At 33.3% G+C, this 254,018-nt stretch overlaps 19 protein-coding genes, 1 long non-coding RNA gene, 1 other non-coding gene and 3 pseudogenes across 37 annotated transcripts; 11 read left to right on the forward strand and 13 right to left on the reverse strand.

Moving 5' to 3' along the window:
* Positions 1–6,883: 6,883 nt before the first annotated feature.
* On the reverse strand, positions 6,884–8,559 carry LOC18599587 (protein RGF1 INDUCIBLE TRANSCRIPTION FACTOR 1-like). Its single transcript, XM_007029614.3, has 4 exons — positions 8,361–8,559; positions 7,970–8,179; positions 7,374–7,589; positions 6,884–7,234 (listed from the first exon to the last, which is right to left on the reverse strand). The coding sequence occupies exons 1-4, from the start codon at positions 8,421–8,423 to the stop codon at positions 7,007–7,009; spliced, it is 717 nt and encodes a 238-aa protein (XP_007029676.2). The 5' UTR covers positions 8,424–8,559; the 3' UTR covers positions 6,884–7,006.
* A 5,001-nt stretch (positions 8,560–13,560) lies between these two features.
* LOC18599588 (AIG2-like (avirulence induced gene) family protein) lies at positions 13,561–14,397 on the forward strand. Its single transcript, XM_007029616.3, has one exon. It carries the CDS (start codon positions 13,648–13,650, stop codon positions 14,203–14,205), a length of 558 nt encoding a protein of 185 aa, XP_007029678.3. The 5' UTR covers positions 13,561–13,647; the 3' UTR covers positions 14,206–14,397.
* A 3,568-nt stretch (positions 14,398–17,965) lies between these two features.
* LOC18599589 (Chaperone DnaJ-domain superfamily protein) lies at positions 17,966–23,281 on the reverse strand. Of its 2 annotated transcripts, none has more exons than XM_018122307.2 (7): positions 23,017–23,281; positions 21,288–21,365; positions 21,059–21,134; positions 20,773–20,846; positions 20,582–20,652; positions 18,453–18,496; positions 17,966–18,364 (listed from the first exon to the last, which is right to left on the reverse strand). In XM_018122307.2, the coding sequence occupies exons 1-6, from the start codon at positions 23,044–23,046 to the stop codon at positions 18,454–18,456; spliced, it is 372 nt and encodes a 123-aa protein (XP_017977796.1). In that variant the 5' UTR covers positions 23,047–23,281; the 3' UTR covers positions 17,966–18,364; position 18,453. The 2 variants fall into 2 exon arrangements, with proteins under 2 accessions (XP_017977796.1, XP_007029679.1); XM_007029617.3 differs by having other exon boundaries at positions 17,966–18,347; positions 23,017–23,278.
* Positions 23,282–30,422: 7,141 nt separating this feature from the next.
* On the forward strand, positions 30,423–35,683 carry LOC18599591 (protein serine/threonine kinase). Of its 2 annotated transcripts, none has more exons than XM_007029621.3 (14): positions 30,423–30,674; positions 30,780–30,896; positions 31,044–31,090; positions 31,170–31,240; positions 31,620–31,733; positions 31,822–31,997; positions 32,085–32,173; positions 32,599–32,716; positions 32,929–33,002; positions 33,103–33,150; positions 33,673–33,841; positions 34,095–34,196; positions 34,612–34,719; positions 35,354–35,683. In XM_007029621.3, the coding sequence occupies exons 2-14, from the start codon at positions 30,813–30,815 to the stop codon at positions 35,540–35,542; spliced, it is 1,389 nt and encodes a 462-aa protein (XP_007029683.3). In that variant the 5' UTR covers positions 30,423–30,674; positions 30,780–30,812; the 3' UTR covers positions 35,543–35,683. The 2 variants fall into 2 exon arrangements, with proteins under 2 accessions (XP_007029683.3, XP_007029682.3); XM_007029620.3 differs by having other exon boundaries at positions 30,791–30,896.
* Positions 35,684–44,362: 8,679 nt separating this feature from the next.
* Positions 44,363–46,564, forward strand: LOC18599592 (8-hydroxygeraniol oxidoreductase-like). The gene is made up of 7 exons (XM_007029624.3): positions 44,363–44,498; positions 44,638–44,780; positions 44,897–44,934; positions 45,103–45,505; positions 45,666–45,902; positions 46,007–46,165; positions 46,304–46,564. The coding sequence occupies exons 1-7, from the start codon at positions 44,462–44,464 to the stop codon at positions 46,412–46,414; spliced, it is 1,128 nt and encodes a 375-aa protein (XP_007029686.3). The 5' UTR covers positions 44,363–44,461; the 3' UTR covers positions 46,415–46,564.
* Positions 46,565–48,092: 1,528 nt separating this feature from the next.
* LOC18599593 (8-hydroxygeraniol oxidoreductase-like) lies at positions 48,093–51,257 on the forward strand. The gene is made up of 6 exons (XM_018122429.2): positions 48,093–49,486; positions 49,604–49,641; positions 49,798–50,199; positions 50,337–50,577; positions 50,694–50,852; positions 50,968–51,257. The coding sequence occupies exons 1-6, from the start codon at positions 49,157–49,159 to the stop codon at positions 51,076–51,078; spliced, it is 1,281 nt and encodes a 426-aa protein (XP_017977918.2). The 5' UTR covers positions 48,093–49,156; the 3' UTR covers positions 51,079–51,257.
* Positions 51,258–51,576: 319 nt separating this feature from the next.
* TRNAC-GCA (transfer RNA cysteine (anticodon GCA)) lies at positions 51,577–51,648 on the forward strand. The gene has a single exon. It is a non-coding gene; the product is annotated as a tRNA-Cys (tRNA).
* A 524-nt stretch (positions 51,649–52,172) lies between these two features.
* Positions 52,173–55,491, reverse strand: LOC18599594 (Low-density receptor-like protein). Its single transcript, XM_007029626.3, has 5 exons — positions 55,333–55,491; positions 54,093–54,222; positions 53,145–53,238; positions 52,644–52,724; positions 52,173–52,553 (listed from the first exon to the last, which is right to left on the reverse strand). Exons 1-5 carry the CDS (start codon positions 55,364–55,366, stop codon positions 52,416–52,418), a joined length of 477 nt encoding a protein of 158 aa, XP_007029688.1. The 5' UTR covers positions 55,367–55,491; the 3' UTR covers positions 52,173–52,415.
* A 1,315-nt stretch (positions 55,492–56,806) lies between these two features.
* On the reverse strand, positions 56,807–68,627 carry LOC18599595 (RING/FYVE/PHD zinc finger superfamily protein). Of its 7 annotated transcripts, none has more exons than XM_018121549.2 (13): positions 68,374–68,627; positions 67,796–68,077; positions 67,282–67,359; positions 64,484–65,365; positions 63,914–63,999; positions 63,698–63,792; positions 63,296–63,604; positions 62,715–63,212; positions 61,862–62,513; positions 61,542–61,772; positions 61,262–61,386; positions 59,005–59,393; positions 56,807–58,083 (listed from the first exon to the last, which is right to left on the reverse strand). In XM_018121549.2, the coding sequence occupies exons 2-13, from the start codon at positions 67,889–67,891 to the stop codon at positions 57,100–57,102; spliced, it is 4,425 nt and encodes a 1,474-aa protein (XP_017977038.2). In that variant the 5' UTR covers positions 67,892–68,077; positions 68,374–68,627; the 3' UTR covers positions 56,807–57,099. The 7 variants fall into 7 exon arrangements, with proteins under 7 accessions (XP_017977038.2, XP_088662340.1, XP_088662339.1 ...); XM_088806214.1 differs by having other exon boundaries at positions 67,282–67,376; positions 68,374–68,625; XM_088806213.1 differs by having other exon boundaries at positions 67,792–68,077; positions 68,374–68,625.
* Positions 68,628–73,335: 4,708 nt separating this feature from the next.
* On the forward strand, positions 73,336–77,453 carry LOC18599596 (F-box/kelch-repeat protein At5g60570-like). The gene is made up of 2 exons (XM_007029635.3): positions 73,336–73,659; positions 75,734–77,453. The coding sequence occupies exon 2, from the start codon at positions 75,767–75,769 to the stop codon at positions 77,147–77,149; it is 1,383 nt and encodes a 460-aa protein (XP_007029697.3). The 5' UTR covers positions 73,336–73,659; positions 75,734–75,766; the 3' UTR covers positions 77,150–77,453.
* A 2,482-nt stretch (positions 77,454–79,935) lies between these two features.
* Positions 79,936–98,738, reverse strand: GTG1 (GPCR-type G protein 1). 3 transcript variants are annotated; one of them, XR_016026332.1, is made up of 15 exons: positions 98,345–98,736; positions 96,754–96,854; positions 96,172–96,279; positions 95,392–95,512; positions 93,373–93,502; positions 92,845–92,923; positions 91,682–91,770; positions 90,866–90,958; positions 88,539–88,565; positions 88,348–88,434; positions 86,332–86,403; positions 85,628–85,758; positions 83,556–83,720; positions 83,308–83,364; positions 79,936–80,183 (listed from the first exon to the last, which is right to left on the reverse strand). XR_016026332.1 is itself a non-coding variant. In XM_088806465.1 (14 exons), the coding sequence occupies exons 1-13, from the start codon at positions 98,557–98,559 to the stop codon at positions 83,567–83,569; spliced, it is 1,407 nt and encodes a 468-aa protein (XP_088662591.1). In that variant the 5' UTR covers positions 98,560–98,736; the 3' UTR covers positions 79,936–80,183; positions 83,556–83,566. The 3 variants fall into 3 exon arrangements, 2 of the variants coding, with proteins under 2 accessions (XP_088662591.1, XP_007029700.2); XM_088806465.1 differs by lacking the exon at positions 83,308–83,364; XM_007029638.3 differs by lacking the exons at positions 79,936–80,183; positions 83,308–83,364; positions 83,556–83,720; positions 85,628–85,758; positions 86,332–86,403 and adding an exon at positions 87,187–88,134 and having other exon boundaries at positions 98,345–98,738.
* Positions 98,739–100,090: 1,352 nt separating this feature from the next.
* LOC18599599 (growth-regulating factor 4-like) lies at positions 100,091–105,220 on the reverse strand. Its single transcript, XM_018122301.2, has 4 exons — positions 104,962–105,220; positions 103,580–103,934; positions 100,619–101,025; positions 100,091–100,542 (listed from the first exon to the last, which is right to left on the reverse strand). The coding sequence occupies exons 1-4, from the start codon at positions 105,218–105,220 to the stop codon at positions 100,535–100,537; spliced, it is 1,029 nt and encodes a 342-aa protein (XP_017977790.2). The 3' UTR covers positions 100,091–100,534.
* Positions 102,239–103,542, reverse strand: LOC148762903 (uncharacterized). Its single transcript, XR_016026567.1, has 2 exons — positions 102,984–103,542; positions 102,239–102,388 (listed from the first exon to the last, which is right to left on the reverse strand). It is a non-coding gene; the product is annotated as an uncharacterized LOC148762903 (long non-coding RNA).
* Positions 105,221–111,649: 6,429 nt separating the features above from the next.
* Positions 111,650–128,787, forward strand: ORC3 (origin recognition complex subunit 3). 2 transcript variants are annotated; one of them, XM_018120696.2, is made up of 17 exons: positions 111,650–111,818; positions 111,996–112,199; positions 112,287–112,461; positions 112,628–112,797; positions 112,899–113,026; positions 113,477–113,750; positions 113,886–113,963; positions 114,474–114,550; positions 114,657–114,747; positions 115,330–115,529; positions 116,352–116,421; positions 116,842–116,927; positions 117,506–117,592; positions 118,777–118,852; positions 126,177–126,304; positions 127,416–127,626; positions 128,520–128,787. In XM_018120696.2, the coding sequence occupies exons 1-16, from the start codon at positions 111,747–111,749 to the stop codon at positions 127,603–127,605; spliced, it is 2,106 nt and encodes a 701-aa protein (XP_017976185.2). In that variant the 5' UTR covers positions 111,650–111,746; the 3' UTR covers positions 127,606–127,626; positions 128,520–128,787. The 2 variants fall into 2 exon arrangements, with proteins under 2 accessions (XP_017976185.2, XP_007029702.3); XM_007029640.3 differs by having other exon boundaries at positions 111,651–111,818; positions 127,416–127,589.
* A 2,560-nt stretch (positions 128,788–131,347) lies between these two features.
* CDI (Nucleotide-diphospho-sugar transferases superfamily protein) lies at positions 131,348–133,320 on the forward strand. The gene is made up of 2 exons (XM_007029643.3): positions 131,348–131,603; positions 132,222–133,320. Exon 2 carries the CDS (start codon positions 132,254–132,256, stop codon positions 133,016–133,018), a length of 765 nt encoding a protein of 254 aa, XP_007029705.3. The 5' UTR covers positions 131,348–131,603; positions 132,222–132,253; the 3' UTR covers positions 133,019–133,320.
* Positions 133,321–141,277: 7,957 nt separating this feature from the next.
* On the forward strand, positions 141,278–145,223 carry G-TMT (gamma-tocopherol methyltransferase). Its single transcript, XM_007029644.3, has 6 exons — positions 141,278–141,827; positions 143,223–143,392; positions 143,630–143,734; positions 143,920–144,123; positions 144,381–144,483; positions 144,824–145,223. Exons 1-6 carry the CDS (start codon positions 141,473–141,475, stop codon positions 144,925–144,927), a joined length of 1,041 nt encoding a protein of 346 aa, XP_007029706.3. The 5' UTR covers positions 141,278–141,472; the 3' UTR covers positions 144,928–145,223.
* A 1,971-nt stretch (positions 145,224–147,194) lies between these two features.
* On the forward strand, positions 147,195–151,718 carry LOC18599603 (uncharacterized). Of its 3 annotated transcripts, none has more exons than XM_018129824.2 (5): positions 147,195–147,418; positions 148,945–149,182; positions 149,255–149,356; positions 150,227–150,959; positions 151,499–151,718. In XM_018129824.2, the coding sequence occupies exons 2-5, from the start codon at positions 148,999–149,001 to the stop codon at positions 151,521–151,523; spliced, it is 1,044 nt and encodes a 347-aa protein (XP_017985313.2). In that variant the 5' UTR covers positions 147,195–147,418; positions 148,945–148,998; the 3' UTR covers positions 151,524–151,718. The 3 variants fall into 3 exon arrangements, with proteins under 3 accessions (XP_017985313.2, XP_007029707.3, XP_088662487.1); XM_007029645.3 differs by having other exon boundaries at positions 151,510–151,718; XM_088806361.1 differs by lacking the exons at positions 147,195–147,418; positions 151,499–151,718 and having other exon boundaries at positions 148,984–149,182; positions 150,227–151,262.
* Positions 151,719–151,812: 94 nt separating this feature from the next.
* On the reverse strand, positions 151,813–155,461 carry LOC18599604 (mediator of RNA polymerase II transcription subunit-like protein). Its single transcript, XM_007029650.3, has 2 exons — positions 154,782–155,461; positions 151,813–152,787 (listed from the first exon to the last, which is right to left on the reverse strand). Exons 1-2 carry the CDS (start codon positions 155,315–155,317, stop codon positions 152,142–152,144), a joined length of 1,182 nt encoding a protein of 393 aa, XP_007029712.3. The 5' UTR covers positions 155,318–155,461; the 3' UTR covers positions 151,813–152,141.
* A 43,952-nt stretch (positions 155,462–199,413) lies between these two features.
* On the reverse strand, positions 199,414–200,252 carry LOC18599609 (putative glutathione S-transferase). The gene is made up of 2 exons (XM_007029656.3): positions 199,914–200,252; positions 199,414–199,822 (listed from the first exon to the last, which is right to left on the reverse strand). The coding sequence occupies exons 1-2, from the start codon at positions 200,250–200,252 to the stop codon at positions 199,460–199,462; spliced, it is 702 nt and encodes a 233-aa protein (XP_007029718.3). The 3' UTR covers positions 199,414–199,459.
* Positions 200,253–206,559: 6,307 nt separating this feature from the next.
* LOC18599610 (putative glutathione S-transferase) lies at positions 206,560–208,610 on the reverse strand. Its single transcript, XM_018121038.2, has 2 exons — positions 208,272–208,610; positions 206,560–206,922 (listed from the first exon to the last, which is right to left on the reverse strand). Exons 1-2 carry the CDS (start codon positions 208,608–208,610, stop codon positions 206,560–206,562), a joined length of 702 nt encoding a protein of 233 aa, XP_017976527.2.
* Positions 208,611–211,649: 3,039 nt separating this feature from the next.
* On the forward strand, positions 211,650–217,434 carry LOC18599612 (Restriction endonuclease, type II-like superfamily protein). Of its 3 annotated transcripts, none has more exons than XM_018120715.2 (4): positions 211,650–211,785; positions 212,707–214,437; positions 216,059–216,155; positions 216,469–217,434. In XM_018120715.2, exons 1-2 carry the CDS (start codon positions 211,757–211,759, stop codon positions 213,710–213,712), a joined length of 1,035 nt encoding a protein of 344 aa, XP_017976204.2. In that variant the 5' UTR covers positions 211,650–211,756; the 3' UTR covers positions 213,713–214,437; positions 216,059–216,155; positions 216,469–217,434. The 3 variants fall into 3 exon arrangements, with proteins under 3 accessions (XP_017976204.2, XP_017976205.2, XP_017976203.2); XM_018120716.2 differs by having other exon boundaries at positions 216,595–217,434; XM_018120714.2 differs by having other exon boundaries at positions 216,059–217,434.
* Positions 217,435–218,943: 1,509 nt separating this feature from the next.
* On the reverse strand, positions 218,944–220,722 carry LOC18599613 (cytochrome P450 89A2 pseudogene; annotated as a pseudogene).
* A 1,621-nt stretch (positions 220,723–222,343) lies between these two features.
* LOC18599614 (uncharacterized) lies at positions 222,344–226,731 on the reverse strand (annotated as a pseudogene). Its single transcript, XR_016026523.1, has 6 exons — positions 226,274–226,731; positions 225,534–225,941; positions 224,603–224,913; positions 224,468–224,521; positions 223,277–223,695; positions 222,344–222,829 (listed from the first exon to the last, which is right to left on the reverse strand). The product of XR_016026523.1 is annotated as an uncharacterized LOC18599614 (transcript).
* A 563-nt stretch (positions 226,732–227,294) lies between these two features.
* LOC148762904 (cytochrome P450 89A9 pseudogene) lies at positions 227,295–227,751 on the reverse strand (annotated as a pseudogene).
* Between the last annotated feature and the right edge of the window lie 26,267 nt (positions 227,752–254,018).

The following is a 254,018-nucleotide window of genomic DNA, read 5'->3' on the forward strand; positions in this document are numbered from 1 at the left end:
TATATATTTTATATTGGTAATGTGGGTAACCTAACAGGGGCTATCAGCCAATAAGTACAAAATACATATTAAATTGCATTTATTATATGCATATCGTGAAATGAACTGAGAGCGATCACGAAGGAGAAGGAGATTGACACCATGGCTTGGGCAGGGGCCTCCTCAGTGGTGGGATCCCACCCTATCCTGCACGACCCTGAAGCTTGGTTTCATGGTGGAGCAAGTGGACAAAAAATAAATTAAAAAATATATATAAATATAGGAAAAATACAGTTAGTAAGAGAATCCATGACATGGAGAGGCACATATAGAACAGAAGCATATCTCAGAGGAGGAAAATGCTATAAGGACCCACAAAAAGTGATTGATGGGTTCATAAAGTTCTGTCTTGTGCTGAGGATAAGAAGCAACTAGTGCAACTCAGAATAATTGGGCAACCGCTGCCTCCTTGAGGTGTTTTTCTTTTTCTTTTATCATCATATTTTAGTGAAAATATTAATGTTTTTGATTATGAGATAATTATTATATTTTATACGAGCATTGTAACATCCCCAGTTTTATAGTGAAAACTTGAGAATATCAGCTATGATATATACCAACACTAGCACTTACAAAGTGTTTTTTATGAATGAAATAGTAATATTTTCCAAGTCAAAATGGACAAAACTTCATAAATTCAATACAAATGTTCATAATTGATATTAAAAATCTCGCCGATTGAAAGTACAAGATGTAAGTGCTACAAGGAGCAAAGTACTACATTGAGTACGTGTGGTGGGAGACGCTTCTAGAATTCCAACGCTAGTGCCATTTTCATTCTATATTTGATGCGTTGAGTTTGGCAAGGATGCGAATGCCTTAAAAAGAGGAGATTATAATAACACCAATCTAATATAGAGAATTTAGAGGATCCGTTATGATATATATAACTTTCAATTTATACTTGTAATGCGTTATTTGTGAATAAAAATAATAAAAAAATTAAAATTAAAATAAATAATAATTTTATATTTAAATATTTTATTTATTAATTGATGCATGATTTTTTTAAAAAAATAAAATTTAATTTTTTTTTCAATTATATATATAAAAAAAATACTTTCCAAGTTGGGTGCAAATCAACACAAATATTAAAATATAAACTTAAGAACTCAACTGGAATCATTATTTATGTTAATTAGCAGTTGAGTTAAGCCCCAGTGGCTATTTACAGAGGTGGAGGGAGAGGGTCTTGTAGGGGTCCCCATCCTCCAAAATTTTAAAAATTTATATTTTTTTTGTTTTATTTTAAAATTTTAAAATTTTGTTTTTATTTTTTAAAAATTTTATAATTTTGGTTCTTAAAATATTAAATTTTTTATTTTCACTTCTATTTTAAAATCCTGACTTCGTCATTGACTATTCAGATTATCACTAATTTGAATACATGAAATAAGCTTATTGATATCATGAAATTATGACATTGTGGTACCTAATTCTTTAGCAGTTCATCATTAGGAATGAGTGTTAGTTAACGGAATAATTTTCATCCTAGTACTAAAAAAAAAATGTGCTCTTAGTTTTTTTGAAAAATGCGATGGCTTGTCCGTTAGAACTAAAACAAATGAATATCCTTTTAGTTTATTTTTCTTTATATTCGGATGTTATGGAATTCCAAAATTATCATCTCCTTATAGAAATAGGTTTAATTTGGTTAAAATATCCATCAAGTTCTTATACTCATACATTTTATTTAATTTAGTTTATGTACTCAAAATCGAAGAAATTTAATTCTTTGATTTTGTTCAGCTTAAATAAAATTATTTTATAAAAAATTTTGAGTAAATTTAAACAAAAGGTAAATTGAGTAAGAGTTAAATAATTTCAAAAGAATAGGCATTTGTAAATTGTGAAAATTGTAACTAAATAAACTTATTTTACAAATTTGAGTTCAGCTCAAATTAAAAATTAAGTCAAATAAATTTTAAAATTTTATACTAATATAAATAAAAAGAAAAAAAATTTATTTAGTCTTTTTATATCATTTTAGTTTAATATAACGCAAGTTATTCTTCTAAATTTGGATTTAGCTATGAATTTCTTTTCAAAAATTTTTTTATAGAAAGAGAATTCAAATTTAATTTTTACAAATAAGATAAATTAATTTACATATTTTAAAATCAAATAATCAAGTAATAAAATATTTATAAATATTTTTTAACACCATAAATATTTTACATTTAAATACTTAGCTTATTAATAAGTATATCTATTATCTACTTAAACATTTATATTTTTTAAATATTTTTTTCAATTTAGTCTCTTAACATTTTAATTTTGTTCAATTTAATCCCTATACTATGATTTTTGTTCAATTTTATATTTATGACATGGCATAATTTTTTTTAAAAAAAATTTTAATATATCACGTGACACCAACATGTCAGCATGTCAATGCCATGTTATCATATTAGGGTCATATGACACTACCATGTAATCACGTCGATGTCACATGACATGTCACGTCAACATGTTGATGCAACATTCACGTCGAGTCAACATTAACGTCATAATTTTTAATAGTCAAATTAGGTGTCGTTAAAAAGAATGAATAAATTGTTTTGATTTTGAATATATAGATTAAATTAATAAAATACATGAATATAAGGATATGGTAGATATTTTGACCGTTTAATTTCTACAATTTTATTATAGCTGGGGATCAGCAATGAATATGGTTGTTTTATATCATTTGCGTTATTATTAAATGTCTAAATTAATGTGTTAGAAATTCAATATCTGTCATGAAAAGTACAGGATTCTAATTCTATAGTGGGGGGTTGAAGGTTTTTTTATTCAACATCTCACTCCACTTAGGACAAGAAAATGAGGAGACATGAAAGCATATAAGCATTTGTACTTTCTTTAATACAAACGACAAGTGATCACACTTTCCTTCTCTCTTTTTTTTTTTTTTTTCCTTTTTATTTTGCTCATAGTGATCTTTTATTCTTCACATGTCAATTATGATTATAGAATTGGTGACTGCAAAATAGGGAAAAGAATTAGTGCGTAATTGCATGGGAAATAACATTATCCTTCATGTACCATGATTGAGGTAAAATTTTGATTCACATGATTGATAGAGTCTTGTCTTAGTGATAAGGATGAGGTATGAAACCATTTAAGTCTCATAATACCACATCAATTTTTTATCCAACTTTATTTGAGTATAATTCTAATTTTACTTATACATGTAATTATATGTATTCATATAATATATGTAAAATTACGCATGTTAGAAACATTTTGATTGACAAAAATTTTCATATTTATTCATTCTATTTTTAAATTATCATTTTATATATTTTTATTATTAATAATAAAATTTATTTAATTTGTAAATATATAAAAAATTTATTTGTGTCGAATAATTTTTTTTTAAAAATATTTTGACTATACACATTAATAAAATTTATTCAATTTGTAAATAAGAATTTTAATTGTATTTAAAGACTTTCTTTAAAAATATTTTCTCAATTATAATAACATTGAATAATTTATAGATATTATATTACAAATTTTTATTTATATATAATTAAACTATATAATTTTTAAATTATATTTGTCTTTTATTTATAAACAATTAAGTTTTCATCTTAAAAATATTCATATTTTGTATAAAATTATTATTTAAAAATAAAAAATAAATATTAAGGTATAACCATGTAATAATAAATATTAAAAAAATTAAAAAGTTAAAGCTTGACATGGAACAGTTTTTCTGAAGGTTATTTATTTCTTCAAAATGAAGACAGAATCATCTTGGCATGAAATGATTAATTTTATTTTTTTTTGCGTTCTTGCAACATTAATAGTAATGATCTTGATAATTTCTGACTGACTATGAAATACATATACTACAAAATTCCCATTTACATAACAAAATAATTCCCAACAATATTCCAACATTTGCTGCAGCAATGAATAATTAATTTAGACTTGGTTGGCTAGTCCCCCAACAATTACGATAACCAATAACTCAGGCTCGGTTTCTTACTTATTTTAATGGGTCATTAACCATACTTAATGACTATTTATTGATTGTGATTTACCAATTTTATATTATTAATTATTTGCATTTGATATAATAATTCTCGTAAATGAAACATCAAAGCTATCGTCACACTTCAATTATTGATAACAAGTAGGCGATAAAATTTTCTCATTTAAAGAAAAAAAATATATTCTTCTGAATGTATGAGAGAGTTCATTTTCAATGTGATAGAAACCCAAGCAAATGGCCCTTTTTTTTTTTTACTTTTAATTTTTTTTTTCATCCCCTTAATTAGATAATCATGAAATTCTTGTTAATGTCAAAGAATACGGATTTGATTCCAAATTCCCATAATTTAACATTAAAATCGTGCTATATGATTTAGCCATCACTAACCCCACCATAATCAGACTTTAATATTATAATAATCATTATTTTATTTAATAAATAATATAATAAACCCCATCTCTTTCTCCTTTTTTTTTTTTTTTGTCTATTGCCTATATTATTCAACAAAGTACAACGCATAAGATGAGTTTTTTTTTTATGATGCAATGGACGGCTCAGAACTGACCAAAGTACAATTATTGGACTTTGAGGGACACGTGTCGTTCTGGAGAGAATTAAAGTGGCTTTGATTACGACGGCAATTTTCAGGTGCTTCGACTTCTAAGGGCGGCGTGTACCCCATCACTTTCACCCCAATTAAATTCAGAAAATATTACTTCATTTTTTGTTATCCAGAAAAAAAAAAGTTAGGAAAAAAACAAAGAAAATTTGGCCCTTTACCGGTATTACCGGTGAAAAAGACAAAGTATGTGTCAATTCAAGACCGTACCAGAAATTGCAAGGAACTCTAATTTTTAAATTTTGATGGGTTTATTTTGTAATTTAGAATTTTAATTATTATAGAAGTTTGAAGGGGAATCGCAAATATTGTTAAATTACTTATTAGTATTGTTGGTATACAAGGACTTAATCAATTTCCCCATCATCAAAGAGATTTTTTTTTCTAGAAAAAATCTCTGTAATAATAAAAAAAATGGGGCTTTTTTGTTTAATTTCTCCTCCTTGAATTGTTATCCCCTTCTACTCCTTTTTTTTTTGTCTACCTTTCTTCTTTGAGATGTCTCTAAATGAAGTCTTTTTTCCTTTCTATATATCTAATTATTTTTTCTATGTTATAAATTTATATTTCATTTTTTTTACTTTTTCATATTAAAAACATTGACCATCTAAGTTATAAAAAAATTAAAATTTTAATATATTTACGTCAAAGTTAAAATTGTTTTCTTAAATTCATGAAAGTGATAAAAAAAAAACCAGAAAGAGTACTATTTTGCTATGTGGCATTTTTAAAAATTGAAACAAGGGAGGACTACACGTTAAAATTACAATTAATTTTACCAGTGATAACTAACACCATGTCTATATGTAACATCACATGTTGGATGCTATAACTATTAAATGAAAGTAATAAAATAAGGTAATCCTTCTTTTTGGAAATTAAAGCCCCCATGACAAGTAAATGCATAACTTGGGGTGAGTGCATGGGATTGACCTTTCCATTCAAAGAAAAGTTTGAGTTCCTAAAATCGAGGAATGTAAAAACAAGTAATGACTTGAATAGGAGTTCACCAACCAACAATTATAGTAAAAATATAATCATTTCTCCATATTTCTTTCTTGCAAGCTATAGATTCAAGCTAGTAAGAGCGTTTCTGTGAGTGTACAGTCACCTAATCTAAAAAAAATTCTATCAAAATCATGAGCATTGCAGTTGTTCAATTTGATATATTTGGTAGTTATACATAAACAATAAGAATCATTCTTGAATGCTCTTTAAACCAAAGTTTTGGTAATATATATCACAATTTGGCTACCAAATGCATTACAGTCATGTGACTGAGGTTAACATTTATCATACTGGTGTAGTTAATTATTTCAAAGGAAAAATTACCATTAGTTATATCTAAATTGTTATAAATCAAGCTTTTTTTTTAATGTTTCATGTACCACCTAATTCCAATTATTATCATCTTCTCATATTCGCACAATGCCAAGGAACTTTAATGGGATTACACCAATCAACTAAAATAAAAAGAAAAAAGAAAAAAGAAAAATTATGATTTGACATCCCAAATTGACTACTTCTACTTCACCATGATGCCCAATTGACTAAATGAATCTTTAATCCCTTATCATCAACCGCCTAAATGTCAGCAAAAATTTTTCTCCATTATCTAAAAAGGAAAATAAATTAAAAAAAAGAAAGAACAAAGCTAGTCTATTTGCATTACAACAAGACTTGAGAGAAACGTGTTGAAACTCTTTTAAAAGAATTCCAACCAGAACAACATGTATAGTACTTTCAAGTTGGAACAACAAAAAGCACCAGGATTTACCCTACAAAACTGATGTCTAACGCGCCCTTTGGTCGCGTTTGAGTACCCTTTTTCCTTGCTTGTTTTTTTTCACTCCCTTTAAGCGAAGCTTTCTCAGGGCACAGTGTACCCACAAAAGATCAGTACTTTCACCAAAAGGAATGTCATCCCCAGTCACAGCAATTACAACCATCTTTCATAAATTGTCTACTCACTCCATTCATTCCATTTCCACAGTGCAATTTTTCTCTTATAATACATCCAGCTGCTATATATTTATATATAGATATATATACACATTTTAATCCCCACAATACAATAAAAAGTTCTATAAGCAAAAGAAAACAGTATCAAGAGCCTACATATCAAGCTACTCTTACTATCCAATATTTCTTAATCTGATCTTTTTTTTTTCATTTTTCTTTTTTTTTTGGTCTTTTTACCTATTTCTATGTACAATACATTTTGGCATAATTTAGTTTCCAACACCGGCCTCAAAGTGCACAGGGCTCAGATGTCGACATTGCTAGGGGGGGAAGAGTGTATATCAGTTGAGTAAAGAAGAATAAGAGAAACTTTATTTGTATTAGTATTCTATAATGAGTCCTCCCATTGGAGCTCGATGAGGAACTCCCTTCCTCCTCTTGGCTGTCCTGTAATTCACGGCCGTTGGCGGCGGCGTGGACGGCGTAAAGCTTTGTATTTTGCTCTTCCTACTCCCACTGTTCACACCACTCAATGACTCAGCATCAGACCCGTCTGTTTCCTTGCACATTTTCTTTTTCCTGATGAAGTTCTTGGATGTCCCAACAATCTGAAATAAATTCACAGCCATAAAAAAAAACAAGGCAGGATGATAAATGGAATATGGGGAGAGAAAAAAAAATTGAAAACCCCATTTTTGATTGGAGAAAATAAATTAGAGGAATATATAAATGTAGATAAATAATTACCTTGCAACCAAGAGAGCAGAAGCTGAAGGAATCAAGGAGGCTACGCTCACAGACTTCGCAGGTATTGGTGACACCTTTGCCAGGCCTAGGCTGTGGCCTTTCATTTAAGAAGACAATCCTGGCACTGTTGATAATGTAGGTTTGAATCCCTGTTATGTCTAAGAATTTCTGAATCTCAGAAACCCTTATCACATCATGGTATGAAGATCTCCTTATCTGCACAACAAGAAAAGAAGAACAAAACAAAATCCCATCTCAATTTCAGCAAAAAATTCGGTCAATGGAATGAAAATACTCAACAAAGGCTTAATGCCGTATGAAGATAGTTGTATTGAACTGATAAGGTTTGACTATTGAAAAAAATAAAAAAATAAAAAAAACAGAAAAACCAATTGTCTGTTGCCTTTTTTTTTGTCAAGTCCTCCAAAAAAAAGGCACATGACATTGCTGAAACCAATGCAAATTCCTATGATTTTGCGCCTATGATCAAAGACAGATGTATAACTTCTGGTAGTGGAAAAAATTTGTCTTTCTTCTTCCTTCTTTTGCCATCAACACGGCGGGTGAAGAAACAAGAAAGAAATTGAACCTATTACCTGAATAGCTCTATGTTCTTTGTGATAAGCAAGGCAAAGAGAACAAAGAGCACCATTCATGCAATCCAAGCAGTACATATTGCATTCACTCTTGTGAGCATCAGCATGGAGCTTGCATTGAACAAAAAAGCTTGTTTGAAGCAGTGGACGCAGCCATGGTGGCCACTTCACATCCTCTTTATCATCATCATCGTTTGGACCTCCTCCTCCCTAAATAACCCAAATTTTGTTAATCATCAAACAAAAGTATCATCATCACCATCATCATCAACATCTCAATAATAAATATCATTCCAATCTATATATATACTATTTATTTAAGCATTTGAATCAATAACCAATAGGAAAAGAAATGTGAGCAAACAAAGATAATCCATCAAGGGGGCCTAACCATGATTCTTCTGCTTTTTGGTTTGATTTCTCTAACTGTTGTTTCTTGATCAATATTGATCATTTAGAGGCTGTTCTGGGAGAAAGAAAAGAGAAACTTTCTTTGCAAACCTTTTTTTTTCTTGAGAAAAAGTGGTGAGAGAAGAAGAAGAAGAAGAAGAAGAAAAGAAGTGGGGTTACTTTGTAGTGGTGGGTGGAGGATGGGGCATGGAAGGTGCTTATCTTTGGCTTAAAAGTCTTCAACCGAACCTCTATCCGAACCTAAACCAAATATATTAGATGCGTTTATTTCAAGGAACTTGACCACCTTCTTAAATTTTAATTTTATTTTTATTATTCTTTTATTGATACTTTTCTGTTTTAATTTTTAAAGGGAAAATTCAATTAATTTTGCTTGGCCAGAGTTAGGTTGAGGTTGGCAATTCGAAGGGTTTGACAGTTGTTTGTTTGCAGCGGGGACATTTGGAGGCGATGGATTCTGACATGTGGAAAAAGCAATGAATCAGCTAGAATACAAAGAGGGTGAAAATGCCATGTGTTGGACATAATTTGCAGGTTAGGGCTCCTGTTTTTGCATGGTGTGGTAAAAAGGTTAGGCCTTTGGAATCTGCCACCTCATTTGCATGTAACATAGAAACAAACATTTCACTTTGGAATCCTCTTGAACATGATGACCTGGTGCATGCAGAGGATAAAAAATTAAATAATAATAATAATAATATGCATGGGTATATATATTTGATTTAATTATATATATGTTTATTTAAAGATTGAAATTAAAATTTATCTTATTCGAATATCAAAAGAATTAAATGCTATGAGCAAGTAATTCTAATAAAATAATCTGGTTATAATATCAAATACAAATTATTAATGGTATAATTTGAATGTATGTCTATCATGGTAAAAAATAGTTAAAATGTCTATTTGGTGTTTTTTAAAACAAAAAATGTAATTTATATGTATATTAAATAAAAATAATAATAAATATCGATTATGAGATATTCGATTACAGATTCCATGTGGAATTATAGTTTTTACTCAACATACAACGTGAATCTCCAAATATTTTCCTATCAATTTGAGTTTCTTAACATATTAGTCACACTAGCTATTATATATATTCCATTTGCTTCATCCCTCTTACATTTAAGTTCATATGAAATTATTCATTATTTATTCATGATCAACTTTACACGAAAGGTGCGTGTTAGAAATTGAATATAAAAAAATTTATCACCAAAACCATGCACATTTTCTAAAATAATTTTTTTTAAAAAGTTGCATGATTCTCATCCAACAGGGTAGGTACTGCAGGACTCGTGTATAGGATAAGCCTTCGTTACTATACTCTCTTTAAAATCTAGGTTATGTCGATTTTTTCAAGGTATCCCTTTCTGGGGTTCTATTTTTTATATATATAATAAAGTTCTTTCAAACCTACATAGATAACACCGAATTTGTCTTGTTATAATTCAATTTCTAACTTTTCATCCCTCAATTTTTTTATTGTATATATAAAGAATTTTGAATTACACATAATTGGAAAATCTAATTAATGCCTTGAGTGTCGCCTTAACATGATATCTAATGTTGTTTTTTAAGCTTTGTTTACTTGTTATTTCCAATCCCACACTTCATCTATTATTCATCGCTATCACCACCCAAGCTACATTTTTCAATTGAAGGGTTTTGTGCAATAAGTGACATTATACAATATAATAAAGTTAAAGTAGAACCTTAGAATTAGTCAGTCCACTCACACGTAATGTCTATACCTGTCTACTTTTCTTAATTTGTCCATTAAATGTCGCTTTTCTACATGCTAGATGAATACATTACACGCAGCCAATGGGTGCCTTCTTTATCTTTTAAACTCTTTTTTATATTTTTCTATTTGCCCAAATAAATTGTTTATGTGCTTTTTAAACAGTTGGCGGTTATCTGTCAGTAAATAAAATTTAATTTGCATGTCAATATCTTTTCTTATTGTTATTATTATTATTTTGTATGGTGGAAGATTTATCAAATTTTAAATTTTATAAAATTACAAGGATAAGAAGTTGGATCACCTTAAGAGTTTTTAAATAAAGATAAAATTATTAAAATAGACTTATCTTCTCTATTTTTATTTTTTTAATTTTTAAAATTGAAATTCGAAATTTTCAATTTAAAAATTTACGATTAATGTGTTTTTATTTATTATTAGTATTTTTTGAACAAAATTGTTTAAGGCTATCCACTCATTGATGATGAAATAAAACAAAAGGAAGAAAGAGCATTGGCCTTTAAATTGTTTTTGGTAATCGACAATGGGCCTACTATTGCGACTGCGACACACTGATATTGCTGAGCCCAGCTTTCACGGCAAACTGCAGAATTTTTGGACTGAAATGTCATGTCATTGCTCACCAAAAGTCATCAAATCATATCATTCTTTCTCTACCCTTTTTTTTTTTCAGTAAAAGCACTCGGGTAAATAAGTTTTGCTCTGTCTCTTTGACTAATTAAGATTCCTGCATTGTTGAATCAGTAATCACTCATTGTCCATGTTGTAGTATGAATTCATTGAGAAACCTTACACGATCGAGCCAATCCGTATGTAACTCGTGTTCCGTTGTTTTATACTTCCTACAAGGCTTCTAATTTTTGAGCAATTTGCCCACTGACGTCTGCATGATCTTTCCAAAACCATTTCAGTCACCTCTGTCCACCAGTGACTACCCTGATTAATGTTGGATATAGGGACTGAAAAGGCCTTGATGCAGAAGTACTGTAAATGCCATTCTTCAGCGGTAACAACTACGAACCAAGACTTCTTTTTCTGAAGATTAGGGCCTATCATTGTTGCAATTTGCAGGTCGTGAATGCTTTACCCTGTGCACGGCATTATTGCAGTCTTCATCAACCCCATCACTTGGCAATTATGTGCAAGTTAGTATTTTCCTTAGTCTTAATTCTTATCATGAATCTTATTTGACAATTAATTGTGTGAAAATTACAGTCATCCACCGACTCCAAAAAACAACTATTGTGGGGGGGCTACTAATACTATCGTTCTTGAAATTGTATCACTCTTTTGATAGTTGGTGGTAATGGCTAATCAACTATCAACTGTTTATGCTTCTTCTTTTGTCGTTATCAAAGACAGCACCGCCGAGTGGCCCTTTGGGCGCTGAAAATGAAAGAGCCTTGTTACTCATCATTAGGGAAACATCCACAGTCGACGGCAGGCTGTGCCATCACCTCTGTCTTTGCCTTCAAACAATTTAACTCCTTTGAAATCAGTTCTAACTAATTAATCAAACACTATTCCATTATTATTTATTTAGAGTCTGTTTGACCTGATTTTTTTTAATTTAAAAATTATTATAAAGTTCTTATGAAAAATAATAACTTTTAAAATTAAGTTTAAAGTTATTTGATAAATTTTTTTTTATAAGTTATAATTTTTGTTAAAATTATCATAGAAAGTATTTTTTTATAAGGTAATATTGTAATTATTTTTAACAAATGAAGATATTTTTGAAACAAAAATAAATTTTTTTATATTTTTAAAAAAAGAGAAGAAAAAATTCTTCCTTGGGGCTTTTTTTTAATTTTTTTTTTAAATTTTGTTCTTAAAAAAAATTATTTTTTTTAAGAGTTTTTTAAAATATTATGTTTGGTCTAACTTTTATTTTTAAGAGATAAATAAGTTAAAAAAAAATTAGACCAAACATGTACTTAATTTAATGAGATAACTTGTAAATGTAGAAATTATAAACTGGAGGTGAATCTATTGGACCGAATAATACTCGGGCTCGGCAAAACGAGGAACAGCTCAGGAATCGGAAGATAAATCCTTTGACGATCAGAGAGAATAGTTTATCTCAAGCCTTTCTGACCCAACCTTATCCGTATGAGGTAGGTTTACCCTCGCCAATCCTTGGCATCCACCGTCATGATTTTGTCTCCTCAACTGGACCTGAGAGCGCTCATGTTCGTGCTTGCTGTGGTTTGCTTCTTGAAGTCCTTCTACTTAGCATGTTGGGCCTTAGGCCTGATCAAAACATTAAATTAATAAAAACATAAACAGAATTTGGAAGAACGAGTTTGCGCCACATATCATGTTGACATGTGTTGTTATATAATATGCAAAATTATCAAATTTAGTAATGAGTTTAAACTCATGTTCGTGTTGTTGTATCATTTATAAATTGTCAAATTTAATGATCAATTTAAACTCGTGTCATGTTGCCGAATCAAATACAAAATTGTCAAGTTTAGTGATGAGTTTAAATTCAAATTGTATACAAAATTATCAAATTTAGTGATGAATTTAAACTCGTGTTATATACAAAATTATCAAATTTAGTGATGAGTTTAAACCCGTGTTACAAACAAAAATATCAAATTTAATAATAAGTTTAAATCTGTGTCGTAATAAAATTATCGAGTTTAATGATGAGTTTTGAATTTATATACGCAAGAGTTTTTCTTCACCATGTCTCTTGAAATTATGAACCCGTGACATATTCATATAACTACATTTTTTTTTCTCTGTCCGGCCCGGAAGGAGTTAAGCAAGTACTTGCCAATTATAGAATTACCAAAAGAAACATTATTGACTAACAGGAAGTTAGTTTAACAGTTAAGTTTTATCAGGAAATATTATACAGAAAGGAAGTTAATTCTTAACAAACGTGCTCTATTATGAGATTAGAACAATTTATTTAATTAATTTTATGAAAAAAGTTTACACATAATAAGAAAAGGTTGTGTAAGATCCAAAAGATGTGAATGGAATCAGCTCGTACTGCAATGTTGTGTAAATTATTTAACGGGAAGGTTTGGTAGTTTGCACGTGCATCTTATAACTACTACAAAGTGCTTACCATATAACAAAACTCACTCTTTTTATTTGTGGTAATTAATTTTAAAATGAACAAAAGAAATTTTGAATTAATTTTAATCAATTCTATTTTTATCAAAAAATTCCAAATAAGCCACATTAATCCAACTAAAGATTTAAATTAAAAAGATTCTCAATAGATTCTAAAAGTATTGAATATCTAATTAAGATCCATATTTATCATGCCTTTTCTATTTGATTTCACCCTCCGTAAATTCCTGCGGGAGAATTTTTACAGTTAAAATTCCTAACCAACCAAATAGAATCCCCTATAAATAGAACTCCCCCACTCCACCTCTTTAACTCCAGTTCCTCTATTGCTCCCTTCAAATTTCCTTCACGGTCTCGCTGACCAAACATTACAACACCCATTCCATTTTCAAAAAAGAGAGAAATGGGTGTAGAAAACAATAACTGTACGAACCTCATTTTCACGTACGGTACCTTGAAACGGGGCTTTTCCAATCACGTGCTCCTTCAAGATTTGATGCGAACCGGAGACGCCGTATTCAAAGGCACCTACCGAACCGTGGAGAAGTACCCTCTCGTTTGCGGGCCCTACCGCGTCCCTTTCCTCCTCAACATGCCCGGCGCTGGGCACCGGGTCACGGGAGAGTTGTACGCCGTGTCTACTCGGGGACTCGCCCGCGTCGACGAGTTGGAAGGCACGAGTCGAGGGCACTACGAGCGGCTGCCTATCCAGCTGATGCCGGCTGGCAACGGGAACGAAAGCGGGAACGAAGAAAATGAGGAAGATTTGTTAACGTGCGCGGCGGAGGCGTATTACGCGCACAAGAGTTACGAGAAGGAGATGTGGAAGAGGAATGGGAGAGAAGGGTTTTGGATATACTCGGAGAAAGAAGCTAAAGGCTATGTGAAAAGAAAAGATAGGCCTCAAAATCTTACTTTTCTGGATCATATCAGGATTTTTATTTCTTCTGCTTCTGATTAATTGGAACAAATTAATTAAAAAAATTAAAGAAAATGTGTTGTAATGTTTGTATTTCCATATCAACCTTTATTGGGTTTTTCATTTTCTTTTTTCTCTTCTTTTTTGGTGTTAGCGTAAATGTAGAATGTTGAACCGAGAAACATGATTGCCAGAAATAACTTAAGAGCATTTGGGAAGAAAAGTTTACATTAATTGTGCGGTTGTTGAGCTTTACCATTTTAAAAGTTTACTACAGGGCAGGGCAGGCTGCTGAAAAAGTAAATTAAAGTGATGAATTCACAAGTTGTTTCAAGTTTTGAACATTCTCAACCACTTTTGTTTATCTTCAAAGATAAGGTGGTAGACTACTGTTATTAGTATGCCAAAAGGGTTGATTTAAGCATTATGGCTCACTTAATTATGTGACTGATCAAAGTCTTGGAACCCAGCCTTGGACTGATACTTTTAGTCAATGATTCAATCCTCCCAACATTGAAGAATTCGTTTTCTTTTCTATAATAAATATATGTTTTGGTGTCAAATATTCATTGAGAAAGAAGAGTTTTTATTTATTTTTTTTTACTTTTTCTTATTTTGAAACTAGAGAAAGAAGAGAAGAGAAGAGAATTTGGAAGAATGAGCGAGGAAACATAGCTACGAAAAATTCCAAACTTCGGGGTTTATGACAGAACTTCTCACGTATCTTTTTTGTCATATTTGGCATAGAGCTTCAATTCATTATGAGAAATATGTATTTTACATTAAATGACTAGGAAAAGTCACCAATGAAAATTAATTCAAAATCACTTATTATCGAAATGAACAAACTGATCAATTGAATTAATCTGTTGGAGTTGTGGACCCAAAAAGAAAAAGACAAAACTTAGTGTTAGGGGATAAGGAAAGGAGATGGGGAGGGTTATCACTTATCGTCTGCAGTTCCTGCCAGGGTATCATATAATTTCGTCTATTTGCTAACAAAAATCGTCAAAGTTTGGAAGAAAAGACAAGACGGAAACGAAATTCCAAATGAAAAGTACGATGGGTTCATACCATTTGACACAAAATTCACATGTTGTATGTATCTCTCTTTGGGTCTGTATCCAAGAAGGTATGAACCATTTGGTGAAAATGTTTTTATCTGCTGGCTTTTGTGGCTCTCATTTCCTTTTGAACTTTGCCGACTTCAATCTGTTGTCTCTGCAACATATTGCAAAGAGTGAAGCCATGAACAACCCTAGGGATGCCAACTATAAGGTTTTTGAACTAAATTGTTATGAATTAAATTGTACTCGATAAAAAAAATAATGAATTTAATCATCTCATTTCTAAGATAATTAAATATGATTCATTGTGTGCTATGTCAACTATAAGGTTTTTGAACTTTTCGTTGAGTGATTTTTAAAAGTTGTTATATATTTATTTAATAATTTTTTAATTCTAACTTAGTAGACATACGACATTTCTCTCATTCCATTGGTAAAATTAAAAAACTCACCCAATAATATATAAAGATACTTTTTCATTTAGTATTGTTAATAACTTGAGCCTAGTTTATTAATTATGAATTCATTTTAGGAGTGCTAAGAAGGTTGAAATCCTCTATTCATGATAAAGAACTACATACACCATTGACTTTACATCTAAAAATACAATAATATTGTTGTTATTGATATTAATGAATGGTGTAAAACAAAGGGCTCTTTCATTAGTGCATAAGCATTGAACTTTACAAATTGAAAACAAGAGCCAAGGATTCTTATTCTTTTTCGTTTTCCCAAAGGCTGTTGGCTCTTCCTTTCTTCAATAAGACAATGACTTTGTACTGATCCTATGGGAACTCATAGAAGCTCTGCCATCATAACTTGAATAACATCAAACTCACTTTAAATTACTTTTGCTAATTCAACTATAGACTTATAATATAGAATTTGAAAGGGATCTTTTCCTAGTTTATGGTATTGCTTTGACTTAATTCAAGTCACATATAGTTCTTTGCCCAAAAATGTTTTTATTTGTCACTAAAATAAAATTTCATTAATTTTCCAAATTCTTTTAACTTAATAATTAATTTATTTATATATGCATCTATATACATGCGCATATATACACATATACCGAATCACATATAAACACATATTTTGTCAAATATGTTATTATATTTTTTAAAAAATATAAACTTACAAGAAGTAACATATTTAAGTATATAAGAATTTGGCCAAAATTAAAGAATTAATTCTTGAATAGAAGATCAGAACCCAAGAACTCTCATCTCCCAGGTAATTATTGGTGCTTCAATTTGTAGAAAGTCTCTCTTCATAAGTTTCTTCTTCAAAATATAAATATCAAAAGTTTTCTCTTGCTTCTTTTCTTGTTCCCCCACAAGGGCATCTTTTTCATTGTAAATTATTCTTCAAAATGCATTATTAATCAATTTATATGTTAGTGCTCTTTTTTTCATAACCCCACGTATAAAAATTTCCCTTGAGATTCTAAAAGTATAAGATTCCACATACATAGATATATTATAATCTTTAAAAGCCTTTATTCGCTGGGAATATTTATAGTCTGGTGATAATTTATTATCTTTGGATCCTTCATAAAACTTTGTTGAAATCCAAATACTTTTTGTTGTATAGATCATCAACTAAATTAAAAATATTCATGAAGCTGTCTCTTTCACTATGCAATTCGGCCATTGAGATTCTCAAATGGTTGCACTAATTATTAATATAAAAAAATGGTTGCGCTACGAGGTAGTTTTGTCATACATTTTCATTTTCTTATTTATGATCACGAGATATCATTTTACATCACTTTCTTTTTTGAAAAAAAAAGTTGAGTTATATTTTTTTAGAAATTAAAATAAATATTTATTTATTTTTATTGTATTTAATTAAATCGTTAAACATATAATGTTGACATAATATAATAGATGATAGTATTAAATGTTAATAATATCTTTTTTAATAATTTTTTACTTTTTACGTTAATATTATAAACTAAAAAATGATATTTTTAAAAATATTATACTTTTTTTTTTCTATACAAAACAATCAAAAGCAAATGTTAAAAGCTTCTTATAGGCCTTGATTAAAGAGCTACTTCGTATATAAAAATGTATGTTTGTCAACATTATTTCTATTAATTAATGTTCATGTGCAAGTTCATTAATTGAAAGCACCATAGGAAAATAAATAAAAAAATATACAAATTTTGGCATATTGACTGAACCCAAATCTCAAATTATAAAAATAGAAGGAATTTAGATAAAAGTCTTAATAAAAATTGAACCAGACCTCGTTGTATCTACTTAGTCCAAATTTTAGTTTTTTGCCATTTTCTTAGAAAAAAATTGTATTCCGTACCATTGAATATTCATTTGAATTATCAATAGGGTCGATGAGATTCATGTAGACGCGGTGGTTGAGATGCATCCACGCAATTTTATTGAACAAAATAAAGCAGGAGCCGCAATTATTGAAAAAGTTATATTAATTGCTTTCTTGGAACATGCTCCTTGACAAGTGGGCGGCACATACTTCCAAAATCAGACCAAATGACCAATCCTGTTCCGCTATCAAACATAAAAACCAAACAGAATGACAGACAATGAAGGAATTTCTTGGGAATCCAAATTATCAAAACCTCTTTTGTCCTAAACATTGTTTAAATGGGAAAATAATTGCTTTCAATGTTTCTCATCACAACTGTTTCAATAGTATTATATATAGATTGTATGCTTTGCTTGCAGGCTATCATTGCTTAATAAGACATGAAATTAGAGAGACTGATTCAACCAGCATTATATTTGTGTGAACAAAGCCATCAAACTACTGATACAAGCAATGGTCAAAGAACTCTTTTTGACATAATTTGAGATAGGTAAGATGGCAGAATCAGTCACGCCATGTCTAAATTATAGATCAATCATACATTTTGTTACTCTATCAAACTCATACAAGCCAAACCATGCCTCATCGAAACACATCTTGTAGCAGGATGAAAAGTCCCTTTTACTCGATGATGATGCCTAATTTTGATACGGATTGCAGAGGCAGTTGAGGATGGAATAATAGTACAAAGTAGGTGAGATTCGGTTTCAGCTTCGATAGGTACAAAAAGATGGAGATCATTATTCCTTTCAATTCATTTCAGTGGCTCTGTCAATCATATGACACTGGCATGTTAAATTCAACAATATTTCTAAGTCACTAAGTATATAAACAAGGCAATCATTTTAAATGTAATGAATAATGAGAACCAACCTTATTCATCAACAAAGTCATTTGTTTCTGTTAGTTGTTGCGTCCTGCATTAACAAACAAGGTTATTAGTACCAAACCCAATTCTAATAGAAAGTAAACTCCTATCAGCTTTTGTTTAGAAAGTGCTAACATATGGCACTGCACAAGCATTTCATAAGCTGCTCAGCAGGTCTAATTTCTTCTGGCAGTGATATGGTTACTGCCATCAGACACAAAATATTGAAGGGGAAACAACTGAATCAGAAGGCACCAACCAAAACAGCAGAACCCTTGCGGGAAAACTATGGTATGAAATTTGGAAAGGAAGGAACAGAAAGAACAAAGTACTCGGAATAATTTGGAATAGCAAGCACTTTCACTAGTTATGAACTGTATGGTAAAAGTGAAGTATGAACTTTCTGAACTTCAAAGTTAGTTCAATATGTAGAGCATACTAGTCATCAAATAATGTCTGGATGGATAGCTTATAAATTTTATGCTAGTAAAAGAATTTGAATAAGGAAAATAAAATACAATCTACATTATAAATAGCAGAAACTTGTCATTTTAACATGGCGTTTAATTAGATAAAAATTTTTCCCCTCCATCCTAAACCTAGTAGGGAGAGTAGATACTTCCAAGACCATTTTCCCTATGGATAATACAGAAAAAGACAATTTTCTTCTCAATGATTATGAATCTTTCTAACAATGAAAACTCAATTTCCCTACGCAAGCCTGAAGTTCACTCAAGATAAGATCATGATATTACACTCTCAGAAGAAGCACACACTTGACCACTATACCAGTTATCTAGTGGAGCATGATCGCAAATAAAACATTTTTGTGACTCTTTCGTATATGGTACAGAGAATTACAGGAAGCACACACAATTCTAATAATACACCCACACCCTGTAAAACCAACCAAGAAGGCAGCTTCTAGATCAGTAAGAGGTGCACTTTTGATAGACAAGGAACTTTGGAAGACCATAATCCTCATCACTTGTGAGAAATGCATCTTTATCCTGCCAAATTACAGCCAAGTCCTATCCCTGCCACTACCAGATTACCACCATTCTCTCGTTGAAACTCAAACCATTTCTCCCATTGCCTTAAACTTAAAGCTAGCATGAATTGACAAACGATAACTTGCTAATGGCAACTCAGCTGAGAAGTTACACCTTCAATCACACAGCATCATACAACCTCTGCATTTTTATTTGTATTATAGCTCCCGAAAAGGTTAATAGCTTTCATTGCTATTTTGCAGCATATAACTTATGTATTATTGTAATTAATTATGTCCACAAAAAAATGCCACACCTACAGCATTTCCTACATTTTCTTGCCTCTCTCAACTGAAATAATAATAATAAAAATAAACAAATCAAAGATTGGATCTAAATTCATATTAGCTGGATATTTCTCCAACGAAACTGATTTACTCCATTTCTAGTGACTGATACAGGCAAAGCTAGCAAAAAGGCTTAGACCAGTGCAAACAGGCACCAAAACTGGAATTTCAAAGTTTTAATACCTTCATTATATGCTATATAGGCAATTGTGTTTGTTTCTTGTTTTGCAGACCTAAAGCTGAAACCTTTCATTAGATGTCTATATCAGCACCCAGGACTTCATTTTTGCATGGATGTCTTGTCATGTGTCATTTTATGCCCTTAATCATCATTGTGATTTTGTGCAATTATAGTATTTTATAATTGTTATGCCCCTAAGGCTTCAATAGGATTTACAATTCTTCAAATACCAATACTAAGCTTTAGATTCATATATGTGCTTCTCCACATGTGGTATATATTCATGCCAACATCTGCTATTTTCTTCTATCATATCATTTATAAGCATCAGTAAGCAAGTTTCAAAACAGGTCCTACGTGTCATATGCACAGTCCTTATATTTTGAACTAGGCATAGTAACAATCATCTGTCAACTAAAATTTGGCTAAGTCAACACTCTGTATTGGGAATATGTACCAAGAAAAAGTGCTTATCACCCAAGTAAAGCAGATATGAGAATGGTTCTATTCTATTAAACTTTTACAGCAAAATAGTCACTCAAATGACATGAACAATCCTCCACCCCCCACTCTCCCCATGAAAAAAAAAAGTTTAAGACAGTCAAAAGAATTACCATATTGATGTATGACTAATACCAAGCCCGTTGCAAGTAAGAATCATTCCTTTAAATCTGGCAAGATATTCCTGCATTAAAATTGCAGAGAGTCCTAGACCATTAGAATGAGGCATCAACCAATTATTTGTAAAGAAACATAAGTTGCTGATTCTAGACTATGATAGCATATATGTTAACATAACTCTTACCCGTAAAGTATACTTATCAATCTCATATATTCCGGTTAAATCATACTCAAAGCGTTTATCAGGATCCATTAACACTGCAAAAGGATATAATAACAAGAGAAGATCATAAGCTATGAACATTACATTTTATATATTAGTCAAATGCCATATGCTCTAGAAGATGCTCTACGTAAGAGAACTATAACTCCCATGATTGGGTGACTGATTAAGTTGCACTCAATTGTAGTAGGAATCATATGGCAAAGAGAATGTGAATTTTTTGGTTCCAGCCAAGCTGAAGAATCACCTTTGTAAGCTTCATTTATCTCCTGGAACTTTGCGGTAACAGCACTATCTCCCTTGTGCTTATCTGGATGCCACTTCTGTAAAAATATCATAAAAGATTCTCCAGTCAACTCAATTCTATTTAAATAAAGGAGCTGTTAGATCAACAAACTAAGGTCAAAGCCTATCAATGAAGCGATGGCAAGAAATAAAAAGAGTTAAAAGGAAAAAGAAAGAGAGCGACCACTGACCAGTGCAAGCTTCCGGTAATTTAACCGGATCTTCTCATCAGTTGCATCATAATCAACTTCCAAAAGTTTGTAGTAATCCTTGATAATTAACAACTATTTATCAGATACATGCTGAGGTAACTATAGAGTAAAATGAAATAAATAATCACAATATCTTGGAAACAAAAAAGATAAGTATATGGTATGCACCCTGCTTAAAATGTCCGACCTAGAACTAAAACAAATTGTTGCACAACAAGGCCTTGTTTGAGTCAACTAGGTAATAGAACAGAACTTGGTAACTGTTATGCCATTACAGAGATTTCCAAGGAATATAGGATTATCACTAATATCTAATAATAGGGAGGTGGGGTAGAGGGGAATGATGTCATTTAACATAGCCATTGTTCATGTAAATAGAGAAGGTTATAATAACTGTTTGTGCATATAGTTTGCACATGAATGAATCAAAAATGGCAGAAGTAAGGAAGAAAGTGTGTAGACAAGCTCATTCATTTATTTATTTTGAAGTATGTACGCAAGCTTATTTTGTTTATTCTAAAAGGGGTACTATATGAAACACATTTATAAATAAATCAACTAATAAAACCAGATGCCAGTGGAGAGCACAATAGTATTTGAACTGGAGAAAGGAATAGCTTACTGCAGCTTTACATGACAACAAACATAAACGATGAGTATGTTGTCAGGCACTGGTGGATGGCATGAATACAAATATGAATATACACCAACAACATCTAATGGCTGCTGCCAAAAAACATCCTCTAGACCAACAAACAATAAAGGAGGCACACAAACGTAATGCATGAGTTTTAATTTCGAGCAGTATATGACATGTTTACCACTAAATGCTAATACTAGATCTACCTATTAAGCAATGGATCAAGTCAATAAGGCAGTAATAAAGGAAGCATACTGTATACCATCACTTTTTCTAGATTTAAGGCATTGAAACAACTCTATAAATTCCGTTAACAAAGGTAACCTACAAATGCATTGCTAAAAAACCTTTCACTTAGTATATATTTACTAGGTACTCTAGTGATAACACAATGTATGATTCTGTGAACAATATCCAATAGTCCAGAAATAAGCAGGGGACGGTAATCATGAATTCCAACATCCCAACAATTATCACAGCACAGCATGCTGAAGTTATTACTTGTAAGCATATTCCTAAATAAAGTGAATCTCATTCATCATACTCAAAGACCATAAGAAATCAGGCTTCGTGCTTTTCGAAGTCCTCATTGCTTAGAAAAAACTGGCAACTTCAAACTAACCAAGACAATATATAAATTGTATTCTAATCTATCCTTTGCTATAATCTTCCAGCAATTAAACTAAACTCATCATCATTCTTTTTTTTTTCTTTTAACTTTTTTAACTTCTTCCTTTTCACTACTCCCCCGGGCATTTATCTTTGTTTTTCAATACCACAAGGAAATTTTCCTTTTAACAACATTTCCAGTGCCAACAACAACAGTTCCATAGTAAAACTTCTAACTTGTAAAATACCAATAAATTTCTACTAAAGTCAGTCAACAGAAAAAAGCAAAACCCAGTAACAGAATTCATCTATGCATTCCAAAAAATAAAGAGAACCCAGATTATTCAAAGTAATAAGTAGAAAAAGAAAATGAAGTCAAAGAAATTTCTTCTCAACTAAAATTTAAAAAAAAAAAAAAAGGAAGAAGAAAAGAGATAGGTAGGAGGAAACAAAGAATACCTTAGGGGTGGAATTATCATTGCCTTCCATCTGCGAATCTAATGAGGTTGGTAAGCTGAAGTTTGGTATTTACATACTTCATTTGATAGAGATTCCCAATATCTTTTTAAATAAAACAATTTTAAGTGTTAACAGAATTCTGCAAATTGGAAAAAAAATGGAATTTGGGATTTTTTTGGGAGATTTTCTTTTTTTTTTTTTTTTGAAGGGGGAAACGAAGGAGTGGTTCTTTGAATGCCACAACTTTGTAAATTGGAATATGGATTTGGGACATATCTCATAGCTTATAACTTGACAGCTCTTATCTAAAACTTGTACGAAAAAAAAATATGGAAAGTCATTACATCTGGCACGTGCACTGCACACTCGTGAAAAAAAAAAAAACCCCAGCAAACTTTATTTTTATCATAAGAAAGGGTAAAAACAAGCCCGATACGCAATATCCAGATATATTTATTACGAAAAAAAAACTTCTATCATAAGAAAGAGTAAAACAGGCTCAATACGTAATACCCGTATATAATTATTTATTATATATTCTCATTAAATAAAGATAAAAACAAGTTCGATACACGGTGCTTGTATATAATTATTTATTATCTATTATAAGAAACAGTAAAAAAGACCCGATACGTAGTACTCGTATATAATTATTTATTATATATTCTCCAGAAAAAGTCTAAAATGCAGTACTAAGGAATTGAACCTGCGTGAGGGGAAAGGCTCTCTCTAAGCCTGAATGACTTGACCTACCGTTAAATTCAATTAATACATTATATTATACTTATTATGTATTTACTATCTTAAACTCAAATCAATTTTAATCTGTCTATTCAGATGATTAACTTAATTTTTCAAAATTATTTAAAGTTCAGTCGACAATTTCCTTTTTGCTTTTTCACCTTACGGCTAGACTTGTATCACATGTTTACAAATCCAGAAACATATTCGTAACATTCTATCTGTGCATTGTTCTCAAGTTTCAACTCACATTTCTTTCTATCATTCCTATTCGGTGAGAATACAAAAATTTAACTTTTCTTTTTCATTAATAAATAAGAGATTTTAGCAAACATTTACTAAATCCCATTAGTGCCCAAATGAGCCCAACCCCGAATTAAGTTCATGTTTGGGCCTAAGCCTCCTCAAAAACCTTAGTATTTCGACTGTTTACTTCCTTTCACTCTATTCTGCCGTTTCATCTTCACCGTTTACTTCCTTTTTCTGATAACTGCATTCATATATTTGAAAGTAGAGTAAATAAGGAAATGAAAAGAGCATGAAGCTGGATGTCGACAATTTGAGATATCTCAAGGGATGATTTTAGGTTCTAACCACCATGGAAATGGACATGAGAAACATATGTATCGATTATTATTTTTTATGTAACCATCTGCTTTACTTTTAAAAATTTTACTATCCATTTTTATTTTAAGAATTCTAAATTTATTACTAAAATTTAGACCTCACCTATTGTTTCCGTCAATTAATAGTAATTACTAGTATTATTATTTTTATTTAGGGTTTGATAAGCAAAAAAATAATTTGTTAGAGGAAAATTTAATGTTTTTTTTGTTGTTTGGATAAATTGTTAAAAATATTTTTTATCGTTTGAATAATCGTGTAAAAACTATTTTTCGCCATCATTATTTGAGTGTTGATGATAAATAGAAATTAATTACAAAGCATTTGAGATTAAAATAAAAAATGAACATGAAAATGAGTAAAATCAATAATAATATTTTTTAAAACATTTAAGGAAGCTCTCTTATTTTTACGCTATGTGAAGTTATAGTTTTATGTCATCCGAAGCTTCAATTAATCGACATGTGAATTGGTATCCCTCTACTCTTTCTTATGATAGGAGAGAGAAAATGCATGACGGTCTTTAGTGAAATTGTCATATGAAGCTAGCGTTTTTGAGAGTGTAAAAAGACCATCATGCATCTTCTCTCTCCCTGTTCTTAACTAGGAGCATAACACCCGTGCATACCCCTTTCTTAGTTCAAGCAATTTTACTCGACGTTATGCTCTTATTCACATGCATTCTTCCTTCCCAAAAACACTTGAGGCATGCTTAATCCCTTCTCAATAACCGCAAGGAGAAGGTCGCACTCCTCGTTTGCCTTGCACGATTCCATCCCTGCTCGATGATAAATTATAGAGGATGAAAATATGGCTCCTGCTAGGGAGCCTCTGTTTTAGGTTGAGTAGAACAGGGACGAACAGAGTATTGGCAAAATGAAGGAAAAGCACACACTTCATTCATAATCCAAACAATATATACAGCCTACTAGCTACTTGGTAGTTATAAGGAGTTACAAGTAAAAGCATGATTAAAAATAACTTAATACAGCGTCATGTTTTCAACTTCCATGTACAAGTCGTGCTGCTATTTTCAACTGACAGTAACTTGTTGCCTGCATTATCAACAACACTCCTCCTTAATGCTTGCAACCTGCATCATCAACTTATCTTTGTTAAGTTCAAACCTTGACTTAAAACTGAGGCTTGGTCATTATGTCCGCAACCTGGTCTTCTGATTTGCAATATTGCACAAGTATCTCCCCTTTCTTTTCTGCTATTTTGTCTGATTTGCTTGATGTTGATATGCTTGGTTCTTCCATGAAACACAGGATTCTTGGTCATGGAGATTGCAAACTTGTTCTCAATAAACAACTTTGTAGGATTGGTTTGATCCATGCCAAGATCCTGTAGAATTTTCCTTAGCCAGATTGCTTGATTTGAAGCTTCAGCTGCTGCCACATATTCTGCCTCAGATGAAGATTGTGCCACTGTATTCTGCTTATGAGAGTTCCATGAAAAAAGACCATTTCCCAGAGAAAATATGTAGCCTGATGTGCTTCTACCATCATCGTTGCAGCCACCCCGGTCACTATCTGAAAATCCAACAAGCTAAATAGTCTCGTTTTTGATGAAATTTATCCCATGACAGGTTGTACCTCTCAAATATCTGAGAACCCTTTTAGCAGCAACCAAATGAAGTTGACTTGGTCTTTGCATGAATCTTGAAAGATAACTTACAGCAAACATTATCTCTCGATGGGTAGAACAAATATATAGGAGACATTCTGTAAGACTTCGATAATCATTGGGACTCTCTAGTATTTCACCAGAATTGAGAGATAACTTTTCATGTGCAACTAAAGGAGTTGAAGTTGGCTTACATTCTGCCATCTTGAAACGTTTGAGGACTTCTTGAATGTAGTTGATTTGAGAAAGAGTAATACTTTCCTTGGACTGATGAATTTCAAGACCAAGAAAATATTTCATTTGACCCAAATCAGACATGTGAAACTCTTTTTTCATTGTTGATTTAAATTCCCCGATGCTTGCTTGATCTGCACCAGTAATCAAGGTATCATCAACATAAAGAGACACAATTACTGCCACTTCATTTTTTATTTTCTTCACATACAAAGTAGCTTCATTCAAGCTCTTGTAAAAACCTTTAGCTAATATGTAGGCATCAATCCTACTGTACCAAGCACGTGGTGCCTGCTTCAGGCCATATAATGCCTTATGAAGCTTATATACTTTGTTTTGTCTGTCACCAACTTCAAATCCTCTTGGCTGCTCGATGAATATTTCTTCATTGGGTTTACCATTCAAAAAAGCAGACTTAACATCCATGTGGTAGATTTTCCAATCAAGCGCAGCAGAGAGATCTATGAGAAGTCTGATGGTATCAAGTCTTGCCACTGGTGCAAAAGTATCACGGCAGTCTATTCCAGCAAGTTGAGAATAACCAATCTCGCCTTATTTTTGTTAAGGCTTCCATCAGAGTTGAATTTTCGTTTGAAAATCCATTTGACATCAATTACATGGCCATTGATTGGTCTGTCTACCAATGACCAAGTATGGTTTTGCTCTATCATGTTAATCTCCTCTTTCATAGCTTTTATCCATTCTTCATGTTGTGAGGCATCTTCGAAAGAAACAGGATCAGATAAGGCCACTTGACATCGCTTATAAATGTCTTGAATTGTGCGAGTACCTCTGACTGGTGCTTTATCAATAAGCTCATCTTCATCTAACTCAATATCAGAAATATTTTGAAAAGCAGATAAAGTGTTTGTGGCACTAACTCTGGTATGTTGAGGTTTGTCCCAATTCCAACTGCTTCCTTCATCAAACGATACATTCCTGCTGATAGAGATTTTACCAGAATCAACATGATACACTCTGTATGCCTTTGAGTGCTGACTATAACCAATAAAAACTCCCATTACAACTTTGGATTGCAACTTATCTTTGTGCTCTTCAGGTATATGCTGGTAACAAAGGCATCCAAAGACTCTGAGATGTGATACAGATGGTTTTTTTTCAAATCATACTTTATAAGGATGGGTATTTTTGAGTGCACGAAAAGGCAACCGATTTAACAGATAAATAGCTGTACTGGCAGCCTCAACCCAGAAGCTTTTGGGAAGTCCTTTTTCTAGCAAGAGACATCTCACTATCTCATTTATTGTTCGATTTTTCCTCTCACTAACACCATTTTGCTGTGGGCAATAAGGGGCTGTGAGTTTGATGAAATATTCCTTCTTTTTCTAGAAATTGAGTGAACTCTCGAGATGTGTATTCCCCACCATTATCAGATCTGATTGATTTAATCTTTTTTCCTATTTCAGTTTCAACTTGTGCTTTGAAATTCAAGAAGTGACTAAACACCTCAGACTTTGCTTTCATAAAGTAAATCCAGCACATGCGTGATAAATCATCAACAAAGATCAAGAAAAACTTATTGCCATTTAAAGATACTTCACTCATTGGGCCTCCAACATCGATGTGCACTAAATCAAGTTTTCCAACAGAGCGACTTGAGCTTGCATGAGGATATGGTTTCCTGGTGAGTTTTCCAAATTGACAAGTGCTGCAAACATGCTTGGATTTTGTGAGTGAGGGTAAGTTTTCCATTAAACCAGAGGTGCTGGCCTGAATTAAGGAGGAATAATTATAATGCCCAAGGCGTTTGTGGCATAAAGAGGTCAAATTCATCTCATTTTTAGAAGCATGCAAACACACATCATTGAAATCTATTGGAAAGCAATTCCTTTTCATTGCAACTGTCATGAGGTACTTATCTCTTGGATCATATATCTTGCATGAATGGTCTTTAAACAATAATTCATAACCATCATCGACCATCTGTCCCACATTTAAGAGATTTTGGGTAATTTCAAGTACAAGAAGTACTTTAAATGCATACTTGTCACCAGAAGAGGTTCATGTTTCCACAGATCTTTTTCCAATTGCTTGCAGATACACCCCATTACCTATCTTCACATACGATCGGTGTTGAGTGCCAAGTTCTGCGAAGAGCTCAACATATGGTGTCATGTGACTTGAAGCTCCACTATCTAATAACCACTGATTTGCTTCAACAACTTTTGGTTCTGTCTGAGCCATCAGAAGTGTTTCTTCAGCAATCTCAGCTCTCTTAGATGCTTGAGGAGATTTCTCTCGATTTTCAAACTTATTCTTGCACACCTTTTCTATATGACCATGCTAATTACAGATTCGGCACTTAGTTGAAGGTCTAAACCAGCAGTTGGCTTCTGCATGGTTACGCTTTTTGCAATGGGAACACATTTGATGGTTATTCTTCTTACCCCATGATCTATTGTTTGAGAATTCTTTTTCCCTTTGTCTTTCTGTTCGTTTGAACCTTTACTGATGTAAACATCAACTGAGCCTTTTCCTTTCATGTTGACCACCATAGCATGATTTATGTAGCTGTCGAGACGCATGGCTCTCCTACTGTCTGATGCTTGGAGAGCATTGACTACATTTGTGAGTTACAGTTGTAAGAGATCCTTTGAACCTTCAAGTGATGAAATTGTGGGTTAAAACCTTTCGGGTAAGGATATCAACACTTTCTCTACAACTCTTTTTTCAGGTAGATTTTCTCGCAAAAGTCTTACTTGATTGACTATTTTCATCACTTTTCCAATGTACTCCTTCACTGAGTTAGACTCCTTCATCCGAAGAATTTCAAATTCTCTCATAAGATTAAGAATTTGAAGTTGCCTTGTCCTGTCAGAACCTTGGAACTCATCTCTAAGTCTATCCCAAGCCTCCTTTGCCGTGGAACAAGCCATAATTCTTGCAAACACCGGTTTCGTGACACATGCATGGAGAAAGGACAGAGCTCAATACCGTTTAGCGACTTCTTCCCCATGCTGTTTGATTTGAGTAAATGTTGTCGTTTCTTTCAAGGCAGGGGGTTCTGAATCTGTCTCAACAATGTCCCATAGGTCATAAGCTTGTAAGTAGGCTTTCATTTTAAGTGACCTGGATGTGTAGTTTTCACCATTGAAGGTGGGAGGTGACGGGTGTGAAGCTGTGTTGGAGATAAGACATATTGCTATCAATTTATAGTGTTGTTAAAGTTGTGAATTTGGTTGGTGGTATGTTTCAGGTCCCTTAAGAGCTTAGTTTTAGCTCTGATACCATGATAAATTATGGAGGATGAAAATATGGCTCATGTTAGGAAGTCTCTGTTTTAGGTTGAGTAGAACAGAGGCGAACAGAGTATTGGCAAAATGAAGGAAAAGCACACACTTCATTCATAATTCAAACAATATATACAGCCTACTAGCTACTTGGTAGTTATAAGGAGTTACAAGTAAAAACATGATAAAAAATAACTGAATACAGCATCATGTTTTCAACTTCCACGTACAAATCATGTTGTTATTTTCAACTGACAGTAACTTGTTGCCAGCATTATCAACAACACTCGAACTAAAAAGTTTGTTTCTCACCAGTGGTTGCCTTCTCCATCTCATGGATTCCTTAGCGTGTTTGTCCATCCTCCTTTGCTTTTAGCCTATGGTTAATATTTCTTAGGTGTCGTGGCTTCACTCTTTGTCATGGGTTTGTAGAAACGGAGTATAAAGGTTGTATTGTCTTTTAATTAAAAATTAAATTGAAAATTTGCATTTATAGAAATAAAATTAAAATATAAAATTTCATCTAAAAAAAGAACTGAAGGTGTTATTGGAGAAAATAATATATCAGAAAATATTTATGTGAAGTTTTTTTTTTATAATTAGAAGGGAGGAGATTTAAATTTTATTTTTTAAGTAAGAAATCATATATTAATTAATAAATCAAATTTTCGGATGCAGATTTATGATTTATGTGAAGTTTACTATAATAAGATTTATTTAATTTACAAATAAAAAATTTAATTACATTCAATGATTTATTAATTTTTTTAATTTTAATAAAATTAAATAATTTAAATATTTATATTTTAAATTAAATATTAACATTTATCAAATTTTTTTATTAAAAAAATTCGTAAAATATTTTTCATTTAAAATAAATTTTATAAGAAAACCTAAATACATAATCCTTTTTATGTTTTACCATCCTAAACCCTAAATCAATTTTATTCTGTCTATTCAGAAATCTAACAAAGTTCCCAACATGTTTTAATCTAACTGTTTAGAAGCCTAACTAAATTCCCAAAAATTTTTCAACCTCAGCTGACAGTCTCTCTTTGCTGTTTCATCTTCGCCGCCGCATCTGCACTTGCCCAACCCGTACCTCATTCGGTCATTTGCTCTTTCATCTTTGCCGCCGCACCTGCACCTTCCCAATCTGCGCCTCATTCGGTCGTTCAGGTTAAATTTTTTTGTTCATACCGTTACTAAAACCCGTTACTCGACGCTTCATCTTCACCATTTGCCTCTTTTTTTTTCTCTGAACTGAATTCTTGTGTTTCGAAGTAAAATTGTAGTGAATACGAAAAAGAACAGACCATGAAGCTGGACGTAGACGTTTTGAGATATCTCTCCAAAGATGATTTTAGGGTTCTAACTGCCGTCGAAATGGGCATGAGAAACGTATGTGTGAATTATGATTTTTTAATATAATCATCTGATTTGAGTTATGATTTTTTTAATATAATCATCTGATTTTAGTTTCTATTATTTTTAGAATTCTAAATTCATTATTAAAATTTGTGACCCATTTTATTTTACTTTTTTCAGCATGAAATTGTGCCTTCAGACCTCATCGATCGTATTGCTTCCCTCAAGTAATTACTTGTATTATTATTCTTATTTATAATTATTTCCTTTTTTTCAATGATTAAATGTAATTAATTTTAATTTTAGGCATGGAGGCACTTACAAGGTCTTGAAGAATTTACTCAAGCATAAGCTGCTGCACCATGACTCTTCTAAATGTTCGTTTTATCTTTTATTTTTTTTAGTTAACATTTGTTTATTTTCTCTGCTCCTAATTTTTCTTTCGTCAATTAAAAATAAATAAACACATTTCAATGCAAAAGTAAGTAATAGTTTGAATGAATTATAGTTATAATCTCATTGGAAAACAAATTGCATGATTTTAATTTTATACAGAACAATTATGTTGGAATTGGTGTACATTGTTGCCATTTGTTTATTTTAATCAATATGATTTTCTTTCTATATTTTAACTTTTAAGGAGAGAAAAGCAAAATTAGCAAAAAGTAGGTAGCAAATGCAACAATCAAGCAGAAGCTTATTTGTTTTGCTATTCAATAACTTCTGAAGCTTTCTTTTTTTCTCTTTTAAATTTAGATGACGGTTTTCGTCTTACGTACCTTGGCTATGATTTCCTTGCCATTAAAACCATGGTCAACCGCGGAGTTTTCACTGCAGTTGGTCGTCAAATTGGGGTTGGCAAAGAGTCCGGTAACTCTTTCTATCTAGATCTACCAGTTTATGTAATCTACTATTTCCTAACTGTTACTAAAATTGTCTCATTTTTTGCTTGTTCAAGATATATTTGAGGTTGCCTGCGAAGATGGTACTGTCATGGCAATGAAGTTGCATAGACTCGGTAGAACTTCCTTTCGGGCTGTCAAATCTAAGCGTGATTACTTGAGGCATCGCAGTAGTTATAACTGGCTCTATTTGTCTCGCTTAGCTGCACTCAAGGAATTTGCATTTATGAAGGTTCTCTTTATATTTTCTGTTTATTTGCTTCGGTTCTTTCTTGTAGTGGTCAGGATTGGCGTTATATTTTGTGATTTCATTATGCAGGCACTGGAAGAGCATGGTTTTCCTGTACCAAATGCCGTGGACTGTAATAGGCATTGTGTAGTTATGTCACTTATCCAAGGTTATCCACTGTAAGAGTTTCTCTTTAATTCACTGGATTTGTTTGCATTGCATTCAGCCGCATGAAGGTCAAGTGGCTTTTGTGTTCAATCATTTTAATGAATGAACAAAATTGATAGTTGGAATTTATATTTTTTTGCTCCTTGAACTGTAAATCCTTCATTTTTTTCTCAGAGAATGAGTCTAAAAGATTTCATGGTTGTGACAATAAATCAATAATATTGGTGACATACTCTTAATGTTACTTGGTTGCTGTTAACATTGTATGATAACTCTATGTTTATCTTCATCATGTGTTGATAACTATTATTTTGGCCCTCCCTTTTTCTTTTCTAGTTTCTCTCTTTAGTTCTCCAGTACCCTTTGCACTGTCTATTTGAGTTAGTTTGGTATGGCTGAGATGGTTTGCATTATTAGTTTCTTTTGCCTAATGCAGCGTACAGGTGAAGCAGTTGCAAAACCCAGAGACAGTTTTTGATACAATCATTGGCCTTGTTGTTCGTCTGGCAGAACATGGCCTCATTCACTGTGACTTCAATGAGTTTAACATTATGGTATGCATTTGAGGCGCCCTATTTGGTCTCCCATGACCCATCTTTGCAGTTTTAGTTGTTTTCTTGTTAGCTTACAACTTTAGTATGATCATGAAGTTAAATGTAGGTCAATTGTTATTTTTTTGTTAATAGAAAGATACCTGTGTGAGCTTAAGGTTCCAGTTTTCTTTTAAAATTATTTAATTTCTACTTGGAATCCGTTTTCTTTGTAGATTGATGATGATGAAAAGGTGACAATGATTGATTTTCCCCAAATGGTATCTGTGTCACACCGTAATGCACAGATGTATGTGCACTGTCTTCTCTGAAGCTATTCCTAGTTTTCGTTCTCTTTCTGCTTCTTTGAATCAGACATTAGATTCTTATTAATACTTTCTATTTTTCAGGTACTTTGATCGTGATATTGAATGCATCTTTAAGTTTTTTGGCAAGAGGTCAGTCAATGCTTTTTCTAATAGAAATTGGTAGTACTAGGCAAAATCTTGTTAACCAAAATGTCTTTGTCAACCAATTGCTCAAGGTGACTGTTGAAGTTTTAAAGTGCATATTACATACTTTTACCTAACCCTGCAGGAAAGTGCCATTCATATAGTATTCACTTTATGAACTGTAGATACCAGAGAAATAAAAAGATACATATAAGTCAGTAGCACAGTCATGCTTTAATTGAAGTGTTAAGTATGAAGTATCTGTCTTATGCACTCAGCTTACTGATAAGGACTAAGAAACCTACTACTTATAATGATTGTATAATTCTGTTTGTGTTTATAAATTGCTTCTTTCTAGTCCAAAGCAAAATAATATCAACAACAGTGCTTCTACTCATTTTCTTTGGTGGATGATGGTCCCTGTGTTTTACTGCAGTTGATGGGGGCTATTCTTTATTTTTCTTCTTTCTCTTTAGCTACTGTGGTCCTTGCTATTAAAACATGATCTTTTCGCAATGTCTTATATAGGTTCAACATGTCCTTTGAAGAACAGTCTGATGATATTGATGGTTCAGAGGTAGACGAGGATGAAAGCGGCAGGCCTTCCTTTTCTTCAATAACCAAAACTGCTGGTTTTCTCGACAAGGAACTTGCTGCCAGCGGATTCACAAGAAAGGATCAGGATGACATTGAGAAAGTATGGTGAAGCATGCTTTTCAATAATTGGCTTTGCTCTGTTTCTTATTTATATATGTTTGTAAATTATTATTCTAGACATTCATCATGAATTTGGAATCTTCTTCCTTTAGATGTGCATCTCCAATTTTGGAAACTAGTTGGAGACTTTGAGCTTTTGCAGCATAAATAGGACAGTCTTCTTTCAAATGAGAAGGAAAAAATGGATATATCATATCATACTTAATGATTGCAGTTAATGATATTTTATGCAGTTCATTGAAGGTAATGCGGGGGATGATGTTTCTGACGATGAACATGAATCTGGGTTATGTCAAACAAACATAAAGGGTTTTGATTCTTTGCACTTGGATCAGGTGTGGTCTTCTAGAGCTTTTGATCTTGTGTTGTGGTTGAAGTGATCTAATTCATAATTGCTTTATGGTTCGCTGTTAACAAAGCAACGATCAATGAAATAAGATTGGTGCATTAACAAATATCAAATAATAGGTATAACAGTTGTAGTCCAACTGTGAATGAATTGAGGGAACTGAGCTACGGGGGAGACAAAAGTTTTGGCTTAGATACATGTTCCAGGTTTTCACTCTTGGTTTTGTGGGTGTGCATGCATGTTTAGGATTTGGATAAAACACTTAATTTTATCTCTGTTTGATGCAAACTGAAGAGTTTTGTGCATGCATGTGGATCTTTCGTTTTCTGTTAGATATTACTCTGTTTGTGTGTGTGTTTGCGGATGATGAAGGTCTTATGTTCTGTTGAAAAATCATTCAGAAAGAGCCAACTTCAAGCTGTAATGAGGAAGAGCAAGGATATGAAAACCAGCATAGCCTTGAAGCAGGTCTAACCGGTAATCCTGAAGGACAAAATTCAAGCAATGAGGTGTGTTATTACTTGTCTTTCCTCCAACCTATTTTACTTAAAGTTTAAAGAAGATATAACCTGCACTTCTGTATAGAGGCATTGAATTACTTGTCACTTTTTTCTTTTATTAATTTACATGTTTATAGAGTAGTCCATATCCTAGTTGATTGTGCTTAATGAACTTAGGGATCCTCCTGAAAGCAGCATAAATAGGTCTCAGGCTTTTTGTGAATGTTCAAATCATTGGTAAAAAGGCTAAAATCTTACTGTTTTTTACTTTATATTTTCTGTTCTTTTGGACTAAACAGAAAGTTCTTTCTAGTTTGGACATCATTTTAATTTTTCTGACACATCAATCAGTTGTGCTGCTGCTATTCACTCTGTTTTCCTTTGATCTTGTTTAACTAACTAAATTGGTCTGTTGAAAAATAATTTCCTTGTTGAGTAGCCTCTTTTGTTGTTTTGTTTTGTTTCTTCTTTACATTTTTTATTTGGAGAAAAGGGAAATGTGGGGTGGGACTGAAAACTATTTTGTTAATTCTCACGTCTCAAATGATTTTCTTGCCTCATTCACCATTAAATTAAAATATGATTCTTGTTGTTGGCTTTTTTTTTGTTAAGTGGATTTCTGATGTTTGTTTTGTTCTTCCAGGAGGAAGATAATCAGAATGCTGATGAAAACGATGCTGAACTCATGAAGAGCTTGGCCAAGCAGAGACGACGTGCAATGGCAGCAGCACGTAGAGGACGGAAGAGTGTTGCCTCTAGAAATTCTTACAAAGACAAAGGGGGTAAATCTTCTAATAATTCGAAAATCCAGAAACAATTGAGTAGTTGGTAAATTTTGTATTTGATCGACACTATCTGCGATGCAGATACATATAAGTTAAACAGTCTTGTGCCAATGTAGACAATTCAGATTATAGTTGTATCATGTATTGTCAAAAAGAAATGAAGAGAAAGCCGGGAGCATTACCTAGAACTTGTATCTTCCAATATCAGTACTTAGCCCCTTGTGATGAAACTGATTATGTTCATACTATGCCGTTTTTAGTTTTTATTTGTATAGAAGTGAAATTGATTACTGAGATTCATGAGAAATGGTCTTGGATGGATGTTTCTTTTGTATGGCAAGGATACATGCTCAGATGGAAATAGAGGTTAGGGGAGAGGAAGGGTTTGCTGACCAGGGTGCAAACCTTACAATTTTCAAGGAGCTCTTGTGCTCAGCCTCAGCTGCGTGGAGCACTCAGGTGATCACCCACGCTAGACTCTAGACCTGGTCTATGACAGGGTCAAAGTTTGAATTCCATCACAAGGAAACAAATGACACCGACTCTATTAGCAATGAGCACAAATCTATAATTATCTTTGTGGATGTTAGCAGATCATTACCATAATTTATATATTCTACATATGATATGCTTGTTCTTATTATTCGTTCTTTCTTTTTCACAGCATAGTTTATTGCTATTATCTCATAAGCAAAAGTCTAGGTTTCAATGCTGGCTTTTACTGTCCTTTTCTTATTATTGCCTGAGCTGTGCAGCCATTGCTTTGATTTGACTTTTTGTTTTCAAAATTTGAAGCTGAAGTCAACTTTCGTTGCAAATTTCCTTTTATTCAATTTTCACAACGGGAAATAATTTATTGTTCCTACACGTTATTTGAATTCAAAATTGGTTGCCTGCAGCCTTCCGTTCAGATTTAACCATATAAGAATCATTTTTGTTTAATTACACATGTAATATAGGATCACACAATAAAAATAAGTAAATAATATTCTTTTATTTTATAAAACTCATCTTGCTTGTCTTACAATTTATATTTTAAATTTTAAGTCTTGGACTATCTCTTTGTAACATCTTGATCTCAACTTTAATTCAGTTTATAATTTTATTCTTTTTAAACAATAAAAACCACAATTATGGTCTAGATGTCATAAACCTACATGCCAATTTGTAGTTAATTTTACCGCTGTTCATAAATGTATCATTTATTATGTCTATTATGTCACAATTTAAGAGTTTATATTATATAGTTTAGATAGGTTAAACAGTTTAATAGGTTAGACACAGGAGTGTAATTTGATTTAAATTTTTATATTTGATTATGTATATCTTGATTTACATGTAGATTAGATTAGATTAGATTAAAATTAATATTTTTATCCATCCAAATCAAATCTCTTCGCAATTATCTTTATCTTATAAATTCTATCTAGATAAGAAGTTATTAGCTTATAAATAAACCCTTCACTTCATTTATAAATACACACTCTCGAATAAAATCTTTCTACTTCCTCTAAATACTCTCTCATAGTTATTCTTTTAAGTTATATTTTATAACATGTTATCAGTACGATTCTCTAATCTCTTAAGTTTTAGTATTATTTAGTTTTCATCATCTTTTAAGTTTTGGTTTTATTTAGTTTTCATTATCTCCAGACTTCAAAAAGAGTTCAATAGTTAGTTTTTAATTTTTGATTTTAACAAATCAGGTAAGTAACTTGATATCTTTTTGGTGTTTGCATTCCCTGAATATTAGTCTTAATGTGAATTTTGCTATCATATAGTATTTATCAAATTTCATCTCTTGATTTATTAAATCGGGTTGAGCATGAAAATATATATAATTATATATGATATCTTTGTTATAGTTTTGGAATATGATTTTCTTAATATATGATTTTTTTTGTTGAATTCTGAGTATAATTTTGCTCAACACATGTAAATCTATCTTTAATACTATGAGATTTTGCATAATATATTTTGAATTGAACATATGAAATTGATTTTGTATAATATCCATTTTTATAATAGGTGAAAAATATTATATTTTGGATAATTTGAAATATGTTTTGTTTTGGATTTCATATTTTTTTTATGATTGACCAAAATAACCAACTACTAATGAAAAATCATGAACTTCGTCCATTCCCTAAAATAAATGCAACATAATTTAATAATTATGGTTATACATGTGCAAGAGGTTGTCATAATAATTGCAGTCATGATAGTTACACTAATCAATGTTCTAAAGATACCTTTATAGATACTTTTACCCATAAGAGAGGTGGATGAATACATTTATCCACTAAAGAAGTGGATGGATACTTTTACCCACCAAAAAGATGGATGGATACCTTTACCCACTAGAAGTGAATGGATATCTTTACTCATCAGAAAGGTGGATGGATACCTTTACCCACTAGAAGTGAATGGATATCTTTACTCATCAGAAGGTGAATGGATATCTTTACTCATCAGAAGGTGAATGGATATTTTTACCCATCAGTGGACGGATACTTTTACCCATCAGTGGATGGATACTTTTACCCATCAGTGGATGGATACTTTTACCCACCAGAGAGGTAGATAGATAACTTTACCTACTAGAGATGGATGGATACTTATACCCACCAAAGGTGGACGAATACTTTTACCGGATGGATATTTTTACCCATTAGTGGATGGATACTTTTAGCCACCAGAGAGGTAGATAGATAACTTTACCTACTAAAGATGGATGGATACTTATACCCACCAAAGGTGGACGAATACTTTTACCGAGCAAAAAGGTGGATAGATACCTTTACTTACCATAGGTGGATGGATATATTTAATGACTAGAAATGAATGAGTAGTGAAGAAATATAAGAAAAAGATAAAACATAGGTGGATGGATACATTTAATGACTAGAAATGGATGAGTAGTGAAGAAATATAAAAAAAAAGATAAAAATGGACAAAAAAAAAAGGAATATAGAAAATGTTTGTCATTGATGTGGCATGAAAGGCCATTGATCACGTATCTATTATACATTGAAACATCTTGTTGAATTTTATCACACATTATTGAAAGCTAAAAGAAAAAAAATATCGAAACAAATTTTGTTCAAAATGATTTCAACCATGGTCAAGTTAATATGACAATTGTTTTTCTTGTCCACCTTAAAGAAGGAATTGATCATGTAATTGGTGATTAAAATATAGAAGAATGAAATTTCTTAAATAAGTTGTTGGTATTTTTAGTATAATTTTATCATAAAGATGTTTTATATGTTATCATTATATTTAAATGATATATTTTTATTATGTGTTTTAAAAGTAAATTTTATATCTAATGTTATCTTATGTTAACTTGCAAATTTCTTACTATATATGTATACTATTTTACTAAAAAAGGTATAGATATTCATTTGGATTGTATTACACAAATATTAAAATGATTGAAATTCATGTTATAGTCAACTAGAAGTTTACTAATGATTTTAATATTTGGTATGACTGGTTAGATCATCCTGGTTCAATAATGATGTGAAAAATTACTGAAAATTCATATGGTTATTCATTGAAAAACCAAAAAATTTCTCAATTTGATGAATTTTCATGTGTTGCTTACTCTAAAAGCAAATTAATTATAAGACCATCACCAGCTAAAGTTAGGACTAAATCCCCTACATTTTTTAAATGTAATTAGGTTGACATAAGTGGATCTATACATCTACCATATGGACCATTTGGATATATTATGGTTTTAATTGATGTATTGACTAGATAGTCACATGTGTGCTTATTATTAACTTACAATTTGACATTTACAAGATTACTCATCTAAAGCATTCATTTGTGAGCATATTTTTCTAACTATGCAATTAAGATTGTTTGTCTTAACGAAGTTGGAGAATTTATATCTCAAACTTTTAATAAATATTACATATTAGTTAGAATAACTGTTGAACAATATGTTATTTATGTTCATACACAAAATGGTCTAATAAAATTATTTATTAAACACTTCCAACTAATTGTAAGGTCATTATTTATGAAAACTAAACTCTCCATTTTTACTTAAGGGCATGTCATTTTAGATGTAGTAACACATTTACGCATCATGCCAATGAGTTATCATAAACTTTCCCCTATACAATTGGTTTATGATCAGGAGCTAAATATTTCTCATCTAAGAATTTTTTTATGTGCGGTATATATCTCAATTGCTCCACCATAATGCACAAAGATTGGTCATCAAAGGAGGTTAGGAATATATGTTATATATGAACCTCCATTTATAATTAAATATCTAAAACCATTATCAAGAGATTTATTTACAGCAAGATTTGCCGATTATCATTTTGATGAAACAGTTTTTTTAACATTAGGAAGAGAAAATAAGCAGTTGGAAAAAGAAATTTTTTGAAATGCATTAGTTATCGTTTTTGTTTAATTACACATGTAATATATGATCACACAATAAAAATAAGTAAATAATATTCTTTTATTTTATAAAACTCATCTTGCTTGTCTTACAATTTATATTTTAAATTTTAAGTCTTGGACTATCTCTTTGTAACACCTTGATCTCAACTTTAATTCAGTTTATAATTTTATTCTTTTTAAACAATAAAAACCACAATTATGGTCTAGATGTCATAAACCTACATGCCAATTTGTAGTTAATTTTACTGCTGTTCATAAATGTATCATTTATTATGTCTATTATGTCACAATTTAAGAGTTTAGATTATATAGTATAGATAGGTTAAACAGTTTAATAGGTTAGACACAAGAGTGTAATTTGATTTAAATTTTTATATTTGATTATGTATATCTTGATTTACATGTAGATTAGATTAGATTAGATTAAAATTAATATTTTTATCCATCCAAATCAAATCTCTTCGCAATTATCTTTATCTTATAAATTTTATCTAGATAAGAAGTTATTAGCTTATAAATAAACCCTTCACTTCATTTATAAATACACACTCTCGAATAAAATCTTTCTACTTCCTCTAAATACTCTCTCATAGTTATTCTTTTAAGTTATATTTTATAACATGTTATCAGTACGATTCTCTAATATATTAAGTTTTAGTATTATTTAGTTTTCATCATCTTTTAAGTTTTGGTTTTATTTAGTTTTCATTATCTCCAGACTTCAAAAAGAGTTCAATAGTTAGTTTTTAATTTTTGATTTTAACAAATCAGGTAAGTAACTTAATATCTTTTTGGTGTTTGCATTCCCTGAATATTGGTCTTAATGTGAATTTTGCTATCATATAGTATTTATCAAATTTTATCCCTTGATTTATTAAATCGGGTTAAGCATGAAAATATATATAATTATATATGATATCTTTGTTATAGTTTTGGAATATGATTTTCTTAATATATAATTTTTTTTTGTTGAATTCTGAGTATAATTTTGCTCAACACATGTAAATCTATCTTTAATACTATGAGATTTTGCATAATATATTTTGAATTGAACATATGAAATTGACTTTGTATAATATCCATTTTTATAATAGGTGAAAAATATTATATTTTGAATAATTTGAAATATGTTTTGTTTTGGATTTCATATTTTTTTTATGATTGACCAAAATAACCAACTACTAATGAAAAATCATGAACTTCGTCCATTCCCTAAAGTAAATGTAACATAATTTAATAATTATGGTTATAGATGTGCAAGAGGTTGTCTTAATAATTGCAGTCATGATGGTTACACTAATCACTGTTCTAAGGATACCTTTATAGATACTTTTACCCATAAGAGAGGTGGATGAATACCTTTATCCACTAAAGAAGTGGATGGATACTTTTATCCACCAAAAATATGGATGGATACCTTTACCCACTAGAAGTGAATGGATATCTTTACTCATCAGAAGGTGAATGGATATTTTTACCCATCAGTGGATGGATACTTTTACCCATCAGTGGATGAATACTTTTACCCACTAGAGAGGTAGATAGATAACTTTACCTACTAGAGATGGATGGATACTTTTACCCATCAGTGGATGAATACTTTTACCCACTAGAGAGGTAGATAGATAACTTTACCTACTAGAGATGGATGGATACTTATACCCACCAAAGGTGGACGAATACTTTTACCGGATGGATATTTTTACCCATCAGTGGATGGCTACTTTTAGCCACCAGAGAGGTAGATAGATAACTTTACCTACTAAAGATGGATGAATACTTATACCCACCAAAGGTAGACGAATACTTTTACCGAGCAAAAAGGTGGATGGATACCTTTACTTACCATAGGTGGATGGATATATTTAATGACTAGAAATGAATGAGTAGTGAAGAAATATAAGAAAAAGATAAAACATAGGTGGATGGATACATTTAATGACCAGAAATGGATGAGTAGTGAATAAATATAAAAATAAAATAAAAATGGACAAAAAAAAAGGAATATAGAAAATGTTTGTCATTGATGTGGCATGAAAGGCCATTGATCACGTATCTATTATACATTGAAACATCTTGTTGAATTTTATCACACATTATTGAAAGCTAAAAGAAAAAAAAATATCAAAACAAATTTTGTTCAAAATGATTTCAACCATGGTCAAGTTAATATGACACTTGTTTTTCTTGTCCACCTTAAAGGAGGAATTAATCATGTAATTGGTGATTAAAATATAAAAGAATGAAATTTCTTAAATAAGTTGTTGGTATTTTTAGTATAATTTTATCATAAAGATGTTTTAATATGTTATCATTATATTTAAATGATATATTTTTATTATGTGTTTTAAAAGTAAATTTTATATCTAATGTTATCTTATGTTAACTTGCAAATTTCTTACTATATATGTATACTATTTTACTAAAAAAAGTATGGATATTCATTTGGATTGTATTACACAAATATTAAAATGATTGAAATTCATGCTATAGTCAACTAGAAGTTTACTAATGATTTTACTATTTGGTATGACTGGTTAGATCATCCTGGTTCAATAATGATGTGAAAAATTACTGAAAATTCATATGGTTATTCATTGAAAAACCAAAAAAATTTTCAATTTGATGAATTTTCATGTGTTGCTTACTCTAAAAGTAAATTAATTATAAGGCCATCACCAACTAAAGTTGGGACTAAATCCCCTACATTTTTAAATGTAATTAGGTTGACATATGTGGATCTATACATCTACCATATGGACCATTTGGATATATTATGGTTTTAATTGATGTATTGACTAGATAGTCACATGTGTGCTTATTATTAATTTACAATTTGACATTTACAAGATTACTCATCTAAAGCATTCGTTTGTGAGCATATTTTTCTAACTATGCAATTAAGACTGTTTGTCTTAATGAAGTTAGAGAATTTATATCTCAAACTTTTAATAAATATTGCATATTAGTTAGAATAACTGTTGAACAATATGTTGCTTATGTTCATACACAAAATGGTCTAACAGAATTATTTATTAAACACTTCCAACTAATTGTAAGGTCATTATTTATGAAAACTAAACTCTCCATTTCTGCTTAAGGGCATGTCATTTTAGATGTAGTAACACATTTACGCATCATGCCAATGAGTTATCATAAACTTTTCCCTATACAATTGGTTTATGATCAGGAGCTAAATATTTCTCATCTAAGAATTTTTTTATGTGCGGTATATATCTCAATTGCTCCACCATAATGCACAAAGATTGGTCATCAAAGGAGGTTAGGAATATATGTTATATATGAACCTCCATTTATAATTAAATATCTAAAACCATTATCAAGAGATTTATTCACAGTAAGATTTGTCGATTATTATTTTGATGAAACAGTTTTTTCAACATTAGGAAGAGAAAATAAGCAGTTGGAAAAAAAATTTTTTTGAAATGCATTACTATTATCTAGTTTTGATCGTTGCACAAATCAATGTGAACTTGAAGTTCAAAAGATAATTCATGTACAAAACATAGCAAACTAGTTGCTAGATGTGTTTACTAACCTAAAGAGTAAATATACAAGATGATTAGAAAGAGAAAACAAAAACTCCAAAAGAAACCTTGGACGTAATTGATAAACTTTCAAAAGAAATTCAGGTATGGAGCTATTGGGATGTATTGCTGAGAATGAATCAGCTTATGTGAATGTTGTTCAATGATTTTTTCATGCGTCTAGCTATTTTTTTGTAAAGTAGGTTGATAACAGAATATTAAGATTGACTAAATCAGAATACTTTGTCTCCTTTTGTAAAGGGTTTATCCTATTCAGTCAATGAAATGATTTTAATTTTCAAAAAAAAAAAAAGATTTACATGTAGATTAAATTAAATTAAGATTAATAGTTAATCCATTCAAATCAATAGATCTTTCAATTCATTTGTAAATACACATTCTCGAATAAGATTTTCCTACTTTCTCTAAATACTTTTTTTTATAATTATTTTTTCAAATTATATTTTATAACACATATATATGATTCTAGTTTTAGATACGTAGCTTAAAAAAAATTGCAAAGAGTTGAATTTTTTTTTTTAATTGAGAGAAGGAGAATTCGAATCTTAATTTTTAAAAAAGATATCATACTTTAACTAATAAATTTTTAAATATTTAAAAATTAAAATATATAAAAAAAGTAAATCTACCATGAGAGTAACCACGTCTAATACTGCACACTAAATAGTAAGTAATGGGAAATTCTAAAAAGTTCCTGCTATGTCACATCGACAACAAATATTTAGTCTTTTCTGAAGAATAGAAAAGATTCGATTTTGGCAACCAATTTGTTTGAATATCTTTCATGTTGACGTATGCAATGGCAATTATTTTGCAGATAAGTTAGACAGCTAGCGCTGCACTATGTCATAATTTCTGACCACACTTGTTATAAATATCATAGCTAACAGCCATGGTTCGTTGTATCTCTCTTCAAACAAAAGGTCAACTCTTAAGCTGCTTTGATCCCTCCAAAGTCTTTCTCCAACGATGCCCAACGCCAACTCCCAAGTCCTAACATGCAAAGGTAAACTCTCTCTTAATTGGTTCTACAGAGCAGAAACACGCACATTCATACATTGATATGTCTGGGAATTTAATCAGTTTCATTGATATGTCTCTCAATCTCAATTCCGATGCTTTTGCTTTGAAATAACGTGTGGCAGCCATAGTAAGTTGGGGAAAGGATGAGCCGTTGAAGGTGGAAGAGATACAAGTTGAACCACCAAAATCATCCGAAGTTCGGGTTAAAATGCTATATGCCAGTGTTTGTCACACTGATATATTGTTCGCCAATGGATTCCCAATTGTCAGTACTCTTTCTCTTCATCATTGTTATTCAATCTATCACTGATTCCTCACAGTTTTTTATCTTTAGGTTAGTCAGATACTAATTGTTCTTAAGTATTTTGTCCATCCTTTCAGCCTTCTTTTCCTCGTGTTATGGGGCATGAAGGCGTCGGGTAAGTCCTTTCCAGATTTATACATACAGACTTTTTTTCCCATATTTCAGCTTTCTTTTCCTCAAATTCATGACATATGTGAAGGTTTACAAACAAATATTTGATATACTGCTTAGTTGCCATTACCGATAATTTCAAAGTAATACAGCCTGGCAACAATTATTGCAGGGTGATTGAGAGCTTTGGAAATGACGTGCGTGGACTAAATGAAGGAGACATCGTGATACCAGCCTATGTTGCAGAGTGTAAAACATGTGAGACCTGTATGTCTGAAAAGACAAATTTATGCTTAAAATACCCTTTAAGTTACAATGGCTTAATGCTGGACGGTACTTCGAGATTGTCCATTGGAGGCCAAACTGCCTACCATGCATTTTCATGCTCCACATGGTCTGAATACATGGTTATCAATGCCAACTTTGTCCTCAAGATTGACCCCAGCATACCACTATCGGATGCTAGCTTCCTTTCATGTGGATTTTCAACCGGATATGGGGCAGCTTGGAAGGATGCTAAGGTTGAAAAGGGCTCAACTGTGGCTGTTTTTGGTCTTGGAGCGGTTGGATTAGGCGTATGTAGCTTCACACTTTTACCCTTTTACTCTGTTTTATGTTTTTTATTTTTAAAATCATAGTTATCAAATTCGGATCTACAAATGGTCTAGGAAAATATCTGAAAGAGTTTGAAATCAGTTTGTCCTTCATATATAAATGAATATATTTAATTTGCAGGCGATCAAGGGAGCCAAAAGCCAAGGTGCCACTAAAGTAATTGGCATAGACAAGAACCCAAGAAAAGAAGCAAAGGGACGAGCTTTTGGAATGACAGATTTCATAAACCCCGATGACTCTGATAGATGTATTGCCGAATTGGTCAAAGATTTAACTGGTGGAATGGGTGTGGACTACAGCTTTGAATGCACTGGGGTTCCACCCCTCATCAATGAAGCCATTGAAGCCACAAAACTGGTACAGAATTTAAACTAAAAATTTCTAAATTGGAATTTCAAGCTTTTAATTATTGAGATGTGTGATTGGAGACATAAAATTTTGATTTACTTTGTGGTGGTCAGGGAGCAGGAAAGATCATACAGATTGGAGCAGGAGAACATTCAAGTGTAAACATAAATTTTATAGGCATTCTCCTTGGCAGAACTTTGAAGGGGTCGATTTTTGGAGGGCTCAAAGGCAAATCTGACCTTCCGATTATCTATGAAAAATGTAAAAATAGGGTGAGTGCCTCGATAGACTAATTAATTTTTTTTGCCAGGATCACTTCAATTTTGTGGGGTCAAATGTCTATCACAAATGTTTTTTTAATTGAATTGAGTGGAGTTCCTTACAAAAATAATGGTCCTGTTTCTTCACAGGAAATACAGCTTGACGAACTATTGACTCATGAAATTCAGCTGCAGGAAGCAAACAACGTATTTGAGTTGCTGAAGCAACCAGATTGTGTCAAGGTTTTGATCAAGATTTGATTTATATGAGTGACAAATACACTTATATTCTAAGTTTTAATTCACATTTAATAAAGGTGTTACAGCTTGCACCGTTGGGGATTACGTCAATCAACTTGTAATGCATTAAAAAGTTTTATAAATGAGAATATGCTATTCACTGCTTGTTAACTTTTGCTTAAATGTCTTGTAATTTTAGAAAAGAAACACATTTTTAGCCCCAGCTTTAGTGTTATCATTTTGACTGTATTACTCCTATTTTGGTAGAACTCAACATTACACTATAGGTGGTAGCTTTGGTTATAATTTGCTTATTCAATATGCAGCGCTTATATAAATGTTGTGTTATTCTCTTTCACATTAGGTTGAAAAGAATACTTCTTGATGTCAAGTTGAGAATCTCTTTTGACTTCTTATGTTTACAAAGGCTTAAAATATAAAATAAAATATTATATCAAAAATTAATTTCAACTAATGTACGATTCAAGCAAAGGAATAAGGCCATGAAGCAACAAAGTTAAGGTGTACCATGGAAAACCAGTTTATAATGCCAGCAAAGGAATAAAAAGCTAATTGAATATGAAATTTAAAAGGGAGGAGGATATATCATTTCGAAGATTAGAATAGCTATCTAATCTTCCTCGTGATTTTGTCTCAGGAATCTTCAGTGAAGCAATCTGTGATATGATTATGAATATGTGCATGTCTAATTTTGACTAACATTATTATTATTATTTAAGTGTTGTTTATTGTAGGGAAAAATATGATTATGAATGCCGATTTATATTATTAGTTTTAGGTCAGTTTGGGATGGTACACATTTATGAAAGCTCAAGGACAGTAAACGAGGAGCATGCGGCGGAAAACCGGGAGACCCCACGTTTCACCAATCACGAGCTTAATTACGGAAACTGACAAACTAACTTTGAGAGCTGATGACTGCCCTTTCTGAATTAAAGCCATTCGTACAGCAACACCATGTGCCGTCGGAGATTGCAAGAAAGTAGGGAGAGCTTTGACAAGTCATATCATATAAGACCATGCTAACAGTTTAAAGCAAAATTAAGGTTAGGAAAAAACCATTATTCAATAATCATGCTGCAAAGTTAAGCCACTCATGCAAATCATGCAATACAAACCTATCAAAAAGCAAGAAACACGAGTAAAAGTTTTGTAAGTAATTATTGGTTGCTGTTTTGTCAAATATGTCGGCTACTTACCGATGGTGCAATAACATATTTATGTCATTTTCAAAATTATCTTGTTATCTTAACAATCAAACTTAGACGAATATCGTCGCCATTTGCCAGGTTTTGGTGGGTCAGATTCCCACATGACAATTGATAGAAAACATTCCTCCCGTACGAGATAACAGTTAAGTAAAAATGTAAAAAAATAACTTTCCATATCAAAATTTTTTAACAATGGTGTTTTTTAATTATCCCTTAACATTTGGATTTAAAAGTATTTTAATATAACTTTTCACTTAAAAAATCACCTACGAGCTAATAATCATACTATTTCATATTATGTGAAATAACATTTTTTTTTTAAAATTTCATTGTACATAACTCTCGAGAGGGGCAAAACCACCCCCTTGAGTCGAAACCAAGTAAGTTAATCCTTATCTGTTATGCTCGGAAAGAAGGATTACATCATATTATCTCAGCAGTAACTGCACATTTAACAAAAGATTCTATTTTCCTTAATAAAGCCTAGAGTTCCAACATCCCCTCATGGCTATCTTACCTTTTTTGCAGAAGGTCAAAGTTACCCTTCCAAGCATATGAACAAAATAAGATCCCATGTCCCTCAACATAATTTTTTGAAGAACCTATACATTTTACGCACAAGTATCAGAAACCAAAGAAATCACATCCCTCTGCCTGAAATTAGTGTCACCATAACACATTGCAAATCATCAACACCCCTAAAACACCTTCCAAAAGCATACAATATTATGACAGATGTGGAATTTGTTCTCATTCATCCACAAAACACCAAATCGCAGCAGCTTCCACAGTCAGCACACCCACACAGCAGCACCCAATTCTCAGAAAAGTCTCGGCCCCAAAAAAGAGAGAATTTTCCACATTACCTGGGTTACTTCCTCACTTTAACAGTGACACCAAAGGTTGAGGGCTATTCCAGCATAGTCACCAGGTCCTCTGTGCGTTGAACCCCAGCTTTCGCAAGTCGATCTGCCAGTGTGTTATTCATTCTAAAAGTGTGCCTCACCTTCCATCTTCTGACATCATTTTTCAATCGTTCAATATGAACAACCCACTTTCTTAATCTCCAGGGTGCTTCCATAGGTTTGTTCACACATTTAACAGCATTACATGAGTCACTCTCAATTATCAGACTCTGTGATTGATTCCATTTTGATGCAATAAACAACAAGAAAGCTTCCCGAATTGCTCTAATTTCAGCTAGGTTTGAATCCCCTATGCCTATAGGTGAAATAACATTTTAATTGATGTGACTTTCAATAGTCATAATTTTTCATATGAAAAGACATAATTTTTATTTTGAAAATACATCAACATTTAATCCACATATGATACCAGGTTTTATTTTTCAGATATGATCAGAGGGTAGCCGGCCTTTTCTTTTTCTTGGTACTTAGCCTGCTTTATGTGTTCATATAAGAATATATTTTGCAGATAGAGATTCAGCAACAATCTTCTTACTTTTGTTAGTTTCTCTTCTGAAGCCACAGTTCAATTGTTAAGTTTAACACCAGCAAAGCCATGCCTAACAATGTCAAACAGCAGTTCACAACCAATAACATGCAAAGTTAGCTTAGAATTTAGCAAAGTTGTTTTGATTAAAACTGTTTTAAGTTATTGTTTTTCATTAAATTCAGAAGGTTGGGATAACTCTTATTTTCTTTTATTTTTTGCAACTCTGATATCTCTCATGCTTGTCCTTTGGAGTAACATGGCAGCAATAGTATGTTGGGGAAAAGGGGAGCCATTAAAGGTTGAAGAGATACAAGTAGAGCCACCAAAATCATCTGAAGTTCGAGTTAAAATGCTATGTGCCAGTGTTTGTCACAGTGACATATTGTCAACCAGAGGATTCCCAAGTGTTAGTATTCTTTTCCTCATTGATTTTACTTCAATTATACTATTTGATTCTCATCATTTTTCTTGAATCAGTTATCTGATATCGTTTCTTGATGAGATTTTGTTTTCCCTCTATCAGCCTCTTTTCCCTCGAGTCATGGGGCATGAAGGTGTTGGGTAACGTCCTCTGCTTGTATTTCCTTCATGGTCATATGACTACTGCAATCAATGAGAACAACCTTGACTGAGAGATTTCATTATGTGAAATACTTGTCATGGTCCATTTAGCAATGTTCAATGACCTTTTACAAAATGTTTGCTATGCCATTGCAGGGTGGCGGAGAGCATCTGTGAGGAAGTCAATGGGCTAAAGCAGGGAGATGTTGTGATTCAGACCTATGTCGCAGAGTGTCAAACATGTGAGAATTGCACATCCGAGAACACTAATTTATGCCTAACTTACCCGTTAACCTTGAACTGCCTAATGCTTGATGGCACTTCAAGAATGTCCATTAGAGGCCAAAGTTTGTACCACACATTTTCCTGTGCCACATGGTCTGAATATATGGTTATAAATGCGAATTATGTCGTCAAGATTCATCCGAGCATAGCTCCTTCGCATGCTAGCTTCCTTTCATGTGGATATTCAACTGGATTCGGGGCAGTTTGGAAAGATGCTAAGGTTGAGGAGGGTTCAAGCGTAGCTGTTTTCGGTCTTGGAACTGTTGGATTAGGGGAATGTATTTTCAGCCTTTAGTTACATATTCCCAGAGTTTCAATCTTCAAGGTTCACTATATATCGTTGTTGGGATACTGCTGAAGCTGAACATGCATGGACATTAAACAATTGGAAATTTGTGCTTAAATTTTCAGGTCGTTGAGGGAGCTAGAATTCAAGGTGCAACTAAGATAATTGGTATAGACAAGAATCCAAGAAAAAAGGAGAACGGACATGTTTTTGGAATGACAGATTTTATAAACCCTGATGGTTCAGATAAATATTCTATCTGTGTATCAGTTCGAGCCCTAACTGATGGAAAGGGTGTGGATTATAGCTTTGAGTGCTCTGGGGTTGCACCATTGGTCAATGAAGCCATTGAATCCACAAAAATAGTATGTACATTGTATTGTTATGCTATAAATCATACTCCTGTCTACATGCAAATTGACCATTTTTCTGCTGATGGATTGATATTTTCCAAGATTTTGATGTACTGCGTGGTGGACAGGGAACAGGAAAAACCATTCTGATGGGCATAGGAGATCATCAAAGCCTGCAGATAAATTTCCTACCCCTTCTGTGTGGCAGAACTTTAAAGGGGTGTGTTTATGGAGGCATCAAAACCATATCTGACCTTCCCATTCTTCTTGAAAAATGCAGAAATAAGGTATTACTCTAATTCAATTAATGTTGTCTAGCTTTCAGATTAATCAACCTGTAGATTACTTTCAAAGATATTGCAGCATAGAAGTAAGATGGAATGATGTTCCTTTTCTCCACAGGAAATCCATCTTGATGAACTCTTGACTCATGAAGTTCAGCTAGAAGATATAAACAAGGCATTTGAGCTGTTGAAGCAACCAGATTGTGTCAAGGTTCTGGTCAAGATTTGATTGATATAAGCAACAAATTTAGCATGTCTGCATGTCTGCTCTTTTCTTATACCCTTGAGCCTTAAGCCTATTATATTAGGCAATGCCTAATACAATTAATTTACATCTTAGAACTGTTTAATTTGTCTCTTTTAATTTTTACCATAAAAAATAAAAATCTCTTTTAGATTTCTCTCAAATCCAATATTCCATACTGTTTTCATTTACAAGATTAACATTTATGTATGAAGAGTGCAAATTAGAGAAAAATATGGTATCTAATTAATTATACTTTACGTATTTGTTTGAGGTGTCTATTTTTCTGGTGATATAATCAGCATAGTTGGTAGGTTATAGCAACATGATGTAATCAATATTGAGAAGCATATATTATAAAATGGGAAAAATAATTTAGAATGGCTAGCATTAAAGGTGTAAGGTGTATCATCTTAAACCTTAACGGTTGCAAGATTGGATTAAAAATTACCAAATAGTATAATCCTTGGCAATAGTCAAAGGGGGTCCATAGCTCAGTGGTAGAGCATTTGACTGCAGATCAAGAGGTCACCGGTTCGAACCCGGTTGGGCCCTTTATTTATTTTTGGTAAAAAAAAAAGCATTTCTTATTTCTTAAACCCTATCTCATTTCAGCTTTGTTATAATTCAAATGAATGATTTTCTGGCCCAAAAGAATTCATACTGGCATCGGCTTCAATTTCTGCAGAGGAAATCTTGTCCATAATACTGCATTCGGCCCCAGCCAACTTATCTTTGCCAGTAGCTACTGCCTAAGAACATGACAATAGAGTTTGGTACTTTAGCATTTGGTTGATTGATTATTATATAATTTACCAAAAAAAATAAGAAATAAGAGTATTTTACCAAAAAAAATACTTAAGAAACCGCATGACAATAAGAAATAAGAGTATTTTTCCTAAAACTTAAGAAATAAGAGTATTTTACCAAAAAAAAAAACCGCATGACAATAAGCTTTACACCAGTTTTAGGAACTGAAAAGATTTGATGTTCCTCCCACAACAATGAGCAAGTTCTATCACTAATTTCTCTGTGGTAAATGGATAGCTTCGAATGTAATGAAAAGAGAAAGGAGGTCATAAATCCCAATTCACTGCTCTAATTCGCATTCTCATAAGGGGAAAGGAACACAGGAAATTTTGCTCAAGTATTACACTCAAGTTTTGATAGGGATAACAACAAAACCGATATTAATATCAAAACTGCATAAAAATTATCAACCACTGTCTATGTGAATTCAGAATTCATTACAGAAGCACAAGGACAAAAGTCAGTCGCTGAAACTCAACATCATGCACCGACTACTAAGCCACAAACACGTCTCACATAGTAGCTTCTACTTCAGGGTCAGTCTCGACCGGAACAGTAGGTGAATTATTACCACCTCTCAAACGTGAGGATACATTGTCAATGGCAGAATTCAGTTGGCTGATTTTTGCATTCAGGGTCTGCCTGGTCTTCTGCTTTCAAAAAGCGAATTCTCAACTAATATAACATAATAATAGCACATATCAATTGAAAAAGCTGCATATAATGTAGAACCTAATTACCTCTAAACCTTCATCATAGTATATTGGTCGCTTTGCCCTCCGGAATCCATATTCATCTTCATTTAGCAGTGATCTTCTAATCTGGATCAAAACAACAAACTAAGAATTCAGGATCCAAGCAGAAGAACCAAAATTTCAATTGAAAAATAGCAAAAAAGAGACAATTCATGGCACAAAATAACAGGCAGATAACATTTCATCACCTCTATGCAAAATATGACGAGTGACATATGGGAAATAATGCCAGTTATGGCTACTATGACGGGGCAAGAAAAAAATGTGAAACAGCAATATAATAGGATTCAGTTAAAAGACAGATGAACCATGTAGATTAATTTTTCTGACGTCCCTTTAAATATTAATAGAAAGTGATAATTATTTCTTTTGCCCAAAACACATGTGCACTAGTACAAGGACACTTCCAGTCAACTTCAGGACATTAACTGGATTTTTTAAAACATTTGCAGGAAATTTAATAAAGCTGAAAGCAAATATTAATACCTGTGGAGCAAAAATATATGCCAAAGTTCCAAATACAGCACCTCCTAAAAGAAAACCAGCAACAAAATCACCTCCCCCACCCCTACTGCCATCACTGTACATATCAGAGTGAAGAACAAAAGATAAGAATAGAGAAGAAAATAAGCGGCATTGCTGTTGAAGAAAATCAACAAAAGCAAGTAAATCTAAACATAGCACAATGTCCGAAGTAGTAAAAAATCAGGCTTCTTCTTTTATTTTATTTTTTTTGGGTACAGGTAAAGAATCAGCTTTAAGAACATTCAGACAAAATATGACAAAAATACCAAGGAGGACTTCCGATAGCTCTATGCTTTAAATCTTTTATATTGTGAATTGAGAGGGAAAATTAGTTTTTCAGCATCCAATTTACAATCTTTTTCAGTCAAATAGAACTTAATTAATAGATAAATCATCCAATAAAAAACTTAATAATCATTGGGTATTAATAGCCAAGAGTCTGGTAATATATTGTTTAATGGATATGCTTCTATTGACTTCATTCTTCCAAATGTGTTCATCAATGAGACAAAAAAAACACTATGAACAGTGTTGTAATGACCTCCAGGCTTTTGGATATTGATATTGAGACTTGATTTCTGACATTTGACAATTGAATTTCAGATTTCATATTGAGTATTTACTATAATTGTTTCGAATGTGTATAACGTCCTTGGCATTAAGTTTTCCAGAATTCTAGTTTTGCATCAAGGTGGTTTAGTAAGACAAAGGATTCGGCACATGTGTCATCCCACAACACAGCATATAAGCAGACTAGTTCAAACATAAGACAAAAAACTTTAGAGAGATGTGGCTCAACAATGACTCATAATCAGGGGTTCAGCTTACTCCTGATCAACATACTCTTATGAGAAACATAACTATTCATCTAAGCTTATTTCACATGGACTCGAATCCAGCACAACATACCGATACTCTGCACAAACTGAAAACTGGCGGTTGGATGGCATTGGTTTCCTCCTAACTGCCAAACTTGGTGTTTTTCCAAAGGTGCTGGACTTAGTGAACCAAACCTCACGTGCCTTGAGATGAGAACCACCTATAAACCAAGAAAAAAAATCATAACATATTGAGCATGAACAACAACACTAACAAATCATTTTCATTGCTATATGTCAGCATTAATAGCAATCCATCACAAGCCCCAAGATGAATCAATATAATAAAAAACCAATGGACTATGAAATAGTAAAAATACTCCATCCAGGCTCTATCTCTATTTTATGTGTCCTAGTTAATTTTTGGATGTTATCGACATGGCTGTAATTTTTCATAATTAATGGCATTTGAATTTTGGATCCTTAAATCTTATTTCATTCTTTCTAGCTTTTTACACCTAAAATGATAAAAGTATAATAACAATGAGAATCGTAAGTATTTCAATTTTTAAAAACATAAATTGAAAACATATTTCTATTACTAAAAATTGCATTCACAGTGAACAAAACACGTAGAATAAGACTGACACTGTTATTTATACCCACCGCCGATACAACATAAGCATGTTCTTTCAAACCTCAATCACTTGAACCAAATTAAATGGAACACACAGAATCAAAAAACAAACTTGAAGCACATCTATTTCTAGTCTTGTCCTTTCTTTAAGAACTTTAATCCACTAACACAGCATGCATTTATCCAAAACATCACCTCAATCATTTAGATTACTACTTGCTTTTAAAAAGCTCTCTTAGACAACAATAAAAGAATATATATTTCTTTTTTTTAATAATCAAGAATTAAAAATTTATCTTCATAAATGTATAACTGTGAAAAAGTATTTACTTATCCGAAAAACATGGATGATTATGCTTTCAGATGTAACTATCATACATTTTTCAACCATTTACTTATTTATAATAAAAAAATCTTCACTTTTTAAACCGAAAATATTGTAGATATAATTTTTCCTTCAAAAAGATTTCTATATAACATTTTCGCTATCTAAAATAATTCCCCAAGAGGTGCACAATCATAAGGCCTATTCAAATATTCAAATAAAATGAGGAGAAAAAAGAAGAGAGAGAGCAGCAGTATTCAGTAATTAAAATGAACTAGAAGAAAAAAAATCAGAATTTAAATTATCATAAGCAAAAAGAAAAATTACAATCAGAAAAGTTTAAAAAAAAGATTGTTAAAATTGAAAGACCTGAGATGGAAACGGGAGCGAAGCAGGAAGCCATAAGAGATCTAGAGAGAGAAACCAAAGTGAAGAAGTAAGAATTTAGTTTTATAAAAAAAAAATTTTTTTTGCCAGGAAAAGAGCAAAGGAGACAGATTATATAATTTTTGCAATTCTATTTTTGTTTTTTTTATTTTACGAATATGCCCCTCCTTATTTAGAGAGATTTGTAGGGGATTTCTTTTCACGTTTTTGTCAGCGTGAGGTGGATACCATCTTTCCTCTTTTGCTTTGAGCAATGAAGGCTGATGTATGTTAGCATAGGAATGCACTCAGTCGATATTAAGAAAGTTGAGAAGGGTATTAAAGGAACGAAGAGGAATTTTTGAAAGGCTTTATGAATATCCCCGGCCGTACAACGACGGTTCCACAGTTCGGCCCCAAGTTAACGCTCTCGATGGATCCGCCTTCTTTTGCTACCTGCCACTCCAATTGTTTTTGAATTTTTTTTGTTTGAAAGGGGATTTGAATCTTGTTGTTTTAATTATAGAGGTCATGCATTTATGAACAAATTAAATATTTAAATAATTTTATTATTATTTTTCCTTGTAGCCATTGACCAACGCTAAAATTTTAACTTATGATTTTGTAGAAAAAATAATAAAAAAAAAAAAGGAAATCTTATTTTTGAGACTTGAATTCCACATATTATTGCAAAATATTATGATCAGAGTTAGTTAAATTTGACCCAAGAAAACAATAAAATTTTATTTTTTGTTCACTGAATATAGTTTGAGCAAATGTAATAATACAATCGTTTTTTGCGTCACTTTCAAAGTTGGCCTGAATTTAACGTGAGCAATAACTTTATAGGCTTCGATTTAACATGAGCAATAACTTTATATGAAGTCAAACCCCAATTGAGTTGATGAACAACTAAAGTTTTCGAACACTTTTTTCTTTAAAATTATGAATGAAGGAGTTTGACTTTTCCTTCATTATCTTTGTTATATGAATACATTTATCATAAGAGTTTGACTCCCCTCCTTAAATTGTGACATGGAGTAATTGACACAAAAGTTATGAATAAAGATTGGACTCAACAAGAATAGCTTCACAGTTAAAACCTGGAATGGGAGATTTAAATTTACGGAATGAGAGAGGTAAGTCTTCCCATTATGCAACCTAAGTTTTTGTCATCAACAGAAGCATATCAATTCAATGAACAGTGTAGTTTTCATACCACTGCTTGCTCTATTAAAAAGCATTACTGGATGTTGCACAAGGGCAGATGACTCCAACATCCCTCCTCACCTATCCAAATGGGAAAACCAGAGCATCATCTGTCAATACCCTAATACCCTGCTACTAAGTAAACATTTCAAATCAGTAAATGTGCTATCACTAATGAGATAATTCAGTGAGCAAAGTCGGAAAAAGCTAGAAATAAAAATTTTAAAAAGAAATAAAAAAGACAACAAAATTCCTCCACATCAGGGCATTGGTCTGCAAATTTTCTTGTTATACTTTGAAGTAAACCGGCTTTCATTCTCTGTATATACAAACAGCCGTGACTATGTCTATGCACTCAAAAAAAGGAAACAAAAAAGAAAGGCAAGAAAAAACAAAAGAGAAAAAGTTATTGCTAAGTTCTGTATGGGTTATGGACAAGATGGAATGAGGGTTCTCCTACAAAGCCCCATGGAAGGCCATTGTACATGAGCTAGTGACCTGGTATACATTTGTACCACATTCATGTAGTTAATGTACAAACACCTAGGACCACCATGCAGCCTATTTATCAGGGAAGCCCCCAAACAGTAGCAGGGAAGTATTCACAGGATGCCTTTCAGGCAAGAGCTGCTCCGTCTTAGAAACAGACTTCAAACTCTGTTCCTTTTCGGGAAATGGGAAGGAGAGGGAAAGAGAAAGGGAGGCAGGTACATCATCCTCCTCTTCTTTTCCTCTAACCTTATCCAGGGGCCTGTCCTGGTTACTATTTTTGTCTACCGTTCCAACAAAGAAAGGTAAGATTCCCTTATTTGGTGGTCTTGTCTCAGCCCCCAACGCAAGCTCAAGATTGGGAAAGACATCATGAGCTTGGTCCTCATCTTTTGCAGAGAACTCCTTCCATGGTTTAGAGTTGTCCACCAACCGAAATTCCCTTCCATGATGTGAATCCATGGGAAAGAAGAACCTTTCACTACTTCCCAAGTCCTCCGGGATAACTTTTTCTACACAAGCAATGTCACATATCTTCTCTTCAACAGAAGAACAGGAACCCAGATCATGTCTATCTGATGCTAAACTATCAGTAAAAGGACCTTGATCTCTAGGACTGCTATCTTGGTATATCCCACTGAAACCTGTCTTCAGCTTTTTATTATCACTTACTCCAACCACGGAAACTCTCTTCACCTCACTCCATGGCATTTTTTGACTTGAATCAGTAGAAATTTCTGAAACTGTTTCTGTAAGATCCAAGAATGGGCGTTTCCGATGATTCAACTGCCAAGAGTCAAAATCTCTCTTTGAAGAAATTTTTCCATCACCATACCCATCATCCTTTGAATCCCTAATTCTAACACAATCTCCATCAATCTTCCCCACAACAATTGCCTCTTGCTTTCCAGTTGGGAGATTTTTTAAAGATGGATAATCTTCTCTTACATGCACTTCCTCTTTCTCAACTTTCACAGAACCACTATTGGTTTCAGTAGCTTGGAGGCAGGGTTTGAGCTCTGTGTCAAATCTACAATCTGGAAATTTGCTCTCTTCCTGCAAAATAATGCAAACATCAACATTCATATAAGGCAGGTGATTATGAAGAAAAATCTGCATCACCTCAAGGCAGGACCAAATGAGAAACAATAAAAAGTGAAGATGCTTGAAACAACCAGCTATAAGAAGCATAAGCAACAAAAATCTGACTAAGGATAAGACAAAAGAGATCGTCAAATGTGGGCGTTCCCCCAGAAATTTTCAGGCTACACATAACTCCATCAAAGATCATTCTTTTTCCTAAAACACCACCTCCAGTGCACAAAAAAGTTCAGGAAGGAGTTTTTTTTCTTTTCCTGTTTGCCTAGAAACAAAAGCAACAAGTTCAAAGTCATAAATAATGCAATAAAAACTCAATACACAATTCAACAAATCAACTGACAAAATCTTACAATTCTTCAAACCCCCACCCCTAACAAATCAATAAATAAACAAACAAAATTAATAAGTTCCAATGATTACTCCTTCACAGGTGGGCAAGATCAAGGACTTCAGACATTATTGATCTGCTGATGAAGATCAGAATCAGAACCATCTAATGCACTTGGCTGATAGGCAAAAAGAAATTTCCTTTTAACAGCACCTATATTAGAAAAGAGAACCAGCAACATTCCTCCACAAACTAAGTGATCAGTATCAGTGATCAATGTGCAAATTTATAAGCATTTTGCAGTATAAATTAAATCAAACATTCATTTATAAGCAAGAAAAACAATTAAATTCTTATTTTCTCGAATTAGAATATATTAATTCCCCACTGATTTGATTATGTCAGTAAATAAGTAAAGCTCTATAGCTGATTGTCGGGTTGAATATTTAGTAAATAAAAGTAAGAATAAACATAAGCAATCTACAATAGCAACAACAAGAACTTGACAGTTTCTCTAAGTAATATACATAGACAGAAAAACATATTACCACGGGAGAACTAGTGCATTTCATTTCTGGATGCACCTGTGTGCTGCTTGTTGCAATTCTTGACAAGAACCTGGAGTCAATTTTACTATCTTGCTCCTCCAATTTTGCTTTTATTCCCACATATGTCTGCTCCAAAGAAGAGACCTTGTCATCACCAACTTTATCTGTTAAGATACATGTCTTTTCAGCAGTACTGGTTACAGGGACTACATTGCATGAACTGTCACATGCAGCTGGTTCATTTTCTACTGGCTGAGGAATATCAGTAGGTACCTCCCCCTCCAAACGTACCATACTTGCATCAGGAATGCATGCACTCTTTGAGGAATTTGAACAGTTTACTCTCCTTCCCTTGAAAACACCCCACAGGAAAAATAAGGTATTCCACCCTGCAAACAGCGAATCACAAATTTAGCATTCTTCTTTTTCCTTGGAGAAGCAAATATAACATATTAAAGACACCAAAGAAGGAATCACAAAATCCATCCAAAACAAAGACAAAACTGAAAACTAAGAGACACAAACCAAAATAAATCTAAAAAGAAAAATCACAGCTCTCAATGGATTAAGATGTAGTAGTTTGTCAAAAGGTAAAAGGTCCACTCCTGTCAAGTACAACTTAAGCGAACGAGAACAAATGCTCTGTGCATATGCTGGCAGTATGCACCGGTGCAAAGGAGCCACTGATTTGATACAAGTAAACCAAAAAAGTATATAGACCCAAAATTATGAGTTGAAGTACGTTAAAATGATTTGATATCTAAGAATTTCCCATATAATGTTACACCAAATAGGTGGAATGGAAGAGAAGGATTCATATAGCCTCCCCCTGATAATTTGGATTACAAAGCAGTTGATTCTGGCTGTGCTAACGTAGAAAAAGGAAGCCATGCATTGAAAACCACTTGACAGACTTAAAAAACTCCAAGCAAACGATCTACGTAAGTAAGAATGAAGTCAATCTCCAAAACCTTCCTTTAAATACAGTATGCAAACGGATACCATTGATGCAATGTTACCAAACCAAAACTAAACAGTAAAATGCCAAAAACCCAACAACCAACCTATAGACAGTGTCCTAAAGAAACAGTAATCCATTAGCAAAACATCTGCACACCTATGGTCTACAAACAAATTTCTACCCTTTGATCAAAACTACAGTAGTGTGAACATGTTCTAATGCAACTTGTAGCACTAAAGTTGACAAGAGAAAAAGAAAACAGATAGTAGCGAGAGAGGCTTTCCTTGTTGCCTTATGCAGAGTTTATAACCAGAAGGAAAATTGCTTTTTCTCTTTCTTTTTTTTTTTTTTTTTTTTTGCCATCATAAGGATCCTTTGTTTGGAATACTAAGAGATGACATAACTCAAAACTCTGCCAACTTAGCCCACACATAAGCATGCTATAAAGACTCAAACCGAATCAATTTCCTTAAATCTAAACAGCCAGACAACTTAGAGAGTTCAGTGGATGACAGTTTTAGTTAGATCCATATAAAAAATTTGTCCGCTAATCTGCAAAGCTAGAGTTTAGATGCAGAAAATGGAGAGTCTAAGGACATCGTCAGCTTGTTAAACATCTTGCTAAAACAAACTAGCTGCAATTACCATTCTTTGGAATAAAGAAATGCTGCTTTTTCCACATGTACTGCCCTTTTTACCCCACTACTGTGATAGGAACCTAAATTTGAGGTTCATCCAATAGGTGTCAAACTATGCATTTTACGGAGACACTGTATACTGCTCGTTAAATTCATTAGCAGCAACTTTGTATAACCTCAACTGCAAAACTATTTCTCTCAAGTCCAGAATCACAATTGAAATAATGAATTACAGATGCAAGTTTCAACAAATGTATGCTAAGAGTGACAAAGAACCAAAACAAAATAAAGCATCAATAATAAAATAATTCTTAGTTCAACATTAAAAATCAAAGGGAAAAAGTTTGAGAGCGTGTTACAAGGTTGTGAATCTTATGGAATTTCCAAATCCAGATAATATGGTCAACGATTAGCTCCTTAAAGTCACTGATGTTTATATTTTTCAATTATGCAAGAAGCAAATATCAAAATTAGACCCTGAGACCATGCTTTACCAGCACCCACAAAGCCAGATGGTGTCGTGGTGCAGACAAAGAGACATATCCCTTTATCCTTGCCTTGTTGAGAATCTTGGCTCAAAGCATATAGTCCAACCAAAAGTAAAATTACAGAGAACCACAGAGTATTTGAATATCTCAAATTTGCAACTAATCCTTACGCTGGCAATTTTCAGGAAGCAGGTTGGATGGGAATATCAGGAGTTCAACACCTTCAAAATTTCCTTTGAGGGCAAGATCATTCTTGACCATAGTTTCCAAAAGGACCTTGTAATTCTTCTCATAACTGAAACGTAAGGAGCAGAAATAAAATTTTCAAAACGGAAAGCAATGAGAAATTGCATCAACCAATTATAGAAAGGAGAGAGGAAGTGGGGGAAGGGAAGGGGGAGGTGGGGGGAATGTGAACAGGAAAAAAAAAAAACCTATATTCATGTCTACCTTTCAGGGTCCTTGGCAAAGAAGTATAGAGCTATATTATCTTCTTTAGGACCACTGTCATGAAACTGTGCTGGCCAAGTGCTCAAGCGAGGTACTTCATTCAAGGAAACTTTGTGGGGAAAAGTATTGACAACCTCAAGAACTTTAGGTGACGCAAGGGTTGAGAGATGGGCCTGAATTCCACCACAGAAGTCAGGAAGCTTTCCGCTTTTATGCACCTCAAAAGCCCCCCTGCATAAAAGTAACAGAATCTATCTTATTTAAGAAACATCTCAAGCCAAAAAAAAAAAAAAAAAACAATAGAAGGATAAGTATCCTACTGCCAGATGTATTCATGTTCTGGGATGGCTGACATCTTTGTAATAGCAGACACTGTGGCTAAAAGAGGGACAGAGATATCTCTCATGGAAAGATTGCCAACCGAAGAAACTACAGAGACAGCATCAGTAGAATGTGAATTAAGCAGCTTCTGATTACCAATGGAAGCCTGATTCTGAACATTTGTTTGCGCTTCATGTGCACCTTCAACAGCAATCATATTCTTTGCCTTATTGGAAAATGGTGATTGATCTTGAGGAGGTCTTTCACATATTCCAGGCCTCATACGGATAGCTGCCTCAATTGCAGCTTTCAACTTATTGCCTTTATTTATCTCCTCCCTAGAAGTTCTTGGAGCAGACATATCAGCAGCAGAAACCTGAGGGACTGAGCAATATTCTGCTGTATGACCCATTTCTTTGCATTTTAGACATGGGACACTTCTTGAGCGACCAACAGAGCTCTCCCTAGATTTCTCACTCTGATTTGTTGAATCTAATGACCGAGATAGCCCATCTGACATAACGCCATTAACATTATTAGGTTGCCTCTCAGCCGTCCAAGAAGAACTAGATGAGGGTTCCTCCTTTGGGCTTACTAGGTTTAGCTTTTGTTCAGAAGAAATGCGACCATTGGTGGATGAAACTCCAACAGCTGCAAAATAAGAAGAACGCTCTTAACTTGTTCGGAGCAGGCAAAAAGGAAAGAAGAAAAAAAATCAACAAAAAACAACAAAAATGAGGTAAAAGAAGCAGAATACACAACAAAACATTCTAATTAAAGTGAACATTAAAAAAAATGAGAGAAAAGGAAAACTAAACAAAACAGTCTCCCCATCAGGATGTCACAACTTACCAGAAGTAACTGCATTTTCTACAACTTTACGAGCTAGACTGCTGGTAGATCTCGATAAAGTACTTGGTTTCCCATCAGACTGAACAACCTTAGATTCTCGGTTGTTGCTTGCAGATGAATTAGAAATTGTATCAGCACGAGGTGTCTGTTTCTGATCAACCTTAGGTGTGGAGACAGTGGAACTAGACCGATCCAATTTTGAGAAATTTTTCCTTTCTAATGATATCCGCTCTTTAACTTGTTTTAATCCTTTTAGATCTTGAACATGAGAATATTTCGATGAAAGCATTTTAAATTTGGATTCCCCAGTATTTAACCGCCCTGAGTTAGTGGATTTAAATGACATGGATTTGCCCATCATTCTAGCAGATTCCTCCTTGGAATCAAGGGATGCATGTTCTCTAGCGCCTTTCTGCTTTTGAAGAACAACTTCATCTACAAGCTTCACTTTAGGTTTGATATTTAAGTTATTGAATGAATTGGATTTCAATAAAGTACCTGTATCAAGTGGAACAAAATGCCAATTCTTTAAATTTACAAATATGTAAAAAAATATTAACCAACAAAATCAATTCACTTACCCTTTGGTGTTTGCAGCCGTGGACCAGAAGTAGGAGAGCGTGCAGTTTCAGGCATATCACTTCCAGAATGATTGCCAAGAGAAATTTGCGGAGATGGCCTCATTTTCCCCTTGTCTAAGTTCTTAAATGAACCCTCTCGAGACAAAGCAGCTACTCTGCTGGGGCTCAATGATTTCGGTGATGCCATATTTGTTTCGACAGCCTGCCTTTTTGGAGCCGAAGAACCCTCTTGATTTTCTGCATGTCTCTTACCTAAGCTTTGTGTACCTGAGCTAAGTTTGTTTGCTCTTTTTCCCTCAGCATCCGAACCTTGAAAATTCAATTGCAAAAGAAGGTCAGTACAAACAAGCCTTCTATTCTTGTCAGAGTACCTCATTTTCTTCCATGTGTTTGAAAACTAACCTTGCTTTTGGCTTTCAGTTTCCTCAGCCAGCTTGCACTCTTCACAAAGCCAATCACCTTCAGGAACCTTTTGAAGCATTTCTCGCATACAGTAACTGATCAATAGCATTAATAACGTAAAACTCATCAATGAATATAGGCTTGTAGATAAGAATCAAATAGAAATGCAAAAAAAACAGCTGACAAACATATTAATAAAGGAATTTCTACACTTACGTGTGCTCTGCACCATCAGCGCACTTGCTACATATAGCAAGCAAATCTTCTCGTCCTGCATCCCCACAAATATCACATACCTTAACCTATCGAGAAACAAAGAAAAGATAAATCAGAAAATTTTTATTGAAATAAAAATCAACATTATGGATCTTAAAAAAAATTAAAAAAAAAAAGATCTAGCAGTCCTAGAAGGGTTAAAAGAAAAGGAATGCTTCTTTTTGAGTGGTATAATTTTGATGACATCCAGTTTGATATTCTTAAACCATTTGACAAGGTCAAGGACCTTTATATTCATTTTCAATCCATTTGTTCTCCCTTAAAAGATTCAATTTGACAACGCCTAAAAGAGTATAGGATCTGGCCAGAGTCAGAACACTCAAACTAAGTATAAGAATATATTAATCACTACTTCCATTCTCCTAGTGATGGCGCTTGCACTCCAAGTGCAAAGGGAAAACCAATTAAAATATGGTATCTTTAATATTTTTCCTCTCATCTAGAAATAACTGGTCTGCATGCATGCTTTCTTCATTACGACCTTCAGAAAGAATAAAATAAATTACTTACGTCATGTTCTGTGGCATCAGATTCATAACTCTCATCTCCAGAAACTGCTTGCGAAGGAGACTCCTGTTTGTCAGGTAACTCAACCAACTCATTCAACTTATCTTGCTCATCTTCATTCAAACTTTTATCAGTTTTATCCGCTGGGTCCCCACTATTGCTGTCAATATCTGCTTCTAACTTCGAATGGATTTTGGTAGAAATCTCAGAACTGCCTCCAACAGCACTCTTGCCACTTTGAGAATGTGAATGTGGACTTTGCATCCTCAGTGAAGTACTGCCAGCATCCACCTCCTCCTTTATAGAAGGAAGTTCTGACAACTCTAGCTTCTGGGAAGAGAGCACCTTTCCAGATCCTAAACTACTAACTGATGCTGAACTACGAGATGAATTCTTACTGTCTAAATCCTTGTTACAATAACTGGAAGCTGCGTTTTCATCACTGGCTCTACTAGCACATGAAATGTTATCATCATGGCCTTCAACACCTTTGGAACCATCATATGCATTTGAGAAGGTTCTCTGAATCTCAACATCTTCTGATGCATCAGATACATTAGATGGCCTTATAGTGGCTTTACTTTCTATATTTTCAGAGTAAGAATCATGACTTGAATTGACACTGAGTAAATTGCTAGCTTCACTGGGGGTAGGCTGTAAGCTGTCACCTGCTTTATCCTCATTGATAGAATACTGACTTGCCACAGCAACACGATCTGTGTCATCAGAAAACTCCTCACTCTTGGATTCCATTTGAGGTGTACTAAGGTGCATACAAGATGAACAAGGAGCAGAGCACACGTTGCAGGTTCCAGATTCTGCTTTTGTGTAAACCTTTTGACTCATGTAACGCCTAACTAATTTTCTTACAGTTTTTGGTGGTGCCTAAGATGAAGAAAGCAGAATTAAACAAATGATGAACACTAAGCCAAAGATTCATATCTCTTACAAATATGTATTAATGCCCTCTCCTCCAAAGAAAAATATAATTAATCTTATGCAACAAAAATAATAGCAAACGAAAATATTTTGATTCAACCATCACAAGAAGAAAAATTCAGAGGCCTTACTTTATACTTTGGCAGAGAAAGGAGGTGGCATCAACGAGAAAAAACGAATATGAGCTTGGAATCAGAGTTATTCTAGAAAGGTGAAATAAGGAATCAAATAAAGCACCAATCTAATCTTAATCATCTAACATATCAAGTTCCTTCAAGATAGGGATGAATTCTGGATAAACAACAGGCACACTAATATGTCTACAAATAAAACAAGCAATATGCATACAAAAGAAACAAAAAGACTTGCTATAATAATGTAAAACAAATAATTATTTCTAAATTTCTATATGCAGTGTAGGTTTACTTTGTGCATCACAAATTGCATCATAAATTTATATGCAGCCTAGCTTTACTTTGTGCATCATAAATTTCTTTTCCTTTTTATAAGACTTTCCCCTTATTATCTTGTCCAGATAACAGTGACATATGTGTCAAAAAATATAACCCTACACAAGCTCATCTTCTAAGTCAACTTACATTTCCAGTCACAGCATCTTCCAACCTAACATGTTTAATTTTTGCATTTTAAAAAATATCTGCCCTTGTTTTCAATTTTAAGCTCTAAACAGTACCTCTATGGGCAAGCTCATGGAAATGATCCTAATATGCTGCTGAAAGTGACCAATTACAATCAATAATGAAAAATTCAACATTTTTAGTGGATTTAGAGCACCATAGAATCTAATATTATATTGTTCAGCTACACTCCACTGCATTTTTGAGCAACTTATATTTATATTTCAAAACAGAACATGACATTGGCAATCATATGACTCTTTTATACATAAATTCACCCTAGTAAGTGTCAACCACAAAAATCCATAACATTGCACACAAAGTTGTTACAAACTTACGTAGTTGTTAATTAACTATAATACAGCAACATAAAGACCAACAGAACATCCATAACACATAAATTACAAATTCATGATAGTTATAAATTCGTAATCATAATATCTGAGTCATGGAATTGAAAACTTTACTCTGCAGAATTTTATAAAAAATTCTACAGTTCAACTATTCTAAGGCTTGTTAGATGTGAATGGCTAACATGTCTAACAAACATTTCATCATTGAAACAGAGAAGTGCAGAAATTTAGCATCATGTATTAGCTACAATAAAAAATTAAACAATAATGCAATGAAAGGCTTTATATTCCAAAACATTAGGCAGCTTTAGATATATCATACCAACCCCACAACTGGAGCCATATATGCCAAGTAGATGTTATTTAATTTTTAAGTCAGGAAAGGGTGCATACATGGCAAGCACTTTGTTACTTAGAACTGATAGAAGGTGAAACAGAAAAGGTGGAGGGAGTGCATTTGCTACCTAAGCCAACAAATTGGAATCCAGAAAACTGAAGAGATTGCCAAACAAAAGACAAAAACTAAAAAATAAGTATATCATTTGTTGAATTCCAATTCTAAATCATTCCCAGAAAGCACATGAGAGGGAAAGTACAGTAATTTTCTATTTTATCATTCTCCATTCCCTGCCTATCTTTTAATCCTCCTAGTTTTCAACTAATCCGCCTAAACCCAAAAAATTCTAACCATAACTACATACCACAAATCCAAAGATGGAAGCAAATGCAAAGAACTTGGCACTTTCATTTGTTTCTACCAATAAGTAGATGTTCTTCCTTCTTTCAACATAAAACATTACGCTAAACATGATTGATAGATAAAAAGCATTTGCAAGTTAAGAACATAGATTGCAGATTACCCTGTTCTCACCATATTCTTCTGAATACTCTGCTCTATCTCATCCGCTGGCCCTTGCATGCAATAAATCCCTCTCAAAATAGGTGTGATCTAAAAACCACATCAAACTGTATCAAATAAACCATCATTAAACAAAATCTTATAAGTATAATCCATTGCACAAAAACTGAATCAGTTTAGTAGATATAAAACCACAACATAGCAAAAAATATGTATCTAAATTCTAGACCTAATATATAGCCATATTATGTTAAGGAAATAAACACAAGCAAGAAAAGATAACTACCCGAGTTCCATAGAGGACCCAAACCCTAATTCCTAACATAGGCCACCCAACACGACAGTGGACTGATACAACAAAATTCATGATAAAATATTACCAACATTTCCACACAATCCACGGCTTATTTAAAGGAATCAAACGTTCAAAACCGCACACACTATTAATTTGAAGTTGATATTCAAATATTTCTAATTGATAAAATTTTACGAAACCCTAATAAAGAGATAATAGGATATTACATGCCTCTGGTTCATAGATTATCCCGGTCGCATTGTAAAGCTCCTCAACAAGCCGCTCCTTCCGCCTCACCACAACAGCTGCTGCCGTCGCCGCCGCCATCGCGGACGCAAACGATCGCAATTCAGATTGAACATCAAACCAATTCCTCTCTTTTTCTCTCTAGGTTCCCCTTCCTTCCCTCTCTCTCTCTCTCTTCTCTCTAACTGCTGCGAAGGATTTCCGATTCCAGTTTCAATCTCAATCTCAATCCCCCTAATTTCTACTTCAAGTTTCCTCACTGTTTTTCTACAAAAAAAGAAATCTGATATTCACAAAATATACATAAAAATTAAAAATAAATCAATATGCAACACAAATTAAATTATTTCAATTATTTCTCTACAAATTTAACATTTCCTCCCTCTAGGTTTTTCATTTTTTTCCTTTTTTCCTCTCTCTCTCTCTCTCTCTCTCTCTCTCTCTCTCTATATGATCTGATAAAAAATCTCAAAATGGTCAGTACAGAATCCAACTTCTCTCACCCATAAACCAAAATCACAAAATTAAAAGTCTTATAAAAAATAAATAAAAAATAAATTTACCTCTCTCCTTATTCACTCTTTTTTTTTTTTCTTCCTTCTCTCTTTTCCTCTGAGCTTTCTCTCACTATATTTTCTCTCACTCTTAAAATGTGGGCAAGACCTCCCTCCTCTCTCTCTCTCTCTAGATTTTCTCTCTCTAGAATAGATTAGTTTCTTTATCTCTCTCCGACTCCCTTTTTCTAATTTCTCTTCTTTTTTCTTTTTTCTTTTTTCGTTTTTCGTCTCTCTACATATTTTTCTTGAGAAAAACGAGTGTTTTTTATATTTTTGTAAATTTCGTAAATTAAGAAAAAAATTTCCTTCATTTTCTTTTTTTTAAAGCTGCGGAGAATATAAGCCAGTTGGACGGGAGGGGTACTTGTCTCGTCGCACGTGAGAAGATAAATTTTGTGATTCCGGCACGTGCTAATGGCGATGTTTACCCATGCGATGTTGCCTATTTCAGGCCATTACACGTGGGACTGAGGGACGGCTGTCTGCTATCTTGCGCCGGGCGTATCGTGCTCTTCACTTTTTTTTTAGTCAGGGTTTAATTAATTTACCATTTTTTCTTTATCAATACTGAAATAGAAAATATGGGATTTGTTGCGACAATAGGAAAGATCACCCGTCTGTTTTACGTTTCATCTGTCTAATGTAACCTTATTACTTGGTTATTTTACAATTTTAACTTTATGTAATTTATTTTAATTAAGGAAAACAAACGCTTTTTAACCTAAATAGTGTTCCGACTTAAGACACAAATTGCAAATTTCCCTGAACTCTAAATATAATCACAAATCATGCGGTTGTATCTCTCCAATACTGTTCAAAAATTAAAAATATATATATTATATCACATTAGATTATTCTCAAGGAAATTCATTATCGGTTCTTAAAGATGAAAAATTTTGTGTATTATAAATTTAATTCTTTCGAAATTATTAACAATTACCATTTTTTTTTTTTTTTGCTTCTTTCTGAATTTTTCTTTTGCTTTTAAAGATAGACTCCTTAAAAGATATCTACCTTGGATTTTTTAAATACTAATATTTATAATCCAGTGCAGTTGTATTATATTTATTTATTTTAATAATTATATATAAATATAATTATTTTTAAAGTATATAGTTTGTATAAAGAATTAAAGATTTTATAATTAACCTATAAATTATTCAATTTTATTAAAATTAAAAAATATATTATTATTTAATATTAGTAGAATTAAGAGATTTATTTTTAATACAAATATTCAATATAATGAGAATTATTACTTATAAATTAGATAAATGTTATTAATATTTATAATAAAACATTTAAAATGATAATTTAAAAAATAGTGGATAAATATGTTCGCTTTTGTTAATAAAAAAATCTTTAATCTTTAATCTTGTAAGGGTAATGCAGATGCTGATAATCAAATTCATTGGTTATATATGTTGAGATTCTTCTTCTATATTTTATTTCTCTTTTATGACATTGTTTACTTTGTGAAATGATCATTTTCAACTTAGGATAGGTGCTGCCACCTCTTTCACCTATAGTCCATCTTCATTTAATGTTAGATTTGATTTTATTTATGAGATTGTTTCTATTATTAATCAATAATAAATAAAAATTACATCTCTCAAAGGACAATTTTATATGCAAATGCCATAAAGAATGTGTTCAAAAATAGTAAGTGAATATCAAAATATGTACCGAAAAAAAAATCAATCCTAAAATGGATATTGTTGTAACTTAGCTATACATGTATATCGAGTAACAACTTCATGCCATGCATATATAATAAAATACTAGTTTATAAAATTTAAAAGAATAATATAATATAATGGACCATAGCCAATCTTATTTATCTAATAATATTTATTTTCATCGTACTGAATGAAAGTGACTTTAAAATACCTAATGCTTATTTTAATAATTTAAATAATAGTATTTAAAGAATTTATAAACATATTATAAGATCGAAAACTCTAAAAGCAATAGATTCATAATAATTCAATTTTTTATAAAGGTGATCATAGGTATGGTATGTTAAATAACAAAGTACAGAGATTTTCACTTTTTAAAATATTTGATAATAATTGATCGATATATAATATATAATATGGAAAATATATGTTTGAAGGAGAGATTAAATATAAAAACATTACTTTTTCATTTTGTAATTTTAATGTTGTTTGTATTTTTAATATTCTCGGTGTGCAATTTCATTCTGTGTAGTACTTGTTGAAGTTAGTGGGCTGGATTGGGCCGAGCCCGGTACAAGTTTGACTTCTGATTTTTCTAGGCCTAGTTGGAAACTGACAAGGTTAATCAATACAAATATCTTTAAGTTCGATTATTCCATTTAATTGATATTTTTATTTTTAAACAAAATAGAAAGTAAAAGATAAAAATTAAATAGTAAAAGTATCAATTAAATAAAATTTTAATTGTATGCTAGTAGCCTGCGAGATTAAAAGATTTTCAACTAATAAATAAATTAATTAATGCAAAGTGCAACATATTAATTACTGGAGTAAATTTGTTATCAAAACTATTTAGTTAATCTTATACAAAATATATAATTCATTTTAATATTAATGCGCACAAACACATTAATAATGTATTTAGAATATTCCAATATTTAATCAATAAATCTTTAATCTTTATTTGTGTTTAACACACTAATCGTATGTTTTCATGACTTAGTTCATAAGAATCATAATTTTTTTGGATTATTGTTATTCAAAGATAGCGATCGTAGACAAGACCTAGGTAAAATTTCCTTGGTCATTCATAAGTTTTTTCTAATTAAAAATAAAATAAAAATGTAGTTAAATTATATAATTAATCATGGCAAAATAGTAAATCTAGTCTTGATATAATAATTGGTAAAAATTGAATCTTATACTTTTTAAAATTGACAATATTTTTTTTTATAATTGGGAGATGGGGATTTGAACCTTACTATTTAAATAGGGGATCATACATTAATCAATGAGTCAAATACTTTGGTGCTTAAAATTGACAATATTAGTCTAATTGTTAATATTATTAAAAAATTTCTATAAATTATATCAAAATGGTATTTTTTATATTATTAATTTTTTTTATTAATTATACTCATATGATATTTTTTTACTAATATGACATTGAATATGATGATCTATTAATGATAACGTGATTTTTTTTTAATCTATTTCATAATACTTTTTTTTTCACTATTTTAAGTTATGAAGCACAAAAATTCAAATTTTCTTTATCTCACAACACAATTTTTTAAAAACTTATTTGTATTTTTTATTTTTTTTCCAATTCTATTCAAAACCATGAGCTCATATGAAATAATTTCAAATATACACTTATAAATTTCATATTAGTACTTGATCACGTCATATCGACATTCCAATTAACTTACATTATAGTGTTTGTTTTATAACAGACGACTGTAATATAATATTACAATGTAATCACATTACAGCCAAAATATGTAATAAGATTATAATATAATCACATTACAACAAAGAGATGTAATATAATTATAGTTTAAAACCAATACAATTACATTACATTGCACTCTGTGATGTTATTAAAAACATTTTTATCCTTCAACTTTATTACTTTATTAAAAAAAATTTATAATGTTATAATTAAAATAAAAAATATTAAAATAAAATTAAAATATAAGAAATTAAAATTTATATAATATAAGTAAAAGAAATTAATAAAATATATAATATAAAAAAATATATTAAAGAAATGAAAATAACATATATAAATTTATAATAAGAAATAAAAATAAAATATATAAGATTAAAAATATATTTAAGAGATGATATTATATAAAAATTAACAATAAAAAATACAAGTATATTAAACTTGTATTTAAATAAATAGAGATAATTTTGAAAATTAACATTACATTTCCAGTAAAGTATTTGTAAAGCAAACGAAATAATGTTATATTATCTGCATTTTAATCATTATTTTATTTGTATACCAAATACTGTAATATTATTTTTTCTATAATTACATTATATTGTAAAATACCAAACCCCATCTTACATCATTAATAAAATGTCAAATCATTATATTCAATATTACATTAACATTAAAAAAATATCATATCAAAACTATTAAATGTCATATCATTATAAATAACAAAAAAATTTTACTTTTAGAAAAATTATTATAAAAGACTAAATTTAAAAGAACTAATTACGTAATCTTGTTTTAAAAAATTCAAAAAGCTAACATGCTTGCAGAAATTGAATTCAAATTTCATTTATTTTTTAATAAAAAATGATTTGATTTATATTTGGCTAATTAAAAAGATTTTCAAAGTGTTTTTCTTGATTCAAAATTGGATAAAAAATATTGAATTTAAATAATTTAAAAATAGACAAGATTTTATGGGAGAGGTATCTCTCCCTCTGAAAAACATACCATACCATACCATACCATATATTTAACTTAAAAAAGGATAAAAGAAAGAAGGAAAGAAAAGAAGGGAAGGAAATGGCGAAATAAAGAAGAAAGATAGAAAAGCAAGAAGCACGTGCATGGTGAACACCTGCAGTTAAGTAAGCGTTTGAGTTAAAAGGGGGGAGAAAAAGAAGTTGACTAGTCAAAAAATCATTAAATAAATAAAAAGAAAGAGGAGAAGTGAAGTCAGAAGTAGAATAAGCGGCGATGAAGAAGAAGAAGAAACAACAAACTAACAAAATTTTACGGACTGCACCAAAAACAAAAGTGCGGTGAAACATGGAAACGAGAACCCAAAAAAATAATAAATAAATAAATGAAAAAGAAAAGGTGGAAGCGTTAGAAACTGTTGATAGAATCTCTGTTTCCATCGCCTTAATAAAAAAAACGGAAAATATTATTAAAGAGAACATAAAAATTAAAAAGAAAAAGGGCAAAATAAACTAACTTCCTCTTTCTTTCTCTCTGAGTTTTTAGAGAGAGAGAGAGAGAGAAAGTGAAAGATGATAAAAATCGTCTTCACATATTTATAAACTAATAAATAATAATTATTTTTATATACATGGATGAGAATGAGATTCCCATCATGCAAAAACCGAAAGCTTAAAAAAAAGGGGGAGAGAGAGAGAAAGAGAAAGAGAAAGAAAGAAAGAAAGAAAGGGGGAGAGAGATAGAAATTGGGAAATTCGGAAGAATCGAAACTTTAGCGTAATGTGAATTAGGGTTTTTCTTTTATTTTTTTATTTTTTGATTTGGGAAATTTTAGGCAGAGATCGGGTCTCGCCGAAATTTCCGGGAGCGAAAAAATCGGGTCGGATTTTGATTTACTCAAAGGTGATGAGTTCTTCTTCCTCCTTGTTCTTTCTTTCTGTTTTTTTTTTTTTTTTTAAAAAACCTTAATTTGTTAAATGTTAAGATTTGCTGAGATTTTGCACCTGAGCATTTTGCTCATTGGATGGTATGCACCTCCCCACAGTTGGAATCCCCCTTCCCCTCAATCAAAAAATAATAAAGCTAAGATTTTAGCGTCAGTTGTTGAATTAATTTCATTTTCTTTATTTTTTTTTCCATAAAATGTTGTTTCCTTTCTTTCTAGTTTAAATTTCCAGGGACTCTGTCTGTTTCTGTTTTCCTAGAATAAAGTAAAACATTTAGTATATATTTGGAATATATCAGTTTATTGTAATCAAAACAGCATGTTGGATTATTCAATAAAATAAGTGTATAGTTAAGTGCAGAGTGTCAAAGACGAGAATTGAATGAAAAGTTTTGGTAACCAACCAATTTTTTTTTCAAAACATAATAGAATTTTAGCTGATAATGATCATAACTATATATATATATATATATATTATCCATTGTCTGTGAAGTTTAAAATCTTGTGTGAAATGTTTGCAATGTGTAAATCAACTTGGGATTACCAAGATGACATATATAATTGAATGGTCACATGGCAAACATCTAATTGTTTAATTACTGATGGGTAAATGTTTTGTGGTCAAGTTCATTTGGTTCTTGATTAGAAAAGTTAACGAGTCAAAAATATTAGATCATCAAAGGCTACGCTCTAATAGACCTCACTACTATTTGATGAGTTGTAATTGCTATTTACTCATTATTTGTAGCTCAATATTGGGACCAATATGAAAGTTTTTAATTAATAATTTTCAGAGGAATTTAATGACTTTACTTAATGTTTTTAATTAATAAGAGAACTTGATAATTTCTTGACGTTGGCTCCGGAAAAAAAATGCTTTATTTGAAAAACAACTCCAGGAGGAGATTGTATTGAGATAAAATATAAGATAGAATAGAGTCACTGATGTTGTTTTAAAACGTTATTTTACTTTATTTGAATTCAACCTTTGACATAATTTCTTCATAATTATATTTTTTTTAATCCATTAGAAATTATGGATAAGCCTGTGCAGCCTACTCCTTTATCCACACCCACCAAACTGCCACCTTGAAATGTGGCAGAGATATATACAAAGCTGCTGACTGCTGTGATTTTTTCCCCATATAATTTACGATGCATAGCTATATTTTCTTTGGTTGTTGAAAGTTGTGTTGGTGCTTAATTGGTTCTAGTCATACGGTATGTTGGGTAATTTGGTCTGAAGGCAATGCCGTGTAACTTTGGTTAGAATGCTGCTGGTGGTCTTTTTGTCTAGTAAATTTTAAAGATTCTTTTCTATTAGAGTATCACTTTTTTGCATAAAATTTTGTTCATGGGGTCGGCTCATCCTGGGATGGAAGCACTGACTACATTGGAAGCAGGAGCTAATGATGATTAATAACCAATTTGTCTTGATAGGAAGATGATACTTGTTTCAGATTATGAAGGAGTTGTTTTTGAAGTTGTTATTCATAGATTCCTCCTTCTTCTTTGAATAAAAAAAAGAACTTAATGCTGAAAAGAAACGCTGAAGCTTTGATTTGAGTTTCTATTACACATTATTGCCTGGATTGTGAGTACTGCTATTTATGCAGGTTTTATTCTAACTTATATCCATTTTTGTTTTTTCCTGGTCACACTTATATTGATGAGGGTCCAAGCTCAGTCTTGATCCCTTGTATGAGTTCAGTATGCATTGTTCATTTGTTGAACCATTATTTGCTTTCGGGAAAATAATCTTGTTTGCATTAATTTGTCTGGTGGCCAGCAACATGCACATTGGCTATATCTAGGCTTTTTACCTTTTAGCTGCCAGTGCTGATCCCTTCTAAGAACGGAAGACGTTAATTTTAAGGCAAGCATGGATAGAAGGAAGTCTATCCTCTGATAGACTAAAATGATGGATAATAAAGGGAAATTTGATGAAGTGTTCTTATAATCGATGATATTATGTGCGTTTGCTTTTTGGTATTGTCACTTATTTTTTAATCCTATTTTTCTCTTTCTCAGGTAATAGTTTTGTGGACTGCACTTCTCTCACAAATGGTGTTTAGAGATTCACTTAAGGAGACAAAGATGAATGTAGAAGGGTCAGAATATGAATCACCCGTAACGGCTGGTTTGCAAGGTCATGTCTCATTGCAGCCTCCAATGTCTTTCAATCACGACTTGAGAGTTTCACAAGATGATTGGCATCTATTGGCTTATATTCTCTTGGCTAATAAAACTAACATGAAAGGTGTGGGGCAAGGTTTGCTGGACAAGGAAGTGCGTGCTTTAACTTTGGGCTATATAGGACTAAATGGAAAGAAACCTTTAATTGTGGCAAGGTCTGGAGAAAATCATGATGGACAAGCATCTGACAACAGTCTTCTACCAGGACTTAATGATGACATGGCTCTGGACATTCTGGCGCGGAGCAGCAGATCTGATTACCCAAATCTGGCTTGTTTAAACAAAAGATTTAGGTCACTGATTGGCAGTGGATATTTATATAAACTGAGATGCCAGCTTGGCGTAATTGAACACTGGGTTTATTTAGCCTGTAACATGATGCCTTGGGAAGCTTTTGATCCTGTGACAGAGAAATGGATGAGACTACCTAGGATTCCTTGTGACGAGTGTTTTAATTATGCTGATAAGGAGTCTCTGGCAGTGGGGACTGAATTACTTGTGTTTGGTCGTGAGTTGTCAGGATTTGCTATTTGGATGTATAGTTTGATTACCCATGATTGGTCTAGATGCCCCCTAATGAATTTGCCTCGATGTTTGTTTGGTTCTAGCAGCCTTGGGGAGATAGCCATTGTAGCTGGGGGAAGTGATAAGTATGGCAATGTATTAAAATCCGCTGAGCTCTACAATTCTGAGCTGGGTACTTGGCAAACCTTACCAGATATGAACTTCCCACGGAAACTGTGTTCTGGTTTCTTTATGGATGGGAAATTTTATGTCATTGGGGGCATGTCAAGTCATGTAGATGGTTTGAATTGTGGTGAAGAGTACAATATTGAGACAAGGTCATGGAGGACGATAGAAAATATGTATTATGGTAATAATGGCGGTGCATTTCATCCTGCTATGCGCTCACCTCCTTTAGTTGCAGTTGTAAATAATCAGCTTTACGCTGCTGATCAAGCAACAAATGAAGTCAAGAAATATGACAAGATTAATAACTCATGGAATGTTGTGAAGAGACTACCTGTTAGGGCTGACTCTTCCAATGGTTGGGGACTGGCATTTAAAGCATGTGGTAACAGTTTACTAGTAATAGGAGCCGGAGGACATGGAGGGCGTGATGATGGAGTAATCATTCTTCATTCTTGGGATCCAGAGCGTGGAAACAGGGATGGACCAGAGTGGGATGTGCTTGCTGTCAAGGAGCGAGCAGGTGCTTTTGTTTACAATTGTGCAGTAATGGGCTGTTAACGATTCACTGCACATCTTCAGTGCAGATATGGATGTTGTGAAGACCAGCGAGCCTTTATCAGTTATGATTTTTATTTTCTCAGTGTCATTTATGTTATTATTGGTTTTTTGCATTTATGGTTCTTGAAAAGAATAATTAACCTCAAATCAATTTCTGAAAGTTTGGCAACTGATTGTGTAGATCTCATTACCGAAAGCTTTAACCTCATACCAAGTAATGACTGTTGCCATTTCTCTTGTACTTTGCATTGAATTCATTTCTTTGAATGTTACAATATTAATTCTTCATTCTGGATTGAAATAACCTGAAGGTAGGTATTGCCTAAATACATTGCTTTTTTCTTCATCGTGTTGCGCTGAAGTTTGTCTATTTTGTACCCTTGTTAAATAGCAGATGATTTTAAGAGTTTTGTCTTTGAGTTGTAGACAGGTAGGATAGGAAAAAGTCTGAATGGAAGGCTAGGGTTAGGCAGATAGGAGTTGTTATATTTGGGCTAGGCGGATATAAAGACTTGTTATTTGTTTGTTGAGTTATTAGAGGGAGCTGATGGTACTAAAGAGAGGTGGGGGGTGGGGGGGAGACATTGGGTGTGTCATTGCTGTAAAGGGGAGGGAGGCAGTAAATAAGTGGTTTAGGTAGAGCTAAAGTTAGGATGAAATTTGATATGGGAGAAACTAGATGAGTCCCAATTCTGAATAGGCTATAAATGCATACAGTGACTTTGCTGGTAATTCTATAGATGATTTTTCGGACCCTATTCATGTAATAAATTAGTCTAAGCTTATAGCATTGAAAATAAATACGATGGGTATGGTGCTTGCTTGTGGACCATTTCTCACTTATGAACTTAGGGCATGCTTGGTTGGTAGGAATGAAATTCCCAATTCCTCTTTTATTCTCATTATTGATATAAAGTTGCATTTGGTTCAATAGAATAGTTATTCTTCAAAATAATTATTTCAAGAAAAGTCTGAATAGTCATTACCAAGGTCTCTTTGGTAATGGCTATTCCAAATTGTTGAAAAAAAAAAAAATTGATTAGATAAATATATTTTTTTACAATTTAAAAAATTACTTTATAAAAAAATACTAAATTTATTTTTTTTTTCTTTCTCTTCCTCACTCCTCTCTCTAAAGCACAAAAGGCCCAATTATTTACTTCATTTTAAAAAAAAGAGAAATAAAAATATCTGAATATTATTTAATATATTAATATTATTTCATTGTAATAAATATTATAAAGTATATTATTTAATATTATTATTTGAATATAATAAATATAATAAAAATATTATTTAGTATTATTTAAATTTAATGAAGAATATATTTATTTTTTAATATTAAATATTATTTAATTATAATAAAAAGTTTAATTACTTTTTAATACAAAATAATATTAAATTATAATAAAAATATGTTTGTATTTTGATAAAAATATTATTTAATTATAGTAAAAGTTATTTTGATTTTATTGTTTAGAATATTTTTATCTTTTAATAAAATAAATTTTTTAATTTTAATAAAGAGTATTTATTTCTCATCATAATTTTTTTATTTTTTAATTAATTTTTTTTAAATTTTAATAAAAAATATTTTTATCATTTACCTATTATTTCTTAATCATTCTTAAAATTATTCCTACAAACTAAATAATAATAATAATAATAAGAATAATTTTTATCATATTTCATTTTCATAAATCAATCTACATAATAATTATTTATTTTATTTTATTTTTTAAAAATAATTATTCTATTCCCATTCTAACCAAACATACTATAGATATAATTGCTCCTATCTAGATACTGTGTGCTGAGCTCCACAAGGCTATTCTTCCCTGTGGAGGAATTATAGGGCGAGACCAAATTTTCAAACATCATCTTTAACGTGTGAAAGAAAGGGGAAAAAGACAAACAGAGGTGTGAATTGACTCTTTATCTTATCTGATGTGAAAGTAGTGATCTAAATAAATACTCTCACAAGTTAAAAACAGTAGAGTGACTATACAAGTGTGTGAACATAATGGGACTACGAAGAAACTACGGGCCTGCTTTTAGTTTAAGTGTCACGTCTATAGTATTTCACTTCTGACGCTTGTAACTCATCCGGTCCCCATTTTCCCATCCCTAATTGACGATTGCATTTTCCAAGCACAGTGTTCATAATTAGTGCATTTCTTTCCGGTAGTTTCAATGCAGAGTTATAGAAGTCCCAACAGTGGGTTGGAGAGAAATCGGCTGTGATAGAGGCCTGAAGAGAAGCCCGCAAGGCATATCTTATCCTTTTCATTGACCATGGCATCTTTGAAATAGGACTTCGAAATCCTTCTACTTTAATAAAAGCTCTGGATTCTGAATTTAGAACATTTATCTTATCTTCATCTCCACCCACCCGACCACTTGAGCTAACTCTTGCCATGAAATTTTTGATGCAGAAGATTGGAAACGGGCTAAACGCTACACGGTACTGCCAGGGGAAAAATTATCAACAAATCATGCAAAACTATAGGTGCCATTGTTTCCAGAGCCAAACCATTTAGCATGCCATTTCACCTTTTCAAACTCTCTTTACTTGTTGTGTAGAAAACAAGCTTTAGGTTTAGCTCTCTTCCCACTCACCAGTCCCATCTCACCCATCTTCATTTCCATGGGAAATCTTTCCCACATGACCAATCACCACTAATCTATCAACATCATGTGCAGCACCTGTTACTACTGGCACCATTCAATTAAATTGTGAAACAGAGGGTATAATGAAAATAATATAGTTTAAGTTTGTATGCATGTTGAAAGAATTAGAATTTAATTGAAGAATTAACAAATGTATTATCAAATAAAGTACACAAATAACCATCTTCCTTGCATCATAAACTATACACAAGAATATCGTAAACAAAATTTTAACCCTCCTGTTCTTGATCCTCAACATAGAAGATCACTATAGACCCTCTTGGAGTGTGATTACAGTAATTGGGGTAGGCATATCCAGGCTTAAGGGGTTCACAAAGTTTTTTTACAAAAGTAATTTCGCAACCTGCAAATTGATGGCAATCAATCATCTCCTCAAAAGGAAAGGAAAAAACCAAAAACAAAAGAAGATTGAAAAACAGCATGCAAGAAGCAGTGCAACTAACAGCAAATGTGACTTGTTGGTGAGTAAGCAAACGTTCTTCATTGTTTAAACAGTAAACTAGATGAATAAATTTACTTTGCTTCAGCCTTTAAGTAGTCATATAGATAAGAAATATTTTGTGAATCTAATGCAGGTATCCTAAATGAAGCTGTAAATAATGTACTGGCCTACTGCCCAGCTTTTCCATTTTCTTAAAAAAGTGGCAGACACTGTAATTGTTGTGTTTCAATGCACCATTTCAAACTAATGACATACAATAGTATTAATTAAAAATATATGTTAAGTTTAAATGTTTCGAATAAAAGAAATAAATTTAACTAAACTTAAAAAGTTCATGATACTATAAATAATGCTAATAATAGACAAATAATAATTATGAATATGCACTTCAGTAATAACAATTAATGAATCTAGAATTGACATAATTAGAGAACTTTTGTAGAAAAAATAAATTCTAATAAGAAAGATTAAATACTCCACCAAATAGAACCTTACTTTCCACCTAGTTAAGCCCAATATACAAAGTTCTAGATTTTTAATTTATTTAGTAGACTGATATTTCAGACACCTAAGGGATAAAATTGGAAGTAAAAGATTTGAAGCTTTTAGATTCTTGAACAGCAACACTACACGATGTGCATCTTAAAGAAAAACACCTAAAGCTATTTAGCAGTAAGCACAGCAAGGCAAAACAATTCTTTCTCACAGTATCATCAGTTCATCACTCATAGGAGTCCTCTTTCTCACTATGCAAGTTAAAGCTCCCTCTCCCCTAAAAGACCATTCTTCTCTCTAAAAAGAAACTTGAAGCATTTTCCCTCTACAACTTGAGCCACCTTTCTCTTCAGCAACTGTTTGTGATTTTTAATGGGATATATTGGTGATTATCAAGTGTTTAGGGTAGATCTGTGGAGAAGAACATGATATTTCAATGGATACAGCCAGAAACAGGTTGATACAACTGAAATCAAGGTGGCACATTAAGAATAGGGTTATATGTAATGGTTTTGTGAAAATTAGACATGTACAGATATTAACAACTATGATCTTGAATTATTGAACAACTAAATAAGACATAAACGTTCTAATGATTCCAATAGTATTTTGATGCTGCGGTAGTTAATCATCATTTACTGGATATTAAAATCCAACAGTATTTTGTCATTAATCTCATAGCTGTCAATATCATACAGATATCGGTGATATCAATTGGTAAGTAATAATTTGGGCCAAAACCAATGTACTTTAACCTTCTATTGTTGTTCTGCGTTTGGTACCACCATATTCTGGTGCTACCTGTCATACCAGCCTATTTTGGCAATTTTGACCAAAAACTAATGTCTCATTTCTGTACAAAATCATTAGAAATCATCAACCTTTGTCACCAGAGAGCCCAAAATTAGTTAATTTTTTTTTTACTTGGATAGGACATCTAATTTGACAATTGAAAGTATTTTAAGAATCTTATGGCTTTATATCAGTGCCAAATCAATCAAAAGATACATCACATATTTGTTTTATGGAATATGCATGGTAGTTTCAATTATAAAATAAAATTTTTATTACTATTATTGATACAAACATAAGGTCTGTGAACTAAATTAACATTGTGACTTTATTTTCAAACATAAAAATAGAATCAACATATATAAAAAATTTACACTTGCATATTAAAAAAACATAAATGGTACACCAAGGCACACTAGTACTCGACCAAACCAATTTTTTTTCAAGAAAATCTTACTGACCAGTATGATTGACAACCTTGATTGTCAGTGCTGCTGCAGCTGTGATTTTTAAGGAATTTTATTGCTATCAAATAACCAAAATGTTAACTTAGAGCCTGTTTATCCTAGTTTTTTTTAGCTTAAAAGTCATTATGGAAAATAATAACTTTTAAAATTAAACTAAAGCTGTTTGGCAAAATAAATTATACAAGCTCTAATTATGGTAAACCAAAGCGAAACAAGTCTGTTTCGAGTTTATATATGATTTCAGATGTTAAAGTAAAAAAAATCTATAACGAAATGGAACAACTCTCAAGCTTGTATAGTAGTAATAATATTAGAGTTTTTTGGTGAAGAAGAAAGAAATCCTTTAAATAGTAGCTGAATGTAGCTTTGAATTTAAGTCTTTTATTCTCTTAATCTTCGTAGGAACAAAAAAATCTTATATTTTGTTATTTTGTTGCTAGCTCTTTTTTTTTTTTTTTAGTAGTCTTTGTAGAGAGAGACAGAGAAGAGGGAGATCACGATTTTACGTTGGAGAAGGGTGATTTGCAAAAAGAGAGATAAGAGAGGGAGATTGATTGAGAGAGAAGTATTTCTTGAAAAGTTGGCGTGTTTTTAAAAGAAGAGATGAGAAAACTCTTCTCTAGAGCTTTTCTTTAAGCTCTTTTTTTAAAGTTTTGTTCTTTAAAAAAAAGCTTCTTTTTTTTTAAGAGCTTCTCAAAAATCCTGTTTGGCCTGGCTTCTACTTTTAAGAGGTAGATAAGCTGAAAAAAAGCTAGGCAAAATAGGTTAACGGTTGATCTCCTCAAACAGGACTAAACATTTAGAGCGTTTTCATGAATTTTTGGGGAAAAGTACTGCTTTTTCAGCAATCCCTACTGCGCTGCTGATACTGTTGTCATTAATTACAGCTCTACATCTTAGGAGAGTTCAAGTCAGCTGATTTAAGAGGTAAAAAGAAACGATTCTAAGGAATGACTTTCAAGTAAATCTTAATGATCACAGAATGATAATATTTTAACATACATGAGATCTTAGAGACAGCAGCCCTTCAAGATGAACCAGGCACACTTTTGTGAGACACCAGCTTAAGCATAAAAAGGAAGGAAGGAACAAATTATTTTTTTGCCCTAGGCAGATTACTCAGCTTTTTGATTAAGAGCAATGACGACAGACTTAGCTCCGTAAATGTGAATATTATTTCAATTCAATTTAAAGAACGAAAAAGTGAAAGTATGAATCATATAAGACGCATCAAATGGTATAATAGTGTTGGAATTCATCCACATTGGTACCTGTTTTTAGGCTTGAAACGAATTGAAATTGTATATAAATGCTTTGTTCTGGCACATCTAAAACAAGGAAAACAGTCCCATAAGATGCAATCAGTATGAAAAAAACCAAGCAGGCTAGAAGTACCATTTCTCTTTTCCTCACTAACATATATTGGTTTGGCACAAATACAATTCTACATGTTGCACTAATTAAAAGGAATTAAAAGTTACGATAATGGAAATGAAGTGATTTGTTGATATTTACTTACATGAGAAAATGTCAATCAATAGGGTGTTTGTCAGCCTGGCGAGATGTATAATGTGCAGAAAGCAAAAGCAGAGAAAGGAAAGCACTGGCTACAAAAATCGCATCAAACCATCGGTGGTAGAAGTCAAACTGAATATCTCCACCCAAAACATCTGTTATAATCAACCTGCCAAGGGATACACATACTAAGAAGGCTCCAGGTTTTAAATGCAAATGATAGTAAGCTGTAGGGTTTAAACAACAAATTAAATTAAATAAAACGAGCCCCGTCCAAGTTAAGTCCTAGTAGACATAGTTCGAGAAAAAATATGTTTACACTGTTTTGCAGAATCCTAAACTGAGAAATTCAACCATGATAATATGGTAATTACATTCATAAGACAAATGCCAAGGACAACTACATAGAGAACAAACCCAAAGAAACAATAAATAAGAGCACATTCAGTGCAAGGTCCATTGAACCATAAATAATTTGATGCAATTAATTACCCATCCAAATGATACTGAAACATATAAAAAGCAGCTCCACATTTCATAACTGCACAAATGAAAAAGGTTTGCCCAGCGGCACTTAAAGGTTTAGTCCAACTTTAAGTTTTTTAAGTTAGCGGGGATTCCTATTACTAAAAGAACAGTTCACAAACAAAGGCAGGTACATTGGAATACATATCTTAAAGATCAAGAAGGAAGGCCTCATTCACTAACATTTAAACAGTTCTACATAGTCAATCTAACACTTACAGGCAATGGTCTAAACAAGTCTTTTATGACACATAAAACTTTATAAAATAGCTATATATGACCATCCTAATGGATGAAACTAATCAATCCATCAAGTCTATGTCCATCCTGATTTCCAATTTAATACCATTTCAAAGAAATTGTTAAGATTGCAGATACTGGCTGCATTAGTAGCTGATAGGCACCAACTCACCTTTTCATTGCAGGCATAAAGGCAAGTCTACCAAGGTTGTGTCAGCTTGACTTCCAACCTGACAAAGAATGTCTATTTTCACTCAGATGACCAGGCTTGTTTTGGTTAGCTGACCTTATTCATCCCGTTGTCCTCTGCCTTTTGAGTCATCTCTAGTTATCCATTCTATGCTTAACACAGCAAGACTAACTTCTGCACGGAACTACACTTCATTTTCACCCATTCTCTCATTTCTTCTCTTTGTCTCATGTTCTACTTTACCTCATCACCTACTTGAAACCTAACATCTATATTAGCTAATAAACTGGCTGTTTAAATTAAGTGACCTAATTCATCCTCTTGTCCTCTGGCTTTTATGTCATCTCTAGTTATCCATTCTGTGTAACATAGCAAGACTAACTTCTGTACAACACTTCATTTTCACCCATTCTCTCATTTCTTCTATTTTGTCTTGCATTCTAATTTATTGGTCATACAACGATAAATTGAATTCAAATTGCACAAGACAAGACACTTTTGATAAAAAATTTTGCCATACCAAGAAGCTTAATATCATAGATTTAACCTTCTTCTCAACAATCTCCAAAAGGATGGCCCGAGAGCCAGAAAGGGTGCTCTGATATGATACAAAGAAATAATTACACCAGCTTTGTCTATACAACTCTAATCAATATTAGCTCAGCAAGCATTCAAGATAATCTCTAAATCCTAGGTTTCAGTAGTAGCCTTTAAACCTTGTATCTGACATGTAAATCAAGGATATCAAATTAAACTGGCATTTCATATGGTTTCTTTCAATTGTATCTATCTATCTATCTATCTATCTATCTATCTATCTATCTATATTAAAATCACACCTATATAGAACGACTGGGTTCAAGAGAAAATTTGATAGTGATACTATAGAGATGAGTACTATATATTTGCAGAGTAATTTTACAGAATTTTGGGGATTCCGGAAACAATCCTGTCACATCAATGCTTACAGAACATTCTACATGCTTGACACACTAACAAATAGTCCCTCTAGAAAGGCATCCATAACAAACATCCAGAAGAACTTTACAAATTGAAGGGAACAGGTTTTCCTTAATAAGCAACAGAAAAGATATAAAAGTTGGCATCAATCATGGCCATACCTGTATTCAGTCCTCAAGCTTTTTCTTATCAGAAGAATTGAAGAGAGGAAGTACATTCCCATAATTTCCGAAAGGAAGAGGACAACATTACTTGAAGATCCACTACCAACTCTGGAAACTGCAAAGAAAAACTGCTTGCAACCAAACATTGCAAGTTAAGCTGCAAACAACTAGATACAGGAAACTCATACTGCTCCTAAGACAAAGAAAATTTCATTTTAACAGAAATGAAGATAGCGGACACAAGGCTGACTCCATGCCAATAAGTATGTATAGTGCTGGTCATGCCAATAATGATGAAATGAAGATATAAGAAGAGAAAACAATACTCTATAGGAGGTGAAATTAATAATAACAGCAATAGCAATGACGATGACAGCCAGAAAAACTGCCAAACTATACAATCTTGTGATGTGGCCACAGTATTAGCAACATATAATCAGCAAGGATGACCAGAACATATCCGTGTTTGTTTGTATTCTCAGGTTTTAAAGTTGTCAATAATAAATCAATGACTAAACATTTGCTAAACCAACAATGGATTGGCAATGCAGAAAGGACTTTCAGATCTTTGGATACAATCAACTGGACACAGCATATGGTAACTACAACTGGTCAACTACAAGAAACACAAAGATAGAATGACAGCCCCCGTCCCCCCCTCTGACTCCCCTAAGCACCGCCCAAAAAAAGGACGAAATTACCTTCATTAGATTCGTTAAGAAACCCCGCACTGATATGGCAATCAAGATTCCGATAAACATCAGGGAAATATACTGCAAACAACAAACACAAAAAAGTAAGATGTCAACCATCAATGATCAACCCTAGCAAAGAGACTGTAGATAGCAATTGCATCATAGCTGGTAAAAGTGTTACTAGAGCGAAAACTAAAGGCAACAAGTTGGAAATTTAAATTTTCCCAGTTACAAAGTGCCAGAACTTTTGGCGCTCAGTGCACAAATGAACAAAATACTTAAGAAGTGGATCCATATGGTTTAAGCATGGATCATGGAAAACAAACTATACAAGTCTACAAATAATTATACTAAATCTGAACCAACTCAGGATTCGAACTACAAAAGTCAAAAAATGATTATACTGAATCACTACCGACTCAGGTTCTGAATTTATTAACCTTAGACTGAAGTATTACACATCTAAAATAAAAATTGCCCACAATTCTGTTCATAGTTTACAGACCATCTAAGTCTGAAATCAGTTGAAAGAAATAGTAATGTCTTCAATTAGGAGTTAGAACTACAAAATGAGATTTCTAAAAACCTCCAGATGGAGTAGGAAAAGTCTACAAGAATACTTTTAACATATTCTCAACAAAATATCACTATGCCTTAATCTCAAACTATCAGCCACTAGTACAACTACCCTCCACTAAGGTTCCAGCTCAGAGGCCACTTATTAGCCTACAACATTTGTCCTTTATTGAGGCTGGGAACCCGCAAAGTAAGAGATATATCAATTAACTACAATGCAAGCAAGAGTAAAATCTTGTATAGTCCTTGAGAATACTGGAAAAAACATCTTTTTATCTTCTCTAAGGGAAGTAAGTTTTAACTCCCTGTTTTCTTTTGCTCAATTAATATCCTTACCTCTTGATGACAAAATCTAAAGAGGTTAAATCCATAAAACCTCATGATTAAAGGCACCACCATCAAGCCACCAAGTTGGCATGTCATATTTCCACACAGCATGCTTTTACATTTAACCTCTTACATATTGTTTTGAGTTTTTCTTTCCAGCTCAAACACCAAATTGGTGAAGGGTCTCATTGACAAACTTGGAGGGTTAAAATACTGTAGCATATCAGTCCATAATATACTGGTTTAAGGCAGAATTAAGAAAAGGGATACCATCATGAGCTGATATCTGAATGCAATAGAGCAGTGCAGAAACTGAAATGACAACAATATATTACGGCCAACTTGAGAGAAACATATATAACGACACAAAAATGTTACTAGTATTAAATTGGAAGTGAGTTCCCCCGACCATACTACATAAAGGGTTTTGAAACATTCAAATAAACAAGCAAAAACTTATTTCTGCACATTAACATCATAGCAAAAGAAAGTTTGCTGGTTCAGTCTTTCCACAGAATATCTGAAAATTAATCAAGAGATAGGAGTTCGACAGCTAATGTTAGAAATCACAAACCATCAGCAAAACCTCATACTGACATATACAATGGGTCAATTGCTTATTCAGATAAATCCATTAACAAGTTATATGATATATATATTCAATAATTGGCCATGCAGTAGAATGAACCAAGTTTAACACCCTGTCTGTGATTTGGAAGCAACTCCATCTAAAATTATAGGTACTTCAAATTTTTTAATTATTACAAACAAGAATAAATTAAAAAATTGAGACTCTAAGTCAGAGGTCTCAAGTTTGAATCCTGGAACAGGAGGGGTGAAATACATGGGATTGAAGAGGGCATCTACAATTGTGTAGCCCAAGACCCAAATGGTCTCCATATGTACCTAATGGAAAAAAAAAATTATTAACTGGCCTCCCCAATAATTAAAGTATGAGCTTAGTCAAGTATAGGACAAAAACAGTAGCCAAATATATATTTTGACACTTAGTGGTAAGTGAAAAGCAAATGTTATAAGTTACAACTTTGGGTTTTTTAACATAGATGCAGATTACCAATCTATGCAAGAGCAATGCTGTATGCAGTGTTGACAACTGACCTGTGATAGCAATGCAGCATCAATTCCAATGTCAAAGAACTGCAACAATATGGTAATTGACATTGTAACAGGGTCAACTGAACCGGCCTGCCAAATAAACAGATTTTATGATACATTGCAATGGCTATGCGAAAAAAAACACAGGAACAAAGATAAAAATTGCAGAGATCATTCAGAGATGACAACAATACCTCCTTGAAAACGACACTTTGTAAAGACTGCATAAAACAACAGATCAATCAGGCACCTTAATTTTCAGGCAGGCATATAATGAGGAAAATTTGTAAGCAAAAGGCAATTGAGATCTGATCAGCAATTTCAGGATTTCAACAGTCAACTTTTAATGAGCTAACCTGCCTCAGAACCCCTTAGCATAAAAACAAATAAATATTAAAGCTGCTATCCCAAATTCATAGATTAATAGTTGTTTAATCCATTTCAAGAATAAAGCCAGGTAGTAAGTCCATGTTCCTGTGCATTTCCCCATACAATATTTTGTTGGGAAGGCTAAAATTAAAACCCTAGAAATCAACCATGCAACCTTCAAAAATTCTGATGCACAAAACACCTGAAAAGAGATTATAGCAATTCTCCAGTCCAATAAAAGGTCTCATTCAAAGGCATATTGCTGGGATTAAGTCATTTCAAGATGATTAGCATTCTAACTAACAATCATGGAGACCGGGGGAGCAAACAAATAAATTTCAAACAAATGTCAAATAGGTTATCAGAGGAATTCTTTAACTAAAAATTAGAGAGATAAGTGGCTGCGAACAAAATGAATTTTTAGACCAAGAATCAACAGACTATCAAAGGAAAATTGGGGCGTAGAAGTCATGGTTTTTGAGGTGGTTCGAACAATGAAAGAAAGCATGAAAATAACTCTCAAAGTCTGGCTTCAGCATCTAAAAACCTTTCATTGAAGAATTTTATAAAATCTCATTTAAAGGGGGGAAATTTTGAGATTTTATTCAGATACTAATCAATTTCTTGCAAAAAGGATCATGATTCAGTCATAGCTTAATTTATTTGAGGCCTGGTAAATCGGGAATTTTAATAGTAATAACATTTTTACAAAACCAACAACTTGTAAGACTTGAACATGTGCTATCTCACTTGTTATCCCTAGATATTTACTGGTGCAATCTATATGGTGTTAAAGCAAATGTGATGAAGACCTATTTCAAGAGTTTTCATTCGCTTTCACCTACTCATCAAGCAGTCTCAAGTCACTTGGAAAAGGGGAGGTAGGATCCTATGCAGTAGAGCAAATGTGATGAGGGCCTATTTTGAGATTTCTGACTTGCTTTCACCTACTCAACAAGCAGTCTCAGGTTGCTTGAAAAAGGGGAGGTGGGATCCCACGAAGTAGAGCAAATGTGATGAAGGCCTATTTTGAGATTTTTTATTTGCTTTCACCTCCTCAACAAGCAGTCTCAAGCTGCTTGAAAAAGGAGGTGGGATCCTGAGTTTAACTCAATGATGCATACATTTCTACAAATTTATATTTTATTTATTTCTGAAAAGACATTCTTCTTTTCTCTTTTTTTTTAAGAAAAAAAATTCTTTAAATTCTAATAAAAAGCTATTTAAGTATGTTTGAAATGATTAACCCATCATTGAGCTGTTGTTATAAAGCCTTACGTACACATTTTTCTCAAAACCTTTTCGAGAAAAACTTATTCAAACTTAGTTTGGACACAAAATGAATCAGACACAGCTCCATGCTCTCTTTCCTATTTTCAAATGCAAGGGTTGCAAATGTTTTGGAGTACTTAGCCACTTGGCCTTAATGTAGACTAATTGAGTCAGAGGGTCAATAGAGGCATCATTGGCATACAAAACCTCATTAAATCTTGTAACTATCCATCGATATCATCATTGTATTATTTCCATTTGATAAAGCAGTGGTTGCATACTTTCTTCCATCATTTTGATAGTATAACCTTCAATGATGGGATTGAAATCAAAATGATTTTGAATTACAAACCTTCAAAAATTAATCAAGGGAACTTATAAGATGCAAAACACTGTTTCATATAGGAGAAAGTATAAAGCTCCCCTACAGCATGGAAATCAAAGGCTTCATAGAGCAGCAACCAAGTAAATTCCCACAAATTAAGGACAACCTAATTGAAATCGATTACAATATAATTAAATAGAACTGTGAAAACCTGGACTACAAAAATCATCAATTATCATCCATGAAATCAAAAGCATTATGAACATTTAGCACATTATTGGGGTTAATGCTCATTTCCATAAAATGCGTGGTGAAAACCTATGGTTGGGCCTTTTGTGAAGGCATCTCAATTTTTCCAATCTTAATGATTGTTACCTTCATCATATTTCTTTTTTCTTTATTTATGACATCTTATTTTCAGGTTACTAATGACATCTCAGGGCTTTTTCATCTGCATCGGGCAAGACCGATTCTTTCGCACAGGCCACTAAATTTTACTATTTGCTCAAAATGAATCATGTAGCAAAGAAAACTAAAAATTCTTTGGCAATATACCTTAATCATTTTATACACACAATAAACTGAACCTGCATAACCAAGCAAATTCTGCATATGGCCCCTCCATGTTCGCGAATAAGCAACAGCCTCCTGCAAAATATAAAAAAGAAGACTGAGCGTTGCTTTCCTGAAAGAAATCAAAATCTAAATGGAAATGGAAAAAGGAAACTACAGCAGCCAAACATGACTAACTACAGTAAATATGCCTCTAAGATATCAATTTTCATACAATAATAAAAATAATAAAGTGAAAAAAAAAAAAACATGTTTACAAGAAAACCAACTGCTGAAAGGAAATAGATAACTTGCATTAAAAAGGTATTATTTCTAACTCCAACAAAGCAATTGAGGACCACCAAGATTGTATAATTGTTCATCTTCTGTGAGCAAAAATTACAGGTACCAAGATCATGACAAGCCAGTGTAACAAAACACTTAACACGGAGTAGAAAATTAATATCAATCTCTTTTTCTGTTTCTCCACATCTTTTGAGTCTACTGCATGGTAAATCTTGTACATGAGAAAAGTGCATTATATCAATTTTCAAGATGAATAATACAACTGCAACAATGTAATATCACATGCAAATTTTATCTCAATTCAACCTAGCTCTAAGGCATACTCCATCTAGAAAATCTGCTTTTAAAGTGGCCCTTAGAAAATAAGGGATGTTACTCAGTCTAAGCCTTCATAAATTAAGTTTACACTTTAAAAGATATAGAAGACCTTAAGAGATGGTATAGACCTCTAGGTCGAAGGTCCATCATCATATTTCATATAGTTAGAATACAAATGTATAGCCAAAGGTAAACCTTCGCTTGGCGAAGCTCATAGATTTCCAGGAATAGTTGCTTTGAAACCTCTTCCAAAGTTTGAACCTCAGCTTCCAAGATTTTAATATCTGCAAAGGAAGAACATAAACTACTTAATGGACTCAAAAAAATTGAACCATAAGTATTATGTATCTTTCAAATGTAGAAGCCAAAAAGCTAATGTGAAGAAAGTAAAATAAAACATCTTCTTTGAAAATTTTAAAAGTACATCAACAAAAAATATTAAAGCCAATGCAAGTGTACAGCCAGAAACAAGGTGGATGACAGGCAAGACATTTAAGCACCAAAAACATTAAGCAGAAATATAACAACAATGCATCTAAATTGGCACTTCAGGCTGTCCACAAAAACCTGAAACTTTAAGTTCAAGATTTGAAAACATAAAGCCAAAGGCCATTTTGAATACCAATTTAGACCCAGATAGTAGGACAACAACTTTTCTCTCCATGATACTTTATTACTTAAGCTAATGCCCAAGGGCAAGAAATGATCACTAAGAATCCTGTGCAAAAATAGCCTTATATGCCCTACATTAGAACTTGCATTCAGTGCTTGAAAGACCTCTCTGAGCTGCGGATGACACCTTAGTTTGAAGCATAGCCAAAAATTAGATTAAATTGCACCAAAAGTAATAGGAAAATAATACTGCATATCTCTTCTTGTTCATTCTTACACTATCCACAATCTCATAGTTGATGTGCCATAGATACAAAATATTCATAAACATGAACTGCCACGATGCATGCAAACATAGAAAATTCAAGGTTTATAGTGGAGAAGAAGAAGGAAAAAATCTAATTAAACAAGAAAATACAAAGTGTTTACAATGAAAAATAAGTGTGACATACAAATAGATATGCCTTCACTTATTTAATATCAACATATAAGTCCATAGCAATCATTAATGAATGATTTTTCCAAAGTTGAGGCCACTAAATGATAGTTGAGGTTCCTACAATGTATGATTATCCAAGGAGAAATTCCAAGAATTTTATTGAGGCACCTAAAAAGGGTTTTAGAAGGAAAAACATCAAAAGAGAAGCGTACTAATCCAAAGATTTTATGTAGACAATAACACATCACAAGTCATCATTATAGAAAATTTTACAGTGTATGATGAAGATGGGGAAACAACTGCAGACCTTGCTCCTTTTGATCATCTTGCACTGAACGTACAACTGTGCCAACAATCCGTTTGAAGAAGGATCTGGCCTTTAAGTTCTGAAAGATACATCTTTAATTAGTCAAAACATGGTAACTGTAATCGCTGTCAATCCCAATACTTGAGAAGTACTAATATTTCATGCTCAAAATATATAATTAAATATTTTTAAAAGCAACAACCGGGGCAAGTAACAAACAAACACTGCCAGACAAGAATAACAACACAGCCAACAAGTATAATGCATGTAACATAATTTTGGCAGAAGGATATGGTTAGTTGTGACAGAATGCACCAAATCAAATTCAAATTTGACAACATTTAAAACCAATAATAAGTTAGCTTAAAGCAGAATAGTCAAATTCTTTTTATGTTTCTCTCCATCTTAGCCACAATTTATGCTTCATTTATAACCTTACATATTTTCTATGGGGGTCATTGCAGACCCCAATAAATAACATTGCATCAATTTCAAAGCGCCAAGAGAATAAGAGCGAGATCAGTTAACCTCATCAGATCCTTGAATTCGTTCCATCTCCATTTGACAAAGAATGATCTTCTTTTTCTTTGCAACACAAGTCTCAATTGATTGCATTAGTTGTCTCTCCAATGCCTTAATCTCTGATTCCTCAATCTCTCTGCCATGTTTATAGCCACAAATATGTAAGAAATCAAAATCATCTAAATATGTAGACACAAAAATGATACTGGAAACCTTAACACACCAGAAAGGGCAGCTTTAATCTGTTAAAAATGTCAATAAAGTATCAGTATCAGCTTTCACAGCATTATAAGCTACATATGAATCTTGTACTCCTAATATCTTGATGCAAAAACTACAAACTATCCAAGCTATACAGGAAAAAAATGGCTTTGAAATTCCTTAACATCACATGTGTTTTTTACAGGCTCAACCATGAGTACAGATCCAAAGTAGGCTCGTGCAGAATAATGCCATTTTACTTTCTACAGTTGTCACAATATGAAAGGGTGGTAAACACAACATTCACCCCCTAAAAATATATAAAGCCAATAAATGTTAAGGACCATGCTTGTGATTACTCCCTAAAAACTTTATTATTTCTTTTACTTTAGTGATTCTATAAAATGTTACCATAAAAGAGAACACCTAAGAGTTAGTAAGCTATTTCACAGAGGTTCTTCTGTTTTTAGGCTCTACTTATCATATAATCATCCTCATTGAGTTTAATATTGAACCTTTACTAACATTTGAGTATATGAACCAAAGGAAGTATCCATTTATATAATAGCAAGGACAGCATGCTCCATCCATTTCCCCAGTAAAGAAGCTGATATATCAACCCACATATTATAAAGCTGCAAACTCAACAACTCAATAGGGCTTTTGCAATCATTTAGAGTTAGTAAAGAATCTTTTATAATCATTTAGATCTACCCAAGAGCACAGTTGTTCATATGGTTTCTAAAAATATTTCCTGCTATTGCAATTATTTGAGAGCTTAAAGTTAAGTCTTCTTGTTCGAGTTCTGGAGATTACTTGGGAGCTGCAATTATTTTCTTCTTGCCGCTTATTATAGAAATAAACAATCTAAACACCCAAAGCATCAAATTTTCAACCACATTGATATAGACCTTTAAATGCCGCTGCACCATGACAAAAGACAAATCCCCAGATATGTTATCCAACCATTTTCACCACATCATACCTAAATTTAAAAAATAATAATAATTAGAGAGAGAGAGAGTCTACATTTCCTGCTGCCATTAAATTCCAAAAATAACAGTCCTTAATTCAGTTCTGTTCCTCTGAAAATCTCTACCTATTTTAATTGCATTTTTAACTCTAAATACCTACACTCAGGCATCTGAAAACTTGAAGTCCCAATTTCAGCCACAAAAATTTAAGTAGACACATCTCAGACAACTTCTTATAAGCCATAATTTGAAATAAGTGCAACCTCAAACTTCTTACACCTGCACTATTGTCAAACCATAACATGACCATTCCTGACCTGCCACTTCTTGGAAATGGCAGAATCTCTGATAGCTTTCAATAGATATGCAAATCACTCCACCTTCACCCATCCTACTATTTCTGCTGGTATAATCTTCCTCAAACCCTCTTCACTCCTTGCAACTGGTTAAGCCTCATAACAAGAAAAAATATCTCTCCTACATTAATTGATACACTGTAACTATTCCCTGGGTTTTCCCCTCATCCAATTCCTGACCACTTGTCTCCAGTACCTAAGCAAATATGTTCATGATGCCTTTATTTTGTTCAAGGATATCCCATCTTCTCGAATTGCTTCCAACTAATGATTGGAGGATCACATAAACCAAAGACAATGTAAGAGAAGAAACAAGGTTGCCCAAACAAGTTATGACCAAACATAATACTAAACAAGCATGACAGAAATGCAGGAAATAATGTTCTTAATAGAGGGAAAAGGTTAGATTTATAATGAAACATGCAGGAATCAAATCTGTTTAACTCTCCTGCATCCAATAACCAAGAAATCGACAATTTAGTACATGTCAGTACCTGATGAAGAGGGACAAATAGCTGTATGGCAAATTTACAGCACCAAAACCAGATAGGACAGCCATGACAGTTACTCCAACAACACCAATTCGACTGACCAACTGAGGCATTGTGAAGAAACCTGAAAATCAAAATCAGAAGAAGCTGAGCAGCTGGAAAGAACTAGCTAATATTTCTGAAACACTTGCATAAAAGATCTATGCTTAAATTTAAAATAAGACTTTTTTTTTCCTTGGTGCTTATATATTAACATTTAACCCATTATCCTTGAATCCAGGTTACTGACAACTGGTAAGAAAATCCAGGTTTTGCCCGCAGAGAAATAGCCAGGCAGAAATGTAATCTTTTAAAGAGATAAGAAATGCAAAAATGCCAAGGGTGTAACAGATCTCTTTGCCTTATATTGTTGTATTTTATAATTGAAACCTCCAAACCAACCATAAATTTCTCTTTGGCTCCAGCTAATATTCCAGGACTACTGCAACCTACATTGTTTTTCTAAAATCTTAAAAGCCCCGAAATTTGCTCCATTACCATCAAATTATAAACATCCTCCAATCTTTAATGCTAAGCAGCCCCCAAAAAGTTCAGGCGCAGTGTTGTATCATTAAGATCAACCTTTGAAGTCATTTCCTCAAGTTACAGACTATGGAAGAGGTAAAGGATTGAAACCAAATCCAATCAGAACAGAGGGCAAGAAATATGTTAACAACACATGATGACTTTCTGCCAGCGCATGTCATAAAGATTGAAACTATGAACTTAATGAAAGCCCAAAACCTTTGTCAGGAGAGGGCATGGGAAAGTGAATGCCCATGCGCCAAAAAGCATAGAGAAATGCCAACAAGAATAGGATAGCTCCCAATCCAGCCCGCTCCTTCCTCACACCTGATATAAACATGCAGAAAACATCAGGAGGCCTAAAGATAATCACTGAACCCATTTAAGATGTTATTTATTTTGTCTTTCAGCAACTAGCAAGTTTGGCCTCAGAAATCTTCACTCACTGCATTCCCATATACATAGGCACCAAGTGACATTTTTAAAAACACTCTTAACTCCCCTCACAGATCCCTCTCAGCTTAGAACTCAAATGTGTGACATAGACATAAAATCCATGATAAAAAAACAGAGTATATGCACCATTCTCCAGTAAATTAACTGATTACATATGATGGTCATACTGAAGAATGCAGACAGTTAAATTTAAAAGAAGGAGACACAGCAAGGTTCTCAAAAATGTTAACATTTCAACATTAACCCTCACAAGAGAAATAGCAAATTTAAGAAAATAATACAAGATTATAAAAGAAACATGGAGTTAAAAGAACTCAGTTGGCACTAAGAAAAACACAAACTTACCACTGTTGCAAAGCATCAAGTAACAATGGTAATAAGGCAACATGAAAACCAATAGCAAAATCAAACAGAATAGATCCACCTTCCAGTTTATCCATCTTGCCCTACCAACAAAAACAATGTGAATTAACATACTATTAGAGAATGAGGTAATGAGTGTTACAAAATTCAAATAAGCAACCAGAAGGAGGGCAGGATTTCACGTTGGACACTAAAACATAGTAACGAACCATAAAATGAAGGAAGAGCAGAAGGACATGATAGACACACACAATAACTACTGGCAAAATGCTCATTACATAAGGCATTTTTTTCTCCCTTTTTTTCTTTTTAAACATAAAAAAAATGACATCATGGTCATATCCCTTGTGGCCCAATTAATTAAATCTATGCTTACAAACCACCCTAGAGAATTAATAAAATTAAGAACAAAAGAATCACAAATCAATAATAGTAACTTCTCCAGAACTACAAAAAAAATAAATATTTAGAAGCCTAATGTACTTTGTTTTCTTAAGAATTCAGAAAGGGGACTTCTAATAATCCGTATATGCATTTTCATGTTTCAAAAAGGATCAATTCACTTAACATTACCCTTTGGGTGGAAGATCAAGCTCAGTAGTTCATTAATACCAATACCATTAAAATCAATTCTAAAACCACACTTTTCCCTTCTAACATTTTCTTCCAAGAAACCAAATATCACATACACAGGGCAGCAAATTAGTTAGACACTATGTTACACAAACTCTTCACTTTACCCTAACAAAACCGTGTTCAACACTTCTTGGATACTTAACTATTCATACGGGTATTGCATTTTAATCATAAAACATAATGTAAAAAATTGTCAAAAACATAACATACCTGTGCCCATCACCCTATCCCAAGTCCATATAACATAGGTTAGGCATAAAAATTTACAAAAATTCACATATGTAAATGCCATGCCTGATAAATTTTCTAACAACCAAACAAACAAGCACACCAGTCTTTTAAAAGCAAAAGGCAAGTAAATAAAGTAACAACCAAAAGATACTAAAAAAAAAAATAAAGCAATTAATAACTCCACATGCAAAATACATTCACCAGTCGCCAAGAGTTGAATTAGTCCCAAATAACCAGGAAAACCCTAATTATCAAATTTTAATTCAACTTCCTTTTCCCATTCAAAAAGCAACCCAAAAAGCAAAAAACAAAACAAACAAAACCCATATGACTAAAATACTCAAAACCCCTAACATACATGGAAAGTTAACCCCTAATAAAGCACGAATCACACAAGTAAAGTCTCATTACTTACATACTTACATTAAAACCATATCCATCAAAAACCCAATTTTCAAAAATTCCTACGCATTCCCATTTCTCGATAATAAATTTCAAAAAAGCGCATATGATGCACTCAAAATTTTATTCAACTTCATTTCCTCTAATCACAAAGCAAAACCCTTAAAAGTAAATGCACTTGGAAACTCCTAAACATGTATAGAAATATAGTTAACTCCTAAAAGCAAAATTAGACTAAATTAACAAAACCAAATTTCCAATCAACAAAAAGAAGATGCAAAGAGAGAGCGAGGGAGACTCTTACTCTCTGGAGAGAAGAGGGATGATCTCGAAAAGAACAAGCTGGAGAAGGTTACAAGAGAAAGCGAAAACAATACTGAAAATGATCTGAACCAAAGCTCTTTTCTCCTCGTACTCTTTGTAAAGTCTTCGGTTTAAGAACCAAAGACCTGCCCATCCAAGAAGAACAAGCGATCCAATGATCACCATTCCTTCGCAGATCGCCCATCCCCACCCCATCTCTTCTACAAACTCTCTCTCTCAAAATCTTTGTTCTTTTTGGTTTTCTAGATTTCCTCTCGGGTATTTGTACGTTGCTGATCTGTTGGAGCAGTTTCCTTCGAAATGGGGAGGAACGCTGCGGTTCGGTTGGCTTGGGAGCTGTACTTGATGAAATAGAAGATAATAATTTCTTAGACCCAGAATTTCTCAGGATTCAAAACCCAAACCCAAAATCAAACATATGTGGGCTCAAGTTGCAATCATATACCATATGCAATCCCTAACAATCAAATAATTATGGCCCAACCAAACCCATCTTCATGGACAAACCGTGTCTTTTTTTCTTGTGTTAAAATAGAAAGAGATTTTTCCCACCATTTTTGTAATAAAAAAAAAGTAATTGCTAAAAAAAAACAGAGATGATGAATGATGATGTAAGAAGGCAGACAAAAAGAGGAGAATAAGTGTAGGGGAGTGACGTGGCGGGGAACAAGAAATGACGCAGGTGTACGTCCAGTGAAAAAACAAATAATAAAAAATGTGGGAGAAACGTAGAGGGAAGGAAGCACGTGATGTTTGGTTCCCACACCCACGATCACTGACGCTTTAACAACACCCTGTCCCCTCTTGGGCCCTGGGCCTTGGGCCCCCACCACTCTCTCTCCTTTCTTCTTCACGTTTCCCTATGCGCACGCTTGCCGACGTTTTTTGCTCTCTCTCTCTCTCTCTGTCTTCTTTCTTTTTTTTTTTCCCAATTGCTATATACTTAATTTTATAAATTATTTACATTATATTCTCTCTAGGTTAAATTGTCACAGCCATTCTTTTTTAACCAAAATCTTTTATCCTTTTAAACATTTTAATTAAAAAAAATTATAAAATATGCATTTAAAATCTATTTCTTTCCAAATTTTTAATTTTAAAAATAACAAAGAATCAAAGTTGAAAACTTTTTACCAAAAAAATGGAAATGTAATAAATTTATTTATTTATTTATTTTATTTTGTATTTAATAAATGTTATTTTGTCTTGTCTAAGTTTTTTAATCTCTTCCCTAATTGGATAATGTATAATGTCAGCGGATTAGACATACTTTTACCTATTTTAATGTAATAAATCATTTAGTTTGAACTAAACATAGGTAAAATTCTTAATCACTGCTAAAAAATCATAAAAATACAAAGTATAAATCAATTTTTTAGCATTTAATTGTAGCATTAATTTCTTTACCAACAGGCTGTAGCATCCAAACAAATGAACACATGGATTAAACACCATAAAGAAGGAAAGAAATTTAAAGCAACTCTATTTAAGCACAACACACTTGCTTCAATCGCATCTTTGTCCAGAAATGTTCAGGTTTTTCCCACTCTCATTGTTTACTTAAAGAGTTGTGTTAAATCAATGTGTATATTTGTCTTGTGCCTTGATTTCTCAGTTGAAAATTCAACGCTAATACAACCACTTGGACTTACTTGCTCAAACTGGTAAAAATGGGTGTGAAGTTGAGATATAGAACTCTCAGATTGGAGCAGTAGAACTCCACCAATGAAGAATTTACTTGGACTGTCTATATGATCATTGAGCATAAGCTTAATGGTATTTCATTAAGCAAAATGACTGCAATAAGCAAACTACACATCAAAACAGGCACAAGGCCACAACCACCAACAACTTCAGATTTCTAAAGCTAGCTGTAATTTTTTACCATGTAAATAATAAAATCCATGCAGGAAAATTGTTGCTCTTTCTTTCAACTCAAACTGCAATGTTCTGGATTTTTTTCAGTTACCTGCTAGGGTTTGTTTTATTTTATACCTAAAACCTGAACCTTGCAGTGAACTAATACACAAGACAGTGATGCTGAAAGCCCACAGTTCTAGAACAACAGAGGTAAACGAAAATCATCAAGGGGTACAATATTTTAGTCCAGTAGCTAGAACTTGTCTGGGCCTTCTCTAGTAGAGTTCCAGAATTCTCGGATTCTGTTCATTCAACTATCTGCAGCATAATTCCAAGGCAAGTTTTAGACAAAAATTGGACATCTGAGGGAATATCTATGCAGTTTGAGACTCACCGTGTGGAGAACGAGAACTAGTTGTGGAGAAGTCAGACGAAGCCATTGGAATGGATATGGATAGCTGGGTTGTTGAGAACGAGGTCTGGTTGGATCTCTCGTCTTCAAGAGCTGACCAAGAGTCCCTGGGTTTAGGCCACTCATCAAAGAAAGGTCGAAGAGATTGACCCTCATGCTTCACAGGTTCTCCAGAGTTAAATTCGTTGCTGAAAAATGAATGCTGGGGACAATCATTCTGTAAGATGGGGTTGCCACTAGATTTTGACTGAGGGTACGAGGAGACTCTAGATTGCATAAGAGGCCATGTGTTGTCCAGTTGAGTTTCTATCTGGAGGCTCCGGTTGCTCCCTGAAGCTTCAGAGAAGAAACTATGCTCACCAACCTCAGGTTTAAGTCCTTGAAGATACCTGTGAGTTATAATGAATTGAGTGAAAGACAATAAAATATGGTTAACCAGCTTCACATCTTCATATGAAGAAACAAGGTCTAAATGTCAAGAGGTATTTAACAAATTGACATGCTGGTAAACTCAGCATACCAGTTAGAAAAAATAATTACACCAATAACCATGCATTTTAAAACACAAAACTAAAAACATCCAACATCATCAGACAGAAATGGAGAACAAGATCATTTAATTCATTCTAATGTATCTCTATGAAGATGTTATTAAAGACAAGGATTCCATGGCGAGCTTTTTTCAATATTGCATCACCAACTATGATGCATCCTTCTCATAATCCAGTTAAATTATGTCAGAAATCATTTAAGGGACATAAGACATGCACGTATAGCACAGAGGCAGTCTTACACTTATCCGAAATGCAGCAGAGAAATAAAGGTAGGACAAATGACAGAATCCAAGCAATAGATGAATAGAACAGAAATAGTGAAATGTCATGAAACTCAGTATAAATGACTAAAATAACATAAATTCTGCACAATCAGAATGCATTAGCAGCCTGAACTTATAAGAATTTAGGATGTAGGAGCTATGTAATATGAAGGCACTACAAAGAGACAGTCTAAACTTATTCCACAAAAAGGAGAAAGTAGGAGTTAAAAAAAATTATGGAATTGAAATGATAATAACATCACAGGTGAAGACTCAAGAAGTCAAGCATATGTGCTAGAGAAAATGACAGAATTAAATGAATCTGCACTGTCTAACTGCATAGACATCATGGAATGACATGGATATATTGAAACCTCTGCCATCCAATTACAATGTTTTCAGAATCCAGAGCATTTAGACCAACCAAATAAACAAGAAAATTATTCAATTCCTCAAGCATTTTTGCAGCCATTGCAATAAAAGACTATCAGAAACTAGGTTGTTGCAAAGCTAACAGTGTTACACAGTAAATGCTAATTCCAAAGCAGAACAGCTTTTGCTTTTAAGAATTACAGTTACAGGAAAGCATAATAAAAGGAGAAGAAAGAAAATTCAAGCTCAAGAATTAACCTAGCAACAGTGAAGAACTGTGAGATAAAGAAGGAAATGACAAGTTTAACCAGGAAAGAAAATAAAAAACAGAATACTTACAAATTTGCAGGCAAAAGTAATTTGAGAAACAGATGATTTACTAAGTCCTTTTACGATATCATAGAAAGTAAAACACGGGTACAGACAGAGTTGTTACACTTTGTATAGCTATCTTTTACAACCTCAGACTCAGGATACCCTGTCATTTTCTTCAAAAGATTGCAGGTCATATACAAGGTTCCAGCAACACCACTAAATGCAAATTCTACCTTTCGCATCTTTCCCTTTTGACAGAAAACAAAGAGGGTCAATATGCCACTAGTTCAGAATGCATGTCAGATTTCTGCAATGGAATTAAACAGAGAAAACAGAAAGCAAAGAAACAGACTCTAAAGAAGACCGTAAAAAAACACAATCTACTGTGACAATGGAATTCTACGCTGTCCTAATGGACATACGGGCCCCAAACCCTGAAATTGCAGAAAATTAAAAAGTTCAAGGAACCTATCCATCACCCACATCATGGAAGTATTCCAACATAAAACGTACTACATTATATCATCAATGGGCCCAATAAGAACTAGATTAGCTGCAAATTTAACATTCTATAGCTTTCTGAAGTTCATTTTGGAGAACAAGTTTTGAACACCATGAGGAACAACTAATTACAATGATAAACTATAAGCTTAGGTTGTAAAAATAAAACACATGTATATATCCATGCACTGAGAAACTAAGTTTTGAAATGCTATAAAATTTGGAAGACAAATAGTAGTTCCCTTCTATTAGCAGATCTTAGGTAATCCTTGGATCAAATGCTGCAAAAAAAAGAGTATCTATCCCACTAGACGGAAACAGAATGAGTGGATAATTTCTCACCCAGTAGTATGTTCTGGACAATTTCTCATGGCCGTCAGACAACAAAACGAATTTCACGGAGAAAACAAAAGCAAAGAACCGGACCAAAAAAGAATAACTGTCAGCGAAGAACAAATTTCTGCTATGACACTACTGATTTTATCATCCATCTTTGAGGACACCAGGGCCCAGAACCCTGAGCTTAACAGAAACTTTTAAAGTTTCTGCAACATCTCCATTACCCAAATGGGCAGGAATCTGCAATTTTACTCCTACCACACAATATAACAGATATGGGCCCAACAAACAATATATCTTACATCAGTACAACGGCTAAAAAATCCAAAACCCATACCACAAAGCGTATTTTCAACAATTTACAAACTGAGAAGGCTAACAATCTAATGCTCCAAAAAGAAATTCAAAAAAAAAACATTGGAGCAAAATTACAAATTACCATAAACAAAAGAGAATAAACTTTAACATCAAACCTTTCTTATGCTCACTTATTGAAAATGGAAAAGAAATATAATAATGGAATCCAGTTTTGAGTTCAATTTTTTCTATTATGAGCAAAGAATGAAATTATGTGAAACTTAACACATAAAATGAATTACCTATAATCTTTGCTTGGGATTCCATAGGGGATCGACTCCATATGATAATGGGACTGACTGGTTCCAGAAGCAGTGCCTTGTGTACTACCAAAGGCATGTAACGGAAGGTTCTGGAAGCTTCCAGTGCCGCCACTGCTTCCAGAAACAGTCAGTGATGTCACAGTAGATGATGACTGTGTAATAGTTTGTGATTCCACAGGCTTTCTTGAACGGTTACGGCCACGGTGCATGTGCCGCTCACAATACTTGGAGTCCGGGTACGCATCTTTAGAGCACCGCCATTTCTTGCCATCGGTTCTCCTGCATCGTCCCGGCTCCGGATCCACCTTCTTTCCATAGAAGGAACAGTACCCCACTGCAAAATCACACTCAACTCTGATTTATAACAAGGTTTTCATGAACAAACATGAACAGGTGTAACAAAAACATGAATAAATTATGTTCCAAGTTAAATAAAATACAACAAACAATAACGTTATATAACTCTATAAATCATAAGTATCAGAATATGAATAAAAAATGTCAAAAGTGATAAAACACTTGATGATTAAGACATCAACAATATCACATGGATGACTAAAGAAATACAGAAGAAAAGTATTTGGCATCAGCCACAAGAATCTTTTGGCATAAACTACTATAAAAAAAAGTATATGTATATATATATATATATAATCCATAATATCAGCATAAAATCCATGAAGATAATGGTCACAAGAAACCTACTTAAACAAAAAAGGCAAACCAATTGAAACATAGAAAATTTGTTTTGGAATTTATCTGTAAGAAATTTGAGAAAAATAGCAAAAGGGTCCAATTTTGTCCTTGAAACGTGATTTTAATGATCAAGTAAAGAGACTACCCACAAACCCCAACTGCTATTATCAAAGTCAATTAATTTAGCTGGTAAAAGGAATGTTTCCCAATCTATCCATTGGAACTATAAACATCCATTGAAACATCAAATAATATCTACTCATCTAACATCTATATCAAAAACTTTATCTTAAAATCCATTAAAAGGGAAAATCACTTCTAATAAATGAGTAATCTCTTTATTTTGATTATCTTTTACCCATTAAAAATAAGAAAAAAGTTCAAAACAATTCCAAAAAAAAAAAAGTCTGATTATGATTGCCTATGCTTTTCAAAAAAAAAAAAAAAACAGAAAAATAGAGAAAGAAAAAATTTCCCAATTCCTCTTAAACCAGAAAAAAGAAAAAGACACACCCAATCACTAACAAGGTTCCTCAAATCAATACAAAATACACCCAGAAAAGAAGGGGAAAAAAATCAAAACATCAAATCTTAAAAAGATAATAAAAAGGAGAAAGAGAGAGGGTTTTAAAGAAGTTAAGAAAAAACAATTTTTTTGGGCTTACTGGTGGGGTGGTGAAAGAACCTATGAGAAATGGACTCAAAGCTCTTCTGAATAGGGAGCACAAGATCATGTGGCACAGGCAAACCTGCCATCATATACTTAAAGATCAAAGCTTGATGTTCCAGTTCTTGCCATTGTGACACTGTAAATGGTGATGACCTCATTGCCATCATCCCTCCACCTGTCCCCATTCCCCCACCACCACCACTCCCCGCCCCACCTCCACCGCCCCCTCCACCACCACCACCACCATTATTCATCTCCACGACCACCACCCAGACAACTAGTATATATAAATATATAAATACTTCAAAAAGGCTTTGCTCACTATTTTCTTTTTTATTCCTGTAACTCACTTTTTCCAACTTTAGAAGCTTTTCAAAACCACAAACTGGAACATGTTTTTAAGACAAGGAAGAAGAAAAACATGGGACATAGATCAACAAGAACCTCTGTCTCAAACATACTTGTTGTTCTTGTATTACTATGTCACAAAGTCTCTGCCTATCTATAATATATATATCTCTGCTTTGCTTTGCTATGTGTGTTAAGAGAAAAAGGAGGGGGCAGTGTCTCTGAGAAGGAATCCCCAAAGCCTAAGTTTGGTCTCATTTTATTGGGGAAGACAAAACCATTTTTCTCTCTTTCTTTTTTTTTTTTTGGGTTATATTTATTTTTTGAATTAATAATAATGCTTAGCTAATTATTGGTTAATTAACCCATGGTTACATTAATAATTATACCCTTAATTAATTAACTAAGTTGTTTTCTTTTTCTTTTCAGTAATGGTAAGGAAGGAGGTGTCCCTCAACGAAGGCGGTGTCTGAACGAGAGTTGTTGTTGGGAAGAGGCAGTGTTGTCTTAAGATGAAGTGATGTGTGAGAAGAGTTTTTGGTAACTAGTCAAATGTGGAAAAGAGAAAACATGGACAAATTTTTTAAAAAATTTATTTTTACTCTTTGGGTTTTTCTCTTATTTTTCAGGTTTTTATTTAATTTTAATTTTCTTAAACTTGAGGTTTTTTTTTTTTCTTTTATTGTCAGGGTGTGGGTTTTTAATGGGTTAGGGACCCACTACAGCTTTAAGTTGGCTGGCAAGGTTGAAGCAAATAAGGAAATTATGTTTAAAAAAGATATGACCTTTTTCAATTTTGAAGGTTCTTACTCATTCCCTAGCCTAGAAGGGTATAAGTGTTTGTATACAAAAATTTTAATCTCGGACAAATCACAACATGACATATCATATGTAATAATCTTATTAAGGTTAAGTTTACTTTTATAATAATTAAAAATAAATTCTCCATTATTAAGATCTTTTATTGGAATCTTGTACCTTATTTAGCAGTTCATTGAAGATGATTGCAATCAAATGCACCTCAATTGTAGTTGTAAATTTTGTAAGTTTCCATAACATAATGAAAGAAAGAATCCAACTTAGTTTGATTAATGCTTTTTTATTTCTTGTTATATGGTTTTAATTTTTTATATTTTTTATAAAAAAATAATAAAAGGCGTCATGACAAATTTTTAATTGGAATCTGGCAGCGGCAGCTCTTCTTCCAAGAATTGTATATCTAGGTCTAATTTTGAGGGTTGGAACCATCAACTGAGTTATATGTGTAAAAAATATTATTTAATTTGCTTGATAATATTAGTTATCCATTGTTAATCAGAGGTAGAGTCAAAATATAAACATGCTTAGACCATTTGAATAAAATGATTATAGTTTTTTAATTAGTTAATTTATATTAAATAAATAATCTTGTTGTAAAAATGCCTCTTTCGGTATTTTATTAAATAAGAAACAAAAAAAAAAAAAAGACTCTTGCGGTGAGTAGAGCTGGAAAGTTCCACTGTGGGCATTTGGAAGAAGCAGATAACAAGAAGGTATGAATAAGAAAGGCAACATGGTACTTCTTTTAGGTATAAAAGACAAGGCATTTGCTATTTTTTTTCCACAAAGTTACAACTTACAAATCACCAAAGGTATGAATAAAGTTGTCTTGTTTAAGTTTAAAATTTCACATTTAATTATTTTACACTCAAATAGTTTTTTTCGTATATCTAAGTAGCAATGGAAATAGAATCAGCGAAGGAAAATAATAATAATAATAATAGTTGATGAAAGATTTTGATAGTACAGTAGAGCATCATGATTGAGTGTTGAATTTGGTCTTTTAAACCGGGTACTAGGATGTGCTTTCAAATTCCCTTGTCAGATGGGCAAGGAACCATTGCCCAGCAAACTTCGATTGGCTCTAAAGGAGTTTTATAGTAATACATTGAATGAACATAAATTAAATCATAAATTTAAGTTGAGTTCTTTAATTAAAATAATAAAACTCTTTTCTCCTTAATATCTTTGTATGTGTGTGTGATATCAAAATATTTCTTAATTTTATACATTAATGATTGAGTTTTTAAAATTACTAACAGAATTTGAACGTGGCTATGAAAGATTAATGAAAAAGGGCATCCTTAAAAGGGTGACCTGTCCAAATCTAGTACACCAACAAGTAACTTTAGCAAAAAATCTTTGAAAACCCTAATCATTTGTCCCCTCACCCACCCGCTGCCACCTCTTTACCTGACAGCAACCACACGTGATGGGCTGGACCATAGGCCCAAAGCCACCAACCAGCGCCCAGCAACCGGAGATAGCCGGTTAACATCCGGGTGAGTCAACCGGTTGGTTGCCGGAAACTAGGTGACATGCTATGGTGGGGCTCACAGCCATCAGAGAAAAAGAAAGCCAATAACACAAGGTGGGGTCCACAGCTTTTGATGCTTTTTGGGGTTTTGCATCACATTGTGTTGTGGGACTGCGTCTTCATAAATTCCATGGACCACCCCCCTCACATTTTTCTTGAATTTAGCACCACATTTTTTTTTTCTTTATAATAATCTTTTTTGGGTTATAAAATATCAAAGAATTTTTCACTTTCTTTTATTTTTTTGTTCCTATTTAAGTCTTATCAAATATGTAAATTTGGTCTGATTTTATATTAAATTGTTAAACAAAGAGAATTTTACATGTAAAAGTTCATATTTTATTTTAATATTATATTGTCATTTCAAACAATGAAGTGGTAGCCCAAACATATATTTACTTTAAAATTTATGATGTAATTTGTCATTGCTCCAAGAAATTGTTGAAAGATCAAACTTATAATTACCAGTATATTACCCCGCATAATAAAGGAAAGGGTAAGCCTGAGGAAGAGATAATGAACTAGTAGATTTCATTAAAGGGAAAAGGTAAAAAGTGTACCAAGTAGTTGTTGGGTTATCTAATGCATGTCTGAGTTTTTTATAATCTTTATCATGCAACTACAGGGCCTTTATTTTCTTTGGTTTTTTGTTCACATGATTCTAAATTATTACTACAAGACTAAGTCTCAAAAAAAGCATATAAACAAATAAATCAAAGAGGGAGGTAGTGTAAATGACAACTAAATCTGTCCCATTTATTTTCAAATAGAGATATAGAGACTAAAGTGTATGTAAATCCTTGTCTAAATCTGAAATGCTAAAGAAAGGAAGAAGATTTCTACTGTGAAAATGACAGCAAATTTTTTTTTTTTCATCCTGAACTTAAGTTGGAGTCAATGGAAAACTGATATGAAGTATAGAAATTGACCCTTCACCACTCATGGGTTTGGAGCCATCCTACAATCTGAACAAAAGAGAACAAAAATATTCCTATCTTAAAATAAATAAAAATGTATACACATCTATCTAGTTTTAGGAGGAAAGAGAAAAAAAAAAAAAGCGACAAAAGCATTCTTTGGGTGCCATTTATATCTATACCTACAGTGCAATCCAGATGCGATTGAGAATGAGGTAAACCAACAACATTTTACAGACAATTTTGCAAAGTGTGGACCCACTCTCACATGTTCTTTGGGGAAGAGGAGGAGGAGGAGAAGGGGGATTCATTTTCTTTTACCCTCCCAATGATATAATGAGACAGATATAAGGACCAGGAGGAGGCACGATTTTCTGATAAAAGAAAATAAATAAAATAAAAAGAAGAAAACTCATGGATAAGATCTAAAGGAGAGAAACCTAATACTAGTATTTTAACTGTACATGTTTTTTTTTCTCTCAAATTTGGAATCTTTGGAGAGGTTGTGTGAACTTTATTATTGCATAGAATTTATCACACTTGCCTTGGTTTTTAAAGTTGCTTTTAATATTATTAGTTCTGCCAGATATCATAAATTCATTAAATAGACAAATTTTTCTAAGGGGATAAAATTTTGGCCATATGCAGTTACTCTTCTATGCCGATTAATTGACCTCTGCCAACCCAAATGTTAATAAACTACTATATGCTATGTGGAATTTATGAAACTACATGAAAGTAACTAATACCCTACTGATCAATTCTGTCTCAGTTATTTAAGAGTTGCAATCTACCTCGTAGTACCATTGACAGTCTATTACTAGCTGCTGGATACTTCAGATTAATTTTCAAGGAATATAATTAATTGATATATTAAATTTTCGTTTATAGATGCCAAAATATGCTCATGTATGAATAATAATTAAAAAAGCAAACAAACTTTGCCTGTGTGGATGCCTGTCAGTAGGAATTCGAAGCAACTTGTTAGAACCAAGCTAGAGGGAAAAAGAAGTTTCGGGGTATTGCTAAATAATGCATGCACTCATAGTGTATTGTTTTGCATGTTGATACTTGACAGGCAGGCAGCCAGCTATTTTTAATTATGTGGCGAATGCTGATCAAAAAGAGAAAAGAGACTAAAAGTGAGGCAAGGTAAAGACTAAAGAGCATTGAAGAAGCTTCATCACGTCTGAAATTTTTCCTGAATATGTAATTTCACTGAAATATGTTAGATCTCTTTCTCTCCACGTATTCACGTGAAGAGACACAAGAAAGGAAAACACACCCACCACACCCCCCCCCCCCCCCCCCCCCCCCCAAAAAAAAAAAAAAAAGGCATCAAAATGAGTGTGAGAGTAAGCCTCCTCTTCCTCCCTAAAAGAGTTAAAAGCTTAGCTGGTTCACACTCCTGCCCTCCATCCACCGCAAAAAAACATTTGAAAGACACTTTTCACACACACTGGCCCTTCTTTTTTTTAAATGTCCGTACGAGAATACCCTAAAACTCAATCATGGCTATGCCTAAAAATTAAGGCCAAACCCAACTCTCAAAGCAACCATCATTGCTCCTTGAAGCCCTTTGTGAGACCACACTTACATATTATTATTATTATTATTATTTCTTGGTACCCGTAGTATTTTTATGAAAAAATTATACGTATTCTCAAAAATATAACAACTAAATCCAAATGAAAATACTGTATATAAATACAAGGTCTTTGCTCTCGTTGGGGTATAATGTCTTAGTTGATTTGCATCTTGACTTAATCAACACACAACCAGCAGAATGATAAACTTCTGAAAATGATAGGTAATGATGGAGAGTGGGTTTTGTATGGGTCACAAGATGAAAAACTTCTTTAAGCACTAAACTTAAACATCAAATGTACTCAATTAACTTTTTCTTCTTAAATTATCAAAATAATAATAACAACTTTGTCTCCAAGATTTGGTCACTTAACTGTTTTGCCCATTTTAATAAGTGCAAAAAAGAAAGTAGCTCCTCCAAGACTTATTACAACTCATATGCTATGTGGGGGGAACAAGTAGGTATGTTTTTTTATTTAGATAATTAAAACATGTTATGACCAAGAATGTTGTTGGGACATTTTAGGACAAAGGAATTGATGAGAAATGGAGCAAGAAGTTGAAGTAAAGAGATAATTATATAGAACAAGAGCATTAAATTAATGACAAAATTAGAAATGTTTAAACAAATATATAAGCATTTGTAAATATGCATAGTAAATTATTTAAAAAATTTAAAATAAATATTTATTTTTTATTGTGTTCAATCAAATTCATGTATTTTTATTTTAAGTCAAATATAAGTTTTTATAATTAACTTTCATTAGTCAAAACATTAGTTATTATTTTTTATATCACATGACATTGACATGGATGGAGAAAAATGTTGCCTGATCATGTCATCATTCACTATAATATGTTAACATGTCACATCAATATCATATGACATAAAAAAAATAAGTGACGTTTTAACTAATAATTATAAATTAATCATTAAATATAAGCATTTTTTTTATCTAAAATAAAAGCACAATGATTTGATTTAATGTGATAAAAAATAAAAAATTATTTCAAAATTTTAAATAATTTAAGAATTTTTTAAATATATGTCTTGCAAATATTACATATTTTACAAAGTAATGTTCATAGGTATAATAAGGACAAAATAGTATTTTTTTTGCTTGATATTTTTCTTTAAGCTAAAGAATAAGAAAACAAGACTTAATTTCCATTGGTATTTGATTTGTCTAGAAGTTATGCCATTATTTTCACTTGGACACAATGTAGAACAAATTAAATATGTTGAATTATAAATATATTAAAATTGATTTAAAAAGAAAGTACGAGGAGCTTTTAATTGGGTTTTTCAGGAAAGAACTGGGTATAAATCAATGGCCCATTTGGAGTTGGACCTTGGGGAGCCCCGAGAGATAACAAGATACGCTGCTGAGCCCAAATCGAAGAGAATTACTTTCTTTGACATTTCTACCCATGAGCCATTTCCCGCCAAAACGGGAGAGAGAGAAAAGACTCGGCCTTCTCCATGGAAACCTGGCTCCAAAATACTAATAAACCCTAAAAACGGCACAAAATTGCTCTCAAACATATCAAAACGACCAAAAATCCAAACCAATGGCTCCATCCGTAAATGATGCTTCGCCCCCTTCAACCATTAACGACGCCGTCACCGAAAACAATCTCCAGGTTTTTATTTGTTTGTTTTTTAATGTTTAGTTCTCACGAAAAGAAGAATTCGATATAACAAAGAAAAAAATGCATAATATAAAGTGAATTGTTAAAATTTTAAGTTTAACTCGAATTTGAAGAGGTTGAAGTTTCAATTGATTTATTAATTTATTTATGTCTAAAAAAATTTGGCAGCCGTTTTTTGTTCTTCAAAAAGGATCAGTGAGGAAAACAGAGAGAAAATTATCAGGAACAGGAAAAACAAGAAGGAGAATTGATTTATCTCCAGAATTACCTAAGAATTCCGAGAATCTCGAAGATGAAATGGAAGAGGAAAAAATGAGCTTGAGAATGGAAGCATTTGAATTTGTTTGGTCGAAAATTGAGTCAACCATCAAAGTAAGTTGAAAATCCTACTTTTCAATTTTTTATGAGTTTTTTTAGCTTCAATTTTCCTTTGTTAAAGATTTTATACTTTAATTGCAGGATGTTTTAAGAGAGATTAATACTAGTGTGTTTAGTGAAATACAAAGTTGGGTGCATCAATCTTTTGACATGATCAGATCACTCGGGACTCCTGATTTTCCTCAAGCAACTCAATCGTTCCCTATTATAACAGATGCTAATTCTAAAAAGCTATTTACTGGGCTTGTTCTCACTAGTAAGTTTCGTACTTTGTGCTTTTAGTTTAATGTTTGGTAGGAGTGATTGTTCTTACCTTGTTAAATGTCCCTAAATTCTTTGGTCTATGCTGTTGGATGCACCATGCATGCAATAAATATATGTTGTTTGCGAAACTATTATTTATAGTGCATAATGATTGGCAGAGAATATGGAGTTTGTTGATGATCTACTCACATTTGAAGAGCTTGGAAAACATTTGAAAGCTCAAGGATGCCATGTTGCCAACCTTTCCTCGCTGGACTTTACTGCCAAAAATGGGATTGGTGGTTGTCTAAGAAGTTTATTAAGACAGTTTCTAATGTCTACTTTGGATGTAAGTACTGGTAGCTGCTCTGTTTGACAGTTGGACTAGAATTTTTTGCAAAGTTTTGTAAGTTGTGCTTGTTCCTTATTTTCATTTTTGTTTATGAGCAGGCAGCTGACATATCAATCTTAGCATCATGGTATGGAGAACAAAACTACAACAATCCAGTGGTTGTGATTGTTGACGACATTGAGCGTTGTTGTGGGTCTGTCTTGTCTGATTTCATCCTCATGTTAAGGTATTATACATCCTTTTATTCTTTTTCAACCTAAACTGCCTCTTTGTTATTTTCTTATCTACTCTGATTGTCCTCTTGCTGAGGATCAGTCTAATTGTAATGACATAATGTATCTTTCTGAAACCAGCCCTTGCTTTGCTTCTCTATCTTTTTGACACTAGGTTTAATTTCACTCTAGTGTTCATCTGCAAGCATAAACTTTGCTTGTTAAAGTTCCAGGCCTAAGAGACACTTACCTAATAACAAGTGACAAAGTAACATACTTCATTTATTTTTATATTTGCTTGTACATTCAAACATATACCTAACATCAGTCTTTATTCTTTGCTTTTATATCCAAACCCTTTTTTTTTTGGCTTTTGGAAGCAAAAACAAGTACCAACAAAAAACCAAACTGCATCGACGTTGCAGAGTCTGTATCGTAAACTTTTTTCTTTTGTTTCTGATCAGTGAATGGGTTGTCAAGATTCCAGTTATTCTCATAATGGGGGTTGCAACAACTCTTGATGCCCCAAGAAATATACTTCCTTCAAATGCTTTACAGCGCTTGTGCCCCTTTGATTTCACCTTGGGAATCCCAGCTGAGAGAATGGATGCAGTTGTTGAGGCTGTTCTTGTGAAGCCATGTTCTGGGTTCAGTATTGGCCACAAAGTGGCAGTTTTTATGAGAAACTACTTTGTAAGCCAGGATGGGACTCTAACATCCTTTATTAGAGCTTTAAAGGTTGGAAACTCTATTTTGTATGGATATAGAGGTTTATTGTTTTCACTGATTTTGCAGTGTTGCAGCTTCTTTCTTGTGTCTTGTGAACTTAATTATGTTCTTGCTGATGTTAAGATTTAAGGAAGTGTATTTCAGATAGCATGCACTCAACATTTCTACATGGAGCCTCTGAGTTTCATTTTACGCGACCTTGTTCTTGAAGAGGATAATTGGGTTAGTTTTCTTACTACTCTCTGACAAGGTTTTTAGCTCTTGCATTTTCTGTAATAGTGTTTCATACATTCTTGAATTTTCTATTATTTATCATGAGGAATATTTCATCTGTTTTCTTTATTGTCTTCTTGAATTAGCATATACTCTACTGCATTTACACATCATCTGGTTCTTTTGGATTTTATACATTTTAAGGATTTGATGTATGAGTTTTCCTTTTCTTTTGGGTATCCTAAAAGAAAGCAATTTCTTAATTCAGTTTGTCTACAAATTAAGGATTAATGGCATGTAGTTGAAGCTTTGTTGCAGACAGAAACCCTAAAATTAACCTTTAATATTCTACAATTCCTTCATATAATCAAAATGTCATACATTGTATAGCTGGAAATTAATTTTTGCACAACTTTCTGATTTAATAGTCTCTTCGGTTTTAATTTTCTTGTTTATAGATATATATATGAAAAGCCTTTTTGTTATTTATTTTCCTATATTTGGTGTATGGTGTTGTAGGAATTTGAAATTGAGCAGTATGGATTATCACCAGAAGTGACCTTGAAGCATGCTTTTAACCTCCCATCCTATCAGAGGTACTTTCAAATACCAGAAATTTAACTTTTGTTGAATTTCCACAATATACGTAAATATGTTGAATAGGGAAGTAATTTTCTAATGCGTTCCCCAATCTGCCGGCAGGGTTAAAATGACCAAAGTGACCAGTGAAAGTTTGGCTCATGCTTTGTCAGAATTGAAGAGATTACAAAATCAGTGGAGAGCTGTGGTTTTGGTGAGACTGTTTCTTTTCCTTGATATTGTCATGAATTATGATAGTTTTAAAATTCTAAGGCAGGTGTTTTGTTTTCTCAAATTGTAATCATAAAAGCTTTTATTTTGTTATTTACTCGTTTGTGGCATTGCTTACACAGCAATGTGACTTTATCTGATGATACTATTGGTTTGATAATGTTAGTGTAGATATGGTATGTGAATAGATTATTAATTTCATCAAACTATAAATGCTTAAAACAAAGTCTAACAATCTTAATCAACTGCTGGTTAGACGTGAACAATCTGGTGCTAGGCCAAAGCACATGGCTTATCATATAGAAGGTTATGCTAAGTATTTGTATTTCTGGCCTTTTGCCTTATTTTTCAACTAAAAAGTGCTTGCTTTTTTGGCTAAATAGATGATTTGCAAGTGGAAATTCTGGTTTGAATTGCTGCCCTTCTTTTATAGTCATGCTTGGCTTCACGATTCCACATTGTCTTTCCTTTTAACAATTTTGGTTGGCTTCATATTTGATCTGGTTACACAATCATGTCATTCAACTAATTTCATTTTTGTTTATTGACATATTATATGTTGTAGTGCCTATATGAAACTGGAAAGGGTGAAAAAGTCAGACTGCTAGATTTATTCTGTGAGGCAAATGACCTGGAATCATACAACCGAAGAGAATTTGATGCTTGCACTAAATTAGAGAAAGATTCTGTTTCATCTCCTAGTAGTCGACAAGGTCCTGGCTTAATAAAGGGAGGTGTTATCTGTGAGGCAGTTCGTTTGGTGAGGTATGTTAGAAATTCTTATAATACTTTTTAGTTGCAGTTGGTCTACACATACTGCTGTAGGTTTCCTATGGGGATAGCTAGAAGATTTTATTCTTTCTCATTGCTCAGTTGACTCAAGTTTGGTTCTGGTTTGACTATCTAAATGTGTGAGAAAGTTCCAGTTCTGAACAATTTTTCTCCTCATTATTTCTTCTTCCTTTTCTTTTTGTTAAGCCATTAGTTCAATTTTGATACCCTTGTGTGAGAAACAGTTGGATTTTTCTTAATCCTAACTGGAAGGGGTGAAAAATTTTTGTGTCATAATGGATATCTTCTTTTGACTTCTGTTAGCTGAATCATGGAATTCACATGAATTAAATGCTCAGCCTGAGGTAAATGATACAATAAGATATACACAATAATCTATTGGAATTTACTATTTCAATGTTGTTTGCTGGGAATTTTCATTGTCTTGTCACTATTATTAAAATTACTAAGGCCCCATTTAGCTTAGAAAATGTTTTCCATTTTCTATTTCCACTTAAACTCTAAATATGATTAATAAGTTATGGTGAATAACTAAATTTTGGAAACTGGAAAACAAGGGTTTCTCTATGTAGGTAAAAATTTAGAAACCAGTTTATCATAATTTTCCATTGATGGAAAACAAGGGATTTCAAATTTAGTTATTATCCTTATATTGTTGATTGCGTATAATGTAAATATGGAGGTGGAAAATGGAAAACACTTTTTTTATACCTAACAGTCTCTTATTTTTTCTTGCTTTTGATTTGCTTTTGCATTTCGCTTATTCACTTAATGCTGATGTTTAAATTCAATTAGGGATCTTTCCACCAGACAGCTTGGTAAATTGCTTAAGATTTGGGAAAACCTTACTGTGGGCATCATGGAGGTATGATACTGCATGAAGCATTGATCCATGCAGAAAACAACTATAACTCCATAACCTGTTACTTTCCTAGAAGGGTAAATATTCTTCAGATTCATGCTTATAGGGAAACATTAACATGATTTAGGTCTTATTAAAGAACAACAATAATTTATGATTTGGATAGTGTTCTGTTTTTATATCTATCTCCATGCTTAGAGTTATTTCCATAACCTTGATGAAGTATTATTTGTTTTTTGCCACTGTCATCCATTGAAGTTTAAGAGGCTTGGCTTGACTCTTCCAAGCTTTTTCATGATTGCTTCTTTATCATTTTATTATCTGATCACTTTTTATTTTTTTCTTTCTTTTTGCATAATTGCTTTAACATTCCTTTTACCAGGCAGCCCACATGACTTTAAGTTATCTGCATTCTTGTTATAGATCAATGGCAAGGTGAAGGAGTTGCAGTCTTTGCTAAAAGCAGAGGATGGAAAGAGTTCAAAGAAAGATTTGATTGTAACACCCAAGTAATTACTATTTCTTTTTCTACTGCTTTATAAAATAAATAATTTCCATATATTTGAAAAAATCGATCAAATGAAATGATAATCTTGGTATTAAAGTTTCTTTTCCAGTCTTCTGAATATATACATACAATCTTGAATTCTGGTTTGTGATTTTTTTATGGATGTCTTGATCATTATTAAACTTGAATATTAGCCCTCCTTAACTGAAACCATATTTTGGAAAGATTTTAAATCAATCATATGGTTAAACATTTTCTAGACTATTGTCATATAGTGGTTAGACAAGCTTAATACTAGGCGTTCAACACTTTTCACTTGATTGTCAGATATAGACTTTTACTCTATCTTCTGTTTTTATTAATTTTGCTTTGTTTCTATTTAATGTTCTCTCTTATTAGTTTTGCTTTGTCACATTTGAAGCTCGCCAAAAATAGTAATAATTTCCTGGCAAGAAGTGATTTCTCTCTTCCTCTAAGCTTCAGTAGTTGTAATAGCTTGTGCTTGAGAATTAATATGTGTTACTATTTGTCATTCTTCCTGATTGCTTACCGCTTGATTTTCATTGCTTTATATGACAGGAGACATGCTTCACGAATCCAATTGAATATTGAGGACTCAAAATCATTGGGTGATAAGGCTGCTAAATTACTGGAGTGCATGGTTAGGTAGGGGCATCCACCTTAGTATTCCTAGTTTTGGTTGTTTTGGTTTTTTCCATTTCTTTCCTCTAGCAATTATAATTGATGGAGTTGATACTGATCTGTATCTATATATTCTGATATTCTCTTCTATTTCATTCTATGAATGAGAAACTTTGTGGATGTGACTGATGAGCAGTTGAATGCGGCCACCTTATAAATATTTTATACATTATCTTGTGTCATAGATATTTTATACAGTTCTTAGTGAAAATATGTACTATTTGTTATCATGATGCTGAATAATCTACATCTGAATTAAAAGGAGCAAAGTTAATGTGAACTTGAATTCTTTCTCTTGCTGAGCTTATGTTATGCTGTGTTTAAATACGCTACTTTTGAACTCCTGCCTTAGGATATTGACATCTGTCCAACATTTTCAAAAGTTTACTCCATTTTCAAAGGTTTTGAAGCCTGATGAATATATTTAATAATAGAGATGACTTTATCATATCAGACAAATTAAAGTAAAAGTTAAGATACAGTATGCTAAAAATGTTAAGGCGAATTTCATAAACTAACCTAGTGAATGAGATAGAATTTCCATATCAATATGGTTTTAAGTTTGTTTTGGCCTTCAATTAAGGTTAGGCCTCCTCATTTTGTCAATTGCTTTAGTTCAGATGCTTAATATGGTTTGATAACCTTGGTTGTTCTTGCTATGTTTTTGGGGTACATACATGTTAATTGTGATGGACCTACACTTGAAGGGGAGTATCAAATGGTGCTATTTTATATGGATTAGCTTCGAATTGGATATATTTTATGTGTTTATGTCTTGCTTCTTTGGTGCAAAGTCTGATTGCATTCAATTTCTACAAAAATAATTTGGGTCAGTTCCATCAATTATTCCCTTTTTCCCCATCTTGCTGTTCTTATCATTGGGACACTCTGCTTATGGTGAGCAGTTTTGAATGTTGCTTTTAGAATGGTTAATTGCATTCTTCTTTCAATGAGATTTAGGAAACCAATTGGCATATTGGCTACTTATTTGCATTTTAGAACTAGTAAAGCTGGTTATAGCTTAGGTATGTTCGTAGTGTGTTGTGAAAACAATTTTAGTCCCTTGTTCTATCTGTATTGTCTATAAGTTTGATCAATTAATGCCCTGTTATCTAAATATTACTCACTTGTGATTATTTATGACACAGGGATTATATGCAGCCCATTGAGTGCATACCTTTTCACGAGATTTTCTGTTTTAAAAATGTTGACAAACTTCGATCGGTAAGCACTAAGGTTTAATTTGCATGATGAATGCATTGTAGCAAGCTTTTCTAGAACTGCAAAAAAACGTTACATAACACAAATTATTGGCAATCATTTCTGTTGCTGCAGCATTGACAAATTGCTGGGTGTTGTAAATTTGATCTGCCAAAATCTGTTATCACTTATGTTTGTCCTCATCTTATTATCGAATCAAAGTACAGTTACTGTCTAATCTGTTGTCTACAAATGCAGCCTCATTACAGGTGATGTTTAATGTTGGTGAAAATTTAGGAATAACCCCTTGTTTGATGTGTTTGATTAAGTTTGACTTCACTATATCTCATTAGGGGAAAGTAGTATAGTGGGAAAAGATGGACTTCTGATGTAGCCGAAAGGTTTAGGGTAATTAGGACTCAACAATTAGGCTTCAATGGGGTTGGTGTGTTTGGAAAAATAGAAAGATAATTGGGTTTTAAAGAAACCTCTTGAATAAAAATTCAGAATAAACAAAGATAATAACAATCCTCTATCTAGGACCACGTATTTATACTAACTAAGATAAATCCTAATCAAATAGAAAGATTTGAATTCTACCCCTAATAAAAATCATCCTCCTAATAAATAAAACTTAATATACTAAAATCCTAATAAAGGTAGCAAAAGAATCCCAAACTAAATACAATAAAGAAAATAAAATCCTAAACCGACTAAAATAGAATTCTAGATGTGCTTGCATCATTCCCCTGGGTCGGAAAAAGACTCAGCTTCAACGAGTAGGCCTTGACACAATCCTCGTAAATGTTTGGATCCACTCATTTCAATTCCTCTTTAGCAATCCAAGTGCTTTCATTAGCAGGTTTACCAAGCCATTTCACCAAAGATCGTCTATACGGGTTCCCTTGTCTAGATCAAACTCTTTCACATCTAGGACTTCTTCAATAACTTCAGCCTTAGCAATTGGAAGGTGCTGAACTTGAGTGTCTAGAGTAGATGCAATCCCATCACATCCATCAAATGGATACAAGTGCAAAACATTGAAAATAGGACTGATTTGTAACTCAGGTGGTAGCTCAATTAAGTAGGCCTTTTGAATTGATTTTCTTAGCACCTTACAAGCTCCAAACTTTCTAGACTTGAGCTTGTGATAAGTACCCTTAGGAAATCTTTGTTGCCTCAAGTGCACAAGTACTTGATCACTTTCCTCAAATTCCTACTTACGACAATGTTGATTTGCAGCAAAAGAGTATTCTGCATTGCTGGCTTTTAAGGCAGCTTTTACCTCTTCATGAATTTTCCGAACATGATCAGCAAATAACTCTCCTTCATTACTCACTCTAGCTTCTTGTGGAAATGGCACTAAATCAAGCACATGTTGAGGTTTTTATCCATATGCAGCCTCAAATGGTGTCTTCTTTGTGCTTTGATTGACAGAATTGTTGTAGGCAAATTCAGCTTGGGGTATAACTAAATCCCAAGTTTTTGGGTTGTTTTGAATAAGACATCTTAACATATTACCCAAACTTCGATTCACAACTTCTATTTGACCATCTGTTTGCAATGGCAAGTACTAGAATATGTCAATTCTGTTGCAAATTTCCTCCACAAAGTTCTCCAAAAATGTCCCATAAACTTCACATCTCTATCAGAAACAATGGAAGTTGGAATACCATGTGCTCTTACAATCTCATGAAAGAATAATTCAGCAATATGAGTTGCATCAGAAGTCTTAAAACACAGGATAAAATGTGCCATTTTTGAAAAATGATCCACCACCACAAAGATAGAATCAAACCTTTTTGCTGTCTCTGGAAGTCCCGAAACAAAATCCATACTCAAATGAATCCATGGTGCATCCAGCTCAAGTAAAGGAACATATAAACCTGTGTTTTGAGTATTGTCTTTACCAAATAAACAAGCTGGACATCTTTTCACCAACTTTTCCACATCCCGGTGCATTTTTGGCCAATAATACGATCAACCACCATTGCCAAAGTCTTGTCTTTGCCACAATGTCTTCCCAAACCATTCCCATGAAGTTCTCTAATGATTTGCTCCCTTAAAGATCCTTCTGGAATGCACAACTGGTTACCTTTGAATAAATAATCTTCATGCAATCTATAAGGTAAATTTCCAGCTTGTGATGAACCTTGCAAATCAGCTATTATCTTGCTGAAACAAGGATCAGAACCATACTGATTTTTAAGTTCCTCAAAGCCTATGACTTGAGTGCTCATAACTGATAATAGTGCATATTGTCTACTCAAAGCATCAGCTGCAGTAGTAGACTGTCCAGATTTATATTTTTGAGAGAAATTAAATTCACCAAGGAAAGAAATCCACTTGAACTCCACTTGGCATGTCGATCATTAAGCTTTTTCTGTGAATGCAAGTATCTTAAAGCTTGATGGTCAGAATAAATGGCAAACTCACAGTAAGCCAAGTACTGCTGCCAATGATGAATAGCCCTTACCAAAGCGTAGAACTCGAGGTCATAAGTCGAATAATGTCGTCTAGAGTTCATCAACTTTTCACTAAAAAACTCTATAGGCCTTTCATCTTGACTAAGAAATGCTCCAATTCCTACATGTTCAGCATCACACTCAACAACAAATAACTTCTCAAAATCTGATAGTGCAAGAACTGGGGCTTCTATCATCAAAGCTTTCACTTTTTCAAAGGCTTTTTATGCAGAATGTGACCACTTAAATCCATCTTTCTTCAAAGATTTAGTTATAAGACTCATAATAGAACTAAAATTTTGAATGAATCTCCTATAAAAAGATGCCAATCCATGAAAACTCCTCCTTTGATAGATGTAGGTGCTGGCCAATCTGAAATTGCATGAATCTTCTCTGGATCTGGTTTCAAACCTTTTGCCAACACAATGAATCCAAGAAATACCACTTTTGTTTGCATAAAATTGCACTTTTTCAAGTTTATATAAAGCTGCTCCTTTTGAAGTACTTCTAGAACTTGTCGTAAATGTTTAAGTGCTCTTCCTTAGTGCGGCTATAGATAAAAATATCAACAAAGTAAACCACCACAAATGAATTCAAGAAGGGCTTGAGCACCGCTGTCATGACTCTTGAATGTGCTTGGTGCATTGGAAAGGCCAAATGGCATCACCAACCATTCAAATAATCCATCTAGTGTTTTGAAGGTTGTTTTCCCTTCATCTCCATTCTTAATTCTAATTTGATGATAGTCGCTCTTTAAATCGATCTTTGAAAACACCTTGTAACCAACTAGTTGATCAAGCATCTCATCCAATCGAGGAATAGGAAAACGATGCTTGATTGTAATCTTGTTCATGGAACTGCTGTCCACACACATCCTCCATGAACCATCTTTCATAAGAGCTAACAAAGCTGGGCAAGCAAAAAAATTTTTACTTTCACGCACTAGACTTTTCTCCGACAACTCCTCAACTTGTCTTTGTACCTCGACTCATTGCATAGGTGGCATTCTATATGCTGGCAGGTTTGGTAATGATGCTTTCGGTAACAAATCAATTGTATGCTGGATGCTCCTTAGAGGTGGTAGACTTTTTGGCAAATCCTCATTAATCAACTCTTTAAAATCCTTCAATAGTTGTTGAATTTCATTGGATATTGAGGAGATTTACCGATTTGATCACTCTTCAAAGATTAGTTACCAAAGCATACATAATTCCTATCTCACTACTTTCAGTTTTAAAATTTTCAGCGGATAAATACTTAGTGATTTTGTTATTTGTAGGGCTTGAGGTTGCTGATTTCTTAGCCTCTTCTTTAAGAAGATATAAAGTATACTTTCTGTTGTCTTTGTATAAAGAATAGGTATTTGGCTTCATCTTATGATCCATATCGTGATCATACAACCAAGGTCTACCAACAAGAATATGACCAATATCCATTGACACAACATCACATAAAATCCCATCATTCAAATTACCTCCTATAGTGAATTTCACCAAATATTGAGTAGTGACTGATGTCTCGTGCCTTTTTTTTAGCCACCCAATCTTGTAAGGATGAGGATGTTTGCTTGTAGGAAGCTTCAGTTTGTCTACTGCCTCTTTTGAAGTAATATTTTCCATGCTTCGACAAGATCACTCACTTGACCTTCACAAGCAACTCATTTGCGAAAAATACTTCACCTCGTTCAATCTTTTACTTCCTCATTTACTATTGTTGTCATCACTCTTTATACCACTAAAGACTCACCTTGTGTAGGATAAACATTGATTTCCTCTATCTCCTCATCATATTCATCATAAATGGGTTCTAACTCTTCCCCTAATTCTGCTAAGTTCACCTTTCGTTGTGAGTAAGTAAAAGAAGTGTGTCCTTTCTCCCTAAGTAAAATATTGAATTTGGGAATTGCTACCTCCTTTATTTGTAGAAGAACCAGAACTGTTTTGTCCACCATAAGGCATTATACCCTTGCTTTTATCATTTTTTTCAACATTGGTCGCATTCTTATTAATTTTATTAATTGTGGCAACTCCTCGATAATTTTGTTGGGATGTTTGATAATCTCGTCTTGCTTCAGAATTGCTTTGCCAATTGGTTCCATATAAGGGCTTTCTAGCACCATAGCGTAAAACTAGTTTTTCTACTGCTAAAACGTATTGACGAGCATCTTCAATGTTGTGCAAACGTATTACTCACATTTTGTCTTTAATAGAATGATTCAAACCAGTAAGATAACAAGAAGTAATTTGTTCATTGTTCTTAGTTAACCCAACCTGAATTGATAGGTTATTGAACTCCGATGTATACTGCTCAACAGTCATGTCATTTTGCTTCAAACAATGAAACTTTTCATATAATTTCATAGTATAATCAGCAGGTAAAAATTGCTTTCGTAACTTACTTTTCATGTGCTCCCAAGTGCTGACTTTAAGCATCCCTTGTTGTGCATATTGCTCTTTAACTCTCTTCCACCATTGAAGTGCAGTACTCTTTAATGTTATCTTTACAATAATACTTTTTGATTTTCTACAATGGGTTTCTATTCAAAGTTATTTTCCAAACTGGCTTTCCAATCCTCCACATGAAACTTCTCAGGAAAATCAGTTACTTTGATCCTGATTCCTCCACCATTAAAATTAAGAGTGTGTAATAACAGGCTCTCCAATCCAACTCTTGCCGCTTGATTTACAGGTCCATTTTCATGAAAGGGGTTCTCAATCTCAAATTCATCATCCTCAAGATCTTGAATTTTAAGAGGGTTGTCGTCACCTTCCGGCTTTTCCATTCGGGATCCCACTAGTTCCTGATGTTGCAAGATTTGCACGGCTTGGGTCAAGTCATCAATCATTCTCCACATCTCAGCCAACTTAGTTTGTTAGGGCTGGTTGCCTCTAATTCGACCTTTGCCTTGGCCAACCATAGTTTCCTAGCAAAAAAAATCCTCGTAGGATAGTAGGATTGTTTGCTTTAATGCCACTTGATGTAGCTGGAAGGTTTAGGGTAATTAAAACTTAACAATTAGGATTGTATGGGGTTGATTGTGTTTAGAACAATTGAAAGATAATTGGGTTTTAAAGAAACCTCTTGAATAAAAATTCAGAATAAACAAAGATAATAATAATAATCCTTTATCTAGGACCACCTATTTATATTAGTTAAGATAAATACTAATCAAATAGAAAGATTAGAATCTTACTCTTAATAAAAATCCTCCTAGTAATAAAACTTAATGTACTAAAATCTTAATAAAGATAGAAAAAGAATTCCAAACTAAATAAACAAAGAAAATAAAATCCTAAACCAACTTAAATACTAAATAAAATAGAATTCTAGACGTGCTTGCGTCAACTTCGAAATCTGATTCTTAATAATAAGATGTCATTCTTGAGAAAAGAATCAAACTTCCAGTATAATTGAATATTTGCTAGTTTGACTATGTTATAACAGAAAATGTATATGTCTATATAGGTATTTATGTCTGTATGCATGTACACGGATCTAATTAGGAAGACTGCAAAACAGCTGGGCCAGTTATGGCCATTTTTAGGAATTTGAGGCCTGCCAACTGTTTCAAGCCAATTTTCCCCTCTTCTTTCTGTTACCAATTAACCTTTTCTAAGTGAATGTCTAGTCAAGCCAGTTCATGAGAGTTTGAAACCTAAGAGAAAGCACTAAATCTAGTGGCTAAGATTACATGCTTGGGGATCCACTAGGTTGAACTTTATGGGGTTGAGTTAGAACTTAAGAAAATAAACTCAGCTTCTGCTGGCGTAAATACTCAGGAGGAAATAGAAAGGGAAAAAGAAACTTGTATAATAGTTTCACCGTGGTTTCACTTATGGACATTATCCCTGAATGATTATCGTTGATGTGAATACAAAGTAATTTCGTTATACTTCTAAAACGTCACTGCAATTCCAAAACTTCCTGTTATTTAGAATTGAATTCTTAGTGTCAAAACTTCTTGACCAGATAACCTGATTCTGTATTTCCGTTAGTTTGAGAGAAGTTTGTAATCAGACTAATATTTTGCATGACGATGAAAATGGAGTATAGATACTTCCATTTTCTCATATGTCTTAAGAACTAAAATTCTGACTTCGTATCGATCACTTTACAACAATTTTTCTTCTGGAAGAAGTTTGGGCTGAACAAAAGGTGCCTTCTCTGGGATTTATAAATCTACCTTTATCTTGTGCAAAGTTATTACTTATCTCATTTTTACTTTTATGGATTGATTGAATTAAAAAAGTACTTAACAGGTTGTGCGTGATAATTTTGCCAACAATAGTGATGTGTGGAAATCTTAATTCCAATCTTTATCGAGCTATACATGTTCAGATGGTCTTTCCAAGTTCCAAATCCATCTTTCCAGCTCTTTCCAATTGATGACAAATACAAAAATGCTGCTCCTAATTTTTAAAGATGTATTTTAATTTTATTTGTAGAACTGGTTCATATGTGTTTTAAATTTTTTGCAGGAATGCTCTGATTCTGGAGTTTTATTTCTTTGGTTCATGAAAATTTCTCTAAAGTACAAACTGGCCTTTAATGTTTACATGAAAATAGCAGAGCTATTGAGTGCTGATAGAATTTTTTTTTTGTTTATAATCTTTTGTGGGCTTTGCAATTTTCTACTGATATAAAAGAGTAAATGACTATAGAATGGACCTTGCCTTTGATTGTGTAGTGCAAAAAACCTCTCCTTATTTCCACAAAATCACAAAAGGATAGGAACTTTTGTAAGCAATAATGTATAGCATCATGGATTTCTCGTTTTCCTAGTTCCTTGTTTGGAATGAAGTTTAACTTTCTTTTCCACTTTAGAAGTTCTTGGAATTTAAGCTGTAGTGTTTTAAAAGTTCTATATTTTGACTTCTTGTTAGGCTTTGATTGGGGACCCGAGAAGAAGGATTCAAGTTGATCTCCTTGAATTCCAGAAGCTTCTCCACTGTAATTGCTGCATAAGGGGCAGCAATGCCCTATTACCATCTATGCACGACACATCAATAATGTAAGTATTTTTACATTTTCAGCTATTGTAGTAAAGAAGAGAATGATTATATAACTTAAATGATAGCCATGGCCTATTTGAATTCATACTTTTAACCTCAGAATTGTTGATGACTGCCATCTCATGTAATATCAAACAACACCACCTGTGAGTCATGGACAAATATTTGAAAGTATCGGATTTAGGTTTTATCCTTTTGGTCCTTCTGCTTCTACCCATTCATTTGAGTCTACATTGCATGACCTGCTCATTTTATTGATGCTGAACTTAAATGGGATAATGAAAAAGGTTTCTAGATCTTTTTTTCCCCTTTGTTTTGGTCCCTCAAATGTTTTAGTTGATGGCTTGTTAAGCATTTTAGACCTTCAACGAATTTCCTGCCTGATAATTTGTTCTTTATTCTTCTCTCTAATGAGGTGAAAGGTGATAGATTTTAAATTCTCAGCAGCATCTATCAAAAACGTCTCTTTTGAGTTGTATGCTTGTTTTAGCTGACTGCTTCCAAGATCTGCTGCTGAATGCATTCCCTTCCTTTCCCAATTTGAGTTGAGTTCTCCATGAGACTTCAGACATTTTAGATCATACTCCTGTTTGTAATCGTATCAGTTACTTCTGATACTTGGAGGAATAAACTATTAGGGCGTTTTTTCCTTTTTCTTCCCTCCCTTCAGATAATTTAATGTCGACCTTAATCCATCCTGTAAAAGGTTGCTAATGTCAGTGCTTTATATCTTTAGCCATTCATTTAAAATAAATTTATGTATATTTTTCATTTAGCACTTGATAAGTTATGCATAATTTCCTTCTTTAGAAACATAAAGTTGGAAACTGTGTTTACAGGTGTTACAGGACCATTATTTTATTTTTTAGCTTTGTACATTGTTGATTATGATTTGAGGTGAAGGATCTTAAGAGTTGCATTTTCCTTAACCTACTTTCTCCAGACCTGTCTGCTTTTAGTTGTTAGTGTACCATTACATATCCATGTCCTTAATGCTCCAATAATACCGGCTTGGCTATTTTGGAGTTATATGTAACCGTTTTTCTTTTATTTTGAGACATAGAATTCATCTTTGTTGAAACTTTTGTTTGCCATCTTGTGTGGTTTTAGGTATAACCTAGCTCAGGAGCACGGTGATCTTATCAATCTCCACGATTGGTACCAATCATTCAAATCAGTAGTTCTCTGCCCAAGTAGTAGTAAAAAGAAATCAAGGCCGTCCCCATTACCAAAGAAAAGAAAAGATATAAATGAATCAGAAAACAGGAGTGAAGCTTCCATACAGTATCCTTGGCTGTAGCATTCTTCCAGATTTACTTTAGTAAGTTGATGCAATATATTTTTTTTGGCATGCATTGCAGTTGGACTATAGATGCAGACTTGCACTATTGAGTGAACAAAATGTTGCATTGATAGGCATATTTGGTACATAAAATTTTCTTACTTTTAAGATACGATAACAAAGTAGACAAAGCCTTCTTGGTAGCCAGATTACTGAGCAGGATACATTATATATCGAGTAGTGCTGAACTTGTAGAAATTATGCTCGCTTCACTTAATTGCCTTTGGTACAAATCTTTTGTGGCTGTTTAGATTAAAAGCAACTCAGTCCATGTGGATAATCTCATTATATATTCATCCTGAGATCTTATTGCCTGCAGCGCTTTGTATAATGTCATGACCACCTGTCAATGCAGGAAATGTAGCTTCCTTACAGGGTGCATGTGGTTATCACATTCTTAAGACATGTTTGCCATATATTAGATTTAAACCTCTGTAGAATAGCAAATGCATCCCCCCTTTTGTTGTTAATGCACTAATTTTATTTGCCATGATTTCATCATCTCTGGTTCTAAGGATATCATCCATCTTAATCTGTGGTCATGTCTACTGTTTGTCTTACATCGTTGACGTGACTATAGAAATTATGAAATAAACTGGCTCAGCTTAGGCTTCATTCCTGGAATAGCCAATTTGCTTGCAGTATTGCCCTATTACTGATCATCACAGCTTTGATGCATTTTGCTGAAGCCCTTGTGTACAAGGTCTTGTTATTTTACTTTTCAATTTAGAACACCTGCATATAGCCTGCCTTCACTGAACGCTGCCTCTCTGATTCGGTTCTTATTTGCTGTTATTCAAATTTTCTAACAAGGTAAAGATCCTATTTGAAAATGAGCATCCATGAGAATCCTTGACCATTTCTTCCTACAGAGCACGGTTTTGCAGGGCTGTAACAGAGCTCCAAATCACAGGGCTTCTTCGAATGCCCACCAAAAGACGACCAGATTTTGCTCAAAGGGTGGCCTTTGGACTGTAACATATTGATGTGTTAAACATTTGTAGGTAAGTTTTGCTTGCTTTGTTAAAATTTTTTAAATTTGTCCTTTTGTGGCGATGTAAATTGATCTTGTGATTCTGTTGCAACAATGTAGTTAATTCTTTGAAAATATTTCAAGACAGGAAAATTATCTTTAGCTCATCTCATTCCTTTTGATTAAAATAAAATTAGGATAAAATTCAAATTTATCGTTTTATTTAAGACGATGATCATATATTAGTAATTATCTTTAAAGGAGTGTAATTTTAGTATCTTAGTTTTGCTTTGATTCAAGAATAATCACAAATTAAGAGTACAAAAATATTTTGTTTAAGACGATGATCATCATATAATTATGATTATCATTAAATGCGTGTAATTTTAATGTTATAAATTTATTTTGGTTCAAGAATAATCACAAATTAAGAGTAAGAAAATATGTGAAAATATTTTTTATCGTTAACTTTGATTTTTCTACAAACTACAATTAGGCTGCAGTTTTTCCAACGAAGCGTGTGGAGCCTGTGTTATGCACCTGACACTCACGCAAAGCATTGTGTCGGTGCGTGTCAAACTAATGGCAGGAAGCTCAGATGCGCTGGCTAATGAAAAATATATGTACTCGCTGGCATCTAGCGTTGATTCTCCCTTATCTTGAAAATATTCCTTTATTTGAGCCGACAATTAAAAAGCGAGTTTAATATTTGATCAAAAGAAAGCAGTCACCAGCAAAGTAAAAAGGAAATACAGCCACAGTTTGGGTAACAAGAAAATTTCCGTGGAAGTCACAAATTCTTTGGGCACAAGAAAATCTCAGTGGAAAATACAAAAAATATTCTTGGATTGGGCGACAGGCACGTGCATGGACAGTATAGGGTCTTTTTCTCTATTTCCGCGTTGCCAGCAATTTTGTTGTTTTCATTTGTTATTTTGTACCTGCACAGGTAGCGGTTTTGTATTTTTGGTATATGCCAAAAGTAAAAGCCGCTCCTAAAGATTTGTAGACAGGAAGAAATCTGAAAATTTAAATTAAGATAAAATTATTGCTACTTTATGAATTTTTTATTTTTCTTTATTTTTATGAATGATTGCCCTTTGATATGAGGACAATTTCTTTTTTCAAACAAATATTTAATAAAGGTGTACAACGATCAGTTCAATTAAAAACATTTTTAATCGAATATGTTGTGAAAAGTAAAGTAGAATTGATCGAAAAAAATTTTAATCCAATTAAATCCATTAATTCGATTATATCAAAACTTTTATATTATTATTAATATATATTATAATAATATAGTATATAAAAGAAATTATCTAAAAGAGGACATTGTTCATCTTTTTATGTTTTTTTTTTTATATTATATATATAATGTGAGCATGAGCAAGGGTCAAAAATGAAAAAGAATAATGTATAAAATATAAATGACTAAATATGATATATAAGATTAATAATTTTTTCTTATATAATCAATATTGTTAAAGATTAAATACTCAAAGATAATTTTTTTAACTAAATATAAAATATAAAGCATATAAAAAAAAATCTTATATAATCAAGATTAATAAAAAAAATAAAATTTTACGTAACAATCAATAATGCAATGTTAATTTTAAGTAACAATCAATAATGTAACGCTACAATGTATATTGGAGAATTACATAATAATTTTTTAATTTTTAAGTATTAAAATCATTGAGAATACATAATAAAAAAATATGACAAGTAGAAAATAGAATTATATAACAAAAAAAATATAGTAGATGATTTGTAGAAATTTGAAAAAGAAAATTTATAAAAATTTAAAATATATGATCAAATAGAATAGAATATAATTAAATAATAATAATAATAATAATAATATAGTAGAAAAAAAAGATAAAATTTTTTTATTTTTTTGTAATTCCACAATGAAATGACAAAAAAGAAGAGAAAGAGAAAAAGAAAAAAAATGAAAAAAAGTATGAAGAAACTTAAAAGGAAAAATTTTAAAATTAAATAAATTTATATGATCATTTATTATTTATTATTTATATTAATAATTTAATAAAAAATTATTTTAAAAGCCATAAAATATAACATATTATATTAATAATTTAATAAAAAATAATTTTAAAACTCATTAAAAAATATATGTAATATATAAAAAATTTTAAACCCCCTTTGTAAAGGGGCGCTCCGCCCTTGAACGTGAGTTTTATGAAAGAGTACCACATATCTTTTTACTTGAAAATTTATTTTATAAATTAATAGTAAAATTTTTAAAATATATATACAAACTTAAATGTTTACACAGTGTCTGTTTAATTATAAACATAAAAATAAATAAATTATTATTTTTGGATAATCAAGAGCGAAATGCCACTAGTACATGTGCAGTACACAAAGTCACAGATATATATAGAGAGAAGGATAGACGTAGAGAGAAGTTTTGATTTTATATGAAATTATCATTTAGTTTCGGATTTTTACGTATTTTATTAAATAGTGTCGGCAACTGCCAATTGATTTAAAATATTCTGCTTCTTAATTCAGTAGGCATAAATAAAAAAACAAAAAATGAAAGAAATTTACATGCGTCAAAAGAAAAGGTAAATCGGTGAATAAATATCCAGCTGACAAGGCCACGTGGAGGAAAAGTACGAATTGTTGTACACTGTACTCATGTCCTCGCCCGTCAACAGGGAAAAACAATAAATGGTTTCCCTCCGCTATATAAAAACCATAGGCTCGTTTCACCGCTAAATCCTCGCTCCTACACTCAAAGGCAAATCTCTCTCACTAAAAATCTCCTTTGAACCAAATCTAGTTCGAGGATTTCGAATACAATACAAGTTCCCGTTTCTATAAATAGTCTTGCAGGAGTCAATCACCAAGTAAATGCACCCCCTTTCCTTTATTCTTTAGAATCTTTTATTTTTCTCATTATTCTTTCTCCATTGTCAAGAATTTCAAGATCCACGTTTCTTCAGTCTCCCAGGTAATCTTTCTCCTTCTCTTCATTTTTGCTATACGGGTTCTCTGGTTTTTATTTTTTTGTACTGGGTTTGTTTTGTTTCTTGTTCTGGGTTTAAGCGGATAATGTTGCTGATCTGATGGTTTTTTTTTTTTGTTAATGTTGTCACATTTTCTTTGATTTTATGGACAGTTTTTCTGATTTTTAATTTGGGTTTTATGTGTTTTATTTGTTTATGTTTTGTTTAATTTATTGGAAGCACTGGATTAATGCAATCTATTTTCGTTTGATTTATGAACGTTTTTGCTTTAGATTTACTCAAGTTTGACGCTTTTGACGCTTTTTTTTTAGATTAGTAGATGCATAATTAATCTCCAATGTAACCCAATTCTTGAACTCCCTGGCTTGGTTATGTCTGTTTTCCAAGATTCTGCTGTAGAAAATAAGTGAAAAACATCAATATTAGAATTTCATGGTCATATTCTTTATAATTGGCCTGAGAAAACTACCCATTGCAGTCAAGAAAAGAGAATATTTTCATTTTGTTTTAAAATTTTTTCCTTTTCTTCAAGATGTCGAGTATGTGAGTTTATGGACATTACCGGATTAACTGAAATGAAATAAATTATAAAAAATGTGCAGATTTTTGTTGTAGAAGACGACTGCTTGCTAAAATGACTTTGGCTAATGGCAATGCTCACCAAGTGACTAGCAATGGGAATGTAAGCAAAACCTTCAAGATTTTCGTTGGTTATGATCCACGTGAAGATCTAGCGTATGAGGTCTGTCAGCATTCTATCGTAAAGCGTTCTTCAATTCCTGTTGAGATCACACCCATTGTTCAGTCAGATCTTAGGAAAAAAGGCCTTTATTGGCGTGAAAGGGGTCAGTTGGAGAGCACTGAGTTCTCCTTTTCACGGTTCCTAACACCGTACTTGGCAAATTATGATGGTTGGGCAATGTTTGTTGACTGTGATTTCCTTTACTTAGCTGATATCAAGGAGTTAACAGAGTTGATTGATGATAAGTACGCAATCATGTGTGTTCATCATGACTATTCCCCGAAAGAGACAACAAAAATGGATGGTGCAGTGCAGACTGTGTATCCAAGGAAGAATTGGTCTTCTATGGTGTTGTACAATTGTGGCCATCCAAAGAACAAGGGGTTGACTCCAGAGGTTGTGAACACGCAAACAGGTGCTTTTCTTCATAGGTTTCAGTGGCTTGAAGATGATGAAATTGGATCAGTCCCGTTTGTGTGGAACTTCCTCGAAGGGCATAACAAGGTTGTTGAGAATGACTCAACAACGTTTCCTAAAGCTGTACATTATACTCGTGGAGGACCATGGTTTGACGCATGGAAGAATTGTGAGTTTGCTGATCTTTGGCTGAATGAGAAGCAAGAGTACATGGAGAAAAACAAGTTAAATGCAATTTAAATTCAAATCTGCGCAGTGCAGTGGTATTTCCTAGTTCTGTTTTACTAGTATGTCAATGTACTCTTGCTCCATTTTATTTATTTTATTTATTTATATGTTGAATTTGTCTTGTGTATCCTAGATCTGATCATGCTTTAGAGAAGAGGTATTTTCTCTGTGGCAGTAATTCCAATAGGCATTGCTGGCTATATATATGTAATTCTTCATTTATTATTTGTTCAGCTGATTACCTTTGGGATCTGATCCTTGGCATGTTATTGAGTACCATTAATTGTTTAATGAGATGTCTTTCTTTTGTTTTTCTTTGGTTGTTGTTGTTGCAATTGATGTTCATATCAAATGAGAAAACAGTCAGGACTCACTTTAAGCGCGGTGTCGTTTTCCTCTTCTAATGAGGTGGTGCCGAAAAGATGGATGAAAACTTTGTTGATTCAATCTTCATTAGGGTTTGAAACTTATTTAACATGGTATCAACTTATGGAAATGAAGGAATTATGCTTGTTGGTACAATTGCATAACATTTCCAACCCGGTTGCTATATAATAGCTCATACCCTTGTTCTGGTTTGAATCATTTTATGCTGGTAATTGGAAAAAGAGAGAGACAGATTAGCATGTGCTTGTTGCTGGACATAAATGAAGGTGCAGTTTGTTTTGGTTCCTCCATGTGTAATTATGAGGAATTTCCCCAGTCATTATCTCATATAGAATGCAAGGTTTTGTTGTGGTGTAGAAAATTTGATAACAACAATTGTCACGTGGCAAACATAAAATGCGGCACTGCATTTTAGTTGTCCCTTTCTTCCACATTATTATGTGAGGCCTTGATGTCTATGCCACTTGTTTGATACCTTATTGCTTACCATAAATTGATTTTGTGAAGCACTTTGTGCCATTCGTTCAGCCTCTGAAACCAACACAAATTTTGCCTTAATAATGGAAAAGGACTCTCCTTGGATTTGGAATGTTCCCCTCAAAGAAGGACAATGACCTAAAGAAAAATCCTCAGCATGGGCCTGGCCATTGGACTCTCTTTAAGGGCTCAAGGTCCAATATAAAATTTAAAATATTCTGATTTGGTAATAACTTCATTAAAACACAGGTAAATGAAAAGGATTGCAAAAATTAGTTTGGTTTTCTTCAAGTTCCCTAATGAAAATAAATTACATGTTTGACATTTTGACTTAGCATGGACCCTACATCAACTTCATTTCATTTTGCCATATTAACAATTTTAAGGAAATTTCAAAAACAAAAAAACAAAACGTAAGGAACCTTATTCAGTTTTGCTGAAATTAGTTTGTACTGGCTAAACAGTGGATGGTGAAGGGTGTACGAATGGATTATGGCTGTGGAGAAGTCTGTGTTGAAAGGTTTTGTGGAATTCTGTTCAAGTTACGTGTCACGGTACAACACCAATCCATAATGTAGAGCTAAATGTCGAAATATCTTACATTGGTGCGAAGGAGTGTATGAGGGACATCACATCACCTTGTTAAAACTTTAATTACTTTCTTAATGACATGATTGCAACTTAATTGAAAATTAGGCCTAAATTCTGGACCAAAATTGCTTCCATGTCCTTCATCATCATCACTACCATTTTCTTTCTTTTTCTTCTACGACGTGATCAAATCTCGTCATCTTTTTACCACATCACGTGAAACACACCTAAACACTAATATATTATTTTCAAGCACTTATCTTTAATAATTACTATAAATAATTATTAATTATTAGAATATGCTATCTAGAGGTGGTTGCGATGATGCCATGCATTAATATTAATTATGGCAGCCAATATTTCCTACCAGACAATAACCTTACTCAATATAATCATACTGTCTTACAATAAATGTGATAATATTTTTAACAGTAGAAAAGATACGATCGACCCTCACTGCATGGCCTATGCATATATTCATTTTGCTAGTCCAAATATCTCAGCAATAATAGTTTTAATTCTTTGAAGTGAAGGGAAGAAGAATTTAACAGTTTTTGTTGATTTCTAGGTTGGGTTCCATACTTGCATCACATGCATATGCTTGCACTTTTGCGGAAATGACATTTGGCCTTGTTTCTCTTGTTCTCTCTCTCTTCTTTTGGAGGGGTTAAAACTTGGAAGGGAACTTCTTTTGTTGTTCTTAATTTTGGTTTATTTTGAGTTGATTAGGATTAAAAACCATAAAAGGAGCATTGGTGATGCCATTGCTGATTGAAGGACACCAGAAAGGCGTGATCAAATTTGCTGTCATTACCTGCCAAAAGCCTGAGTAAATTACCACGACAACCAAATGTTTGGAGTGTATTGATACTGCTGCGCTCAATCTTGGTAGATGATGGTGGAGGAGAAACATCCATTATTTTACTGCATTCATATTTCAACTTCAAGTGAGAGTAAGGGTGTCTGTCACCCTGTTTACATTACAAGTTTACAAAATAAAGGGGGGCTGCAGTTTCCTCTCATTTCTAGAACTGTTGATTGCTCTTAGAATAGCAACAATCAACCGATAAAATGTATGCTCTATTGTCGAACTTTCATCATTAATAAATCTTGATTCAGGCTTTATTTTCAACCTTGTCTGACCTTCAAAGCCACTTCTTTTCCTTTCTTTTCTCTTGGGCATTCAGTCATTCTACACCCAAGCAATCACTAAATTTTAGAAAGGATGAAAGGAAAAAGGGGTAGAGACTGAAACAGCAAGAAATTTGTATGAAAATTCATATTGAAAATGGGAAGAAAAAGTGAAAATTGTGAAAAATGTCTCTCCTCATAAGCTCAATTCAAAAACATTTTTTATTATAATTTTAATTATTTTTAAGTTAATTTTTGATATTATTTGACAATAATACCTTTTAAATAATTTCAGACAAATTAAAATGATTTCAATTTTCTCTGATCATCTAGACGATAATTTCAAAATTAAATCTCAATATCTCTATTTTTTCAAATACTATTTATTGCATCATTTAACTTTTTCTCATAATTTCAAATAGCAAATATGGTATCAAGATATATGTTTTAAATTTTTAAATTTATTAATTTATTCTTTATTTATAATTTGTTCAGCTGATTACATTTGGGATATGATCCTTGGCATGTTATGCAGTACCATTAATTGTTTAATGAGATGTCTTTCTTTTGTTTTTCTTTGGTTGTTGTTGTTGTTGTTGCAATTGATGTCCATATCAAATGAGAAAACAGTCAGGACTCACCTTAAGCGGTGCCGTTTTCCTCTTCTAATGAGGTGGTGCCGAAAAGATGGATGAAAATTTTGTTGATTCCTTCTTCATTCGGGTTTGAAACTTATTTAACAAGGCATCAACTTATGGATGTGAAGGAATTATGCTTGTTGGTGCAAATGCATAACATTTCCATCCCGGTTGCTACAAGTAGCTCATACCCCTGTTCTAGTTTGAATCATTATATGCTGGTAATTGGAAAAGGAGAGAGAAGAATTAGCATGTGCTTCTTGTTGGACATAAATGAAGGTGCAGTTTGGTTTGGTTCCTCCATGAGTAATTATGAGGAATTTCCCCAGTCCTTATCCGATAGAGAATACAAGGTTGTGCTGTGATGAAGAAAGTTTGATAACGACAATTGTCACGTGGCCAACATAAACTGATGCACTGCTTTTTAGTTGTCCCTCAAAAGAGATTCTTCCACATTATTATGTGGGGCCTTGACTAGTATGCCACGTGATGCTCTTAATAGCCAAATATAAACGTGTTTGATACTTTTTGATTAGCCTAAGTTGATTTTGTGAAGCACTTTGTGCCATTCGTTCAGCCTTTGAAACCCACACAAATTTTGCCGTAATAATGGAAAAAGACCCTCCTTTGATTTGGAATGTTCCCCTCAAAGAAGAAGGACACCCTTTCTTGACCTAGTTATTAGAAAGACAGCTTAAGGGTTTGAATTTAAAATTTTAATGTTCAAGAACAGAAAAGAAAAAGGAGACGCAAATCTACGGAACGATGGTGAAGATTCCCGCCATGGGCCCAAAAAGACCTTACAGCTGTGGCCTATGAGCTAAACAAAAATCCTCAGCATGGCCCTGGCCATTGGACCCTCTTTAAGGGCTCAAGGTCAAATATAAAATTTAAAATATGCTGATTTGATAATAACTTTATTAAAAGGACTAAATTTTAAATACAGGTAAATGAAAAAGATTGCAAAAATTAGTTTTGGGAAAAACTTGAACAACATCACTTAAATGGTTTTCTTCAAGTTCCCTAATGAGAATAAATTACATGTTTGACATTTTGACTTAGCATGGACCCTACATCAACTTCATTTTGCCATATTAACAATTTTCAGGAAATTTAAAAAAAAAAAACAAAAAAACAAAACGTAAGGAACCTTATTCTGTTTTGTTGAAATTAGTTTGTACTGGCTAAACAGTGGATGGTGGAGATGGATTATGGCTGTGGAGATATTTTTGTGTTGAGAGGTTTTGTGAAAAGCTGCTCAAGTTACGTGTCACGGCACAACACCAATCCGTAATGTAAAGCTAAATGTCGAAATATCGGACTTCTGTTCAAGTTACGTGTTACGGTACAACACCAATCCGTAATGTAGAGCTACATGTCGAAATATCTTACTTTGGTGTGAAGGAGTGTATGAGGGACATCCCATCCCCTTGTTAAAACATTAATTACTTTCTTAATGACATGATTGCAACTTAATTGGAAATTATGCCTAAATTCTGGACCAAAATTGCTTGCATGTCCTTCACCATTGTCACTACCATTTTCTTTCTTTTTCGACTACGAAGCGATCAGATCTTATTATCTTCTTATCATGTCACGTGAAACATGTCTAAACACCAATGTATTGTTTTCAAGTACTTATTTTTAATAATTATAATAATTATTAATTTAATTTTTTTAAAAAAAATTTCACAATCATCCAAGTACTGCAGCAAATCAGCTGATTATTATCATCACAAATAAATAATCAAAATTTTAAATGATTACCAATTCTTTTTTGATATTTATAGATCTTGAGTTACATATATAATAAAAAATAATTTTTATTTATCTTGCAAATTATGTCTCATATATCTTAAAATCTATTTTTTTAAAATCCCCAAAATAATATTTTTTTAAAACATTAATTACTTTCTTAATGACATGATTGCAACTTAATTGGAAATTAGGACTAAATTCTGGACCAAAATTGCTTGCATGTCCACCATCATCACTACCATTTTCTTTCTTCTTCTACTACGACAGAACCGGATCTCACAATCTTCTTATCACGTCACGTGAAACACGCCTAAACACCAATATATTGTTTTCAAGCACTTATCTTTAATAATTATTATAAATAATTATTAATTTGATTTTCTTCTCAAAAAAAATTCTACAGTCGTCCAAGTGCTACAGCAAATCAGCTGATTATCATCACAAATAAATAATCAAAATTTTAAATGATTACCAATTCTTTTTTGATATTTATAGATCTTGAGTTACGTATATAATGAAAAATAATTTTTATTTATCTTGCAAATTATGTCTCGTATATCTTAAAATCTATTTTTTTTTTAAATTCCCAAAATAATATTTTTTTAAAACATTAATTACTTTCGTAATGACATGATTGCAACTTAATTGGAAATTAGGACTAAATTCTGGTCCAAAATTGCTTGCATGTCCTTCACCATCATCACTACCATTTTCTTTCTTCTTCTACTACGACAGAATCGGATCTCACCATCTTTTTATTACATCACGTGAAACATGCCTAAACACTAATATATTGTTTTCAAGCACTTATCTTTAATAATTATTATAAATAATTATTAATTTGATTTTCTTAAAAAAAAAATTTCACAATCATCCAAGTGCTGCATCAAATCAGCTGATTATCATCACATATAAATAATCAAAATTTTAAATGATTACCAATTCTTTTTTGATATTTATAGATCTTAAGTTATGTATATAATGTAAAATAATTTTTATTTATCTTGCAAATTATGTCTCGTATATCTTAAAATCTAATTTTTTTAAATCCCCAAAATAATGTTTAAATTTTAACAATTATAATTCTCTTTAGAAACAAATTTAATGTTTAGGATGTGGATGTATAATTCATTCAGTAATTAATTCACCTAAAATCATATAATATATTTAGTAATCTTAATATACATATAATATTGTATCATGAGATATGAAAAATAACAATTCAAAATTGATTTAAAAATGATTGAAGTCCAATATTCCAATCTCATTAATCTCTCATATGTTATTTTTTTCTTAAAGGTGAAATTAGAATATGCTATCCAGAGGTGGTTGCCATGATGCCATGCATTAATATTAATTATGGCAGCCAATATTTCCTACCAGACAATAACCTTACTCAATATAATCATACTGTCTTACAATAAATGTGATAATATTTTTAACAGTAGAAAACATACGATCGACCCTCACTGCATGGCCTATGCATATATTCATTTTGCTAGTCCAAATATCTCTTTTTTTTTTTTTGTTCTTAGAATATTGTAGAAGGTTTTTTCTTTCAATAGATAATATATTTTTAGTTATTCTTATGTTTAATCTCGTGCATGTGAGCGCACACTTATATATAATACGATAACATTAATTTTATATCATTTTTGTATATGTATATATATATATATATATATATATTTATATTTATATTATAAGTTTGCTGTAGCTCAAATTGCCCACTTTTCTTTTGTTTTTTTGTGAAAGATTGATGGGAGATATTTTGACGGGTGTGTAAGCAGTCACCACACTCAACCGTCAACGTCACAAGTGTGCAAGTTCTACAGGAAACTTGCAATCCGGTCAGCTTGCAACACCTTATCATATCTAAGTTCGTTTTCTGGCCATTAATTATTGTTATTATCTTTAACTTTAAGTCTTAAAATTTTTCTGTAAATTTTTAATTTTCAAAATATAATAATTACTTTGAATATTTATTTTTATATATAATGATAGAAAAGATTGAGTGTCACCCCTTTTCACATGGTATGTTCTTTGCCACGACTTGACACGGTTTGTTTTTTTTTTCAATCAATATCAAAATCATGCTACCCTTGTGCTATTTTTATTTTTATATTTTTTTTGGCAATTTTACCAATAATGGTTTAAGAAAATTTTACTCCCAATTTTTTAATTCTCATCAAATACACTTTTAATTGGAAATTAGTTTCTAGCTGTTGCTATTTTAATAGTATTTAATTAATATGTGTACTTTATAATCTCATTAATGAAAGTATTTAGTTACATGTTTGTCTTATGTGTCCAATTTAGTTTATTTTTGGTTATGAGTTTAATCATATTAATTATTTTATTGCGTTTCGTTACTAGCTATACTATATGTGATGACCGTGAGGGTTTTGATTTAGTAGATAAAAATTTTATTTATTTACCCCTAATTTATAATTAATATCTCAATCTTATGATTTTGATAAAATTTTCAAACTATTTTCCACATATAATGTTGTTGGGATGTGGGACCTTACATAATAGATACCCCGTGTATAGAGGTGGTGGCATTTAATATTTCCTAATTCAAACTTAGGCAGTGATATTGACATTATTAATTTATTAATGTATGTATTAAGTCAATTTTATTTAAAGAAAAATTAATACCATTTTCAGTGCAAAATACTTATAAAAACATATATATATTACAAATGATTTAATAAAAATTAATCTACCCAATATTTAATTTTCAGTTGCATACCAAACAAATTTAATATGACAAATTCAATATTTAAAATTTTGGAAACTAAAAATTTAGCACTTAATTTTTTTGGAATTGATTTTTTTTTTCCAATTTATCAAACAGTACCTTTCACTTTTAAATCTCCCTCCTTTGTACAACATTATTAAATATTTTGTACGATGAGGCATGGTTACGTTGCCAAATGAAAGTAGGAATATTGACATGCTTTCAAAGATTTTTGCTTAATGTATTGAAGGGATGAAATTCAAGTGTCATCATATGTGAGCTTGGTTTAATTTTATGTGAAATTTATTTAATTATATGTTGATTTGTTAATTAGTTTATATTTTAAATGGTTTCTTTTATGAAATATAATATTTGATTATAATTATAATTTGATGTGATTTCACAAAAAAGAAGCTAAAAAAATAATGGTTTAAAAGCAATCTGATATTTTTGAAGTTTTTAATATTTCTAAAAAAAAGTAATTTCGATCCAAAATGGGTGGAAAAATAAGCACATCAAAAACAGAAAATCCCCCAAAACCTCACTATTCCATTCGCCACATGCTGTACAACATAATTCCATTTCCTTTCTTTCCATTCGTCCACACTGTCCGCCGTTTCCTCGATTCCGACGCCCCACTCCTTTCCCCAACGCTCTTCTCCTTTGTACCCTTCCAACACTCCTGAAATCACCCAACTGCCACCACCATAACTGAACAAGGACGACTTTACCTATAAATAAATGACTTCCGCTTTCCAAGCTTCCTACTCACCACTCCCCTACTTCCCTCGCGCGTGCCAACGCCCTCCTGTACGACGCCCTTCTGTTTCGTTCTCCTCCTCCCGCACCTGCCAATCCCCCGCACGCTTCATGTCCATACGTGTGAACGCGGCTGCCTCGACCACGTCCGACGGAAGTGCGTTGCGCGATGGGATAGCGGAGTTTTACGACGAGTCGTCTGGGCTTTGGGAAGACATATGGGGTGACCATATGCACCATGGCTTTTATGACCCGGATTCCAACGTTTCGGGTTCGGATAATCGATCCGCCCAGATCAGAATGATCGAAGAATCGCTCCGTTTCGCCGGAATATCGGGTTCGTTGTTTAGTACTTTTATAGACGCGTCGGTTTTCTATTGGACAGCTGGTTTTGTTGTTGGATTTTAGCGTTTTTTCGTGAAAACTGATGATGTCAGCATCTGGACCTCAAGAAAAGAACCTAAGACACTGGTGACGAGTGACAGCTATTTATGAGGAATTAATTAAAAGAAAAATAATTATTCAACCTTTTTTCAAAGAAAAAATTACTGTAAGTAAAACATGTATACGGTTCATACTTTTTGTAAATATTTGTCTAAAATTTAATTGATCGAACCTCTCTAATGGTTTTGGGAAATATTCTAGTGAATTAATTGTTTCCTTATATTTTTGAATTATTTATGCTTTTTTGGATAAATAAATTAATTTCTTACATTCTCTTTCGTGAATAGAGTACATCATTCATTATCTCTGTTTATTAAAACCTATCGGGTAAGTGAGTCTTTGACCGCAGCAAAATTGATTGAATAGTTAGGCAAATATGTTTTCGGATTTGACATGTCGATCTACGGGTGGGCCATCCCAGGGTCGTTCTTTTTTAACTCTGTGGCCGAATTGGCTATGAAGTACTATTTCTATTTGGGTGCAAATTTTAATTGATTGTCTCCCTTTAGATTGGCTCAAATTGAACGTATCCTTTTTACCATTTCAAATATGTTTTTTTTTTGGGGTTTTAGGTGAATTTATTTTACCAAAGGAATTGACTTTTTAACATATACCCATCTTTGATATGATTTAATTCTTATTGTTGACAGTAAATAGTAAAAAACATGTTTGGAAGATTTTAAAAATTAAAATAAAATTTTCTTTGGGAGAACAACATGAAAGATTTTACTTTTATATGCAATAATCATGTTAAAATCGATGTTGTATTTTAGTCATTTGCTTTTTTTTTTAAAATCAAATACTATAATTTTGATTTTCTGTAACTTTTTGAAAGCAAATGTAATAAATAAGAAAAGGTAAGCAGTGAATGTAACAACCAATTGTAGCCTTAATTGATGGTCTTAATTTGACATTTTGCATTAGTTTTGGAGTTATGTTTCTTTACCGTGGCATGATTGCTCCATCCTGTACATGCAGATTTTTTTGTGTTGGTAAAACTTAGATCATGGCAACAATGGCACTGGAGAGAGTATTTAATCTCTGTTAATATTTTTCCCCTTGATGAATTTAGTTTAATGATAGTTTGAGTTCAAAATGGATGCATAGGTCTAGCATACGGTCTACCTTCATTGGTATTTGTTGAAGTGAAAAATAGGATGTTTCAAGCAAAAGGAATTATTGTAGATGTGAAAATTTTTGGATCTACAGATGGCCCTAGGTCCGTCTTGGCTGAAATGAATGAAGATGAACTTCTAATAATTGATTTTACCTCTGAATTGGCTTTCAGACGACCCAGCAAAACGGCCCAAGACAATAGTTGATGTTGGGTGTGGGATAGGAGGCAGCTCTAGATACCTAGCTAGGAAATATGGAGCAAAATGCCGAGGCATTACTTTGAGCCCTGTTCAAGCTGGAAGGGCCAATGTTCTTGCTGAAGCTGAAGGACTAGCAGACAGAGTATGTGCAAAACTTTCTGTTCCCTACATTTTAATCCTTTATTTTTCTTTTCCTTTCCATATATAAGGAAAGTTTATATTCACAACATTAATATCAATTCATAATAGTTTTCAGTTAAGTGAATTTTTTCTCCATGCCACTAACGTGTATGTGATCTATGCAAATATTTAGTTTTCTTGATGGAATGATGGCTCAATATTTCTACATGCTTAATATAACACTGCGCCCTATTAGCAGGTTTCTTTTCAAGTTGCAGATGCCTTAAAGCAACCATTCCCTGATGGGCAATTTGATCTAGTTTGGTCTATGGAAAGCGGAGAACACATGCCCGACAAAGCTAAGGTTTGGCCAATTAATATGTTACATTTAAGTTTGATTTGTCGAGCTGGATGGAACTCTGGCATTCATGCTTGAATTTACTATTAGCACAATTTTTTGTTATTGTATATGACTTGTTATGTTCTTTTTTTTTTTGAAAATAATATGGCATGGTATGTTAATTTCTTCTCTGCTTTCGAAACTGGCAGTTTGTTAATGAGTTGGTGCGAGTTGCAGCTCCTGGTGGCAAAATAATAATAGTGACATGGTGCCACAGGGATCTCCTTCCCTCTGAAGAGTCTTTGCAGCCGTGGGAGAAAAAGCTGCTAAACAGGATATGTAATGCTTATTATTTACCAGAGTGGTGTTCGACTGCTGATTATGTCAAATTACTTCAGTCCCTATCTCTCCAGGTAATTACTTCCTTGAATAGGCTAAAACCGTTGCTCGAATTTGATGATTCATTCAATTCAATTCAATTCAATTCAAATGCTTGTATACCTTTTGATGAGATATAATAGTTGACTTACGTATGATGAAAATAAACTAGTTAATCTTCCCAACTGAGAGTGACTAAAACTCTGAGCGGATGAGGTATTTTTAGCAGTCAGGTCTCTGAGTCTCACTTTATTGAGGAATCAGTTAACTTTTGCACTTGTAACCAATGCAGGATATAAAGGCCGCTGATTGGTCTCAGCATGTTGCCCCATTTTGGCCAGCAGTGATACGCTCAGCATTGACATGGAAGGGTTTCACATCGCTGCTGCGTAGTGGTACTGAAGCCTAGCATTACTTGCAATTTTTAATATTCCTGACAATTACTCTTTTAAGCAAGCTGATAGGAGCATATGAGTAAATTAGATATATGTATATAAAGGTAGTTTTCCTTTATCACAATTGTTTGAAGTGAAGGGAAGAAGAATTTAACAGTTTTTGTTGATTTCTAGGTTTGGTTCCATACTCGCATCACACACATATGCTTGCACTTTTGGGGAAATAACGTTTAGCCTTGTTTTTCTTCTTCTTCTCTCTCCCTCTGTCTTTTTGGGGGTTAAAACTTGGAAGGGAACTTCTTTTGTTGTTCTTAATTTTGGTTTATTTTGAGTTGATTAGGATTAAAAACCATAAAAGGAGCATTGGTGATGCCAGTGATGATTGAAGGATACAAGAAAGGCGTGATCAAATTTGCTGTCATTACCTGCCAAAAACCTGAGTAAATCAGCATGATAACCAAATGTTTGGAGTGTATTGATGCTGCTGCGCTCAATCTTGGTAGACGGTGGAGGAGAAAAATCCATTATTTTACTGCATTCATATTTCAACTGCAGGTCAGAGTAAGGGTGTCTGTCACCCTGTTTACATTACAAGTTTACAAAAATAAGGGAGGCTGCAGTTTCCTCTCATTTCTGGAACTGTTGATTGCTCTTAGAATAGCAACAATCAACCGATAAAATGTATGCTGAATTGTAAAATTTCGTCTTTAATAAATCTTGATTCAGGCTTTTATATTCAACCTTGTCTGACCCACAAAGCCACTTCTTTTCGTTTCTTTTCTCTTGGGGGATTACATAATCACTTTTTCAGCCATTCTACACCCAAGCAATCACTAAATTTTAGAAAGGATGAAAGGAAAAAGGGGTAGAGACTGAAACAGCAAGAAATTTGTATGAAAATTCGTAATGAACATGGAAAAAAATGGAAATTTTGCAAATAAAAAAAAATAATGGGGATCGGGCAAAGCTGAAATATGCAGGCAGGCATATACATGGACTGAAACAGCCAATTTGTCGATCTTGGATAAGGATTCGTTGAACTGTGTGGATTATTTTGGGTAGTTTTATCAAGAAGGCAAGAAAACAAAACAAACCAAAAAAGGAAAAGGTTCGTTTCCTAATTGGGTGTATAAGGACAAGACGCCTCAACTCCCGAGAAATTATTTTGGTATGAGATGAATGCCGAAGGAAGCTGTAATCCTTCCATTTTGACTACCCGATTAATACAAAATTAAAACAAATGAAACCCTATCCTAAATTAATTAATACCTCACCAGACACACACTAGCTAGAGCCTAGAGAGTTACTGAGAATCAATGCCATGAGTTGGAAGTATTTTTAAAAAAAAATTATCGACCTGTTTTCATTAATAATGAAGGCCGAAATTACCTCCATTTAAAATTGAAAGACGAAAATGTCCCTCACACCGTAAATGAAAAGCCAGAAATTTCCTCAACAAATAACCACATACCAACCTACCCATCAGTGCGGCTGCAAGCCCGGGGGAAAAAAAAAATAAAACCCTTTTCGAGTGGTGAGTGACAAAAGTGCAAACCATAAAATAAATATCTTTAACTCATTCCCTCCACCGAATCTGTGGTTGGGGGGCTCTAACCTTAATTAATGCCATTAATTTTTTTTTTGGGAGATAAAGTTAATGTCAATTACTTGATAACATACTTAAATATTTAATTTAATAATAAATAATAAAATATAAATATAATAACTTCAATTATTATTATTATCAAGTTTAAAAACACCATATTAAAGATGTTTTTCTGTTATTTGATATTTTCTTGTTAAATTTAGACCTCGCTCAAAAAGATAGAAAAGACAATAACCTCATTTTCATCTTTTGCTTTTTATTGCTTGTGCTTATCATAACAATGAGGAAAAAAAGAAAAAAAAATAACGTTAACAGTATACAAAATATGATATATGTCTATGTTCTAATGCAAAATGTGCAATTTTTAGCTGTTGTCTGTCGCTTTCTTCTTAATAAATTGTTTAAAATTCTTGAAAAACTTAACTAGTAATGCGTTTTAAGTATAAAATATTTAATTTCAATTATACATGAAAAGTTTAGAAAAAAAAATTCATAAATGATTGTTGGAAAATCAAGATTAAATGTGGGAGATAATTAGTAAACTATTAATAGTTATTTTTTATTTTTTTATAAAATAATTATTTATTTCGTGAATTATTACGACATATCTTAAAGTGGTATGTTCTGTTCACCAAAATAAAAGAAAAAAATATGCGTTAAATAATTTTTTGACATATAGTTTTGAGAAAAAGAAAATAGAAATCTTAGAGTGTAATTATTTTAAGTTAAATCTGAATTGTCACAAAATAAATTAGTCGTGATTAACCAATTTGAAGACATGCGCATTACGTGTTGGAGAATTTATATTTGGAGTGAAGTACACTCATTTTTTTTTTTTTTTTTTGGCTCTGTTGGTCCACAGACACATCCAATCACTTTGCCTTTATGAAATAAAGCAGCCAAATCCTTCAGAGTTCAGAGGCAAGTTGTTTGTCCTTTTCTTTTTTGATTTTCTTTCTGCAATTAATAAAATTTGGAAGCAACAACTCCAACAGAAACAAACGGAACAATTGAAGGTAACAGCCGACACGTGTCTTTCTGACGTGGCAAAATTCCCTAGCTTTACTTTTTTTTATTTCTTTTTAAAAAAATTATTCTTATTTTCTAACTGAACAAAAAATAGGGGAAAAAAAAAAAGAAGAAAGAATGAAAATCATCTATCGGCCAAAAGCCGCCATTTGAAAAACCCTCTCTACATGTCATTTCTAGAGAGGTCAGAGAAAGGGAGGGAGTGAATAGTGACGGAGGGAAATACTTGTCGAAAACGACGCCGTGGGGGAGTTTCAGGAGAAATCCAGTCGAAGGAAACCCTAGTTTTTCTTGAATGAGGTTTGTGTTTTTGGCTCATCCATTTTTTCTTTTGGTTTACTTTTGATGGATATCGAGTTTTTGGCGATTGAGATTGCTCGATCATTTTGCAGTTTTTCTTTATTTAGGTAATGCTAGTTTGTTTTTGTACGATTTGGAAGCTTTTTCTTTCTTGAATTAATAACTAAGAGAAGGAGAAGAATGAAAAAAAAAAGGGGGTTAAACATTTAGTTAGTTGCCTTAGGATTTTTTGGGTGTTATATGTTTAATTGGTTCAGTTATTATAATGAAAATGTTACAGGTTTTTAAGCGTCAAACTCAAATATTGGCGGTGTTAAGAGAAATGTGAGCTAATGAAAGAAGTTAATACCCTTTTTCAAGTTTTAAAAATGGATAGCTTGGGATTTTATAATGTTATTGGTATTAGAATTTGGAGTTTCGATTTCATTAATGTGTAGAAATTGGAGTTTATGTAGACAAGTTTGCGCCGTTTGTAGAAATGTGAATGCTTTTTTTGCTTCGTAGTAGCGTTTAGGCAAATTGGTCTTAACTTAATCTCACATATGCACTCTCTACTGATTTACCTTTGCTTCTTTCCATCTTATTTAATGGTACATTTTAGTTTTTTTACCTAAACTCTATGTAACGGATGAGTTGGTTTAGAACAATTAGATTTTTCTTTCATTTAGTTTAGGATAATATGAAATAAGTGTCCGTCATTTCATGTCTACTTTTGTTATGATTGGATGATTGACATCTCTTAAGATTTATTATTAAATCCAAAAACCAATTCGAAATGATAGAGCTTGAATTGTCCTTTTATAAATGATGAACTTACTCTGTGTTCTTGCTCATGTATATTTTTGGTGGGATGCTGATTTTTTTGGTGTACATCATCTAGTTCATCTGTTTTTAAGATATTATATAGTGTTCATAAACTACTTGGCTGCCTAAATCAGGGAGAACTATAAAACTTTAAGCATTATTATATGGGTTTGGCACGTGTCAGACTAATGCTTAAGATGTTCCACATGCTTATATTTTCGTTTTCAACATTTTTATAGCAGTAACCATATCCTTATTTTGCTTAGCAAGGCCAACCTGCTCTGTTGTAAGTTGAGCAGCTTAATTGCATTGTTTGTTGGTCAGGTTGTTGCATAAGTATAGCATGATGGGAATATTGTGTACATTATTGAAAGGTTTTTTAATTCTACCCTTGGATGTGTTTTATGATCTGTGACAAAGCTTATGCTTTTAAGAGCCAGGGATACCCTTTTACCATGCCACAATCTATTATGTTTATAAAGTTTGTGACATGTCTGGAGGGTGGATATTGGTTTCTTATTTAAAGATCTAATTCAAAATAAAAAGCCATTCAATTTAAGTATTTTTAAATTAATGTTTTTGGTTCACATTCAATTCACAAGAACCTTTTGTTTCTTGTGAAGATAGTGGACCCTGCACAGTTTCCCACTGTCTTGATGCTATTTCACCTAATTTTTGTTCAACATGGATAGTAATGGCATTTTGGTGCCATGTGACTGTAGGTCATATTTGGATGATTCAGAGTTTACCGCTCTGACCGTTCATTTGTTCTTAAAATGAATACAAGAAGTGGCCGGGTATCTAGGGGTCAGAAGTCAAAAAATTTTCAGGGTGAGGGGCCAAATTGGATTCTTATTGCTGGTGGTGCCTTACTAAGTACCTTATCAATCCGCCTTGGTTACAAGCTGAAGCAGGCACTTGACACAAAGCAAAAGGACAATGCTACTACTAGCTTGAAAGGTATACTAATATCTACTGCTCCAATAATTGTATTGAATATGTAACTGCTGCTTAATTTAGAGTTTGTTACAGGGCATGGAACTTCTGACAGGAGGAGATTATCAGGTTGCCGTTTACATTCAAATATGTTCTCGTTTACCCAAGAAGATGATGGTTGTTTCAACTGCATTTCAGGTGTGATGTGGCTTTTTTGTAATTTGAGCTGTCCAAAGGTTATATATAAAAGCAACTGCTTTAGGTTTTTTTCTTTCTATTCTTTACTTTGGATCTTTGGAGTGGGGTGGGGATTTTAACTGGGAGCACTGGCATGAAAGCCTGATATTTTTCTCTTTTCCTTTGGGGATAAAGGGGGGTGGGGGGGAGAGAGATAGATGCGGCGAGTAGGGGGAAATAGGACATCATCAGAAGTTCATAGTGGTGAGACATGGAATATCTCATCAATGTGGTTGCTAATTAGCATTCAGTGTTCCTGTTTGCGCTATTCTTTTGGTCGAGGAGGCAAAGATGAATAGTGGTCAAACCTTAAGGGAGCATGTGATTGGAAATGATAGTGAAGAAAAAAACGTCTTTTTTCAGTGTTAGTAGTCATATATTGGCCGGAAAGGGAAGAAACAATGTCCCATTTACCTTCAGGACAGAGCTTTTACAGATTCTCCATTATCTTGAATTGCTTGCTTTCCAGTACAAATACTTGGCAGCTTCAGTTTTTCCAAATTTTTAATGATACCAACTTTGAGCCCTGAGGTGTTGATATGTGTCTAACACAGGTAATTTAGAAAAACCAAGAAGTTAGAACAACATAATTTTGAAATGTTGAGGTTGGTATTTTTATTTCCATTGCTAACAATATGCTTGCAAGACAAGGGCCTCTTGGAGTTTGCTATAGCACTTGAGTTCTTCCCGTTCATCAGTAAATTTTTCTTTGGCTAGTTCTAGATTCATACTCTAATGATTTGTTTGTTTGGATAGTAATAGCTAAAGCGTGGGTGTTTTAATATTTTCCTTTGCCTGTTAGTTTCTTATTTAAGTTTGGGTTTAAAACAGGCACTGAAAGCATAGGGGAGAAGCACCCACCAAATGGCCTGATGCTGCCCGAATCTGAAGTTGCTCTCCCTCTGGTGACAGTTCCCACGTCTGAGTTCAACAAGGATAATGGTGTTATGTGGGCATCATCTCCTGATCGCCTTGAGTTACCTCCAAAGCCATTCCATCATTCTAACTGCTCAGATTCACCATGTGTCTCTGAATCAGGCTCTGACATATTCAGCAAACGGGAAGTGATACAGAAACTAAGGCAACAATTGAAGAGAAGAGATGATATGATTTTGGAGATGCAGGACCAGATTATGGAGCTGCAGAATTCACTGAATGCTCAAGTGGCACACTCAAGTCATTTACAAGCACAACTGGATGCGTCAAACAGAGACTTGTTTGACTCCGAGAGAGAAATCCAAAGGCTGAGGAAAGCAATTGCAGATCATTGTGTAGGACATGTCAGCATGAATGAGAAGACTACAACAGTTACAGCTTGGCCACCTGACATAAGGAACGGCCATGCCAATGGGTATCTTGATGGGGAAAGCAACTCGGGCTCCCCTGAAAAGGGAAGGGGGGATGGGGAGAGAATTGAGATGCTGAAGAGAGAAGTAGGAGAGTTAAAAGAAGTGATAGAAGGAAAGGAATACTTGTTGCAGAGCTACAAGGAGCAGAAGACAGAGCTTTCCATGAAGATCAAGGAGTTGCAGCAGAGATTGGATTCACAGCTCCCAAATATTTTGTAGGTACTTTTTAGGTTTTGTGCATTCTTGCTTGTTTTCCCCCGTTTCTTTCTTTGATTTGAGGTTAACAAAGATTGCCTCTTTTTCTCCTTTCTTTCCCACTATCCTTGGCTTTGAAGTTTATGGTTTGATGATGTGTTCTTTGCTTCTGCATCTGTATGTATGAGAATGAGCTATGCGTGAGAGAGAAATAGGAGGGAAAAGCAAAGCAGTAGGCACCATTATATTGGTTTGTAATTGACTTTTCTCTTGCTTAGCGAGTGCCTTCTTTCAAATAGAAAATAGAAACCAAGTTTTCTCAATAGTGTTAGAACCGTTTTTGTTTTGTTGCTTTTCTTTATCTTTTTTATTAATGGTACCCATGATTTTTTTTTCCTTTTTGGTCTTGGGACAATATAGTGGGAAAAAAAGTTTAGATTGGTCACTTTTCTGCATTCAAGTGTCTCACCCAATGTACAAATTTATTGATGGGATATGATCTGTCAATAGATTTTATTGTATTGTCCTTGAAAATAATATAGTTAACAAGTTTATCTAGTCAAAACACAGGCAAATGCAACTGAGCAAAGAAAGGCCAAATGATAAAGGAAATGAAGAATTTTGGCATACATGCTCCTAGAGGAGGCAGGATGGACTCAATCAAGAACCTTGTTAGTTTTGCATTTTGCACCATTATATTTTATATATATGAAAACTCAAATGCAAAGAACAGAGCCAAATATGTAATTTGACGAAATCAATTTCCATCTTTGCCACATCTTTTTCTTCCAAAAATATTAATTCATTACTTGGATTACTGCGTTATAGCATGGTAGGTAATACTAATACTTCATTTTTCACATTAATCACCTATTGCCATGTAAACAACATGAATTTCATTACTCAAAGCCCAGCTGCTTATATGACTACTTTGAATTTGTCAATGTAGTGTATTTACAAATAACATTTAACATGATAAATGTATGCCTCAAGCAGCTCCCAGAAGCAAATAAACTCCTGCGCGGTGCACCTCATTTGCTTGCTTAGCCAAGACATTAATACAAGTAACATAAGGCTAAATAAAATGAAAACGTCCTCCTAAGCCTTTCCAAATGAGGGAAGAAAAAAATAAACAAGAGAGAAACCAATAAAATGGGAGGAAGATAGACAGATAACAAATGCAGATAACCACCCCTCATGACTCATCTACTGTTCAAATCAAACTCCCCAACTTCGCGCCAGTCGTTCTGCACGCCGGTATCTCCATTTTCTGTCTCTTCATCATTCAAGAAATCTTCAGAAGGCTCCTTCTCGTCCCTCTGTGCATTGTTCCCCCATCCATTCATCATCTCATCAGGGTTAACACCCTGTGGCTGCTCTCCAATGTCATGACCAATTGGAAGGTTGCCTCCTTGAGACCCGAGTGCATTTGCCCTTATAGGTCCTCGAGCCATAATTTCAGCATGAGCTTGTGATTCAGCTCGAGCTTGCTCCGCCTGAACCATTGCTGCCATGCGCAACTTGGCCTCATGAGCTTCCCGACCAGCCTTCTCCCTAGATTCTATTTCCGCTCTCAAATCAAGCATGGCTTTCTTCTCTTCTTGGAGAAGAGCCTGTTCAACCATCAACCTTTCCTCAGATCGAAATTCCCCCATAGCTCGTTTGCGAGATATTATATTGAAGGCAAGAGCCTGCTTCTCAAATGTGGCAGTGAACTCTGCGACTTTGGCAGCAATATTGTGATCCCACTGCTGGCAGCGAGATGGCATCTGGCCTGTTGTGTCAGAATCAAGGATTCTATCATCTTCCTCTGCTTCATAGTCTGCTACGACATGATAAGGTAGCAACCTGGACACATGTTATGAGATATACTTAAATGAGCAGGGAGAAGTAACTCAATCCCAAATGTCATTATGCACATTATTCAACTAGGGTGAGAGAGATCTCAATTTACAACTATTTTATGAAAAGCACACAAAACTTGCTTTCCTATCCTTTACCATCTTCCCTTCCTTTTAAAGTTTCTAAAATATGCCCCCCAAACTTCCAATGGATGAACCATCCTTAATACTAACTAACAAATATCCAACTGGGGTTTACACGTAAGTAAGGTAAGCTATCAGTAGAGATCATTAGCTGTCATAAAGGAAGTTTTAAACTTCCTTGCAGCTATATATAATACATTTACTAGATTTCATTCAAATGCTGTACCTAAACATTGTAAAGGATTTCATTCTCTTGAAAAGATAAGCCTTGGGGACAGGGGAGGGATAAGAAAAATATTTTAAATAAAGTGTGTGTATTTCTACACATTCTTCTTGGTTTTATTGATTAATATAAGTCAAAAGACGCATGCCATTCAAACAAATATTCAATAACAAAAATTTAGAAGCCTGAGGACACACATCGAGGAACAACAGTCTGCCATCTAACTTTCAAAAAGTATTTGGCAAAAAATCTTAGTCCTGAAGACAGTGGAAAAGAAGATAAATAAACCAAGTGCAAGATGTGACCAGAACACACAACTATACATTTCTAAAACCTTAAAAGCCAGGAAAATGCAAAGCAAAGTCTGAAAAATGGGTGAACCATCTAGGGTGAGATAGCAGCAGCACATGAGAGCAGTACAAACGCTACCTAGGACAATAAAGATATCCTTCAGTCAGTCTATCAACTCCAATTTATTCATACAAATGAACACATAGCCAGCCTGTTTACAAGAACATATAAATCTCACCTGCTAATGAATGATTTTGACAGCTAAGCTCAATGCAACATTGAAGATACATCTTATGAATAAAAACCTCAAGTAAATTCAAAAGTGAATGGGTTTTCTTTAATGATTTTTCACTTTTATCTTACTGGGACAGATGACAAAGCTAAGCAGAATGAAAATATCTAGCCGAAAGGATTTCTGACATATAGCACATAACTCCAAACATTGAGATCTCTAATAAGTTTCTATCTGATCTTATCTCCTATTTGCTGGGATGCAATGCAAAAGTGGACTTCTCAAGTATTTGCCAGCCACCTGTGGATGACTCCCACCCTTTTTTTCCAACAAATTGCCATGTGTCACAACACATTAGCAAACTTTTCCGTCTTATGCATATGAAATCCAATAAATTTCCAAAGCACAATGTGATAATAATATACTATTGCACATATTTCCTCCTCAATCTTGGAAGAATTAGACAAAACAAAAACTGACTCCATGAATCAAACCGACATGAAGCTCGATCATCCATTTAATTCCCACAGTTGCTGGAAATCTCATTTACAATCAGATCTCACCATGTCAAAAAGCTTTCAGTTGTCTAACATAACCAGGTCCCTATATCTTCATAAACAGTCCTACAATCCTAGCACTACTTCGAAACTTATGCCAGTCACAAATATTACAATCCTAATTTCTCTAGCTGATACAACACTATATCATCATTACATTACAAACCTGCCCAAATTCTCACAACCCAACTGCAGGAATACAAGTTTCAACTTTCAACTGGAAAATAGCATAAATTTATACATAAATTAATTTAGAATGCTACACATACGAGCCAAAATTCTATAAAATAATTAAAAAATTCATTATGCAAACTCCCAGTCTTTTCACATTCTCTGGACCAAAAAAGAAAAAAAAAGGAAAAAAAGAAACTGAAAATTTAAGAAAAACCCGTTATTAGGCTTCCAACATATCCCATCTTTTCCCATTTTCACGCTAGTCACACGCAAAACACCTAAATAATTAACAAAAACCCATAATTCTATCTACAATAAAAATCCCATCTTTTCCCCATTTTCTCAACAAGCAAGAAAAAAAAAAGAATTTCCAGACAAACCTCTCACAGGCATCTTCAAGGGACGAAAAGGGCCGCTTAAAATCCGGGTGACAAACACGCCAGGCATCCTGATAAGCCATTTGGAGCTCCGCTTGATTCAATGGTCGGATCTGCTTCTGCTGTTGCTGTTGCTGTTGCTGCTGTTGTTGCTGCTGTGGCTGTTGCTGTTGTTGTGGCTGCTGCTGCTGTTGCTGTTGTTGTAAATTAGGAGTGGAATTAGGGTTAGGGTTAGGGCTAGAATTAGGGTTTTGTTGGATGTTAATAGGACGGTGATGAAGAACACCAGGAGTGGTACGTAAATGGGCATCTATGTTTGATGGGAAACGAGAAATTGCTTGTTGCTGTTGCTGTTGCTGTTGCTGTTGTTGTTGCTGCTGCTGCTGTTGTTGGGCTTGTTTTTGAAGTTGCTGTAAGAGAAGAAATTGTTGCTGTTGATGTTGCTGTTGTTGATGTTGATGATGCTGCTGATGTTGCTGCTGCTGTTGTTGTAAGAGAAATTGCTGCTGCTGATGAGCCATTGCCTTTGCGTCCTCCATTTCTCACTCTGGTTTGCTTTGCTTTTCCAATGAAATTATCTTTGTTTTTCTTCTTTTTTCTTTTTCCTTTTAGGTGCTTGCCGTGTTTCCCGGTGAAAAACAAAGAGTTGGGTCTTGGACTGGATGCAAGTGTTAGCCCATTTGACCCAAAAGGATTATGTTCAGCATTTTCCCATCGCTTCAAAAGGAATGACAATGGCTAACAATTTAAACATTTATTTATCTAATTATAATTTGTAATTTCAATATTTAAATTTGACGTCACGAATCAATGAAGGTCAACTCAGTTGAAATTAATTCATAATAAATTATATAAAATAAAAGATATACTTATGATTTTATTTGTTTTATAAATGAGGATTTGGATTTATTTTTTAATTGATTTTTTTTAAATTTCATTTTTTCAATTATATTACTTTTTTTAAAGTATATCCTTGTATTAATTTTGATTAATTCCTATAAAAGATTTTAATTAAAGAAGGGTATTTAGGGGTGGTTATTGTTGAATTTGGCCATTCTATATCCTTTTTTAAACTAAAAAAAAAGTTTTATTTCCATAATGTCTAAATTAAAAATAATAATAATAATTGCAATATTTAGGTGGAGTGTTTTAGGTGATATTTGTGAAGTTCCTCCTAAATCACAATTAAATAAAAATTAAAATTGACATCTTTGAAAGAAAAATATTAGAGAGAAGTAGTAAGAAGATTTTTTATTTTATTTTTTCTTCAAGTGTGTATACCATCAAGTATAATGCCTTTATTTATAAACTTACATAGATGGAGGGGGGAATGCATTTACATAAATAGAGATGATGAACTTAGTAGATAGGGATGTATATAAACTAGATGGATTTAGAAGATAAGGATGTACTTACATAAATATGTATATTGTATATGAGGAGGTTCATTGGATATGAAATACAATGGATATTCACATATATTCATAATATTTCTTAGGAAAAAGAATATATAATTCTTTTAAAGGATACATTTTGAAATACTACCTCATTAAACATTACCAAGAAAAACCTAATGGGAAAAAAAACTTGGTGAAGGAAAAAAGAGTACAGTACGTATCTTACTCTCCTGATGATTGTATTATTTGAGATTTTTAAAATAATGCATCTGAATCTTTTGTACTAACTTTTCAAATGTTACAGTAGGAAAGGCTTTGGAAAACAAATTTGCTAGATTGCCATTTGAATGAATCTTTAATGTATCCATCCTTCAACTGAGCTATGCAAACAGTATTTTCCTCATATAGCGTTGTTGAAATTTTCCTTTTAATTGATAAGTCACACGATCCTCAAATATGTTGAATGACAAATCTTAACCAGACAAAGTTATTACTTGTCTCATGAATTGTTAAAATTTCTACATAGTTAGAAGAAAGTAGCAATTATAGTTTGTTTTATAGAACGTCGTAAAATAGCCTTACCTTCATATATGAATAAGTAACTTGTCTGAGATTGAGTTTTGTATAGATTAAATAAATATTATGCATCTGCATAACTAATTAAATTTAATTTGGATACATTTGAGTAATATAAGCCCATATACTTAATTCCTCAGAGATATCAAAGTATATATTTAATTCAATTCCAATGTTTTTGAGTTGAAACAGAATTATATCTTGCTAATAAATTTATAGCAAAAGATATATTAGGTCATGTATTGCTAGTAAGATACATTAGTGCTCTAATTATACTAAGATATGATACTTTAAGATCAAAAAGCTCTTCATCATTTTCTCAAGGTCGGAAGGTGTCTTTTTTTTTACATCTAGTTATCTTACAACTGTTAATGAACTCAATGGATGCGCTTTGTCCATATAGAATCATTTTAACACTTTTGCTATATAATTTGATTGATAAACAAAAATTCCATTTGTCAAGTCCTCAATCTGAAGACTTAACAAAATTTTATCTTTTCAAGGTCTTTCATCTCAAATTATTTTTTTAAGTAATTTACGACTTTTGATAATTCTTTAGGAGTTTCAATAATGTTCAAATCATCAACATAAATAGTAATTATGATAAATTTAGATTCAAAATTTTTTATAAAAACACATGGGTATATAGGATCATTTTTATAATTTTCTTTCAACAAATATTCACTGAGTGATTATACCACATGTTTTTATATGGCTTTAATCTATATACATATTTATTTAATTTAATTGAATAAATTTATCGAGAATTATGCACGTGCTTCAAGCAATTTAAATCCTTGAAAAGTTTTCATATAGATATCGATATCAAATGAACCATATAAATAGGTTGTAGCTATATTCATTAGACGCATTTCAATCTTCTCATTTATTGCTAGACTAGTTAATATTTTCATCGCATCCATCATAAAAGAATATATCTCCTCATACTCAATACTAGGTCTTTGGGTAAAACCTTATTCAACCAGCCATGCTTTATATTTCATAATCTCAATTTTCTCATTTCATATTCGCACAAATGCCCATTTATATTTCATTGGTTTTACATTATTTGGTTTACGGACTACAAGTCCAAAAACTTTATGTTTTGCAAGTGAATTCAATTCTACATTAATTGCATCTTTTCACATTGACCAATCATTTATATTTCTACATTCTTCGATACGTGTAAGTTTAAGATCTTCATTTTCTTTCATAATATTGAGTGCTACATTATATGCAAACATATCGTCGGCGTTTATTTCATTTCGGTTCCAGTTTTTCTTGTCATAACAAAATTGATTGAGATCTCTTCATTTTCTGTGATTTTAGGTAACTGAATTTCTTCTGAAATTTTTATCAATCATGTTAGGAGTCTTTTCTAGAGTTTTTGCATTATCTTTTTGACCTTCTTGAATATTTGTTCCTTTTCTTTTTCAAGGATTTTATTTTTGGAACTGAATCGTCTCCACGTTTCTGGTATACCTTGTCTTATAGGAATATCAATGCTATAGGAGCACTTGCAGTTGGTATATAAGATTTAGTTATTTTCTTTAAGTTAGTAAATACATTTGACAATTGATTTGCTATATTTTGCAAATGAATTATTTTTTAAACTTCAAGTTCATATTGATTTGTGTAATGATCAAAACTAAATGATGGTAATTAATTCTAAGAAATTTCATTTTCTCCCCCTAATGTTGGGAAAATTGTTTCATAAAAATGACAATTGGAAAATCATGCTGTGAATAAATCTCTTATTTAATTATTGATGAAGATTCGTACCCAACATATATTTCTAGCCTCTTTAGAGGACCTATCTTTGTGCGTTGTGGTGGAGCAATTGAAATATATACCGCTCACCCAAAAATCTTAGATAGGAAATATTTAGTTCCTATCCATAAATCAATCGTATAAGGAAAAATTTGTAATAATTCATTTGGCCTAATGCGTACAAGTGCTACTACATCTAAAATGGCATGCCCTTAAGCAAAAATTAGTAGTTTAGACTTCATAAATAATAACATTGCAATCAATTAGAAGTGTTTAATAAACAATTTTGCTAGACCGTTTTGTGCATGAACATAAGTAATAGACCGTTCAATAGTTATTCTAACTAATATGCAATATTAAAGACTTGAGATGTAAATTTACTAGAATCGTTAAGACGAATAGTCTTGAATGCAAAATCAGGAAAACGTGTTTGCAAATGAATGATTTGGGCGAGTAATTTTGCAAATGCCAAATTGTAAGTTGATAATAAGCACACATGTGACTATCTAGTCAATGCATTTATTAAAATCGTAACATTTCTAAATGGTCCACATGGTGAATGTATATATCGCCTTGAATACGTTTAAAAAATGTAAGGGATTCAGTTCTAACTTTAATTGGTGATGATCTTATAATTAATTTACCTTTAGAGCAAACAATACATAAAAATTTATCAGATTGAAAAATCTTTTGGCTTTTCAATCGATAACTACATGAATTTTTAATAAATTTTCGTATAATTATTGATCCAAGATGGTCCAACTGATTGTGCTTAACTTTAAAATTATTAGTAAACTTTTGGTTTATGATAGCATGAGTTTCAATTATTCTGATATTTGTGTAGTACAATCCAGAGGATATGGCGGGTAGTAAAATATTGACTCTTCTGGAGCTTTCAATTAATTTTATACTACCAGATATTATATTGACATTGGCTTCTTTTATTGTCAAGTGAAAAAATATTTCTTGCCTTTAAATATAACATGCTTTGTAGCATTGTCTATTAGACATATATTTGCATAATTGATCTTGGATCCAACAAAATGGATATCCATATTTTTCTTTAATAAAATGCAATAAGAAACTTACAAGTTAACATAAAAGAATATTAAATATAAAATTAAAATGCATAATAAGAACATATCATTTAAATACAACGAGAACATATAAAAGCATCTTTATAACATAGTTATACTAAAATATATCAACTGCTATTAAGAAATTTCATTTTTGAATATTTTCATTACTAATTAAATGATCAGTTCTTCTTTCAATGTGGATAAGAAAATCAACAATGTCTTGATGTGTTATATCAACTTGGCCATGGTTAAAATCATCATAAGATGCTTAAGCTTTTAGTGATACTTGATAATATTCAAGAAGTACAACAAGAAGATCGATGACAATACATTTTCTATATTTCTTATAATTTGTCCACTTTTTTCTTTTATTGTATCTTTTTAGTATTCATCTACTCCTTAGTAGGTTAAAACTATCATCCATCCCTTGGTGGGTTAAAACTATTTATCAACTTCTGGTGAGTTAGAGAAATTTTCATCCATTTCTAGTGAGAAAAATTATTTATCCACTTTTAGTGGGTAAGATATATTTTACAATTAGAATAGTGATAATGTAAATAATTATGGTGACGACTTTCATGTCCATGACCATAATTATTAAATACTGTTGCATTCACTTCAAAGAATGGATGGATTTATATTTTTTATTAATAACTCGTTTGTTGTATTCATTTCAAGAAATGGACAGATTTTTTATTTTTCATTAATAACTATATAATAGCAAATTCACTTTCCAATGAAGCGATAAATATATATTACATGATAGCAAATTCACATTTAAGCTAACTTTTAAGGATGAAAACAATGAAGAGATATCAAGTCACTTACCTGATTTACTACAACTAAAAAATTAAAAACCAACAACCATTGGAATCTTGTGAGATTTATAGATAAAATAATACCAACTCTTACCTGATTTGCTAAAACTAGAAATCAAAGACAAACCATTGAAATCCTTTTGAAACTTGAAGATAATAAAACAAAATAATACCAAAACTCAAGAGATTAGAGCTTCGTGATGATAATGTATTATGAAATATAACTTTGAAAGAAAAATATTAGAGAGAAATAGTAAAAAAATCTTCTATTTTCTTTGTTTTTCAAGTGTGTGTACCATTATACTACCTCTCTTTATATACTTACATCAAGTCTGTATACCATAAACTATAATGCCTTTATTTATAATCTTAAATAAATGGAGGTGGAATGAATTTATATAAATAGAGACTATGAACTTAGTAGATATGAATGTATATGTACTGAATGGATTTGGAAGATAAGGATGTTCTTATATAAATATGTACATTGCATATGAGGAGGTTCATTGGATATGAACAAATACATTGGATATTAACATATATTCATAACATAATCAAATTAATAACATCAATATATAAAAAAAATAAAAAACATAATATCTAAAAAATCTTTAAACTATTCAAAAAAATTCAATTAAATTTTTATATTTTTATTACGTTTAATCAAATCTTTATATTTATATTTTAAGTCAAATAAGACCTTACAATTAATGATTGACTTAGTCAAAATATCATTTATCGTTTTATATCATGTGACATTGACAAATCATGTTAATATATTATAATTGATAATAATGTGATATGCTAATTTGACATGATAATATAAACATGTGACATTTTTCATTTTCTATATCAACATTATGTTAGTGCCATATGAATGTAAAATAAAAGTAACATTTTGACTAATGATAATTAGTTAATCATTAATCATGAAGGCTTATTCGACTCAAAATAAAAGTACATAAACCTGATTGAATGTAATAAATTCTTAAACAATTTAGGAGCATTTTAGAGTACATTATGCTAAAATTAAATGAAAAAAAAGTCACATCTTATACACAAAATATCACATCTTATACGCATTTGCAAGCCATGATTGCACTGTTACATTGCATGAGCCCACAATTGAAAATCTGGAGATGAAATGTCCAACGTTTTGATTGATCCATCTACAAAGCTTGCTTTTTTTTTTATTGGAGCGCGTTCAGAAAATTCTTTTTCCAAGTAACATTAATTTTCACCATTCTCACTCAAAGGATGAGCCATAAACATACATACGACCAGGATGATTGGAGGGATGCAAGTAGTATGGGAAATTGGTGTCAATTGCTTGCTTTGTGATGCACTAGCACCCGCTACCAATTCTTCACTTTCCTGACTTGCCTTGTCCTTGTCTCTGACCATGTTTTGATAATTGAATTTCTACGTGACTATGACCTACCCTGGTACCATAAAAAGATTAATTGTCTCTTGTCGGATAATTTTTATTGATGCAATTGTATACTATATTTATACAAGAATAAGGTTGACCGGCTCCTACAGGGAAAAGTAGAAAAAGGAAAACTAGTATTTACAGGACCTAGAATCATCTAATTCCTAAAATCATGCATAGCAAGAATCAGGAAATAAGTCATGCTAGAATCAAGAGCAAGAATCAGGGAATTTCCTTGAGTCATGTAATCTCTAAAATCATGCTACGGTCAAGAGCTAAAATTAAGATTTCTATTAAAAAACAAACAAATGTTTTCTCTCTCCCCCATCTCCTTCTCATCCAATCTCCTCTTATTCTTCTCTCCTTACAATAGATCTCTCTCACCCAAAACCAGATATGTGCAGCAATTAATCAAAACCAGTGCAACTGATTTTTTTTTTTGTGGGTTCCGTAGGCGATTGGTTTGATTTGATTCATGAATTTTTTGGAGTATGATCCCATATAAAACCTGATGAGAAAGTTTCTTTTCAAATTGCTTACACGCTACACTTGGAGTGGGCAAGTTTTGTTTGCCAAGTTCTCTGACGTAGTGTTCCACTACCACAAGTGGATAGTTTATAAAGTTCGTTGATGAAATGAATTTTTCCTAATTTTTTTATTAAAAAAATCAATACTAGTCCAACAGCAACAAATCACAGCTTCACTAAAGCACAGACACTAAACAACAAAATAATAACGGCTTCTACCCAAGTTTCCTTATTGGCAAACTATTTTAGCAAACACATCGCCTTCTGGGCGACATTGGTTTGCTAAGGAAGACTATATGATTTAAATAATTTTATTACTTTCTAAGGTAATTAAATGAAGTTTGTTCATCATACAAAATAATATTAAACTTCATTTGAAATTTTCCATAAAAAAATTATTTTTATTATAGAAGTATTAAGCATAACATTTTCTGCTTATAATGGATGAAAAATGGGAGAAGACGAAGGGGAGATTGGGTGAGAGGGAACTAGAGAGAGATAAAAAACTTATTTGAATTTTTTTAAAAGAAATTTGGTTATATTAATTTTCAAGTCTCTAAAAGTTTTAAATTTATTTTTTGATGAAGTGGCACTATCTTATGACCTGACAGTATATAGAAACTATACATGGTCAACGCATCAAATATAATCCCTAACTTTATATCTAACTAATTTATAAATACTTAAAACTATATATGCTTGTATATTATAAATGATAATGACGTGATGTGTTAATTTAATTTGATAATATGATTATTTGACACTTTTCATCTTCTATATAAATGTCATGTCAGTGTCATATAGATGTAAAATAAAAAGCGGTATTTTGTCCAATGATAATTAGTCAATCATTAATTATAAAAGCTATTTTGATTCAAAATAAAAATATATAGATTTAATTGAACGTAATTAAAGAATAAGAACTTATTTGAATTTTTTAAAATAATTTAAGAACTATTTTGAATAATTTATATCAAAATTAAATGAAAAAATCACATCTTATACACAAAATTTAATTGGTAATCGTATTTCTTAATATCTTTAAAGCTGGTACAGTTACAGCTTAACGTATTTGTTTAAATGTACATCGATAGGACAGCAAAGATATAAAGAGGTATTGATAATATTCCTAAACTGCTGCTATGTACACAAGCAATGAGCAAGATTTTATTGGTTGTTGACAGATGAATTTGATTTAGGAATTATTATCCTTGATATCAGCTATACACACATATATGATTATGCTGCTTGTTTCCTTTCTTACCTATAAGAAATTAATAAGAGAAGCATTTTTCTCCTTTCCTGAATTACATTTTTGCTTTTATTGGCATTAATTGTGATATTCAATCGTTTTCCTGTGAAGTAGCCAAAAAACAAACACGTACCTACATTACTAGCTTTTCTTTCCAAATTTTGCCCTCAACCCATTATAAATATCCAGAACTCTCTGTTTACAAAAGCAAAAAAAAAAAAAAAAGAGGAAAAAGAAAAAGTCATGAAGAACATCCAGGTCTCGGCCATTTTCATGTTACTGCTTCTTCTTTATGCTGCTGGTACATTCCATCACCATACTTTATAAGTCATTTTAACTCTATCGAAGCAAATATTATTTTTTGTTTAGCTTCTAGTTGTATTGCATATTGTGTATTATTTTTTAAAATGTACATTCTTTACATTTAGTGTTGTTGTTTTTAGAAATGTATTGGACTAATATTAACCTGGTTTAATGCATATGTACAGGCAAAGAGGTAATGGCAAAGAATCCACCAGGCAAAACATGCGCTGAGACTATAAAATTAGCAGGTTGCAAAAATGATAACTGCTTGAAGTTGTGCAAGCAGACACATGGAGAGAGCATATACGTAAAAGGAGCATGTTTTGGTGATGGTTGCCTTTGCTTGCACCTATGTTAAAAGTCTTGTCATCCAAGAGAGATTCTACTATTCTCATATATAAAATCTATTATTAAATATATATTGAAAGTTATAAAAAAAGATAAAATAATGAAAGGTAGCTGGATCTCAAGGCAGATTGAATTTTGATTCTCCAGTCGTAATCCTTCAACCTTATTTCTATAGAACTTCATTCTCATTGCTTTTTTTTTCTTTTTTGAAGAAAAGGGAAGAAATGAAATAAAAGCACCTTTTATTGTTTTCCTTTTGTCTCAAAATAAAAACATTTTTTTATCATTTTGAGATATTATCAATTATGATATGTTAGTATGTCATATTAGTATCAATTATGACATTTCAGCATGCCACGTCAATGTTACTTGATATAAAATGACAAATCATATTTTAACTAAGTCAATTATTAATCATAAGATTTATTTACATTTTTATAAATAATTCAAGATTTTTTAGGTATTTTTTGAAAGTGGATTGAGGAAATGAGAATTTCTTATTCATTCATTTCTCCACCATCGTGAGTTTATGTACAAAGAAGTGAAAGACAAAATGTACAACGTGCTTGGCTGTGCTACTACTATTCACAATAAGAACAAAAAAAATTGCTCATATGCCTAGCGGCTAGCACGTGATTATTTTTTTTCTTCACTTCTTCTAGATTCTTCTTTACACCAGCATCCTCCAACTCCTTTGTTAAGTGAAAAATATCATTTTTCACTCCATTAATTTCTTGATATTATGGCTTTGTTCAAATGTACATCAACAAGACAGCAAAGATATAAAGAGGTATTGATAACATTCCTAAACTGCTGCTATGTACACAAGCAATGAGCAAGATTTGATTGGTTGTTGACAGAGGAATTTGATTCAGGAAATATTATCCGTGATATCAGCTATACACATATATATGATTATGCTGCTTGTTTCCTTTCTTACCTATAAGAAAGGAATTAAATACGTTTTTTGTTATTTCGGCTTTGATTTTGGTCTGTGTCCATTACCAAAACTCAATAATGCTGAAATCCTATCAAAGTTGAATAAAATTGAGATGTACTGTGTGTTTTGTCAGCCCTCTGATCAGTTGTGTAAATTGAAGGAACGATGACTTAATTTCCAAACTTGTTATTATTGTCTTCATCCAATGAGAAGAAAAGTAAGGACAATAAATAAATGAAAGAATTTTATTAGAATTAATTATTTATAACCGTTGCAAATTAAGCATCGAGGCTAAAAAAACTTGTCATTGAAAAACTATATCTAGTTTAATTAAAATATTATCATTTAAGTTTTTTAGATTTTTTTTTCACTTCAAAATTATGAATTTTTAAAATGTTAATAAAAGAATCCTAAATAATTTAATTTTTTCTTTTTTTCATATTTCTTTTATTTTTTAAGTTGATAAAACGTTAAATAAAAAATATTTTTATCATTATTTAATTAAAATACATTATGATATTTTTTATTTTTAAATTGTTTGGGGGTAATTAAGATTTTTTTTATATTTGTAAATAATAGTTGATTAATGGTAATGAAAAAAACAAGGGGTCAACAGTGTATTTCGAAAGAAGAGGAGGGGGTCAACAATGCATTTTAAAACAGGAGAGATCAAAATGCACTTTAAAAGCGTATTGAGAGGATTTTTTTGTATTTTACCTAAATTTATTCCACCTTTCAAAAAACTTAAAATTTATTTCACAAATTGGTAATGGACAATAAGAGCGCGAATGTTATCTTAGTCCGAGACCTCCGGTTTGTCATTAAAATGAGACCTTACCTTACGGGCTACTAAACTTAGTTAATTAACCATAAATAGAGTGGCTGTGGGTCCGACTTAGACGGATGACGAGGTTTGTCCGGTAAGGACGGGAATGTTGGTATTCTTGATGCTTATATTATATTTAACCTTTGGCATAATGAAATCATTTAGAAAACCCCTTAATTAAAATTTCCAGAACTTGCACGATCTTCCTATTGGCTTAGGCAAAAAGTCATGAAGAACATCCAAGTCTCTACCATGTTCATGTTATTGCTTCTTCTTTTTGCTGCTGGTAAATTACATCACCATACTTTATAATTCATTTTAACTCAATTAAAGCAAATGTTATTTTTTATATAGCTTCTAGTTGCATTGCATATTGTATGTTAATATTATTTTTTAAAATGTACATTCCTTACATTTATTGTTATTGTTTTTAGAAATGTATTGGATTAATATATACTAACTTGGTTTAATGCATACAGGAAAAGAGGTGACGGCAATGGGCCTCCCAGGTAAAACATGCACTTCGACTATAAAATTAGCAGGTTGCAAAAATGATAACTGCTTGAAGTTGTGCAAGCAGACACATGGAGAGAGCATATACGTAAAAGGAGCATGTTTTGGTGATGGCTGCCTTTGCTCGCACCTATGTTAAAAGTCTTGTCATCCAAGAGAGATTCTACTATTCTCATATAAAAAATCTATTATTAAATACATATTGAAAAGTAATAAAAAAAGATAAAATAATGAAAGGTAACTGCATCTCAAGGCAGATTGAATTTTGATTCTCCAATGGTAATCCTTCAACCTCATTTCTATAGAACTTCATTGTCACTGCTTCCATCTCAGGGAATGTTCAGTTGTCCGGATTGTATTAGTAGAGGAAAATTCCATTGATAATCGACATTTATATATTTATCTTTGTAATTGTATTTAACAAACAAGTTTTCTATATATAAAAAAAAAGTATATATCTTTGGCAGTTAAATTGTACACCAATACATGTTATCTCATTGTATTTTCGCACAAATATTCATTTTTATTCCACCGATTTTACACTATTTGGTGTATGGATTACATATTCAAAAACTCCACGTTTTGCAAGTGTATTCAATGATGTCTTGATTGCATCCTTTCACATTAGCAAATCATTTTTATGTCTACATTTTTCAACAGATATAGACTCAAGATCCTCATTTCTTTCATAATATTTAACGGTACATTATACACAAAAATATCATCAACGTCTATTTCAATATAATATCATTCAAACAAATATCTTTAAACTTAATAATTTTTTTTTTGAGATTTAGTAGAAAATAAAGTATCCTTTATGAATAAACTTTGTTTTCTCGAGTAATAAAATATTGACTGTTCTATAATCTTTAATTAATATTGTTCTACTGAATATTGTATTGACATTGATTTCTTCCATTATCAAATAGAAAAAATATTTCTTATTTTAAATATAATGTACATAGTAGCACTGTTTGCTAGACATATATCTATCTCATTGATCTTAGATCCAACCTAATGAAAATTCATATTTTCTTATTAAAGTAAAATACATATAATAAGAAACTTACAAGTTAATAAAAGAGAACCTTAAATATAAATTTTATTTTTAAAATACATAATAAGATATGTTTTCGCTCTCGACAATGACCCTTTCTCTTAGAATTCTCGAAAGCAAGAGAAAGGTCATTTGAGTGAGGAAAATTCGCCAAGATCTTACAGTTCATCAAGAATCTGCTACTAGTTTGCTCATAGACAATAAGTCGGCTATTGCTATTGCAAAAATCCTTCTCTTCTACGTGCACATCAGGGTTAAAGACCATGCACTAAATGATGCTGAAAAGAATGGAGAGGTCCATATTCAACACTGCAGCTAAAAGAACAATTAGCAGTTATCATGACACAGGCACTGGCCCAGCAAAGGTTCGAGCTTCTCTGAGATTATTGGAGTGTACTTCAAGGCTCGATAGCTCAACCATTAGTAGTCCAGCCGAAGGCAAATCTTTAGATTTGCCATGGAAATGCTCTAAGGAATGATGAAGGGTAAGAAATTCTTTGTAGGTGAGACGGCAGGGTTCCTGGACGTTGCCTTCGGCTGAACTACTATTTGCCTGGTTGGAAGCCATTGAGGAAGTTGCTGGCGTAGAAGTCTTCAACCGTTATAAATACCCTGACCTTGACAATTAGAAGAACAAATTCACAGAGATTCACGTTGTCAAAGACAGCTTGTTCCCCATGGAAAAGTTGGTTCGGTTCTTTAAAAAGAACCGTCAATCACTTCACACTTTGTCTTTCAAGCTTGCTATTTTGTGGAAACTGCATTGATGTGCAACACTTTGTACTAATATTTTCTGTGTTTCTTAGTCAGCACTTTGCTTGTTTCTTGCATTTGCTTTAAGTCTGTGATAAGAGGTGCTGTCCTTTACCATTTTATATGTTCTTCTTCCTGCAACAGATTATTCACTTCATCTATTGGTTGCAGTTGCTGTATCTATGGCATTAGGCTAACCTTTTGTAATTCTATCTATCATTCATGAAATTTCTTGATTGGCTGAGAAAAAAAAATGAGCAGCAGAAAAATGAGATCGATGATGTGCAGTTGTTCTCTCTTCTTGAGAAATAAAAAGAATAAGAAATATTAACTGGTAGAGTTACTCGATCTCTATATACTTAATTATTTTGCATGAGAGATCTCTCGATCTCTTTATCTTTATTTTCTGTAATGTAAGGTTTGAGTTATGATCAATAAAGTTTATTGTGTAGCTTAGAAATCTTTATATATTTAAAAGAACAATACAAGTTTGTTTCTAATTTATAATGTTTTGCAAGTTTGATTATATATTATTATTTCATGTCTCAGTTCTGTTTTACTTCGAGCAGACTCATTAAAGGCACTTACTATTACGGGTACATATTCAAACTGATCTACAGTTGCAACTAGTTAGACTAATGGCAAATCCAGTACATTTTTTGTACTTTTAATGAGTTAGCAATAGTCTTACTAAATCTGATATCCTAATATTACAATATTATTTATTTGTAATTAGTTTTTCAAGTGGTAGATTTCTTGGTGCCTTGATTTGCCTTCTTTTTACTTATGTTTTTACTTGTATGTTTTCTTTGATGAAATAAAATTTTTTTCTTTTTTTGAAAAAAAAAAAACTTGCTAATACATGGATAAGTATAGTTACTAAAATTAATTAATGCCAAGGTGAAAGAAATAAAAAAGCGATAGGTTGAACCAATTTTCTTTATCAAAGGGACTCTATAAATATAAGAATTACATGGTGATAGTATATTTGAATAATGAAAGAAAGTTTATAATAAATGTTGTTATTTTTTATAAACAAATAAGAAAATTTAAAGGAGAGCAAAAACTTGAACTTTAAACATTAACCCTCTGGCGTAAAATGAACAACCGTGTAAATGGAATATTCCACATAACTTTTCTTTTCCGAATTACTCAAATGCTTCTCCATTTTTATCACTAGGAAACCTCCGGGGTCTGAAGGTCATCCGATCGTCCTAGAATACCTGCCAAGTGAAAAAGATCTTCAGTTTTACGTTATAAAGCAATGCAAATGAGTTTGACAGCTTTTCTCAAGTCCAAGAAGAAAAAGATTAGCAATGCAAACTGTAAAGCATTTCTTAATGAAAGATGTTAGTAATATGAGAAAGTCCTCAGTCAAGGACAAGCTTCAAAAGGTGAAGATCCAATTAGTGTCGACCAACAGTAGGAATGGACCATACCAAGATAAAAAAAGAACACATTTGTGAGTTCTAACTAACCGTTGGGGATATAATTAATCGGGAATGGTGAAACCAGGTGTAAGTAACGGTAGGAATGGTTTTGTGCGTTATGCTACCATGGGTGAGTCTAGAAGAGCCATTTGGGGACTAGATGGAACCTGTCTGCTGGATTACAAAGTAGGCACTAATCTAGCTTGGTTTGGATTCGGAAACACAATTTGGAGAAAGTCTGATTTTCCCTTGAGTAGGGATAGGAGCAATTAGGATGGCTTTTTGTTGAGTTTTAAGTTGATTAGAATTCTAGATTTTATTTGATTAGATTTTTTTTTGTGTGTACAATATTGAGTAGTTGTATGATTTTAAATTTCTTGTTTTGGGAGGTTATTGAGAAAAGGTGTGCAAAGGAATCTTGGGTTGATTTAGGAACCATAGAAATCAATTTATTGTACTTTAATTTCTTAATAATAAAAAAAAGGTTTCACTCTATGGACGTAGGTAAGAGGCTAAACTATGTAAATTTTTGTGTTTTTTTATTTGCTTGATTTTTTGGGGTTTTATTTTTATTGTTTCTTAGGTAATTTTCACAACAAACTAGTATCAGAGTTTTGGGTTCGATAAATTCAAGATTCAATAAGGATGTCGAAAATTACTAGTTCTACGAATTTTTCAATTGAGAAATTTGATGGGAATACTTGTTTTACGCATGTGGCAAAAAAGGATGAAAGATCTCCTTGTGCAGTAAGGTTTGATGCATCCTTTGCTAGAAAAGGAAGAAGAGTAACTAGATGACATGAATGATGTTGAATGGGCAAAGTTAGAGCAAAGGTGTATAAGTACTATTCGGCTTTTCATTGGAGATAACGTGTTTAACCATGTTATTGATAAGGGTTTTGTTCCAAGGTTGTAGGTAAAGTTAAAGAAGATTTACTTGGCGAAAAGTCTTTTTAACAAGTTACAGCTTAGGCGAAAGTTGTATTGCTTAAAGATGGAGGAGAATGGAGACCTCATGAAGCATATGAATGAATTTGATGAGATTATTGATCCGTTGAAGAAGGTTGATGTGAAGGTGGAAGAAGAGGAAAAGGCACTATTGTTCTTACCATCGCTCCCAAACTCTTATGAGGTATTTGTGAAATCTTTGATATGTGGGATGGATACAATAACGTTAGAACGAGCACAAGCAACGTTAATATCTCATGAAGCCCGAAAGAAAAGTAAGAAAGGGGATAGAGATTCTACCGGCTTAGCATTGGTTACTAAAGTTCATAAGAGGAAGTTAACTGGCATGGGAACTAAGGGTGGCAAGTTTAGATCTGATAGTGTTCAGTGCTTTCAATGCAAAAGGTATGAACATTTTAAAAGAGATTGTCTTACAAAACGGGATGAAAGTAATGAGAACGAAGGTGAATGTGCTTTTGTTACTGACGATGATGGTTGTGATGTCCTTGCAATCTCTAAAAATATGAATGTAAATTCTTATTAGTATTTAAATTTTGCTTCTACCACTCACGTATGCTACCAAAAGGATTATTTTGATTTATTTCACGAAGGAGTGGTTGGGAATTTGACTTTGGGTGATAAGTCAATAGTGAAAGTCATTGGTTTTAGAGTGGTGAAAATCAAAATGTTTGATGGGGTTATGCACTGCTGTGGCCTATTTCCTAGAGATGCATAAGGATCTACTATCATTGAGCCTGTTAGACTCCAAAAGATATGGATATTCTACTTGTAATGGAGTGGTAAAAGTCGCACAAGGCAACATGGTCCTTATGAGGGAGAATTTGCATAATGATTTGTATCGTCTAGAATGTAAGGCTTCGAAAGGATGGGAACAATGCACAGGATATGGTAGCTATCAAAGTGAGATTTCATTTGCTGAGGAGGTGATGAAAAGTTTTCATAGTGTAGATGATGGTGAAAGGACGAAAAATCTTGCCAATTGTGAATTTGAAGGGTCATCGAGGTCCCTTTTCGAAATCAATTAGTTCTATTGACTTAATGGCTACCATTTTGTGGAATTAAGTGTTGGACCATGCTTAATTCGGTATGTGTAGTCATGGTAATTTTGAAGGCCAATTGTTTGGAAAGTCTTGTACTTAGAGAGTTGTTCAAGGTGTTGGAAAGTAAGTGGATTTATGTCGGTTTAAAGAGTAAGTGGATTCAAGGTGTTGGAAAGTAAGGTTTAAAGAGTTTGAATTCAAGTCAAATGCGGAAATCTGTCAAGTTTTAGGTTGCCTAGAATTCTACATCTTATTTGACTAGGATTCTTGTTGGTGCATAACATTGAGTAATTGTATGGTTTTAAACTTATTGTTCCATATTAAGTCCTAATCCCATTCTACTATGGATTTTTATATTATAAAAATGAATCTCTAGGCTTTAGAATTGTGAGTAGTGCTTTGAGAGATTTAGAGAGAGAACACATTGTAACTCTGTTTTTTGCTCTAGGTGGAGCTAGAATAATTTGGGTGAGTGTTCTTAGAAGGTTATTCAGAGAAGGTGTGCAAGGGATCTTGGGTTGATTTGAGGAATCATACAGATCAATTTATTGCACTTTAATTTCTCAATAATAAGAGAACGGTTTCACTCTGTGTCGTGACGTGCGGGTCCGGGAACCCGTCCGCCAGACGCGGGGCGAAAATTAAAATCGTGTGGGTGTGGGAGTCGCCACCAATCTTTTTTATCTAGGTGTGATTGGTCACCTATTAACCCGGTTCTTAATCGACGAAGTCCTAAATTAATTTTAGGCCCGTCGAAAGAACGAGAACTGGTCCACGTTTTCTAGAGATGGGTTCGGGAGTGCGGTTACGCACGGAGAAGGATTAGCACCTCCGTGACGCCCGTTCTACGAACGGTACCATTTAATCTTAAGTTATCTTAATATAGCCTTTTCTTAGTTTAATCCCTAAAATTTTTATTGAATTGTCAGACTGAGTTTTTCATTTGGTCTTACGTATGCATATGATGCAAGCGTAGAATGATGTCGTGACTTGTTTATTTTAAGTGATGGAGTCGGTAATCTTTTATTGGAAAATTATTCGAAGACTATCCCAACGCTTTGGTGAAGTCTCGAAATCTTTCTCACCTAGAGATATCCCCGGAAGAACTCGTCTCTACAAGCTCCTCGGGGAAATCCCATCATCGGGATTCCCGCGCCATTTGCAAAATATGAGTGGCATGCAATGACAGTATAAAATGATGGTATCTATATGCACGCGTTTATTGATTGTTTTAAAAATTTTGGTTATTTATTTATTATTATTATTTATTATTTTTATTTTTTATTTATTATTTTTATGTATACTTTATTTTTTGGTTATTTAAATCCATGTTTGTTGTTGGTCAATTTTTTACTTGTTTACAAAGCTTATTTAAATAATTAATTAATTAACTTTTAAACGATTAATTTAACGAAATCTTTCATATATTATTTTCTAATAATAACTATTTGACTTAATGGGTTTTGAAATTTAGAGTTCGGATTTATCCCGACGCTTCGGTGAAAATCCGCCTCGAACTTCGTACCCGAAAAACATCCACCCGAAAGAGGCAACTCTTTGCCCCTTTTTGGTGGTAATACTCAAATATTTATTATATTATTTATTACATTTATTTATTTATTTTTCATTTTATTATCATTTTTTTATTTTATTTATATATATATATTTTTTATTTTTTCATTTTTTTATCTAAAAATATAATATAATATATATGTATATTGAATTATTATTATTATTTTTTAATATTAAATATAAATATTTGTTCCTAAAAAATGATAAATGCATTTAAATTAAAATGGGCTAGACCCAAGTAACAAAAAAAAGGAAGTTATACCTTGTTGGGCTGCAATTGGCCCAACCCGGCGGTCCGTGGGAGCCCAAATCCACTATGCCAGGCCTGCTTCTGGAAGCCCGCAAGGTGAGATTCAAAACGCACCGTTTTGATGCCTGCGAAGCCGCTCAAAACGACGCCGTTTGGCCGGGTCCTTTCAGCTTCTGCTTGCCTCTCCGAAACGACGCCGTTTTGCCCCCCTAAACCTAGGTATTTAACCCCCTTTTCTCTCTTTCTCTCCTCACTTTCAACCCTCACTTTCTCTCTCTAGCGGCGGCACCCTCCCTTCTCTCTCTAAAAATCTTTTTCTTCTCTCTTCCGGCGCCGGCGTCCTCTCCTCTCTTCTCGGATTTCTCCCTTCCGCCGGTCTCTCTCCTCCCAGATCTCACCGGCTTCCTCGCACCTCTTCCCTTCCGATCAACCTCTCTCCTCCCAGATCTCAGTCTCCCGTCGACCTCTCACCTTTCAGATCTCACCCCCCTCTCATTGTTTTTCTTTTTTTTGTTTCTTTTTCGTGTTTTTCTTTCTTTGTGGCTAACCGCTGTCTTTTGTTTCTCTTTTTTGCAGGGTTTTTAAAGAGCCGGGTTGTCCAATTTTTTGGACAACCCGGCGAGGGTACGCCCAGCCATCCCGATTTTTTTTTATTTTTTTTATTTATTTATTTTTATTTTTATTTTTTTAATTTATGTGTCTACAGTTGCCCCTCTTTGCACATTCTTGAGAATCAAGGATAGTGCAAAGACGTAGACACCACATTTGGCTTATCTCGAAGCCAGTTGGTTTAATCAAATCGATCTAGAATCGACTTATCTCAAAATAAGTTCGATTTTAAACAAAAACGAAATTTCTAGACTTGATCTGGGCTTGACCCATGTTAGGACAAATTCAATTAAAATTCTTAGACTTAATCTAGGCTCGAACTATCTCACAAAAGGTTCGATTTAAACAAAATTAAAATTCCTAGACTTAATCTAGGCTCGACCTATCTCACAACAGGTTCGATCTAAAAAATTGAAATTCCTAGACTTAATCTAGGCTCGACCTATCTCACAACAGGTTCGATCTAAAAAATTGAAATTCCTAGACTTAATCTAGGCTCGACCTATCTCACAACAGGTTCGATTTAAACAAAATTAAAATTCCTAGACTTAAACTAGGCTCGACCCATCTCACAGCAGGTTCGATTTAAACAAAATTAAAAATTCTTAGACTTAATCTAGGCTCGACCTATCTCACAACAGGTTCGATTTAAACCAAGTTAAAATTCCTAGACTTAATCTAGGCTCGACCTATCTCACAACAGGTTCGATTTAAACAAAATTAAAATTCCTAGACTTAATCTAGACTCGACCTATCTCACAACAGGTTCGATTTAAAAGATTGAAATTCCTAGACTTAATCTAGGCTCGACCTATCTCACAACAGGTTTGATTTAAAAAAATTGGAATTCCTAGACTTAATCTAGGCTCGACCTATCTCACAACAGGTTTGATTTAAAGAATTTCTTTAATGCTAACTTAATTGAAATAACATGAAATGAAAAGACTCAAATCCTTCCATTGAAGTTTTACAATCTCAACCCTTTAGGTCGAGTGACTTTCTACCTTCGATGCTTGGGACATGAACTAATTTTGATTCTTGTCGAGTGCATGGCTAGGCATGTATGCATGATTGACATGATTGAATGCTTTTCATGTTTACGATTCATTAAGGTTCCAAAACCTTCCTCTTGCTTCATCCGATTTCTCACCGCCACTTTCACTCTTCTCTGCCTGTTTTCTTTCCTTCTGTAGAATTCAGGTAATTCCAGACTTTCCCTTAAGTACCCTCTCCTTTGACATTTGACTTTGCCTTAGGTTCAGGGCTCTGTCATTCCTTTTTTTCATCATTAAGTCAATGAATGTAACTTTTTGCTTAATTAGTTTATTTCTTTTACCAATCATCATTCATTTCTATGACAATCACTATGTGAATCATGGGATGGTAAATAACGAAAGAGTTGAAATAAAGAGGCGAAGAAAAACTTCATATATGAGGAATCAAATAGTTCAAGGTGAACAGAATTTACAGGGCAGACATTAGATCTTTTAAATAATGAACACCCAGACCACTAAGAGAAAACAATCTAATATTCGATTTCAAGAATTGTCCTTGATTGATGCTTTGAGCAAATCTGTAGGTTGCAGATTCCTTAACTTCCCCTACTTTGTGAAATTGTGGAGCTCCATCCATGGTGTACTTCTACCTCAATCTTTAGGCTGACATCCCAAAATTCCATTCTATCTTCCTGTTTTCGGCCTCAAGCCGCCCTTTTTCGGGTTTTCGGCATGAGCCTGGTTCCTTAGATACGAGCTGCCCTTTTCGGGTTTTCAGCACGAACCCCCTCCTTTAGGTACGAGCCGCCCTTTTCGGGTTTTCGGCACGAACTCGCTCCGTTTTTTTTTTTTTTTTTTTTTTGTGTTAGGCATAGTACTTCTTCACCGCATCCGCATTTATTGGATTAGGCAGATCTCCCCCATCCATGTCAGCCAAAATCAAAGCTCCTCCTGAAAAAGCTTTCTTTACCACGTATGGCCCTTCCCAATTCGGCATCCATTTTCCCCGAAAATCAGTTTGATTAGGGAGTATTCTCTTGAGAACCAACTCTCCTTCTCGGAACTGCCTGGGATGAACTTTTTTCTCGTATGCTCGCATCATCCTTCGTTGGTACATCTGACCATGACAAAGAGCCGCCATCATTTTCTCCTCAATCAGATTCAACTGTTCGTAGCGGGAGCGGACCCACTCAGCATCTTCCAATTTCGTTTCCATCAACACCCTCAATGATGGGATTTCTACTTCAACAGGTAGAACTGCTTCTGCACCGTATACTAATGAGTAAGGAGTTGCCCCGGTGGAGGTACGCACAGAAGTTCGATATGCATGTAGGGCAAACGGAAGTTTCTCATGCCAGTCTTTATAAACTTCAGTCATCTTTTCGACAATCTTCTTGATGTTTTTGTTGGTTGCCTCTACCGCTCCGTTCATCTTCGGACGGTAAGTTGTCGAGTTATGATGCTTGATCTTGAATTTAGTGCAAACATCCTTCACCATCGCACCATTCAAATTGCTTGCATTATCCGTAATGATCCTTTCTGGAAGCCCATACCGACATATGATCTCTTTTTGGATGAACTTGCACACCACCTTTTGTGTCACATTGGCATAGGAAGCTGCTTCTACCCATTTCGTGAAATAATCGATGGCCACCAATATGAATCGATGTCCATTAGAGGCTTTTGGCGTAATAAGTCCGATCACATCCATTCCCCACATTGAAAATGGCCAAGGTGCTGTGAAAACATGCAATGGGGCTGGTGGAGCATGGATCCTATCAGCGTATACTTGACACTTGTGGCATTTTCGAGCAAAGTTTATGCAATCTGATTCCAATGTCAACCAATAATAACCAGCTCTCATAATTTGTCTAGCCAACATATGTCCATTAGCATGAGCTCCACAAGTTCCTTCATGGACTTCTTTCATTATTTTGTTGGCTTCCGCAACATCCACACATCTCAAAAGTACTTGATCTCGACTCCTTTTGTAGAGCACTTCTCCGCTAAGGAAGAAACCCATTGCTAATCTTCGAAGAGTTCGCTTGTCATTATCCGTGACATTCTCAGGATATGTCTGGTGCTTGATGTATTGCCTGATATCATGATACCACGGCTTACCATCAACCTCTTCTTCAACATTCAAGCAGTGTGCGGAGACTTTACGGACTTCTAAATCAAAAGGGCGTACATCGGCCGCCTCTTTTATTTTGAACATCGCTGCGAGGGTGGCTAAAGCATCAGCAATCTGATTCTCTTCTCGAGGCAAATGGTTAAAGCTGATTTCTTTGAACTGTTTGCTTAATTATGTAACCAGCTTTTTATATGGAACTAGTTTAGGATCTCTAGTTTCCCATTCACCTTTCATTTGACATATCACTAAAGCCGAATCTCCGTAAACATCTATCGTGTCAGCCTTCATATCAATTGCTGCTTGTAATCCCAGTACCAACGCCTCATACTCCGCCATATTGTTAGTACAATTGAAATTCAATCTTGCCGTGGCCGGATAGTACTTTCCATTTGGAGAAATCAACACTGCCCCAATTCCGTGCCCCAAAGCATTGGATGCCCCATCAAAATACACCTTCCATGGATTAAGTTCATTGGGACCAACTTTTTCTACATGCAAGACGGCCATCAAATCTTCATCTGGGAAATCGAAACTTACAGATTCATAATCTTCATTAGCTCGATCTGCAAGGAAATCGGCGATGGCGCTCCCTTTGATTGATTTTTGGGACACATACATAATGTCATACTCAGACAATAGTACTTGCCAATCGAGCTATTCTTCCGGACAGGCAGGGTTTTTCAAAAATATACTTGATGGGATCTAATTTCGCCACCAACCATGTTGTGTGATACAACATGTACTGCCGGAGCCTCTGAGCGGTCCATGCTAGTGCACAACACATCTTTTCGAGCGCAGAATATTTGGACTCATACTCCATGAATTTCTTGCTCAAGTAATATACGGCTCGTTCTTTCTTCCCAGTTTCATCATGTTGTCCCAATACACATCCCATAGAATTCTGGTTCACAGTCAAATACAGAATGAGAGGTTTTCCGACCGTCGGTGGCATCAACACCGGTGGATTTGTGAGATATTCTTTGATTTTATCAAAGGCTATTTGACATTCTTCATTCCATTCTCCTGGGTCTCGTTTCCGAAGCAGCTTGAAGATTGGATCACATTTGCAGGTGAGCTGGGATATAAAGCGAGCAATGTAATTCAGCCTCCCTAAAAATCCTCTCACTTCTTTTTGCGTTTTGGGAGGTGGTAGCTCTTGAATAGCTCGTATTTTATCCGGGTCCACTTCAATTCCTTTTTCACTGACTATGAACCCCAACAATTTCCCAGAGGTTACACCGAAAGTGCATTTTGCAGGATTCAACTTGAGCTGGAACTTCCGCAATCTCTCGAACAGTTTCTTGAGATTGACAGTATGATCCCTTTCTGTATGAGATTTTGCAATCATGTCATCCACGTATACCTCTATCTCTTTATGCATCATATCGTGGAACAAAGCTACCATTGCCCTTTGGTAAGTGGCGCCTGCATTCTTCAATCCAAATGGCATTACTTTGTAACAAAATGTTCCCCACATGGTCACGAACGTTGTTTTTTCCATATCTTCGGGTGCCATCTTAATCTGATTGTAACCAGAAAAGCCATCCATGAAAGAGAACAAAGCATGTTTTGCCGTGTTGTCCACAAGAGTATCAATATGTGGCAAAGGGAAGCTATCCTTCGGACTCGCTCTGTTCAAATCCATATAATCGACGCACATTCGAACTTTTCCATCCTTCTTAGGAACTGAAACTATATTAGCTACCCATTCAGGGTACTTAGCCACCTCTAAAAATCCAGCATCGAATTGCCTTTTACTTCCTCTTTAATCTTCAGCAACATCTCTGGCTTCATCCTTCTCAACTTCTGTTTAATAGGCTTGCAATCTGGTTCCAAAGGTAACTTGTGAACAACTATGTCAGTATTAAGACCTGGCATGTCCTGATATGACCAAGCGAACACATCCACATATTCACGGAGTAATTCTTCCAGCTTCTGCTGTTCATCGGATGACAGCGAGGTGCCAATCTTAACCTCTTTCTTCTCTTCCCCATTTCCGAGGTTAATCATTTCTGTGAGTTCCTGATGAGGTGAAATTCCCTTTTCTTCCTGTTCCAACATTCTCGACAAATCAGGGGGTAAGCTGTAGTCATCCACCTCCTCTTCATTTTTCAACTCATCAATGTTCGGAATTATCTCAAAATCGATATTCAAATCGTTGTCTAGATTGTCTTCGTGTTCATTATTTAAAGACCTGCAAACAGGTAAAGTTGGACGAGTGTATGGGCAAGTATTTATTGGCTAAAAGAATAGATGAAAGGAAATATGCAAAAGGATTGATGAATTATGAAACACATTATGCATTGTCATTTATTCAAATGATGAAGGTAACAGAAAGCCCTACTTAAACAGGAAATTAATCTTAACACCCTTGGGCATAGGCATTTAGATAAAATTGTTCATTACATTTTGGGAGACTTAAAGACGATGGGCAGTTCCGTGGCTGTCCAATTACTTAGCTCTTCTCCTGGCAGTACTGGATACACCACAGGGATCTTTCCATCGGGTTCTTCATCTCTGATCATATGGATTGATAGCTCATCAAACATCCGTAGAACCTGATTGACCTTTGGTGGCGCTTCGGGATGAATGAAACCTGCAGAGCGAAAAGTCTCATATAGGTGCGGGATTGTCTGTTCCCCGAATTCTTCTTCCTTTCCCTCAAGTTGAGCCATCCTTTTGATCTTTTTTTGAGCAGTCAGCTTCCTCCTCTCTTCTTTGGTAGGCTTGTACCCCAAACCAAACCTTTCTTCGTTATTCATTGGAGTCAGAGGACGGTTAATTCCTTGTAAATTCTTTCCTAACCCCAAACCAGTACGGCATCCTTTACCCACAGTCTGCTTAACTCCCATTTTAGTGGCTACTGACAAACGAGGGGTCGGTATCACTTTCCTTTCCCCTATATAAGTAGCATTAACAAATTCAAATGATCTGAAAGAACATTCTGGGACTTCTTCTGTCGCCTCTACATAGGGAGCAGATGATGGTTGAATAGCCAGTATGTCTTCCTCCGCACATACACTTATCAGTTGGCCTTTAGCTATGAATTTAACTTTTTGATGAAGGGAAGATGGTACGGCTCCAGCCATATGAATCCATGGACGCCCTAACAAGCAATTGTAGGACGGGGCGATGTCCATGACTTGAAATTGGACCTCAAAAATGCAAGGGCCAATTTTTATCGGTAGTTCAATGTCCCCTACCACCTCCCTTGTGGTCCCGTCGAAGGCTCTTACAACCATGCGGCTGGTTCTCATATACGACACATCTACTGGCAACTTGGTCAAAGTAGAGCTAGGCATGACATTTAAAGCTGAACCATTATCGACCAAGACCCTAGGTAAGGCATGGTCCTTGCAGTTGATGGTAATGTGCAGCGCTTTGTTACTTCCTCGACCCCCCGATGGTATTTCTTCATCATTAAAGGCAATGAAGTTTCCCACTGTAATGTTCCCCACGATGTGGTCTAACTTTTCCACTGATATATCTTGTGCCACATAAGCTTGGTTCAAGACTTTGAGCAGTGCGTTCCTGTGTGCTTCCGAATTCAACAGTAAAGACAACAACGAGATGCGAGCGGGCATCTTGGTTAATTGTTCTACCACGCTGTATTCACTGTGTTTGATAAACTTGAGAAATTCACCCGCTTCTTTCTCGGTGACAGGATTTTTGACCTCATTGTTCGGGGTAACTACGGATTCGTCAACTTGGTCCTTGGAAAAGGTATCTGCTTTCTTTAGGCCTCCCTCTCCCTGTGTCGGTTTCTCTTTTCCAACTTTTTCTGCTACCTCAGGGGAATAACATCGCCCGCTTCGCGTTATACCCCCCACGCCAGTTAGGTCTTCAAAAGATGCTTGGGGGGCGGATGAAGCTGTGCCCGAAATATTACACTGGTAATTCCATGGGACAGCCTTATCACTCTTGTAAGGGAATGGGCTGGGGACTTCGATGGTGATACCACTTCTGATCATTGTTGGGGATGTATCATTCATCGGGCTCCTGTTTTCTTCATAGAAGATGGTGAGAGGCTTAGGTTTGTTTGCCCCGAACGAACTCGATGCCACTTCAGCTGGGGTGTCTCCACTTATGGTTCCGACCAAATTCTCTTCAGCTCCTTCATAAAACTCAATTATCGATGAATCCATCAATTCTTGCAACTTACGACGAAAGCCATCGCAATTTTGAATGGAATGCCCAATTGCCCCCATATGAAATTTGCAAGAATAAGTGAGATCATGCCCCACTTCCTTTGTGTCGATGGGTTCTGGGGCGATGGCATTTATCTTGGACAACGCCTCAAACACTTTATCCATCGGCGTTTGAATCTCATCAATACCCTTTTTCACCCTTCGGATCATCCCTTCGTGTATGGCATTCACAGTCGGTCTTCCATGATTAGGTAACGGGTTCCCATCAACACTCGAATTGTCTTTTTTGGCAAAATTTAAAAGTCCTGCCTTAATGAGCGCTTGAACTTTATGTTTTAAAGCAGTACAATTCTCGGTTGAGTGCCCTTGAATTCCAAAATGGTAATCACAATGGGCGTTTGGGTCATACCATTTCGGGAAGGGTGGTCGGAGTGGTTCTAGAGGGGTTCGAGCAAGGAGTCGATTTTCTATGAGTTGTGGCAGCAATGTGGTGTAAGGGACTGGAATAGGATCAAATTTTGGTCTTTCTGGGGTAGTTTTAGGTCCTCTTTGACCATGGCCAGGATTATTGGTTGAAGCTACCGGTCTTGGTGGTGGAGTTTGTGGAAGAACATTGGTTTGAAATGTTGGTTGCGGGACGGGTTGGTACACATATGGGTTTTGTGTGATGTTGCCTATGTGCGGATAGAAAGGTTGGTATGGATGGTACGGGTAATATGGGTTAAAGTTGTGGGCTTGTTGGCTGTCGTGAGCGACTGCTTGCACATCTCCTTCTTTCTTCTTGGGCATACTCCCTTTCTTTGAGCTGGCAACTTCATGCCCTTCAATTTTTCCGCTTTTGATAGCTCCTTCTATTATTTCTCCCGATAAGACCAGATCTGCAAAGTTTTTCGTGGCATTGCCGATCAAGCGCTCATAGAATGGAGCTCGGAGGGTATTTATGAACAAAACAGTCATCTCCTTATCAGTGAGAGGTGGCTGAACTTGCGCTGCTGTATCTCTCCACCTTTGGGCATATTCCTTGAAGTTCTCGCTTTGCTTCTTCTCCATAGTTTGTAATGACAACCGATCAGGGGCTAATTCAGCCACATGCTTGTACTGAGCTATGAAGGCTCTTGCTAAGTCTTTCCAAGTCTTGATACGGTTTCGATCTAGCTGTACGTACCACCGAGCAGCTGACCCAATCAAGCTGTCTTGGAAAAAATGGATCAGTAACTTATCATCGTGAGACTGTGCAGCCATCTTCCGACAATACATGGTGATATGTGCCATGGGACATTTTGTTCCGTCATATTTTTCAAATTCCGGAACCTTGAACTTGGCAGGAATCAATACATCCGGCACTAAGCATAACTCGGTTGCGTCCATGGTACCAAACCTGTCAACTCCCTCGATAGCACGAAGACGTTCTTCCAGCAGATCATACTTCTTCTGGTCTTTTTCATTTTTCCCTGTTTGTGACGAGTCCTTTCTTAGTTTTTCTTGCTCTTTTGGATCGTCTAAATCTGGGACATTTATTGGTTCAGCAGGATTTATCCCAGAATATGGCCCAAATTGCCCATGAATCGGTTGATGGCCTAGCGGGGGTGGTGCATTGTAATAGACGGGTGGGATCACTTGAGGGTGGACCCTTTGAGAGGTTTGGGCATGTGGTGGAGTGAACCCTGGGGGATAGGGTGGATCTTCCCTTTGGTTTCCACTGTCTTGTGCTGGTGGGTTTTCTGACGGAGCTGGCTCTTCGATCGCTCTTTTTCCTTTACTGAGACTCATCATCAATTCCATCATCTTTGCTAATTGTTCTCTCATTTCTTCCTGAGCTCTTTCCATTCTGTCCATTCGCTCTCTTTGTTCTTCTTCCATGATCCTTGCTCGTTGACGCGTATTATGAACACGTTGATCATTTGGCTTAGGTGGTCGAGCTATTTTGGAACCTTATTATTGATCATAAACATGAATTAGATGCGTATTTGATGCATGAGTGAACCCATTATCTTTATTTTTAAATGAAAATACTTATTGCCATGAAATGATGATTTATGCATGTATGAATGATTATGTACTAAAAGTATTCATCACATGACACCCAACAACAAAAGTCATCCATTGCATAAGATATTTGTCTTAGATTACAACTCAAAGGCCATCTAGAAATATTCGCCAATCTTATTATAATGGCTATACACCTCATCTAAATACTTGATCAACTGTTGCTCTTGTTTTCCAACTGGAAAGATCTGGCTTCTTAATATGTCCGTCTTCCAAGCCATGCTTCTCGCCTTGTAAGCCACCTCCCTCATTTGCCAAACCAAGTAATCCATCTAGTTGTACTTCTCTGTATAAGCTTGTCTGTACGATTCACCCCATTCTTGGATTCTGATGCTCTGTTGCTTGAGGCGCTCATATTCCTGTTGATAAGTCGTCATGACCCCTTCGAGCTCTTCATACTCCTGTCTTAGTAATTGGATGGACTCTTGTTGGAATCGCACTTGTCTTCTTAACCCATCATTGTGCATTTGAAGTTCATTGCCTCGATTTTTTCTCACCTGTATTTCCCTTTGAAGTTCGTTGGTTGTGGCAGAAAACTTATCATTCAGGCTTTCATACTTCCCTTCCATTTTCCGGACTTTCTTTCTTTGCTCACTTACTTCTCTTTTCATTTTCTCACACTCTTTTTGGAGGTCTTCATACCGTTGCTTCCAACTGGCATTTTCAGCTTCGGACTTCTTTCGAGCCAACTCACTTTCGAGCAAAGCGTCTCGTGGTTCTGGATCAACTGGGCCACGTAGTGCATCTTCTTTCGGATATACCACGTCCTTAACTCGTTGGTCATGCCATATCTGATATCCGGTAGTCACTTCATCGGTGTACCTCCCTTGATCAACTCGACTAGTTTTCTTCCAAGCTTGCGCAATTTCCTCGATCCTTTTCAGAAAACCCGGCTCTCCATAAGCAAACTCTAAAGTATTAAGTCGGTGTGTCATCGGTACAAACTGTTCTGACCCAAATTGTCTTCTCACCATAATTGGGGCGTAACTGATGGCTCCCCATGGCCCCATTAACGGTACCCAAGGTTCGTTTCCACATTTGTACAAGACCGGGTGATGCGGCATCCACGGAGCTCTCCATGTCACTTCCACACTCATGAGTTCCCGAAATCTAGAGATCCATTGCTCCTTAGTCCTATTTTCTGGCCATTCACTCTCACAAAATTCTCTGATAGGGGCGGTTTGCGGATGAAATGGCTTTCTGAACTTATCGACCTTGCATTCAAAGTGACTCACTATCCAGATGGAAAGAAGCTGTGCGCATCCCACAAATCGTCCCTCACCTTTTCTTCGACAGTAATTCAGTGATCTGAGAGTTTCCGCTAGAATAGAAGGTGAAGGATTGGCCTTGTTGACGACTTGCTCGAAGAAGTCTATAATTCCGACTTCTATATGTCCCAAAACTTTGGGGAAGATCACTAGCCCATAAATTGCCAAGGCCATCACAAGCTGTCCTTGCTCGGTGTCCCGTTGCTTCATGATATAACTACGTAGAAAACTCCACGGGATACATTCATTGTCCCCTTTTTTCCTTAGGTTCTGATCAACTTCCGCCGAAGTAATACCCATCATCTTGGCTAACTTTCGCCTGTGTCCGGTCTTCTGTCCCCTCCAATATATCTTGTCCGGATTATCGAGATCGATTTGCAGGAGAGCCGAGTATTCTTCGATCGTGGGGACCATATCCACCTTATTGAACACGAAGCATCTATACGACGGATCCCAAAATTGCACAATGGCCTTCAACAACTGTTCATCTACCTGGACCTTAAGGAGTCGAGCAATGTGACCATATTTCCTATCGAAATTTGCCCGAGTGGTAGCCCCCCACTTATCCCATATGTTGAGCAAATCGGTGAAGTCGTTCTGTTTGAGATCAAGGTGGACCCTATCAGGTAGTGATGAGAAGTGATCCTTTGACAAGCAATCTCCTTCACTTTGTTGGGTACTCGCCATATGCTGAGTCACTTGATAAATTCCATCGTAACTGGAGGATGGCCATGACGACTCCATGTATGCAATTGGATCTACTCTGTTAATGGTTGTCAGGTGACAAATACTTTTCCTATTATGATGCAAATATGCATATGACAAAAAATTCAAGTTAGCACTATAAACAAAAATTCCAAAAGATGAATGAAAGTAATTAGTAACCTGATACCTTTATTATTCGCGGAGAAGAATTTAGAACAAGGGGATTATAAAAATTCCTTCATGTGTACCTAGTCAAAAGGTATATTCTCACGGGTGAAGTTCTACCTAGGCAAAGGCGACTCTCGGTATTCTACATGCTGAGTTTGGGTTGAAAATGGAGCTAAAGGTTCCAAAATCGCTTCTCACTGTCGTCCACACGGACTAGTAAGGCACCCCGGTCCTCACCCATTACAGGCTTCAAACGGACTAGGTTCGATTTGAGTGGGAGTCTTCACTAGCCCATGCGGAGGTTATCACCTCACGAGAGCGTAGCTACTTAACTCCCTCCTAATTAAGGATAAAGCCCGGGTGGAAGGCTTATGCATGAATGCAAGATGTGTAGTGTGTGAGAAGGAATATACCGACCTTGGACCAATAATTTCACATTCCCCTTATCCTAAATTTCCCGCAATTATTAAAATAGTGAAGTAATAATAACAAACAAATAAATAAATGCACTAGACAAAAATATGCAAAATTAATGCTAGGGAAAACAACAAATTATTTAAGGCTTAAGATAACTTATGATTAATTAATGGCTTGACTCTCGAAATCCCCAGTGGAGTCGCCATCTGTCGTGACGTGCGGGTCCGGGAACCCGTCCGCCAGACGCGGGGCGAAAATTAAAATCGTGTGGGTGTGGGAGTCGCCACCAATCTTTTTTATCTAGGTGTGATTGGTCACCTATTAACCCGGTTCTTAATCGACGAAGTCCTAAATTAATTTTAGGCCCGTCGAAAGAACGAGAACTGGTCCACGTTTTCTAGAGATGGGTTCGGGAGTGCGGTTACGCACGGAGAAGGATTAGCACCTCCGTGACGCCCGTTCTACGAACGGTACCATTTAATCTTAAGTTATCTTAATATAGCCTTTTCTTAGTTTAATCCCTAAAATTTTTATTGAATTGTCAGACTGAGTTTTTCATTTGGTCTTACGTATGCATATGATGCAAGCGTAGAATGATGTCGTGACTTGTTTATTTTAAGTGATGGAGTCGGTAATCTTTTATTGGAAAATTATTCGAAGACTATCCCAACGCTTTGGTGAAGTCTCGAAATCTTCCTCACCTAGAGATATCTCCGGAAGAACTCGTCTCTACAAGCTCATCGGGGAAATCCCATCATCGGGATTCCCGCGCCATTTGCAAAATATGAGTGGCATGCAATGACAGTATAAAATGATGGTATCTATATGCACGCGTTTATTGATTGTTTTAAAAATTTTGGTTATTTATTTATTATTATTATTTTTTATTTTTATTTTTTATTTATTATTTTTATGTATACTTTATTTTTTGGTTATTTAAATCCATGTTTGTTGTTGGTCAATTTTTTACTTGTTTACAAAGCTTATTTAAATAATTAATTAATTAACTTTTAAACGATTAATTTAACGAAATCTTTCATATATTATTTTCTAATAATAACTATTTGACTTAATGGGTTTTGAAATTTAGAGTTCGGATTTATCCCGACGCTTCGGTGAAAATCCGCATCGAACTTCGTACCCGAAAAACATCCACCCGAAAGAGGCAACTCTTTGCCCCTTTTTGGTGGTAATACTCAAATATTTATTATATTATTTATTACATTTATTTATTTATTTTTCATTTTATTATCATTTTTTTTATTTTATTTATATATATATATTTTTTTATTTTTTCATTTTTTTATCTAAAAATATAATATAATATATATATGTATATTGAATTATTATTATTATTATTTATTTTATTTTATTTTTATTTTTTAATATTAAATATAAATATTTGTTCCTAAAAAATGATAAATGCATTTAAATTAAAATGGGCTAGACCCAAGTAACAAAAAAAAGGAAGTTATACCTTGTTGGGCTGCAATCGGCCCAACCCGGCGGTCCGTGGGAGCCCAAATCCACTATGCCAGGCCTGCTTCTGGAAGCCTGCAAGGTGAGATTCAAAACGCACCGTTTTGATGCCTGCGAAGCCGCTCAAAACGACGCCGTTTGGCCGGGTCCTTTCAGCTTCTGCTTGCCTCTCCGAAACGACGCCGTTTTGCCCCCCTAAACCTAGGTATTTAACCCCATTTTCTCTCTTTCTCTCCTCACTTTCAACCCTCACTTTCTCTCTCTAGCGGCGGCACCCTCCCTTCTCTCTCTAAAAATCTTTTTCTTCTCTCTTCCGGCGCCGGCGTCCTCTCCTCTCTTCTCGGATTTCTCCCTTCCGCCGGTCTCTCTCCTCCCAGATCTCACCGGCTTCCTCGCACCTCTTCCCTTCCGATCAACCTCTCTCATCCCAGATCTCAGTCTCCCGTCGACCTCTCACCTTTCAGATCTCACCCCCCTCTCCTTGTTTTTCTTTTTTTTGTTTCTTTTTCGTGTTTTTCTTTCTTTGTGGCTAACCGCTGTCTTTTGTTTCTCTTTTTTGCAGGGTTTTTAAAGAGCCGGGTTGTCCAATTTTTTGGACAACCCGGCGAAGGGGTTCTGGCACCCCTGGAGTTGGTGGCCAGAACCCCCCATCCCGCGTAGTGGGTGGGGGATGGGACGGTGACTGGATGGCTGGGCGTACGCCCAGCCATCCCGATTTTTTTTTTTTTTTTTTTATTTTTTTATTTTTTTATTTTTATTTTTATTTTTTTAATTTATGTGTCTACACTCTGTAGATATAGATAAGAGGTCAAACCACGTATATTCTTTAATTTTTGTATTTGCTTAATTTCTTTGGATTTTATCTTTATTGTTTCTTGAGTAATTTTCACAACACTTTTGATATACTGATATGCCCTTCTTTGGTCCATGGGTAGCTTTGCTCCTGTAAAGCTTTCATTTAGGACTTAGGACCTTTTGTGTGATCATGCCATTGTCTGTTTCAATGGCAGGTGTTTTTGATAATAGTACAGGTTTCTTTTGCTCAAACTAGATTTACTATGTCATGAGTTTCTTACAACCTAAGTAAGAGACTTGAAATACCATTATGATTGTGCTAATAAATTCGCTTTTCAAAACAAAGAAAAAAAAATTGAGCAGAATTGAGGGCTACAAGGGTGATAACAATGGTAGATCATATGCCCAGGTACTACAAGATACAAACAGAAAAGGGAAAATGCTAGTGCAGAATACGGTGATGGAGGAGATCAAAAGCAACAAGTTTTTTGAAGGATGCATTGAGGATGATAAGCTCAATGGCTGAGGTTGAGCAGAGTGGGAAAATGTGAAAGCCTCTCGAAGTCGAGGATGATTTTTGAACACATGGGGCGTGTGTTATATTTTGATATAAGGGAAATTGTCTTTCATGCTCTATGACTCTGTTTTTGAGTTGAGAAACAGGGATGAACATATGCTGCATGCATGCTTTTCATTCATTTCTTAACATTATATTACATCTGCATTAGGTAGATGTATCAGCAAAATTAAACAATTGTTCTAAGTATTAACATAAGTGTAAAACATGAGCTTAGAGAAGGCATGCACGACTCCAGGTAGAGGCATTTGAAACAGCCAAAATATGCCCCAAGTCTGCAAGGTGTCGAGGTGAGCTACCAAGCGGGCTTCAGATCAGCAGTCTCACGCAAACATTGAAGTCAACACTCATCCTTAATGTTTGCATTGAAAACTCTTTAGTTCTTCTCGAAGAAGCTCGAATGTTTGCTTGGCCAGTGCCTTTGTCATGATATCTGGTAATTGTTCTTCTGAGCTGCAGTGTTGTTGAATATGGACCTTTCCATTCTTTTCAACGTCACTTAGTGCATGATTTCTTTTTTTTGAAAAGCAAATTTATTAGCACTTGGACCTTTATGCCAACCGAAGTCTTTGTGCTTAAAAACTTCTTTTGGCATATAATAACTGCCTTGTGCAAGATCAAAAACTTCACATTTACAAAACAATCCACGACTTCAAATTCCGTGGTGGCATCTCAAACCTAAGCAAAGCTAGACACTAAGAAAAAGCTCTCTACCTTTATCCCATGAAACCCTGTAAAATACACAAAAAGAGAGCTTACCATACTACTCCCGTGAAGCAAAGGGGCCAACTTACATAAAAAAGGACTAGTCTCTTTGCTTACAAATCTAAAAAACTTGCTCAAAATTGCAAGTCTCAAAAGGAAAAAACCAAACAGACACAAGTAACATAACATAACCTAATATTCCACCTTGAATGTCACTGGCATCCCCGCAAACTCTTGTCATCCTTCCAGTTCAGCCAATGAAAAATCTCCCATGCTCCAAAACCGGATACATAGGGCCCTTAGCTCATTTTCAACCTCGAACCCCTTAACCCACATGAAGCCAAAATGAAAAACCCAAAAAAAGCATTGATGAAAACCAGCATCAGGTCTCACGTAATCAGCATCAAACTCCCCAATGTTGCCATCACAAAAGAAAGAGCAAACAAAAATGCAAAAGCACAACAAAAAGCAGCGAAGGAAGGCAAAAAACAACATGAAGGATCCTCTTCCTTCGAGGGATCCCTGATCAGAGTCCGAACTAGAGGTCCCCAACATTGGATGACGTGCCAAAGCGAATGAGATTCACCATATAAAGTAGACACAACCATCCCTCACTCACTAAAAATCCCTTCAAACAAATCCTTCCAAAAAGACCAATAGATCACACAAACCACAAACCCACCACAGATCACAAAGTGCAACCTTTACGAAAGCAGAGCATTTCAAACCTAAATCTTCCTACTCCCTCATAAACCAAGGCATCACCAACCACCCACCAAAACAAGGGAAGTGAATGAGCCATGCAAGCTCCCTCCCCACAAACCTTCCCCCAGCCCACACAATCAGCAGCCAACATCAGGAATGCAAGAACAAAATAGCCCCCCAACCTACAGAAACACACTCCTGAAAAGTCAAAACTGTAAAGTACCAAAGAAAAGACAAAAAAGCTAATAAAACCCCCCGTCCCTCCCCATTGTCACGCAGATTCACTAAAGTCCATTGTTCACTGTTTTCCTTCATTTCCATTTTCTCTTTTTCTATTCTTCTTTTTGTTTTTTGTTATTCTTCTCTTTTTTCCTTTTTTTGTCTTCTCTTTTCCTTATAAATGTTTTTTTAACTACAATCAGAAATAGATAAGACCATTGCACCCTAATCCTGTCAACGAGAAGTGAAGGTTTTTAACTACAAATGTTTTTGTTCACTTAGTGCATGGTCTTTAACCCTGATGTGCTCATAGAAGAGAAGGATTTTTGCAATTGCAATAGCCGACTTATTGTCTATGAGCAAACTAGCAGCAGATTTTTGATGAACTGTAAGATCTTGGCTAATTTTCCTCACTCAAATGACCTGTCTCTTGCTTTCGAGAATTCTAAGAGAAAGGGTCATTGTCGAGAGAGAAAACATATCTTATTATGTATTTTAAAAATAAAATTTATATTTAAGGTTCTCTTTTATTAACTTGCAAGTTTCTTATTATATGTATTTTACTTTAATAAGAAAATATGAATTTTCATTAGGTTGGATCTAAGATCAATGAGATAGATATATGTCTAGCAAACAGTGCTACTATGTACATTATATTTAAAATAAGAAATATTTTTTCTATTTGACAATGGAAGAAATCAATGTCAATACAATATTCAGTAGAACAATATTAATTAAAGATTATAGAACAGTCAATATTTTATTACTCGAGAAAACAAAGTTTATTCATAAAGGATACTTTATTTTCTACTAAATCTCAAAAAAAAAATTATTAAGTTTAAAGATATTTGTTTGAATGATATTATATTGAAATAGACGTTGATGATATTTTTGTGTATAATGTACCGTTAAATATTATGAAAGAAATGAGGATCTTGAGTCTATATCTGTTGAAAAATGTAGACATAAAAATGATTTGCTAATGTGAAAGGATGCAATCAAGACATCATTGAATACACTTGCAAAACGTGGAGTTTTTGAATATGTAATCCATACACCAAATAGTGTAAAATCGGTGGAATAAAAATGAATATTTGTGCGAAAATACAATGAGATAACATGTATTGGTGTACAATTTAACTGCCAAAGATATATACTTTTTTTTTATATATAGAAAACTTGTTTGTTAAATACAATTACAAAGATAAATATATAAATGTCGATTATCAATGGAATTTTCCTCTACTAATACAATCCGGACAACTGAACATTCCCTGAGATGGAAGCAGTGACAATGAAGTTCTATAGAAATGAGGTTGAAGGATTACCATTGGAGAATCAAAATTCAATCTGCCTTGAGATGCAGTTACCTTTCATTATTTTATCTTTTTTTATTACTTTTCAATATGTATTTAATAATAGATTTTATATATGAGAATAGTAGAATCTCTCTTGGATGACAAGACTTTTTAACATAGGTGCAAGCAAAGGCAGCCATCACCAAAACATGCTCCTTTTACGTATATGCTCTCTCCATGTGTCTGCTTGCACAACTTCAAGCAGTTATCATTTTTGCAACCTGCTAATTTTATAGTCGAAGCGCATGTTTTACCTGGGAGGCCCATTGCCGTCACCTCTTTTCCTGTATGCATTAAACCAAGTTAGTATATATTAATCCAATACATTTCTAAAAACAATAACAATAAATGTAAGGAATGTACATTTTAAAAAATAATATTAACATACAATATGCAATGCAACTAGAAGCTATATAAAAAATAATATTTGCTTTAATTGAGTTAAAATGAATTATAAAGTATGGTGATGGAATTTACCAGCAGCAAAAAGAAGAAGCAATAACATGAACATGGTAGAGACTTGGATGTTCTTCATGACTTTTTGCCTAAGCCAATAGGAAGATCATGCAAGTTCTGGAAATTTTAATTAAGGGGTTTTCTAAATGATTTCATTATGCCAAAGGTTAAATATAATATAAGCATCAAGAATACCAACATTCCCGTCCTTACCGGACAAACCTCGTCATCCGTCTAAGTCGGACCCACAGCCACTCTATTTATGGTTAATTAACTAAGTTTAGTAGCCCGTAAGGTAAGGTCTCATTTTAATGACAAACCGGAGGTCTCGGACTAAGATAACATTCGCGCTCTTATTGTCCATTACCAATTTGTGAAATAAATTTTAAGTTTTTTGAAAGGTGGAATAAATTTAGGTAAAATACAAAAAAATCCTCTCAATACGCTTTTAAAGTGCATTTTGATCTCTCCTGTTTTAAAATGCATTGTTGACCCCCTCCTATTCTTTCGAAATACACTGTTGACCCCTTGTTTTTCTCATTACCATTAATCAACTATTATTTACAAATATAAAAAAAATCTTAATTACCCCCAAACAATTTAAAAATAAAAAATATCATAATGTATTTTAATTAAATAATGATAAAAATATTTTTTATTCAACGTTTTATCAACTTAAAAAATAAAAAAAAAGGAAAAATTAAATTATTTAGGATTCTTTTATTAACATTTTAAAATATTCATAATTTTGAAGTGAAAAAAAATCTAAAAAATTAAATGATAATATTTTAATTAAACTAGATATAGTTTTTCAATGACAAGTTTTTTTAGCCTCGATGCTTAATTTGCATCGATTATAAATAATTAATTCTAATAAAATTCTTTTATTTATTTATTGTCCTTACTTTTCTTCTCATTGGATGAAGACAATAATAACAAGTTTGGAAATTAAGCCATCGTTCCTTCAATTTACACAACTGATCAGAGGGCTGACAAAACACACAGTACATCTCAATTTTATTCAACTTTGATAGGATTTCAGCATTATTGAGTTTTGGTAATGGACACAAACCAAAATCAAAGCCAAAATAACAAAAAACGTATTTAACATGGGTGCGAGCAAAGGCAACCATCACCAAAACATGCTCCTTTTGCTTTATATCCGTATTTTCCCTTACAGAACTTCAAGCAGTAATCGTTTTTGCAACCTGCTACTTTTACAGTGGAAGTGCATGATTTCTCTGGGGGATTCTCTGCCATTACTTCTTTTCCTATATGCCTTGAACCAGGCTATTAATATTAGTCCAATACATTTCTTCAAAAAATAAAACACTAAATGTAAAGAATGTACATTTAAACAAATAACATACAATATATAATATAGGTAGAAGCTAAATAAAATATAATATTTGCTTCGATTGAGTTAAAATGGATTATATTAAAGTATGGTGATGGAATTTTACCAGCAGCAAAAAGAAGAACCAATAACATGAAAATGGCCCAGACCTGGATGTTCTTCATGACTTCTTTTTTTCTTTTTTCTTTTTTTTTGTTTGCTTATGTAAACAGAGAGTTCTCGAAATTTATAATGGATTGAGGGGAAAAATTGGAAAGAAAAGCTAGAAATGTACGTATGTGTTTGATTTTTGGCTACTTTGACCAGAAAAGGATGAATACCACAATTACTGCCATAAAATCATAAATGTAATCCTGGAGAGGAGAAAAATGCTTCTCTTATTGATTTCTTATAGGTAAGAAAGGAAACAAGCAGCATAATCATATATATGTGTATAGCTGATATCACGGATAATATTTCCTGAATCAAATTCCTCTGTCAACAACCAATCAAATCTTGCTCATTGCTTGTGTACATAGCAGCAGTTTAGGAATGTTATCAATACCTCTTTATATCTTTGCTGTCTTGTTGATGTACATTTGAACAAAGCCATATTATCAAGAAATTAATGGAGTGAAAAATGATATTTTTCACTTAACAAAGGAGTTGGAGGATGCTGGTGGAAAGAAGAATCTAGAAGAAGTGAAGAAAAAAAATAATCACGTGCTAGCCGCTAGGCATATGAGCAATTTTTTTTGTTCTTATTGTGAATAGTAGTAGCACAGCCAAGCACGTTGTACATTTTGTCTTTCACTTCTTTGTACATAAACTCACGATGGTGGAGAAATGAATGAATAAGAAATTCCCATTTCCTCAATCCACTTTCAAAAAATACCTAAAAGATCTTGAATTATTTATAAAAATGTAAATAAATCTTATGATTAATAATTGACTTAGTTAAAATATCACTTGTCATTTTATATCAAGTAACATTGACGTGACATACTGAAATGTCATAATTGATACTAATATGACATACTAACATATCATAATTGATAATATCTCAAAATGATAAAAAAAATATTTTTATTTTGAGACGAAAGGAAAACAATAAAAGGTGCTTTTATTTCATTTCTTCCCTTTTCTTCAAAAAAGAAAAAAAAAACAATGAGAATGAAGTTCTATAGAAATAAGGTTGAAGGATTACGACTGGAGAATCAAAATTCAATCTGCCTTGAGATCCAGCTACCTTTCATTATTTTATCTTTTTTTATAACTTTCAATATATATTTAATAATAGATTTTATATATGAGAATAGTAGAATCTCTCTTGGATGACAAGACTTTTAACATAGGTGCAAGCAAAGGCAACCATCACCAAAACATGCTCCTTTTACGTATATGCTCTCTCCATGTGTCTGCTTGCACAACTTCAAGCAGTTATCATTTTTGCAACCTGCTAATTTTATAGTCTCAGCGCATGTTTTGCCTGGTGGATTCTTTGCCATTACCTCTTTGCCTGTACATATGCATTAAACCAGGTTAATATTAGTCCAATACATTTCTAAAAACAACAACACTAAATGTAAAGAATGTACATTTTAAAAAATAATACACAATATGCAATACAACTAGAAGCTAAACAAAAAATAATATTTGCTTCGATAGAGTTAAAATGACTTATAAAGTATGGTGATGGAATGTACCAGCAGCATAAAGAAGAAGCAGTAACATGAAAATGGCCGAGACCTGGATGTTCTTCATGACTTTTTCTTTTTCCTCTTTTTTTTTTTTTTTTTTGCTTTTGTAAACAGAGAGTTCTGGATATTTATAATGGGTTGAGGGCAAAATTTGGAAAGAAAAGCTAGTAATGTAGGTACGTGTTTGTTTTTTGGCTACTTCACAGGAAAACGATTGAATATCACAATTAATGCCAATAAAAGCAAAAATGTAATTCAGGAAAGGAGAAAAATGCTTCTCTTATTAATTTCTTATAGGTAAGAAAGGAAACAAGCAGCATAATCATATATGTGTGTATAGCTGATATCAAGGATAATAATTCCTAAATCAAATTCATCTGTCAACAACCAATAAAATCTTGCTCATTGCTTGTGTACATAGCAGCAGTTTAGGAATATTATCAATACCTCTTTATATCTTTGCTGTCCTATCGATGTACATTTAAACAAATACGTTAAGCTGTAACTGTACCAGCTTTAAAGATATTAAGAAATACGATTACCAATTAAATTTTGTGTATAAGATGTGATTTTTTCATTTAATTTTGATATAAATTATTCAAAATAGTTCTTAAATTATTTTAAAAAATTCAAATAAGTTCTTATTCTTTAATTACGTTCAATTAAATTTATATATTTTTATTTTGAATCAAAATAGCTCTTATAATTAATGATTGACTAATTATCATTAGACAAAATACCGCTTTTTATTTTACATCTATATGACACTGACATGACATTTATATAGAAGATGAAAAGTGTCAAATAATCATATTATCAAATTAAATTAATATATCACGTCATTATCATTTATGATATACAAGCATGTATAGTTTTAAGTATTTATAAATTAGTTAGATATAAAGTTAGGGATTATATTTGATGCGTTGACCATGTATAGTTTCTATATACTGTCAGGTTATGAGATAGTGCCACTTCATCAAAAAATAAAAGTTTTAGAGACTTGAAAATTAATATAACCAATTTTCTTTTAAAAAAATAAAAATAAATTTTTTTATCTCTCTCTAGTTCCCTCTCACACAATCTCCCCTTCGTCTTCTCCCATTTTTCATCCATTATAAGCAGAAAATGTTATACTTAATACTTCTATAATAAAAATAATTTTTTAATGGAAAATTTCAAATGAAGTTTAATATTTTTTTTGTATGATGAACAAACTACATTTAATTACCATAGAAAATAATAAAATTATTTAAATCATATGGTCTTCCTTAGCAAACCAATGTCGCCCAGAAGGCGATGTGTTTGCTAAAATAGTTTGCCTAGAAGGAAACTTGGGTAGAAGCGGTTATTATTTTGTTGTTTAGTGTCTGTGTTTTAGTGAAGCTGTGATTTGTTGCTGTTGGACAGGAATTGATTTTTTTAATAAAAAAAATTTGGAAAAATTCGTTTCATCAATGAACTTTATAAACTATCCACTTGTGGTAGTGGAACACTACAACTGAGAACTTGGCAAACAAAACTTGCCCGCTCCAAGTGTAGCGTGTAAGCAATTTGAAAAGAAACTTTCTCATCAGGTTTTATATGGGATCATACTCCAAAAATACATGAATCAAATCAAACCAATCGCCCACAGAACCCACAAAAAAAAAATCAGTTGCACTGGTTTTGATTAATTGCTGCAAATATCTGGCTTCGGGTGAGAGAAATCTATTGTAAGGAGAGAAGAAGAAGAGGAGATTGGATGAGAGGGAGATGGAGGAGAGAGAAAAATTTTGTTTGTTTTAAATGGAAATCTTAATTTTAGCTCTTGACCGTAGCATGATTTTAGAGATTACATGACTCAAGGAAATTCCCTTATTCTTGCTCTTGATTGTAGCATGACTTATTTCCTGATTCTTGCTCTTGACTGTAGCATGATTTTAGGAATTAGACGATTCTAGGTCTTGTAAATACTAGTTTTCCTTTTTCTACTTTTCCTTGTAGGAACCGGTCAACCTTTTTTCTTGTATAAATATAGTATACAATTGCATCAATAAAAATTATCTGAGAAGAGACAATTAATCTCTTTATGGTATCAGAGTAAGTTATAGTGAGCGAGCAATTCTATTATCAAAACATGGCCGGAGACAAAGACAAGGCAAGTTAGGAAAGTGAAGAATTGGTTGCGAGTGCTAGTGCATCACAAAGCAAGGCAGTCGACATCAATTCTCCAAACTACTTGCATCCCTCCTATCATCTTGGTCTCATGTTTTTGGCTCATCCTTTGGGTGAGAATGGCGAAAATTAACTTTACTTGGAGAAAGAATTTTCTAAACGCCCTCCAATCAAAAAATAAAACAGGCTTTGTGGATGGATCAATCAAAAGGCCGGCAGTTTTATATCCAAATTTTCAATTGTGGGTTCAATGCAATGTAACAGTGCAATCATGGCTTGCAAATGCATTATGCAAGGAGTTTCAAAACACTGCTACACATGTGGATACCGCAAAGGAATTATTGAATGATTTACAAGAATGTTACACACAAGGCGTTGCTCCATGTGTACATGAGTTAAGGTGTGCAATTGCACTTTTACAGCAGGAGAAAAACTCAATTTCTTCCTATTATGGGAAAGTAAAATCAAAATGGAATGAGATTCAATCTTTTTGACCCATCTCAACATGTAATTGTGGCTGCACTTGCGAACCAATGGGAAAGGCAAGAGATGCGAGAAAAAAAGAAGTTATTTGATTTTCTTATGGGATTGGAGTAAGAGTTTTTTGATGTTCGTTCATAGGTTCTAGACACTGAATCATTACCAAACATTGGGCGAGCATATACTATGACAGCATAGAAGGAAAACTAGTATTTACAGGACCTAGAATCATCTAATACCTAATGCTACAATCAAGAGCAAGAATCAGGAAATAAGTCATGCTACAATCAATAGCAAGAACCAGGGAATTTCTTTGAGTCATGAAATCTTTAAAATCTCTTAAGTTTATTTTTTGATGAAGTGGCACTATCTCATAACTTGATAGTGTATAAAAACTATACATTATTAATACATTAAATATAATCTAAAAAAAAGAGATTATGTGTCAAATAACATTTTAAATTTATGCACTTGTTACATTTACACGCGAGGGTTAATGTTTAAAGTTTCAAGTTTTTTTTCTCCTTTTAAATTTCCTCATTTGCTTAAAAAACCAGAACAACATTTATTATAGGCTTTCTTTCATCAATTAAATATATTTATTTGCTAAATATACTATCGCAATGTGTTTCTTACATCAATAGAGTCCCTTTGATAAACAAAATCGGATCATCTTATCTCTTTTTCATTTCTTTCAACTTGGCATTAATTTTAGTAACTATACTTATCCACATATTAGTAAGTATTTTTGTAAAAAAAAAAAAAACATACAGGTTAAAAAATAAGTAAAAAGAAAGCAAATCAAGGCAACAGATTTAGATAAAATCACTGTCAAATTTTGGTAGGAATAAAAAAACTATATCATGAGTGTATAACTGATTAAAAGTTGATCACATACTTACAAAAATAATATTGTAATATTAGGATATCAGATCTAGAAAGACTACTTGCTAATTCATTCATAGTACGAAGAGATTTACCATTTGTCTAACTAGTTGCAACTTTAGATCAGCTTGAATTATATGAACAGTAATAGAAAGTACATTTGATGAGTTTGCTTGAAGGAAAAAAGAAGTTAGACATGAAATAATAATATATATATAATAAATTTGTAAAACATTATAAATTAGAGACAAATTTATATTATTTTTTAAAATATATAAAGATTTCTGCGTTACACAATAAACTTTATTGATGATAACTCAAAACTTACAATACAGAAAAATAAAGATAAAGAGATCGAGAGATCACTTCCACCATATAATTAAGTATGCGGAGACCAAGAGCATACGGAGACCAAGAGACTCTTAGCATTTAACATTTTTTTTTTTTTTATTTCTTACGAAGAGAGAACACCTGCATATCATCGATCTCATTTTTCCGCTGCTAATTTTAGCTGTGATTGACGGTATTTTTTAAAGAACCGAACCAACTTTTCCATGGGGAACAAGCTGTCTTTGACAACATGAATCTGTTTGAATTCGCTCTTCCAATTGTCAAGGTGGGGGTACTTATCACGGTTGAAGAATTCTACGCCAGCAACTTCCTCAATGGCTTCCAACCATATAGTAGTCCAGCCGAAGGCAACGTCCAGGAACCCTACCGTCTCACCTCCAAAGAATTTCTTACCCTTCTTCATTCCTTCAAGCACTTCCATGGCATCTGATACTTGCTCAATTTCCTTCTTTAGCTGGTCTCCTTCAGCACATAATGCTCTCTTTGAACCTTCAAGTAACTAAAATAATATGTACAACTGAGGAATCCAGCAGAAAATTAGAGAAGATGGGAATGGAAGTGAGATAAAAATAGATGTACATTATATATACCATTTCATCCATGAGGCGAGCCCAAAATCTTGCCATGGCTCTGTCATATGGATCAGTGGGAAAAATGGGGTTGTGTTTCCATGTCTCGTCAATGTACTCAATGATGAATAAGGACTCCACAATCGGTTTCCCATGATGAAGAAGCACAGGGACTTTCTTGTACACTGGATTGCAATCGAGAAGGAAAGAGCTCTTCTTGTTCAGATCCCTCAGATTTTCTTCCACAAATTCATATTGGATTCCTTTCAGTTTCAACACCCAGGCCACCCTGTGAACATATGGGCTATACCATGCACCCACTAGCTTAACCTCTTGCTCATCGCCGGCCACTTCGGGCATATCTGCAATTATTCTTTCTTCTTCCTCCTTTCTGCTGAAACATGTACTATAGTTTTCATTAGTATAAATGATATTATATGATGCATGCGTGCCGTTCTTTTATATTAAAAGAAATTAAATTTTGGGTTCAAGTCGTTCTCATGCATGACGTCCCGAAGAATTAAATTTTGTTAAAATTAAAAACAAATCCTTTGCACGGAAATCGAGTATAATTTCTTTATATCTAACTAATTTATAAATACTTAAACTTCCTGCATGGAACTCGAGTAATTGAGTCAAACACTTAAACTCAAGTATCAAATTTCTTATAATTAATTTATTAAAGGATATTTTTAAACAACAAAAGTTTTTTTTTTTTGGTATAATAATACAGAAAATCCTTTGATGTTTTAGTAAAAATACACTTCTCATTAGTTTGAAAAAACTTCTCTGTCCCCTCAAAAAGTAACATTGTCAGTTATTAAATTAACTTTAAATGAAAAGACAAGTGCATTTTTTCTTTAAAAAAGAAAAGACAAGTATACTCTATATTATTTACATCTCCATTTCTATATAACTTTAATTTTAATTTTTTATTTCAAATTTTATCTCTTTTCCCTTTTTTTTTTTTCCTAAATCTTTTTCCTAGTAGTGACATTTAGGTAGTTATAAATTACGTTATGAGATTTAATTAGTATTATAACCATCTTTAATTACTATCAAATTAAATTGGATTTAAACTAATTATGATTCAATTTGATATTAAAATATGAAATTTAAATTATTCTATACACTAAAAGTAGAGTTATTAAACTTCACAAGCGATATTAGAAGGTTGACACATGATTTACATGATATATTTATAAAATTAATTAATTATTAAATAGACATATAACTCACCTAACTTGCTTATGGGGTTTAAGAATTCCATTACGGATATATAGAATAATAATCCTAAATGTTTTAATTATCTTTAATTTAACTACATGTTAAAAAGGATGAGAAAGGAAAAATAAAACCGAGTCTAAGAAATCAAACAATTTATTCAAACTTAGATTCTCCTTGTTTTAGTTTTATTTTTCTAGGAAAATGATTAAGAAACTTTTTCCTCCAGAAAAAAGACCCCTATTTTTTGCTTTTCTCTTTTTCCTTTTTTTCTTTTTCTTTTTGAAGAAAAGGGAAGAAATGAAAGAAAAACACCCTATATTGTTTTTCCTTATACTTTTTTGTTATTGGAAAGAAAAAAAATTCTTCTTTTTTTCCTTTTTTTTTGAAAAAGAGAGAACTGAAAGGAAAAAAAAACTTCTCTCTTGTTTTTTGTTTTTGTTCATTTTTTTCATTTTTTTTGACATTTTTCATAATAAATATCACTCATTATTTTGAAATTTTGGCTAAGAAATAAAAAGGTTATGAAGAAGATATTAACAAAAATTAAAGATGAAGAAATAATGAATGTAAAAACCATTGTCTCTTTCTTTTTATACAAGAGAAAAAAAGAAAGAAAATAAAGAAAATAGTTTTTCTTTTTACTTTTTTTTAAAAGGGTCACCTAGACAAAAATTATATACACATGTTGATTTTTTTGTTTTATCAACATATGTTAATTTAGGGTCTTTCTATAAAATAAGTTAGCATTACTTTACTTACAACTAGCTTTACATGTTGAGTTTAAGTTTGACAAGAAACTAATGGTTCCAAATTATTTCTTACGGTCAACCACATCAGATTAGGAAGACACCCAATCATTGCCCATTACAAGTTACAAGTGGAAAAAGTTCAACTTGAATGAGAGAGATTACCTCACAAGAGTACAGGTACTTTACCCCTACCTAAAAGGGACAAAGTCTAAGTATAGAGCTCATGCATGAACATGAATGTCCAAGTGTGTGTGAAGAAACATATAAACCTTTCACCTTTGACCGCTCATTTCACAACCTTTATCCTAAATGCCCCACATTTAATAAAAACAATAAGCAAATAAAATAAAATAATCAAAATATAAATAAAGAAAGTGAATAACAACAATGTTATTTAAAATTAAGGAAAATAAAGTTAAATATCGAATTGGGATCAAATAATTAAGACTTAGTATAACACACGATTAATTACTGGCTTAACTCTCGAACTCCCCAACAAAGTCGTCAACCTACCATAACAGGCGGATCTAGCTACCTGATTGGACAAAACATGGAGTCACCACCATTCTTTTTTTGTCCAAGTGTGATCGACCATCTATTTGAATTTTTTTTTTAAGTTTTACCCTAAGTTTAAGTTATGTTCATTTTAAAAAAATAGGTTTTAGCTACTGAATAATTTTTGAGATTGAGAGTACAATTTTGAACAAGGAAGGTATTAGCACCTTTGCTACGCCTGTTCAAAAAACAATAGTAACTAATTATGCATTATCATATATTAGTCTTAATCAATATTTATTGATTTCATATTTGCTTATGTTTCCCTTATTAGAGCCTGTTTGGCCTAATTTTTTTTTTAACTTGAAAGTTATTATGAAACTTTTATGAAAAGTAATAGTTTTTAAAATTAAGTTAAAACTGTTTGGTAAACTGCTTAACAAAATAAATTATATAAGCTTTAATTTTAGTTAAAATTACCATAAACAGTATTCATGTCATTTTCAATTACCTAATAAATCAAAGTGGAACAAGTTTATATACAATTTCAGATGTTAAAATAAAAGAAATTCATAAAGAAATGAAATAACTTTCAAATTTGTATAGTAATAATAGTATTAGATTTTTGTTGATTTAGCAAGCAATCAAACCATGATGCTTCAATTTCCCAAAAAGAAGAAAAAAGAGGAAACGATGTATTTGAAATTAAAATCCTTTTTGGTGAAGAAAAGAGAAAACTTTAAATAGTATCTCAATGTAACTTTGAATTTTGGGTCTTTTTTTTTCTTAATTTTTGTAAGAACAAAAAAAATCCTATTGTTGGGCCTTTTGTTTTTTTGTTAGTAGTTTTTGTAGAGAGAGGCAGAGGAGAGAGAGATTGCAATTTGTGTTGGAGAATGACGATTTGCAGAGTGAAGGAGAGGATAGGGAAATTGATTGAAAGAGGGATATTTCTTGAAAAGCTAACATATTTTAAAAAGAAGAGAAGAAAAAGCTCCTTTATGGAGCTTTTTTCTTTTAATTTTTATTCTTTAAAAAAAATTATGTTTTTTAAGAGCTTCTTGAAAATTCTATTTGGTATGTTTTTTACTTTTAAGAGATAAATAAGTTGAAAAAAAAAAACTAGACCAAACAAGTTATTCATTTATTTATTGTCTTCTTCTTTACTTTTCATATTTCTTTACATTATTTAAATATTGACAATTTTTCTCGAGTTTTTTCAGCACTTTTGGCAAAACTAAGAAAAATCTCCACACCTCAAGAACATTCAAAAAAATTACTTATTTTTTTGAAGAGATTCCATCATTGGATTATTTCGGTATTTTGTGACAAAACTTGAATTAAATCTTTTATTTGCTTATTTAGCCTTGTCGTTATCCCTTTCTTTTTATAGTTTTTTATATTCTTTTTTATTCCTTTAATTATTATTATTATTATTATTATTTTGCTTAAAAATAAATGAAAATATATTAATATTGGAATTTTTTTATATTCTCCTACACTTTTGGTAGAATATTAGAAATTTTCCAACATTTTCATTATTTTTTTAAAAAATAAATAAATGAGAATCATTGAATTGGAAAATTTTTTATATCCAACACTTTTATGGAATCTTAGAAAATTTCCAACATTTATTAATTTTATTATTACTTTTAAAAATTAATAAATGAAAATCATTGACATTAGAAAATTTTCTAAATTCTCTAACAATTTTAGTAAAATTTTAGAATTTCCCCTCAACTAAGAATTTTGAACAAAATTACAACTTTCTTAAAATTCAATAATAGAGAAATTTCATGTTTTTGCATTTATTCACATTTCATTTTTTATATTTTATTATTTAAAAATAAATAAATGAAATCATTTGTATTAAAAATTTTTCTAAATTCTCCAACTCTTTTAGTAGAATTTTAGAAATTCTCCTCACCTAAGAATTTAAAAAAAAAATTCGTTTAACTTTATTGAAATTCTATAATTGGATAGAGTTTCACTAACCTGTGTAATCAAAATAAAATGCATATGATGCAAGTAAATAAATATCATAATGCAATTTGCAAATTGCTCATAATTTTTTTTACTGCATATTTATTTTATTATTTCCTTTTACTTTTTTTCTGTAATTATTTAGGAATAGTCTCGTTTGTGAAAATAATTTTTGAGGCTTCTTCTAACACTTTTGGTAAGATCCCATAATTGATTTCACTTGAGAAATTTGCACTTGCAATTTCCTTAAAATTCCCTTTATTAGGAGATTTTTCCTTAAATAATTATTTTTTTAATATTAAATTTTTTATTAGGAATTTAATTTCATCATGTTTATATTTTTTTTAATCCTATTTTTTAAAAAATCCATAAATTAAAGTAAGCATATAAAATAAAATAACAAATGAAATTAAATGAACAATAAAATAAAGGCGTAGGATCACCTCCAATGGGCTTAGCCTAAATTTATTCAGGCCTTATTGAGCCCAAATCTTGTTTACTTGTTTTCCTAAATTTGCAAATGGCCCAAATCTTTCTATTTTCCTTTTCTTTTTCTTCTTCCCAAACGGGCCGTTTTTGACTCCGCGAGCACTGCGAGACGATCCGATGACCTTTCATGACTGAGAGGTTTCAAAGTGATAAAAGTGGAGAAGCATTTGGTGTAATTGGGAAAAGGAAAATTATGTGAAATATTCATTTACGTGGTTGTTAATTTTACACGAGAGGGTTAATGTTTAAAGTTCAAGTTTCTGCTCTCCTTTTAAAATTCCTCATTTGTTTTTTTTTTAAAAAAAAAACAAAATAACGTTTACTATAAACCTTCTTTCATTAATTAAATATATTTATTTAGCAAATGTACTATCACCATGTAATTCTTGCATATATATAGAGTCCCTTTGATAAAGAAAATCGGTTCATCTTATCTCTTTTTCATTTCTTTCAACTTGGCATTAATTAATTTTAGTAACTATACTTATCCACGTCTTAGCAAGTCCTTTTAAAAAAAATCATACAAGAAAAAAATTTATTTCATCAAAGAAAACATGCAAGTAAACAGAAAGCAAATCAAGGCAATAGATAACGATAAAATCACTGTCAAATCTTGGTAGGAATAAAAAAACCTACCATTTGAAAACTATATCATGAATGTATAACTCATTAAAAGTTGATCATATACTTACAAAATAATATGGTAATATTAGGATATTAGATTTATAGATAAAATATCCAACGCTCTTAAGTTTTGATAAAAATTATATGAAGGTTCATTAATTAGTTTGAAAAATAGACATTTCGTCTCAAACGAGTATCTGTTGTTAGATGCATAAGTTTAACTATTAGTCAACCATTAAGGTTTTTATTAATTTGCTGACATAGTAATATTTTTTTAAATAATTTTATCTTTAAATATGTCAAAAATTACAATGTTATATAAACCTTTATTTTTATTTTTATTTTTTTCTTTTTTTACAAAAAAATATTACCTTATTCTCCAACCATATCCAGTCAAATTTGGTGTTCTTCGACTAGATCTAACCAGATCTAGGGCGCTTCCTCAATGGAATGCCAGAGCTTTCATTTGAGGGAGTGCCAAGCTCCTCTTGGAAAGCACTAGATCTAGAGCTCCAAATTGAGCTAGATCTAGCGCTTCTCAACATCGAAGAGTGTCAAATTTGGCTATGGGATGGCTATCGACATAAGGGAGCGTCATCGATGGATCAATGTTTGAAAAAAGAAAAAAGTTGAGAGAAAGAGGAAAGCGTATTTTAAGCTTTTCATTTTTTTATTAACGGTGTTAAGCCTTTAAGGTTGAGTGTTTATTTTTTAAACAATAATCTTTCGTGTAATTTTAATCAAAACTTGAAAATGTCTAAATAATTTACCCTAGTTTTATAATAAGACTATTTGCTAACTCATTAATAGTATAAGAGATCCGCCATTAGTCTAACTAGTTGAAACTTTAGATCAACTTGAATACGTAAATTAGAGACAAATTTGTATTATTTTTTAAAATATATAAAGATTTCTGAGTTACACAATAAACTTTATTGATGATAACTCAAAACTTACAATACAGACAAATAAAGATAAAGAGATCGAGAGATCTCTTCCAGCATATAATTATGTATACGGAGACCAAGAGACTCTTACCATTTAACATTTCTTATTCTTTTTATTTCTTACGAAGAGAGAACAGCTGCATATCATCGATCTCATTTTTGTGCTGCTAATTTTAGCTGTGATTGACGGTTGTTTTTAAAGAACCGAACCAACCTTTCCATGGGGAACAGGCTGTCTTTCACAGCATGAATCTCTTTGAATTCATTCTTCCAATTGTCAAGGTGAGGGTATTTATCACGGTTGAAGAATTCTACGCCAGCAACTTCCTCAATGGCTTCCAACCATACGGTAGTCCAGCCGAAGGCAATGTCCAGGAACCCTACCGTCTCACCTCCAAAGAATTTCTTGCCCTTCATCATTCCTTCAAGCACTGCCATGGCATCTGATACTTGCTCAATTTCCTTCTTTAGCTGGTCTCCTTCAAGATATAACACTCTCTTTGAACCTTCAAGTAACTAAAATAATATGTACAATTGAGGAATTGTATTGAAATATTTGACAATTTCATAAGTCTATAATGAACAAGATACTTAAAATTTTGTATTGTCTTTTAACATATGAAATAGTTTAAACCAAGTATCAATTGAATTCGATCTCGAATTTAAAGTATTTGTTAATATGATCGAGAAATTGCTAACTTGCACGTTAATATGTCAAAAAGCCGTGTTCTTATTAAACAGAAAACACATACACTTGTTGTTGATCTTAGTGTTAATTAGGTGTGCAGTAAATTTGAGTTTTATGAATTCTTTGTGATCAATATAATTAATTAAATATGTTAAAATTCCTTCATTATTGTAAAATATAACTTTGAAAGAGAATATTAAAGAGAGGTAGTAGAAATTTAAGAAGATCTTTTATTTCATTTATTGTTTTAGTATATCTACCATCAACTACAATACCTTTATTTATAGTCACATATAGATGAAGGGGAAACGAATTTACATAAATAGAGAGGATAAACTTAATAAATAGGAATGTACATATAATGCATAAAATCAGAAGGTAGGAATGTACTAATATAAATACGTACATTGGATATGGGGAGATGTATTGGATTTTATAAAATACAATGGATATTCATATATATTCATAATATTCATATGTTTTAACAAAAAAAAAACAATATATTAAACATCATTGTTCAATTTTTATCAAATTTACATGTAAATTCTAGGAAAAATTTTTCTTTCTTTCCATTTTCTTGTTTTATGGCTTCAAGAAAATGCAAAAAAGAGTACGTAGGCGTTAGAAAGATAATTTGTAGCCAATTTCTTAAAAATTTAAACTAATTGGAAGTGATCCATCTGTATTATATAAAAGTTTTAGTATGTCTCCTAAAATAAAGAAAGATGCAAATTGAAAAATGTTTAATAACTTTTTTCAAAAACCTTGCACGTAAAGTCCGATGAACATGATAACGGAGAAAGAAATTAATGAAAAACAAGTAAAATTTTCAAAATTTGGATTCGAATATCAATTCTGATATTATGTTTAAAAAATAATTTGATGATCAATTATTTTAAAATTTTAAGTTAATTTATACGAAACTATCGATTCTTTTTTAATTTTAATATAGGGAATACTTAGATTCTTTTAAAAGGCAAAAAAAAAAAAAAATAACGCAAATCTCGTAGGTGCCTAGATCTGAAAGGTGTTCCCCTCAATTAACATATCCCACCAACCTTGCTAGCGCGAATTTACTAGCCGGAACACCAACCACCGCCCCCTCCCCCTGCCTGGTGTAGGAAGAGTAGTGATGAATCAAGCAGAAAGTTAGAGAGATAAAAACAGATGTATATACCGTTTCATCCATGAGGCGAGCCCAAGATCTTACCATGGCTCTCTCGTATGGATCAGCGGGCAAAATGGGATTGTGTTTCCAGGTCTTGTCAATGTACTCAATGATGAATAAGGACTCGACAATCGGTTTCCCATGATGAAGGAGCACAGGTATTTTCTTGTACACTGGATTGCAATCGAGAGGGAGAGAGCTCTTCTTGTTCAGATCCCTCAGATTTTCTTCCACAAGATCATATTGGATTCCTTTCAGTTTCAGCGCCCAGGCCACCCTGTGAACATATGGGCTGTACAATGCACCCACTAGCTTAACCTCTTGCCCATCGACAGCTATTTCGGACATCTCTCCAATTATTCTTTATTCTGAAATATGTATATGTATTTCGTTACTATCATATATCATATATACTATGCTTGTGTACACGTTTTTCACGATGCCAGTCCTTAATAAAATTAAAGAAACAAAAAGGAAACTGAGTACTAAAATTAAAGTGGATAATGTGTAATAATTTGAGTTTAGCTTAGCTATAAATTCAGGTATTAGGGATATTAATAGAGATTATTATAGATCCTAAGTGTAGTGTTATCTTATATTAAAAGATAAAAAAGAAAGAAAGAAAAACACATATATTTAGTTATAGATTTAAATTATATTATATAATAAGTACAAAAGGATGCTTATATATCAAATTAACGAAATTAAATTTTGGATTCAAGTACTCATACATGATGTCCCGAAGAATTTAATTTTGTTAAAAATAAAATAAAACATTTGCTTGCAACTCGACTATAATTTTTCAGGTTTAAGGGGCAACTGATTTTTTAAGGAAAAAAATATAATACCAATAACAAAATTGGGTCAATCTCAAGTATAAATTTTCTTATAATTAATTAATTAGGGGCTATTTTTAAGCAACAAAATTTTTTTTTGGGTAAAATACGGAAAATCTTGAAATTTTAGTAAAAATACACTTCTTGTTGGTTTGAAAAATCTTCTCCATCCCCTCGAAAGTAACATTGTCGGTTATTAATTAATTTTAAATGAAAAGACAAGTATTTTTTAAAAAATAAAGACAGGTATATATACTCTATATTTTTTATTTCTCCACTTCTATGTAATTTTATATAATTTTAATTTTTTGTTTCTATTTTTATCTCTTTTGTTTTTTCCTTTTTCCTAATTTTTTTATAATAGTAAGATTTAGGTAGTTATTAATTACGTTATGACATTAATTAGTATTATAATCATAATTAGTATTATAATCATATTTAATTACCATAAAATTAAATTGGATTTTAAGCTAATTATAATTCAATTAGATATTAAATATATGTAATGTAAATTATTCTATACATAAGTATAGCTTTTAAACTTCACAAGCGAAATTAGATGATTGACACATACTCTAAACGTACATTTAAGAAAATTAATTAATTAATAATTGGCATGTGGATCATCTAATCCGCCGGTGGAGTTTATTTTCACTAACTGTGTATAAACTGATAATCTTAAATGCATTAATTATTTTTAATTCAATTATATATTAATTTTGGATATATGTAACTAATTAAAGTATTTTGGTTAAAACAAATTATCTTAATTACTGTAAAATATAAAAAAGTTCAATGGTATATATACAAATTGAGTAAACGAAAAAAGGGAGGTTGAAATCGTTTAAGAAATAAAAAAAAAAGTTATCTTTCATTAGACAGGTCAAATAAAATATTATAGTACTCTCTTGCAAGAAAGTTGGGCCAAATGAAATTTAATAGACAAGTAGTTTTAATAAATCTTGGATGTTTAATTTTCTCAAATTATTAATGTTATTTGTATATAATTACAAAGATTTTTTGGTATTATATTTTAGGTATAATATTCAAAAAATTCTCTTAATTATTTAAAAAATTTTTAATAAGTTATTATTATTTTATTACGTTCAATTAAGTCCCTATATTTTCATTTTAGATTGTTTTTTTAAAAAATACTTTTATTTTGTGTTAAATAAACCCTTATAATTAATGATTGACTAATTATCATTAATTAAAATACCAATTATCATTTTATATTCAAATGATATTGACATGTTATGGATGTAGAAGGTGCAAAAAAATATATCAAATAATCATGTTATCATTCCACATTAACATGTCATGTCATCATCAATTATAATATGTCAATATACCACATCATATATATTAATACACTATGTTTATGATATTTGATATAAAATGACAAATTACATTTTAACTAAGTTAATCATTAATTATAAAAGTTTATTTAATTTAAAATAACAGCAAAAGGACTTATTTGATTCAAAATAAAAATATAAGAATTTGATTGAATGTAATAAAAATATAAAAATTTATTTAAAATTTTTTAAATAATTTAAAACTTTTTAAAATATTATACTAATATTTTATTTTTAAATACTTAACAATATTCTCTTGCCATATTTTCTCCTTCTTATTTCCTGCCATATATGGCAATAATTAATGATGGCGGTGGAACCTATATGGCTATTAAATTAAATTTAAACCTAACCAGTGGTAATGCTTCATTGCATTCCTCATAGCAATGAATTTATTTCATATTATTAACAGAATAGCAAAGTAAAAGGAAAACCAACTGTTTCAAAATTATTTTTGAAATGTGTCATTTTGATGAGAAATATTGTCCTAAACTTTTTCATATTTTTATTGAAATCTAACAAAAAAAAAATGTTGTATCATCAAGAGAGTTAACCCAAGGATCAATTTGATGAGTTGTTAATTATGAGTAGAGGGACATTTTTCCATTAATAATATAGTTTAGGGACTAACCTGAATATAAAATTACAACAAAGAGACCATTTATGGCATTATTCCTAATTTTCTTTTCTTTTCTTTTTTATAAACAAGAGGAAGTTTGACTTTAAAGGGAGAATAAGGGAGAAAAGATTCAATAATTATTCTCCTAAAGAGATATAACAATAATTAGATAAAATTTGAGTTGTTTTACTGTATAAAAATTTTATTGCCAAGAAAATTATCTATTTTCAAGAAAAAAGGAAAATATTTTTAATTTGAGAAAATAAGATTTTGATTTAGCTTACTTTATATTAAAATTGATTTCCAATTCCCTGATGTCTTTAAGGCACAAACTTTAATAAGTAAGTTTAAAACTTCAAATTTCATTCTGTACTCTTCCTTATTTGTTCCTTGGGCTTTGCATTTGATGGGCTTCGTCACTACTGTTCCTGGTTCCCCTTTTCATTGGGCCCAAACAATAAATTATTGTACTGTCCATAATCGACTTGTGTCGGCCTAATTCTGTTGCCAAACAGGCCCCGATTCTTCCTTGCCTAAAACCCTTTCCCCCTAAAACCCTTTTCTTAAACTTAACCCTGCAACATTTTTCGCTTCATTTCTCAGGGGAAACAAAATAAATAAATAAAAAGATGAATTGAATGTGAAATTGCGTCTCGTCCTTTTTACCATATCCCAGTCTCTATGCATCGTTCTTCTCACAAGCTTCCATGGTTAGTCCTCTCTTTTTTTATTCTCATAGACTTTTTCTTTATATATATATATATATATATATATATATATATATATTCGTTTTAAACTTGTAATCCATTTAAGGTGTCTGATTTTTTATGTCTCAATGAACTGTAACAATTTATTTCTCATAAATTTCAGATACCCATAGTTACAATTTTGATTTTTTTAGCATAATAGCCCCATTTTTTTGGTGTTTGATTGTTTAGCCATACTGTCCTTTTTGGTTTTAACGGTCTCTTCTGAAGTCAAATATTCACTTTTGTTTTCTTAAAAATAACATGAAAGTTAACCAGTGAAGGCTTTTAGTTGTTGCTTCTTACTTTTTTTTTTTTTTTTGAAGAATCAGAAATTTTTTTTGGGGATTATCTGTGAAGTTTTGCCATGGCGTATGAACTTGTTTTTGTTGGTTAATAGCATTGATGGTATATACCAGTCCAGGGACACCGCATATGCTTACGGAGCTTTTGATTTTTATTGGCTTCGGTTTGGTTGTTGTTTTTGCTACTTACTTTTCCTATTTGATTTTTTACTTCTTGAAAAGTTGTTAAAAAATGAAAGGAGAGAGTGAAAATCAAAACCATATTTTGATTAAACAAGTAAATGGTGAAAATGGTGAATGGCACACACATTTAAACATAAGTGATGATTGCTCCCTACAAATATAAACTTTAGGCGTTTTAGTATTCCAAAGGTTAATTCTATAGGACAACATTTTAATTCATCAAAATTTATTATTTGCTTCTGTAGGCAAAAAAAATTTCTGCAAATGGAACCATAATTTTTATTGTTGGATCTCTTAATGGTGATTGCTTACCCTACCTCAATCTTTTTATATCAATAAAGTGTCATTTTGGTTCTCATAATGAGTTAATGACACTTCTTTTCTTTCCCTTGGGCAGTGAAGAACTTGCATATTGTTTTCCCTTAAACGTTCAGCTATCACCTTGCAAGAGCAGGAATATCCGTAAGATTGGTTTGCTTGTCATTAATTTGAAATATAGGAGAACATATTCCAGCCAGAGTCTACTTGAGCCAGTTAGTGAAAGGCTCATCACCAGCAGTCAATTTCTCAATCATCCTTCTCAAAGTAGTTCCAGACAATCTACTTGTTATCAGAAATTTGCATCTGAAACTCATTCTATTCTTCAGTCCAGTAGTCTGCAGCACTGGTTCAAAAATTGGCAAGAACAGAGAAAACAGAAATTGACAGCAAGCACATTTAGTGGGGCTATTGGCTTTTGGCCTTGCCGAAGGGCCCAACTCTGGCTAGAAAAAATTGGGGCAATTGAGCCATTTTCTGGTAACTTGGCTACCTGTTGGAGCAATATTAAAGAAGAGGAAGCACTTGAAAGATACAAGCTGATTACTGGAAATACAGTTTCTTTTCCTGAATTTCAGGTTTATGGTAAGATGGATGCAGAAGAAGGTTGGTTAGCAGCTTCACCTGATGGCTTAGTGGACAGGTTTGTTTATGGGTTGCCTCTCAGAGGAGTGTTGGAGATAAAGTGTCCATTTTTTGGTGGAGATATGAGCAAGGCTTCCCCTTGGAGGCGGATCCCCCTTTATTGTATTCCACAAGCTCAGGGTCTAATGGAAATCATGGACCGGGATTGGATGGATTTCTATGTTTGGACTCCCAAAGGAAGCAGTCTTTTTAGGATATACCGAGATGTAGAATACTGGGATGTTCTCAAAGTGGCGCTCTCTGACTTTTGGTGGAAGCATGTTCAACCAGCAAAAGAAATCTGCAGTAAATATGTGATCACAGATCCCCTCAGAGAATTAAAATCACTAAGGCCAGCACCCAGGCATGAATTACTTAGCTATATAGTTTATGAAAGCAAACGTGTTGTTGACAATTCCAATTTATTGATACGTGAAATAAATGGACAGCTGAAAAACTAATTTGATGAGTGAGAAATTGAATTTTAAAACAAGTCTGATTCATTTATGACAATGCTCTCCTGAGGTTTGAATAGTCATTGAAAATTTTGGTTACTCTAAGTTCTCTCATAGGATGATCAAGGTTGGAAGTTTTTGTTCAAGATAATTGTTAACCGGTATGCATGGAATTATTGTCTGGTGCCCCCCTCCATTTGGTTGGACAAAGTTGAAGGCATATGACTGCTGAAAGAGTTCCTAGGAACCTCAGCTGATGAGGCAATTTTGAGAAAAAAGGACAGGCATTTTGCCAAATAGGTTGACTCTGAAGTTTGTGATCCATCATGCTTTTGGTTGTATAACAGTGGGTTTTCCTGCAGTGCTTAAACTGCCTCGAGATGGAAGTGTTTAGGTGAGTCTTGGCTGAACCTGGTTCACTTTTGTCATGAAGGTTGGACAACAAAATCATGTAGCCATGATCCTAATACAGCCCTTCTACATGGCTGTAGAGACTTCTTGAAGAGAGATTGGGCTTGATATATTACACTACCTTAGAAAAGCTGTTAGCATCCTAATCAGTGAGCTTATACTTGGACTTGCCTTGCTCACATTTTTGGTGATCCTCCAGCTAGGTTGATTTCTCCTGTGAGAGGGGATTCTTTCTGGTTGTTTGGCTCTGGACTTGTCACAATAATAAGATTATCTTCAAAGGGGGACAAGAAACCTCATTGGAGACCTGGAATATTTATGTAAGTACTCTTTTCTTGTTCCATTTTAATTGCATTTCATGATAAAATTCATCATATCCTATGCTTAACAGGTTATGGCTGTCTTAGGATCCCTGACAAAAAGTTTCTAACTTGAACATTTTGTTCCGAGCCCCTAGGTGATGGTTGCATCTCCTTAGGTCTTATTTGTCCATCAAATCACTCCTGAAATCCAGGATAAAGATTTAGATCTTCTTAGGGCCTGGACTAGACAATTGTGATAGCTTGGGAGAATGAGGCTACAAATTGGCCTGTTAGGGAATGGTAGAAAGTTAGACAAAGGATAATCCTGCAGCCAAATAAAGGAGACTAGACACCTCAGTCAGGCTTAGATTTGGTGATGACTCAGCTTAAGGTTAAAATTTCATATGTTTTTATTTTATATAGTAAGTGTACAGGAAAAGGTTCTTAGAAACATGCATGCTATAGATTTAAAGAGAGTAATTTTATGGCGATATTTGTTTTAAAAATGTAAGTACTTGATGTGAAGAGTTAAAACACACATTCGGTACCTGAACTATGGTGAAATGTGAAAGTTAGTGCTTGGACTAATATATATATATATACACACACATGTATGTATGTATGTATACGATTTCCATCCTGAACTTTTCAATAGTGTACCAGGTTAGTCAAAACTTTAACACTGTTAACCCAGCCTGCCTATGTGGTATCTAACTAATATAATAGTGCCATGTGTATGTGCATGTTCAATAAAAATGCTAAATATTTTGTAAAAGTTTCACATGGATGCCACGTGGCATCCAGTAATCGAGTGGTCTTGGATGAGATTTTTACCACATAGGTGAAAAAATATATTTTATTGTTAATTGGCATTGAAAAGGATGTTGATGGCTCCAGGTGATGTACACTTTACGTGAAAATATTGTTAAGGCATTGGTTGGGTTAACAGTGTTAGAATTTAGGTTAACATGATACATAATTTGAAAGTTCAAGGTGCAAATTATACAATTTCGTTTTTGTCAGTTCCCCATTTGTACATTTTGTCAAAGTTATATTTACCACTCATGTAATTAACTTTAATGTTACTATAGATTATGATTGTTACATAATTAAATTATGTAAGTGAGATGCCTGCCATTAGGTAATTGTTACTTTTGAGGTTACCTTTGTGTATAAATGCACTTTTTGTCTGCTGGCCTTTTGGCCACCACTATTACTTGTTTCTTTTTTAGAAAAGAAAAAAAAATGAATTTCCTTTTGCTGTCCCTTGTTTTTCCTACTTTAATATTCCCTGTTGGAATGAATGAATTTTCACACAACAGAAGGAAGTTTAATACATATAATCAGTGGAATGAAAGATTGCTCAAGTTTTATTTTAGATGAAAGTATAGAAATATGCTTATTGAAGCCATTTTATGAAATAAGTGTGTTGTTATCTATCGATGTAAATCAGTGGAGGAAAAAATCCATCAGTCTGCTCGTAGTAGTTTGTGTATGCTTTACTAAATTTGGAGCAATTTAATTTCTAAACAATAAATCATTTGTCACTTAATAAAAAAAAAATCATTTGTCTTTATTAGCCATCATCCTTCATTTTTCTTTTTTAAATTTTAATTTCCATCTGTTTGTCTTATATCAGGAAGACTGCCTATGGAAAATCTTTATCAAACGTTATGCGAGGCAACACAAAGCACAAAAGGTTGATGCCTTGGATCCTGTACAACCAACACTATGAGGTAGGACATCTACAAAATAAGGTTTTTGGAATACTTCATATATTGGTGCACAACCCTCTTAATGCTAATTAGTAGCTTCATCTAAGTTAAATGCAATTTGAGGTGGAGCTCTATGCTGTCGTTGCTTCACTGCCTGTGACAAGAATACTGTGAATGAAAATAATTGTCTAGCCTAGTGATATTCTTTAGAGTACAGATTGAAAATCCCTATAATTCCTAATTATAAAATGAGTTTAGAAATAAATCATGTCAGAGAAAGATCTTTCAGCTTCAGTACATATTATCAGCTAATGTATTTGACTTAATAACTTAGGTAGTGGCTTATTGCATTACCTGATGAGATGCATTGCATTGGGGTTAAGTTCTTCCGTATCTGGCTGCTTGGTATCATATTGATTCAAGCAGTTATGACAATTTGATAAAATCCTGGGTTGTTCAGAATGATACTAGAGGCGCTGTACGTGGATTCAAGATAAGAGTTATGCATAAGATACCAAGAAAATTGGACTGAAGACTTTGAGATGCTTGGTTAGTGATGTGGAGGGAAAATTGAAGCAGAAAATGAGGAATGCTCTTAGAGGAAATCAAGGATGGACTACAGATGGATATTATAGCACATTGATTAGGACAGTGTAATTTTTTATTTTAAAAAGAGGCTGATGCAAGATACTGAGAAAGCTCTGAAGATAAGGAGTGTGGGGCACACCTCAAATGCTCAAAGTCACACTTTCCATTTGATGGTCATTGATTTATTGCTGTTGGAGGAATATATATGGAGGTTACCATGTGGTAACATGAATACTCTTGCTTTTACTGCCTCAAATGATTTGGTAAGAAAACATTTGAATTCTTCATGGAGGTTTTTCTTTGCGCAAATGAATTCATTGATATGATGGAGAGGGATCATGCCCGTTGCCAATTGTTAGAGCCTTTGCTTGAAGAACCATAAAACTCTTTATTAAGAGGCTTCTCGGTTTCAGACAAAATCCCATCTAAAGAAAATCGAATTAGCTTTCATCCAAAGGCTTTCAAAAAGTAGGAGTTATAATGTGTTGATGATACTCTCTTTTGTAATAGTTTTCTACTGTAAGAGTTCATTTTGCAGATATGTTATGTACGTAATTGTGATGCATTGTTATGAAGAAAAATTGATGGAACAAAAACACAAGTCAGAGCTACATCTAACTTGATTACGAAGACAGCGGGTTCATCTTAAATGTCACAGATCATTTTGTGTAAAGCTACAAGGTATAACTATTGTTGTTGATAATACTTAAAAGGGGAAAGAAGGAAAACTACTTTAATAACTAGATTTTACTTTAATTCAAGCTGATGTTATTCTTGCTGATATCTCTGGTATGATGAGTTCTTTTCGCCATCCGACTAACTCTTATTAGAACTGAACAAACAGCTTTGCAGTTTATCGAATAACTCAGTCGTGCATGAGAGCTTAATAGATCCATCAATCTTGATAAATACCTTACTAGAACTTAATTCATATTCTTTCCTCTTCCTTTATATACATTGCTTCCTAACCTCTTGGGACGTGAATAATTTCAGCATCGTTAGCCACCGCAGCATGCTGTTTGGAATCACTTTCGGTTGAACAAACTGATTTCCTTATGATGAATTTTTTCAGGAATTCTTCCAAAGTTGATAATGAGAAGAGTAGTTGTTGATGCTCAATTTTAGTTAATTACTATTTTTTTAAAATATTGCCTAACAGAATAAGAACAAGTGTAGAACAATTATGTCACAGGAGAAATGAATAGTGAAAGTAATTCAAAACAAGTAATAAGTTTACGAGTTATTTTCATATTTGGAATGTTCTAAAGAATTTGACTTGTGGATCATATATGAAGAAATTAAGAGGATTTTCTTTTTATCTTTCTTTAAAGTACATGTGTTTTATTTTTTTTTTTTTTTAAGAGTACATGTGTGCATATGGTCAAGTATCACTATTTCACTATCCAAAACTTACGCACACTCTCTAACTATGTGATCTTCTAGTAACTTCCGATAAGCTATTTTTTAACATGCTTTTCTTTTAAGTCGTTTTTTCTTTAGTGGATATGTTTTTTTCATAATAAAAACGTTATTTTATATAAAATGTGTTATCTTAGAAACACTTCACGTTTTTTCACACAGAAGGTATTATCTTAAAAGTGCTTTCTTTTACCAATGGCTCTTAAGAGAGTATTCTCATTTAGTATAGATATAAGAGTTTGACAATTAAACAAGGGAAAAAAATCATCAGAAATACAATAGAAATTACTTTTAAGACTTTCTCAAAGTTGTTCCAAATATTTTCATTACTCAACTCTTTCTACTTATCGTGTTTCGTCACTTTTTCTACTTATTGCATTTTTTTTATTCCTCACTGTCTATCATCAAAGCATTTATGCTTCAAAGATTACTTTAATTTTCTGTTCTACCGCTTTTAGTGCATTTTGTTTTACTTATTGCAATATGTCATTTTTTCGTGTCAAAAATACTCTTTAGGAATTAGAGTTTATGAGTGTGACAAACTAGATCTCTACGGACTGATGAGCCTAATTCAGAATTCATAACAATAGGGCAGGTTTATAATTTAGGATTATTATCCTTATAATAAACTTATCTGATTACATCAGTAAGCACGGAAACAAATGGCTGGTTTTATATATATTTAAATTACATGGGTACTTGGGACAAGATTACTAAAGCATCAATATCGCAAGACTTGAAACAGAAAGCACCTGAAATGACAATATCTGTTTTACATTGCGCTGATAAAATGAAATGAAGTCTCTACTCATACATAAAGAACTACAACCTGGAAAGAAAAAAAGGTTAAAAAGCAAGCAGGACAGATTAACTGCATCAGTAATCTTTTACTTTAAATTGATATTTCTTGCCTTCTGCTGGTAAAAATCACTATAGTAACTGCATCAGCAAGTTCAAGCAAAGCTTAAGCAGAGTTGCTGAAAAGGTTTTTATCCGGTAAACGTTTACCATTGACTGTGTTCTCATCAAAATCTTGAAGATATAAGGGCTTGCAATGGATACTTCATCCTTACTGAGAACTCATGCTTTTCTTCCATGTTGACGTTGTCTCCATCCACAGCTTTCCATTCAAAATGCCAGACCAAATTTGCCACAAAATACTCCAAATGAAGTATGGCTAATGCATACCCCGGACAAATCCTTCTTCCTGCACCAAATGGTATCATTTTAATCTCTTTGCTCCCTGTAATATCAAATCCCTCTCCATCCTTATTATCAGTACCAAGAAACCTCTCTGGCTTAAATGACATTGGATCTTCCCACAACTTTTGGTCCCATCCCATGTCTCCTATCATGAAATTCACAGTTCCATTTTTTGGCACCAAGTAACCATTTAAAACCACATCCTCTGTCACTGCATGAGGCATCAAAAAGCGCAGGGGAGGATATCGCCTTAACCCTTCTAAGATCACTGCTTTTAGATATGGCATCTTCTGCAAGTCATCTTCTTTCACCATTTCTTCATCATCTCCCATGACCCCTTTAATTTCCATGAACAACTTCTCTTGTATGTGCGGATATTTCACTAAATTTGCCATAATCCAATCCAACAGTGTGGATGTATTATCTGTTCCTCCATTCAGAAATTCTGAGCACAAACCAAGGATTTCTTCGACGCCAAGGTTCCTGTTCTCTTCTGGTAGCTGCAAATCTAACAAGGTATCAACATAGGATAGGACATATTTGTTGATCTGATTTCCACCTGCACTTAACTTCTCTTCCTTCACCTTCTTCCGTTCTAGTATCAAAGGGACAATTAAATCTTTCGATTTTTCTTGTAGTTCGAAGATCTTTTTCCACTGTTTACGAAACAGAATCTTTGTAGCTCTTGGCCAAATAGAAATCATACTCACTTGACTAAAACTCAGCATCACATTCCTCTCAACATCCGCTATTTCCTTGATTTTCTTTTCTTCAAGTTTGTCTCCGAAACACATGAAGACTAGCAAGCTAAACATGGAGAAGCGAAAATGTTCCATCACCTGGACCGGGTGATCACCAGATTTAGACTGAACCTTGAGCAGTTTCGAGAGTCTTTCCAGTACCAACTTACGTGCATGTGAATAAGATTTCACACGAGAAGATTGGAGCATTTCTGCTGTAAGGTTGCGGCGAAGCACCCGCCATGTGGAGCCATGGAGGGCAGTGGTGATAACAACTTGTTCTCTACCATCCAAAGCTGGAGGGCGGTCAGAAGAAATGGCACCATTTTGAACCAAGGCTTGGTGGGCAAGACATCGATCAGCAACGAAAATAGCTGGACGAGAACCAAAGTGGAGGGTGATTATAGGACCAAATCGGGCATGAAGGGACTGAAGTATACACTGAAGGTCGTTAAAAGATTTGCGGAACAAGAGCAAGTTACCAATAATGGGGAGAGGAAGAGGCCCTGGCGGCAGGTTTCGAGAGGGTTTTCTTGTTTTAGTGAGATAGTTGAAGATGAGTTTGAGGAGAACAGAGATGGAGATGGAGATGGAGATGAAGATGAAGATAAAGAAGCACGCTACCATGGTTGAGAGAAACTGATTATATGGCTTCTGCAGGAGATGCTGGGGATGTGTCCATATATATAAGAGGGAAGCCATATACCTGATTCCATCATTTCATATTTTAAGTTCATACGAGCACCACACTGGAGTTCTTCAAACTACTATAAAAAATTATCAGACGACGAAATGTAGCTGATTCCATATAAGAATAGGAAGGGCAGTACTGGAGTTAGATGACTTGTCGTTTATGGCAGCCGCACAAGTATTTGAGTCTTATCATTTTAGAGAAATTTAGTTCTGTTGTGCGCTTCTCTGAAGTTCACATTCATTGCATCAGGGAAAACATGATCCAGGCCTATGCCCTGTCTTCATATTTTTCAAACTCTTGCCCTAAATAATGAATGCTAATTAATTTATGAAGGTTAAGCAAACCATATGATCAATTCACCTTCAAGTTTAATATAACTTGAACTAGTTGAGTTGCAATGTAAACAACTTGTGCCCAAATTCATATATTGAGAATTAATTGCCACAATTTCAACTTTTAATTTTGCTCATTAATTTAATCAAGTACAACTCTGAAGATGATTGTTATCTGTGTGACATTGTCTAACATGATTTTTTTTTATACATGTCATCATAGTTACATAATGAGAAGTTTTTTTTTTCAATTATATAAATTCTCTTCTCTTATATCAAAATTCGAATTTAAAACTTTCAAAACTGTAAGTAATTAAATTTAAATCGTTATGATCAAGAAATCAAGAATGATTATAACTTGTAATTTAGAATGGTGACAAGAAAAGAATTTCGGCTTCTTAAATATACAAAACAAATAACTACAATGTCTGCAGCCCCTAGAGGTTAGAAGCCTGCAAATTCTTCTTAACACAAAAATCCAACACCCTAAAATCGGAATCAAAAACAGACGAAGATGCTTCCCAAATAAGCCAATTAGTTGTACTAGAAGCAGCTTAGCGGTAAACATTCAATAGCTGTATTTTTTTCATAAATTTTTTGTTCAGTTTTGATTTATAGGGAGATAAAGAGTTTTAGTGAACTGGAAATTTAAGTTGTTAAATCAAAATACATATCATGTATTGAAATTTTATTCAATAAAAAATTTAAAAATATTATATTTTTTTAATAAAATTAAAGATTATAGAACATAAATTGAAATATGATTATTTTTTAATTAGAATTCTCAGTATATGTATATATTTTTAAATAATATATACATTTTTATATTAACTTATTAATTAAAAATTAAAAATGATTTAAACAAAATTCAATTTTTCATTTTTTTTATTTAAAATCTAAATCATTGAAATTTATAAAAATTAATTTTTCACATTTCAATTTAAATAAATAATAAATTTTTAATAATTAATTAAAATTAAATTTATAAAAGTGTATCGTCTTGTATCTTAACATACCTAATGTGCATTATACGATACACTTTCAATTCTTGATCAAATATGATGCAATTATTGATACATCGTTTTTTATTAATATTATACCGTATCGTACACATATCACATATTGTACGATATTCATAACTATGAATGAGAAAGGAAAGACCAAGGCTCAAAACCTCACTTCTCACTTCTGAAACCATCACTCAAAAAAATAAAAAGAAGAGAGAGAGTAACATCAACCAAAACAGATCATAGTAATCTAGATACTGCACAGCATCTGAACTTAACATTTATGTTTCAGCAAAACTGAGAAATAGCATATACAAGTGTGAGTTGCAGCAGGAAGCGAAATGAGAGGATAGCAGAATATACACTTGACATTAGTGAACATATTATCATCAAAGCTGAAAAGGTTGACCTCTTGTTTTATAGAATATTCCATCTCTTCGAATATGAATAGAAGCTATATTTAACTGAGAGAATCCAGCTAACCTGAGGATCTCGAGCTCGACTACCTAAGCCTAATTTTTGCTCCCATCTGGTCCTTCTCTTATCAGATTGCTTTGACTTGAAAAAGTGTCTCCAGGAACCTGGACAAGAGAAAAAGTTTTCAGCTTCTCCTGGATATGTGAGGCTTCTCCGCCTGCTGACTTATAGCACTTCCAAAATTACACAACTCCTCCTTGGCTGCCTGGTTAGGTATTAGAATTTCTCCCTCAATCTGCACATTCACGTGAAGACCAGTTACATTAAAGAAAACAGATGGATAGCAGAAAAGCAAATTTCATAGCTAACCCAGTAAGAAACCCCTAAGAATTTTTTTTATATATATATAAATTTTGATTATCGCAAAACATGATAGCATCATAACGAAAGGCATGTTATTCACTAGATAAATGAAGAGAAGTGAAAAGAGGAGGAAAAGAAAGGGTGAGGGGCAGAAAATATTTCATGTTTCATGCAAGCAAGTAAGCTTGCACTGGAACAAGCTCGGCATTGGTAGAAGCTGAAAACACCAACATTACAAGTAAAACCATTTCTTTTCTCACCTAAACTACAGTAATGGATTGCGCAGGCAAAGGAGAGGATTTTAGGTTACATAATCGTGGTGTATGAACAAAATAATAAAGAAAGTGCAGCAAAATTATTTTAACTTAGAAAAACTCACATTTTCACAGGAAATCTCAAGCAGACGCCTACTCATGCTCCTGATCATATCAGGAAGGTGGGCCACCACTCCATGACTTGAAACTGCACTTCCAGGCATAAAATTATCCCTCATGTCACACTCAGATTCATGCTGGGACGTAGTACATTGTGAACTATTTCCATCTCCTTTCTCAGGGGAAAGATGATTTCTAGAATTGTTCAATACATCACATGGTACAACCGAACTCAACATATTGATTGATGAGAACTTTTGAGGACTTTCAGTCATCAACTTGTCCATTCGGGTCTTTAGTTTTTGTATTCTTGACCGTAGCACTTCAATATTCCGAAGGATCTGTTCTGACCAAGTATCACCATCTCTAGATTTAAAAAATGGCCATCCACCAACATCATCATAGCCATTGATTGTTTTATTTTCTGTAGAAATCATGAGATCGATTGTTTTATTACCTCCAAAAATCATGACATAGAAAGAAAATGCACAAAATCTCCAATAATTAATGGAGAACTTTATTTTTTTTAAAGAAGATATATACAAATGTCAAACCTATAAAAAATAACCAGTAAACCTCTGAGGACTTCTTAAATACTGATAAATAAAAAAAGTATATTCTTAAATCAGTGATAAAAGAGACATATATAACAACAATTATCCATTATTAAGAGAGACTGAAACTCATAACATCTAGGAGAATCTGTCATATCAATTTCATATTGGCTTCCTCAGAGATCATTTTCATTTTATCAGAGAAAACCAAATACAGTTTGAAAACTTCAAATCCACCAAAATCAACTTTGGAACCAACAGCGTATTAATGAATAAAAAATTAGCCATAATTACTACTATAATAATTCATAAAAAGCAGAATTGAGGAAATTCATGCAACTTATCAGAAGCAGAACTATGCACTAAATTATATATCAGTATTCTAAATAGTAAAAATTCAAGTTGATATCTTCATAATTGCTGATAAAATGGAGCAGCCCATAAGTTCAGGTCTCACAGCCATCCACAGATGAAAAAGTTACAACTAGTTGGGTTATTAGCCAAACTTTAATTATATACTATACAACAAAGAAGTGCTTACAGATTACAATGTTTATATATTATATCCTCATCGGCTGGCTTTACACATAAGCTAAAATACAATCATATAAGTCGAAACAAAAGATAATTCTTACTTCTTACCTTCACCCCAATCATCATCCAGAGCAGAAGCAGCAACAACAGACTTCTTACTTTCTGAGAGGAGGGAAGAAAAACTTAATTAAATCTTTTTTTGTAAAATAAAAATCATATAGAGAATAATCATAAGCTTCATACCATAATAGGAGAATATATTATGATCAGACATGTATGATGCAACATCAGCAGTATCTTCTACTCGTTTTCTTTTCTTCCTCTTCATTACTTCCTTCTTTTGAATTCTTGAAGGAAAAGCTTGCAACTCTGCATCAAAGCCTTGAAAGGTAACCTTTCCAAATTCAAACTGCTCGCTTTGACCATATTTGGCAAGTTCTCTCTCATACTTGAGTGCCTGAGACTTAAAGTCATGTAGTTTAACTTCTAACCATTTGCAGCGCCACATAAGAGGATGTATAAACCTCCTCCAGTGGTCTGTTAACCTTCTCTTCCTGGAGAATTTAAGAGAAAAAGCAAATTAAATGATCTGACACATAAACACACATCTAACCAAGAAAAAAAAATGCACTTCACAAAGTGAACGATGATCAAGGACATTTTATTTGTTTCTAATTACTTTGCCTGCAAAATGAAGGAAAGAGAAATTCCATATGCATCAGTATGATTGCCTATAATCCACATTTGGTTAAATTGTAGGCAGCACCAAGTTCACCAGAATTTATTCAATATCAGTAAAATGATAACTAGTTAGTGGAGCATGCAAGTTTTGAAAATCAATAATGTTCTTCATACACGGTTTCAGTAATTTGGAAGTCCTAGGAGACAGGCCATTCAAACTGAATTTTTCACAGAAAAGGAGACTCATGCATCGATAGAAGAACCTATTTGACCTCACATGAAAAATTTTGTCAAACTTCTGTTCGGAACTTTCAACAGTAGGTACAGAAAGTAATTAAACATAGATTTCTAGAATTTATGGCAAATTAAAACAAATAAACAATAACAGTCCCCTAAAGAACAATTGATGCATCAACTCGTTAATCATCAATACCATGTCTAAACAAGCATAAGCATAAGCTTAAAACACAAAAGAGTTCAAACAAAAGATTACCCCATCTGCAACGGTCCATCACATCCATCAAACAACGATCTGAACAACCTTGTGTCGTACAGTGGTGATTCAACTTCAAGATCATCATTCACTACCAAACCATTCTCATCCCCTGATTCTGTGTCATCAAAAGAACTCGAATACTCAGTAGCATCCTGGCATTCAACATCAATCATCTCGAGCTCACTACAATTCATATGTTCCGTAACATCAACCTCTATATCCATGTTTCCTTGCACCCCCTTATCTTCTTGATATTGAGCCAAGTTTCCTTTTTTCTTATTAGTCAAAACCACTTTCACTATGGCTTCGGATTTCTCTGTCAGCTTTAAGTCGGGTCCCATAATTAAACTCTTAAGACACTCAACACCTTAACTCTGATTCTCAGTCAATTAGTCAATTTAAAACCTGTCAAAATTCAAATCACAGTATTTAAAAACTAAATATCTAACCAAAAAAATATTCTTTTTTTATTGAGAATTTCAATCTTTTTAAAAGGACCCTACTGATAAAAAATATAAGAACATCAAATTTAGAACAAACCCACCCCAAAAAAAAAAAAATTTCTTGCGTAAACTTTACAAAAAAGAAAAAGAAGAAAAGAAAACGCCTTACAGAACAAGAATGGAGTAAGAATTTTCCCAAAGACATGAACATTCAACTTCAAGAATACTGAAAGGAATCAAAAAAATAAACAAATTTCATAAACCCTTCAAAAGTGGGCAAAGAAAAAAAAATACCTTTGGATTGCGAGGGACCGGGGGGCGGTCAAAGTCTCGGTTCAAGGTCTGCTAATCATCTTGCTGATCGGCTTGCTAAGGGTGGAGTGATGCGGTCAGTGGAGCTACTGGTTGTCTTCTGGGGTTGGTTTGCTGTTCTGGTTTATTGTGTTCTTGTTTCTTTCTTGGTGATTGTTGGTTGCCGCTGGCGCTGTTGTTCTCTGTATTTTCTGGGTTCGGGACAAGCACTTTGCTGGTGTTTTTCCTTCCCTTTGGAACACTATTTCCTGCTTTTCAAAAGAAAAAAATTAAAAAAAAAGTCTGGTCTGCTTTTGATTTTGGCATCGGTTTTAAATTTCGTCGAAATCACCGAAATATCAGGAGCTTTCCCACTTTCCATTGATGGCGCCGTGTCGGTTTTCTTCTTTTCCTTCTTCAGATTTTCTCTCTCTCTCTTTTTTTTTTTAACTAGAAGCTTTTTCTTTTTTTTTTTGTCTGTTCTTTTTTAAAACATTGGCATTGCATAACTTAAATTAAAGAATAAAGAGATTTAATAAATTAATAAATAATATTAACTATTCATTTTTCCCTTATGTTGTAGTGCTTTATATAAAATCTAATTCTAAATTAATATCACATCGGATATACGTTATAGAATATTCAAATATCATTTAGGAAAAAGTATATACTTGTTTTAAATTAAAATATATTGCTTTTAAATAAAAACATAATTTAATCAAAGTTCTTTCTTTAATCTTCTTTAAGGTCAAATAAAGATAAACAAATAGGAAAGTAGTATATACACACTATACCAGATATACACACACCTACACCCATTAGGACTACTAATCTACTAATATTACTACTAGAATCAAACTCGATTAAAATCATTAAATCTTTAAACAAGAATTATATATAATTATTTTAAAGGGAAAAAAATAACATATGATTATCATTACAATCATTTGGTTTAAATATATGAAATGCAGTCTTAGAAATTAAATTCTCAGTAAAAACATATGATTTTGTTTTCTTTAGAAGTCTATGCCTCTAGGCTCAGTACGTAGTACCTGCATATGCCCTTTTATTTAAAAGGTAGAGAAAATTAGGATATAAAGCAATAATTTTATCCAAAATCTTGGAAATAAATTGGCTTGCAATGGCTTCTTTATAGTCACCACAAACCCTTGCTTTGCCTCCATATTAAAATCATCTCCATCCACAGCCTTCCATTCAAAAGACCAGACCGGATTTGCTACAAAATACTCCAAATGAAGCATGGCCAATGCATGCCCTGGACAAATCCTTCTTCCTGCACCAAACGGTATCATTTTAATCTCTTTACTCCTAGTTATATCAAATGTTTTCCCATCATTTTCATCGCTTAGAAACCTTTCAAGCTTGAATGACATTGGATCTTCCCACACCTTAGGGTCCAATCCCATATCGCCTGCAATGAAATTCACTGTTCCATATTGTGGCACAACATAACCATCCATAATAGTATCTTCTGAGTTCTGGCAGTGCATGTGGCAACAAAAATGAACGCGGACGATGTCGCCTTAAACCTTCTTTAAGATCACTGCTTTAAGATATAACATCTTTTGCAAATCATCTTCCTTCACGACATCCTCCCCATCTCCTATAACCCCTTCAATCTCCATTAACAATTTCTCTTGAATATGTAGATGCTTTACCAAATTTGGCAAATCCATTGCAACGTTAAGATTGTACTATGGGTGCCACCATTAATAAATTCTGAGCATATGTAATGGTTCCTATTCTCCTCTGGTAACTACAGACCCAACAATTTGTCAACATATGATAAGCGTAAGGCAGGATTATCATTAATCGGTTTCTCAGCTTTCTTTAGCCGCTCTTTTATTAATGGGATAAATATATATATATATTTTTTTGTTGTTGTCCTCCAGCTTGTAACATTTCGTCTCACATATATATATATATATATATTTTGTTGTCCTCCAGCTTCTAACATTTCGTCTCACAGCCTACAGTTATCATAACACGATCTTTGCCGCTCTTGGTCAAATAGAAATCATATAGGTTAAGATAATTATATAAATTATTTAATTAAAATTATTATACAATATTATTACTATATATATATATATATATTTTGTTGTCCTCCAGCTTCTAACATTTCGTCTCACAGCCTACAGTTATCATAACACGATCTTTGCCGCTCTTGGTCAAATAGAAATCATATAGGTTAAGATAATTATATAAATTATTTAATTAAAATTATTATACAATATTATTACTATATATATATATATATTTTGTTGTCCTCCAGCTTCTAACATTTCGTCTCACAGCCTACAGTTATCATAACATTTCTACATTTCGCTCGAATGCACCAATCTAGCAAATTAATCTCTCACGTACCAGTTCCAAGGTCTTCTAACAGCTTATGAGCTAAGTACTGAAGCTAGATACCGCAATGGAGGATGGATGATTTTCTTGGGTTGCAAATGCTGGTTAGGGTGCCATTGTGGTAGTCCTCACTTTAGGTTGCTTGTATGCTACTATATTGATTGTGAGTGTGTCGCTGCTTGTTTTTAGAGCTCTTGGTAAGGCTGTAAGCCACTCTCTCCCTGGAATGAGGGTGATGCCAGCCGTTGTTTCTAGCTTCCATTCGTTACTGAAATCACCTCACTTTGTTTTTTTCTTTTTTAAAAATCCCAAATATATATATATATATAATATAATATTTAGAACATTTGATTCTCTATCAAACATATATTCAAAATATAAATTAAAATAAAAAATATACATATTTAAAGAAAAATAATTGACATGGGAAAAGTAAAATTTTAATACATTATGCTTAAATTTTTAAACCATACCAAATTCTCCTTTATATCCTTTTTATATATATGCGCAGTACACAACAAATGCACGTACGGTACGTACTACCACAGACATAAACTCACTATTACTACTATATATTTTGAAATCAAGTAAAAAGATGGAGAATGTCTATTTGCTTGTATGGTTTCAAGTTTCAACGAAAGAAATGGGTTTTACAACTATTTCTTGAATATGCCTTTCAGTAGAAAAAAAAATTAGTCATTAAGTAAACTTTTAAAAGCCTAGTATATAAACGCCATACAGAGGAAATTAAGAAAACTAATCTAAAACCTTGGAAGTAAATTGGCTTTCAATGGATTCTTCATGGTCACTACGAACTCTTGCTTTGGTTGCCATATCAATTATCAATGGTACTCCATATCTCCTGTTTTGTGAAGGGCTTTTCTAGCATTTCCATAGACTGTTAACTTAGCTTGTGGAAGTTCCCGTTTGAACTCTTGTAAATGGGCATTAGTCCTCAAATGGTACAGATTTTGAAGTGGCGTTTAATTTCATCTTTCATTGTGGTTAGATCATCCACCTCTCTCCCTCCTACCTTAATCCTGTTAATATAGTTTGCCCGTCTCCTTGCCAAAACAATGTTATGAAAATATGGAGTATTATTATCCCCTTCCAAGTACCATCGCACTCTTGATATTTGCCACCAACTTCGCTGTTGGGCCCTTAGTAATTCCCTTAGATCAACTCTTAGCTTGGTAACCTTTTCCCATACCTCCCTACTTGCACTTTCAGATTGCATATCATGCTTCAGAACATGGATTTCCTCTTCCAATTTGTGTATCTTCTGTCTGCCCTCTGTAGAGAGCTAAATATATATATATATATATATATATATATATATATAATAAATAATAAAATAAACTAAAATCTAAAAAAGTATATTAAAAAAAAAAAAAAGTACGCCCAGCCATCCCTTCCCCCACCCACTACGCGTGATGGGGGTTCTGGCCACCAATTCCAGGAGGTGCCAGAACCCCATCACCGGGTTGTCCAAATTTTTGGACAACCCGACTCCTTAAAAACCACCTGCAACCTGCAAGAATGAAAAAGAGGAGGAGCAAAAAAAAAAAAAAATATTCCAGAAGTTACCTAGCCACAAGCAGGAAAAAGAAAAACACAAAAAAAAAAGAGAGCAAAAAAAAAAAAAGAAGAGAGAGAGAAGAGGAGAAGAGTGCGACGCCCCGGCAAAGAGAAAGAAGAGAAAGAGAAGGAGAAAGAAGAGAAAGAGAAGAAGGGGGGAGCGGCCAGGAGAGAAAGAAAGAAAGAGAAAGAAAGAAGAAAGAGAAAAGAAAAAGAAAGAGAGAAGAAAGGGGGAGCGGCTGAGAGAGAAAGAAAGAGAAAAAAAGAAAGAAAGAAGAAAGAGAAAAGAAAAAGAAAGAGAGAAAAAAAAGGGGAGCGGCTGAGAGAGAAAGAAAGAGAAAGAAAGAAAGAGAGAAAGAAAAAGAAAAACAAAGAAAAGAAAAAAATGGAGAAAGGTTCAAATGGCATTGAGCTTTCTTTTTAAGGAAGAGAGATTTTTTTTTGGGCTTTCAACAGCTCAATTAATTGAAGAGCTTGGTGGGCTGTACACAAATTGTTTGGGTTATTGTTAGAATCCAAATCAAGTAAAAATTTAATCTTTTTTTATGAATGCATTATGAATTATGTTACTTGGGTTTGGTCCAATTTATTTGATTGAATATGCAATTAGATGGCATAAAATTAAGCTAAATTATTTAGTATAGTGTCTTAAGATTTACTTTAGATAATATTTTAAAGTATAGTATTAATAATAAAAAAAGAGAGAGGTTTAAATAGAAGGAAATATTTATAGTATAAATATATTAGATACTTGTAAGTATAATGAAATATAATTATTATAAAATTACAATGATTATTTTGAGTGACCCGATGATGAAATTTCACTTAAAAAAGGGCAAAGAGTTACTTTTTTTTTGTGGATTTCTTAGGTGCGGAGTTCAAAAGGATTTTCACCGAAGCGTCGGGATGAATCCAACTTCAGCACTCCAATACTCATTAACTCAAATAATCATTGCTAAAATAATAATATATATTAAGAAAAATAAATCTACATAATATTACATTTAAATCTAGGTTAGTGTAGTTAGTTAATTAGCAAATAAATATCATTAAATAAAATTAAGTTAACCATTAATTTAATTAATTATTTATTCAACAAGTTATATAATCAAGTTAAATGTTAATCAACAATGTTAGTTAAAAGATACGGATCTAAATAAAAAATAGAAAAAAACAAAAAATAAAAAATAATAAATAATCCAAAATTTTTTAAACACATAATTGGGTGAATTATAAATCACCTAAATCAATAAACGCGTGCATGTAGATATCATCATTTTATCCTGTCATAGCGTGCCACATTTATCTTGTAAATGGTGCAGGAGTCCCGATGATGGGATTTCCCCGAGGAGCTTGTAGAGACGAGTTCTTCTGGGGATATCTCTAGGTTAGGAGAATTTCGAGACTTCACCAAAACGTTGGGATGGTCTTCGAATAATTTTCCACTAAAAGATTACCGACTCCATCATTTAAAATAAACAAGTCATGACATCATTTTACGCTCGCATCATGTGCATACGTAAAGCCAAATAAAAAACTCAGTCTGTCAATTTAATAAAAATTTAATTAATAAAGTAGGGATTAAATTAAGAAAAGGCTATATTAAGATAACTTAAGATTAAATGGTACCGTTCGTGGAACGGGCGCCACGGAGGTGCTAACCCTTCTCCGTGCGTAATCGCACTCCCGAACCCATCTCTAAAAATGTAGACCAGTTCTCGTTCTTTCGACGGACCTAAAATTAATTTAGGACTTCGTCGATTAAGAATCGGGTTAATAGGTGACCAATCACACCTTAGATAAAAAAAAAAGATTGGTGGCGGCTCCCACACAAATTTTAATTTTCGCCCGCGTCTGGTGGACGGGTTCACGGACTCGCACATCACGACAGATGGCGACTCCGCTGGGGACGTCGAGAGTCAAACCATTAATTAATCATAAGTTATCTTTAGCCTTGAATAATTTGTTGTTTTTCCTAGCATCAATTTTGCATATTTTTGTTTAATGCATTCACTTATTTTGCTATTATTACTTCACTATTTTTTAATAATTGCGGAAAATTTAGGATAAGGGGGATGTGAAATTATTGGTCCAAGGTCAGTATATTCCTTCTCACACACTACACATCTTGCATTCATGCATAAGCCTTCCACCCGGGCTTTGTCCTTAATTAGGAGGGAGTTAAATAGCTACGCTCTCGTGAGGTGATAACCTTCGCATGGGCTAGTGAAGACTCCCATTCAGATCGAACCTAGTCCGTTTGAAACCTGTAATGGGTGAGGACCAGGGTGCCTTACTAGTCCATGTGGACGACAGTGAGGAGTGATTTGGGAACCTTTAGCTCCATTTTCAACCCAAACTCAGCATGTAGAATACCGAAAGTCGCCTTTGCTTAGGTAGAGCTTCACCCGTGAGAATATACCTTTTGACTAGGTACACATGAAGGAATTTTTATAATCCCCTTGTTCTAAGTTCTTCTCCGCAAAGTAATAAAAGTATCATATCATTAATTATTTTCATTCATATTTTTTAATCAGAATAACTTTTGGAATTCCTATTTACTGTACTAACTTGAACTTTTTGCATATGCATGTTTGCATCATAATTTTGCATATAGGAAAAGTATGTCATTTGACAACCATTGACGAAGTAGATGCAAAAGATGACTCCTGAATTGCAACAAGAAACAATAGCTTATGCACTGAATTACTTTGTTGAGGGGTGTTATGTGACAGATACTTTTAGTACATGATCATTCATATGTGCATAAATCCTCATTTCATGACAATAAATATTTTCACCTATAAATAAAGATAAGGGGTTCATTTTTTCATTCATGCATGCATCTAATTCACGTTTATGATTACAATAAGGTTCCAAAAATAGCTCCACCACCTAAGCCAAGTGACCAACGTGTTCATAATACACATCGACGAGCAAGGATCATGGAAGAAGAACAAAGTGAGCGAATGGATAGAATGAAGAGAGCTCAAGAAGAAATGAGAGAACAGTTAGCAAAGATGATGGAATTGATGACAAGCTTAAGTAAAGGAAAAAGGGTTGCAGAAGAGTCAGCTCCGTCAGAAAACCCACCAGCACAAGACAGTGGAAACCAAAGGGATGATCTACCATATCCCCCAGGGTTTACTCCACCACATACCCAAACCTCTCAAAGGGTCCACCCTCAAGTGATGCCACCAATTTATTACAATGCACCACCCCCGATGGGCCATCAACCTACTCATGGGCAATTTGGGCCATATTCTAGGATAAATCTTGCTGAACCAATACACGTCCCAGATTTAGACGATCCAAAAGAGTAAGAGAAACTAAGAAAAGACTCGTCACAAACAGGAGAAAATGAAAAAGACAAAAAAATGTATGATTTGTTGGAAGAGCGTCTTCGTGCTATCGAAGGAGTTGATAGGTTTGGTACCATGGACGTAACCGAGCTATGTTTAGTGCCAAATGTATTGATCCCTGCCAAGTTCAAGGTTCCGGAATTTGAAAAATATGACGGAACAAAGTGTCCCAGGGCACATATTACTATGTATTGTAGGAAGATGGCTGCACAGTCTCATGATGACAAGCTACTGATCCATTTTTTCCAAGACAGTTTGACTGGGTCAGCTACTCATTGGTACGTACAGCTAGATCGAAATCATATTAAAACTTGGAAAGATCTAGCAAGAGCCTTCATAGCCCAATACAAGCATGTGGCTGAATTAGCCCCTGATCGGTTGTCATTGTAGACTATGAAAAAGAAGCAAAGTGAGAACTTCAAGGAATATGCCCAAAGGTGGAGAGATACAGCAGCGCAAGTTCAGCCACCTCTCACTGATAAGGAGATGACTGTTTTGTTCATAAACACGCTCCGAGCTCCATTCTATGAGCGCTTGATCGGCAATGCCACAAAAAACTTTGCAGATTTAGTCTTATCAGGAGAAATAATAGAAAGAGCTATCAAAAGTGGCAAAATTGAAAGGCATGAAGTTGCCAGCTCAAAGAGAGGGAATACGCCCAAGAAAAAAGAAGGGGATGTGCAAGCAGTCACTCACGACAGCCAACAAGCCCACAACTTTAACCCATATTACCCGTACCCCCCATACCAACCCTTCTATCAAAACATAGGCAACATCACACAAAACCCATATGTGTACCAACCTGCTCCGCAACCAACATTTCAAACCAATGTTCTTCCACAAACTCCACCACCAAGACCGGTAGCTTCAACCAATAATCCTGGTCATGGTCAAAGAGGACCTAGAACTACCCTAAAAAAACCAAAGTTTGATCCTATTCTAGTCCCTTACACTACATTGTTGCCACAACTCAAAGAAAATTGACTCCTTGCTCGAACTCTTTTAGAACCACTCCGACCACCTTTCCCGAAATGGTATGACCCGAATGCGCATTGTGATTACCATTTTGGAATTCAAGGGCACTCCACTGAGAATTGTACTGCTTTAAAACATAAGGTCCAAGCGCTCATTAAGGCAGGACTTTTAAATTTTGCCAAAAAAGACAATTCAAATGTTGATGGGAATCCCTTGCCTAACCATGGAGGTCCAACAGTGAATGCAATACATAAAGGGATGATTCGAAGGGTGAAAAAGAATGTTGACGAGATTCGAACACCGATGGATAAAGTGTTTGAGGCGTTGTCCAAAATAAAAGCCATCACTCCAAAACCGATAGAGATAAAAGAAGTAGGACATGATCCCACCCTTTCTTACAAATTTCATATGGGGGTTGTTGGACATTCCATTCAAAATTGTGATGGCTTTCGTCTTAAGTTGCAAGAGTTGATGGATTTGTCAGAAATCGAGTTTTATGAAGAAGGTGAGGAGGAAGAATTTTGAAAAAAGACAATTCCCTTTTTATATGAAACCTTTCGATTCGTGGGGTGCAAGGCATCGGACGAGGTCAATCAGGTTCCATGGATGTTTGGTGAGCTATCAATCCATATGATCAAAGATGAAGAACCTAACGAGAAGGTCCCTGTGGTGTATCCAGTACTGCCAGGAGAGGAGCTAAGCAATTGGACAACCACAGAATTGCCCATCATCTTTAAGTCTTTCGAAATGTAATGAACCATTTTATCTAAATGCCTATGCCCAAGGGTGTTAAGAGTAATTTCTTGTTTAAGTAGGGCTTTCTGTTACCTTCATCATTTAAATAAATGACAATGCATAATGTGTTTCATAATTCATCAACCTTTTTGCATGTTTCCTTTCATATATTCTTTTAGCCAATAAATACTCGCCCATACACCCGTCCAACTTTACCTGTTTGCAGGTCTTTAAATAATGAACACGAAGACAATCTAGACAACGATTTGAATATAGATTTTGAGATGATTCCGAACGTTGATGAATTGAAAAATGAAGAGGAGGTGGATGACTATGGCTTACCCCCTGATTTGTCGAGAATGTTGGAACAGGAGGAAAGAAAGATTTTACCTCATCAAGAACTCACAGAAATGATTAACCTCGAAAATGGAGAAGAGAAGAAAGAGGTTAAGATCGGCACCTCACTGTCATCTGATGAACGACAGAAGCTAGAAGAACTGCTCTGTGAATATGTGGACGTGTTTGCTTGGTCATATCAGGACATGTCGGGTCTCAATACTGACATTGTCATCCATAAGTTACCTTTGAGATCAGAACGCAAGCCTATTAAACAGAAGTTGAGAAGGATGAAGCCAGAAATGTTGCTGAAGATTAAAGAAGAAGTAAAGAAGCAATTTGATGCTAGATTTTTGGAGGTGGCTAAGTACCCTGAATAGGTGGCTAATATAGTTCCAGTTCCTAAGAAAGATGGAAAAGTTTGAATGTGCGTCGATTATAGGGATTTGAACAGAGCGAGTCCGAAGGATAGCTTCCCTTTGCCACATATTGATACTCTTGTGGACAACACAACAAAACATGCTTTGTTCTCATTTATGGATGGCTTTTCTGGTTACAATCAGATTAAGATGGCGCCCGAAGATATGAAAAAAATAATGTTCGTAACTATATGGGGAACGTTTTGTTACAAAGTAATGCCATTTGGATTAAAGAATGCAGGCGCCATCTACCAAAGGGCAATGGTAGTTTTGTTCTACGATATGATGCATAAAGAGATAGAGGTATATGTGGATGACATGATTGCAAAATCTCATACAGAAAGGGATCATACTGTCAATCTCAAAAAACTGTTCGAGAGATTGCGAAAGTTCCAGCTCAAGTTGAATCCTGCAAAATGCACTTTCGGTGTAACCTTTGGGAAATTGTTGGGGTTCATAGTCAGTGAAAAAGGAATTGAAGTGGACCCAGATAAAATACGAGCTATTCAAGTGCTACCACCTCCCAAAACGCAAAAAGAAGTGAGAGGATTTTTAGGGAGGTTGAATTACATTGCTCGATTTATATCCCAGCTCACTTGCAAATGCGATCCAATCTTCAAGCTGCTTCGGAAACGAGACCCAGGAGAGTGGAATGAAGAATGTCAAATAGCCTTTGATAAAATCAAACAATATCTCATAAATCCACCGGTGTTGGTGCCACCGACGATTGGAAAACCTCTTATTTTGTATTTGACTGTGAACAAGAATTCTATGGGATGTGTATTGGGACAACGTGATGAAACTGGGAAGAAAGAACGGGCCATATATTACTTGAGCAAGAAATTCATGGAGTATGAGTCCAAATATTTTGCGCTTGAAAAGATGTGTTGTGCACTAACATGGACCGCCAGAGGCTCCGACAGTATATGTTGTATCACACAACATGGTTAGTGGCGAAATTAGATCCCATCAAGTATATTTTTGAAAAACCTTGCCTGTCCGGAAGAATAGCTCGATGGCAAGTACTATTGTCTGAGTATGACATTGTGTATGTGTCCCAAAAATCAATCAAAGGGAGCGCTATCGCCTATTTCCTTGCAGATCGAGCTAATGAAGATTATGAATCTGTAAGTTTTGATTTTCCAGATGAAGATTTGATGGCCGTTTTGCATGTAGAAGAGGTTGGTCCCAATGAACTTAATCCATGGAAGGTGTATTTTGATGGAGCATCCAATGCTTTGGGGCACGAAATTGGGGCAGTGTTGATTTCTCCAAATGGAAAGTACTATCCAGCCACGGTGAGATTGAATTTCAATTGTACTAACAATATGGCGGAGTATAAGGCGTTGGTAATGGGATTACAAACAGCAATTGAGATGAAGGCTGACGCGATAGATGTTTACGGAGATTCAGCTTTAGTGATATGTCAAATGAAAGGTGAATGGGAAACTAGAGATCCTAAACTAGTTCCATATAAAAAGCTGGTTACAGAATTAAGCAAAGAGTTCAAAGAAATCAGCTTCAACCATTTGCCTTGAGAAGAGAATCAGATTGCTGATGCTTTGGCCACCCTCGCAGCGATGTTCAAAATAAAAGAGGCGGTCGATGTACGCCCTTTTGATTTAGAAGTCTGTGAAGTCTCCGCACACTGCTTGAATGTTGAAGAAGAGGTTGATGGTAAGCCGTGGTATCATGATATCATGCAATACATCAAGCACCAGGCATATCCTGAGAATGTCACGGATAATGACAAGCGAACTCTTCGAAGATTAGCAATGGGTTTCTTCCTTAGCGGAGAAGTGCTCTACAAAAGGAGTCGAGATCAAGTACTCTTGAGATGTGTGGATGTTGCGGAAGCCAACAAGATAATGAAAGAAGTCCACGAAGGAACTTGTGGAGCTCATGCTAATGGACATATGTTGGCCAGATAAATTATGAGAGCTGGTTACTATTGGTTGACATTGGAATCAGACTGCATAAACTTTGCTCAAAAATGCCACAAGTGTCAAGTATACGCTGATAGAATCCATGCTCCACCAGCCCCATTGCACGTTTTCATGGCACCTTGGCCATTTTCAATGTGGGGAATGGACGTGATTGGACTTATTACGCCAAAAGCCTCTAATGGACATCGATTCATATTGGTGGCCATTGATTATTTCACGAAATGGGTAGAAGCAGCTTCCTATGCTAATGTGACACAAAAGGTGGTGTGCAAGTTCATCCAAAAGGAGATCATATGTCGGTATGGACTTTCAGAAAGGATCATTACGGATAACGCAAGTAATTTGAACGGTGCGATGGTGAAGGATGTTTGCGCTAAATTCAAGATTAAGCATCATAACTCGACAACTTACCGTCCGAAGATGAACGGAGCGGTAGAGGCAACCAACAAAAACATCAAAAAGATTGTCGAAAAGATGACTGAAGTTTATAAAGACTGGCATGAGAAACTTCCGTTTGCCCTACATGCATATCAAACTTCTGTGCGTACCTCCACCGGGGCAACTCCGTACTCATTAGTATACGGTGCAGAAGCAGTTCTACCTGTTGAAGTAGAAATCCCATCATTGAGGCTGTTGATGGAGACAGAATTGGAAGATGCTGAGTGGGTCCGCTCCCGCTACGAACAGTTGAATCTGATTGAGGAGAAAAGGCTTACGGCTCTTTGTCATGGTCAGATGTACCAACGAAGGATGATGCGAGCGTACGAGAAAAAAGTTCATCCCAAGCAGTTCCGAGAAAGAGAGTTGGTTCTCAAGAGAATACTCCCTAATTAAACTGATTTTCGAGGAAAGTGGATGCCGAATTGGGAAGGGTCATACGTGGTAAAGAAGGCTTTTTCAGGAGGAGCTTTGATCTTGGCTGATATGGATGGGGGAGATCTGCCTAATCCAATAAATGCGGATGCGGTGAAGAAGTACTATGCTTAAAATTTTAAAAAAAAAAAAAACGGAAGGGGTTCGTGCTGAAAACCCGAAAAGGGCAGCTCGTACCTAAAGGAGGGGGTTCGTGTTGAAAACCCGAAAAGGGCAGCTCGTACCTAAGGGAGGAGGCTCATGCCGAAAACCCAAAAAAGGGCGGCTTGAGGTCGAAAAACAAGAGGATAGAATGGAATTTGGGGATGTCACCCTAAAGATTGAGGTAGAAATACACCATGAATGGAGCTCCACAATTTCACAAAATAGGGGAAGCTAGGGAATCTGCAACCTACAGATTTGCTCAAAGCATCAATCAAGGATAATTTTTGAAGTCGAATATCAGATTGTTTTCTCTTAGTGGTCTGAGTGTTCATTATTTAAAGATCTAATGTTTGCCCTGTAAATTCTTTTTGCCTTGAATTATTTGATTTCTCATATATGAAATTCTCCTTCGCCTCTTTATTTTAGCCCTTTTGTTATTTACCATCCCATGATTCACATAGTGATTGTCAAAGAAATGAATGATAATTGGTAAAAGGAATAAACTAATTAAGCAATAAATTACACTCATTGTTCAGCAAAAGACTTAAGGATGAAAAAAGGAATGGCAAAGCCCTAAACCAAAGGCAAAGTCAGATGTCAAAAGAGAGGGTACTTAAGGGAAAATTTAGAGTTACCTAAATTCTACAGGAGGAGAGAAAACAGGCAGAGAAGATCGAAAGTGGCAGTGAAAAATCGGATGAAGCAAGAGAAAGGTTTTGGAACCTTAATAAATCATAAACATGAAAAACGTTTCATCATGTCAATCATGCATACATGCCTAGCCATGCACTCGACAAGAATCAAAATTAATTCATGTCCCGAGCTTTGAGGGTCGAAATTCACTCGACCTAAAATGTTGAGATTGTAAAATTTCAATGGAAGGATTTGAGTCTTTTCATTTTATGTTAATCCAATTAAGTTAGCATTAAAGAATTTAAATCGAACCTGTTGTGAGATAGGTTGAGCCTAAATTAAGTTTGGGAATTTCAATTTTTTAAATCGAACCTGTTGTGAGATAGGTCGAGCCTAGATTAAGTCTAGGAATTTTAATTTTTAGATCGAACCTGTTGTGAGATAGGTCGAGCCTAGATTAAGTCTAGGAATTTCAATTTTGTTTAAATCGAACTTGTTGTGAGATAGGTCGAGCCTAGATTAAGTCTAGGAATTTCAATTTTGTTTAAATTGAACCTGTTGTGAGATAGGTCGAGCCTAGATTAAGTCGAGGAATTTCAATTTTGTTTAAATCGAACCTGTTGTGAGATAGGTCGAGCCTAGATTAAGTCTAGGAATTTCAATTTTGTTTAAATCGAACCTGTTGTGAGATAGGTCGAGCCTAGATTAAGTCTAGGAATTTTAATTTTGTTTAAATCGACCTGTTGTGAGATAGGTCGAGCCTAGATTAAGTCTAGGAATTTCAATTTTGTTTAAATCGAACCTGTTATGAGATAGGTCGAGCCTAGATTAAGTCTAATAATTTTAATTTTGTTTAAATCGAACCTGTTGTGAGATAGGTCGAGCCTAGATTAAGTCTAGAAATTTTAATTGAATTTGTTCTAATATGGGTTAAGCCCAGATCAAGTCTAGAAATTTCATTTTTATTTAAATCGAGCTTATTTTGAGATAAGTCGAGTCTAGATCGATTTGATTAAACTAACTGGCTTCGAGATAAGCCAAATGTGGTGTCTACATCTTTGCACTATCCTTGATTCTCAAGAATGTACAAAGAGGGGCAACTGTAGACACCTAAAAATATATATATATATATATATAATAAATAATAAAATAAACTAAAATCTAAAAAAGTATATTAAAAAAAAAAAAAAAGGGATGGCTGGGCGTACGCCCAGCCATCCCTTCCCCCACCCACTACGCGTGATGGGGGTTCTGGCCACCAACGGGGTTCTGGCCACCAACTCTAGGGGGTGCCAGAACCCCATCACCGGGTTGTCCAAATTTTTGGACAACCCGGCTCCTTAAAAACCACCTGCAACCTGCAAGAAAGAAAAAGAGGAGGAGCAAAAAAAAAAAAAATCTTCCAGAAGCTACCTAGCCACAAGCAGGAAAAAGAAAAACACAAAAAAAAAGAGCAAAAAAAAAAAGAAGAAGAGAGAGAGAGAAGAGGAGAAGAGTGCGACGCCCCGGCAAAGAGAAAGAAGAGAAAGAGAAGGAGAAAGAAGAGAAAGAGAAGAAGGGGGGAGCGGCCAGGAGAGAAAGAAAGAAAGAAAGAGAAAGAAAGAAGAAAGAGAAAAGAAAAAGAAAGAGAGAAGAAAGGGGGAGCGGCTGGGAGAGAAAGAAAGAGAAAAAAAGAAAGAAAGAAGAAAGAGAAAAGAAAAAGAAAGAGAGAAGAAAGGGGGAGCGGCTGAGAGAGAAAGAAAAAGAAAAAAAAAGAAAAGAAAAAAATGGAGAAAGGTTCAAACGGCATTGGGCTTTCTTTTTAAGGAAGAGAGATTTTTTTTTGGGCTTTCAACAGCTCAATTAATTGAAGAGCTTGGTGGGCTGTACACAAATTGTTTGGGTTATTGTTAGAATCCAAATCAGGTAAAAATTTAATCTTTTTTATGAATGCATTATGAATTATGTTACTTGGGTTTGGTCCAATTTATTTGATTGAATATGCAATTAGATGGCATAAAATTATGCTAAATTATTTAGTATAGTGTCTTAAGATTTACTTTAGATAATATTTTAAAGTATAGTATTAATAATAAAAAAAGAGAGAGGTTTAAATAGAAGGAAATATTTATAGTATAAATATATTAGATACTTGTAAGTATAATGAAATATAATTATTATAAAATTACAATGATTATTTTGAGTGACCCGATGATGAAATTTCACTTAAAAAAGGGCAAAGAGTTGCTTTTTTTTGTGTGGATTTCTTAGGTGCGGAGTTCAAAAGGATTTTCATCGAAGCGTCGGGATGAATCCAACTTCAGCACTCCAATACTCATTAACTCAAATAATCATTGCTAAAATAATAATATATATTAAGAAAAATAAATCTACATAATATTACATTTAAATCTAGGTTAGTGTAGTTAGTTAATTAGCAAATAAATATCATTAAATAAAATTAAGTTAACCATTAATTTAATTAATTATTTATTCAACAAGTTATATAATCAAGTTAAATGTTAATCAACAATGTTAGTTAAAAGATACAGATCTAAATAAAAAATAGAAAAAAACAAAAAATAAAAAATAATAAATAATAAATAATCCAAAATTTTTTAAACACATAATTGGGTGAATTATAAATCACCTAAATCAATAAACGCGTGCATGTAGATATCATCATTTTATCCTGTCATAGCGTGCCACATTTATCTTGTAAATGGTGCGGGAGTCCCGATGATGGGATTTACCCGAGGAGCTTGTAGAGACGAGTTCTTCCGGGGATATCTCTAGGTTAGGAGAATTTCGAGATTTCGCCAAAGCGTTGGGATGGTCTTCGAATAATTTTTCAATAAAAGATTACCGACTCCATCATTTAAAATAAACAAGTCATGACATCATTTTACGCTCGCATCATGTGCATACGTAAAGCCAAATAAAAAACTCAGTCTATCAATTTAATAAAAATTTAATTAATAAAGTAGGGATTAAATTAAGAAAAGGCTATATTAAGATAACTTAAGATTAAATGGTACCGTTCGTGGAACGGGCGCCACGGAGGTGCTAACCCTTCTCCGTGCGTAACCACACTCCCGAACCCATCTCTAAAAATGTAGACCAGTTCTCGTTCTTTCGACGGACCTAAAATTAATTTAGGACTTCGTCGATTAAGAATCGGGTTAATAGGTGACCAATCACACCATAGATAAAAAAAAAAGATTGGTGGCGGCTCCCACACAGATTTTAATTTTCGCCCGCGTCTGGCGGACGGGTTCACGGACCCGCACGTCACGACACCCTCACTGTAGGTACTATATTACCACTCCTTAGTAGGTTTTTTTGTATTCCTTAAACAATACCAAATATCCCCCGAACATCCCCTAATTGATTCAATCTCGACCCATGTTTTAGAGAACATTTCACAAAAGCTTCTATCATCCATTTTAGTGATTAAAGAAATAGAATGGCTTGGCTCTTCAATTTTCTTCCACTATACTCAATGCAACTGGATTATGATTAGATATCGACTGAGGAAGACAAACTTGTTGAATGCTTTGGCAAGCCTCTAGGATCTTGACTAATACTAAGAAACGATTTAATTGGCTTGAAAAGACCTTTTCTCTATTACTTATCCAGGTATACTTCCCTCTTGTCATAGGTAAATCAGTAAACCCACAATCTTCAATAAATTCGGCAAACTCAACCATCGGCTTTTTTTTACTTTCTACCCCTATTCTTTTCTCTGCATAACGAACCACATTAAAGTTGGCCCCGATGCACCAAGGTACATTTTCCTCACTAAAGATTCCTCTCAATGTCTCCCATAATGCATCTCCTTCAGAATCAACATTATGCACATAGATGTTGCCTATCCTAACTCTAAGGTTCAATCCATTCATACTACCTACTATCAGAATAAACCTTTGGTCCATAATCACCTTTTCCATCTTGAAAAATTCTTCATCCTACCAACTCAGTAATCCACTAGCACTTCCTACTGCTTGAGACATAGCCTAACCTAAATTCCTGTTCCCTCACATACTCTGAACTATTCTTTGGCTTAATTGTTGACTTTTAGTTTCTTATATCATCATTAACTTAGGGCAATTAACCTCAATCAGATTCCTTAAGGCTCTTTTCTTCTCAGGTCGACCTAGACCCCTAATATTCCATGTAAGTACAAGCATTAATAATCAACAAAACCTCAATAATATATTCAACCTCTATCTCGTTGGTGGTGATTATTTTCCAACTCATCTAGCTCCATTACTGTGAAAGCTCTTACCATAGTTTGTCTATCATGCTTGTAAACCAATCCTAGCTACACACCAACATCATACATTACTTCTACCTCTCTTTGAATGGCTGAATTATGTCATTGAATGTCTTCATCTGTTATATCTTCAACCTTGGGAGTCTTAGGATTCTTTATTTCTTCTCTATTAAAACCTTCCTAACTCTATTTCTGAACTTTGGCATGCTCCCTTATGCTTGTCTTTCCACTAGGCGTACTACACTTAGGCTTTTTGGTCTTTTTCCTTTCCTTCATTTGATTTTCATTCCTTATTTTCGGTTGTTGCCCTTCATCGATATTCACTTCCAAATTGCTTAGCGTTGTTGCATATTTAACTCTTTCAATATCATCCCCATATCTAACCCATCTAATCGACTTCTGCTTGATGTGGGTGAAATTTTTAGATCTAATTTTTTGCAGGTTGGCTAAAGACATTATTCCCCTTACCCCTTTCTTTTAGCAACCATTATAGAGTTTAATACTATTGTACCCCATGAACTCCCTAACCCTAAATTTACATGACTTAAGAAAGTCACAACGATAAGCCTTTCCTTGATTTTTCCTTTACGTAGCGTAGTAACACCCCATACCAATTCCTCTAGATTGGGTCTCAAATCAAAGCCCCTGTTTGAAGCTTCAGTCCTTTGGGTATCAGACATCCATTTCCCTCTTAACAACTCCACTTCATTATAATTGTTGAGCTTACCCAATAGAGACCCTTTATGCAAAAAGACTTGGGCTCCCTTAGAGCTTGGTCTATTCACCTACCAGACCATTATTTAGGCTTGACCTGCATGGCTTTGTCTGCCTTATCATGAATCTGACTCATCTCAGCACCTAAAATTTTGAATTTGAAATTCGAATTGTCTAAAGAACTTGTGTGCCCGCCTGGCAATACCTACCATGATATCGACGGTTCCTCTTTTCATTATCGTCAACCCTTCCACAAAATTTCGACCACTAGAGTTAGTACTTTCAATGACCTCTTCCCTTTGTCTTTTATCAAGTTGTAATAGTTCTTATTCCCCTATCTTAGCTTTACGCTTATCCTCCACTTCAATTTTCAACTTGATTAGTTGCCTATTAAATCGTAGGGAATGCTTAAAGGGAAGCTTTGCCTCATTGTTGTGCAAAATCAAAAGTCTAGCTTTGCTAAATCTTTCTAGCATGGATGTAAGCCCATCTAGTGAGACTAGTCTTCCCTATTCACCACCAATGGCATGGAATACCCTGAGGTGCCATAGAAGCACGAGAATGCTAGTGATAGAGACCTAGGATTTAACACAATTGTATAACTCTCTTGGCCTTTCAATGGATTGAAACCACTTCCTTAATAACTCTGGGTATAAATCCAGAATTGTGAGCATCTCATCCTTGTCCGTAAAAGTTATGACTACCCTTCTGCCACCGAGAGTACGTATAAGAGTAACCACCCCTTCACTAACGAGACCCACTTGAGCCCTTCTTGGGGAAACATCCGACTCTAGGGTGCTAGAGATGCTTCTCTCTAACCATTTCATGTCTTTTTCTAGCAACCCACTGTAGACACCTATTTTAAAAAAAATAAAATAAAAATAATAAAAAATAAAAAAATGATGATGATGAATAAATAGGAAGGGATTGAGTGTGTGCTCAGCCTCTTCTCCAATCCATATGAACAGGAAGGGACTGAGCGTGTGCTCAGTCCCTTCTCTAATCCATCATTACAGGGCATTAATGCCCTTGGAAGGTAGCCGAATTTGGGGAAGAGTGGTCACCTTCGGCTACCAACCCCTCTTGTTTGCTAGAGCCTTGTGAAATCATGCTCAGAAAAGCATGATTTCACCTTTGGATTGTCCAAATTTTTGGACAATCCATTTCTTAAATGATGAGGGGGAAAACAATTTCGAAGGGGGAGCCAAAAACCTGCAAATAGAAAAATCCTAGCCTCTAGCAGCCAAATACCACAACAAAAAATTTTCTCTACTCTTCTAACAACCTAAAAAACCACAAATCCACAATCAAAAATCAATCAAAAATATGTAGAAAAAATAAAAGAAAAATAAGAGGTTTTTCAAATTTTGTTGGTTTGGGGTTTTAGGGAAGGATTTTGGCTTTGGGTCATCGAAAAAAGGAAGATCTGGGTTTTACGCCGCCGGTGGGGATGTTTTGGCCTAGGTTTTGTGCCGCCGGTGGAAGGGGGGTGTTTAAGCTTTGGGTCTTGCTACTGCGGGTTAGGGGGCTTGGGCTTTGAGTGCCGCCAACAGAGAGAGAGAGAAAAACAGTGGGAAGTCGATGCCGAAGGTAGGAAAGAGAGGCAGATCCGGTCGTTTGGGATAATCGACGACGACATGAAGAAGGGGAATCTTGTTTTGGGGTGGCCGATAGAGGAAGGAGAGTGAAAGTTTGGGTGGTTGCCGGCTTGGTAGAGAGAGAAAAGAGAGAGTGTGGTTGGTAGAGAGAGAAAATGGTGAGGGAGAAAATGGAAAAAGGAGAGAAAAAGAGGATTTTATAGTTAAGGTTAAAGGGTTCAAAACTACGTCGTTTTGCAACTAATCACTATACCTTTCCAAAGCTTAAAACGACACCGTTTTGGCGCATAAAGTGTGGCTGAAGCAAGGAACCAAACGGTGCGCTTTGAGAGGCAGACCAGTTGGGCCAAGCTAAACGTGTTGGGCTACTATTAACCCATTGAAGGTATACCCTTTACTTTTTCTAATGTTAACTTTGTGATATTGTGTTGGATTCATTATTTAGATAGGAGAATAATTAATCTAGCTTAATTAGAATAAAAGATATAATATAAATTTATTTTTAAATGACGAAAGAAAACATAAATTATATGGATGGTTGGGATGTTAGATAAAATTGTAAAACACATAAGTATGTGAATTTATATAGGCAACATAGGAATGAATTATGAAAAAGAAAAAAAATAAATAATAAATAAATAAAATGAAATAAATAGAATTATCATTTGTGGATGATAAACTTGTTCAAAGAAATAGTTCTATAAAAATAGAGAGATGATGAAAATGGGATAAAAATGAATTCAATACCGATGATGGGATGTCCAATCGGAACGCGAAAAGTCACAATTTCGAGTAAATTTCTCTAGGTTAGGAATTTTGATTAGGACCCCACCAGTATGATGGGAGGGTCCTGATTCGAAATTTCGATATTTCTAATTTCAAGTAAATAATAAAGAAAACCTTAAATATATATAATCACCAATTAATCAAAGTCTACAAGTAAAGGAAATGAGAAATTAATAAATTTGTTAATCATAATAATACAAAAACGGATAGAATACACATACATAAATAACAATGATTACGGGTAATAAAAAATATATGTGGTTTAAGAATATGATTTTAAGGGAGTTTTATATAGTAAAATGAATAAATACATACATGATAAAATATATGACGAAATAGAAATGGTTGTATAAAAACAATCAATAAATGTGAAATATTTTGTTCATGATAAGTAAGCTCAAAGAAAAGTATTAAATAAGAAACGAACATCAAATTTAGGAGTAGGTCGCGTATCATTGTTACATTGTTAAATGTCATGACATATAGACATATTCTATATACGGGCAAAATCCCGAGAATGGGACTTTTCGAGAAAGCTTGCGAAGGCGAGCTTCACCGGTAAACTCCCTAGGTGAAAAGATACCTCCGAACTCCACCAGTATGATGGGAGGGTCTGGAGAAATATCTTTAATAAAAAGCTTTTACCCGTATTAGGATTTGCATTCATGAAAGCACTGTTTTTTATTCACAAACGACTATCTTGATGATGGGATTTACCTTGTAAGCTTGCGAAGGCGAGTTTCTAAGGTATTTCTCTAGGTGAGAGAATACTTCCGGATCCCGCTAGTATGATGGGCGGATTCAGAAAGTACGCTCAATAAAAAGTTTTCGTTTGGCATTATCTTGATTTTATGCCATACATTTCACGATTGCATCATATGTGCGCCAAACCTGTAAAATATTTTGACTTGATTAATGGAATAAAAGATAAATTTAATAAATAACAATTAAGGAAACATAAGAATAAAATCAATGGGTTAGGATAATATATGATTAAATGGTACCGTTTGTGGAACGGGCGTCACGGGGGTGCTAATCTTTCCCCTTGAGTAGCCGTACTCTCGAACCCAAATCTAAAAGATATGTAGACTAGTTTATCGTTCTTTCGACGGACCAAAAATTAATTTTTAAATTTCGTTGAGTAGGACAAAATAGGGTGACCAATCACACCTAAAAAAAAAAGGAATTGGTGGCGACTCCCAAAATATTTAATTTTCGCCCACGTCTAACGATCTGGTTCCCGGACCCGCATGTTATGACACCCACCATAACATCCTTGATCCTACTACCAATTACTTCCACCTCCCCCTTGTTGGGCTCCTTAGAATTTCTCTGAACGTCACTTTGTCTTTTTATTGCCAAGCCAACATCTCTATAAGAACCGTTTTCGCCTCTATCAGGTTGTGGATGTATTCTCTGCCCACTACCACTTTTGTCAAACGTTTCATTCCTTCCTCTTGTCTGCCACCCGTAGTTAGCTTCTTGGACATAGACAATATTGCCCAGCATATTCCTTCCATTCCTTTTTCTAATAGCAACCCTCATTTCTTCCTCATACTGGAATCTTACAAATGCGAACTTGGTATTCCTACTAACATTTTGTCTCTTGTTTCTACCTATGAAGACATCAACTACCACACCAAATTCATTGAAGTATCTCTTGATACCTTCCCATAGAGCTTCATTACAGATATTGTGAACATAAATAGTAAATAATTTGCTTCTCCAGGCGTTGCTTTCCTCCCTTAGTCTCCATTTTCGATCTTATTCTCCATACTCCTTCATCTTGCTCAATAATTTTGATGAATTCCAGCTAAATTACCTAAATACATACTTAACATCAACAAACCTTACCTTCAACGATATATTTCTCTTAGGAAAATATGTTTATTAAACATAGTGAAGAAAATTCGTTTATCCTTTACTTGTATTTCAGTTTTCTTTGCTTTTTTATAGAGGATTGTATATAAAAAGGGCTTTTGTAATGATCAATTGTAATGAGAAATTGAAAAAGCAATTCTCTCTATTCATTTGAAATCATTCAAATGATCAAATATAAATTACATCATTATTAAAAATTTTATCTTAATTTTAATGAAAATAAAAAAAAAATGAGATGGAGGGAGTAACATTTCCTTGTTTGTTACTTTGTATTCCGACATTAAAAACTCGTATCCTTTAGTTGGGTAGACGGATGCTGAATCATTCAGTTGCCCTATAGAGGATGAGGTATTTATGTTAACCCTACCAAAATTTCACGATGTAAAAACAGAAAAAATTTTGTTGGAAAAACTTTGTTGTAAAAATCTGACAGATTTCGATGGAAATTTCAACATAAATTACTAACCCAAGAAATGTATTTGGAAAATTGTTGAAAATTTGTTAAAAGCAAAAAAATTACAATGTTGCCAAGTTTTATAATGGTGTTGTCACATATGCTACTTATAAAAAATAAAATTTCAATTGAGAATGGTACTATTAAAGATAATTTAATTATTTTCTACTTATAGTATATTGTCGGAGTGAAGCACTAATAGATGATTATCATATCTTTATTATATGAAACGTATAAAAGCTTTCATATTGAATAAAAAAAACAAACCAAATGCTCTTTGAGGGCTTGCAATTATATATGTATGCAAAAAAAAAAAAAAAGAAATAGTCGCCAACCAAATCCGCTCACATAATGGACATCGACTAACCAAACTGTGGTGGCCGAAAATTGTTAGCACTAATCGGTTGGTTGTTTACCACCGACCCGCCACTTACCCCTAGGAAGATCTTTGAAATGGGCCAAGTCCTTCAAATTAATCTTTTTCATTTTCTTTTCAGGTTTGTGGGAATATCGAAAATGGGAGAAGAATATGAAATGGTGAAAATGATTTCAAAGGATTTAGTGACTACTATTTGGAATGAACTCATCCTAATAAAAATTTCTAAATCATCTCTCAAATTACTTTCGGATTCTAAACCACCCAAGAGCTTGAATACAAAAGGGGCAAAAGTTATGAAATTTCATCAACCTTATCATGAGATGTCAAAGGGTGATTATGATTTCTTGCCGACAAGGTGTAATATACTATGACTTAGCGCAGCTACCTAATATCATATGCAGCTTCCTAATGCATTCTTGAATTTCTTCCATGTTTTCCCCCAATGCATTGGTCGTAATATACTATAATTTAGTGCATCTACCCAATATGTTAGTATATGCAACTACCTAATGCATTAATTATTGGCTTTCTTCCATTTGTCCCTTAATGTATTCGTTGAAATATACTATATCCTAGTGTAGCCACCTAATGCATTCTTGGCTTTCTTCTATTTTTTCCCTAATAAATTCGTTGCAATATACTATATTTTAGTTTAGCTACCTAATGCATTCTTGACTTTCTTGCATGTTTTTTTCCTAATATATATATTTGTTGTAATATACTATATTTTGTACTAGTTAATTTTTATATAGCTGCCATGACTCAAAGATAAATAATGGAAGACATAAAAAAACTTCCATTATAATTTCAGGCATCTTTCATTGTCTTATTCTTGACATGACACAACGAATTAAGAAGAACAACTTCTGCAGACTTTTCAATTCTAGTTGGCGTAATAAACTTTTTGTTTTCTTTTTTTTTTTGAAAATTGATTTTTATTGATCACAACACCAACATGCCATTTCAAGTCTTAAGCATAGTTGCAAAAGACTCTTCATGAGGGCATCTATGTAATTTCCAAAAGAAGTCTCCTACTTTTGTATTTTATTTTGTTTGACTAAAATCTATTGTTTTCATGTATTTTTTATGATAATAAAACATTTTTCATTCATTGATATCCAATCATATTAATTAAGTATGCAGGAGAAAGCTTAAATTCATTAATATATTTGGTATTTAAAAGCAAGTGAAGATATCTGTTCAATTGCAAAATGGGTTAATTGGTTAAACAAGCAAAGAAGAAAGAGTTTTCATAAAAACAGATTAATCTTAGCTAATTAACATATATCTTTAATTAGTAAAAACAATTCTAGATGCTACACTAAGGACAAGCAGAAATGTCTTAACTGATTAACATAAGGTTTAATCAGTTAAGAAGGTATTGGACCCAAAACAAAAAGTTATTAATTGATTAACTAAATGGGCTAATCGATTAAAGGTCAAACTTGAAATACCCAAAAGCACCAAAATTTAAACTCAAAATGAAGTTGACCGTTGAAGGGCGTCAATGAAGGAATTCAAATTTGAAGATATTTTAATCGGTTAATGCTTATTTCAATTGGTTAAAGTTAGAGGAAGAGAGGCCTCATTCAGTTAAAGGGATGACTAGGGAATATGTGAGACGTCATAGAAGGAATATGTGACACGTCATGGTGAGAATATGTGAGACGACATGGAGGGAATATGTGACACAACATGTTGAGAATATGTGACACGCAATGGTGAGAATATGTAACACTTCATGGTGAGAATATATGACACTGAAGGGTGAAAATATGTGGCATGCCATGGAGGGAATATGTGAGACGACATGGTGAGAATATGTGACATGCCAGGGTAAGTATATTTGACATGCCATGGAAGGAATATGTGAGACAACATGGTGAGAATATGTGACACGCTAGGGTGAGTATATGTGACATGCCATTGATGGAATATGTGATATGACATGGTAAGAATATGTGAGATGACATGGAAGGAATATGTGAAACGACATGGAGGGAATATGTAACACGCCATGGTGAGAATATGTGAGACGACATGGAGGGAATATGTGACAAAACATGTTGAGAGTATGTGACACGCAATGGTGAGAATATGTAACACTGCATGGTGAGAATATATGACACTGAAGGGTGAGAATATGTGGCATGCCATGGAGGGAATATGTGAGATGACATGATGAGAATATGTGACATGCCAGGGTGAGTATATGTGATACGTTGTGGAGGGAATATGTGAGACAACATGGTGAGAATATGTGACACGTTAGGGTGAGTATATGTGACATGCCATTGATGGAATGTGTGATACGACATGGTAAGAATATGTGAGATGACTTGGAAGGAATATGTGAGACGACATGGAGGGAATATGTGACACGCCATGGATGGAATTGTGACATGCCATGGATGGAATATGTGACACGGCATAAATTTAAATAGGAAAAAAATGCAGATAAATAAGGAAACCGTTTGAAATTCCACAGCATGCATATTAGTGGTTGAGGTGTTTAAAACACCATCGCATTTTATTTTCATCATTCACAAACGACTATGTCAAGTAAGAGAGTTTAATTCATTCTACATTCCCAAAGGGTCTAGAGTGTTCGACTCTGTTCTAAGCAAAGTTAACGACATCACAGCAATAATGTCGGTTATGCCTGAAGAGGTTAGTCAGTCGTCAATTAAAATTTTCTTTTATTTTGTGTTTTTTTACTGGGTTACTTTGTGAAATGTTTGGGTTTTTGCTTGTGATATGTTTTTACTGTTTTCTTCATGATTTTATGGTTTTTACTTAAATTATAGAGAGAACTATAACATTTTTACTTACATGCTTTCGATTTATACCAACATTTTAGGGGGTCTTCATAGCGTGTAACAAGAATAAATTTTTTCAATTTGGCATGTAGTGGGTTAACTGTTTTTGGGGTTTAGGGTTTGTATGGCGTGTAGTGTGTAAACTGTATAGTCGGCATATTCCCTAGTGTGTAACAACGTGGGTATTTTATTAATAGTGTGTAATAAATAAATAATTACACTTGGCGTGTAAGAACAAAAAAATGGTGTGTTACAACATTTTACTTGGTCTGCATAGAGTGTAACAACAATAAATTTCTTCAATCTAGCATGTAGTGGGTTTAGGGTAGCATTACATGTATGGCGTGTTGTGTGTAAATCGCATAATCGGCATAACATATCATGTAACAAATCAGTAATTATAGTTGGCATGTAAAAAACATATAGGCATGACGTGTAACAGCATTTTACTTGGTCTGCTTAGCGTGTAACAACAATAAATTTCTTCTATCTAGCGTGTAGTGGGTTAAATGTTTTTAGGTTTAGGGTAACGTTACATGTATGGCATGTAGTGTGTAAACTGCATAGTCAGCATGGCATATCGTGTAACAAATCAGTAATTATAGTTGGCATGTAAGAACATATAGGCATGGCTTGTAAAAACATTTTACTTGGTCTACTTAGCGTGTATCAACAATAAATTTCTTCTATTTAGCGTGTAGTGAGTTAAATGTTTTTGGGGTTTAGGGTAGCATTACATGTATAGCGTGTAGTGTGTACACCACATAGTCGATATGGCATGTAGTGTAACAAATCTGAAATACCCCATACTTTGATATGGTGATAAATAAAGTTGATCGAATGCAAATTGAGGTCAATTAAAATGTTTAAAAGTGATAAAAGACGAAAGGAGTAGTTTAGGATAAAATATTTCGAAAGTGAGGCATAATAAGGTATTTCGGGTACCAAGGAGACAAGATAAAATTTTTAGAATAAAATAATATTTTATTAATAAAATAATATTAAAATATTAATATTTAGTCAGATATCGAAATCAATCATGAAGAAGGATCATATGGTTGATCCAAGTGGGGGAGAAGATGACAAGCCCGACTCTATAAAAATATTTGTCATGACATACATGTGATGGATAACATGTTTACATGCTAAGAGAGTCCCGAAAAATTTACAAAAGTCGGTATTGTACCTAGACGTACAACAAAGTTGATTTAAGCCTCGAACTAGATCAAATAGAGAACTTTTGATGAAATTAAGAATTTTAAAGTCTCAGAATGGTTTAATATGGTGATTTGGAGTTCGAGGATCAATTTGGAGTCAAACCGGAATTTTCGCTATCCAGGGGCAAAATGATCATTTGCCACCTAGGGACAAAATGAGAATTTTAGAAAAGATTTTTTTTGGCCCCATTTGACTTATTGGAGTATAATTTGAATTATTGGAATAATATTTGAGGTTTAGAAGTGAAAAATTTTAATTTCGGTATAA

The sequence above is a fragment of the Theobroma cacao genome, chromosome 5 (genome assembly GCF_053813885.1).
Source record: "Theobroma cacao isolate CCN51 chromosome 5, ASM5381388v1, whole genome shotgun sequence".
NCBI lineage: Eukaryota > Viridiplantae > Streptophyta > Magnoliopsida > Malvales > Malvaceae > Theobroma > Theobroma cacao.

Excerpts from the sequence above, each read along its gene's own strand:
- G-TMT (XM_007029644.3), top strand. The coding sequence starts at position 141,473 with ATGACTTCCGCTTTCCAAGCTTCCTACTCACCACTCCCCTACTTCCCT. Across the intron at positions 141,828-143,222 it reads CCGTTTCGCCGGAATATCGG|ACGACCCAGCAAAACGGCCC; the intron begins GTTCGTTGTTTA and ends ATTGGCTTTCAG. Across the intron at positions 144,484-144,823 it reads CACATCGCTGCTGCGTAGTG|GATTAAAAACCATAAAAGGA; the intron begins GTACTGAAGCCT and ends TGAGTTGATTAG.
- LOC18599595 (XM_018121549.2), bottom strand. The coding sequence starts at position 67,891 with ATGGCGGCGGCGACGGCAGCAGCTGTTGTGGTGAGGCGGAAGGAGCGG. Across the intron at positions 62,514-62,714 it reads AGAAAATGCAGTTACTTCTG|CTGTTGGAGTTTCATCCACC; the intron begins GTAAGTTGTGAC and ends CTTATTTTGCAG. Across the intron at positions 58,084-59,004 it reads AATGCACTAGTTCTCCCGTG|GAAGAGAGCAAATTTCCAGA; the intron begins GTAATATGTTTT and ends ATTATTTTGCAG.
- LOC18599603 (XM_007029645.3), top strand. The coding sequence starts at position 148,999 with ATGAATACAAGAAGTGGCCGGGTATCTAGGGGTCAGAAGTCAAAAAAT. Across the intron at positions 149,357-150,226 it reads TTGTTTCAACTGCATTTCAG|GCACTGAAAGCATAGGGGAG; the intron begins GTGTGATGTGGC and ends GGTTTAAAACAG. Across the intron at positions 150,960-151,509 it reads TCACAGCTCCCAAATATTTT|GCAAATGCAACTGAGCAAAG; the intron begins GTAGGTACTTTT and ends GTCAAAACACAG.
- LOC18599604 (XM_007029650.3), bottom strand. The coding sequence starts at position 155,317 with ATGGAGGACGCAAAGGCAATGGCTCATCAGCAGCAGCAATTTCTCTTA. Across the intron at positions 152,788-154,781 it reads CTTGAAGATGCCTGTGAGAG|GTTGCTACCTTATCATGTCG; the intron begins GTTTGTCTGGAA and ends ACATGTGTCCAG.
- LOC18599610 (XM_018121038.2), bottom strand. The coding sequence starts at position 208,610 with ATGTCCGAAATAGCTGTCGATGGGCAAGAGGTTAAGCTAGTGGGTGCA. Across the intron at positions 206,923-208,271 it reads CTCGCCTCATGGATGAAACG|TTACTTGAAGGTTCAAAGAG; the intron begins GTATATACATCT and ends ATATTATTTTAG.
- LOC18599596 (XM_007029635.3), top strand. The coding sequence starts at position 75,767 with ATGGTGTTTAGAGATTCACTTAAGGAGACAAAGATGAATGTAGAAGGG.
- GTG1 (XM_088806465.1), bottom strand. The coding sequence starts at position 98,559 with ATGGGGTGGGGATGGGCGATCTGCGAAGGAATGGTGATCATTGGATCG. Across the intron at positions 95,513-96,171 it reads CATGCCCTCTCCTGACAAAG|GTTTCTTCACAATGCCTCAG; the intron begins GTTTTGGGCTTT and ends TTTGATTTTCAG. Across the intron at positions 86,404-88,347 it reads ATGCTGCATTGCTATCACAG|TATATTTCCCTGATGTTTAT; the intron begins GTCAGTTGTCAA and ends TGTTGTTTGCAG.
- LOC18599599 (XM_018122301.2), bottom strand. The coding sequence starts at position 105,220 with ATGAATAATGGTGGTGGTGGTGGTGGAGGGGGCGGTGGAGGTGGGGCG. Across the intron at positions 103,935-104,961 it reads GTTCTTTCACCACCCCACCA|TGGGGTACTGTTCCTTCTAT; the intron begins GTAAGCCCAAAA and ends GTGATTTTGCAG. Across the intron at positions 101,026-103,579 it reads ATCCCAAGCAAAGATTATAG|GTATCTTCAAGGACTTAAAC; the intron begins GTAATTCATTTT and ends TATAACTCACAG.
- LOC18599593 (XM_018122429.2), top strand. The coding sequence starts at position 49,157 with ATGTCAAACAGCAGTTCACAACCAATAACATGCAAAGTTAGCTTAGAA. Across the intron at positions 49,487-49,603 it reads CAACCAGAGGATTCCCAAGT|CCTCTTTTCCCTCGAGTCAT; the intron begins GTTAGTATTCTT and ends TCCCTCTATCAG. Across the intron at positions 50,200-50,336 it reads CTTGGAACTGTTGGATTAGG|GGTCGTTGAGGGAGCTAGAA; the intron begins GGAATGTATTTT and ends CTTAAATTTTCA.
- ORC3 (XM_007029640.3), top strand. The coding sequence starts at position 111,747 with ATGGCTCCATCCGTAAATGATGCTTCGCCCCCTTCAACCATTAACGAC. Across the intron at positions 111,819-111,995 it reads TCACCGAAAACAATCTCCAG|CCGTTTTTTGTTCTTCAAAA; the intron begins GTTTTTATTTGT and ends AAAATTTGGCAG. Across the intron at positions 118,853-126,176 it reads ATGTTGACAAACTTCGATCG|GCTTTGATTGGGGACCCGAG; the intron begins GTAAGCACTAAG and ends ACTTCTTGTTAG.
- LOC18599591 (XM_007029621.3), top strand. The coding sequence starts at position 30,813 with ATGAAGCTGGACGTAGACGTTTTGAGATATCTCTCCAAAGATGATTTT. Across the intron at positions 31,241-31,619 it reads GCACCATGACTCTTCTAAAT|ATGACGGTTTTCGTCTTACG; the intron begins GTTCGTTTTATC and ends TTTTAAATTTAG. Across the intron at positions 31,998-32,084 it reads AGGAATTTGCATTTATGAAG|GCACTGGAAGAGCATGGTTT; the intron begins GTTCTCTTTATA and ends TTCATTATGCAG.
- LOC18599588 (XM_007029616.3), top strand. The coding sequence starts at position 13,648 with ATGGGTGTAGAAAACAATAACTGTACGAACCTCATTTTCACGTACGGT.
- CDI (XM_007029643.3), top strand. The coding sequence starts at position 132,254 with ATGACTTTGGCTAATGGCAATGCTCACCAAGTGACTAGCAATGGGAAT.
- LOC18599594 (XM_007029626.3), bottom strand. The coding sequence starts at position 55,366 with ATGGCTTCCTGCTTCGCTCCCGTTTCCATCTCAG. Across the intron at positions 54,223-55,332 it reads CGCTCCCGTTTCCATCTCAG|GTGGTTCTCATCTCAAGGCA; the intron begins GTCTTTCAATTT and ends CTTGGTTTATAG. Across the intron at positions 53,239-54,092 it reads TCAGTTTGTGCAGAGTATCG|TGATGGCAGTAGGGGTGGGG; the intron begins GTATGTTGTGCT and ends TGATATGTACAG.
- LOC18599612 (XM_018120714.2), top strand. The coding sequence starts at position 211,757 with ATGCATCGTTCTTCTCACAAGCTTCCATG. Across the intron at positions 211,786-212,706 it reads TCTTCTCACAAGCTTCCATG|TGAAGAACTTGCATATTGTT; the intron begins GTTAGTCCTCTC and ends TCCCTTGGGCAG.
- LOC18599609 (XM_007029656.3), bottom strand. The coding sequence starts at position 200,252 with ATGCCCGAAGTGGCCGGCGATGAGCAAGAGGTTAAGCTAGTGGGTGCA. Across the intron at positions 199,823-199,913 it reads CTCGCCTCATGGATGAAATG|TTACTTGAAGGTTCAAAGAG; the intron begins GTATATATAATG and ends ATATTATTTTAG.
- LOC18599592 (XM_007029624.3), top strand. The coding sequence starts at position 44,462 with ATGCCCAACGCCAACTCCCAAGTCCTAACATGCAAAG. Across the intron at positions 44,781-44,896 it reads TCGCCAATGGATTCCCAATT|CCTTCTTTTCCTCGTGTTAT; the intron begins GTCAGTACTCTT and ends CCATCCTTTCAG. Across the intron at positions 46,166-46,303 it reads ATGAAAAATGTAAAAATAGG|GAAATACAGCTTGACGAACT; the intron begins GTGAGTGCCTCG and ends GTTTCTTCACAG.
- LOC18599589 (XM_018122307.2), bottom strand. The coding sequence starts at position 23,046 with ATGGAAGGCAATGATAATTCCACCCCTAAG. Across the intron at positions 20,653-20,772 it reads TTGATAAGTATACTTTACGG|GAATATCTTGCCAGATTTAA; the intron begins GTAAGAGTTATG and ends ATTTTAATGCAG. Across the intron at positions 18,497-20,581 it reads ATTAGTCATACATCAATATG|GACGCAACAACTAACAGAAA; the intron begins GTAATTCTTTTG and ends TTGTTAATGCAG.
- LOC18599587 (XM_007029614.3), bottom strand. The coding sequence starts at position 8,423 with ATGATCAATATTGATCAAGAAACAACAGTTAGAGAAATCAAACCAAAA. Across the intron at positions 8,180-8,360 it reads CAAAAAGCAGAAGAATCATG|GGAGGAGGAGGTCCAAACGA; the intron begins GTTAGGCCCCCT and ends TGGGTTATTTAG. Across the intron at positions 7,235-7,373 it reads TCTGCTCTCTTGGTTGCAAG|ATTGTTGGGACATCCAAGAA; the intron begins GTAATTATTTAT and ends AATTTATTTCAG.